We start from the raw sequence: 273,929 nt of genomic DNA, 5'->3' as shown, positions 1-273,929 counted from the left end.
ACGTGATAGAGAGGAAGACATGCCACTCTCACCTCTAACCTCCACATACTTGCACACACGTACACACACATACACACACACGCGTGGGGGCCAACAACAGGTATGGGTGTATGATTCAGCGAGCAAGAACAGCAAGCTTGGGATGCGGTGGTGGGTTTATGCCGTAGACAAAAGCTATGGTTTTGCTGAAAGCTCCTGTGGCAGCCTTCATATAAAGTCATTTCAGAGCAAAGGGGTCCCTTTTGCCGGGCTGCCTTTGCTCAGGGCTGGCGCGTGCATCTCCCCGTTGCACCCGGCTTTGACAGCCTTCCAGGGCAGACTGAAGACCAGCGGTCCTCCGGGAACCCCATCAGCCTTCGGCACCACACCGAGGCTGCTGAGCCATCAAGCCTGGGCGGGGTGGGGGGGGCAGCTGAGGAGGTCCAGCACCCAGGACTTCCAGCGAGCAGATGGCCCAGCCTTAACCGTGTAAGCCGATCTAATAAATCTCCTTCCTGGTGTGTTTTCATTTTATTGATTCTGTTCCTAAGACACTTTTGATAGGAGTTTTTTTTTTTTCTTTTCTCACCCTAACCACCACCACCACCCCTTGAAAGCACATATCCCCTCTTAAACCTTGCTTTCCAAGGCTCTTTCTGTGTAGACCTTGTTTCGGTCACTTGTTTTTTTCTTTTCAAATATTTTCTTTTTATTAACATTTCCATGATTATAAAAATATATCCCATGGTAATACCCTCCCTACCCCCACTTTCCCCTTTGAAACTCCATTCTCCATTATATCCCCTCCCTCTCTCAATCAGTCTCTCTTTTATTTTGATGTCATGATCTTTTCCTCCTCTTATGATGGTCTTGTGTAGGTGGTTTCAGGCACGATGAGGTCATGGTATCCAGATGGCTTCTATTTCTTTAAATATTTTATTTTTTTATTTATTCTAGAGAGGGAGAGAGAGAGATGGAGAAAGTGAGAATGAGAGAATGAGGTTGTCAGGGCCTCCAGCTGCTGCAAATGAACTCCAGATGCATGCACCACTTTGTGCATCTGGTTTACTTGGGTCCTGGGGAATCAAACTTGGGTCCTTTGGCTTTGTAGGCAAGCGCCTTAACCACTAAGCCATCTCTCCAGCCCTTCTATTTCTTTATTATTGTACTCATGTAAAGCCAGATGTTCAAGGTGGAGCATATGTCTGGAGTTCGTTTGCAGTGGCTAAAGGCCCTGGCACACTCATCCTCCCTGTCACTTTCTCTCTCAAATAAATAAAACATTAAAAATAACAATAAAATACAAAAAGCTGGGGTGTGGTGGCGCATGCCTTTAATCCCAGCACTCGGAAGGCAGAGATAGGAGGATCACCGTGAGCTCGAAGCCACCCTGAGACTCCATAGTGAATTCCAGGTCAGCCTGGCCTAGAGTGAGACCCTACCATGAAAAAAACCACAGTAAAATAAAATACTTATTTCTGAGGAAAAATGAAACAAAGAAAAGCAAATAGTAACAAAAGCCAGCATGGTAATCCTACTGCAGTCACGTTCTTCATAGAAACCACTTTCTCTCATTTTGGTACTTTTGCTTTTCCTGTTAGACTTTTAGAAGGTGTTTCACATCCCTCCGCTCCCAGGCTGACCTGCAATTCACTATGGAGTCTCAGGGTGGCCTTGAACTCATGGCGATCCTCCTACCTCTGCCTCCCGAGTGCTGGGATTAAAGACATGCGCCACCATGCCTGGCTTTAAATTTATTTTTATTTTATTTATGAGAGAGAGCGAGAGAAAGAGAGAGAATTGGTGTGCCGGGGCCTCCAGCCACTTCGGCCGAGCTCCAGACACGGGTGTCATCTTGTGTGCATGCGTGACTTTGTGCACGTGTCACCGTGTGTGTCTGGCTTACGTGGGTTCTGGACAGCTGAACCTGGATCCTGAGGCTTCGCAGGCAAGCACCTTGACCGCTAAGCCTTCTCTCCAGCCCTAATTTTTTTTTAATTTTTTATTTATTTATTTGAGAGCGACAGACACAGAGAGAAAGACAGGTAGAGGGAGAGAGAGGAGAATGGGCGCGCCAGGGCTTCCAGCCTCTGCAAACGAACTCCAGACGCGTGCGCCCCCTTGTGCATCTGGCTAACGTGGGACCTGGGGAACTGAGCCTCGAACCAGGGTCCTTAGGCTTCACAGGCAAGCGCTTAACCGCTAAGCCATCTCTCCAGCCCTAATTTTTTTTTTTTAACAGATATTCATTATGGGACCTATCACAAATTCCAAAATTCCCTACTGCGTATATAACTAACTCTTTTAATGTCATCAGTTTCACTTGAGAAGTCTGCCAACTTCAAGAGGTTTCAAGCCAGGTGTCATGGCATGTACCTGTATGTAGTTCTAAATACTCAAGAGACTCAGGAAAGGGGCCAGACAAAAGCAATAGAGAAAAATAATAGAAAAACAGAAGTCTCTCCTCGGACTCTGCTGGGGCAGTTTGAGCTGCTCTCTGGGCTGGCTGCACTTCTGCTGCAGAGATCCGATGTCTATATCCTGGGCATTGCGTGTCTCTCACCCTCTCTCAATTCTCCAGTCCCCTCGCGTGTTCGTTCTCCCATCCAGGCCTCTCACGACGTGGTACAGAAGGAGAGACTCGAGCCGTCGAGGAAAGGTCCACGGAGAGTGACAACCTCGAACAAAAGCCACTCGTCATTCACGCACTGCTTTCTCGAGCAGAGGGTTTCAGAATTTGAAATCTCCTACCATTTCCTGACTCTGTGCTATGTACTTCTATTACTGAAAATCTGGGATACTTAAGAAAATTATGAGGAGCATAATTTATTTACTTGTTTGTGTGAGAGACAAGATCTCAGGCTGGCCTTGAACTCTACGTAGCCAAGGATGACTTTGAACGTTTGAACCAGGGCTTTGAATACGCTTGCCAACCATCTGCCAACTGAACTACATCTCCAGCCCAAGAATCTCTCTTTCTCTCTTTTAATTATTTTATTTTTCATTTATTTGAGAGGAACAGACAGAGAGAGAACGGGAGAGAGAGACAGAGAGAGAATGGGTACCCGAGGGCCTCCTGCCACTGCAAATGAACTCCAGATGTGTGCGCCCCCTTGTGCATCTGGCTAACATGGGTCCCAGGGAATCCAGCTTCAAACAGGGCTCTTTAGGCTTCTCAGGCAAGCGCTTAACCGCTAAGCCATCTCTCAAGCCCTCTTTTTAAAAAATATATATTTTATTTATTTATTTGAGAGAAGGGGGGGAAGAATGGGCACACCAGGGCCTCCAGCCACTGAAAACGAACTCCAGATGCATGTGCCACCTTGTGCATCTGGCTTACATGGGTCCTAGAGAATCAAACCGGAATCCTTTGGCTTTGTAGGCAAACACCTTAACTGCTAGGCCATCCCTCCAGCCCAAGAATGTATCTCTTAATAGAGACTCACCTACTAACATTTTAATTTAATCCTCTTGTGCATATATGAAATACATTTTTAAAAAAATCTTTTTATTGGGCTGGAGAAATGGCTTAGCGGTTAAGGTGCATGCCTGTGAAGCCTGAGGACCCAGGTTTGATTCTCCAGGTCCCACATAAGCCAGATGCACATGGGGCACATGCAACTGGAGTTCGTTTTCAGTGGCTGGAGGCCCTGGCGTGCCCATTCTCACTATCTCTCTCCCTCTCTCCGTCTCTAATAAGTAAATAAAAATGAAAATAAAATCTTAAAAAAATATTTTTTATTTGAGAGAGAGAGAGAATGTATGTGCCAGGCCCTGTAGCCACTGCAAATAACTCCAGAGGCATGCACCACCATGTGCATCTGGCTTATGTGGGTCCTGGGGAATAGAAGAACCTTGGTCCTTAGTCTTCACAGGCAAGTGCCTTAACCACTAAGCCATCTCTACAGCCCAAGAATATGTTTTGTTTTTAAATTTTTATTTATTTGAGAACAACAGACACAGAGAGAAAGACAGATAGAGGGAGAGAGAGAGAATGGGCGCGCCAGGGCTTCCAGCCTCTGCAAACGAACTCCAGACGCGTGCACCCCTTTGTGCATCTGGCTAAGGTGGGACCTGGGGAACCGAGCCTCGAACCGGGGTCCTCAGGCTTCACAGGCAAGCGCTTAACCACTAAGCCATCTCTACAGCCCAAGAATATGTTTTTAATAAAAATTGGGATTGTGTGATAAATTCCAAGAAAGATAAAGAAGATCTTAAGGCAGAGGAAATAATTAGCTAACTGCATAATGCCTTGGGCATCATTCACCCTGTGACCCATAGAAAACCCAGTGAGCGTGGACAAAAGCCTTCAGGCACAGCTTGAGAAACTAATGTGATTTGTCCTATCATTTATCAATGTCACTCTCCATTAAGCTGTTCTGTGCTTCTATTTTAGTTTTTATGGGGGCTGGGGAGAATTGGTGTTCCAGGGACTCCGGCTACTGCGATCAAATGCCAGACCCTTGCGCCACCTAGTGGGAATGTACGACATTACACTTGCCTCACCTTTGTGCATCTGGCTAAGGTGGGATCTGGAGAATCAAACATGGGTCCTTAGGCTTCGTGGGCAAGCGCCTTAACCGCTAAGCCATCTCTCCAGCCCCTGCTTCCTTTTAAAGCCAACAAACTGGGGCTGGAGAGATGGCTTAGCGGTTAAGCACTCGCCTGTGAAGCCTAAGGACCCCGGTTCGAGGCTCGGTTCCCCAGGTCCCACGTTAGCCAGATGCACAAGGGGCGCACGCGTCTGGAGTTCGTTTGCAGAGGCTGGAAGCCCTGGCGCGCCCATTCTCTCTCTCTCTCCCTCTATCTAGCTTTCTCTCTGTCTCTGTCACTCTCAAATAAATAAATAAATAAATAAAGCCAACAAACTGGACTGCTATATAAAACTTGATTGAGGGCTGGGGAGGTGGCTTAGTGGTTAAGGCGCTTGCCTACACAGCCTAACATCCTGCTTGGATTCCCCAGTACCCACATAAAGTCAGATGCACAAAGTGATACATGCGTCTGGAGATCTTCTGCAGTGGAGTCCCAGGCACACCCATTCTCTCTCTCTCTTTCTCTGCTTGCAGATAAAATAAAATAAACTTGCTGGGCATGATGGAACACACACCTTTAATCCCAGCACTCTGGAGGCCGAGGTAGGAAGATTGCTGTGAGTTCAAGGGCACCCTGAGAATACTGAATGAATTTCAGGTCATCCCGGGCTGGAGTGAGACCCTACCTTGAAAAAACAAAAGAGGACAAAACAAAATAAAACAAAACAAATCTTGATTTAACTTGAAGACAGCAATACAATTGGTAGATGGTGGCTAGGAAAACCTGTGAAGGCTACACAGCAAGAAAGGATTGTTAGTACAGTGTAGAATGAGGAAGTCTCTTCTGTTCTCCACTGATAGCTATCCTATGACCTGCAGAAACTGTCAGAACTGACAAACTTTTTAACAACATGAGCTTTTATTATTATTTTTTTTTATTTTTTATTTTTCAAGGTAGGATTTTACTCTAGTCCAGGCTGACCTGGAATTCACTATGTAGTCTCAGAGTGGCCTTGAACTCACAAACCATCAATCCTCCTACCTCTGCCTCCTGAGTGTTGGGATTAAAGACGTGTGCCACCACGCCCAGTGAACATGAGTTGTTTTTTTTTTCCTTTTTAACATTCATTATTCATTATTCAAGTTTGTATGTAAAATCTCTCCTGCAGGCACATCTTTGGAGTGCTCAGCCTCCAGCTGGTGGCTCTATTTTAAATTTTGTTTGTTTTTATTTATTTATTTGCGAGCGACAGACAGATAGAGAAAGAAGCAGAGAGAGAGAGAGAGAGAGAGAGAGAGAGAGAATGGGCGCGCCAGGGCCTCCAGCCACTGCAAACGAACTCCAGACACGTGCGCCCCCTTGTGCATCTGGCTAACATGGGTCCTGGGGAATGGAGCCTCGAACCGGAGTCCTTAGGCTTCACAGGCAAGTGCTTAACCGCTAAGCCATCTTTCCTGGTAGAAGCAGGGCACTAGGGGCTGACCTTGAAGGCTATTCCCCAGCATGCTCGCTCTGTCTTTTGGTTTCCCAAGACTTGAACAGTCCTGCCACACCTTCCCCATCATGAGCACGCCTTAAATCTCTCCAAAATCATAAAAGTTTCTTTCCTTAAATTGCCAGGTATGTGGTCACAGCAACATGAAAGTAACCAGAACATACATTTAAAAAACAAACAAACAAAAAAACCCACAGCTGGGCATAGTGGCACATGCCTTCAATCCCAGTGTTTGGGAGGCAGGCAGAGGTAGGAGAACACAGAGTTCGAGGCCGCCCTGTGATTACAAATTCCAGGTCAGCCTGGGCCACAGTGAGACCCTGCCTTGAAAAACAAAAAAAAAAAAAAAAAAAAAGCAAACAAAGTCTCAACTGAAACATTTGTGAACAAAATTGCCTCCAAAATGGGAAGGGTTAGAGAGATGGCTGAGCAGAACCATGAGGGCCTGAAGGGCCCCGAGGCACCTACATAAACAGCATAAACAGCTGGGTGTGGCCTCGCACCTCTGTAACTAGTACTGTGGGGAGCCAAGACCAGATAATTGCTGGAGCTTATGGAAACAGCAAGTTCTAGAATCAACGAAACATGCAGGTAAGTAATGGAGTTCTCCTCTTGTCTCTGCACATGTTTGCAGGGGGTGCATGCGTCTGCACACACGTCTGCATGTGCCACACACACATACCACGCATGTAAAAAAAAGAAAAAGAAGAAGAAAAGAACCAATTATCTTAAGAAAGTCACCAAATGAAACCAAAGGTGCACTCAAACGACTGAAAGCCTTTATGGTAAAACTTCCCAGAACAATTCTGGGGAAATAGCTTTTTTTTTTTTTTTTTTTTTTTTGGTTTTTCGAGGTAGGGTCTCACTCTGGCTCAAGCTGACCTGGAATTCACTATGTAGTCTCAGGGTGGCCTCGAACTCACGGCGACCCTCCTACCTCTGCCTCCCGAGTGCTGGGATTAAAGGCGTGCGCCACCACGCCCGGCTTGGAAATAGCTTTTTTAAAAAAAATTTTTTTTGTTTAATTTTACTTATTTATTTGAGAGCGACAGACAGAAAGAGGCAGAGAAAGAGAGAGAGAGAAAGGAGAGTGGGCGCGCCAGGGCCTCCAGCCACTGCAAACAAACTCCAGACGCGTGCGCCCCCTTGTGCATCTGGCTAACGTGGGACCTGGGGAACCGAGCCTCGAACCGGGGTCCTTAGGCTTCACAGGCAAGCGCTTAACCGCTAAGCCATCTCTAGGGGAGATAGCTTTGATAGCTCGGGTTTGTTGTGCAAGCCAGAGTACCCGAGTTAGACACCCCTCCAGAACCCATGTAAAACGCGCCATGCCCCCTGTAATTGCAGTGCTGAGGGATTGCTGGTCAGCCAGTCTAGCCTACTTGGTGAGTTCTACACCAGTGTAAAACCGTCTCAAGACTGGTGGATGGTGGCTGGGGAGATGGCTCAGCGGTTAAGGTGCCTGTCTATAAAACCTAAGGACCTGAGTTCCATTCCCCATACCCATGTAAAGCCAGATGTGCAAAGTGACACGTGTATCTGGAGTTCCTTTGCAATGGCTAGAAGTCCTGGAGTGCCCATTCTTTCTCTCTCTCTCTCTCTCTCTCTCTCTCTCTCTGCTTGCAAATAAAAATATTTTTTAAACAATGGTGGTTGGTGTTGGTACCTGAGGCATGGCACTGAGAAGGTCTCTGGCTTCCACAAGTTCCACAAGTATACCTGTACACACACCCATATAAATCCTCAGACAAAATAAAGTGCAGTTTATAGTTATATTCAGAATTAACCTTGAGGCTGCTCCCAAGATCTTCAAAAGGTTCAAACTCCCCCCTAATTTTATTTATTTATTTTTGGAATTTTTGTTTTATTTATTTATTTATTTATTTATTTATTTTGAGGTAATGTCTCACTCTGGCCCCATACTGTCCTGGAATTCACTATGGAGTCTCAGGGTGGCCTCGAACTCACAGCGATCCTCCTAGCTCTGCCTCCCGAGTGCTGAGATTAAAGGCGTGCGCCACCATGCCCGGCTTTAAACTTCCCCCTGATTTTGACACATGAAGGCAGCAGTGTAGTTGGTGGATGGTAGTAAGGAAACAGCAGAGAGTCACTTTGCCAAAGGCTGGTTTGTTCTGTTTGAAGAGGAAGTTTCTGTTCTTGGCAAAGAGCCATGTCCTCAGATACCATGGTGACCAATGCGGAGTTGTCAGTAAGTGGATTCCTCTGCCTGAAATTTCTAAGCAGTTGAGTAATTGGCTCCAAATTAGGGAGCTGACTGGCACTCAAAACCTTGTGGCAGGAAAACCCATTGTGTTCCTCCAAATCTTTGAAAGAGAAGGCAAGGGGGCATTGAATAACTTCTCTAAGGAGAGTTAGAAGAACTGACTTGGGACTGCAAACGCGTGGTGGGGGTGTTGATTCGTTTGAGGTGTGGGGGCCTCAAAAGGCATCACCCCTGGTTAGAGCCCTGATGTTGGTTCTTCCAGGGCCTCCAATTATCCCTGAACTCAACTGTACCAGGGACTAGTGGAATGTCCCAGCAGCAACTTGTAGGGCCAAGAACAGGGCCAGCGCGGTTTCGTTAACCAAGAACCGTATGAACCACTTACATCCTGCCCACGCACTGCCCACTTCTCTCTTTGACTTCCCTCTCCCCCTTGCTATGTAGCCAAGGTTGGCTTTGAACTCGTGATCTTCCTGCCTCAGTCTCCCAAATGTGCCAGGCATGCACCACCACACCCAGACCTTCCCATGTTCCTTCAGGTGTGTTCAAATGAAATAGCACATCGTTATTTTATCTTTTGGTCATTTTTATTTATTTATTCAAGAGTGACAGACAGAGAGAAAGAGGCAGATGAGAGAGAGAGACAGACAGACAGACAGAGAGAATGGGTGCGCCAGGGCCTCCAGCCACTGCGAATGAACTCCAGACGCGTGCGCCCCCTTGGGCATCTGGCTAACGTGGGTCCTGGGGAACCGAGCCTCGAACCGGGGTCCTTAGGCTTCACAGGCAAGCGCTTAACCGCTAAGCTGTCTCTCCAGCCCCGCACATCGTTATTTTCATGTCACCTCACTCAACAGATGTGAGGTTGGAACTGTCCCTTGGACTGAGACTCTTGTTGCCTAGAAGAGCATCTGGAACATCGTGGTATTCAGTAAGTGCTATTTGAGGGCACCCTAGGGACTGGGCCCGTGGAGCCACCAATGTAGCTTAAGTTCATGCAGGATTTTGGAGTTCATGGTGGGTTTATGAATCTCAACTGTTGCGGTCGGTCTCCCATTGCTGGTAGAAATCACCCAACCAAGAGCAGCTTGTGTGTGTGTGGGGGGGGGAATAAAAGGGTTTTGTAAGGAGCCGTGCAGACGCCACTACAAGATGGCGCCGGTTTCTGGTCTCTTCTTGGTCACAGTTGAAGTAAATAAGCACAGTGCGCATGTTCACTTACGCAAGCGACCTGGTGTGGGCAGATGCTAATGAGGTATCCAGGGAGTAACCAATCACTGGCGGTCACATATCCTTTGGTAACCAATCATTAGTGGACATGCAGTCAAGAACCCTATATAACCCGTGGCCTTTCCTGGTTCGAGGTCTTCGCATCTAGCAGCTTGACAGTCCCCAATAAAGTGTGTACAGAAGAATCCTGATTGTGGCGTCTTCCTTGCTGGCGAGGTGGGCGCGACAGGGTTTATTTTGGCTGACAGGCTCGAGGGGGAAGCTCCATGATGGTAGGGAAAACGATGGCATGAGCAGAGGGTGGACATCACCCTCTGGCTAACATAAGGTGGACAACAGGAATAGGAGAGTGTGCCAAACACTGGCATGGGGGAAACTGGCTATCACACCCAAAAGCGCACCCCTAACAATACACTGCCTCCAGGAGGCGTTAATTCCCACATCTCCACCAGCTGGGAACCTAGCATTCAGAACACCTAAGTTTATGGGATCAAACCACCACACCAACTTTTGGGCTCTTGTCTATTTTAACAAAGAATCGGGGTGGAGGGGGACAAACTGAGAAGGATAAATCATGAATTATTGAATTTGTTTCGGGAGAAATCATGAATTCCGACGTTTAGTTAGGGAGAATTGGTAGCTAGAGAGAGGCTAGAACGGTTACACACATGCATATGTATAAAGACAGGAAACCCACGCCGCCAAAAGATTGAGAAGAAACTCAACGCATGTGGGAGCAAAACATCAAAGGGCCAGCCCCGTGTCTGCATAGAGCAGAGAGGCCAGAGATTAGTGAAAAAATGCAGGGTTTAAGGAGGTTTAACAGAGAGAAAACACACAAGCAAGGAATGCAGAGGTTCAAACAACTGGACAGTGAGTGGTAAAGAAAGTAAAGAGAGTTGGTACACACGTGGTAAACCCCGAGCTTAGAGGACAAGCATAAGAAAGTGAATCAGGTATCTGGAGGCGGAGCACCCTTGAGGAACAAAGGGGAAAGTTCCCGGACTGGTAAAAAGGGGAGCCCTCCCTTCCCCCAGGCAGGCTGGGAGAGGGGAGACACTTACTATTCAGAGAAAAGAACCACAAGTCAGGTCACTAAAAAAGAGAGAAAGAGGGCTGGAGAGATGGCTTAGCGGTTAAGCGCTTGCCTGTGAAGCCTAAGGACCCCGGTTCGAGGCTCGGTTCCCCAGGTCCCACGTTAGCCAGATGCACAAGGGGGTGCACACGTCTGGAGTTCGTTTGCAGAGGCTGGAAGCCCTGGCGCGCCCATTCTCTCTCTCTCTCCCTCTATCTGTCTTTCTCTCTGTGTCTGTTGCTCTCAAATAAATAAATAAATAAAATATATTAAAAAAAAAAAAGAGAGAGAGAAAGAGGGTGGGGGAACATTCAGCCTGCAACAAGCCCTTTACAGTTCATCAGAATGGATTTTGGGGTCAGATTCAGGTAGGTAAGGGGGAGACCTGATCGGTTCATGGACTCCGGGACCCACCCAGAGGCTAGCCCACCGCGGGAGTGTGCTGGACTGGGGAAGCCCTAGGGGACGCTGCAGCCATTGGGCTGCCAAGGCACACAGGGTGAAGCCTACTGGTTCCCTCTGTCTCATCTCCAGGAAAATGGATAGACAGTTGAACCATTTTGGCCTAATGTAAACATTCACACACACACACACACACTTTTGTTTTGTTTTGTTTTGGATTTTCCAGGTTCAGTCTCACTGTAGACCAGGCTGACCTGGAATTCACTATGTAGTCTCAGGGTGGCCTTGAACTCATGGCGATCCTCCTACCTTTGCCTCCTGAGCGCTGGGATTAAAGGTGTGCGCCACCACGCCCAGCATAAAATGTCTTATATTTATTTATTTGAGAGAGACAGAATGGGCATGCTGGGACCTATAGCCACTGCAAATGAACTACAGACACATGTGCCACTTTGGGCAGCTGGCTTGCTTGGATACTGGGGAATTGAACTTGGGTCCTTTGGTTTTGCAAGCAAGCACCTTAACCACTAAACCATCTCTCCATCTCAAACACTCTTTTAACTATGGTTGATTTCAACTAGCATTCTCAGTGAAGAGGTGGGCTTTTTTTTTTTTTTTTTTTTTACCTCAGGCAATTCCCACCCAAGGTATATCTGAATTTCCTCATAAAAAGCCAAATTATGGTAGCTTGTTCCTCAGGACCATCAGCTCAGAATGGATCATGCATTTCAAAGGTATATCCCTCCCTCCACCGGTTTTCATTTTAACTGTTAAACCCATCCACTGGGTCATTTCTTTTTGAATACAGTTTTCCATAAAGCCCTTACTATATCTTGAATAACTTGTAATATAGAGACTATGGTTGCAAAGTTTTAGAGAGGAATGCTGTCATCAGTTGTTTAGGACTAAGCCTGTCCCTTCTCTTGAAGTTATATTGATCCTGGCAGCTTTAACTGACTTGAATTTTGAGGAATGCCCGAGTAATTTACTAGGTCTTATGCACAGAACTTTAGGGAATTTTTTAAAAATAAATTTATTTTTATTAGTTATGGACAAACTTAGTATGGAAACAACACATGTTGGTACCATCCTTTCCCTCATCACTGCCCCTTTGCCGAATGCTTCCATGAAAAGGCTGTGTGGAAAGGAAACCTGTTAATAAACAGAATGGCGGGCTGTAGAGATGGCATAGTGGTTAAGCGCTTGCCTGTGAAGCCTAAGGACCCCGGTTCGAGGCTCGGTTCCCCAGGTCCCACGTTAGCCAGATGCACAAGGGGGCGCATGTGTCTGGAGTTCGTTTGCAGAGGCTGGAAGCCCTGGCGCGCCCATTCTCTCTCTCTCCCTCTATCTGTCTTTCTCTCTGTGTCTGTCGCTCTCAAATAAATAAATAAAAAATTAAAAAAAAAATAAACAGAATGGCATGTGGGTCTGCTTACTGTGGTGCAAAGAAGAAAAAAAAAAAGCAGCGGAGTAAAAATGGGGGTCACACCTGGTGATGAATGGCTGTGATGTGTTGGTTTAGCTACTAAGGCCAGGCTAAACTGTTTACTACCAGATTTTTAAAATTTCTTTTCCAGGTTTTGATATAAAGGGTCATTCCCAGAAAAAAAATCCTTTGGAATATGTGTGGAATTATAGGAAACCAACCTGCATTCATGAAAGTGGCAATGTTTGGGGCAATGCTGGGTCACAAAGAAGAGGAGGAAGACCACTCGTAGTCAAAAGATAAAACAAAGCCGGGCGTGGTGGCGCACGCCTTTAATCCCAGCACTCGGGAGGCAGAGGTAGGCGGATCGCCAAGAGTTCGAGGCCACCCTGAGACTCCATAGTGAATTCCAGGTCAGCCTGGGCTAGAGTGAAACCCTATGTGGAAAAACAAAAACAAACAAACAAAAAAAGATAAAACACTTTTCAATCAATTTCAGGAAGTCTTTGGGGGAAATTACAGGCTGTTTGCTTGGCAGAAGTGTCACAGTTTTCAAGTTATTTTTCCACCTGGTGGGCTACCCGCTAATCAGGGCCGTAATGCTTATTTCAAAGATGACAAAATTGCGGAGGTGCACTTAGAACACTACTTAGGTACAGTGATAATGACTATTTTTCAGATGTGCTGTTTTCTGTAGGAGTTAGCTCTAGCATTTCCCTTTATCTATATGCATATGTACTTGCTGAGAGAGAGAGAGACAAAGAGAGAGAAAGAGAGAGAGACAGAGACTTTGACTGAATATGAACGGTACACAATGGTTTCTGGCTGCTGCAAATGAACACCAGACGTATATGACTCTGTGTGTATCTGGCATTACAGTAAGTACTGGGCAGTTCAACCCTCCCCAGCAGTAGGCTCTGCAAGCAAGCCTCTTTAACTGCAGAGCCCCTTCCTCAGCCGGAGCTCAGAGCTGTGGCGTTTTTCTGAGATGGGCTGGCCTCCTTGGAAGGCCTAGCAATAAAATGGTGAAGGGTGGGTCCAGGCACTCTGACGGCATAGAGCAGCACCTGTCTTTGTTTGTTCTAACACTGTGCCCGGATCAAATTCAGGGCCTTGTGTGTATGCCAGACACACTCCACCACCGTACACCTCCAGTCCCGTGCCTTTCTTGTTCTTTCTTCCCCTCCTCCTCTCTCTTTGTTGTTTCACTCTAGCCCAGGCTGACATGGAATTCACTATGTCATCTCAGGGTGGCCTCGAACTCATGGCGATCCTCCTACCTCTGCCTCCTGAGTCCTGGGATTAAAGGCGTGCGTCACCATGCCCGGCTTTTTTTTTTTAATGTATGTATTTTTAATTTATTTTAAATATAATTTATTTATTTATTTGAGAGAAGGAAGCACACACACACACACACACACACAGAGAGAGAGAGAGAGAGAGAGAGGGAGAGGGAGGGAGGGAGGGAGAATGGGCATGCCAGGGCCTCTAGCCACTGCAAGTGAACTCCAGATGTATGTGCCCTCTCCTCTTGTATATCTGGCTTATGTGAGTCTCTCTAATTGCCTCTTTCTCTGTCACTCACAAATAAATAAATAATTAATTAATTAAAAAATATATTTTGTTTATTTATTTGACAGAGAGAGAGAGAGAGAGAATGGGCACGCCAGGGCCTCCAGCCACTGCAAACGAACTCCAGACACATGTGCCCCTTGTGCATCTAGCTAACGTGGGTCCTGGGGAATTGAACCTGGGTCCTTTGCCTTTGCAGGCAAACACCTTAACTGCTAAGCCATCCCTCTAGCCCTTGAACACCTAAGTTTATGGGGGGACACCTGAATCAAACCACCAATTCCCAGTTCCAGGGAGAGGGGCAGAGGACCTCCATCTTTTTTATTGTGACTGAGGAAGAAGAGACCAAGACCCACCCAGAGTCACTTGCCCACAGGCCATAGTGTAGGGACTAGAAAGAGACCACCCAGAAACTTCTCCTGGGAGGTTCCCCCCACCTTTTCCAGCTCTGTACAGGCTGCATGCTGGAACCGGGAACCCTGTAATATTTACCTCCTGTCCCTGATACACCATTCGGCTCCTCACTCAACTACCTCTGGCTGGGCATGCGTTTCACCCAGAAAGGGATTTTAGGTCTCTCTCTCTCTCTCTCTCTTTAATTTTGGGAGTTTTTGTTTGTTTGTTTGAGGTAGGATCATTCATTTTACTGTGAAAGAGGGTGCTCTCACCTGGAGGGGAAAAAGTTTTCATTCCCATCCTCCAACTTTTGAAATTCACTATGTAGTCTTAGGGTGGCCTCCAAGTGAGGGCGACCCTCCTTCCTCTGTCACCCCAGTGATGGGATTAAAGGCGTGAGCCACCACACGGGGCCTGGCCTCCTCCAACTTAAAAAAAAAAAAAGTTTTATTTATTTTTGATTTATTTGAGAGAGAGAGGGGCAGAGACAGACAGACAGACAGACAGACAGACAGACAGACAGACAGACAGAGAGAATGGCCTTGCCAGGGCCTCTAGTCACTGCAAACCAGCTCCAGACACATGCGCCACTGGGCATCTGGCTTGCATGGGTCCTGGGGACTCCAACCATGGTCCTTTGGTTTTGCAGGCAAACGCCTTAACTGCTAAGCCACCTCTTGATCTCTTAATTTTTTTTTTTGTTTTGTTGTTGTTTATTATTTTGAGAGTAACAGAGAGAGAAAGAGGCAGAGAGAGAGAGAGAGAGAATGGATGCACCAGGGCTCCCAGCCACTGCAAAGGAACTCCAGATGCATGCGCTCTCTTGTGCATCTGGCTAACGTGGGTCCTGGGGAATCGAGCCTCGAACCGGGGTCCTTAGGCTTCACAGGCAAGCGCTTAACCGCTAAGCCATCTCTCCAGCCCCTCTTTTTTTAAAAGAAAATTTTTTTTTTTTTTAAATTTTTCCTCTAACTTTTTTTGCAGGAGGCACACAGTCTCTCTTCTTTTTGAGGAAGCGAAGGAAGAAAGCTCCAACTTGGAGGCAGGGAGATGGGCGGGGAGGATCCAGCAGGACCCGAGGAGGCGGGGCGGGGCCGGGAGGACGGGGTGCGCGGTGGCCGGCCCTGCCCACCCCTCCGCGGGGCAGCGCTGGGCCTCCCCTCCCCCAGCCCTCCTCCCCCTCCTCCCCCTCCTCCTCCTCCTCTTCCTCCCGGAGCGGATGGCGGCGGCCAGGCTCGGAGCCCCAAGCGCGCTGCCCGTGAGTGACCAGCCCCGGGGCACGGGCACCGGGGAAGCTTGGGGGAGCCCCTCTCCAGGGTGGGTGGGGATACCCCCAAAGTGCGCTGGGCCGGTGGGCGGGGGGAGGGTTGGTGTTGCGGATGGTGGTTCTAGTGCGCGCCGCCGGGGAGGCCGGACTTGGGCATCCCTGGGTCTCCTTGTGCCAGGGGAAGAAGAAGAGGTCAGTGCTCTGCTCCTGTGGACGGGACGAGGGCCCCTAGGACCCCTGCATGCCCACTACCCCCCCAACCCCAAGCCCCCAAACCTGGGTGACCTGCAGCTCCCCTCACTTTGGTCCTGGTTCCCTGTTCTTTTCGCTGCTGCACCCCCTCTTTCTCCAGGGAGGGCGGCTTGTCCCAAAGGGTCTTCTCCATCCTTTTCTCCCCTCCTGGCTCTCAGGTGACAAGCCAGGCCAAGAGCACGGCCCGCGGGCAGGGCAGTTCTTCACACTGTGGCCAGTTTTTGGTGCAAGGACGTCCTGCACCCCAGTGTGGTATTGGAACTTTGTAGGTGCAGGGAGGGAAAAAGGAATATATATTCTTTCTTGGAGTTTTACCTTTTCTTTTCTCTTCTTTTCCTTTTTTCTTTTTCTTCGAGGTAGGGTCTCACTCTAGCTCTGGCTGACCTGGAATTCACTCTGTAGTCTCAGGGTGGCCTCGAACTCACGGCCATCCTCCTTCCTCAGCCTCCCAGGTGCTGGGACTAAAGGCGTGCGCTACCAAGCTCAGTTGCCCATTTCTTTTTGAGTTTGGCATCAGTTTTTTTTGTTTTTTTTAACCTCTCAAACTCTGATCTACATTCCTCCAATGCTGTGTGTAAATTAGCCTCTCTACTCCTGAAGGAAACCGGAAAAATAATTAAAAAAGAAAAGAAGGAGAAAAAAAAATGTGAGTGCTTGCTTCAAGTACTGTGCAGAAAACTGGTCTTTGGAAAGTAGACTTCAGGGCCCAGGCTACTGTGTGAGCGGCATAAAGAAGTTAGTGTAGGGCTGGAGAGATGGCTTAGCGGTTAGGCGCTTGCCTGTGGAGCCTAAGGACCCCGGTTCAAGGCTCGATTCCCCAGGTCCCATGTTAGCCAGATGCACAAGGGGATGCACGCGTCTGGAGTTTCTTTGCAGTGGCTGGAAGCCCTGGCGCGCCCATTCTCTCTCTCCTTCTCTCTGTTACTTTCAAAGAAATAAATAAAAATGAACAAAAAAAATAAAAATAAAAAAGAAGTTAGTGTAGCTTGCTTTGTTAGACTTCCCCAGGCAAGCTGTCACAGCGTCCCCCTGGGCCAGCCAGGAGTTTTAATTTGCCTGGCACACCTGGGTAGGGCGGCTGTTGGCACTGGCATCCTGAGCTGGGCATCTGCAGGTCTCCCCTTCCCTTCCTTTCCATCTCACACTTTCCCTCTCATAAGCTAGAGTTGTGTAAACAGGATGGCCATGGAAGGAGGCCGAAGTGAACTGAAACGCAGACACCAACTATTTTAATCCCGAGGCCGCGGCTTGAACTTCACTGTGATTGGGTGAAAGAGCTGTTTAGTTCACTTGTGTGGTTTTTCTGCAAGGGCTCATTATGGCTGAATCAGTGTTTCCATGACAGGCTTGATTCTCTGGGGGTTTCTAGGGAACCTGCACATTCTTGCATGGGACTGGATGGATGGAGTTTGGAATCTAGAGTTTTTTAAGGATTAATCTGGGTTGATGGTGCAAACCCGCCTCTCACTCAGGATCAGAGCTGCAGGTTTACTTACACATGACCAGGAGGAGAGTGACCACAGCTGGGCGGTGAGAGCTGGGTGGACTCCCTCCCATCAGGTTGTGAGCAAACATTAGAACCGGGCAGGGTGTAAATAAAGATGACCAGGGTGATGATGCATTTGCTGAAAATGAAACAAAAGCGTAACTTCACTAGGATGTGGCTCTCTGCTTTCATAGTAATAAGCAGGAAGCTAAAAAGCCCATATGATTTACCAGTGGTCTCAAAGCATCATTGATATAAGGTCGTGTCGAGACCTTCCTAAGTCCATGGAAGGTTGAACTAGATTGACCCCTTTCTTAGAAAAACAATGTACTCTGATTAGCATCTTTGGTCTCTTCCTTTTCCTGAGAATTTCCAGTCGGGTATCTAATGCTGTGGAAGTGAGCCTTATGCTCACTGTGTGTGTTCATCTTTGTAACCCCTGATGGAAGGAAACAGGGAGGTTTGACATGTCTCCAGCCACCAGAGGTTGCTCAGTAGCCTGTACTGGGTGCCGGGGACGGATGAAGGCCATAACGGGTCCCTGACCTAAGGGTCGAGGGGTGGTGGTAAGGTGAAAGTCACATTTCCGAACAGCCACGTGGGCATCATCTGTCTGAATCAAATGAACTGGAAATACATGAACTGTGGAACCTACAGAGAGGCAGGAAGACAGGAGTTGTTAAGTAAAAACCATTCAAAGGGACGCCGCGATGCCTTCTAAGCACCATGTTGTCCAAGAATACTGGAGGTGCTTCAGGAGAAGGGGGTGAATTTAAAAAGCAAACTGTATGAAAAGACATCATAAATATTGGAATTAAAAGCATTGAAATGAATGGTGGGATCATAACTGTTTTTTATTTTCTTTGTGGTAATCATGGTAATCCTCCTAACTCAGCCTCTTGAGTGCTGGGACTAAAGGCCTCAGATAGTTTAATTAATTAATTAATTAATTAACTATTTTTACCTTTTTATGAGAGAGAAGTAGGGGGAGAGGGAGAGAATTGGTGTGCCAGGGTCTGTAGCCATTGCAACTGAACTCCAGACGTGTGCGCCACATTGTGCAAACGTGAGACCTTGTGTGTCTAGCTTATATGGGTTCTGGGGAGTCAAACCTGGGACCTTAGGCTTTGTAGGCAAGCCCCTTAACTACTAAGCCATCTCTCCAGCCAATTTTTTTTTCTTTTGTTCATTTTTATTTATTTATTTGAGAGTAACACAGAGAGAAAGTGGGCGCGCCAGGGCTTCCAGCCGCTGCACACGAACTCCACGCGTGCGCCCCCTTGTGCATCTGGCTAACGTGGGTCCTGGGGAACCGAGCCTCGAACCGGGGTCCTTAAGCTTCACAGGCAAGCGCTTAACTCCTAAGCCATCTCTCCAGCTCTATTTTTTAATTAAAAAAAATTTTTGTTTTCGAGGTAGTGTCTCACTCTAGCCCAGGCTGACCTGGAACTGACTCAGTATTCTCAGGGTGGCCTTGAACTCTTGGTGATCCTCCTACCTCTGCCTCCCGAGTGCTGGGATTAAAGGCGTGCGCCACCACGCCCGGCATCTTCAGCCTGTCTGTATTAATTATGAAAGTGCCTCTTCCTCCTGTCTCTTTCATTTCTCACTGTCACTTTTCTTTGGAATTCTGAGAATTATTCCAGATCTAGTCAGAAAGGGCAGCTCACTTTTCCTGGGGAACAGTTCTACCACAGGAAGTGTCCAGGTTTCTGTGGATGCTTTCCAGCCAGACTGGCTGGAGGGCCCCATGGAATATTCTAGAGCAGTCTTAATAAAAAGACAAGAGTTTGAAAGTAGACCAGGCAAAGTATGTCTTAGGACTCTGTCTGGGCGGCCTTCATAGTAGAGGGAGTGTAATGGGTAGAAAAGCTCACTGTTTCTTGATGCTTATCACTATGAAAACACAATAGACTCTCTTTTGGAAGCCTGAGTGGGCGATCTTGTGCATTGTTGGTCAGGTTGGCTGGGTCAGTGGAGAGGAGGCATGCGACATCCCGTGGTGCCCTCAAAGGCAGCCAGCCCCTGGCTGCACCGTCTGGAAAGACGCCTCCTTAGTGGCGTTTACCTACATGTCCTTAGGAGGCTCAGTTTTCCTGAAACACGTGGCCGGTCAAATGCCTGGAGACTTGCCGAGTTTTGCTCTTCTGCTCCTCAGCGGGAAGCTTCTGGAAGGTTGATGGTTCTAAAATGGTAGTCACCTCCTTGATGAAAAAATAGATGTCCCCGGTCTTGTTTGCATTTAACAAATGAGATGACTGTTTTCAGGTCTCGGCGCCAGGACTCCTTGTGAGCATTTTTTCTGTTGTTTCTAATAAATGCTATGATTCCCATTTGATTCATTTTAACAAAAGGAAGCTCATGTGTAGGATTTTATAGTATTAATTTTCGTGTGTATGGATACACACACACACACAAATACATACATACACACACACACACATATATGTATATATGTAAATATATTGAGACATGGTCTCATGTAGCCCAGGCTGGCCTCAAGCTTGCTATGTAGCCAAAGCTGGCCTTAAACTCCTGATCCTCCACTGCTGGGATTGCAGCTGTATGCCACCATGTCCCTTTTATGCAGGGCTGGGGATTGAACCAAGTGCTTCATTCATTCTAGGCAAGCATCCCCAGACCTATGTCTTATAGTGCTGTTTTTGTTTTTTTTTTTTTACTAACTTTGATTTAATTTAATTAAAAATTTTATTTTTATTTCTTTGAGTAAGAGAGAGAGGGAAGGACAGAGAGAGAGACAGAGAGAGAGAGAATGGGCGTGCCAGGGCTTCCAGCCATTGCAAATGAATGCCAGATGCATGTGCCCCCTTGTGCATCTGGCTAACATGGGTCCTGGGGAATTGAACCTGGGTCCTTTGGCTTTGCAAGCAAGTGCCTTAACTGCTAAGCCATTCCTCCAGCACTCACTTATGTATTTATTTATTTATTTATTTTTGGCTTTCTGAAGCAGGGTCTCACTATAGCCCAGGCTGACTTGGAACTCACTCTGTAGTCCTAGGCTGGCCTTGAACTCAGCTTCCTGAATGTTGGGACATCTTAACTTCTGGGTGCTGGGATTAGAGGTGTAAGACACTAAGCCTGTTTTTTTTCTTTCCAAATAAAAATAAAATAAAATAATTTATTTGAGAGAAAAGAGAGAGAGAGAATGGGCGTGCTAGGATCTCCTGCTCCTGCAAACAATTCCAGATACATACGGCCCTTTGTGTATCTGGCTTTACGTGGGTGCTAGGGAATCAAACCTGAATGTCAGGCTTTGCATGCAAGTGCCTTTAAACATTGAGCAATCTCCCTAGCCCAAAATTTATTTTTATTTATTTGTTTCCTTTTTTAAAAAATGTTTATTTATTTGAGAGAGAGAAAGAGGAAGAGAGAGAGACAGACTCAGGGGAGAGAATGGGTATGCCAGGGTCTTCACCCACTACAAGCGAACTCCAGAAGCATGTGCCATCTTGTGTATCTGAGAATTGAACCTGGTCTTTTGGCTTTGCAGGCTAGTGCCTTAATAGCGCTCCAGCCCCCCAAATTTATTTTTATTTTATTTATATATTTTTGTTTTTTTGAGGCAGAGTCTCACGCTAGCCCAGGCTGACCTGGAATTCACTATGGAGTCTCAGGGTGGCCTCGAACTCACAGCGATCCTCCTACCTCTGCCTCCCTAGTGCTGGGATTAAAGGCATGCACCACCGTGCCCGGCTCCAAATTTATTTTTAACTAACAACATATACCTTATATTCCCTACATATCCTTTCTCATAGTCTCACTTTTTAGTTTTATTTATTTGTGTGTGTGAGAGAGAGAATATATGGGCCTGCCAGGGCCTCTGGTCACTGCAAATGAACTCCGGATGCATGCATCACCATATACCTGACTTACATGGGTTCTGGGGAATTGAACCTGAGTCCTTAGGTTTTGCAGGCAAGCACCTTAACTGCTAAGCTGTCTCTCCAGCCCTAGTTGCATTTTTGTTACCTATTTTACATTGTTTTGATTTTCAGTGTGTTTTGGTGGTGTTACTTTTGATAGCCCACATCTTTCTTCTGAGCTTGCTTTTCTTTTCTTTTTTTTTTTTGTTTATTTTTTATTTATTTGAGAGCGACAGACACAGAGAGAAAGACAGATAGAGGGGGAGAGAGAGAATGGGCGCGCCAAGGCCTCCAGCCTCTGCAAACGAACTCCAGACGCGTGCGCCCCCTTGTGCATCTGGCTAACGTGGGACCTGGGGAAGCGAGCCTCGAACAGGGGTCCTTAGGCTTCACAGGCAAGCGCTTAACTGCTAAGCCATCTCTCCAGCCCTGAGCTTGCTTTTCTTCTTGTCAGTGTAAATTTCAACTCTTTTTTTCCCTCCCCCTTTCTCCTCTACACCCCAACCCCAAGGTTGAACATAAACTTGTTTTGTGGTTTAGGATAGCCATAAACTCATGATCTTCATACCTCCACCTCCTGAGTACAGGCAATACTAGAAGTTCTCCCAAAAAGGCCTCTGTGAAGTTTTAAAGTATTTGTGTTCATGAAAATGTCTTGTTGGCTGTAACTTACAAATGAAAGATTAGCTTGGTATACAATTCCAAACAAAATTGTTTTCCGTCACGACTGAGAAGATACGATTCCATAGTATCTATTGATACTATTAAGAAGCCTGGGAGTTGGAGAGATGGCTTAGTGGTTAAGGTGCTTGCCTGTGAAGCCTAAGGACCCAGGTTCGATTCTTCAGGTCCCACGTAAGCCAGATGCACATGGTGGTGCATGCATCTGAAGTTTGTTTGCAGTGGCTGGAGGCCCTGGTGCGCCCATTCTCACTCTCTGTCTCTCTCCTGCTCTCTTGTCTCAAATAAACAAATAAAAATAAATTTAAAAAATTTAAAAAAAAAGTCTGAGCCGGGCGGGGTGGCACACGCCTTTAATCCCAGCACTCGGGAGGCAGAGGTAGGAGGATCGCTGTGAGTTCAAGGCCACCCTGAGACGACAGAGTTAATTCTAGGTCAGCCTGGACCAGAGTGAGACCCTACCTTGAAAAACCAAAAAAAAAAAAAAAAAAAAAAAAGTCTGATGACAAGTGATTGTCATTTCAGGCAATCTTTCTTCTCCTTAAAGTGTACTATAATTATTTCTAGGCATGAATTTAGTGAATTTTATTCTATTCACAAGTCAGTTAGCATTTGTGGTTTTTTAGCTGAGTGACCTTAGGCAAGTTACCTGATTTCTCTGACTCCTAATCTATAAAATGGAAATAGTAGGCTGCAGAGATAGCTTAAGGCACTTGCCAGCAAAGCCAAAAGGACCCAGGTTCAGTTTCCCAGTACCCACGCAAAGCTAGATGCACGAGGTGGTGCGTGTGTCTAGAGCTCGTTTGCAGTGACTGGGAGGCCCTGGTGTGCCCATTTTCTCCCTCCCTCCCTCTCTCCTACCCTCTCTCGCTCTCTATCTGCCTCCATCTCTCTTTCTCTCCCTTTTTCAAAAAGAATATTTAAAAAAATAAAAAATGGAAATAGTAATAGTATACACTTCAAGGGTGTTTGTGAGGAGATAATGTGTGAAAATCTGTTAGAATAGCCGCTGCCACAATAAGGAAGTTGTGGGGGATTGAATGTGACCCCCATAGACTCAGAGAGGTTTTTTTTTTTTTTGAGACCTTGTCTTTATTTATTTATTTGAGAGGGGGAGAAAGAGATAGGGGGGGCCAGAATGGGCATGCCAGGGCCTCCAGCCACTGCAAACGAACTCCAGATGCATGCGCCCCTTTGTGCAGCAGAGATTTTTTTTAAGAAGTTTTATTTTTTTTAAAATTTATTTCCAAGGAGAAGAGAGAGGGAAGGAGGGAAGAAAAGAGGGAGAGGGGGAGAGAGAGAGAGAGAATATCTGAGAATGGCACACCAGAGCTTCTAGCCACTGCGAATGAACTCCAGATACCTGTGCCGCTTTGTGAATCTGGCTTTATGTGGGCACTGGGGAATTGAACCCAGGTCATTGGGCTTTGTAGGCAAGTGCCTTACTCACTGAGCCATCTCTCCAGCCCTCAAGTGCTTTATTAAGCTTGGGACTTAGGTCTCCAGTGCCTGGCTGGAGGAGGTGTCACTGGGGGTGGATCCTGGGATCCAGCGCAGAGGTGTGTTTGGGGGTGGATCTGTTTCCAGCCCAAAGGGGTGGAAGGGGCAGGTTTTGTGCTCTGGTGGGTGTGTGTGTGTGTGTGTGTGTGCGTGCGCGCGCGCTGGTGATGGTGTCTTGCTTTGTCTTTCTTTGTTTGGATCTGTGAAAGGACATCAGCTTCTTCTGCCATTATGCAACTTTCCTTGCATTTGAAAGCTTGGAAAAACAAAACAAAACAAAACAAAACACTTTCCTGGGCTGGAGGGATGGCTTAGCGGTTAAGGCACTTGCCTGTGAAGCCTGAGGACCCAGGTTCAATTCCCCAGAATACACGTAAGCCAGATGCACATGGTGGTGCATGCATCTGGAGTTTGTTTGCGGTGGCTAGAGGCCCTGGCGTACCTATTCTCTCTCTCTTTCCCTCCCTCCCTCTGTCTGTCTCTAATAAATAAATAAATGAAAATAAAATCTCTTCCTCCCATAAATTGTGTCTGGCTTAGATGTTCATCCCATCAACATGGAGCTGACTACAACAGAAGCATAAAACCATCACAAGCTATTATCAATGCTTTTATATTTTTAAAGGATTTCTTAAGGTTTTTTTTTGTTTGTTTGTTTTTGTTTTGTTTTTTTGAGGTAGGGTCTTGCTCTAGCCCAGGCTGATTTGGAATTCACTATGTAATCTCACGGTGGTCTCAAACTCACAGTGATCCTCCTACCTTTGCCTCCCAAGTGCTGGGATTAAAGGCATGTGCCACCATGCCCGGCTTGATTTTTTAAGCTTAAAAAAAATTTCTTTTTTGGCATGTGTTTGATGTGTGTGTGTAGTGCATGCATGCATGTGTGCAGATGCACATACTCTGTGCACAAGCTTGTAGAGGCCAGAGGACAATATCAAGTCTTTCTTCTGCATTATTTTCTCGAGATGGAGTCTCTCACTAAACCTGTAGCTGCTGACCTTTTCGTCAGACCGACTGACCTGCAGTGCCCAGGGCTTTTCCTGCCTCTGGCCTGCATAGGACAGGGGTCACAAGCATATGTGGCCATGCCCAGCTTTAAAAAAAAAATTATTGACAACTTCCAGAATTGTAGACAATAACCCATGGTAATTCCCTCTCCCCCCATTTTCCCCTTCACAACTCCACTCTCCATCATATCCCCTCCCCATCTCAATCAGTCTCTCTTTTATTGTGATGTCATGATCTTTTCCTCTTATTATGACAGTCTTGTGTAGGTAGTGTCAGGCACTGTGAGGTCATGGATGTCCAGGCCATTTTGTGTCTGGAGGGAGCACGTTGCAAGGAGTCCTACCCTTCCTTTGGCTCTTACATTCTTTCTGCCACCTCTTCCGCATTAGACCCTGAGCCCTGGAAGGTGTGATCAAGATATTACTCAGTACTCCAGGCACTTCTTTCCAGCACCATGATACCTTCTGAGTTGTCCCAAGGTCACTGCCATCTAAAATGAGAAGATTCTTTACCAAAAGTGAGAGTAGCATTAATATAAGGGTATGAATATTAAGAGAAGTGCTTACTGTGTAGTTTGATGAGCATAGGATATACATTTTTCCAGACATCAGCAGATGTTACACCCCTAGGGCTCATGACTACCCCTGTTTTAAGTTTTTAATATCAGGGATGCATTCCCTTCCATGGAGCGGGCCTCCAGTTCAATTAGAGGGCAGTTGGTTTCCACCATGACAGACGTGCCACTATTGCACCCGTTGGCTCATTTGGCTTTACTTGAGTGGACTTTTTTTAAAAAAATATTTTTATTTATTTATTTATTTATTTATTTATTTATTTATTTGAGAGCAATAGATAGAGAGAGAAAGAGGGAGAGAGAGAGAGAATGGGTGCGTCAGGGCCTCCAGCCACTGCAAACAAACTCCAGGTGTGCGCGCCCCCTTGTGCATCTGTCTAACGTGGGTCCTGGGGAATCAAGCCTCAAACCAGGGTCCTTAGGCTTCACAGGCAAGCGCTTAACTGCTAAGCCATCTCTTCAGCCTGTTGAGTGGACTTTTTAAAAAAATATTGACTAAGATTTTTAATTACTAAAGTATTTATATAATTTATTTATGTATGTGTGAGAGAGATACACAGAGAGAGAGAGATTGGGCACGCCAGGGCCTGCAGCCACTGCAAACGAAGTCCAGACGCATGCGCCCCCTTGTGCATCTGGCTTACTTGGGGCCTGAGGAATTGAACTTAGGACTTTAAGCTTTGCAGGCACTTTAAGCTTTGCAGGCAAGCACCTTAACCATTAAGCCATCTCTCCAGCTCTAACTACATTATTTAAAATTTTTATATTGTCTTGTTATTTGTGAAGTGGAACCCCCCCCCCAAAGCAAATGCATGTACATTTACTTCTGGATGTGCAGCTCATGAGCCAGAGCCTCAGAGGAGACTCCTGAGCACTGCGTCGTGACAGGACCAGCCTCACAGGAGGCTGGCACCGTTCTCTATGTGAAATCTTCTCCTCGATGGCACCATGTTCTCAGCGCAGAAGAGATATGATTATCCCCAAACACTGATCCCCTACTGTTTACTTAGATTGTCCTTAGATTAAAAAGTTAATAAAAGATTACAAAGGTGAATGCTGCACCATTACCTCATGTGAGCGTGCCCACATGTATGGACAGTGGAACCTCATGTGAGCGTGCCCACATGTATGGAGAATTGAACCTCATGTGAGCATGCCCACATATAAGGACAGTAGAATCTCGTGTGAGCGTGCCTACATGTATGGACAGCGGAAACTTGTGTGAGCGTGCCCACATTTATGTACAGTAGAACCTGTGTGAGCGTCCCCACATGTATGGACAGTAGAATCTCGTGTGATCATGCCCACATGTATGGACAGTAGAATCTTGTGTGAGCGTGCCCACATGTATGGACAGTAGAATCTCGTGTGAGCATGCCCACGTGTATGGGCGAAAGAGGACGAGCGTCACGTGGAGACTGTGCTCCCTGCGTAGCGTGGTAAACCGATGTTGGCTCTCTCTTCTCGGCAGTCAGGTTTACCGCGTCTGTCACCGCTAAGAAATGTTCACACTGGACCATTGATGGTGCTGCAGCTCCAAACCAAAGCCTTTCCCGTCCTAGACAAGCGCCTGCCCCCGAGCAGGGCATCTCTCTTTGTAGCCAAGTTTGACCTTGAGCTTGCTATCCACTTGTGTCAGAATCTTAAGCGCTGGAAGGACAGGCATGTGCCTCCACACCTGGTCCAGTAATAATTCGTGTGGCTGACATCCTTTCTGGGACTGTTGATGGATCTCAGCAGAGCCTGTTTGTAGCCTTTAAAGCCATTCATAGGGGCTGGTAGGACGGCTTAGCGCTTAAGGCGTTTGCCTGCAAAGCCAAAGGACCCAGGTTTGATTTCCCAGGACCCACGTTAGCCAGATGCACAAGGAGATGCACACACCTGGAGTTTGTTTGCAGTGGCTGGAGGCCCTGGCGCGCCCATTCTCTCTCTGCCTCCCTTTTTCTCTGTCAAATAAATAAATAAAAATAAAATATTAAAGTAGTTCACAGAAAGCCAGCTGTTCTGAGCTTTCCCAACAAGACTTGTTCTTAATTTTTTTTAAATTTTTTCATTTGTTTATTTGAGAGCGACAGACACAGAGAGAAAGACAGATAGAGGGAGAGAGAGAGAATGGGCGCGCCAGGGCTTCCAGCCTCTGCAAACGAACTCCAGATGCGTGCGCCCCCTTGTGCATCTGGCTAACGTGGGACCTGGGGAACCGAGCCTCAAACCAGGGTCCTTAGGCTTCACAGGCAAGCGCTTAACCACTAAGCCATCTCTCCAGCCCAACTTGTTCTTAATTTTAAGGAAATCAAAGCAGCAATAGTTCCACGCAGCCTTTTCTCTGACCCTCCCATCTACTCGAAATCATAATGGAAAAGAAATAGACTTTGGAGTTAAGCAGACCTGCATTTTTATTTTTTAAAAATGTTTATTTATTTGAGGGAGATGCAGAGAGAGACAGACACAAACAGAGAGAGACAGGGTGCACTCGGTCCTTTTGCCACTGCAAACAAACCCTGATGCATGCATCACTTTAGCTACTTGACTTCACATGAGTGCTGAGTAATTGAACCAGGCCATGAAGCTCTGCAAGCAAATAGCTTTAACCAGTGAGCAACCTCGCCAATCCCAGACCTGTATTTCACTATTATTATTTTTTCTCAAGATAGGGTCTTGCTGTAGCTCAGGCTGACCTGGAATTAGTCCCAGGCTAACCTCAAACTCACAGTGATCCTACAATATCAGCTCCTGAGTGCTGGGATTAAAAGCATGCACCGCCATGCCTGGGAAAGAGAGAGAGAAAATGGTTATGCCAGGGCCTCCAGCCACTGCACACATGGTACTTTGTGAATCTGGCTTTACGTGGGTACTGGGGGATTGAGCCCCAGGTTGTTAGGCTTTGCAGGCAAGTGCCTTAACCACTTAGAAATCTCTCCAGCCCATTTTTTTTTTAAATTAACAACTTCCGCAATGATAAAGAATATCCCATGGTAATGCCCTCCCTCCCCCCACTTTCCCCTTTGAAACTCCCTTCTCCATCATATCCCCTCCCCCTCTCAATCAGTCTCTCTTTTATTTCGATTTCGTGATCTTATCCTCCTATTATGATGGTCTTGTGTAGGTAGTGCAAGACATATATATATATATATATATATATATATATATATATATATATACACACACACACACACATACATACATATATATATTATATGTATATATATTAATTTTTTGGTTTATTTATATTTATTTATTTGAGAGCGACAGACAGAGAGAGAAAGAGGCAGAGAGAGAATGGGAGTGTCAGGGCCTCCAGCCACTGCAAACGAACTCCAGATGCATGCACCCCCTTGTGCATCTGGCTTACATGAGTCCTGGGGAATCGAGCCTCAAACTGTGGTCCTTAGGCTTCACAGGCAAGCGCTTAACTGCTTAGCCATCTCTCCAGCCCCAATACATGTATTTTTAATGCAAGAGTTGCAACCAAGTCAATGTGTGGCCTTGGATAAGTTAACGTCTCTGAGGCTATTTCCTTCTTTATAAAGCAATGATAAACCTGGCGTGGTGGCGCACACCTTTAATCCCAGCACTCAAGAGGCAGAGGTAGGAGGATCGTCGTGAGTTCGAGGCCATCCTGAGACTACATAGTGAATTCCAGATCAGCCTGGGCTGGAGTGAGACCCTACCTCGAAAAACCAAAATAAATAAATAAATAAAGCAATGATAAGAAAGTACTGCCATAAGTTGGTCTGAAACTGAGTGAGATGACAGGAAATAATGGGAGCCAAGAGCTTGACACTGGCAAAGACACAGATGACGGTCTCTTCCCATTGTCCGCCCTTTCCTGCCCGGATTCCTTCAAGCCAGCATTGTGTTTCCTAAGGGCTAGTCAGGAAGTAGTCACAGAGAGGACACGACGGGCCTCTCCGTAGCTTTGATTTTCTGGGTAATCAATTAGGATTCTCTTGGATGAGTTTCCTTACAATTTGATTTTATTTATTTATTTTTTCGGGGGGGAGGGGGTTGAGGTAGGGTTTCGCTCCAGTCCAGGCTGACCTGCATGGAGTTCACTATGTAGTCTCGGGGTGGCCTCCAACTCATAGTGACCCTCCTACCTCTGCCTCCCGAGTGCTGGGATTAAAGGCGTGCGCCACCATGCCCGGCTAATGTTTTTTTTTTTTTTTTTTAATGCCTCATTACATGTCAGCTTAAAAAATTTTGGGGGGGCTGGAGAGATGGCTTAGTGGTTAAGCGCTTGCCTGTGAAGCCTAAGGACCCCGGTTCGAGGCTCGGTTCCCCAGGTCCCACGTTAGCCAGATGCACAAGGGGGCGCACGCGTCTGGAGTTCGTTTGCAGAGGCTGGAAGCCCTGGCGTGCCCATTCTCTCTCTCTCCCCCTATCTGTCTTTCTCTCTGTGTCTGTCGCTCTCAAATAAATAAATAAAAAATTAAATTTTTTTTTTAATTTTTAAAATTTATTAGAGAGAGAGAGAGAGAGTGCCAAGGCCTCTAGCCACTGCAAACAAATTCAAGATGCATGCACCACCTTGTGCACATGGCTTATGTGGGACCTGGAGAATCGAACCAGGGTCCTTAGGCTTCACAAGCATGCACCTTAACTGCTAAACCATCTCTCCAGCCCACATGTCAGCATTTCTGTGTGGGGTAATTTGTCTCCAGTTCATCCTTTGGCTAATTATTTTGGCTTTTACTTTTTTGTCATTTTACTTTTAGAGTAATTTTTAAATTTATTTGAGAGCAAGAGAAAGAAAGAGGTTGATATGAGAGAGAGAGAGAGAGAGAGAGAGAGAGAGAGAGAATGGCACGTCAGGGCAGCTGCTGTAAATGAACTCCAGGCACAAGCACCAGTTTGTGCATCTGGCTTAGGTGGGTCCTGGGGAATCCAACCTGGGTTCTTTGGCTTTGCAGGCAAGCGCCTTAACCGCTAAGCCATCTCACCAGCCCTCTTTACGACTTTTATTCTCCCAGTTAAATAGCCCTCACATGTTATTGCTGGACCTTTCTGCAGAAGAGCTAGGCTGCTTTGTAAGAGCCATGCCCTTTTCCACCAGAATGAACCCTTGGTTTTGCTTGTGCTTTTCTCTGATTTTCTCATTATTAAAGTTAACACTCTTAAGTTTCCCAACCTCAGAGGGAGGAGAGCTGGGGTGGGGATCCTGCCAAGGAGACATGGGCATGGGAGGAAGAACTGAGTTCCTTGGGAATGCCGCAAGCCTGACAGCGTGCCTGTTTCACTGAGGTCACTTTGTCTGCGGCATGCGGGTTTTACACTGGTCTTATCAGAGCTGATGCGCAGCATGATAGAGGCTGATCTTCGGCAGAGGAAAAGAGCATTATGAAAACAAAACGTAATTGGGATTGTGGGCATGCTGCCACCCAAATAGCTGTGGCTCGGAGACAAAAATAGCTTTTGCATTGCAGAGCTTAGCCGAGAGCTTCATGAAAACAGCATTGAAAATCTAATTTAAAACAGTCATGACCCAGAATTCAGAGACACCTTGGCCCGAGTTCATCCTTTGGAATTTTTTTTTTCCTTCCTCATTCCAACTCATATTCAGCCAATTTCAAAGGTTGGGAAGATGAAAATTGAAATGATGAACCCTGGGGTTTCTGTGTGTGTGTGCTATTGTTTTATTTTTATTTTTATTTCTTTATTTATTTGGGTTTTTGGAGGTAGGGTTTCACTCTAGCCCAGGCTGACCTGGAATTCACTCTGTAGTCTTAGGGTGGCCTCGAACTCACGGCGATCCTCCTACCTCTGCCTCTCCAGTGCTGGGATTAAAGGCATGCGCCACCACGCCCAACTTGGTGGTGGTTGTTTTTAAAAGACAGGGTCTTATTATGTGGTAAAGGCTGGCTTTGAACTCATGGTAATCCTCCCGCTTCTGCCTCACCATTGCGAGTATCACCGTGTCCAATGCAAACATTTGCTTCATTTGGCTTCAGTTTAGCATGAATTTCAAAAATAGAGAAATGCTTTCATCTCAGATCTTTACACCCAAGAACCAGCCACCCTCCGTGCGGCAGCTCCTGGCCTGTTGTTCATTTGCGGCTGATGGCATAGACTTATAAACCTGCAGAAAAAATCCCAGTGCCTCTGCTAGACAGGGCATTGGGGGAAGGTGCCCTTTAGAGGCCATCCTTAAGTAGTTGTCCTGTAGAAAAAGTGATCAGACTTTTCCTGGAACTTAGATGACTCCGACTTGACTGGATGAGCCTTTCCGTTCCATTAGAGAAGAAATTTTATGTTTATCTTTTTTTCCATCATCCAATCACGGGTTTCTGTAATCTCTGTACACATGTGTACATGGCCGGGCCAGCTTGTCCAGACCTGACTCCTTCGCTCCCACACACTCCCCTGTCCTGCCTGATGTCCCTACCTAACTGCTCACACACGCACATGCTAATGTACCAACTCCACCCATAGCTGACCGGAGGGGGGCACCCTTCCCAGACCCCCCCAGACCCCTGGGAAGGCTTGTGCCATGCGCTTGGCTTGTATTTGTTGCCCTGCCTGAGGCTTGGCTGGCTGGCTCATTTGTTGGGATTACTCATTCTCCACCTGGCTCCTTAACCCCTTCCTCTCTGGAGCGCTTCTGTTTGTCTTGTTTCTGATGATGGAACCTTCTGTGAACTTCTCTATCCTGACCTTACTTTGCTTAGGACTTCTCTTCCGCAGCTTTTTTTTCTTTCTTTTATTCTTTTTGGTGTTTTCGAGGTAGGGTCTCTCTCTAGCTCAGGCTGACCTGGAATTCACTATGTAATGTCAGGGTGGCCTTGAACTCACAGCGATCCTCCTACCTCTGTTCCCTGAGTGCTGGGATGAAAGGCGTGCACCACCACGTCCGGCTTCTGCTGCTTTTTTGGTTGTTGTTGTTATTTTTATTTATTTATTTGAAAGTGACACAGAGAGAAAGAGGCAGATAGAAAAAGAGAGAGAGAGAGAGAGAGAGAGAGAGAGAGAAAGAATGGGCCTCCAGCCACTGCAAACGAACTCCAGACGCGTGTGCCCCCTTGTGCATCTGGCTAATGTGGGTCCTGGGGAATCGAGCCTCGAACCGGGGCCCTTAGGCTTCACAGGCAAGCGCTTAACCGCTAAGCCATCTCTCCAGCCCTGTTTCCGACTTTGAAAATAAGTGGCTCGGGGGAGACGGCTCAGTGATTAGGAGTCAGGCAGGCGGCCGCTGAGTTTGACCTCCCGGAACCCATCTAGAAAGCTGGGTATGGCCAGTGTACTAGGGGCAGAGACTGGAGAATTGCTGGGGCTTGCAGACAGACAGAAGTGCTGGGTTGACAGACAGACTCATCTCAAGGAAAGACATGTGGATGAACGGTCAAAGGACACGGGGTATCCTCCGTTGGCTTTCATATCCATGTGCTTGAGGTGCATACACCACACACTACCACACACACACACGCACACACACACACACGGTGTTCTTCCTCATCAGCTCCTGTTAGCTCAGAGGACCACTGGGGAGCAGAGGAGTATGCCCCCCCCCACATTAATCATCACCATTCCTGCCGCCCCTGATTGTGCATCTGAGTTTGATTCCCCATAACGTACTGTTCTCACTTTTTTTTTTTTTTTTTTTTTTGGTTTTTCAAGGTAAGGTCTCAGTCTAGTCCAGGCTGACCTGGAATTCACTATGCAGTCTCAGGGTGGCCTCGAACTCACGGTGATCCTTCTACCTCTGCCTCCCGAGTGCTGGGATTAAAGGCGTGCGCCACCACGCCCGGCTTTGTTCTCACTTTTTTATTGTTGCTTATTTGTTTGGTTTTTCGAGGTAGGGTCTCATTCTAGCCCAGGCTAACCTGTAATGCACTATGTAGTCTCAGGCTGGCCTCGAACTCACAGCAATACTCCTACCTCTGCCTTCCAAATGCATGTGTGTGCCACCATGCCTGGCTCCTGTTCCTGCCTTTTTTTTTTTTTTTTTTTTTTCAAGGTAGGGTCTCACTCTAGCCTAGGCTGACCTGGAATTCACTATGTAGTCTCAGGTGGCCCTGAACTCATGGCGATCCTCCTACCCCTGCCTCCCATGTGCTGGGATTAAAGGTGTGCGCCACCACACCCGGCTGTTACTGCCTTTTTACATTAACACAGTATTTCAGGATTGTCCAGAGAATGCTCTGAGATAGTGGAATGTGACTGTGGTTTCTTTTTTCTTTTCTTTTCTTTTTTTTTTTTTTCGAGGTAGGGCTTCACTCTGGCCCATACTGACCTGGAATAATTCACTAGGCAGTCTCAGGGTGGCCTTGAACTCTTGGCAATCCTCCTGAGTGCTGGGATTGTAGGCATGCACCATCACGCCCAGCTGTGACTGTGGTTTCTTGAAGCATAGCTTAAAAAGTGCTCCGTTGTGTCTTTGTTGAGTGTGTGTGCATGAGAGAATTAGTCAACATACGCACATCGTGTGATCACACACACCAAGACATAGATTCCTAAGAGAAGCTTACCTCATACTTGAGAATATTTATAAGAGCCGGGCATGGTGGCACACGCAGAGGTAGGAGGCTCGCCGTGAGTTCGAGGCCACTCTGAGACGACCTAGTGAATTCCAGGTCATCTTGGGTTAGAATGAGACCCTACCTCAAAAAACAAACAAACGTCACATATCAGTTGCTTAGTGAGTTTCTTTTTGTACAAAGAATGAATGAATGCATACACACACATACTAGGGCAAATTTACCTCAAAACGTACTCTGAAGAGAGACACAATATAGCCTTGCTTCCTGTTAAGTGCAATAGAAAGAATATGGAAAACAATGCCAGGGTTTTTTTGTTTGTTTGTTTGTTTTGTTTTGTTTTCCTCTTCTTAGCTGTGTTGTCCTGAGATAATCATTTTATCTCTCTGGGCTTCCCTTACCCCATCTGTCAAATAAAATGCTAGAAAGCATAGTACCCAGTGCCTCTCGAACATTCTAGAATCATCGTTAGGCCTTACAACAGACAACTAATTGCCCTCTGTGAAGTGGAATGAATTGCAGACTTGAGACACGGTTATCATACCTTTCCTAGCTTTGACTTAGATTGAGGCAGGAAGCCAAGAGCTGATCATGAAGCACGGAGCAGGCTGGGCCGAGACTCTTGGGTAACTCAGCAGCCGTCACTGTCCCATGGCAAGCTGAGATCAGCGGTGGCCAAAGGCGCCAGGAGATGAGTATAAAGCGTGCTGAGCCATGAGCAATGTGCTCTCTGGGACACACTGAAGATCGTCCTCCCCTTGGGAAAGTGTGGAAGGTCCCATTGCAAGTTATCAGTGGTAGCAGCCTCGGGTGAGTGGAAGGATTGGTCAAAGCCCAGAGCATAGATGGGTCCTAGGGGAGATTAAGCTGGGAGTAATGGGAAAGAAAGGAGTTCAATCCTTCCAAATGAGCATGAGACAAACTCATTTTTTAAAAAAAAATTATTTATTTATTCCAGGTCAGCCTGGGGCTAGAGTGAGACCCTACCTCAAAACAAACAAACAAAAAAATTATTTATTTATTTGAGGGAGGGAGAGAGAGAGAATGGGCACACCAGGGCCTCTAGTCCATGCAAACCAACTCCAGACACATGTGCCACCTTGTGTACCTGGCTTATGTAGGTCCTGGGGAATCGAACCTGGGTCCTTTGGCTTTGCAGGCAAGTGCTTAAACCACTAAGCAGTCTCTCCAGCCCTGAATTCACTTTTGAAACAATGAGGTCCTTGTCACTGGAAGAGACTGTGCAGCCACTCATTCCTCAACAGGCCTCTTGTTGTAAAAATTCCTTTAAAACAAACGCACATGTGTGTGCGTGTGCATCTTTGTGTGTGTGCCGAGGCGCATGTGTAAGCTGATAGTTGCATCTTGTGTGAAGAGGCCAGAGGACAACCACGGGTGATGTTTTTGTTTTTTAATATCTTTGGATTTATTTTTATTTATTTATTAGAGACAGAGAGAAAGGGAGAGAGAGGGAGACAGAGAGAGAGTGAGAATGGGTGCCCCAGGGCCACTAGCCACTGCAAACGAACTCCAGACACATGCATTACCATATGCATCTGGCTTACATGGGACCTGGAGAATCAAACCTGGGTCCTTATGCTTTGCAGGCATGTGCCTTAAATACTAAGCCATCTCTCTATTCCATGCACCGTTTTTTTTTTTTTAAATATTTATTTAACTATTAGCGCCAGAGAGAGAAAGAGAGAGAGAGAGAGAGAATGGGCATGCCAGGGCCTCTATCCACTGCAAACGAACTCCAGACACATGCGCTACCATGTGGGACCTGAAGAATCGAACCTGGGTCCTTAGGCTTCTCAGACAAGCGCCTTAACTGCTTAACCATTTCTCCAGACTTTTTTTTTTTTTTAAATATGAAATTTCTCATTGTTCTGTAAATCACCAACTAGGCTAGACTGCATGGCCAGTAAGCCCCCAGGGTCCCTCTATGTCTGTTTCCCAGTGCGGGGGGGCGGGGGTTTACAAGAGAGCACCATTTCACCCAGCTTTCTTGCATGGATTCTGGGGCATCAAACTCAGGTCCGCATGTTTTCAAGGCAAGCATTTTACTGAATGAGCCATCTTCTCAAACCCTAAGATTTATTAGGTTATACAGTTGTACTAAATTGTTGCTTAAGGCTGTTTTTAAAAATATATATATTTTATTTATTTATTTATTTGAGATAGAGAAAGAGGGAGTGAGAGAGAGAGAGAGAGAGAGGGAGAGAGAGAATGGGTGTGCCAGGGCCTCCAGCCACTGCAAAAGGGCACCAGATGCATGCGCCCCTTGTGCCTCTGGCTTACGTGGGTTCCTGGAGAGTCGAACCGGGGATCCTTTGGCTTTGCAGGCAAACGCCTTAAGCACCCAGGCAACTCTCCAGCCCGCTTAAGGCTCCCCCCCCCACCCCGATTCTAGTAGACCCTTTGCTTCTCAGATCCTCACTCTGTTTTGTTTAGATAACTGCTGTCCAATTGTATGGCTCCTTGCTTTTGTGGCATTTGCCATCCCTTCCTCCTGGTAACTGGCCTTGGGGAACTCTAATCTTTGAATGTCCCCATGAATGGAGCTCCCTGAAATGAAATCAGGATATGGCCAGGCCAGGGTCTTCTCTAAGGGCATTGCACACTTTGAACGGCACTGTGCTCTTGGATCGGACTGAAGGTCGTCCTCATCTTTAGGGAAGTGTGGAAAGACCCAGTGCGGGCCATCAGCCCGAGCTCCCGCAGGTTAGCTGGAGGGTGGATAAGGGGAGGGTCGTGGACACGGCTCCCAGGAAGATGGATAGGTCGGGAGGAGGTGGGTAATCTTGCTCTTGTTGCCTCACTGTTTTCCTGCTCTAAACTGAGCTGTCAGAGGAGATGGCTGTGAACCCAGCTACACCTGTATCTGGGGTGTCTCCTTTCATTCCACTTTTCTCTACTAGACTAAGTCCCAGATGATCCGGGACGTATGGGGTGTCCCTGAGGGCCACGGAGCCTTACCTGGGCTCTTAGGTGGGCTGTGACTCAGCAGCTGAGGCGCCGGCACTCAGGGTCACTTGCACTGCCTGGGTTCTTGTCTTACGAATTCGAAGAGTGAGATTCACAGCCCCGCAGCAGGGTGGACTATTGATTTTTAACAGTTTATTAGAGCCGGGCATGGTGGTGCACGCCTTTAATCCCAGCACTCGGGAGGCAGAGGTAGGAGGATCGCAGTGAGTTCGAGGCCACCCTGAGACTCCATCGTGAATTCCAGGTCAGCCTGGGCTAGAGTGAACATCCTACCTCGAAAAGAACCAAAAAAAGAAGAAACAAAACAAACAACCCACCCACCAAAGAAACCCTTGAGATCCTACCTCGAAAAAAACCAAAACCCAAACAAAAACCAGTTTATTAGAGCTTGATAGAAGAAAGAGTCCCGTCTGTATGGACAGGAGGGCATCTTCAGGGAGGAGAAGAAATCACTGGGTGACTTTGGTTAGGGTTTTTATGAAACGTAGCATAGAATGCAGCAAGCCAAGGCCCATACTCACAGGTTACTATGTGACAAAGACTAGATTTCAGAGCTTCTAGAGAGAAAGACTTAAGTTTCTGTAACATGGGACAGAAGCCCTAGGTGAGGATCAGAGAGTTTCTGTCAGCTACGAAGGGGCAAGCTTAATCTAGAAGTCTTTCTTGGAGGGTGTAACTTTCCAGGGAAGAAAAGAGATAAGGGGGAAAAAAATCCAGATTTTGTTTGGAGGCTTAATGACATTTCGTGTCCCGCCCCCCGCAAAGGTAGGGTCTCACTCTAGCCCAGGCTAACCTGGAATTCACTGTGGAGTCTCAGGGTGGCCTCGAACTCACGGCGATCCTCCTACCTCTGCCTCCCGAGTGCTGGGATGAAAGGTGTGCGCCACCACGCCCGTCTATCATTAATTTTTTTTTTTAATAAGGCATTTCCTGTTTATAGTCAAGGAAAAAAAAACCATTTACTTTGGGTTTTTGTTACCCTGACTGCCTAGTCAGTTTTGGCCTCCTGTCATCATAGACACTGATGCTCAGGGTTGGGGGGCCCCTTCGATGCTTGGAACTTTCCCATCATCTCGTCCTCCTTGCTTTCTCAAGACCCTCACACTTCACCCTGGATGCTTGCTTTCCCTCTTCTATTTTTTTTTATTCCCTTTCTCCTTCATTTTTTTTTTTCCTGTCATCTCCTTTTTCTCAGCTCTCCATGCCCACAAAATACGACAACATTTCTACTTATGCAGTGTTTTTTCTTTTTTTTTCCCCCTCTCCCTCAAATTCTTTGCCCTCCTAGTATCCTGGTATCCTGGTGAATAGGAATGTGGGTGGCTTGTCAGCTCCATTGTTCACACGAAGAGAAATGCCAGCGTGGTTAAGTGACACGCTTAATTTACTGTCTGGCCAACTACAGCGGGTCATAGTTTCCTGACTTCCCCCCCAGCCTCTTGTCTGGACATCGCTGTGGATTTGTTCAACAGCACTGGAGTCCCACCGTGCATCAAAGCTTTGCTGTGTGTGTGGTCATCGTACCAGAAGAATTTGCCTGGGAAACAATCCCAGACCCCAAGAGACTTAAGAGTCTGAGTCCACACTGAGCTCCCCGAACAGAAGGAGCCGCAGAGGCAGTGGGGGCATCCCACGGACTTCAGAGTTTCTGAAGAAAATGCCCGGCCTGTCCCCTTCTCAAAGTCCCTGGAGGTGGGTCAACGTGGGACCTCATCCTCTTGCCTCAGCCTGTGCCCTCTGGGTCTCCCTACCCAGATCCCTGCCCTTCCAGCGGGCAGAGCCACCGGTTCTGAGCTGGTCCTTTGATGGAGACCCCAGGCTGCCTGGGGTGGGGGTTCCCCGGCTCTGTTCAGCTAGCTGGGTCTTTCCTTTTCTTTCCCATGCAGAAGCAGCTCCTTGCCTGCACAGTTCTCACTTGAGAAGGACCAGAGCTGGTGTCAGGAATCTTTGACCAAACATTCACTGGACTTAGGACCTTAGCCGCTAGTAGAACAAGTGTGGTGGTTTGATTCAGGTGTCCCCCCCATAAACTGAGGTGTTCTGAACGCTAGGTTCCCAGCTGATGGAGATTTGGGAATTAACACCTCCCGGAGGGAGTGTATTGTTGGGGGCGGGCTTATGGGTGTTATAGCCAGTGTCCCCTTGCCAGTGTTTGGCACACTCTCCTGTTGCTGTTGTCCACCTGATGTTGGCCAGGAGGCGATGTCCACCTTTTGCTCATGCCATCATTTTCCCTGCCATCGTGGAGATTCCCCTTGAGTTTGTAAGCCAAATAAATCCCTTCCCCCCCCCCCCAAAAAAGGTCGGATGATTTCTGCCAGCAATGCGAACCTCACTGCAACAAGAAGGGACCCAGGCTTGAGTAGGACCCCGTCAGTGCCTGTGCAGAGTGGAGACGTAAGGGAACAAAACCTCCACCCCGGCTGCCCAGCTTTCTGGGAGCTCTGGCCTGGGTTCTTGGCCATAACCCATTCTGCCCTTCACTGTGAGGGTTCTTCGTGTTTCTGGATGCTCACCACATCCTGACGTCTGCCTCGGACCCTGTCATTCCTTTCCATTACTGTATTTCCCACTGATCCAATCACCTTTTGTTTCGGTGACCTCTCCAAAGCAGAAACCTTTTCTTCAGTGGCCGGCTGGGTAAGAAGGATGTGGCATATCCCATATGACAGATGGCATTCAGCCTTAAAAGGGAGTGAGGTTCAGACACCTGCTTCAGCATGGGGAGTCTGGAAAACAGAACACGAAGCGAAGTAAATCAGGCGCAAACACTGTAGGATTCCACGTAGGATGGTGTTGAGGGGACTGGAAGGAAGTTAACTGTCGAACTTCAACAGTTGCAGTTTAGGAAGCTAACATTCTGGAAATGGATGGTGGTGGTAGTTGTATACAAGTGTGAATGTTCTTTTTTTAAAATTTTTATTTATTTGCCTGGTGTGGTGGCGTACGCCTTTAATCCCAGCACTCAGGAGGCAGAGGTAGGAGGATCGCTGAGAGTTCGAGGCCACTCTGAGACTCCATAAAATTCCAGGTCAGCCTGGGCTAGAGTGAGACCCTACCTCAAAAAACCAAAAAAATAAAATAAAATAAAATAAAATTATTTATTCAAAAGAGAAAAATTGAAAGAGAGAAAAAGAGAATGGGTAGACCAGGGCCTCTAGCCACCCTACAAATGAACTCCAGATACATGTGCCACCTTGTGCATCTGGCTTTATGTGGATCCTGGGGAACCAAACTTGAGTCCTTTGGCTTTGCCAGCAAGCACCTTAACTGCTAAGCCATCTCTCCAGCCCATGAATGTTTTTTTTTTTTTTTTTATTATTAAAACTTTTAAATTTATTTTTATTTAAGACAGAGAGGGAGAGAGAAAGAGAGAATGGGTGTTCCAGGGCCACTAGCCATTGCACACGAACTCCAGACATATGCGCCACCTTGTGCATCTGGCTTACGTGAGGCCTGGAGAATCAAACCTGGGTCTTTAGGCTTCGCAGGCAAGTGCCTTAACTGCTAAGCCATTTCTCCAGCTTGCTCTTTCTTTCTTTCTTTCTTTCTTTCTTTCTTTCTTTCTTTCTTTCTTTCTTTCTTTCTTTCTTTCTCTCTCTCTCTCTCTCTCTCTCTCTCTCTCTCTCTCTCTCTCTCTTTCTTTCTTTCTTTCTTTCTGTTTTTGGTTTTTTGAGGTAGGGTTTCACTCTAGCTCAGGCTGTCCTGGAATTCACTATGCAATCCAAGGGTGGCCTCGAACTCACGGTGATCCTCCCACCTCTGCCTCCCGAGTGCTGGGATTAAAGGCGTGCGCCACCCAGCCCGGCCAGCCTTTTCTTTTCTTAATTAAATTGTTTATTTATTTATTTTTCATGAATGTTCTTTTTTTTTTTTTTCCTAAAAGGTTGAAACAATTCAAAAATTTTTTTTTTAATTTATTTGAGAGCGACAGACACAGAGAGAAAGACAGATAGAGGGAGAGAGAGAGAATGGGCGCGCCAGGGCTTCCAGCCTCTGCTAACGAACTCCAGACGCGTGCGCCCCCTTGTGCATCTGGCTAACGTGGGACCTGGGGAACCAAGCCTCGAACCGGGGTCCTTAGGCTTCACAGGCAAGCGCTTAACCGCTAAGCCATTTCTCCAGCCCATGAATGTTCTTAATAGCATGGAAAAACACACTTAAAATGTGTTAATGTTGATATATATTTCAGCATAAAAATATGTGGAAGCTTAAAAGACCGCAATCTCTCTATTCTGTCCTGGGTTTGTGGACTCAAGCCACATGATCCTGCTCAGGCCCGTGGGTGTGTCAGATGGTGACAGGACCCGGAGTCACAGGAAGCACACTTGGCTGGACACCTGAGGTGCCGCCTTTCTGTCCTAGTCTCATGTGGCTTCTCTGTCCAGCAGAAGGGCCTGGACTTCTCCGTGGTGTCTGCGAGAGTACACCCCGGCAAATATTGTCACTCGTGTCCAGTCACCTGTTTCCAACCAGACTTTCTTCCGTATGCTGGGCAGCTCTTTTCTGTTCAGAGCTCTGAGGATGGGAAGCCCAAGGTCGAGCTGATGGTGGGTTTGATGCCAGGTGAGAGGGCATGCTGTGTCGTGACACCTCGTCCTTGGTCCTCACATGGTCAAGTTGAACAGGCTCTGGAGGGCTTCCTCATTTTTTTATTTTTGTTTTTAATATTTTATGTATTGATTTGAGAGAGAGTAAGAGAAAGAGGCAGAGAGAGAGAAAGTGGGTGTGCCAGGGCCTCTAGCCACTGCAAATGGACTCTAGACACATGTGCCACCTTGTGCATCTGGCTTGACGCGGGTACTTGGGACTCGAACTCGGGTCCTTAGGCTTTGCAGGCAAATGGCTTAACCACTAAACCATCTCTCTAGCCCCTGTTTTTGTTATTTATTTATTTATTTTTTTCCGAGGTGGAGTCTCACTCTAGCCCAGGCTGACTTGGAATTCACCATGTAGTCTCAGGGTAGCCTCCAACTCATGGTGATCCTCCTACCTCTGCCTCCCGAGTGCTGGGATTAAAGGCGTGCGCCACCACACCTGGCTCTGTTTTTTCTTTTTTTTCTTTTTTTCTTTTTTTTAATTTTGAGGCAGAGTCTCATTCTAGTCCAGACTGACTTCGAACTTAGGGTGATCTTCCTATCTCAGCCTCCTGAGTGCTAGCATTATAGGTGTGAGCCCCCATGCCTGGCTTTGTAAGGCTCCTTAGAAGCAAGGACCTTAACCACTCCCTAAGCCATCTCTCTCCAGCCCTTACGTAAGGATCCTTAGAGCAGTATCACTCGTAAGGAACACTCTTGATCTAACTGCTGCACACACATGTGTGTGTGTGTGTGTGTGAGTGCGTGTGTGTGGAGGATGAACCTTCAGATGATAATTAACAGTAAGTAACACAATCCCTCATTTCACATCTGAGGAACCCGAGGCTTGGCGGGTGATTATCTGTTGCGCAGCTAGGCCGTGGCCAGGCTGGGATTGAAACCCCAAACTCTTCCCCTCTGGTTTTTGCCACCACGCCGTCAGGCTTCATGTTTTCCTCTGGTCTCGAGAACCCGGCACTTAGCAGACGTACTGTCACCTCACTGAATGGTTCAGCAGGAGCTGCGGGGGTACAAGAATTTGCCCGAGAACATGCGACCAGTAACCAAGGGTTGCCATCCTAGGTGATTCCCTATAGATGGCGGGCCTGAACTCACGAAGGTTGCTGCTGTCTGAACATAGCTTGTTCTATGTGTGGGAAGGAATTGCATTTTATTTATTTAAAATTTATTTGTTTATTTATTTGAGAGTGACAGACAGAGAGAGTAAGAGGCAGGGGGAGAGAGAGAGAGAGAGAGAGAGAGAGAAAGAATGGGCGCGCCAGGGCATCCAGCCACTGCAGATGAACTCCAGACGCGTGCGTCCCCTTGTGCATCTGGCTAACGTGGGTCCTGGAGAATCGAGCCTCGAACTGAGGTCCTTAGGCTTCACAGGCCAGCGCCTAACTGCTAAGTCATCTCTCCAACCCTACTTTATTTATTTGTGTTTATTTTTATTTACTTATTTGAGAGTGACAGAGAGAGAAAGAGGCAGAGAGAGAGAGAGAGAGAGAGAGAGGGAGAATGGGCGCGCCAGGGCCTCCAGCCACTGCAAACGAATTCCAGATGCGTGCGCCCCTTTGTGCATCTGGCTAACGTGGGTCCTGGGGAATCGAGCCTCGAACCGAACCTGAGTCCTTAGGCTTCACAGGCAAGCGCTTAACCGCTAAGCCATCTCTCCAGCCCAGGAATTGCATTTTAGAGCATTGAATATCCTTCTTGGATCAGTTAGCTCCTTGCCTGTTCTCAGAACGCTAAAAGCTGGTAATTAACATAAATTGTTTGGCCCATTTTCGTAGCAAAGGCATTGATTTGGGTTTTCCCTCCACTAAATATTTAGGTTTGCAGACAGAGATCATCTTTATTATTTTTTTTTCAGACTTTTTGCTTATCTTCAGGAAGGCCAATGAGAGAGAAGACTTGTATATTTAAGATGTGTGACTGCCCCAGGCCACTTGGCAGCTAACGTTACTGTCTATTCTTTCCATGGCTTCTTTAAGAGAATCCAGAATCAAAATCCAGGAACCACTGGCTTGTAACCACAGAGTCCCACAGCAGCCCAGCCTTGCGGGGCGGGGGGGGGGGTGTCCCCGGAGAGGACATAATACTCTCTCTCAAGTACTTTGCCCTTTTTCACTGACGAGCCCACGGAACCCAGATGCCAGAAGGGCGACCCTGAAAGCAGACCTTGTTTACAGCCCTCATGCCAATGATGGCTGGCTTGTCTCTCTCCTTCTGCTGGCCAGGGGTGGGCAGAATTTTCCAGAGAGTGGGCAGCATGCTGTGGTCTTCTTCATGTTACTTCTGAGAGGAGAAGGTAGACCCTGAGGAGGCACGGGGTTCAGGGCTATTAGGGTGCAGCCCATACAGGAAGGATGCTGTAGGGCTCTGCACCCATGGCGTGAGCAAGCGACATACTCCCCTTTGGTTCTAGAAAGGCAGGGTGGCCTTGTTCTCTGTTGACCAAATCACAAAGCCCCATTCTACCTCTCTCTGTTGTCTTGGACCCTACACTGATTTGACCTTGTCCTTCCTCCCTTTTATGAGAGACAGAGAGAGAGAGAATTGGCACTCCAGGGCCTCCAGCCACTGCAATCGAACCCCAGACACGTGCGCCCCATTGTGCGCTTGCGTCACCTTGTGCGTCTGGCTTATGTGGGACCTGGAGAGTGTTGAGCATGGGTCCTGGGGCTTCGCAGGCAAGCGTCTAAACCACTAAACCCGAGTCTTCCTTGATTGCTGTACACTTTATTCACTTGAACCCGTTATGTTTTAGTCAGGGTTGCGTTGCTGGCAGAAAACACCTGACCAAGAGCAGCTTTGAGGGGGGTGGCGGAAGGGTTTATTTTGGCTCGAGGCTCAAGGGGGAAGCTCCATGATGGCAGGGAAAACGATGGCATGAGCAGAGGGTGGACATCACTCCATGGCCAACATCAGGTGGACAACAGGAAACGAGAGAGTGTGCCAAACACTGGCATGGGGCAACTGGCTATAACACCCATAAGCCCGCCCCCAACAACGCACCAAATCTCTATCAGTTGGGAACCTAACATTCAGAGCACCTAAGTTTATGGGGGGCACTTAAATCAAACTACCATACCATAGGTCACCAATTTGGTTAGTCTCTCTATCTAGCATGCCCCGGGGCTCCCCAGTCCTTACCTATCGAGTTCTGGGGTTACAGACGGTCACCACACCCTCTGGGCACTTATGTGGATACTGGGGATCCGAACTCTGGTTCTTGGCAAACACATTTTTCACTCAGCCATTTCCCTAGCCCTGTTTTGTTGTTTTCTTCTTGTTTTGTTTTTTCGAGGTAGGGTCTCACTCTAGCCCAGGCTGACCTGGACTTCACTATGTAGTCTCAGGGTGGCCTCGAACTCATGGTGGTCCTCCTTCCTCTACCGCCAGAGTGCTGGGATTAAAGGCGGGTGCTATCACACCCGGCTCCCTTTTATCTGCTCTTTATCCTGTTTTGACTTCTGGTAGACAGTATGATTTAGTTGGAAGAACAGGAGATTTGGGGCTCAGGAGAGATGGTCTAACTTTTCTTTTTAAAAATATTTTATTATTTATTTATTTATTTGAGAGAGGGAAAGAGGCAGAGAGAGAGAGAAAGAGAGACAGAGAAAATGGGCATGCCAGGGCTTTCAGCCACTGAAAATGAACTCCAGACTCATGTGCCTCCCTGTGCATCTGGCTTACATGGGTACTGGGGAATCGAACCAAAGTCCCTTGGCTTTGCAGGCAAGCGCCTTAACCGCTAAGCCATCTCTTCAGCCCTGTCTAACATTTCTTGCTTGGGGTTTCCAAGATCCCCATCTTGCTCCTTGTCCTTGGGATAGACAGAGCTGCAGGCCAAGCAGAAGGGAAGGTCTGTGGGGCCAAGAGTCCCAGCACTGGGTCCAACTTGGGGAAGGCGCCATGTAACATAACTTCCTCTTCACAACTTGGTTATGAATCACATTGTTTTTTTTTTTTTTTTTCTGGGAAAAAGAGATTTATTTTGGCTTACAGGCTCGAGGGGAAGCTCCACGATGGCAGGGAAAAACGATGGCATGAGCAGAGGGTGCACATTGTTTTTTTAAAAAAAAATTTTATTTATTTGGTCTGGAGAGATGGCTTAGCGGTTAAGCGCTTGCCTGTGAAGCCTAAGGACCCCAGTTCGAGGCTTGATTCCCCAGGACCCACGTTAGCCAGATGCACAAGGGGGCGCACGCGTCTGGAGTTCGTTTACAGTGGCTGGAGGCCCTGGTGCGCCCATTCTCTCTCTGTCTTTCTATCTGCCTCTCGCTCTTTCTCTCTGGCACTCTCAATTAAATAAATAAAAATGAACCAAAAAAACCCCCATATTTTTATTTATTTGAGAGAGAGAATGGGCAGTCCAGGGCCTTCAGCTGCTGTAAACAAACGCCAGATTCATGCACCACCTTGTGCATCTGGCTTACGTGGGTCCTGCGGAATCAAACCTGGCTCGTTTGGCTTTGTAGGCAAGGGCCTTAACTGTTAAGCCATCTCCCAGTCTGCACGTTGGGTCTTTTTTTTTTCCGGAAAGAACTTGATACTCCTCTGCCGTTCACTCAAATGTAGGCGGGAGACTCAGAGCCTGAGAGGAGCAGGTATGGGGAAATGATAGGTTTGGGAGGAGACAGGTTGTGATCTCACGGCTCCAGACAGAGAAGACACTGGACATTATGTCGCCCTCCAGGGCTCCACCCTTGTGTGAGGGCTTGAGACCACCCTTTAGGGGTTTCATTCTGTGGTGGTTTGATTCAGGTGTCCCCCCCATAAACTTACATGATCTGAATGCTAGGTTTCCAGCTGATGGAGATTTGGGAATTAACGCCTCCTGGAGGTGGTGTATTGCTGGGGGCGGGCTTATGGGTGTTATAGCCAGTGTCCCCTTGCCAGTGTTTGGCACACTCTCCTGTTGCTGTTGTCCACCTTATGTTGACCCTGGGGTGATGTCCACCCTCTGCTCATGCCATCCTTTTCCCCTGCCATCGTGGAGCTTGCCCTCGAGCCTGTCAGCCAAAATAAACCTATCTCCCACAAGCTGCTCTTGGTCGGGTGATTGCTGCCAGCAATGTGAACCTGACTGTAACACTTTCCTTGGCCAGGAAAGGCCAGAGCTTGCCCGCAGGAGGCCAGAGGGCAATTATGGGAGCTGATGTTGTCCACAATGGTCAGAGAATGCTCTGGAAAAGAAAGCCCTCTCATGCGTCCTCTGATCAAAGGCACGAGAGCTTTCCAGCCATGGTCCAAGTGAAGCTCTCTGGGCCCCCCTGCCCCGTCTGGGAAAGCAAAGGTGGGGATACCCTTCTCTGTAGACTGTCATCCTGTCAAGGAGGGAACCGGTGGCTGCTGATGGTCCTGGGTGCTGTTCTAAGAACGTGCTAATGTCAACTGGGCGTGGAGGCGCACGCCTTTAATCCCAGCACTCGGGAGGCAGAGGTGGGAGGATCGCCGTGAGTTCGAGGCCACCCTGAGACTCCATAGTGAATTCCAGATTAGCCTGGACCACAGTGAGACCCCGCCTCGAAAAACTAAAAAAAAAAGAATATGTTAGGGTCAAAGAAACCACTGTGGACCCAGAGCCAAACCACAGTGCTGTAACTAGGAGGCTGATGTGACAGGAGGGGAAGCTGGCCGTGTGTTCTCAAGTTGCATGTTCTACCGTGTTCTGAGGCACACCCACCCTGGCGGGGGCGGGGGTTAAGGAAAGCTACGTGTCTCTTCCTCTTCGTCCGTGCTCCTGGGGACGTGCCAGGGAGAGGTACGTTCCTGAGCTCATATAGAACGTCGGTGTTGGAAGTAGCTCCTTGAAGACTGTCTGGGGTTTCTTTTTTTTTTTTGTTACTGTTTTTTTCTGTTTACTTTTATTTATTTATTTGAGAGACACAGACAGAGAGAGAGGGAGAGGATGGGCGCACCAGGGCCTCCAGCTACTGCAAAGGAGCTCCAGATGCATGTGCCCCCTTGTGCATCTGGCATAAATGAGTCCTGGGGAATCCAGCCTCGAACTGAGCCATCTCTCCAGCCCTGTCTGGGGTTTCCCTTTTTTTTTTTTAAATTATTTTTTATTTATTTATTTGAGAGTGACAGAGAGAGAAAGAGGCAGATAGAGAGTGAGAGAGAGAATGGGCGTGCCAGGGCTTCCAGCCACTGCAAACGAACTCCAGACACGTGCACCCCCTTGTGCATCTGGCTAACATGGGTCCTGGGGAATCGAGTGTCAAACCAGGGTCCTTAGGCTTCACGGGCAAGTGCTTAACTGCTATGCCATCTCTCCAGCCCATGTCTGGGGTTTCTTAAGTGCATTGGACACTGGGTCTTTCCTCCCCACCTGACTTTTCTGTAGTTACTGTCTTCCAAATCTGGCTTAGCGGTTAAGGTGCTTGCCTGTAAAGCCCAAAGACCCAGGTTCGATCCCCCAGGTCCTACATAGAACAGATGCACAAGACACGTGCATCTGGAGTTTGTAGCCGCTGGGGGCCCTGGTACACCCTTTCCCCTCCCCCCGTATCTTTCTCTCCCTCTCATATAAACAAATAATAAAACATTTATAAAAGAAAAAAGTCTGAGTGAGTTGCCTCCCTCACCCAGTTCTAGAGGCTAGCCATCTGAGCTCAGGGTTCTGGCCGAATTAGGTCGTGTTGAGGGCTGTAGGCTGCTGCGTTCTCACTGCATCCTCACAGACAGCGTGTTGGTTACTTTTCTTTTCTTTTAAAATTTTATTTATTTATTTATTTGAGAGCGACAGACACAGAGAGAAAGACAGATAGGGGGAGATAGAGGGAATGGGCGCGCCAGGGCTTCCAGCCTCTGCAAACGAACTCCAGACGCGTGCGCCCCCTTGTGCATCTGGCTAACGTGGGACCTGGGGAACCGAGCCTCGAACCGGGGTCCTTAGGCTTCACAGGCAAGCGCTTAACCGCTAAGCCATCTCTCCAGCCCTGTTGGTTACTTTTCTTGACGCTGTCATGTCATCACTGACAGAGGAACTGAAGGAAGGAAGCCTTATTTTGACTCCGAGCTGAGGATACAGCTCACCCTGGCGGAGCAGGCACGGCACTTGTAGCCGGAGGCAGCTACTGACGTTGGCAGCATCTGCGGTCAAATACTGAGGACTCGGTCTGGGACCGTGGCCCACAGGTCTTCCCACATCAGCAAAGTCATTTTGGAAACAGCCTCACAGACACAGGTTTCCAGTCAAGCTGACAGTGAAGATGGACCATCGCAGACAATGAGCCTGTTCTGCTCTGCGTGTCTTTTTTTTTTTTGGTTTTCAAGGTAGGGTCTCACTCTGGCCCAGGCTGACCTGGAATTCACTATGTTTGTTTGTTTGTTTTTATTTATTTATTTGAGAGCAATAGAGAGGGAGAGAGAGAATGGGCACATCAGGGCCTCTGGCCACTGCAAATGAACTCCAGAGGCATGGGCCACCTTGTGCATCTGGCATACGTGGGTTCTGGGGAATCAAGCCTTGAACTGGGGTCCTTAGGCTTCACAGGCAAGTGCTTAACCACTAAGCCATCTCTCCAGCCCTCTGCCTGTCTTCTTACAAGGACACAAACTCCTTTCCATTCCATTATTTTTTAATTTTTTTGCTTATTTTTATTTGTTTATTTGGGAGTGACAGAGAGAGAGAGAGAGAGAGAGAGAGAGAGAGAGAGAGAGAGAGAGAGAGAGAGCGCGCTAGAGTGAATGGGTGTGCCAGTGTCTCCAGCCACTGCAAACAAACTCCAGACACATGGGCCACCTTGTGCATCTGGCATACGTGGGTTCTGGGGAATCAAGCCTTGAACTGGGATCCTTAGGCTTCACAGGCAAGCGCTTAACCACTAAGCCATCTCTCCAGGCCAGGTTTTTGTTTTTTTGAGGTAGGGTCTCACTCTGGCTCAGGCTGACCTGGAATTCACTCTGTAGTCTCAGGGTGGCCTTGAACTCACGGCCATCCTCCTACCTCTGCCTCCCGAGTGCTGGGATTGAAGGCGTGCGCCACCACGCCCGGCTTTTTATTTATCTTGAGAAAGGGCCTTACGCTGAAGCCCAGGTAGGTCTGGGGGTTCACTGTGAAGTCCAAGCTGACTTCGGATTCATTAATGGCTCCTCTCCCCCACCTCCCAAGCGCTGAGATGGCGAGTGTGGCTTAGGAAGTAAATATCTGAGTTACCCTTGAGCAGGTGAGGACGCTGGACTCAGCAGGATTCTACGGCATCTGCATGCTTGTCACGAGCACACGGGGCCACTTGCAGAAATGTCGCGATACTGAAAATAAAAGTTGAGAGCTGAGGGTATTAGTCAGATTTGCCTAATCTGTGCGTGGCCCCTGAGTTCTGTCCCCAGCCCTGCAACCAAACAGATGTAATGAAAATGCACCTAACAAACAACCCTGGCTCAAGCCATAACAGTGAGGGAGCTGAATATCTCCAAGGGCCTTCAGATAGGCATTTGAGGGCTCCTGAGTCACCCCTACAGTCTACACTCACATTTGCTCCGGCCTTGATAGGCTGCTGTTGACGGTGGGGAGTCTGAAGAAGCAGGCCTCCAGCCTGGCTAGAATTGGGCAGAGAGCAGACCTTTGTCACTGCTGTCAAACTTGAAGAAATGGACAGATGATAAAATCAGCTTCAGAAAAGCCGGGCGTGGTGGCGCACGCCTTTCATCCCAGCATTCTGGAGGCAGAGGTAGGAGGATCACGGTGAGTTCGAGGCCAGCCTGAGACTACATAGGGAATTCCAGGTCAGCCTGGGCTCCAGTGAGACCCTACTTCGAAAAACAAAAAAAAAAAAGCAAAACAACAGCAACAAAAAAGCCAGGACCCAAACTCAAACACGTGCAGGAAAAGTCAAGGTTAAATACCACAGGGCAGGGCAGGCCAGGGGAGTTGGAGCAGAAAGCAAGCTGTTCATATTTGAAGTTATTGACGGATTCTGCTGCGGTTTCATCTTTGACTAATGGCATTTCCTGTCACATAGCTGAGAGAAATGCCATGCGCATTTGCAATCAAATACTATGGGCTATAGAACACATGTGACAATATTTCTGCCTGCTAGCTGTTAAGTTGCCCTAACATCTGATATTTTTCTCTTTGAACTTTTAACTCCCCCCTCCCCTTTTAAAGGGAAAACTATAGGAATGATAACTTGAAACACTATTGTAGCCAACCTTTAAGGAACATTCTTCCCAGTGCCCTGAAGTTTAGCTCTGTGGCCCTGATGCCAATCTGGCAACAGTACCAAGGTCACAGAGTGGCAGAGCTGCCCCCCACCCCCACGAATCAGGAGGCTTTGTAGACATTCCTGGTCTGGTTACGAAGCTACTGTGGAGAAGTCTGGCGCGCAGGCCTCCGAGAATTCCTTATTTGGGGGACAGCCAATGAAACCACACCGATTCTGACAGCAAGACATTCTTTCTCTGGATTATGCACTATTGTCACCGAGCAAAAAGTCAGAGGCACAAAAAGATGACTTTAGCCTTCTGCAAAAGGCCAGGGTGTCCCTAAGGCTGGAGAGGTTTCTGGCCCGGGCACCCTCCCCCTCCCCACCCAGAGGAGTCAGGACTGTTATCAAAGGACCTCCCAGAGAAGTTGCTGATGAATTCCTGAGCTGCCTCTGGAAATGTCCCAGTTTTACTCTCCCCCACCCCCACCAGCTTCAGGCACTTACAGAAAAGCTAGATATTAGGGAGCACGTGGGAGAGTGGTTTTCACTCAAACATACAGCAATGTAGGGACAAAGTCTTTAAGCCTCGAGTGACTGGGAATGCTCTTGACCAGCTAAAGACATCAGTTGAATTTCAACAGCCTGCAGGACCTCTCCTGTGCACTTTATATGATGGTTTTTGAAGAAAAGCCAAAGAAAAGGAGGGGGCGGGGGGGACGGGAACCAGCAGAATAGAGGGGGCTAGGAATGGTGTAGGAGAGAGGGATTTGTAAGAAGTGATACAGAAGTTGGAGAATTAGCCAGTATGCCAAGGTGGTTCCAAAGGGTATGATGGTCAATGAAGAAAGAACAGGAGGGCTGGAGAGATGGCTTAGCTCTTAAGGCGCTTGCCTATGAAGCCTAAGGGCCCAGGTTTCATTCCCCAGGACCCACGTAAGCCTGATGCACAATTGTGCACAAGGTGGCTCACGTGCCTGTAGTTCGATTGCAGTGACTAGAGGCCCTGGCATGCCAGTTCTCCCTCTTGCTCTCTCCCTTTCCCATAAAAAGAAAAGACAGGGCTGGAGAGATGGCTTAGCGGTTAAGCGCTTGCCTGTGAAGCCTAAGGATCCCGGTTCGAGGCTCGGTTCCCCAGGTCCCACGTTAGCCAGATGCACAAGGGGGCGCACGCGTCTGGAGTTCGTTTGCAGAGGCTGGAAGCCCTGGCGCGCCCATTCTCTCTCTGTCCCTCTATCTGTCTTTCTCTCTGTGTCTGTTGCTCTCAAATAAATAAATAAATAATTTAAAAAAAAAAGAGTTCTGTAACTCTTTAAAAAAAAAAAAGAAAAGACAAAGATGGGACAGGAAATAAGGCTGGTTGAATTATGAAAGACGTTCTCAGAAATAATCCAGATTGTTGCTGGGCTGTTGTTCTTGTGCAGTCTTGGGGAACACTGTCCTCGAGTTTGCCTTTCCTATACCCTGACATCCAAGGCACCATACAGCAGGTGAGGACAGCATCCTTAGACTCTTGCTCTTCACTCCTGGAAATGGTGGCTCTACCCTGGTGATGTTTCCCAAGTGAAGGGGGGTGGTGTGTGACAGGCTGCCCCCACTTCAGTAAATCCTCAGATTGTCCTTGACCTGGAATTTAGATACCTGGTCACAGCTCTCACTTTTCCTCTGCTGGCTAGGTGACTTTAGGCAAGTACCTTAACCTCTCTGAACCTTGTTGCCTCAGGAGATTGGTTTTTGTTTATTTATTTTTATTTTTATTTTTTTGGTTTTCCAAGGTAGGGTCTCACTCTAGCCCAGGCTGACCTGGAATTCACTATGGAGTCTCAGGGTGGCCTCGAACTCATGGCAATCCTCCTACCACGCCCGGCTTTTTATTTTTATTTATTTATTTGAGAGTGACAGACAGAGAGAGAAAGAAGGAGAGAGAGAGAGAGAGAATGGGTGCGCCAGGGCCTCCAGCTGCTGTACATGAACTCCAGACGCGTGCGCCTTCTTGTGCATCTGGCTAACGTGGGTCCCAGGGAATAGAACCTGGGTCCTTTGGCATTGCAGACAAATGCCTTAACTGCTAAGCCACCCCTCCAGCCCCCCAATTTGGCTTTCTAAACCGCAGAGAGATGGAGGGTAGGACTGGTGTGCAAGTGGAGGCTTTTTACATGCTTGCTGTGGCCTACCTCCCTGCTATTCATCCATGGTGGGAGGCAAGATTGTTTTAAGCTTCTCTACCTCGTGTTGGGGGGGGGGGTTGGTCAACTCTTTACATATTCAAGAGAGTGTGCTAAGCTTCTACTGCCCCCGTCACACGTGTTGAAGTGCAGGTTGATGTCATGGTCTGTTTCCTGTATTACAGGGGTTATGCCTAGTGTAGGCAGGTCAATGAAGTTAATTTTTCCTTTTTGGGTTTTCAGGGTAGGGTCTTGCTCTAGCTCAGGCTGACCTGGAATTCACTACGTAGTCTCAGGGTGGCCTCGAACTCACGATGGTCCTCCTACCTCTGCCTCCTGAGTGCTGGGATTAAAGGCATGCGCCACCACGGCCGACTCAATGAAGCTACTTTTAACTTGTCCTCATGTTCAGTATATTCTGGAGACAGCTTTGAAGAATGTCTAACAGTTTTACAGGAAAACAAACACTTCCCATAGAAATCTTTAAACCTCAGAAGTGGATTTCTAGAAATTTCTACCATAATACACTAAAAAAAGTGTAGTATTTGAGGGAGAGAAAGAATCAGAGAGAGAGAGAATGGGTGCGCCAGGGCATCCAGCCGCTGCAAACAAGCTCCAGATGTGTGCGCCCTCTTGTGCATCTGGCTTACATAGATCCTAGGGAATTGAACTTGGATCCTTTGGCTTTTGCAAGCATGTGTTTTAATGGCTAAGTTATCTCTCCAGCCCCATTTTCTTATTTATTCAAGCTGGGCATGGTGGCGCACGCCTTTAATACTAGCACTTGGTTCTTTTTTTTTTTTTTTAAATTTATTTGAGAGCAACAGACAGAGAGAGAAGAGGGAGATAGAGAGAGAGAATGGGTGCGCCAGGGCCTCCAGCCACTGCAGACGAATTCCAGACGCATTGCGCGCCTCCTTGTGCATCTGGCTAACGTGGGTCCTGGGGAATCGAGCCTCGAACCGGGGTCCTTAGTCTTCACAGGCAAGTGCTTAACCGCTAAGCCATCTCTCCAGCCCAAGTCAGTCCAGTTTTATGTGGGTCGTGGCAAGGATCGAACCGTGGCCGGCAGGCTTTGAAAGCAAGCGTCTTTAACCACTGCACTGTCTACTCAGACCCCTGGAATACATTCTCTGTCTGTGCCTCCGTCAGTCTCGATGTCCTGCGCCATCTCTGAGCGTGTCTGCGGCTGTCTGCTAGGAGTTTGGGGGACGACACGGGTGGACTGCAGACAGACCCCTGGAAGAGTTGGGGCCCAGCGGAGGCAGGAGTCAGGCAGTGCCTCAGGAGCAATGTTTGCTTCTGAAGATGGCTGGAAGCAGCGTGGATGGTGGTGAACTTTCAGCGAGGTGTTGCGTGCGCACGGCCTGTCAATGGTGGGACCCGGGGCCCTTTGGTGAGGCTCAGGAACGCCTAGATCCATCGGTACTGGCAGTGCAGGGAAGACCTGAAACCAGACGGACTCTGCAACCTGAAGACTCCCCTGGAGGAGCTGGGCACAGGAGCGGACCGAAGGAAGGTGTGTCACGCTGTGCTGCGCCTGCTGTCTTCCCTAGAGGCACTCTGGGTCCAGAATAGAAAGATGAGGTCACCCATAGGGAGGGGTGACAGAGGTAAGAGATGGAGAAAGGCAGCTGCAGGCCGATGGAGGAGGGAAACAAGCTGTCCCCTCTGGGGACAAAGACTGATGTTCCTTCTACCCAAGAAAGCCAAGAGTCCCTCTCAGGGTCTTCTCTGTGCTATCTTTAAAAAAATATACATACATATGTGTGTGGGTATATATATATACATACATACATAAATACATATATATATGTATATATAAAAATGTATATATGATTATTTATTTATTGAGGGAAGTATGGAGCCAAGAAAAGGCACCCACGTGGCTAAAGAGATCCTACGTGGAGGGCCTGGAAAATCCATGGAAAGAAAGAGGAAAGAAAGTTCAAGGAGCTCCTGCCATGTGGGGAGCTGGAGGGGATAAAGGAGCCCACGTAGAGAGTAAGGGCTAGGGCATCCCACCCAGCTAGGCATGGGTGGAATCAACCTAGGCCCCCAGCTGAGGAAGAAAACACTCACCCACAGCTGCAAGTTCCCAAGTGGTCAGACAGCCTGCCCTCCCCTTGCAAAGGTATTTATATAACCTTATGGTGGTGGGCTGTCTTTTGGCTCAGGTGAACCAGAGGGCTGGTGGGTTAGGACTGGGGGCTGTCTCAGGAAGAGGCTAGCCCTGGCACCAAGTACTGGGGGCTAAATTTGACCAACCATAATGTTTTTTTTTGGAGGGGTGTGGTTTCGAGGTAGAGTCTCACTCCAGCTCAGGCTGACCTGGAACACACTATTGTAGTCTCTGGGTGGCCTCGAACTCACGGCGATCCTCCTACCTCTGCCTCCCGAGTGCTGGGATTAAAGGTGTGCGCCCCTGTCTTTTTTAATCGACTCATCTCCAGTCCGCATTTGTACAGTGCCTCACCCTAAGTCAGGGGTTGTTTGGGCTGGATTCCTTCGGAAGAGGGTGGGGGAGGATGGGTCTGGACAGCTGCTGCTGATTTCCCGGGCTGGTCCTTCCTCCTCCCTTCCCCTCCCTGGGGAACTTCAGCCCAAGAGCCACAGTGAGGTGCCCACATCCTGAGAGGGCCAGCGGGCCTTGGCTGCTGGCCACTGCGTGTTTTTTTTTTTTTTTTGTGCCCTCAGGAATGTGCAGACACAGCGAATGAAAACACCAGAGCCCATGTTCCTAGTGGGCCTCAGCTCTCTTTGCTTTGGTTCCCTTCCAGGCTTGAATAATTACTTTGGTCCAACCTTCATTATCCACTAGGAGGCGGCTGGAGAGTAGAAAAAAGAGTTGGTTTTTTTTCTCCCGGGACCGCCTGCCAACAGGTGCCAAGTCTTCACATCTGCGGAGCTCATGGAGTTTTCCACCTGACAGTTTGGAAGGAGGGTTAAAAACTTCAGGACTAGGGGACTGATGGGGTGGGGGGTGTTTCTCAGTGGTGGAGTTTTTGCCTGCTGTATGTGAGGCCCTGGGTTCGATCCCCAGTGAAGCCCATTAGTAATATAGTCCTCAGCTTATGAAAAATATTTCAGGGGCTGGAGGAGTGGCTTAGTGGTTAAGGTATTTGCTTGCAAAGCCTAAGGACACAGGCTCGATTCCCTGAGACCCATATAAGCCAGGCACACAAGGTGGCACATGTGTCTGGAGTTTGTTTGCAGTGGCTGGTGGCCCTGGCGCACCCATTCTATCTGTCACTTTTTTTTGTTTCCTCTCTCACATAATAAATAAATAAACACTGCAGGCTCACTTCAGAATGTCTAGAGAGGCTGTGTACACAGCTCGTAAGTAGCAGAGCTGTACCCAGGATTCAGATGTCCTTACCTCCATAATAGCTCATTGCTTCTGGTGTCAGCAGTAGAATATTACTAATTCATGCTATGTCAAATGAGACTGAAGTGACTTGTGTTCAAATCTGGATTCTTTCCATAGTCTAAGTATGCAGATGATCACAGAAAACTTACACACAAATGTCCATAGCATTGTAATAGCTAAAGAGTAAAATAGGGCTGGAGAGATGGCTTAGCGGTTAAGCGCTTGCCTGTGAAGCCTAAGGACCCCGGTTCGAGGCTCGATTCCCCAGGACCCACGTTAGCCAGATGCACAAGGGGGTGCATGCGTCTGAAGTTCGTTTGCAGAGGCTGGAAGCCCTGGGGTGCCCATTCTCTATCTGTCTCTTTCTCTCTCTCTGTCACTCTCAAATAAATAAATAAAAATGAACAAAAAATATTTTTTAAAAAGGGTAAAGTATGGGGCTGGAGAGATGGCTTAGCAGTTAAGTGCTTGCCTGTGAAGCCTAAGGATCCCGGTTCGAGGCTCGGCTCCCCAGGTCCCACGTTAGCCAGATGCACAAGGGGGCGCACGCGTCTGGAGTTCGTTTGCAGAGGCTGGAAGCCCTGGCACGCCCATTCTCTCTCTTCCTTTATCTGTCTTTCTCTCTGTATCTGTCGCTCTTAAATAAATAAATAAAGGGTAAAATAAACCAAACATCCTCCTGTTGTATAAACAGAAAGTGGGCCTGGCCCACACGATGGGATATTGCTCAGCCACACGAAGAAGTGAGGCACTAAGATGTGTGTGTTACAACGTGGATGGATGCTACAGATCCACGCAGGTGAAAGAACAAAGGTGTAAAAGGGCATAGAGCGTGCCATCCTGCTTTTCCACTTCTGTGAAATGCTTGGCAAGAACAAAGACATTGAGGCAGAAGTAGATTAGTGGGCTAGGGTGATGGCTCAGTGGTTAAAGGCATTTGCTTGCAAAATTCTGGCTGCCTGAGTTTGATTCCCAGCACCTATGTAAAGCCAGATATACGACGCCATCCACGTGTCTGGATGCTTTTGCAATACCAGGGGGTCCCTGGTGCCAAAACACTCACTCTCCCAAGTAAATAAATATTCAAAAAAAAGAATAATAATCAAGTGGGTTAGTGATTGTCAGGGCCTGGGGAAAGGGCAGAATGAACAGGAGGTGCAGGGTTTCGTTTGAGAGCAGGAAGAAAGTTCTGGTATTCATGGTGTTGGTTACTCGCCTCTATTAATGTACTAAAAACTGCTGCGTTTTACACTATTTGAAGAGTGAGGTCCTTATGGTATGTGAGTAATATTTCTTTAGTAAAGCTGTTATTTAAACACACATCCTGAGCTCTTATTGGCTGGGTGACTTCAGGCGATGAGGCAACCCCGTGGTCAGCACAGCTACGAAACAGCAATGACAGGACACACTTCACAGGCCATTTCCATGAGCAAGGTCAGGAATTTCAAAATGTAAAACTCTGTATGTTCTGAGCTCATTATTATTAAATCGTCAGCTTTCCCTCCTGTATTTTTTTTTTTAAGATACAGTATAGTAAATTCTTCTCCAACCTGAGTGGGATGGATCCCCCCCAACCCCCCGTAGGGTCTCAGTCTAGCTCAGGCTGACCTGGAATTCACTATGCAGTCTCAGGGTGGCCTCGAACTCACAGAGATCCTCCTACCTCTGCCTCCCGAGTGCTGGGATTAAAGGCGTGCTCCACCACGCCTGGCTCCTCTTGTATTTTTTTTTTTCGAGGTAGGGTCTCAATCTAGCTCAGGCTGACCTGGAGTTCACTTTGTAGTCTTAGGATGGCCTCGAACTCTCGGCGATCCTCCTACCTCTGCCTCCCGAGGGCTGGGATTAAAGGCGTGCACCGCCACGCCCGGCCACCTCTTGCGTTTTTTATATTAGCAAAGCCTGGCTCTATAGTAACCATTCAAGTAAGGACAGTCATTTGATTTAAAAGTGTTAGTTGCCCTCCCTCTCTCCTTCCTTTTCTTCCCTTTCCTCTCTATCCTCCCTCTCTCTTCTCTCCTTCTTTCCTCCCTCCCCTTCTTCCTTCCCTTTCCCTCCTCACCTTCCCTCTCCCTCCTTTTATCTCCCTTCCTTTAACCCTTCCCTCCCTTCCTTTTTCCTTCCCCTTTCCTCTCTCTCTCCCCCTCCTTCCCTCCCTTTATATATTTAAAATTTTTTTTGTTCATTTTTATTTATTTATTTGAGAGCAACAGAGAGAGAAAGAGGCAGTTAGAGAGAGAGAGAGAGAGAATGGGAGCGCCCGGGCCTCTACTGCAAAGGAACTCCAGACGTGTGCGCCCCCTTGTGCATCTGGCTAACGTGGGTCCTGGGGAATCGAGCCTCGAACCGGGGTCCTTAGGCTTCACAGGCAAGTGCTTAACCGCTAAGCCATCTCTCCAGCCCCCTTTCTCTCCCTTTATTTTTTCTAGGACAAAGTTTCAGGCTACATACTTGAACTTACTATGTATCTAAGCATGGCCTTGAACTTCTGATCCCCCTGCTTGTGCCATATATATATATATTCTTTTTTTTTTTTTTTTTTGAGGTGGGATCTCGCTCTAGCCCAGGCTGACTTGGAATTCAGTCTCAGGGTGGCCTTGAAATCTCAGTGATCCTCCTACCTCTGTCTCCCGAGTGCTGGGATTAAAGGCATGCACCACCACACCTGGCTACAATTTTTTTTTTTTTTTTGGTTTTTCGAGGTAGGGTCTCACTCTGGTCCAGGCTGAGCTGGAATTCACTATGTAGTCTCAGGGTGGCCTTGAACTCACGGCGATCCTCCTACCTCTGCCTCCCGAGTGCTGGGATTAAAGGCGTGCACCGCTACGCCCGGCTTCCTACAATATTTTTTTTTTAATGTGGAAAAAACTCCACAACGGTGCTACCCTTTATTGACAAAAATATAAGTGTGTGGTGCAATATTATTAACTGTATTCATTTGCTACACCTCAGATCTCTTGAACATTTTTTTTATTTATTTATTATTTATTTATTTATTTGAGAGCGACAGACACAGAGAGAAAGACAGATAGAGGAAGGGCTTCCAGCCTCTGCAAATGAACTCCAGACGCGTGCGCCCCCTTGTGCATCTGGCTAACGTGGGTCCTGGGGAACCGAGCCTCGAACCGGGGTCCTTAGGCTTCACAGGCAAGCGCTTAACCGCTAAGCCATCTCTCCAGCCCTCTTGAACATCTTTTTAATATTTTATTTTTACTTATTTATTTGAGAGAGATTGAGAGAGAGAGAGGGGGAGAAAGAGAGAGAGAGAGAGAATGAATATGGGTGTGCCAGGTCTCTAGCCTCTGAAAATGAACTCTAGAGGCATGCACCATCTTGTGACTCCTGTATGTGTGGGTCCTGGGGAATTGAACCTGGGTCCTTTGGCTTTGCAGGCAAGCTCCTTAACCATGAAACCATCTCTTCAACCCTTGAACATTTTTATTTTCCACATCTGAAACTTCTCTTTTTAAAAAATAGGCATTTATTTATTTGAAAGCAGAGAGAAATAGAAGAAGGAGGGAGGGAGGGAGGGAGGGGGAGAGAGAGAGGAGAATGGGCCAGGGCTTCCAGCCTCTGCCGATGAGAATGCCGTGAGCAGATCAGGGCAGACGTGTCTTCAGGCTTAGGTTTTCAGGCTGAGAATGTGGCTCCAGGGTACAACACCTGCCTAGCAAGTTCGATTTCCAGCGCTGTAGGAAAAAATTCCATTTCTAATTCTTTTGGATAAATACCCTGAAGTGGGGTTGCTGGATCTTATGTTAGCTCTATTTCATTTTTATTTTATTTTATTTTTGGAGGTTGGGTTTCACTCTGGCCCAGGTGGACCTGGAATTCACTCTGTAATCTTAGGGTGGCTTTGAACTCATAGCAATCCTCCTACCTCTGCATCCCAAATACTAGGATTAAATGTGTGTGCCATCATGCCCAGCATAATGTTTTTAAAATATTTTTTTTTAAATTTATTTGACAGAGAGAAAGGAGAAGGGAGGAAGGGAGAGAGAGAGAGAGAGAATAGGTGTCCCAGGGCCTCCAACCACTGCAAACAAACTCCAGATGCATGAGCCACCTTGTGCATCTCCTGGGAAATTGAACCTGGGTCTTCTATTGGACTATATGTCTGTCTTTTGGCCAAGAGCTCCAGCTTTGTAATGTGCTCTGAGGCCAGCAAGTGTGCTTGGGAGTTTTTGGTATGAATTATTATAGGTATTATGGTATATGTAGGTATTCTAGGTATATAGTGATTTTGGTATGAATTATTATAGGTATTAAACCTATAGGTCACTTTGAGTATGTATATTTAAATAATTTTTTTTTTGTTTGTTTTTCTGAGGTACGGTCTCACTCTGGTCCAGGCTGACCTGGAATTCACTATGGAGTCTCAGGGTGGCCTCGAACTCTTGGAGATCCTCCTACCTCTGCCTCCCAAGTGCTGGGATTAAAGGCGTGCGCCACCACGCCTGGCTATATTTGAGTAATTTTAAGTCTTCCACTATAAGAACAAGGCCTTTTTACTTGTTTGTGTTTTTAATTTCTTTTATATATTTTTATTTATATTTACTTATTTGACAGAGAGAAAGAGGAGAAAGAGGGGTCAGAGAGACAGAGAAAGAGAGAATGGGTGCACCAAGGCTCCAGCCACTGCAAATGAACTCCAGACGCATGCTCCCCCTTTGTGCATCTGACTTAAGTGGGTCCTGGGGAGCTGAACCTTCCTTTGGCTTTACAGACAAATGCCTTAACTGCTAAGCCATCCCTCCAGCCCATTTTTAAAAAAGTATTTTATATTTATTTATTTGAGACGGGGCGGGGGGGAAGAAAGAAAGAAAGAAAGAAAGAAAGAAAGAAAGAAAGAAAGAAAGAAAGAAAGAAAGAAAGAGGCAGATAGAGAATGGGTGCCCCAGGGTCTCCAGCCACTGCAAACGAACTCCAGATGTATGCGCCACCATGTACATTTGGCTTACATGGGTATTGGGGAACTGAACCTGAGTTCTTAGGCTTTGCAGGCAAGTGCCTTAACTGCTAAGCCATCTCTGTAGCTCAATGTTTTTATTTTTTTTTTAAGTGAGGTTTTGCCTCTTTAACATCTTTGGTTGTGTTTACTTTTAGGCATTTTCTTCTTTTTGATATTGTTGCACATAAGATTATTTTCTTAATTTACTTTTTGGATAATTTGCTCTTACTACATAGAAATGAATGCAACTGAGTTTTGCATGCTGATTCCATGTTCTACAACTTTGCTTATTACTTCTAAAGTTTTCTTTTGTGTGGAGTCTTGAAGGCTTTGCTACACAGAAGATCACGTCATTTGTGGGGTTGGGGAGATGGCTCAGTCGGTAAAGGCACTTGCTTGCACAGCCTGGTGGCCCAGGTTCGATTCCCCATTACCCATGTAAAATTAGATGCACAAAGGGGCACATGCATTTGGAATTTGTTGTGGGCAAGAGGCCCTGGTGCACCCATACACACTCTCTTTCAAAGAAATAAACGAATAAGTAAGTGAATAGAAATTTAGCGTTGGAGATGGCTCAGCAGTTAAAGACACTTGCTTGCAAAGCCTGTCTGCCCAGGTTTGATTTCTTAGTACCCATTCTGGTGCATGTGTTGGGTTCATTTGCTGGGGTAAGAGGCCCTGATTTGCCTACACACATACACACACTCTGTTTCTTTCTCTCTCTTGCATGTGCAAATGAATTTTGCAACTTTTTTTTGTTCATTTTTATTTATTTATTTATTTGAGAGTGACAGAGAGAGAGAGAAAGAGGCAGATAGACAGAAAGAGAATGGGCGCGCCAGGGCCTCTAGCCAATGCAAACGAATTCCAGACACGTGCGCCCCCTTGTGCATCTGGCTAACGTGGGTCCTGGGAAATCGAGCCTTGAACTGGGGTCCTTAGGCTTCACAGGCAAGTGCTGAACTGCTAAGCCATCTCTCCAGCCCCCTTCATTTCTTTTTCTTGAGGAATTGTCCTAGCTGTGAGCACTACACAATGTTGATTACCAGTGGTGAGGATGAGCATTTTTGTCTTATTCATGATCTTAGAGGAAGCCTTTAAGCCTTTACCATGGAAGGTAATGGTAGCCATGGGATTTTCACATAGGGAAATTACATGGATGTAATTTTATTCTATTCGTCATTTGTTAAATATTTTTGTCATGAAATGATACTGAATTTTTGCCAAATGCCTTTTTGTATGTGTGAGGATGATCATGGGAGTGGAAGGGGGAAGGAGAGATGGCTCAGCATTTCAGGCATTTTCCTGCAAAGCTAAAGAACACGTGTTGGATTCCCCAGGACCCATGAAAACCAGACACACAAGGTGGCGTGTGTGTCTGGAGTTTGCTTGCAGCGGCTAGAAGTGTGATGTACCCATTCTCTCTCTCTCTCCCTCCCCATGCCTGTCTTTCAAATAAATAAAATATTTTTTTATTTATAAAAAACATTTTATTATTTATTTATTTATTTGAGAGAGGGAAATGAGGAGAGAGAGAGAATGGGCGCGCCAGGGCATCCAGCCACTGCAAACGAACTCCAGACGCGTGCGCCCCCTTGTGCATCTGGCTAACGTGGGTCCTGCGGAATTGAGCCTCGAACCGGGGTCCTTAGGCTTCACAGGCAAGTGCTTAATGACTAGGCCATCTCTCCAGCCCATTGCTTTGTTTTAAAATGTACTTCTTTTTAAAAAAATATATTTTATTTATTTATTATTTATTTGAGAAAAAGGCAGAGAGAGAGCGAGAGAGAGAGAGAGAGAGAGAATGGGCACACCAGGGCCTCCAGCCACTGTAAACGAACCCCAGATGCATGTGCCCTCTTGTGCATCTGACTTACATGGATCCTGGAGAGTCGAACTGGGATCCTTTGGCTTTGCAGGCAAGTGCCTTAACCACTAAGCCATCTCTCCAGCCTCTAAATGTACTTCTTTAAGGTTTTTGGTTATGGTATCAGGATGAATCTGGCCTTATGTAACAAACTTGGAAGCATTCCCCTCCCTCCATTTTTTTTTTTTTTTTGGAAGAATTTGCAAGGAATTGGCATTCATTCTTTGAATGTTTTGTAGACTCAGCAGTGAGACCATCTGTTCCTGGGCTTTTCTTTATTGGGCGGGTTTCATTACTAATGCAGTCTTCTCCCTAGTTCCAGGTCTGCTCAGGTTTTAGAGTTCTTTTATGATTGAGCATTGGTACATTGTATGTTCCTAGGAATTTGCTCATTTTCCCCCACCTATACAACTTGTTGCTGTATTTATAGCACTCTCTTACAGTACTCTGAGTTTCTATGGCTTCTGTGGTAATGTCTTCTTCTTCTTCTTTTTTTTTTTTTAATTTCTGATTTTGAGTCTTCTAGTTCAGTTCTTCATTAGTTGAGCTAGAGGTTTGTGAGTTTTGTTGATCTTTTAAAATGTTGACTTTAGCTGAGCGTGGTGGTGCATGCCTTTAATCCCAGCACTGGGGAGGCAGAGGTAGGATCACCATGAGTTCGAGGCCACCCTGAGAATACATAGTGAATTCCAGGTCAGTCTGGGCTAGAGTGAGAGCCTACCTCGGAAATTAATGTTTCATTGATTTTCTTTTTCCTAATGTTTTTCTTTTCTGTATTTCACTTATTTCTGCTCTGATTGTAATGTCTTCTGCTAACTTTAGGGTTAGCCTGCTTTTTTCTAGGTTTTTATTTTTTTGTTGTTGTTCATTTTTACTTATTTATTTGAGAGTGACAGAGAGAGAAAGAGACAGACAGATAGAGAGAGAGAGAGAGAGAGAGAGAGAGAGAGAGAGAGAGAGAGAGAGAATGGGCATGCCAGGGCTTCCAGCCACTGCAAATGAACTCTAGACACGTGCGCCCCCTTGTGCATCTGGCTAACGTGGGTCCTGGAGAATTGAACCTTGAACCGGGGTCCTTAGGCTTCACAGGCAAGCGCTTAACCGCAAAGCCATCTCTCCAGCCCTTTTCCAGGTTTTTGAAATATGAAACTATGCTATTTCTTTGAGATCTCATTTATTTATTTATGGTTTTTCGAGGGAGGGTCTCACTCTAGTCCAGGCTGGCCTGGAATTCACTGTGTAGTCTCAGGGTGGCCTTGAACTCAAGATGATGCTCCTACCTCTGCCTCCCTGGTGCTGGCCTTAAAGGCGTGCGCCACCATACCTGCTTTAAGAGGTCTCACTTAGCTTTTTTTTTTTTTTTTTTTAATACTTCCATTTATTTGTAAGCAGAAAGGGAGAGAATGGGAGAGAGATGCACAGAGAGAAGAGAGGATGAATATGAGTGAGCACGGTTACACCAGGGCCTTTTGTCTCTGCAGCTGCACTCCAGATGCTTCATAATTGCTGCTTTTGCTGTGCATTTATCATTATAAATGCCCTTTTTGTTTCTTGTAACAGCTTTGATTTAATTTATTTTGTAACATTTTTATTGATAATTTTCTTACCTGCATGGAGTATATTTTGATCATAATCCCCTCTTGTAACCTTTCCTTGTTACCCTTTCCTCATCTCCCTCCACTGAACCCCTTATTCTCTTTTTTTTTTTCAAGGGAGGGTCTCACTCTGGTCCAGGCTGACCTGGAATTAACTCTGTCATCTCAGGGTGGCCTTGAACTCATGGCAGTCCTCCTACCTCTGCCTCCCGAGTGCTGGGATTAAAGGCGTGCGCCACCACGCCCGGCTGAACCCCTTATTTTCAACTAGTCCCATTCCACTTTGATGTTTTCCTTTTCTTTTTTAATTTTTTAAAAAGTGTTTTATTTTTATTTGTTTGCTAGAGAGAGAGGGAGGGAGAGAGAGAATGGACATGTTAGGGCTTCCAGCCACTGCCAACCAACTCCAGACGCGTGCGCCCCTTTGCAGCTGGCTTATGTGGGTCCTGGAGAATCAAACTGCGGTCCTTCGGCTTTGCAGGCGAACGCCTGACCCGCTAGGCCATCTCTCCAGCCCCTGACATTTTTCTTTTCTTCCTTTCTCTACTGTCGATGGACCCAATCATGTGTAGGTCACAGTAGTCATTGTGAATCACAGTCACGACTGCCCCAGCCGCCCCACATCAGGAAGGCAGCATTCCCGACCTCTCTTCCCTGCCCTTTGGCTTTTGTTCTCTTTCTGACCTCTCGTCTGCAATGCTTCCTGAGACTACATCAGATTAAATAAGACAACTATGTTGGAGGCAGTATAGATGCCTTGCTTGATGCTGAGCCGCTCAACAGTCATTTACTTTCAGTGCTTGGCCAAACAATAGTAGTAGCTTCTCTCTGAGGACCATATAGGCTTTTGACCAGTCATGGCTTTCCTGAAGCGGAGCAGGACTCAAATCCAATTAGAGGGCTGGAGAGATGGCTTAGCGGTTAAGCGCTTGCCTGTGACACCTAAGGACCCCGGTTCGAGGCTCGGTTCCCCAGGTCCCACGTTAGCCAGATGCACAAGGGGGCGCATGCTTCTGGAGTTCGTTTGCAGTGGCTGGAAGCCCTGGCGCGCCCATTCTCTCTCTCTCCCTCTATGTGTCTTTCTCTGTGTCTATAGCTTTCAAATAAATAAATAAATAAATGAACAAAAAATATTAAAAAAAATCCAATTAGAGAGCCGTAGGTTACCCCCATAAAGGTCATGTTACTGTTGCAGCACTGGGCACATCTTGCCTGCTTGGCTGGGTATGAGGCGGGTCCACTGCTTGTTAAGACTGTTGATGAGCTGGGCGTGGGGGCGCACGCCTTTAATCCCAGCACTCGGGAGGCAGAGGTAGGAGGATCGCCGTGAGTTCGAGGCCACCCTGAGACTCCATAGTGAATTCCAGGTCAGCCTGGGCTGGAGTGACACCCTGCCTAGCAAAAAAAAAAAAAAGATTGTTGATGACTTTTCTCCCCCAGTTGCATAGTCCGTCCGATCACTGTGACAACTAGCCTGCAGGGAAGAAGCTTCCAGCTCAATCCCTGATTGATTTCCCAGTGCCCTGCCGCCAAAATACGTACTGTCTTCAATAGTCTTGCTCTGGTGGGCAACCAAGTGCTTTGGCAACTGCGTGTATTGCTTTGGGAGCCTCAGGGCGCTTTGATCGACAGCTCACGGGGAGTCATCTCGTGTTTGGCATTAGTTGAAGTAAATATTTTGTCGGCGCTAAGTGTGGCTCCTTGTGTTTGTTACCTCTCTGCTGCTGTAACAGCATTCCTGAGATCATGAGCTTAAAGCATGAGGAAAGGTTTATTTTGTGTCACAGTTTTGGGGGTTGCCGTCTGTCTTGCTTTGGGGGCCTGTGGGGTGGCAGCATGGCATGGTGCAGGTGCAGGTGTGAAGAGGGGGGACCCCATTCTCCTCCTGGGTGCGTGTGAAAGAGTGGTGTGGGGGTGGGGTCCCACAATCTCTGGCAGGGCCCACACCTCAGAGATCTAGCATCCTCTTACTAGGCCTGACCTCAGCCTCAGCTCTTCCAGCAACGGAGGACAATGTGTTTTTGGAGGGGGGGGGTCCAGATCTAAACTATAGCACTGCCCTCCATTCCATTTCTAATCCTTGATTTTCCGCTAATGTATGTTCTTTTTTTTTTTAATTATTTGTTTATTTGCAAGCTGTGAGAGATGTAGAGAGAAGAGAGACAGAAAGAAGGAATGGGCACGCCAGGGCCTCCAGCCACTGTAAACGAACCCCAAATCCAGATGCACGCGCCACTTTGTGCATCTGGCTCTACGTGGCTACTGGGGAACCGAACCCGGGTTGTGAGGCTTCACAGGCAATTGCCTTAACTGCTGAGCTGTCTCTTGAGCCCCTTATGTGTGTTCTTTGTTTTTTTGTTGTTGTTGGTTTGTTTTGTTTTTCAAGGTAGGGTCTCACTGTAGCCTGGCTGACCTGGAATTCACTATGTAGTCTCAGGGTGGCCTTGAACTCATGGCGATCCTCCTATCTCTGCCTCACGAGTGCTGGGATTAAAGGTGTGCACCACCACCCGTGGCCTGTCTTAGGTGTATTCTTAAATGTAAATCAAGTCTCAGTAAGACAACATGGAGCCTTCATCCATCAACAGAGTTACGGCGTCTGGGCATTTCTTTGTACCTAATAAATATGTGTTTTCACACCCAAGTCTTTGTCAGAACTAAAGCCCTCTAGTATCTTGTTTTCTACCCTTACTGTGTATCCTGATTCTCTCTTTCTCCTTTAACAGAGGCAACGTGTCTGATTCCTTGCCGAGAGCACAAGCTGATCCTGAAGATGTGCTCCACCAACCCAGGCAACTGGGTCACCTTTGATGAAGACCCCACTTTTCAGTCTGCTCAGAAACCCAGGAATTTCCCTCCAGAGAATCAAGGGCTCTGCAGACCCAATGGGCTTAAGCTGAACCTTCCTGGCCTGAAGGATTTCCCCAGTGCCTCGTCCTCCGCCAACAGCACTCCCCTCTCCTCCCCTTGCGTCGATTTTTACTTCAGTCCAGGACCTCCGAGTAATTCTCCTCTTTCCACACCTACCAGAGACTTCCCAGGGTTTCCCGGCATTCCTAAAGCAGGGACTCATGTGCTTTATCCCATTCCAGAATGTTCTTCAAGCAGCCCCGTCTCAACCTCAGGAGGAGACTCCTCCCTGTTGCCCACTAAGCCAACCTGTTTACCCAGTGACCACTCCTGTATGCCTCCGAGTGTCCCAGTAGGCCTTCCCGATGACATCAGCAGCCCTCAGCAGGCTGGGAGCCCTTGGGTCCAGGGCGAGGCTCTGCAGTTTCAGGACTTCCAGGAGGACTGCGCCTTTTCAAATCCATTTTGGAGAGATGAAGCCAGAGGGTCCCGATTGCCCTCCGACCCTCCCCCAAGCAGAAAGGCCTCGTCATCAAGGGACAAGGAGGTGCCCGTTGACCAGAAAAGCCTGAATAAATGTTCTCTCAACTACATATGCGAGAGGCTTGAACATCTCCAGGCATCCGAGAACGGGGAGGACCCTCCTGGAAATGCGTCTGCCAAGGGCCTGGCCTCTGGCTTTGTCCCCCACACGCTGTTCAGGAGTCAGCCCAAAGCTGGATGGTTCTTCATGCTCAGGATCCCTGAGAGGAAGAGCGTGATGTCTTCCAGGCAGTGGGGACCGATCTTCCTGAAAGTCTTGCCCGGGGGGATCTTGCAGATGTACTACGAGAAGGGCTTGGAGAAACCATTCCGAGAGCTGCAGCTGGATCCCCAATGCCGCCTGTCTGAACCCAAAGTCGAGAACTTCGGCGTGGCGGGCAAAATCCACACGGTGAAGATTGAGCACGTGTCATACTCGGAGAGGAGGAGGTACCACGCCAAGACGGAGGCAGTCCATGAACCAGACGCCGAGCAGATGCTGAAGTTGGGGACCCCCGAGTACCCAGACTTCCTGGAGTTTCTGACGACTGTGGAGGAAGAGCTGACCAGGCTGCCGGCCGTGTCGAAGACCAAGAGGAGCTACGAGGAGCAGGAGATCCACCTGGAAATCGTGGACAACTTTTGGGGCAAAGTCACGAAGGAGGACGGGATGCTGGTGGACAGCGCTGTGATCACTCAGGTCTGCTGCCTCTGTTTTGTGAATGGGACCCCGGAATGCTTCTTGACCTTGAACGACCTTGAGCTGCAGAAACGAGATGCATGCCATGTCGAGAGAGAACCGGCAAAGAAAGGGATTGATATCCTTGACTATCATTTTCACAAGTGTGTGAGAGCAGACGAATTCGAACGATCGAGAATCATTAAATTTGCCCCTCTTGATGCCTGCCGGTTCGAGCTGATGCGTTTCAAGACTCCGTATAACGGGGATGACCTTCCCTTTTCTCTAAAGTCCCTGGTGGTTGTCCAGGGAGCACATGTGGACCTTCAGGCCTTTGTCAACATGACCCCGGTGACTCAGGGGCCATCCCATGCCAGTGCCTTGAGGAGCTGTGACAATATCCTGATTCACTTTCCGGTCCCTGCTCAGTGGATTAAGGCTCTCTGGACCATGAACCTCCAGAGGCAGAAATCTCTGAAAGCCAAAATGAATCGCCGGGCATGTCTGGGCAGTTTACATGAACCCGAAACCAATCCCGTCATTCAGGTCACGGTAGGGTCCGCAAAATACGACATCGCCTACCGGGCCGTGGTGTGGAAGATAGATCGACTACCTGATAAAAATTCAAGTAAATACTCAGGCTGCGTCGATTCTCGTAGCTTAACCATTTTCACCCTTCTCCTCGGGCTGAAAGCAGACCGGGGGTCGGGGGGGGGGGTGGCTTGTCAGCTGGGGCTCATGCCTAAATGGGTGGGCAGGTGGACGGGAGGTGGAACATTTAGAGAGCTGGTTTGTGTCTCGTGCCTCTTTCTACCAGATGAGTTTACTTACAAAAAAAAAAAATCATTTATTTGTGTGTGTGTGTGTGTGTGTGTGTGCGCGCGCATGCACATACCAAGGTTTCTTGGGCTTTATGTGGGTACTGGGGAACTGAACTTGGGCTGGCAGGCTTCGCAAGCAAGTGCCTTTAACCACTGAGTCATCTCCCCAACCGAGATAACTTGTTTTTTAATATGTTATTTTATTTGTATTTATTTATCTATTTGAGAGAGAGAGAGTCAGATAGAGAGAGAATGGGCACGTCGGGGCCTCCAGCCACTGCAAATGAACTCCAGACGCATGCATCATCTTGTGCATCTGGTTTAACGTGGGTCCTGGGGAATCGAACCTGGGTCTTTTGGCTTTGCAGACAAGTGCTTTAATGGCTAAGCCATCCCTCCAGACCCAAGATAAGTTTTTAATCCCATTTATTTTGACATCATAAGAAAGACCATTCTAGGCGAAGAGTTTGCTGTGGATGGTGTATAGAAAATCTACAGGGAGGGAGGGAGGAAGGAATAAGCAAATGAGGAAAGGAGGGAAGGAAGGAAAAGCCTTCCTCGGCACCCAGGTGGGCACAAACTCGCGGTCTCGAGGTCTCCCCTGATCAGTGTGCACGGGCTGCACAGAGCTCCTGCCGGGGTGCATCTAGGCAGCTCCTCCTGGGGTACTTTTCACCTGCTAGACTGTTGGGTTTCTGGGGAGCGCGAGGTCACGTTTGTGTCTGTATTTACAAGCATCCAGCACGGAATCAGACGGCATTTCCTGCAGGAAATAGCATTGAAGTTTGTGGGGTGAAGGAGTGAGTCTTCCCGCCAACAAATGCTTGCTGATGAAATCTGCGAATTCTGGCAAAAATCCGGCGCCGTACGTGGGGTTGTCTTCAGAGCAAATTTCCTGCCTGGAAAAAAAAAAAAAAGATGGTTTCCATGGGGTCTTGATTTGAAATGAGGATTGTTGCTGCAGCCAGGCCCCGCTGAGCGCCAAGCTCCTTCCTGGCCTCCTGGAGCGCCTGCTGCTGCTAAAGCAACAAAGTGGGCTCCCCTGCCAGTTAGCCAAGGCTCAGCCCTTCGCATTTCTCTCTCACTTCTAAGTTATGCAGACGCTCAGCACCTTTTTTTTTTGTTGTTGTTGTTGTTGTTGATGTTGTTTTAAGGTACCGTCTCGCTCTGGCCCAGGTTGACCTGGAATTCACTGTGTGGTCTCAGGGTGCCCTTGAACTCACGCTGATCCCCCTACCTCTGCCTCCTCCCTGATCCTTCTTTTTTTTTTTTTTAATATTTTTATTTATTGGAGAGAGAGAGAGACCATAAACGAGTGCACTGGTGCCTCCTGCCTCTGCAAACAAACTCCAGACACTTGCCCCACTTTGTGCATCTATCTGGCTTCACGTGGGTACCGAGAACTCGAACCTGGGCCATCAGGCTTTGCAAGCAAGTGTCTTTGACCATTGAGCCATCTCTCCAGCCTACTTTTATCCAGTTCTGGTGGCCATCTTGAGGAAAAATGGAAAGCCTCAGGAGTCAGGTTGTCACACAAGCCCCAGGGGAGATCCGTGGCTTCAGGAGGTTTCAAACTCCAGGCACACGCACCCCTTGTGCATCTGGTTTACGTGGGTCCTAGGGGATGGAACCTGGGTCCTTTGGCTTTGCAGACAAATGACTTAAACGCTAAGCCATCCCTCCAGTCCATTCATTTCCTTTTTATCAAAAGAAGCGCCAAATAATTTTCAAAATAGATCACTGAATGCCGGGCATGGTGGCATATCTTTAATCCCAGCACTCAGGAGGCAAAGGTAGGAGGATCACCATGAGTTCGAGGCCACCCTGAGACTATATAGTGGGTTCCAGGTCAGCCTGAGCTAGAGTGAAACCCTATCTCGAAAAACCAAACCAAAACAAAACAAAAAGATCATTGAGAACTTGGTACGCCTTTCCCTGAGATGAGAACAAAAAGAGAAGGGCTGGGCTGGAGAGATGGCTTAGCGGTTAAGCGCTTGCCTGTGAAGCCTAAGGACCCCGGTTCGAGGCTCGGTTCCCTAGGACCCACATTAGCCAGATGCACAAGGGGGGCGCATGCATCTGGAGTTTGTTTGCAGTGGCTGGAAGCCCTGGCGCGCCCATTCTCTCCCTCTCCCTCTGTCTGTCTTTCTCTCTGTGTCTATCGCTCTCAAGTAAATAAATAAAAAATGAACAAAAAAGTATTTAAAAAAAAAAAAAGAGAAGGGCTTAACATGTCTCAGGAGTTCAGTAACAAGAGAATGCAGGAGGCGTGGTCTGTGTGGATTATGCCATTGGAGGTCCTGGGCTTCCCACCACGCTGTAGCTGATCAGACCAGCAGGGTCTGTTAGAGGCCTTTTGTTGAACCCAGGCCCTACTAGAATCAATTTCCACATCACCACCCCCGCCACCCCCTCACTGCCCTGAGCTACCCTGGCTGTGTAATCGGGCAGTGTCTGATCCCAGTGACGTTGATAAGGTGGAGGGTGTCCAGGAGGGGACTTCCTTTGGCATGAGGGACTTGGGCTTCTCAGCCCACCAAGTCCGTGTCTCTTTACCCACCGGACCCTGTCTGTAGCTCAAGCTGCAGCTATTTGGCAGATACAGGACAAATCCAGGAAAGCAGTTCACTGCACTGGGGCCTGCCCTTCCTGCCCACATCGTTCAGAGCTGCAGGAAAGTGTTCCTGGCAGGAGGGTCACCTGGGGACACGGCCCCTCCCCCCAGGGAGTCGGCTGTAACTGGTATAGAGTGGAGCCTGAATGGAGAGATTACTTAAAAGCTCTGAGGAAATTCTGAAGGTGTGGCCAGGTTTGAGAAGGACTGGCTATAGAGCACCCCAAATAAAACTGCTTCCCTTAGCAGGGCCTGGTGGAGCACTCCTTTAGTCCCCAGCACTTGGGAGGCAGAAGTGGCGGGGGTGGGGTGGGGTGGGGTGGGGGTGTGGGGGATCGCCTTGAGTTCAAGGTCACCCTGAGACTACATAGTGAAGTCCAGGTCAGCCTGGGTTAGAGTGGAGACCCTATTTCGCAAAACCAAAACCAAAACCAAAAACCTGCTTCCTTTGAAGACCATAGCACTGAGAGGTCAAAGTTGGGCTGAAATGTCTCCCGAAGTAGAGCTGTTTGGAATTGGGGACCCATCAGTTTTCCTCATCTTTATCCCCCGCACTTGTTAGATAGGGTTCCCTAAAGTTTGGGCTAAACAAATAAGGAACTAGTGAGTGCACCCATCCATTTCCCCAAATCTGCCCCAAAGTTACCTCCATGCCTGGTGTCCTACAAAGGACTCAAGAAGGGAACAGTCAGTTGAACAAGAGGGAAAGAACGGGAGAGAAACTTCCACAGTAGGGATCCCGATTAGCCGTGGGAGACGCAGAGGGCGGCACAGTTGGAAAGAGGAATGGTCGTGGAGTGGTGGGGGGGGTCCGCCTGCAACTGATCCTCCTCTCCCTCCCCAAAGGGTCCTTCCACTTTGCTGTCCACTATCAGTATTTAAAAAAAAATTATTAATTTTTTTCTTTTGGTTTTTTAAGGTAGGGTCTCACTGTAGCCCAGGCTGACCTGGAATTCACTCTGTAGTCTCAGGCTGGCCTTGAACTCAGGCGATCCTCCTACCTCTGCCTCCCGCTAAAGGTGTGCGCCACCACGCCCGGCCATTCCTTTCATCCTCCTCCTTACAGTTCATTGCCTTCAACTCTCAACAGTTCAGGGTCAGTTGGGAAATCTTTTGGCTCACAAGGGATTACATATCATTCAGACCAAAAAGGATTTTTGTGGTTTGCATTAACAATTTAAAGTTACGGTGAGCCGGTGTGGTGGTGCACGCCTTTAATCCCAGCGCTCGGGAGGCAGAGGCAGGAGGATCACCATGAGTTCGAGGCCACGCTGAGATTAATTCCAGGTTAGCCTGGGCTACAGCAGAGAGATCCTACCTCGAAAAGACAAAAAAGTAAAGTTGGAGCTGGAGAGATTGGTTTAGCAGTTAAGGTGCTTGCCTGTGAAGCCTAAGGACCTAGGTTCGATTCCCCAGCCCCTATGCAAACCAGTTGCACAAGATAGTGCATCCATCTGGAATTCGTTTGCAGTTGCTGGAGCCCCTGGGGTGCCCATTCTCTCTTTCTCTCATAACAGTAAATAAATAAATTTCTAAAGGTTATGGTGAGATTAACAATTAAGAAAGCCCGACAGTGCCCCCTCGTGGTCAGCACTGAGATAACAGTATCTTCTACCTTTTAGTCCTTTGTTCTTTTTAAAATTGATTATGAATTTTATTGTCTGATCCTATTGGGAGCTGGTCATATTCCCATCAGGTTATAATCTTATATCCTCTGTCCCGGGCCACCAACAGACTGGCCTTTTTAAAGATATGTGTGTGTGTGTGTGTGTGTGTGTGCGTGTGTGTGAAAGAGAGAGACAGAATTGGTGCCCCAGGGTTTCCAAGCACTGCAATCGAACTCCAGATGCCTGTGCCCCCTTGTGCGCGTGTGTGACCTTGGGTGCTTGTGTCACGTTGTGCATCTGGCCTATGTGGGATCTGGAGAGTCCAACATGAGTCCTTAGGCTTTGCAGGCACGTGCCTTAACCACTAAGCCATCTTTCCAGCCCTTAGTATTTTATTTCTATTGAGAGAGAGAGAGAGGGAGAGAATGGGCACACCAGGGCCTCCAGCCACTGCAAACAAACTCCAGACACATGTACCACCATGTGCATCTGGCTTACATGGGTCCTAGGGAATTGAACCTGGGTACCTAGGCTTTGCAGGCAAGTGCCTCTACTGCTAAGCAATCTCTATAGCTCTAAATTTTTAAAAAATCCATTAACACACACACACCCTCTCTCTCTATGTGCTGCTCCCTAATCTTTGAGTATACCCAGGACGTCAAGTCTGCACAGAGCTAGCCTAGCCTAGCCTAGCACGGACAGTCAGTACGTGACAAGTTAAACCCCGTGAACACAAATGCTAGCTTGCAGTATTGCAGGCCAATATGCGGGTCTCCGTGCTGTGCATGGGCTCCACTCAAAGCATTTCAGAGCCATGAGTGGAAATTATGGTAGAGAAAAAAAAATTGTTGTGTAGTATTCACCTCTATAAAAAGAATTTTTTTTACTTATTTTTTTTATAGTTTTGGTTTTTAAAAAAATTTTTTATTAGCATTTTCCATGATTATAAAAAAAGTATCCCATGGTAATTCCCTTCCTCCCTAGTTTTGGTTTTTTGAGGTAGGGTCTTGCTCTAGCCCAGGATAACCTGGAATTCACTATGGAGCCTCAGGGTGGCCTCGAACTCATGGCGATTCTTCCACCTCTGCCTCCCTAGTGCGTGTGCCACCACATCCACCCTTAAAAAGGAATTATTGACTTAGCATGTTTTCTGAAAGAAAGTAAAACTTCAAGTTTAAAAAAGCAGATTTTTTTTTTTTTTTAATGAATAGGACCTCACTTGAAGTTTACCATTGCATTATCTACAAATAAATAGTGGCAAAGATGGTTGAAGAATTATTATGAAAATTTATTCAGTCTGTTAAGGAGAAAGTTTCTATGGGGCTGAAGCACATTGTAGCCAAGTAATTATGCTTGTTATCTTTTAATTAGAAAAAGCTTTACAATGTTTGTAATTGAAAGTAATTTTTATTTTTTTTAATTTTGTATTTATTTATTTATTTGAGAGCAACAGAGAGAGAAAGAGGAAGGGGGGGGGGAATGGGTGCGCCAGGGCCTCTAGCCACTGCAAACGAACTCCAGATGTGTGCACCCACTTGTGCATCTGGCTAACGTGGGTGCTGGGGAATCGAGCCTTGAACCAGGGTCCTTAGGCTTCACAGGCTAGCGCTTAACCGCTAAGCCATCTCTCCAGCCCATTGAAAGCAATTTTAGAAGTTGATCTGTGCAGGTATATAGTTACTAAAGTTACACTTCTGGAGCTAGGACTTCACTTAAAAGTGCATCTGGGCTGGAGAGATGGCTTAGCAGTTAAGGCACTTGTCTGTGAAGCCTAAGTTCCCAGGTTCAATTCCCCAGTACCCACATAAGCCAGATGCACAAGGTGACACATGCATCTGGAGTTTGTTTGCAGTTGCTAGAGGTCCTGGTAGTGCATCCATTCTCTCCCTCTTTCATTCTCTCTCTGCCTCTTTCTCTCTCAAATAAGTAAATAAATAAATAAATAAAATATTTAAAAAATTTCTTTACACAAAACAAGCACATCTGCATCCCTTCTTGGTGCACTTGTGGAACTGGCAAGCTGTCTGTCTGGGGTTTCTCTGCCGTGGTGCCAATGGAGTGGCTTATTCCAGTGAGAGGTATGTGCCTTCTCTGTTCTAGAGGAGAGTTCCCATCCCATTGAGATCATCTGACCATTTTGTTTGGTTTCCTCCAGGTTCTGATCATCCCCACTGCCTGTCTTACAAGCTGGAGCTTGGATCAGACCAAGAGATTCCCTCGGATTGGGATCCGTTTGCCACCGTGCAGTTCTCAGTCCCCGACTCCTGTGCCTCAGGGACAGAGGTCAGGTGTCTAGGGGTGGAGAGTGACGTCCAGCCACAGAAACACATCCTGCAGCGAGCGTGCTACAACATCCAGGTATCCCAAAGCCTGCGTTTCAGTTAAGCCCTCTGCAGCCAGGGCCCGTGTTGCCTTTGAATATTTGCTTTGTCATCATCATCTTTTTTTTTTAACACGTTTTTTTTCTTTTAATTTTTATTTAAATAACTGAAGGGACAGCCTTGGCACAGTTAAGAGAAGCTAGGTTGGGATGTGTGAGAGGTGGCCGCAGTGCAGCCTGATGGGGGAGAGAGCCAGCAATGACTGGGTCACAGGTGGCCTCCCCTATGTCTGAGCAGTCCTAGATGTCAAGTAATGGTATCTCCCCATGTCCCAGAGAGCTCAGGGATGGGGACTGTGCCACCTCCTTCATGTGGCAGTGCCGGGGCATCTGTGGCAGACAGCTTCAGGTTGCTGAGATGAACTTCTAGACCAGGCACAGTTATGGAGGAAGGGATATTTATTGAAGCTTACAGATCCAGGGGAAGTTCCATAATGGCAGAAGAACACCCCCCCACCGTCTTAAAAGACCAAGCACAGAGAGAGAGAGAGAGAGAGGGAGGGAGAGAGAGAGAGACAGGGAGAAAAGCCAAGAAACAAAACAAAACAAGACCAAAAAAGACACAGAGTCACACTTCAGGAACTCCAGGCACTTTGCATATCTTTAGGTTGGAATCTCAAAGCCACCACCGTACACCTTAGGGCTTGATCCTAAGATCCACCCCAGCGATCCTGCCTCCAGCCAGGTGGCTGCAGATGTAAACTACAAACTAATAAAACACTGAATATACTGGGGGCCATCTATTCAAACTACCACAGCATCCCAGTGGGGATTATCGGGCCCTAAAGGTATTCTCAGTGGCCTTAGCAGCTGTGTTGGCAGCAGCAGTTTGGACTGCAGGGTTGGAGAAGACCCCACCTCCCAACCCTTGGCAGAAAATTCTCACTGGACCTTCTGAAAGCTGGCACCTGTGCGATGGTACAAAGAGTGGAGCTGTTTCCTCATCACAGTGCCCAGCACGGCGATGCCAGGGAAGAGCAGAACAACCGGCAGTATGAGCACAGCCACAGCTGGTGTTGGTCCTCGTGGTGGTAGAGATCCAGCCACAGAACCGCCCAGCCTGGCATGACTACAGCCTGGAGGACAAAGAACGCATCCTGAACGAAGAGAATGGAGAAGAAGACGGAGACATTGAGTGAACTGTTGCGATGGGGTCCATTGTCACACAAGTAAGACCGTCGACTCATGGAATGTGAGGCGAAGTTTCACTGGGTGAAAAAGAAAGAAAAGAAAAGAGAAAAGCCAGGAAGAAAGCTGCAACACCAGGTCTGCACCCCAGAGGTCGGGATCTCAGAATGTGGCCCCTGAACGGCAGGGAGTGTCCGCTTTTATTGGACAGAACCACAAGATGTTCATTGTAAAAACAGGATGGAAGTTAAACCTCAAAGTTACATTAAGTCCTTGTTAAACAAGAGGGGTCATTACAAAAAAAAAAAAAAAAGCCACAAAGTATTCATTACATAGGTCACGATGCAATCATAAAGGTATTTGGAAACAGAGAGGTACAGGAAGGTACATTGCACAGAGGGGTCATCCCATTCCTTAGATAACAGAAAATGCATTTTATTTATTTATTTTTTTACAATGAGACCCGTGGTAACTATTCCTGGAACTTCCCCTTAATCTGTCAGGAAGATCAACTTGGGCTGTGATCTCCACTCTGTGTGCCTACAGGCAAGGGCTGCACAGGAGGATGTTTAACCAGGTCTATTGTGTCCCTTTAACATTCCATTTTCCACTGTCACTCCGGAAAGCCTTATGCATCATGCGACACCAGCAGACAAGAGGACTCAGCGCCGAGACAGCCCGAGCCACTGCTGGCCCCCACGCCGAAACTGCCCAGGAACAGAAGGACGTTCAGGAAAAGAGCCGGTGTGCTGCACGTCCAGAGCGCGTCCGTAGTGGATAACGTTTTCTGGAATTCCTAGGGTGTGCCCATGGAGATGTCCTGGAAAAGGCAGGGCTGAACAGGGCACAAAGAAGGCAAAAGGGACCCATTGTTCCACGGCAACTTTCTGCAGTGCTTGCTCCCGGCGATCCAAGTCCTCTGCCTTTCGGTTGAGCACCTCCTGTTTCTTCAGCAGCTCTGCTGACGGCTGCTGAGCATCGGCAGGGAGAGAGGGGTGTGATTTCCAGGCCCCCAGGCTGGCCCCTCTCCCCAAGCCCACCCTGTACACACCCACTTTACCCGAGTGTTGTAGGAGCCATAGTTCTTGGGTTCTGTTCTTGCAAGTTCTTGGGCTGAGCTTCCTTGAGGAATTCAAGGGAGGAGCTGGAGGCAGTTGTGCAGAGGCTGGAGCAGGAGGCTCATAGGCTTGCCAAGGCTCCCGGTTCTCAAAAGGGTTGTAGACGTCAAGAGTGGCCTACTGCTACCCAGGTCAGTGATGGCTCACAGCCGGATCCTGAGAGGGACTGTCAAGTTTGCCAGGCCTCTGTGAATGTGTTCTTGTCGCCTCTGCCCTGAGCCATTCTTGCAGCCAAGGCTCCGGCCGCCTGCGGCCCTCCTCACTGGGCCAGGCAGTGGCTTTTTTATAAGATTTATTTTATTTACTTTATTTATTTGAGAGCAACAGACAGAAAGAGTGAGAGAGAGAGAGAGAGAGAGAGAAAGAGAGAGAGAGAGAGAATGGGCACACCAGGGCCTCCAGCCACTGCAAACAAACTTGTACATCTGGCTACCGTGGGTCCTGGGGAATTGAGCCTTGAACCAGGGTCCTTAGGCTTCACAGCCAAGCGCTTAACTGCTAAGCCATCTCTCCAGCCCTGCTTTGTCTTCTTAAGTAACAGTTGTGTGTGAATGTGTGTGTGTGTAATATTTGTCAAGGGAAGAGCTTAGCCATGGAAACTTGATGGTCACCTGTGAGCTTGATTCTTCCCCTCTATTCTGGAGAGTGTGAGAGACACTTAATACAGTTTCCAATGAAAGACTGGATGTTAAGATGAGTTTATATGTTAGAAATGTATTTACAATACAAATTATGATGCTAGGGTCGGGTGTGTGGGCGCACGCCTTTAATCCCAGTGCTTGGGAGGCAGAGGTAGGAGGATCGCTGTGAGTTCAAGGCCACCCTGAGACGACATAGTGAATTCCAGGTCAGCCTGAGCTACAGTGAAATCCTGCCTCCAAAAACCAAACAACAACAACAACAACAAGAAAAAAAAAAAAGGGCTGGAGAGATGGCTTAGCGGTTAAGCGCTTGCCTGTGAAGCCTAAGGACCCCGGTTCGAGGCTCGGTTCCCCAGGTCCCACGTTAGCCAGATGCACAAGGGGGTGCACGTGTCTGGAGTTCGTTTGCAGTGGCTGGAAGCCCTGGCGCGCCCATTCTCTCTCTCTCCCTCTATCTGTCTTTCTCTCTGTGTCAGTTGAACACTTATATTTTCTAATAGAATTTACAAGCCTCCTGAGACTACATAGTGAATTCCAGGTCAGCCTGAGCTAGAGTGAGACCCTACTTCAAACAAACAAACAAACAAACAAACAAACAAACAAACAAACAAACAAAAAGCCAGGTATGGTGGCACATGTCTTTAGTCCCAGTATTTGGGAGGCAATGTTTGAGGCTACCTTGAGACTACATAATAAATTTCAGGTCAGCCTGGGCTAGAGGGAGACTTAGAAAAAATATGTTAAGAAAAATAGCATGATTATATGTTATTATTATTATTTTGTTTTTGTTTTTTTCTAGGCAGGGTCTCCCTCTAGCTCAGGCTGACCTGGAGTTCACTATGGAGTCTCAGGGTGACCTCGAATTCATAGCAATCCTCCTACCTCTGCCTCCCGAGTGCCGAGATTAAAGGCGTGCGCCACCATGCCTGGTTTATGTAAGTTCTTGTAACTGCAGCTGGTGGCTGTATGATACAGTGATGTAAGTCAGCATTGTTTTGTTTTGACTCCTGCTTAGGGGTCTGTGCATGGGAGCTCAGTGGTCTCTGCCCCTGTCGGGTAAGTTGGTGATGGGCAGCTACTGCTCTGTGCCGCCTAGGCCACCGTCATCAAGGGTGTGGAGTGCCAGTCTTCCCAGGAGATTTTCCACGCACCCATCTGCTCCTCACAGTCTGCTTCCCGGGCTGTGAACGTGACCTGACTCAAGTTTTAGTCAACTGCTCCAAATGACACGATGCAGCATTTTTTTTTTTCAGCCTCGTAATATTTCCTAGTTGGTTTGCACCCTAGTGACAGTTTCCAAATACTGTTTTCCATTTAATAAGGATCTACAGAATAGTGGGGTCACCAGGTATTTGCTGTAGTTGGGGATACAGCTGTGAGCAGGAGAGACAAGGTCCTTATCCTGTGGAAAAACACAAACCTTGCTAGACAGGCGAATAACGTAATTTCAACTGTGCCATATCTAAAAGAGAAAATAGAGTCGGGCAACGGGCTAGAGAATAAACAGGTGGCTTTTTATCTGCTGTGGTCCAGAAATGCGTCCATCAGGTGGCGTTTGAGCTGGGATGGAGGACAGATGGATGGTTCCGCTCAACTACATCACTGGTTTGTAAGCTTGTTGGTTTCAGTTAGATAACTTTGCGTGTTACAACGTCTCGGGTGGGCAGTGGCTGGACAGGCGAAGCTTGGGGGGGGTTAACTGGTCACTGTCTAGCCAGATCTGCCAATGTCTTGTTGGCATTCACGTTCTGCATGGGAGATAGGAAGTGAACTGATGTGTTAGAAGCCTATTTGTAACAAGCGTCGCAAAAGCTATGGGTTTAAAAAAGTTTCAGATTTGGGCTGGAGAGATGGCGTTGCAGTTAAGCGCTTGCCTGTGAAGCCTAAGGACCCCAGTTCAAGGCTCGGTTCCCCAGGTCCCACGTTAGCCAGATGCACAAGGGGGCGCACGCGTCTGGAGTTCGTTTGCAGAGGCTGGAAGCCCTGGCGCGCCCATTCTCTCTCTCTCCCTCTACCTGTCTTTCTCTCTGTGTCTGTCGCTCTCAAATAAATAAATAAAATTAAAAAAAAAAAGTTTCAGATTTGACCGTGGAGGGGGGGGCTTCTTGTATATGTGTGGATGGGCTAGGTGGGTGTGAGGGGTGCTCTGTTGTCCCAGGAGATGGTGTGGGAGGAGGGACAGGCTGTGTCTGAGTCCCCAGGGTGAGATGGCCACTGTTTTTGACTTGAAGAGGAATTGGTGTCGGATCGGATTGCATCTGCTAACAGCCGCTCCCCCTATGCTTTCTTTTTTGTTATAACAGGTTGAAATAGAAAAGAAATGGATTAAACTCGATGGAGAAGACCCAGACAGAGCTGGCGGCTGCATGACTCAGTAGAACAGCCCGAGGAAGTGACGCTGACTCACTTGTCAAATACGCGTGGCTCAGAGCCCACGGCGTCCAGTGGCTGGTTTGGGGGGGGGTACACCTCATAGCAAACCGGCCCTACTTGACGCTTCTCATGTTCTTTTTTTTTTTGCTCTAGGGTTGGCTCACATGTATCTCTCACTTGTTGAATTTGCTTCCTACTAAAACCCCAGAGGCACTGTTTTCCCAGGTGTGTGACCTGGTGGCCAGTTTGGCTGAAGAGGATTTTGGTTTTTGATTACTCAGTGGCTTCGTTTGTAATCTGAGCTACCCAGGGGTGCATTTTGTTGTTCCCAAGTCCTCCTCGCTGTGTTAGCGTCTGAGCCCCAAGAAAAGTGAAGGAGGCGCAAAGCCGATCACTTAGTTCCCCTCTTACCTGCCCCCCCCCCGCCCCCCCGCCGAAACCGTCCTTAGGTAAAGGATGACGTTGGCACAGCAAGCTGCGATGGAGATCTGGAAGTCCCCGTGGCCCTGGACTGTTTATATTCCGGTTCTCTGATGGCACGGGGAGGTCATCACTGAGGAAGACTGTCTTTCCCGTGCGGTGGCATCGTTTTCAGAACGTCCCTGTAGCTCGGCTTGTGTCGCAGAGCTATTTCTGTGGTGGTACATATACCGGAGTAAGTCACTGGGATGCAGCGCCCCATGGTTGGTGGTTCCTTTCAAAGTGAAATCAGTATTGGGCACGCGTTAAAATGTTTGTATACAGTAAAGGTGATTTCTTAAAGTTCATGAATATTGTTTCCAGAAACTGCAAACTCTAGGGGAGTGTCTTTGGGAAAAAAAAGTATTTGTAATTAAATCAAGCCTCTCTTCAGTGGAAGCCCGAGTCGTACCCTGATTATTGTACGCTAGCAGCATCGTCATGAAAGCGTATGCGAATTACAGTTAGAGTAGGTTCTTTCAAGGATGAGTAAAGTTAAAAAATAAAATCTAGGGCTGGAGAGATGGCTTAGCGGTTAAGCGCTTGCCTGTGAAGCCTAAGGACCCCAGTTCGAGGCTCGGTTCCCCAGGTCCCACGTTAGCCAGATGCACAAGGGGGCGCATGCGTCTGGAGTTCGTTTGTAGTGGCTGGAGGCCCTGGCACGCCCATTCTCTCTCTCTCTGCCTGTTTCCCTCTCTGTTTGTCTCTTTCCCTCTCTGTCTGTTGCTCTCAAATAAATAAATAAAAGTAAACAAAAAAAAATCTAGGCTATTTTTTCAAAAGTCCTAAAAGTAGACATCTCTAGTTGATTTTATCGATTTTCCTTAATATCATATTAAATTCATCGTCATCTCTTCGGCAGCAGATCAGCACGAGCTGAGTTCGTTTCCAGTGGATGGAGGCCCTGAGGTACCCATCCATTCTCTCTCTCTCTCTCTGCCTCTTTCTCTCTCCATGTGTCAGCCAGCAGGTTTCTTTTTCTTTTCTTCTTTTGCTTTGGAGGCAAAGAACACGCAAGTCAGTGGTGAGGGTGAATTGGTACTGCTCTTTTTACCTGCTGGATGCATGGCTCATGATCCAGGCTTGGGGCTCACTGTTGATGTATAGGAGGGTGTATGCGTGCATGTGTGGTGAAGATCCCTTATTGTATGGCACGGGCACACTCTAATTTGAATTCAGTGTGCTCAGAACAAATACGGAGATGGGTCTGCCTGGATGCTCTACCACGCGCCCAGGGAAGTTAGCTGGCTCAATTACTGCCATATTCCTGTCTGAGTTTCATAACAGCCTGCCCAGTAAAGAACTCACAGTCTGGAGGCTGGAGAGACGGCTCAGTGGGTAAAATTCTTGAACACCTGAGTTGGTATTCCCAGCCCCCAATGTAAAAGCCGGGTGCGGTGGTGTGTGCCCCTTGTGATCCCAGCCTTGGGGAGGCAGAGACGGACCGTCGGATCCCTGGGTTTAGTCTAGCTAAGTTGGTGGTCCCTAGGTTCAGTACTTGACCTTGTCTTAAATCAGGTAGACAGCTACTGAGAAAGACGCACACGCACGCACACTCGCGCACAGTCTGATTTAAACTTAATGAATATCCACATGTCCAAAGACATCGAGGAGAGGGCTCAGTGGCTCACCCCGCCTGCTTCCCAGGTGGCCTGGTGTCTGCGGAGCCCCCACTGCTAGGGTCTTTTCCTCCCAGCCTTCCCGAGCGAGGCGAGACTCGGTGTTGAGACCCCAGTAATAAGACTGACACAGGCCCAAATTGAGTTTCTGTTGCAACGCAGGAGTTGCCAGCATGCGCTGCGGGGTGCTGCCGGGTAATTGTTAATTTGCACATTTATTAGGACCTTAAATATTCATTACTCGGTGTTAAATTAACACTAGCGAAGAGAGGCTTTTCTAATACAATTCTTCTGACCTTAGAAATGGCAGGAGGTCGGATGTGACTACCGTGTGCTGTAAGTGAAAAGCCGACAGGTCCATTTAGACTTGACGAACAGGAAACGTCTGGCGGCCTTCGGGGAGGCAAAGAGGGAATTAAGGAAGAAATACTTCTTTTCTAATACCTGGAGTCAGTTGCTTGGGTGGCACAGGGCGACTTCAAGGACACAACGGGGTTGTTATGTTGCCATTGTGGTTCCAGTGCCCTGGGCTGGTCACCTGAGCAGTCACGGGGTCATATACTGTAAATGAGGTGGATCAGTGCATGATCAACTATGCTGGTCTGAGTTTAAGAACATTTCCTTTGCCTGTGGGAACTGTAACAGTTTAGCCTTTAAAAAAAAGGTAAGAAAGTGCTATTTTCCAACACATAAAGCCTAGAGTTTTTGATCTGATGTACCTATTGGAGAGCTCTAGGATTTCCGTTGTCTTTGTTATAGAGCTGTTTTTGATGTAGCCCTTCATTAATTCAATTAGAAGGTCTTCCTCAACAATGACTGTCATAATGTTTTACTCAGAATATGATTTTCTATCCTATCAATACAGACATAAAACAGACGAGCTTTACTAATCATGTAACAAAGTATTTTGTAGATTGTCTTATTGATTCTTGTAAAATTAAAGATGTATTTCAAGTAATTCTTTCTGTGCTGTGGACTTATATCTTTTCCTGCGAGGCCCAGGGCTGTTTTGCAAAGGTGTAGAATCAATTTCAATAAACTTAAAAACAACTGACTGTCAGATATATGTACATGACTTCAGTATTAAGCAGTCATTGAACATGGCCTCTTGACATATCCTGGAAAAAATAGCATTATCAAGTTCTAATTGACCATATTACAAAGGACAATGTTACAGTCATGATCCATATGAATGTTAATGGAGTTATGTGCACAAGGTTTGGTTTCATTCAACTCATTAATTAATGAGGGAACTGGCATGATATTCTAAATTTTTTTTGTTTGTTTATTTTTATTTATTTATTTGAGAGTGACAGAGAGAAAGAGGCAGATAGATAGAGAGAGAGAATGGGTGCGCCAGGGCCTCCAACCACTGCAGACGAACTCCAGATGCATGCACTACCTTGTGCATCTGGCTTATGTGGGTCCTGAGGGATTGAGCCTTGAACTGGGGTCCTTAGGCTTCACAAGCAAGTGCTTAACCACTTAGCCATCTCTCCAGCCCTGACCTTTAATCCCAGCACTTGGGAGGCAGAGGCAGAGGATCACTGTGAGTTCGAGTCCACCCTGAGACTAAATTCCAGGTCAGCCTGAGCTAGCATGAGACCCTACCTTGAAAAACCAAAAAAAAGATATATACATACATATATATATATATGGGGCTGGAGAGAGATGGCTTAATGGTTAAGGTGCTTGCCTGCAAAGCCAAAGGACCCAGGTTCAATTCCCCAGGACCCATGTAAACCAGATGCACAAGGTGGCACATGTGTCTGTAGTTCATTTGCAGTGGCTGGAGGCCCTGGTATGCCCATTCTCTTTCTCCTTGTCTCTCCCTCTCTATCTCTCACAAATTAAAAAAAAAAAAATTAGGGGCTGGAGAGATGGTTTAGCAGTTAAGCGCTTGCCTGTGAAGTATAAGGACCCTGGTTCGAGGCTTGATTCCCATGACCCAAGTAAGCCAGATGCACAACGTGAAACATGCATCTGGAGTTCGTTTCCAGTGGATGGAGGCCCTGAGGTACCCATCCATTCTCTCTCTCTCTCTCTCTCTCTGCCTCTTTCTCTCTCTGTCTGTCTGTTGCTCTCAAATAAGTAAATAAATAAAAAATAAACTTAAAAAATTTTAAAAAGAATATATTTTTAAGGTTTTAATAGTCATGTGGATGTTAGTATGGGAGTGGGCAACTGATGGCTTTCAAAGGGACTAAAAATAGCCCAATAAACTTAGCTCTAGTCTGCAATATTTTTTTAATTTTATTTTTTATTTATTTACTTATTTGAGAGAGAGAGAGTAAGAGGCAAAGAGAAAGAGAGAGAGAATGAGAGAGAGAGAGAGAGAGAGAGAGAGAGAGAGAGACAGAGAGAATGGGTGTGCCAGGGCCTCCAGCCACTGTAAATGAACTCCAGACGTGTGCGCCCCCTTTTGCATCTGGATTATGTGGGTCCTGGGAATTGAACCGAGGCCCTTTGGCTTTGCAGGCAAGCGCCTCAACCGCGAAGCCATCCCTCCAGCCCAAGTCTGTGATATTTTAACTCTTCATTATCATGAACTTCAGTCAGCCGACCTTGTAGAATCTTTAACACGGGTGTGGGTCTTTTTATTTATTTATTATTCATTCATTCACATCTTAGCAAAAGTAAAAAAAAATTCTGAAATGAGATCACAGGCAGACGCAGGATAGTTCTGAGTCATTCAGCGGGTCCTAATCAATAATTTACCCTAACCTAACACAGTTTGCATTTCCATGGGCAGGGATCGCATGTTACTATCCATCTTCTGTGGTGAACAGATTTGAAAAGGGACCCAAAGATAAAGAAAGGCATTGACAGCCTGAATCAATAAGCTGGACAGGACTTTAAAGCCTTGCATCGTGTTCCTTCATAAGCTGTCCACAGCAGAAGAGAATCGCACAATTCCGGCAACTTGTAGTACCGTATAAACTATGTGCATTTGCGTTTTATTTATATGCTTTTTTCATGTTGACGTTTTCAAACATATACATAATGTATTTTGATTTTATTTCCCTCAATTACCCTCTCTTATCCCCTCTTCATACACTGCCTCTCCCCCCCTCCGTCAATCCCCACCTTCCTTTCATGCCTTTTTAATTTTATATTTATTTATTTTGTTTGTTTTATTGAGGTAGGGGCTCGGTCTCTTTTATTTGTTATTTTTATTTATTTATTTATTTGACAGAGAAAGAGGGAGAGAGAGAGAGAGAGAGAGAATGGGTGCACCAGGACCTTCAGCCACTGCAAATGAACTCCAGACGCATGCGCCCCCTTGTGCTAATGTGGGTCCTGGGGAATCGAACTGGGGTCCTTTGGCTTTGCAGGCAAGCGCCTTGACCACTAAGCCATCCCTCCAGCCCCTTTCATGACTTAAAAAAAAGAAAAGAAAAAAATGTTGAGTTATTTTAGGGTTTCTTGCAAGACCATGGGTGGCACGTGACTCGCTGTGCAATGGGCAACTTGCCCGCGGCTTTTCCACTGGTGATTGTGACTCCCTTTTTCCCAGACACCAGTAGCTGCTCTTAGGAGGTGTGAGTGTCTCATTGACCCTAATCCCATTGATGATAAAGTATCGACAGGCTCAATATTAAATAATGAGCATTTAAAAGCAAAGTCTTTGAAGTTTAGGAAATGATTTATACACAATTGGCACCGGATACATTTCAGATCAGGTGTGCTACGTGAGGTGTGCGCACCTGGGCAAACCCTACTAGATATGAAGTGATTCAGGCTGATAGAAAACCACCCTGATTGAAAAAAAAAAAAAAAATCCGTAACCTGGGCATGGCAGCGCATGTCTTTGATCCCAGCACTCAGGAGGCAGAGGCAGGAGGGTCACCATGAGTGAATTCCAGGCCACCCTGAGACTCCACAGTGACTTCCAGGTCAGCCTGGGCTAGAACGAGACTCTACCTCTGCACTGGACATTTGTCTAATTAAAATCTTAGTTGGCTATTAAAGTGAGTACTTCAAAAGCTCACCAGCTCCTTGAAGTGGCCAGGTGGTAGCAAGCCTACGTTCTTGACGCCTCAGGATTAAGTGCTTTCAGTGAGAAGACTGAGTAATTTAAAATTTTTTTTGTTTATTTTTATTTATTTGAGAGCGACAGAGAGAGAGAGAGAAAGGGGCAGATCTAGATAGATAGATAGATAGATAGATAGATAGATAGATAGATAGATAGATAGAGAATGGCTGCACCAGGGCCTCCAGCTACTGCAAACGAACTCCAGATGTGTGCGCCCCCTTTTGCATCTGGCTAACGTGGGTCCTGGGGGACCGAGCCTCGAACCGGGAGGTCTGAGTGATTTAAATGGACCGTGTCTCGGGCTCCTCAATCAGCTCTTCAAATCCCCGTCCGTAGCTCTTTGCTGTCTCGCCTGAGCTCTGCAGAGTGCCCCGTTCCATTTGTGCAAACACATGGGGGTTTCTGGGTCACCTTTCCTAGATCTCCCTTTAGGGGGCGTACCCATTCCATTCCAAGTCTCTCTTGTGCTCACCTTAACCCAGGGTTCAATGGTGGTACAATGTTGGCAATCACCAGTGTGTGTCATTCTTGGTGGGAATTTCATGGGGAAACCCTAAGTACCTGCATATTTTCCTGGGTTATATGAAATAAGTTCTTTTCTTCTTATTATAAATGTATTGGTAAATTTCTTCTTAGAGCTGGTATTGAAATATGAATTTGACTATAATTGACTTTTTTTGGGTGGTGGGGATTCAATCTCAGGACTCTGTGCATACTAGGCAAGCACTCGACCACGAAGATACACACCATTGCAGTCAGGTTCGCATTGCTGGTAGAAATCACCCAGTCAAGAGCAGCTTGTGGGAAAAAGAGGTTTATTTTGGCTTACAGACTCGAGGGGAAGCTCCACCATGGCAGGGGAAAATGATGGCATGAGCAGAGGGTGGGCATCACCCCTTGGCCAACATAAGGTGGACAATAGCAACAGGAGAGTGTGCCAAACACTGGCAAGGGGACACTGGCTATAACACCCATAAGCCCGCCCCCAACAATACACTCCCTCCAGGAGGAGTTAATTCTCAAATCTCCATCAGCTAGGAACCTAGCATTCAGAACACCTAAGTTTGTGGGGGACATTTGAATCAAACCATATACCCACAGGCCATAATTGACTTTTTTCCCCCTGAGGTAGGGTCTCACTTTGTAATGGATAAATTTGGGGTTCTGGGGTGCTTTTTGGAACTCCAAGCCCTGAGTTCATATCTGCAAATTAACCAAAGAATTGACAAATCCAGGCTAAAGAAAATGATTTTTAAAACACCACATTTTATTCAAATATCACAGGGATGTGGGGATGGGAAAGGGAAGGTGGGGGAGGAAGAGCCCATATAAACGAACAGAGACCCTACATTAAAATACACACACACACACACACACACACATATAATATACACACACACACAGGCATATGTGTATACGGTTGGAGGGATAGTTTATCAGTTAAGGCACTTGCCTGGAAAGCCAAAGGACCCAAGTTCGAGTCCCCAGGACCCACCAGATGCACAAGGTGGTGCATGCGTCTGGAGTTCATCTGCAGTGGCTGGACGGCTCTGATGCACCCATTCTTTCTGTTTCTCTCTCTTTGTGTCTCTGTCTGCCTCTTTCAAATAAGTAAAAATAAAATAATTTTTAAAAAATATGAAAAGGGATTAAAAGACAATGTGTGCTACCAAAAACATTGAAAACAAAAACAATAATAAAGGGCTGGAGAGATGGCTTAGCGGTTAAGGTGCTAGCCTGCAAAGCCAAAAGACCCAGGTTTGATTCCCCAGATGTACAAAGTGGTGCATGCATCTGGAGTTCATCTGCAGTGCCCATTCTCTCTATCTGCCTTTATTTCTCTTTCTATCTCAACGAAATAAATAAAATATTAAAAAAAAACAGTAATAAAAAGTATCTCTTCCCTCACCTGGGCATGGCTGCCGGGATGGGAAAGATGTGTCAGCACACCTGTTCACACCTACCCCAGGTATCCCAGCTGATCATCCTGGGTTCCGAGTGCACCCACGCCTGGGCAGAGCGCATGCGCTAAGAGAGATCTGATCCAGAGAGATGGGCCGATGCTGGGTTCCACAGGGGAAGCAGGCAGGCTGAGCTGAGATAGGTGTGTGGTGTGAGGGGTGACTCAAGATCATCTGAAGATCCCTCCCTTAGGGCTGTCCCTTTCTGCCTAGTCCAAAAACTATCTGCCGATTCCGGAACCCCAACAATTCTAGCCTAGGCTGACCTGGAACTCACTCTGAAGTTCCAGGTTGGCCTCGAACTCACAGCCATCCTCCTACTTCTGTCTCTTGAGTGCTGGGATTAAAGAAGTACACCACCATGCCTGGCATAATTAATATTATTATTAATTAACTTATTTATTTATTTTGGTGTTTTAAGGTAGGTTCTCACTGTAGCCTAGGCTGACCTGGAATTTACGATGAGGTCTTAGGGTGGCCTCGAACTCACAGCGATCCTCCTACGTGCTGAGATGAATGGAATGCGCCACTAAGCCTGACATCATCATCATCATCATCATCATCATAATTTTGTTTTTGTTTTTACAAGGTAGGGTCTCACTGTAGGCTAACCTGGAATTCACTATGTCGTCTCAGGGTGGCCTCGAACTCACGGCGATCCTCCTACCTCTGCCTCCCGAGTGCTGGGATTAAAAGCATGCACCACCATGCCTGGCTACAATTAATTTTTTATTCTTATTTTTTTATAATTAATTTTTAAAAACAAGGCATTTTCTGGCTAGGAAGCTTAATAGCTGAATTACAAGAATTACTAAGTAAAAAAGCCTGTAAAATGATAACTGCTCCCATGTTTTGGAAGATTAGTTCCCCAGAGAATTCCCGAGGGAGGAATGACAACCGTCATTGCACGTTGGGATTTTCTGCTTAGGCTTTGGTTAAATCGTCACTAGCGTGGTCTTTCCGGAGTTGCTCAAGGAAAGTAAAATAACATGGCTGCGCCAAGTTCACCAAACCTCTATTCTACCCAGAATTGCCACGCAAGAAATGTGGCATGCAGTACACCCTTTGAAACAGAAGAGGGCGCTCCGAGACAAGCTGCGGCTGCTACTGCCTAGAGGCGGAAACAGTATTTGAATTAGGTAATGCTTGTATTATGATTCATAAAAGATCTCGAGGACATTTTTATTAAACATTTCAAAGCATTGTGAGTCCAGGGGAGTGTAATTAAAATTAATGCAGCAGACCATCCCTTAGTTTAAAGTATTCTTAATGCCTTGTCTAAAAAAATGCTGCTGAATGCAATTTTACGCAGCCCGAAGATTTAAATACCATGCTTAGCTCTAAACATCAAGAGGCAGAGAAACAGTGTCCTTGTCCTATTTCTTCATGTATTTCACAAAATGCTTTCTAATAAGTAAAAGTCTGAATGTTTTTGCTTCAAACGATTTATCAGATATTATAGCCAGTCCGTCTTTCTTTGGGACGTCTCATGGTCAATGTGGTCCAGCCTGTTCTTTCAGATTTATAGTAAGAAACGGTTATGTTGTTGTGGCAGAATATTCCTTGCCTCCTTGGCCCAGGGGCGAGGTTTGCTTTCGTAGTCCCTAGAGATCAGTGGATTCTGTCTTTCACTTACAATTTTTTTTTTTTTCCGGTGTGGATATTGTCATTATTTGATGAAGCCCATTAGAACATTCTATTCTTGGAGGCTGGGGAAATGGCTCAGCAGTTTACAGGTGAGTGCTTTGCAAAGCCTGACAGCCTGGGTTCAATTCCCCAGCCACCCACCAAAAAAATTGGACCTAAAAAGTGACCCAAGAGTCTGCCTTTCCCTTTGCAGTGGTAAGAGCTCTTGGAACATGTGCACACATGCATACAGGCAAATAAATAAAAGTGTAAACAACCTTAAAAGGAACATTCTATTTTTTTAAAATATATTTTATTTATTTATTTGAGAGAGAGAGAAAGGGGGGCGGAGAGAGAGAGAATGGGTGCTCTAGGGCATCCGGCCACTGCGAGCCAACTCCAGATGCATGCACTCCCTTGTGCATCTGGCTGACGTGGGTCCCTGGAGAATTGAACCAGGATCCTCTGGCTTTGCAGGCAAACACCTTAACCGCTAAGCCATCTCTCCAGCCCCGGAACGTTCTGTCTCTAAAGATCTTACATCATGAGCCAACCTCGTGACATCCCCAAAGGTGTCCTCCACGCTCTTAGGTAACATTGAGTAGCCTCAAAATGCCAGGTCATTGTCATTTTTCTTGTTAAGGTGTTTACGGTGTGCCTGCATTTTTCTAGGTACTGGGATTCAGCCATCATTAAAACAGTGACTTCCTGCTGGGAGAGAATATGCGATAGTGGATGTGAGACAATGAACAGGCAAGAACTCGAGATCATTGCTGTGGGAAAAGTAAAGCAGAATCAGGTGGCGGCAGTCAGGGACTGAGATGACATCTAAAAGGGTCCGTGGCATCAGGCAGTGCCGGAGGAGTCCAGCAGAGGGCACTGCTGTCACGCGGCCGCTGGGGCCCAGGAGCTGAGGCTGTTAGGAACAAGCGCTGATGCCTAAGCCTGGGGAGGATTGAGGAGATGAGAGGTGGGTGAATGGGTGGGCTGGGGGGTTACACGGGTCTTTGAAGGTGCTGCAAGAACTTCAGGTTTTGTTCTGAATGAGACAGGATGGTTCTGTGCAAGTGACATTTATTTGAGAGACAGACACAGAGAGAAAGACAGATAGAGGGAGAGAGAGAGAATGGGCGCTCCAGGGCTTCCAGCCTCTGCAAACGAACTCCAGACGCGTGCGCCCCCTTGTGCATCTGGCTAACGTGGGACCTGGGGAACCGAGCCTCGAACTGGGGTCCTTAGGCTTCCCAGGCAAGTGCTTAACCGCTAAGCCAGCTCTCCAGCCCAACTGACATGAACTTTACATTAAGAGGAGTCTGTCTGTCTCTCTCTCTCTCTCTGTGTAATGGCATCAGCAGGCACACCAGAGAGGAAGCTAGTGGGATAAGCCAGGGATCTTGGTTTGTTCCCCTCGCTGTAACAAAACTCTGGCTGTGTGATTGAGAAAGCACAGAAATTATGACACTGGAAATTGTTCTCTGGCCTGCGTTCACATACACATAGGTGCTTCCCCACATACAGGAGCACACACACACACACACACACACACACACACACACACACGAACACACACACACACAACAGAAATCATTTTGCACACCTCCAGCACATCCAGCTTGTAGGAAGGCCTGCTCTCCGCAGACAATGCCCTCTCGCTGTCTACTCGACAGCATTGAAGGGGCACAAGGGCTCCCCCAAGGGTCCTTGAGAGGACCCTGATCCCATTCCTAAAGATGAAGTCCTTTTAACCCAATCACTTTGCAAAGGCCTCGCCTTTTAATAACATCGACTTTAAAGTTAGATTCCAATATGGGAATTCTGGAGAAGTCACAGATGTCCAGGCCAGAGCACCAGGTGGGAGGTGACGGTGGTTTGGACGAGTGATGGGTCATGAGAAATGTCTGGATTCAGCACATACTCGAGTCACAGAGAGAACAGTGTGGGCTGAGGGATTTGGGTGAAGGAGAAGGAGCCAAGAGGATTCCCAGAGTTTTGGAACAAGTAACTGAAGAATGAAGTTGTCTCCATTCAAATGGGAGTTTTTTTTTTTTTTTTTAAAGATTTTAAATTTTTATTTATTTATTAGAAACAGAGATGGAGAGAAAAAAAGAGAGAATGGACATGCCAGGGACTCCAGCCACTGCAAACAAACTCCAGACACATGTGCCACCTTGTGCATCTGGCTTATGTGGGATCTGGAGAATCAAACCTGGGTCCTTAGGCTGCACAGGTAAGTGCCTTAACTGTTAAGCCATCTCTCCAGTCCGCAGAATGGGATTCTTGGAGAGAAAGGTTGTTAAGGGAAGGAGCGAGGCAGAGTTGAGGAAGCTGTCATGTGCCTCCATCCCTTGGCAGTTAGGTACACCTGGACCCAGTAGGCTGGGAGTTAGGGGTGGGGTTACCTAGGACACCACAGCTGTCTCTTGGTCTCTTGTATCTTTGGCAGTTAGGTACACCTGGACTCAGTAGGCAGGCAGCTAGGGGTGGGGGTACCTAGGAAACCATAGCTGTATCTTGGTAGCTATGTTTTCTGATTAAAAAAATGACATGGCATCTTACAAGGCTATGGTTTGGTTCTTACTATCTCCAATGTTGAGGTACCAGGGTACTTTCCCAGTGACCACATGGACCTATCAGGGAACACCTGGTCAGCACGTGTTGTAGTCCACCTCACGTCGCTGGGATGGGCACAGTTTAGGGAGGAAGATGTCGCATACAGGTCCGGAGAGGGGGTTCCATCAGTCAGGAAGTGGCTGTTTCCATATGTCCCAGGAGAGAGAAACCAGCAGCAGCCAGCAACACCCAAAACAACACACACAGAGAACACCTTAGGGCTGGAATTCAGATCCGCCCCCAAACACACCTTGTGGCTGGACCCCAGGATCCGCCCCCACCCCCCCCAGTGACACCTCCTCCAGCCGGGCAGCTGGAAATCCGTGTTACAAGCTTCAAGTAAAACGCCTCCTGAGTCTATGGGGGGCATACATTCAAACTACCACAGCACATGTGGAAGTAATATAGGGACATTTCGATCCCAGAGCATGCACAGTGCAGAGGCATGAGGGTTAAGATAGGACTCGAGGGCTGGAGAGATGGCTTAGCGGTTAAGCGCTTGCCTGTGAAGCCTAAGGACCCCGGTTCGAGGCTCGGTTCCCCAGGTCCCACGTTAGCCAGATGCACAAGGGGGCGCATGCGTCTGGAGTTCGTTTGCAGAGGCTGGAGGCCCTGGCGTGCCCATTCTCTCTCTCTCCCTCTATCTGTCTTTCTCTCTGTCTGTCGCTCTCAAATAAATAAAAAAATAAAATAAAAGAAGAAGATAGGACTCGAGTATAGGAACGCGACACCCCAAGACGGAGGGACCATAAGAAACATCTTGAAGGTCCATAATGCAGAACTCAATGGTGTTCGTTACCTTCGTTACTTGTTGTCTTATTAACATTGAGCTAAAATATTCTTTCTCTTCTTTATTGTCAGTGCTTAATCAAAAACGATTCCCTGACATCTTTCAGCCTATTACCGCCAGAACCACGGGCTGTTTCGAGCCCAGGTGACAACATGTGTCTCTTCAGAACTCTCACTGACACCGCACACAGTGTCACAGTCATTAACAGCTTCAAAATCAACCTAGCCATTGTCTAAATCACTTTCTACTTTGTCTTTAAGTCTTTTCCTCAATTGAGCTCTGCTAGACCAATGCCATGTCATAGTATACAGCAAACTTACTTCAGGTTTTATTGCTCAATTCAGAGCAGATGCACCGGGGAGATGGCTGAAGCCTGACTTAAGAGTTCAGATCTCCAGCACCTATGTAAAATACCAACCACGAACGTATGCACCTGCCATCCTGGCGCCACTTGGTGCATTTGGCATACGTAGGTTCGGGGGAACTAGCCACGGGTACTTAGGCTTTGCAAGCAAACACCTTAATCACTAAGCCGTCTCTCCAGCCTCAGTTTCAGGCTTTATACCCTGGAGAATGCCTATAAGTTTCTGAAGGATTAAAAAAAACCACTCAACATGTTAATTCAGATTTTCTGTTTACCTAACTGTTTGAACTTTGGTTCTTGATTACAGATTAATATCATAAAAATATATACATATATATGTATATACATATATATATAATTTGGCTTTTTGAGGTAGGGTCTTACTCTAGCTCAGGCTGACCTGGAATTCATTATGTAGTCTCAGGGTGGCCTTGAATTCACAGTGATCCTGGGATTATAAAGGTGTGTGCCACCACGCCTGGCACTATCAATAGTATTCGATGCTGTGGAGGTTTGAATAGAATAGATGGCCCCCAATATATTCAGTTCTTTATTGTTTGTAGTCTGCATCTGCTGGCTACCTGGCTGGAGGCATTGTCACTGGGTGATCTTAAGGTGTGGTGGTGGGTGTCCGATTTCAATCTAAAGATATGCAAAGTATGCCTAGCTGGAGTTCCTGAAGTGTGCTGTGGCTTTTGACCTTTGGGCTTGTGCTTCCCTCTCTCTGCTTGGTCCTGTGAAGGCAGGCCAGCTTCTTCTGCCATTATGGAACTTCCCCTGGTTCTGTAAGCTTCAATAAATATCCTTTCCTCCATAACTGTGCCTGGTCTGAAAGTTCATCTCAGTGAACCTGAAGCTGTCTGCTACAGATGCAAATAATAGTCCAATTACTACTGAGTGCATTTTAATATAATTGAAATATTTGCAAAAAGTATAATTTAAACAATTGGTAAATTATGCTACTAATGTAATATTCTTTGTTCTTGATTTATTGCAGAGTTATGAAACTATTTTAGTTTTCTTTTCTTTTATGTTTTTTTTCTTTTTTGAGGTAGGGTTTCACTGTAGCCCAGGCTGACCTGGAATTCACCATGGAGTCTAAGGGTGGCCTCGAACTCATGGCAATCCTCCTATCTCTGCCTCCCAGTGCTGGGATTAAAGGTGTGCGCCACCACGCCCGGCTTGCTGTTTTATTTTGAGACAGGTTTCAGTATGTGGTTTAGGCTATAAACAGACTTGCAAATTCTCCTGCCCCTGTCTCCTGAGTGCTGGGGCTACAGACATTTGTCACCAGCCTGACTGTTGCGGTCAGGTTCACACTGCTGGTAGAAATCACATGACCAAGAGCAGAGTGTGTGTAAAAAGGTTTATTTTGGCTTACACACTCGAGGGGAAGCTCCACGATGGCAGGGGAAAATGATGGCATGAGCAGAGGGTGGACATCAACCCCTGGCCAAAATCAGGTGGGCAACAGCAACAAGAGAGTGTGCCAAACACTGGCAAGGGGACACTGGCTATAACACCCATAAGCCCGCCCCCAACAATACACTGCCTCCAGGAGGTGTTAATTCCCAAATCTCCATCAAGTGGGAACCTAGCATTCAGAACACCTAAGTTTATGGGGGGACACCTGAATCAAACCACCACATGACAATACAACTTTTATTTATTGATTGATTTTATTTAGTTTGGAGGCAGGGTCCCACGCTAGCCTAGGCTGACCTCCAACTTGCTATGTAGCCCAGCTGGCCTAGAACTCATGGCGACCCTCCTACCTCAGCCCTCCTGAGTGCTGAGATTCAAGTGTGTGCCACCACGTCCTGCAAAACTGCTTTTCAACTTAAAACAAGGAGGTGCTCAAAGTGTGACATGAACCATAAAGTTTGTGACATACAATGGCGATTATTTTTTTCCTCTTCGAGTCAGGATGCTTAAAGAGAGGGAGTGTCTTGGGAGCAAATCTCAAAGGGAACATCCTGAGAAGGAAGGTACATCATCCATGTGGCCCCCCAGTTAGGCCTTGTGGAAGTCCAGCCAGTCAAAGTGCGAGGTGCTCCCCATGAGAGGCCAATGTGATGGACATAAGTGGGGGGCCCTCAGCTCCTTGCATCGCCACATTGGCCTCAGAGGCTGCTCAGATTAGAGCAGATGCTCACTAGCTCTGGCTGCACCCCACTTTGAGCTCTCCATCTTTCATTCTCAGATTAAGTGGCTGATGGTGCACTCTCAAAGTGTCTTTCCAACTCTTGGATGTCAACGTAATGTGCTGGTTGGGTTACATTCCACATTCTTTTTTTTTTTTTTTGAGGTAGGGTCTCTGGCTCAGGCTGACCTGGAATTCATTATGTAGTCTCAGGGTCGCCTCGAACTCGTGGCGATCCTCCTACCTCTACCTCCCACGTGCTGGGATTAAAGGTGTGAACCACCACACCCAGCTTTTTGTTTTGGTTTTTCGAGGTAGGGTCTCGCTCCAGCCCAGGCTGACCTGGAATTCTCTATGTAGTCTCAGGGTGGCCTCGAACTCACAGCGATCTTCCTACCTCTGCCTCCCGAGTGCTGGGACTAAAGGCGTGCACCACCACACCTGGTCGTACCACACCTGGCCAGAAGTGATATTCTCAGTATAGGAGCTCAAGATGCTTAGTGTGGCCTCTAAATTACTCTATATTACTCGCTGGAGGGATCAAAGCTGGTGGATGTGCCTGGTATGCAAATGTCATAGTAGCAAATTAACAAATGGTCCCTTTGACGTCCGTAATTGCAGGTGGATAAATGAGGGAGCCTGGAATGCTGCGGTCTGCTAGGGTTCTGATCGCACAGAAGTGAGAGAGGTGTGAGGTGAGGACCATTGTAAACTGGGAAAGAAGACAGAGGTAGCCGAACTACCTGGGAAAGTTGGGACGCTGCCGGTTCACAGATTGAAGATGTTGTTTAGGGGTTGCCTGTGGGAGGTTGTAGTTTTGGAGAATAAAGAAGAGGCTGGGCTGAGAGGGAAAGTGTGTCAGTTATACATGGAGTAATTGTACAGAGGATACAGTAAACCTACACCCCAACCGAGCAAGATACAAACACAACAAAACCATTGTGGAATACTCATGCAAAAATGAATTAAAAAGGGGGCTGGAGAGATGGCTTAGCGGTTAAGTGCTTGCCTGTGAAGCCTAAGGACCCCGGTTCGAGGCTCAGTTCTCCAGGACCCACATTAGCCAGATGCACAAGGGGGCGCACAAGTCTGGAGTTTGTTTGTAGTGGCTGGAGGCCCTGGCACACCCATTCTCTATCTCTCTCACTGCCTTTCTCTCTCTGTCACTCTCAAATAAATAAAAAATGAACAAAAAAAAAAATTAGGGAAGAGAAAGGGAGGAGGATACTTAATAGGTTGATATTGTATATATGTAATTACAATGATTGAGATGGGGAGGTAATATGATAGAGAATGGAATTTCAAATGGGAAAGTGTGGGGGTGGGGAGGGAGGGAATTGCCATGGATATATTTTATATAATCATGGAAAATGTTAATAAAAATTACAAAATAAAAATTTTTAATAAAAAATAATTTAAAAAAATGATTTAAAAAGAGGTAGGCGGATCACCGTGAGTTCGAGGTCATCCTGCGACTACATCGTGAATTCCTGGTCAGCGTGGGCTAGAGTGAGACCCTACCTCGAACAAAACAAAACAAACAAACAAAAAAAAAAAAAGAGAGAGTCACTACAAGATGAAAGGGTATTAAAAATGACCAAAAATTAGCCCTAACACACAAATAATGTATAAAGGCCAAGACATAGACATCAAATGTACAAAGGCAAGATTAGTTCCTTGGTGTGATGGGTGTTGGATCCTTTTCCTTCCTGTTACATTTCCTCCAGCCGAATGCCCTGATACGGGAGGTGCCATTGGCTGTTAAGAGGTCAAACCTGGGCTGGAGAGATGGCTTAGTGGTTAAGTGCTTGCCTGTTGAAGCCTAAGAACCCCGGTTCAAGGCTTGATTCCCCAGGACCCACATTAGCCAGATGCATAAGGGGGTGCACGCATCTGGAGTTTGTTTGCAGTAGCTGGAGGGCCCGGAGTGCCCATTCTCTCTCTCTCTCTGTCTCTTTCTCTCTGTCTGTTGCTCTCAAATAAATAAATAAAAATAAACAAAAAATTAAAAAAAAGAGGTCAAACCTATAGACCAGATTTGAGGTTTGTTTTTTCCCTAGCGCAGTCAACCCCATGACCTTTTGGAGTTTCTGTCTCACCTACCCTGAACTGCATTGATGGCTTTCTTCCTTCGCGCACTCTCCTCTTGACTTGTCTCGGAGCCAGGGCTTCCGGTCATCTGTGCTTGGTGCTCAGTCAGGGAGAGCTGAGTGGGAGCCTTTGGTTTCCTGTGACCTCTGGTGTTCCAGGTGTTGGACACCCGATTAGTAGCAGCTCCTTCCCCCAGCATCTCACCTGCCTTAATAGGTTTGATTACAGGGCTGGGGAGATGGCTCAGTGGTTAAAGGAGCTTGCTTGCAAAGCCTGATGGTGTGGGGGTTCAACTCCAAGCACTCCTATCAAGCCTGACAAAGAAAGCAGGACAAACATCTGGCATGCCGTTTTGCAGTGGCAAGAGATGGACCTAGCACAGCCGGATACACACATACAAACAAAACAAAACACAAGAAGGGGCTGGAGAGACGGCTTAGCAGTGAAGGCGCTTGCCTGTAAAGCCAAGGACCCCGGTGTGATTGCCCAGGACCCACATAAGCCATGTGCACATGGCGGAGCATCTCTCCCTCTCTTCTATTCCTCTATCTCAAATAAATAAATAAATAGAAATAAAAACATTAAAAAAACACAAGAAGGCTTTTACTCCACTATCTTTTAAAAAATTTTTTTTTCTTCATTTTTATTTATTTATTTGAGAGTGACAGAGAGAGAGAGGCAGCACATGGAGAGAGAGAGAGAGAGAGGGAGGGAGAATGGACACGCCAGGGCCTCCAGCCACTGCAAATGAACTCCAGACGTGTGCGCCCCCTTGTGCATCTGGCTAACGTGGGTCCTGGGGAAATCGAGCCTCGAACCGGGGTCCTTAGGCTTCACAGGCGAGTGCTTAACCACTAAGCCATCTCTCCAGCCCTTACTCCACTATCTTACTTAGAAGTCCGTGGGTGTCATTTCATCATGACTACCTGACATTATTTGTTTTTCTTTTCTTGGACAGTTTGATTCTTTCTTCCACTATGTCTTCTTTTGTGGTATTAATGCTTGAATATTGTTATGGTTTAAAGAGAAAGGGTCCCCCATAAGCTGACATGTTTGCTTGGTCCCCAGCTGGTGGAGCCCTTCTGTGAAACTGTGGAGTCGGCAGCTAGAGGTGGTTCCTAGCAGGAAGAGCTGGATCACAGCAGGGAAGGGGTTGAGGTTTACCATAGAGTCTAGCTTCGGGCTCTCTTGGCTTCCTGTTTCACTGGGATGTGAGCAAGCTGTCCCACACCCTGGTTCTCCTGACACCGTGAAGCCACACCTTCTCCCCATGATGGGCCTGGTAACTCAAAACTATAAACCAGAATCAATCCTTTCTCTCCTAAGATGTTTTCTGCCAGGTCTTCTGTCATAGCAGTGAGAAAACTAATAAAAATGTCAGGGGCAGTAGAGATGGCTTAGCAGTTAAGGCGTTTGCCTGCGAAGCTTAAGGACCCCGGTTCGAGGCTTGATTCCCCAGGACCCACGTAAGCCAGATGCACAAGGGGGCGCACGCATCTGGAGTTCGTTTGCAGTGGTTGGAGGCTCTGGTGCACCCATTCTCTCTCTCTTTCTCACTACCTTCACCTCTTTCTCTCTCCAATAAATAAATAAAATATATTAAAAAAAAAAGAAAATATCAACTATGCTGACCCAAGCAAGGGCATTCTTGTGACTTCACAACTGAGATTAAACACTCCCTCTGACAAGAGACGGATGGTTAAGTAGCTCTGTTCTTGTGAATAGTCTGGGCTAACAGTCTTTTTTTTTTTGCCCCCTCAACTTTCATCTTAGAGACAGATGCTGCCAACCCGAGACAGGCTGGCTGAGGCCGGGAGGCTGCCGCCGCTGCACTTGTCCTTTCCGGAAAAAAAATTTTATTTTGATATTTTCATGCTGTTCGCAGAGGAGTCCACCCCCAAAGGTCCTCGAGGGCCGTGGAAAAGGACAAGAAGAGAGCCTGTCTGTTCCAGGGGCAACCGTTAAATGCCAAGAGCCTGCCTCTCGGCTGGATAATTTCGAGATCTTCCGCGACACTTTCAAAGGCTTTGCTGAGCACTCAGCGTGGAAAAGGACACATGCTATATTAAACTTGCTCTGGGATCAGGGACGTCTTGGGTAAAAGTGTGAACTACAAGAGGCTTGTAGCTGCCTTTTTTTTTTAAAATTTTTTATTACCTTTCCCTCTTTTGGGAGCCCCAGCTCTTTGTCCTTCTATCTCCATGAAGCTCTTGAGGGGGGGTCCTCTCTTCTTCTTTTTTTTCTACTTCATTTGATTGGCAGAAGTCACTTAGATCTTGGCTGTATGGCAGACGTTGCCTCTGCTGTGGCTTTATGCAGTGGCATCCCCATTTCCGCACTCCATGGGCCCGAATGGGCTTTGGTGCCTCCACTCTTGCCAGCTGCCCATGCTGTGTTGTGCGTGTGCACAGGTGTGTGTGTGTGTGTGTGTGTGTGTGTGTGTGTGTGTGTGTGTGTTGGGGGGGGGAGTAGAGTAGCTGGTAGCTGCTTACCACCCAGCCTTAGTTTTTGTATCAGCTCAAAGTGAATGGCTCTCATCTGCCAACGCGCCATGGCCCAGGCTTTGGTTAATCTGGTCTCCTCTCCCTGGACCGCTCTTTCTTGATCTTTCCCTCAGCCCTTATATTCCACAGGGTTCAGTTTAGGGGTCCCGTTTCGGTTCTAGGACCCTGCCTGGGTCTCCCATTCAGGTAAGGCAACTCTCTCATCACGTATTTAATTTTAATTTTATTTTTTAATTTTGGTTTTTCAGGGTAGGGTCTTGCTCTGGCCCAGGCTGACCTGGAATTCACTATGGAGTCTCAGGGTGGCCTCGAACTCACAGCGATCCTCCTACCTCTGCCTCCCGAGTGCTGGGATTAAAGGCATGTGCCACCACGCCCAGCTCATCAGTTATTTTTATTTATTTTATTTTGTTTGAGGCAGGGCCTCACTCTAGCTCAGGCTGACCTGGAATTCACTCTGTAGTCCCAGGGTGGCCTCGAACTCACAGTGATCCTCCCACCTCTGCCTCCCAAGTGCTTGGATTAAAGGTGTGCGCCACCACGCCTGGTTTATAAGTTATTTTTAGTACTAATCACATTGTTATCAATGACTTGCCTATTTTTCTTTCACCTTCACTCTGTCTTGGATTTGGAGTGGGATGGTTCTGCCCATAGTGAGTTTCCTTTCCACTTTCTGGGAAGGTGTCTATATGAGTATACTAGTCAAGGCTCTCTATAGGAACAGACCCTATAGAACTCATTGTAAAAAAAAAAAAGGAATTTATTGTATTAGATTACAGCAGTCCAACAATGGTCTGCAGGCTTGAGAGTCAAGGAACCGGGGAGCTGCTCAGTCCACGGGGCTGGATGCCTCAGCAGGCCCAATCCGGCACTGAAGGCCTGGAGGCTTCCTGGAGAGCAGCTGCTCTTCAGTCCTCGCTGGAAGGCTGAAGAAAAGGCTCCCGTGTCAATGAAGGATGGATCCATGTGCAAATGAACCACTCATCAGCAGCAGAATTCGTCACCAGGTGGGAGGAAGGGGCTCTTTTGTCACCGAGCTTCCTGGAGGGCTGCCTACTCTGGGGGAAGGGCTTACCCTGGGGGAAGGATTTCCTCCTTCACTCATCCCTTTCTGGAAGCATCCTCGGAGACCTAGCCAAGAGGAATGCCAGTGGATTCCTACTCAGGTCGAGTTGACAGTAGAGCGTAACCTATCAAGTAAGACTTGCAGCTTCTCCTCTACCTACAAGCTCAGGACAGCGGAGGCCAAAAGAAAACTGGGGAAGCCCTCTCACCGTGCTCTTCTTGTGGTCGTCAGGTTCCTGAAAGCCAGTTTCCTCCACCCTTTGAGAGTCTTTCCGTGTGGACTGGGGAGATTGCTCGGTGAGTAAAGTGCTTGCCGACCTGAGTTCTGAGCTCATCCAACCTGTCACTATGGTGTCCTGTGGTGACGTGGCTGGTGGAGACAGGACAATCCCAGAAGCTCATGGGCCAGCTCACCTAGCGTTGGGAGTGCTGGCCAAGAGATCTTGCCTTAAAAAAAGACGAAAAGTCGGGCTCAAGAGATGGCTGAGCAGCGAAGGTGCTCGCCTTTGAAGCCTAAGGATCAAGTTCGATTCCCCGGGACCCACGTAAGCCAGATGTGCAACGTGGTGCATGTGTTTGGAGTTTGTTCGCAGCAGCTGGAAGCCCTGGCATGCCCATTCTCTCTCTTTCTCTCTCTCAAATAAATAAATGAAAATAATATATTAAAAAGAGATGAACGGTGAGGACTGAGACACTTGGGGTTGACTCTGATCTCTACATGCGTGTCGTGACATGTGTGCAGTCATAGTAACACACAAATACACACGTCACAGTCCACAAAGATAATAATTATAATGATGTGGTGGTTTGATCCAGGTGACCCTCATATATTTATGCACTCTGAATGCTTTATTCCCAGCTGGTGGTAAGTTTGGAGGTAGAGCCTTGCTGGAGGAGGAAGGTGTGTTGATGAGGGTGGGCTTAGGGGTGTTGGAGCCAGCTGCCCCTTAGTAGAGCTTGGCTCCTGCTCCTGCTGCTGTTGTCCACCCAATGCTGGCAAGGAGGTGATGTCCAGCCTGTGCTGTTCCATCTTTCCCCTGCCATTGTGGAGCTTCCCCTCAAGACTGTAAGCCAAAATAAACAACTTTCCTCCCATCAGCTGCTTATGGTCAGGTGCTTTGTGCCAGCAACAAGAAGGTAACTGCAATAAACAGTGAACACTGCAAGCCTCAAGCTGGGCCAGCCAGGCCAAATGGACCAACGGGTGCAACAGCAGCATGTCTGTTATGGGAGAAACCAACCCGCTCTCTAACTGGACTGGAGGCCCGCTCCACAGCAGGGAATACACGCCTGATACTGAAAACCTATGATGGGGGAAAGTCATGAGCCCTAGGGATGTAACGTTTGCTGCTGTCTGGCTAAATGTATATACTATGCTCACCAAACGGACCGATCAGCACGTCTCTTAATTTCATACCCATATATTAATGTTACTCTCACTTTTGGTTAGAGAAGCTTCTCTTTTCAGGTGGTGGGGTCTTTGGGATGACTCAGAAGGCATCATGGGCTGAGAAGAAGTGACAGAGGAGTGCTCAGCACTGAAATATCTCTACCACATCTTCCAAGTCTCAGGGTCCATTGTGGAAGAGGTGGTGGAAAGAATGTAAGAGGTAAAGGAAGGGTAGGACTCCTTACAATGTGCTCCTTCAGACACAAAATGGCCTGGATATCCATGACCTCACAGTGCCTGACACTACCTACACAAGACCATCATAAGAGGAGGAAAAGATCATGACATCAAAATAAAAGAGACTGACTTAGAGGGGGAGGGGATATGATGGAGAATGGAGTTGTGAAGGGGAAAGTAAGTGGGGGAGGGAATTATCATGGTTTATTGTCTATAATTAAGGAAGTTGTCAATAATAAAAAAATGAAATAAAAAATGTAAAAAGAAGTTAACTGCAACAAATAATAATCATAAAAGTCTCCATATGTTTATTTTACATACCATGTTCCAAATTTTCATCTGTTCTTAATGGAATGGGAAGAGGTCTGTTTATGTTTGAAGCACCTAAGATAAGGGTATAGAATATTGAGCTGGGCATGGTGGTGCATGCCTTTAATGCCAGCACTCAGGAGGCAGAGGCAGGAGGATCATCTGAGACTACAGGGTGAATTCCAGGTCAGCCTGGGCTAGAGCAAGACCCTACCTTGAAAAACCACATACAAAAAAAGAGTTTAGCATATTCAAGAGACAGCCCTCTTTCCCCAACCCTTACCTCTCATAAAATGAGCCAAATTAAGACAGAAAGAAAAAAGTACAGTTATTGTGAGAACAAAGCTGATTGGTTCTCTCTAGAACATAGCTTTCTCTTGGTAGAGATTTAGCTTGGGGAATTAACTAGAGACAATGAACATTATCCTTGCTAATATTTCATGTTCGTGTATAATTATACACATTATGACTAAAGAAATGAAAATGGAACATTTGTTAACTAGGAAATTACTAAATCCTTACAAAGACATTGATGAGAATGCTGGAAAGTTAGTGATGAGGAAAATTGTGTTTGAAGTCATCTTGCCTATTTTCTAGGAGTTAATTATCAGTACCTGGCATCTAGCTACAATCTATACATCTCTTGAATGTTCCAGCACTGCTTAGCAGTATTTCACTGTGTGGTAAGGTAGGTCATCAGCTGGCTGTGATATTGTGTCATGTGGTCACTTTGACTGAAATTCTATTGGGGTGTGGGGAGGGATTTATCATTGTGGGATAGTATCCGATGTTCAAAGGATGCGAGTTGACTCTGGAGTTGTATTAGAAAATAGAAAATGTTACGAAAGTGAAGAGTCTAAATAAATCAGAACTGCCAACATTTGCGACCATTTCAAAGCTACAGCACAGTTTATGCAGGTTTTCATTTCTTACAAAATAGAGGATGGAACATGGATTTAGTGCATCCATGGCACAATGCTCAGAAGCTAATTACGAATGTTTTAAGCCTTAAGCCAGAAGCCCCCAAGTTTATACTTTTCATTACAGATAAAAATATTATTTAGAGCCTCTATCGTTACCAAAAATCCTGTATTTGACAGTACAGGTTAATATGTAAAAGATAATGGACTGTCTCTAATAAATATAATAGGTCTTAAGTAGCCCAGGATGGCCTTGAACTGCTGATTCTTCTGTCTCTACCTCTTTCATTTCTTTGGGAGAGAGAGAGAGAGAATGGGCGCGCCACGACCTTTAGCCGCTGCCAACGAACTCCAGACGCGTGCGCCCCCTTGTGTGCATGTGCAACATTGCACGCTTGTGTCGCCGTATGTCTGGCTTACATGGGACCTGGAGATTCAAACATGATTTCTTAGGCTTTGCAGGCAAGTGCCTTAACTGCTAAGCCACCTCTCCCGCCCTGTCTCTACCTCTGGAATGCTAGGATTACAAGTGTGTGCGACTGGGCTTGGTTTTATGCTGGGGATGGAAACACAGGACTTTATGTATGCTAAACAAGCACTCAAGCCCCAGCCCCAGCCCCAGGATGGGCGTGTGTGTGTGTGTGTGTGTGTGTGTGTGTGTGTGTGTGTTAAACATTCTCACTCAGGAAAGGACCTCATAGATACAGTCTTTTCCCACAATAAGCAGAGTGAATTTCTTTTTTTTTTTTTTTGAACAGTATCATGGGAAAAGTAATCAGAACATATGGAATACAAAGAAACTAATCGGGGCTGGAGAGATGGCTTAGTGGTTAAGCGCTTGCCTGTGAAGCCTAAGGACCCTGGTTTGACACTCGATTCCCCAAGACTCACGTAAGGCAGATGCACAAGGGGGCGCACGCGTCTGGAGTTCATTTGCAGTGGCTGGAGGCCCTGGCACGGCCATTCTCTCTCTCTCCCTCTCTCTGCCTCTGTCTCTCTATCTGTTGCTCTCAAATAAATGAATGAACATAAAAACAAAAAAAAAAATTAAAAAAGGAGATTAATCTGATTATTAGGATTTGCTGAACTGTTGCAAATACTGGCATTGCCGACCTTGGTGGTAAGTTCAGTCTTATGGTGTCTAGACACAACAGGAGACGATGAGGATCTGATGCTCCAGTCTGGGATGGGCGGTCACGGGGGAGCTCCATCCTTGTGCGCAGGTTTACTTTCAAACAAATAAGAACTCGAAGAAGGACCAAAGCTCAGCCTTCCTTTCTGTTTCTCTACTTACTGACATGAAAAGCAGTCATGCCAAATTGCTTTACAGAGGCTCCCGGGCCCTTGAAATTTTTTAACTCTGCCTTCAAAAGCGATTCGTATATCCCCCCCCCACCCCAGGTTTGAAAAATTGACAAAAGAAATGTACATGATCATTTACATGATTGTAGCAGTTTGCTTGTTTCATGATAATCCGGGGTCAGAGCTCTTGAATATAAGTCTGTAGACATTCCCCTTCATACCCTTAAAATGCTCTTGCGGCTGATGAGAGAGGGCATTCGAAGAACTTTAAATGCCGGCCTTCCTACAAGGAAAGTCAGGCCTCCAGCTAGTCTCTCAGCGATCTGAGCAAGGCGCTGCCTTAGCTGTCTCTTGATCAAATATAACAAATCACTCCCACATGCACCTGCTTGACATGACAGACGTTATTTCCAACACTGAACATCCAGGAATCCAGGGGAAGCTGGGGGGTGGGTTATGTGTCAAAGCCTCTTACAAGGATGCTGTCCTTATACCGTCTCATTGTTGGGACAAAACACCCAACCAAAATCAGCTTATAGGAGAAAAGAGTTTATTTCAGGATTAGAGTTTCTAGGCAAACCTAGCTTCAGCATGAAACTGGCTCGCTTGCTGGTGATTGGCTGCAGCAGAAGCCGGCCCTCAATGCACCAGATCTGTTCCCATAGACCTTCACCTGCTGGGGGCCAAGCCAGAAGCTCAAACACCTGAGGCTATGGAGACATCGATACTCAAACTACTGTAGGGGACTTATTCTTGTGGTCATTAGGGCTTTAATCATGTGATAGCTCGGCTGGGGAAAGAGCCAGGTCCAAGGTCACTCATGTGACAGATTGCAGATCTATAACACAAGCTGGAGCCTCAGTTATCTCCATATGAGCCTCCTCCGTAGGCTACCTGGGTGTCCTCGGGTGGTGTAGAGGTATAGCTTGATCTGACTGTAGCCATCTTGGTTTGGGAGCTGCTGTTTTGCCTGCAAGGCGACCCTGGTGTGCATTCCAAGTTCTACAGGATAAACAGAGTAATTACGACAGTCAGCGGACACTGTCATGTGTCACGCTCAGACTGTTTAACTGACGGTTGACACATTGTTTTTGAGACAGCCTGGGGTGCTTTCCATCTGGTTGTGGCTCACCATTGTTTAGCTCAGCGTGTAAGTCCCTTAGGAAAGGTGAAAACATGTCTATTCACTCCAGATCGAGAAGGCGCTGACATACCCAAGATTAGCAATCCATTCAAGCCCAACAGCTTGGTGAACCAGTGGGTTTGCTGGGTTCTATACACGTGCCTGGGCAACTCAAAAGGCAGCCACTCCACAAGAAAGAGGTTCTAATCCAAGCATGGTCAGCTCTTTGAAGCCAGCAGTACAGGAGAGGTCCAATCCTCAATCAATCTTTCAGATTCCCTATGTCAGTCCACTTGACTGGATTTAGAGTCACCTTGGTAACACACACCCATAGGAGTGTCTGTGTGGGCATTTCCAGAGGGGATTAACTGAGTGTGTGTGTGTGTGTGCGGGGGTGGGAATCCCATCCTGAATGTGGATGGGACCATTCCGTGGGCTAGGAGTCCAGACAGAATAAACAATCGAAAGAGAGAGAGAGAGAGAGAGAGAGAGGGAGAGAGAGAGAGAGAGAATATCCCATCCTGAATGTGGATGGAACCATTTCATGGGTTAAGAGTCCAGATGGAATAAACAAATGGGAAAAAAAAAGAGAGAGAGAAAGAGAGAGAGAGAGAAAGCCAAAAAGGTGATGGCATCAGTATTTTCTCTGTTTTCTGGCAGACCAGAATATGAACTTGTAACCTTCCCAAAGGGAGCCGAGATATTCTGAAGAGTGACATTTGTGCCCCTTCCTTTGGCTACTATCGGGACAATGGATTCTAAGAACTAGACATTCCCCAAGGAGGCTCATGCTGGGGAGGGCAAAGGCAGGAGGCTGGTATCAGTCAGAGAGGGGAAGATCTTTCTCACATTTCTGACGACTTGTCAGATCACCTTGAGGGAGAGCTGAGACGGTGAGGTGAGGTCAGCAATGGGTGGGACCACACCTTAGCCAGGACACCGCTTGATTGTTAAACTTAAGCCTCGTGCCAGTAAGCTGAAGGAAATACTTGTGCATCATTGGAGTGTTCTGTTTTTCTTCCCAGGGTGGCCAAACTCAACCCATCTCTTTTCTCTGCTTTTCATTGGTACTTGTCTCTTTCCTTGGGTGTTGAGGATAGGAGGCAGAACCGAGCCTCTTGGTACAGCTGCCAGGGCACAGGCTTAGGGTAAAAGCTTTGGTGACAAATAAAGGGCCCTGGCATGCCCGTCCATTCCATGCCACGATGGACTGAGCCCTCTGAAGCCAGGAGTAAAATAAGTCATTCCTTCCCTTAACTTGTATCTGTCAAGTATTTTGGTCACTGTGATGATTAAAAATAAAAAAAATACACCTCATGAGCCAAAAACCTCCCAGAATATGCCTCCGAACACTGCTGTGTTGGCTAACTTGCCTTCAACACTTTCTTTCTTTCCTTCTTCCTTCCTTCCTTCCTTCCTTCCTTCCTTCCTTCCTTCCTTCCTTCCTTCCTTCCTTCTTTGTGTGTGGGGAGGCACATTTCATATCCAATCCACGAACAGACGTGTGCAGATGCCCCCTTGTGCATCTGGCTAACATGGGTCCTGGGGAATTGAACCTAGGTCCGTTGGCTTTGCAGGCAAATGCCTTAACCGCTAAGCCATCCCTCCAGCCCAAAGCATGATTACTTTAATGGTCATTGTGTACTACCAAGAAGAAACAATGGCACAGTCATCACTGACCATTCAGAAACACAAGGAGGGCAGATAGAGAGTTGCTGGCATTTCTCTAGCAAGGCTGCATAACTTTCCTACAACCAGAGTATGTGAAGTGTACTAAACAGTAACAATTCAATGGCCAGTGACACTTTTTATGGGCACCAAGGTTCAAATTTAATTTTGAAAATACTCACAGTCTGTAATGTAGTCTTGAAAGAGGCATAATGTATAACAAAATATGACAAAACTGTATGCTGTCACAAAGGTTAGGTGATTACCCATTCTATGCATTTAGGCATAAAAATTTAAAACCTTGCTATGAAAAAGATGGAAAACAAGAGACTTTTCAGCTTTCCTATTTCCCAGCTTGAATAATTTAATTGGATTTTATAATATCAGAAGGAATCGATGCCTGCTTTTAGCTTTTCTATTTTGGGTGAAAGATAAGTCACTTTGAATACTCTTGGTAGTAAATTGTCAGGTGGAGAGACAGGGCCATTAAAAATTACCATATAAGCTGGGCTTTGTGTAAAAGAAATTTTCAATAGTTTTCAATTTAGGGAAAGCATTCTAAAGGGCATCAAATGAATCAGCTGCTTGAAACTTACACCTGATCCAGGCAAGCGTCTAGAAAGAGGCAGAGAGACCCAGCTCTACTGCACTTAGCCGCACAGATCAATAAATAAACAGCCAATTTTAAAGCTAATAGGATTTTAAATCATCAAAGAGCCATCTGCTAGGTCAAAATCTATCTTCAGGTCAGAAAGGCTGTTTAGAAGGTGGGGTGTCGGTGGCAGATGATGTCTCTTTGCTGAAACCCTCCAGGTTTGTATCCTCCATCTCTCCAGGCCTTAGCTCTGTTCCTCAATGCCCTGTTCTTCACGAGAGGGAGTCAGTCACTGTGGGCTAAAAGCCTGTGACTTCTTCATGGGGAGGAACTGGAACCAGGATGGCGCTGAGGGGCTGACTTTGTCCCAGTGGTTCTTTGCTACTTTGCTGCATTCAAAAAACAAAACAAAAATTAAAAAAAAAAAACAAAAAAAACAACTTATTGGGCTGAAGAGATGGTTTCATGGCTAAGGCGCTTGCCTGCAAAGCGAAAGGACCCAGGTTCAGTTCCCCAGGACCCGTGGAAGCCAGATGCACAAGGTGGTGCATGCCTCTGGAGTTCATTTGCAGTGACTGGGGGCCCTGCTATGCCCATTTTCTGAATCTGCCACTTTCTCTCCCTCTCTGAAATAAATTGAAAAAAAAAAAAAAAAAACAACCCATTCATTATTTGATTTCTAGGCAAGGGCAATAAAAGGTAAGCCCAGGCTAGTTTTGGCCTTTGGGAACCTCCTGCCTCAGTCTATCACCTCCATGCCCAGCTCTAATTCTGTTCCCTTAGTATGAGCATTGATTCAAACTGTATTATTTAATGACCAGAAGTAATAGATTAATAGGACCTAGTTTATTTGTTTATTAAACTTTATTTATTAAAGAGAGAGAGAGTGAGAATTGGCATGCCAGAGCTTCTAGCCACTGCAAATGAACTTCAGATACATGTGCCCCCTTGTGCAGCTGGCTGATGTGGATACTGGGGAATTGAACCTGGGTCCTTTGGCTTTGCAGACAAGTGCTTTAACTGCTAAGCCAACTCCCTAGGCCTGTTGCATTTTTTTTTTTTTTTTTTTAATCAGAGTCTCTGGGGGTGGGATTGAAGGAGCAAGCTTTTTTCAAAGCCCTCCAGGTGATCTCAAATAGGAATCAACCAGTGTGGAGACTCTGAGGATAGAAGGTCTCAGGTCCAGCCATCAGAATCTCCTGGAAGCGTTGGGAAGCTACGCAAAGCCAGGCCTGTTCGGTAGGGGTGTGAGGGTGACGTCAATCGTTTGCATTTTGACGAGGTGCCCAGGTGAAACTGGTGATGTTGCTTCCTACACTTACAATCCGCCTTCGAAAAGAGTGGCTCTTGTTATAGACTTTATATAACAGGAGGTTCAGCTGGGAGTGAGGGTTCGGGGCAGGGATACCAAAAAAAAAAAAAAAAAAAATAAATAAATAAATAAAAATAAAAGAAAAGAAAAAGAAAACTGCTAAAAAACAGTCATTCACCTACTTTCTTTCCTTTCCTCACACCCTTCAAAGAGGAAAACGAACTGGGATCTACTGCTGCATTGCCCCTCCTTATTCTAGAGAAAGGAAAACGCTGACCCGACTTAAGGACCTAACCATTTTAGCTAGCTTCCTTCCTCAAGCAAGCCAACCACCTCTCCTCCTACCTGGCGCATCACTCCCACGGTTAATCCGGGCAAGTCATTAACCTGCCTGCCCCCGCTCCCAGCATCCTCCCTCCGCGGTTGCCAGGCAACCTGCGCCATCCTTCAAAAGCCACAGGGGAGCGGCTGGCCAGGTGCTGGAGCCCGGGTCATGGCCTTCGTCAACCTGGTGGTAAGGACCCCCACCCCCCGCAGGGTTTGTGCTGAGGCAGCGCACACCCCCTTGAGTCCTCCTGATGCACCCACAGACGTTCATAAACCCTGTTCTCACCCCTGTGTTGGGAGGAAGGGGTGAGGGCCGGTTTGGTCCTGGTCCCAAGGAAGAGCAGGTGTGCTCATCTACAGGGGCGCTAGCTAGTTTGGGGTGTTTAGAAGTTGCCTGGAAGTGGAAATCACCCTCCGTCTTGGTTGCCTCCACGCTGAGAAAAATTCTCCAAGTTTACCCGTTCTCTGATTTTATTTCATTATTTGATTTCTAGGCAAGGTCAATAAAAGGTAAGCCCAGGCTAGTTTTGGCCTTTGGGAACCTCCTGCCTCAGTCCGTCACCTCCATGCCCAGCTCTAATTCTGTTCCCTTAGTATGAGCATTGATTCAAACTGTATTATTTCATGACCAGAAGTAATAGATTAATAGGACCTAGTTTATTGCCCCACCATATATGTTTAATATCTTTCCCCCATCAAAAAATATTATTTATTTATTATTAGAGAGAGAAGGAGGCAGATGGAGAGAGAGAGAGAGAGAGAGAGAATGCCAGGGCCTCTAGCAACTGCAAACTCGAGACATATGCACCACCTTCTGAATCTGGCTTGTGTGGGTACTGGGGAATGGAACTTGGGTCCTTAGGCTTCATAGGCAAGGCCTTAACCGCTAAGCCATCTCTCCAGCCCCCTTCATTTTCCTTACGTTTTCAAATCTCAGTGCTTAAGTGCACAGTCCACAACTACTGCCCTAGTAATCCCCTGAAGGATTATTATTTTTATTTATATATAGTTTTTGGTTTTACAGGGTAGGGTCTCACTCTAGCCCAGGCTGACCTGGAATTCACTATGTGGTCCCAGGGTGGCCTCGAACTCATGGTGACCCTCTTACCTCTGCCTCCCAAGTGCTGGGATTAGAGGTGTGCACCACCACGCCCCTCACCCCCAGAAGCATATCTAAGCTTCTCACAAAATTTAAACCTAAGTGGCACCTATGAGACCTTCCCTCAAACTACAAGAACCTGAACTGGGGGCGGGGGGGGGGAGCGGGAAAGAGATGCACATTTTCAGAAAGACAATTGCTGTCAAGATAGATTCTTTTATATGTGGCATAAAAGGCTCCATTTTTAGAGTCATACGGTTTTAATGTATGCTCATTTTGTGGTGTTTTAAGAAATGTAAGACACTTATACCTGAATATAAGCTTAGCACTGTAACCATTTATCTGACTGTGAATTCCAAGGAGAGTGCATGTTTACTTTTAGAGATGGAGTTTAAGGGGAAGTTTGGAACTATATATAGTTTTAATAAAGAAAACAGAGAGAAAAGCAATATGAAGTCTAACTGTATAGTCCTACAAGTGAAACTGGGCTCACTGCCCATTTTGAAAAATTGTTTTCTAATGGATTTTCTTTGACTGTTGCTGTTATATGCTGAGGGCAGACCATAAAGATGTTTTTAGCCCTAGGAATTCTTTCCTCTAGCTCTCACTGTGATCACCCTGGCTGGGATTAACACCGAAGCATCCATTTAGAATGTCTTTATTGGGATAAACTGTTTTAGAAGAAGCAACTAATCCAGGGGCACTTAGTCTTAATGAATATACTTGTGAATAACGTATTATTTAAATGTTACTGATTGGCCTATTCATAGACTTACTCTGGATCTTTAGAAGGATTAGTTTAAAACTTAGCTGCTCTTGGAGTGAGAATATTTTATGGGTACTATGAAAAAGCGATCCACAAGTTTCACTGGGGCCCCGTTCAGCATTTTGCAATAAGATCAACCCGAATTCTTATCTTGCCATTTCTTATCTATGGAAATTCTACTAGGCGTGCATTGGATTTTGGACATGGGATTGGAGCAGAGCACATGTCACATCGACTGGGAAGACTGAGTTCGTGTCACATGCTCCTTGTTCTAATGGTTAAGATGGTGTTTAATCTTGGAAGGATTTGCTTATTGATATTTCATAGCATGCTTGTACCATTTGAGGGGTGTTTGTACGTTTCTTATTATTGGAAGAAATCCATTTTTATGAAGTTGTCTCTTTACTTGACGATGTTTAGAACACACAGACAATGCCTTGTCTATTTTTGGAAGTGGGCTTGGAGTTTATTTATATTCATAGTCATTTGCTAATGTTGATTAGTTTGAGGAAAAGGTGAATTGAAAGCAGGTTCATTTTCAGCTGCTTTAAATTTATTTCCCTATTAGAAAAGGAATGAGGAGGCTAGATATTAACGCAGAAGCCGAGAAGCATAGCTATGTCCATATCTGGGAGAGAGATTTCACACTTTCTCTTGTGGTGCTGTGACTCAGCCTTGCAGACAGGGTGCGATAAAGGGAAACGGCCAAGACCCGGGATCAGAAGCTAACACACAGTTCACCGAAAGCTGAGACTGTCCTGGAAGCAGGATTTTCTTCATGAAAATCTTATATTGTTTTTAATTGTTTTTGATTTTTTGAGGTAGGGTCTCACTTGAGCCCACGCTGACCTGCAATTCACTATGTGGTTTCAGGGTGGCCTCGAACTCACGATGATCCTCTTACCTTAGCCTCCCAAAGTGCTGGGATTAAAGGCATGCGCCACTACACCTGGCTGGTTTTAATTTTGGGATTAGAAAGCGTATTCTGCTTGTCTTGCAAGGCTAAATATATATTGTATCTTGAGAATTTAAAGGTCTAACCATTATTTTTTTCTGTAGCCTAAACTCTACAGTTCTATAATTGAAGATGTGATTGAAGGAGTGAAGGATCTATTTGCTGAAGAAGGTGTCGAGGAACAAGTTTTAAAAGACTTGAAGAAGGTTTGTTGACACGTTTCCTATTTTTCAGTGTAAAAACCTGATGTTACAGTTCTGATCCCCCCAATTATATATATTAGTACTTATTTGTTCACTGTGCTCTTAGCTGACAATTAAAATTTAAGAATAGGGCTGGAGAGATGGCTTAGCGGTTAAGTGCTTGCCTGTGAAGCCTAAGGACCCTGGTTCAAAGCTTGGTTCCCCAGGTCCCACATTAGCCAGATGCACAAGGGGGCGCACACGTCTGGAGTTCGTTTGCAGAGGCTGGAAGCCCTGGCGCGCCCATTCTCTCTCTCTCCCTCTATCTGTCTTTCTCTCTGTGTCTGTCGCTCTCAAATAAATAAAAAAATTAAAAAAAATTATAAAAAAATTTAAGAATAGGGGCTGGAGGATGGCTTAGTGGTTAAGGCACTTGCCTGCAAAGCCAAAGGACCCAGGTTTGACTCCCCAGGACCCACGTAAGCAAGATGCACAAGGGGGTGCACGCGTCTGGAGTTCATTTGCAGTGGCTGGAGGCCCTGGCATGCCCATTCTCTCTCTCTCTCTCTCTCTCTCCCTGCCTGCTTCTGTATGTCTCTCTCTCAAATAAGTAAATAAGTAAAAATAAAATATTTGAAAAAATAGGAAAGAAGTCAATATCAGAGCAACTTTAAAAAATATTTTATTTACTTAATTATTTTCCTTATTAACAACATACTTTGTATGGATACATCCTGTGCTGGTACCCCCTTTTTTCTCACATCCCTGCTCCCATTCTGCTGGGGAGCCCTCCTCAATTGGGTGGCAGGCATTCCCTATGGGGTTGGGGGTTATGCTCTGTGGCAGCAATAAGCAGCAAATGTTTTTTTTTTTTTTTAACTCTACAGCTCTGGGAAACCAAAGTGTCACAGTCGAAAGCAACAGAGGACTTTTCCAGAAGTAACGTCCCGGCACCTTTGTTCACAGTGAAGTCTCCTCACAGTTTGCCCCCTACGCTACCCTCAACAGGTCGGGCCAGAATGAGCAAATTTCTAGAAATCATAGCTTCAGTACCGATTCTTGTGTGGACAGGGTTCTTGATTTTCGTTAGGTTAACGTCCTTAAGGTAGAGATGGTTTAATCATAAGATCATTTCTTTAGCTGTGTCGTAATTGTGTTGTTACAATTGATTTAAAAACTCAGGTCACTTAAACCAGTTTTAAAAAGCAATTTCACAGAAGTGACAAAGCTTGATTTTAAGAGAAATAAGTTATATGTGGCTTATGAGCTTGGAGTACCCATTAGTCATTTCTGAGAATTTGGTTGGGACTCAGGACGGACTGCCCAGCCACCGTGGCAGAGGTGAAAGAGGGTTGGAGGAGAAGGTGCCCACTTGTGTATTGCCCTGTTGCCCCTTCTTCTTCTTTCCGGTTAAAACAGATTATAAATCTGTTCTTGTGGTGGAAGCCAAATGGAGTGTGAGCAGAAGCATGGAGATTATGCAAGCTATTTTATTGCTTTGGTTATAAACAGTAATGATAAGGTATTCACTATATGTGTTGTATTTTATTCTTGGACTTCGTTACATCTAGACCTTGGCTTTTTAAGGAAAAGTGTGCCCAGATTATATGTGCCAATTTGAGCTGTAGAAGACTAATGGGTGATCTGATATGATTATTCTTGTTTTATTTTAAAAATATTTTTAAAAATCTTTACTTGAAGCCAGGTGTGGTGGCGCACACCTTTAATCCCAGCACTCGGGAGGCAGAGGTAGGAGGATCACTGTGAGTTCGAGGCCACCCTGAGACTACATAGTGAATTCCAGGTCAGCCTGGGCTACAGGGAGTCCCTAAGTTGAAAAAAAGAAAACAACAACAAAAAAATGAGAGAGAGAGGCAGATAGAGAGGGAGAGAGAATGGGAGTGCCATGGCCTCCAGCCTCTGCAAACAAACTCCATACGCATGCACCACCTTGTGCATCTGGCTTACGTGGGTCCTGGGAATTGAACCTGGGTCCTTTGCCTTTGCAGGCAAGTGCCTTAACCATTAAGCCATCTCCCCAGCCCTATGTTTGCTTTTGCTTTTTTTGAGGTAGGGTTTTGCTCTATCCCAGACTGACCTGGAATTCACTATGTAGTCTCAGTGTGGCCTTGAATTCATGGCAATCCTCATGCCTCTACCCTCCAAGTGTTGGGATGAAAGACGTGCACCAGCAAACCCAGCTCTGATATTATTTTATCTAACCCTTTTCCCACTTTTCTCCTTATTCCTCTAACCCTTAATGCTACTATTGTGTATTGCATATGTATATAGATGCACACATCAATTTTATTGGGCTCAGCTGAAATCCAACAGTGTAGTGTTTCCAAGATGTGAGGGTAGACTTTGGATTAGATTGTAAGTAATAAGTAGATTGTTCTTTGCAAGTTTGGGAAAATCCATATCAAAATTATGTAGGCCAAAGGACTGGAGACATGACTTAGCAGTTGAGGTGCTTGCTTAAGAAGCTCAAGGATCCAGGTTCAATTCTCCAGGTCCCACATAAGCCAGATGCACATGGTGGCACATGCATCTGGAGTTCATTTGCAGTGGCTAGAGGCCTTGGTGCACCCATTCTGTCTCTCTCTCTCTCTCTCCATGTCATTCTCTCTGTCTCAAAAATAAATAATCAGAAAAAATTAAGAAAACTCATTTAGGCAAGGCGAAGAGAAAATAGGAAACTAGTACTTCAATTCCAAAAATAGCAGAATTTAAGTGGCAGCAATTATAATGTATCAAAATGAAATAACAATGAAAACAGAAGTACCAAGCACAAATTTTTATTTTATTTTTATTTATTTATTTGACAGAGAAAGAGGGAAGGAGGGAAGGGGAGAGGGGAAAGGGGAGAGAGAGAGAGAGGGAGAGGGAGAGGGAGAATGGGCTGCCGGGACCTCCAGCCACTGCAAACGAACTCCAGACACGTGCGCCCCCTTGTGCATCTGGCTAATGTGGATCCTGGGGAATCAAACCTGAGAGAGTTCTTTGGCTTTGCAGGCAAACACCTTAACTGCTAAGCCATTCCCCCAGCCCCCAAGCTCAAGTTTTATTTAATCTTATGCTTCTGAAATATGATTTTAAAGTTTTAGTTCACAGCTTTCTTAGTTGACATGCAGACGTATTTTTCATCAGTCATTGTTATTTCCTGTTTCCATTTTTTTTTGTCTGTGCGTATGTATGCATTGGAGGTCAACTTGCTGGCCAGTGAACCCCAGCATTCCGCTTCCCCAAGGCTGGGATTGTGGATGCACAGTGGCTTTCCCCAGACCTGTGCTTTCATTCAGAAACTGTGAGTGGTGGACTGGGGAGGTGGCTTAGTGGTTAAGGCACTTGCCCGCAAAGCCAAAGGACCCGGGTTCTGTTCCCCAGGACCCACATCAGCCAGATGCACAAGGGGGCGCACACATCTGGAGTTCATCTGCAGTGGCTGGAGGCCCTGGTACGCCCATTCTCTCTCTCCGCCCCACCCTCAAATAAATAAATTAAAGTTAAGATTGTGAGCGTGTGTGATGTGTATATGTGAACATGCTAGGGCACACACGTGGAGGTCACAAACAACTTTTGGATTGCTCCTTGTCATCCATCTTGTTTGAGGTCAGGGTCTCCGTCTTCTCTCTCTCTCTTCCCCTCTCCCTGTCTTCATCCTTGCAATAGTTGAGTGTCATGCTCAATGGAGTTTGCTTCCTAGTTTCGGGGTAATTCTCCTGTCTCCACCTTCCACCTGGCCGTCACTATACTGGGGGGGGGGGTTGCAGAAGCCCCTCACAGCTTCTGGATTTTTTTTTTTTTTTTGAGGTAGGGTCTCACTGTAGTCCAGGCTGACCTCAAATTCACTATGTAGTCTCAGGGTGGCCTCGAACTCACGGTGATCCACCCACCTCTGCCTCCCGAGTGCTGGGATTAAAGGCGTGTGCCACCACACCGGGCTCTAGCCTCTGGCTTTTTTTTTTTTTTTTAAATTTTTTATTTATTTATTTGAGAGCGACAGACAGAGAAAGACAGATAGAGGGAGAGAGAGAGAATGGGCGCGCCAGGGCTTCCAGCCTCTGCAAACGAACTCCAGACGCGTGCGCCCCCTTGTGCATCTGGCTAACGTGGGACCTGGGGAACCGAGCCTCGAACCGGGGTCCTTAGGCTTCACAGGCAAGCGCTTAACCGCTAAGCCATCTCTCCAGCCCTAGCCTCTGGCTTTTTATGTGGGGGTCTGGAGGTTGAACTTGGGTACCCAGGCTTCGGTGGCAATGCGCTTAATTCACTGAGCTGTTCCCTGACCTCTTCTGCTTTCGTTTTTTTTTTTTGTTGTTGTTGTTTTTGTCATTGCCATTTTAGGGGGTAATTTCCTTCACCATTACTCTGCTCAACATTCTTTTGGGCTTTCAAAGCGATATAAACATTTTTGCTTGTGCGTAAGTGTCTTGTGTTGTCTGTGATGTGGTGTGTGTGTACGTGTGTGTGTGTACGTGTGTGTGCGCACCCTTGCAGGGAGCACGTGCTTGCCAGCAGTGGGGGGGGGGGCTCTTCTCTACAATGACCAGGATCGAATGCCACGTGTTTCACTCATTCACTCTTTCTCTTGTTCTTTTTTTTTTTTTTTAAGTATTTTATTTATTTATTTGAGAGACAGAGAGAAAGTAAGAGGCAGATAAAGAGAGAGAATGGGTGTGCCAGGGCCGCCAGCCCAGGAACTGCCGATGCATGTGCCACCGTGTGCATCTGGCTTACGTGGGTCCTGAGGAATCCAACCTGGGTCCTTTGGCTTTGCGGGCAAGTGCCTTAACCACCAAGCTATCCCTCCAGCCCTCTTCCAGTTCTTATCCTGAGCTGGAGTTGCTTATTGATATCAGTTGTCTGAGCCCCACTGCCTCTGAGGGACTGACTTCCAGACACATGTGGCCATTCCCTGCTGCGCACATGGGCTCTGGAGATTTGAACCTGGGTGGCTCGGGGCCTCCTTCAGGCACTCATGCTTGCACGCTAAACTACCGGGCAATCTCTCCAACCTTACTTTTATTTTATGTATTTATTTTTTATGACAAGGGCTGACACTGTAGCCCAGACTGGCCGGGAACTCACTGGATAGCACAGGCTGGCCCTGGGCTGCGCCTCCTTGAGGCTCTCCAGTGCTGGCCACCCAGCTACGTAAGCCTTACTCTTTAAATTAAGTGATTTTTCTTAAGACTCTGTTTTCTTTTTTTCTCTTTTGGTTTTTCAAGGTAGGGTCTCACTCTAGCTCAGGCTGACCTGGAAGTCACCATGTAGTCTCAGGCTGGCCTCGAACTCACAGTGGTCCTCCTACTTCTGTCTCCAGAGGGCTGGGATTAAAAGGTGTGTGCCACCATGCCCAGCTTCAGATTCTTTTTATTTTTTAAAAGTATTTTATTATTTATTTATTTAACAGAGAAAGAGAGAGAGAAAGAGAGAATGGGCGTGCCAGGGCCTCCAGCCACAGCAAACAAACTCAAGATGCGTGTGTGTGCCCTCTTGTGCATCTGACTAATGTGGGTCCTGAGGAATCGAACCTGGGTCCTTTGGCTTTGCAGGCAAACATCTTAACCACTAAGCCATCCCTCCAGCCCTTCAGATTCTTTTCACTTGACCTTGATAAAAGGATGTGGTGGGGAGGGAGGAGAAAAATACTTTACTGAAAGCATACTTAAAACCTGTTTTTTTTTTCCCCAATTCAAAATTGCAGTACTTCATTTTGCCCGCAAGATGGTAATGTTACCAGCGACATAAATCACAAGGTAGTCTAGTAATGGAGTCTATCTAGCTGGTTTTTGCTCAATGTCTCCTTTTTTATTCTGTCTTAAAAGTTAGAATAATAGAAATAATTATATTTGAGGTAAGACAGTTTTTCTCCTTATTCTCTTCCTCAAGATTTATAATGAAGAGGTTTTAAGAATTACTGTCTCCTTTAAAAGTGCATTACAGATCATGTTCTTATCTGTCTTCGTTTCTGGATGCCCTTCAATAAGATTCTTGGAATAAATATCCTCATAAAATTGAAGTACATCTTAATTGTATTTTCTCCTGCTAGGCTTTCAGAAGCCTGATTAAAATAGCTTAAACCTAGTTCCACGATCTCTTTATTTCTTTTTTGAGAACGAGTTCAAACAAAATCTACAGTTGAATAGGTCGCTGCCATTACCTATTCCTGCTTTCTTTCTACATTTTTTGGCTTTATTATTCATTTGTTTAGTAATATCCTATGTCACCAGTTCTTAATAGTTTTTAGTTTTAAGATTACTTTATACTCTTAAAAACTGAGGACCCAAAAGAGCATTTTCAAATGTGGGTTTTATAAGCAGGGTGTGGTCACTCATACCTATAATCCCAATACTCAGAGGATGAATTTGAGGCCAGTCTGGCCTAGGTGAGATCCTGCCTCAAAATACAAACCAAGGGGCTGGAGAGATGGCTTGGTGGTTAAGGCACTTGCCTGTGAAACCTAAGGACCTAGGTTTGATTCCCCAGATTTGATTCCCTTAAGCCAGAAGCACATGGTGGTGCATGCCTCTGGAGTTCATTTGCAGTGGCTTGAGGCCCTGGAGCGCCCATTCTCTGTCCCCCTCCCTCCCTCCCTCCCTCCCTTCTTCCCTCCCTCCCTCCCTCCTTCCCTCTTTCTTTCTCTCAAATCAATTAATAAATATAAGACAATATATATATGCATATATATATAATATTTAATAGATAGAAATTAAAATCTAGAAATTAGAGTTTATTTATAAAATGAATTCTATATTAACATAGTAACAATTAGTGAAAAATAGATTTTTTCCCCCCAAAAAGGTAGTTAATGAAAAGACTGGTCCTGTTTAACTTTCTTACAGATGTTGCTAATGTCTGGATTAATATCAGACAGCTGAAGTTTCATACCTATTTCATTTTTTTAAATTAATTTTTTTTCTTGTTCCTCTTGTTCTTTTCTTTTTTTATTGAGAACTTGAATATATGAGCATACAGAAATTTGATCATATCTGCATCTATTTATCCCTTTCCATACCCATTTCCAATTCAAATCTTACAGTATGTACTTGAGGTGGACAGCCTGATATTGTGATATACATATGCATAGTTAAAAGGGTGCTGTGGTTAAGCAAAGGAACATAGCCATCATCTCACCGTTACCTGTTCTTTTAAAAAAAATACTGTTATTGAAGCCAAGCATGGTGGTGCATGCCTTTAATCCCAGCCCTCGGGAGGCAGAGGTAGGAGGATCGCCGTGAGTTCGAGGCCACCCTGAGACTCCATAGTGAATTCCAGGTCAGCCTGGGATAGAGTGAGACCCTACCTTGAAAAACCAAAGGGAAAAAAAAATACTGCAGAGAGAGGCAGGCTGAACGGGCATGCTAGGGCCTCTAGCTGCTGCACACAAACTCCAGATGCCTGTGCCGCTTCATGCATCTGGTTTATGTGGGTCCTGGGGAACTGAAGCCAGGTCTTTAGCCTTTGCAGGACACCTAAAATCGACACTTTCAGCAACATTCCCAAGCCCAGTACAGCGTTCAGAGCAGTGCTCAGCATGCACATGTGATCTGAGAACTAGCTACCCTGCCCGTCTGCTGTACTGTATCCTTGTTTTTTTTTTTTTTGGTTTTTCGAGGTAGGGTCTCACTCTGGCCCAGGCTGACCTGGAATTCACTATGGAGTCTCAGGTGGCCTCGAACTCTCAGCGATCCTCCTACCTCTGCCTCCCGGGTGCTGGGATTAAAGGCGTGCGCCACCACACCCGGCTTTTGTATCCTTTTTTTTTTTTAAAACTTAGATATGGTCATATTTAGTATGTAAACAACCCATGTTCGTACCATCATTTCTTTCTTCCTTGCCCCTTTTCTGAAGAGGCCTTTCTTGTTGGGGATGCAGGTCAACCCCATGGGGATTGTGGGTCATGCATGATGGAGTGGGGGAGAGAGGCAATGTCTCCGTGTAAAATGTCCCCACTTGTGGCTCTAACAATCTTTCTGACCCCTCTTCTGCAAAATTCCCTGAACCATGCTGGGAGCACGTTAAGTCCACTTCAGTGTTGGGCACTTAGGAGCCCCTGGATCTCTGATTTGGTAGGTGTTGAGTGTCCTCAGTATCTTGCTCCATTACCCTTTTGCTGACATCAGATTCACTCAGAAAGCAGCACTAGGAGCTGGAGAGATGGCTTAGCGGTTAAGCACTTGCCTGTGAAGCCTAAGGACCCCGGATCGAGACTCGGTTCCCCAGGTCCCACGTTAGCCAGATGCACAAGGGGGCGCACGCGTCTGGAGTTCGTTTGCAGTGGCTGGAAGCCCTGGCGCACTCATTCTCTCGCTGTCTGTCTCTGTCTCTCTCTTTCTGCCTCTTTCTCTGTCTGTCACTTTCAAATAAACAAATACAAATAGACAAAAAAAAATTTAAGAAAAGCAAGCGGCACTAGCCCTCATTTCCCCAGTTCCTCTGTGGGGAGTCGTTTATCTCCTCAGCTCCACCTCCCTTCTGAGAAAGAGAAGCAGATTCTCCAGTGGAGACTGAAGTCAGCACTGGTTCAATGGGATAACCATTATAAATTTAGAAACAATTTAAAGGGTGTAGACTCTCTTATAGCCCAGGGTTAGTGGGAGCCTGACAATGGAAAGCAGCTTTATCTGGATATGATTCTGACTTGTTTCCCAGTTCCAGATGTGGTTTCCTTTCCACTGAGCAGATCTGTCATCCACTCCAAGAGCAGCTGGTGACCCGCCGTGGTTGTGTGCCGCTATGGCACTGGTATGCGCATCACGCCAGGCTGCTGGCTTCTGAGCCGCTTAGGTCTTGAGTTGCTTGGACAGACGTTGGCCACTTTCCCCCAGTAGCTCATGTAACGCCTTCTAGCGCTAGCTGGGCTAATTATCTGGGGACTGGCTCTCTTCCAGATTCCAACCAGGTCTTTCCGTGGTCCGTGCCAACAGCGTTTGGTGCCTTCCGTGGCAGAGTCTTACCATTGACCTCTGGTGGGTCATCAAGTGCACTGACAGAAGTCTGTCGTGTTTGGTTTGGGAGGTCTAGCAGGTCTCTCTGATCAACAGCTCGTTAGAGCACATCCAGGTACAGGGAATGTGTTGTATCCTTTGACCCAGCCTCCTCCCTCCCTGCTCCCATGGATGTGGAAATCCTCAATTTTATTATCACTGTTGCTTTTTCTTTAGAATTTTAAGTATAAATGAGACCATATGGTATTTTTCCTTTTTTTTTTTTTGCTAACATTTTTGTTAATTTTTATTTATTTATTTGAGAGCGCAAGACAGACACACAGAGAAAGAGGCAGATAGAGAGAGGACGGGCATGCCAGGGTCTCCAGCCACTGCAAATGAACTCCAGTGCCCCCTTGTGCATCTGGCTTACATGGGTCCTGGGGAATCGAGCCTTGAACCGGGGTCCTTGGGCTTCACAGGCAAGCGCTTAACCGCTAAGCCATCTCTCCAGCCCAATAGGTAGTATTTTTTTCTTTGTATGCAGCATATTTCACTTACCATAAAGCCCTCCAGATTCATCCATGCTTGGCAAAGGGCAGAATCCCCTTTCTGGAAGCTAAATAGTGAGGTGTGTGTGTGTGTGTGTGTGTGTGTGTGTGTGTGTGTACCATATTTTTTTTTTAAATTTTTTATTTATTTATTTGAGAGCGACAGACACAGAGAGAAAGACAGATAGAGGAAGAGAAAGAGAATGGGCGCGCCAGGGCTTCCAGCCTCTGCAAACGAACTCCAGACGCATGCACCCCTTGTGCATCTGGCTAACGTGGGACCTGGGGAACTGAGCCTCGAACCGGGGTCCTTAGGCTTCACAGGCAAGCGCTTAACCGCTAAGCCATCTCTCCAGCCCTGTACCATATTTTTGTGTTTTTTTTTTCCATATTTTGATATTTGGTTTTGCTGTGTGGCCCAGATCTGGAATTCACTTAAGTAGCTTAGGTGGGCCTTAAAGTCATAATCTTCCTACATCAACTTCTCTGAATGCTGGGATTACAGACACACTACACTAGGCTTGGCCAAAATGTTGTCTTTGCCCATTCAATCATCACTGGGCATGTTGGTTGCTCTTTTATCTTGACTATGGTGAATAAGACTTCAGAGAGCCTGGCAGCACAGGAATCTTTTTTTAAAAAAATATATTTTATTTATTTACTTCAGAGAAAGAAAGAGAGAGAGAGAGAAATTTTGTGTACCAGGGCCTCCAGCCACTGCAAACGAACTCCAGATGCATGCGCCCCCTTATGCATCTGGCTTTTGTGGGTCCTAGAGAGTCAATCTGTGATCCTTTGGCTTTGCAGGCAAACACCTTAACTGCTGAGCCATCTCTCCAGCCCTCAAAGTAGTTTGAATTTGAATTTCCCTGATGGGTAAGGATATTAACCACTTTCTCATGTGTTTATTGGCCACTTGCAGTTTGTTCTTTGAGAATAGACCATTCAGTTCATTAGCTCATTTATGGAATGGATGATTTTTCTTTCAGTGTTTAATTTTTTGCAGTTCTTTATATATTATAGATATTGACCGCATGTTGGTGTACATTGGGGAAAAACATTTCCCATTCTGAAGGTTTTCTTCTCTGAGGTGATTGTTTCCTGCTCTGGGCGAATGCTTCTTAAATTCATGCCCATTTGCCAGTTGGGATTATTTCCTGTAGTATTGGAATCCTTTTTGGAAAGTCCTTGCCTGTGCCTATATCTTTTTCTTTGTTAAAATGATTTAATTGGCGGGGCGGGGGGGGGAGAGAACAAAAAGAGAGAGAGTATGGACATATTAGGGCCTCTTGCTGTTGCAATTTACTCCAGGACAGGTATCTTTGTGAGGCGGAGAATCTAATTTCTACTGGACATATGTGCAGAATGATTGCTGGCTGTGGAGGGAGGTTTGAATCAGATGATTGCACAGACTCATGTTCTGAATGTCTTGGTCCCCCACCTGATGGCAAGGCGGCAGGTGGAGATGCCCTAGAGGAGGTGTGTGGCGGGAAGCCTGGCTAGGGTGTTACAGCCAGCTTCCCTTTGCCAGGACTGGGCTCCCTTGCGAGCTGCTGTTTGCTTCCTGCCGCGGTGATGTCCACCCTCTGCCCGTGCCATGCCTTCCCCTGCCACCGCGACGTATCTCCTCTGCCTCCCCAGTGCTGGGATGAAAGATGTATACCACCGTGCCCAGCTTCCTTTTTTTTTTTTTTTTTTTTTTTGTTTTGGAAGAAGCTGTCCTTTTCTTTCTCATTTGTCTGTTTAGGGCTGTTGAAAATTACTTGACTGTATATGTTTATTTCTGGTACCCATAATTTGTTCCACTGTGTGTGTGTGTGTGTATGTGTGTGTGTGTGTGTGTGTGTGTGCATGTTTGGGTTTTCAAGGTAGAGTCTTGCTGTAGCCCAGGAGGACCTGGAATTCACTCTGTAGTCTCAGGGTGGCCTCAAAGTCAAGGCGATCCTTCTACCTCTGCCTCCCGAGTGCTGGGATTAAAGGCGGGTGCCACCATGCCTGGCTTCCACTGGTTTATGTGTTTTCATTGTCAGTATCATACTGCTTCATGATGGTATTGAATTCATTTATTATTTTTTAAAATATTTTTATTTATTTTCAAGCACAAGGAGAGAGAGGGAGGGAGAGAGAATGGGGTGCTCCAGGGCCTTCAGCCACTGCAAATGAACTCCAAATGCATGCGGCACTAAGCATCTGGCTTTATGGGGGTACTGGGAAATTGAACTTGGGCCATTAGGCCTTGCAGGCAAATGCCTTAACTGCTAAGTCATCTCCCCAGCCCCATGGTTTTTTTAATTTATTTTTAATTTTAATTTTTTTTTTTTTTGTTTTTTGAGGTAGGGTCTCACTCTGGTTCAGGCTGACCTGGAATTAACTCTGTAGTCTCAGGGTGGCCTTGAACTCACTGTGATTCTCCTACCTCTGCCTCCTGAGTGCTGGGATTAAAGGCGTACGCCACCACGCCCGGCTGGTTTTTTATTTTTAAAACAGGCTTAGGCTGGCCTTGGATTCCTGGGGCTTAAGTGACCTTCCCTGTCTCAATCTCCTGAGCACAAGGGGCTCTAGGAATGCACACACAGGTGCACACACACACACACACACACACACACACACACACCACAGCGCCTGGCTTTTCAGTATAATTTTAAATCAGGAAATATGCTGCCTCTTCTTAAAATATTTTTCTTTATCTGAATTGTCTTGACTATTTGAGGTTTACTTATGGTTTCATATGAATTTTGAAATTCGTTTCTATTTCTGTGAAGAGTATTATTGGGATTTTGGTAGAGATACCAATTGCATTGGTACATTGTTTTGAGTAACATGGACAACTTAATACTAATTACTTCAACTCATGAACAGGGAGTATCTTTTTATTTCTTTGTCTTTTAAAATTTCCTTTCTCTGTTTTCTTTTTTTCCCCCCCCAATATTTTATTTATTTATTGGAGAGAGAGAAAGAGGCAGATAGAGATAGATAGATAGATAGATAGATAGATAGATAGATAGAGAAAGAGAGAGAAAGAGAGGGAGAAAATGGGTGGTCCAGGGCCTCTAGCCACTGCAAATGAACTTCAGATGCATGTGCTCCTATGTGCATCTAGTTTATGTGGGTACTGTGGAATTGAACCTGGGTCCTTATGCTTTGCAGGCAAGTGCCTTAACCACTAAGTCATCTCTCCGGCCCCCTTTATTCTTTCTTTAACAGGGCCTCATTATTGTTCTACCTCAGCCTCTTGAATGTTGGCATTACAGACCTATCCTTTTGAAAAAATATTTTATTTATTTGCAAGCAGATAGAGTGTAAGAGAATGTGGAAGAGAGAATGGGCCCACTATGACCTCTTGCTATTACAAACAAACTGCAGATTCATGCGCGACTTTGTACATCTGGCTTTACGTGGGTACTGGGGTCACTTTGTACATCTGGCTTTATGTGGGTACTGGGGAATCGAACCCAGGCTATTATGCTAAGCAAGAAAGTGCCTTTACCCACTGAGCCATCTCTCCAGCCTCTATAGGCCTATCCTTGAAATGTCTTTGGCTTTGGTATCGAGGTGATGCTGGCCTTGTAAATGTGCTTAGAAGTAGTCTCTACTTTGGATGGCTTTAAGAAGGATTGGTGTTAATTCTTATTTGACTGTTTGGTAGAATTCACCTATGAAGCCAATTGGCCCTTGGCTTTTCTTTGTTGGGAGGTTTTAACCTTATAGTATTTTTGTTTATTTATTTATTTATTTGAGAGTGACAGACAGAGAAAGAAGGAGAGAAAGAGAGAGAAAGAGAGAGAAAATGGGTACACCAGGGCCTCCAGCCACTGCAAATGAACTCCAGACGCGTGCGCCCCCTTGTGCATCTGGCTAATGTGGGGAGCCTCGAACCAGGGTCCTTAGGCTTCACAGGCAACTGCTTAACCATGAAGCCATCTCTCCAGCCCTTGTAGTGTTTTTAATTGTTAAAACTTTCCTTTTAATATGCATTATTGTATTCATTCATGGGGCACAGCATGATATGTTAACACATGGGTACAATGCGTGCTGTTTGAATCAGAGTAATTTATTAGTAAGGCAACTCCTTGTTTATGCATTCCTCCTCTTGTTCTTCACAACGTATACAATATGTTGTTATAAACTGTAGTTAGGCCACTGTGTTGTAGAATACTAGAACTTCTTTTTGGCTGTGTTTGGTGCCAATTATTCCATCTCCCCTCACTACTCAATGAAACCTCTGGAAGTCACTATTTTCCATTCATATCAATGTTTTCATTTTTCATATGTGAGAAAGATCATGAAGCGTTTGTCTTTCTGTGTCTGGCTTATTTTACTCAACATAATGTCTTTTTTTAAAAATTTATTTATTTATTTATTTATTTATTTGAGAGCGACAGACACAGAGAGAAAGACAGATAGAGGGAGAGAGAGAGAATGGGCGCGCCAGGGCTTCCAGCCTCTGCAAACGAACTCCAGACGCGTGCGCCCCCTTGTGCATCTGGCTAATGTGGGACCTGGGGAACCAAGCCTCGAACCGGGGTCCTTAGGCTTCACAGGCAAGCGCTTAACCGCTAAGCCATCTCTCCAGCCCCATAATGTCTTTTTGGAAGGTTTTAATTACTAGTTCAGTGTCTTTATTTCTCATATAGTTCTACATTCAACCTATTATATGCTGTTAATGTTAAATCATATCAATAAAATAAAGCCTTTTACAAATATATAGTTGAAAAAGGGAGAAGTTTGTTAATAGAATTTTCAGAAAATTTGATATTACAGTAAAACTTTGCTGCAAGATAAAACTTTGTCAAGAACCTTTTCAGATGTTAAATTAGGGTTCATTGAGTATACATCTTATACTTTCACTGGTCATTGAACCATGTATAATTTTATAATATACATGGGTTATTTGGCAAATAATGGTTTACTGAGACATAAAGTTGAAAGTTGTCCATCATACAAGATAATCTCATCGAATGTGGTAGATGCATATTTTCTAAAGCAAAAATTTCATTTGAAAGCTTAATTTTTGGGACTCAGAAGATGGCTTAAATCTTTTAAAGGTGCTAGCTTGCAAAGTCTGTTAGCTCACGTTCAATTCCCAAACCACCCACATAAGCTAGACTTAAAGAAAACTTAAATTTTCATATTGGCCAACAGATACTATGGTTTCCTTAAAGTGATGGGCATGCTTAGTATGTTTTTCAGAAACCTGTGATGTGCTCAAGTCTGACAAACCACAGTTTCTGTAATTCTCTCAAATAAAAAGATTTTTTTTTTTTTTTTTGAGGGCCGGGCGTGGTAGTGCACGCCTTTAATCTCAGCACTTGGGAGGCAGAGGTAGGAGGATTGCCATGAGTTCAAGGCCACCCTGAGACTACATAGCGAATTTAACAAAAAGGCTAATTTCCAACTTAAATAAGAGCAGAAATGCTCTTTCTTGTAGTTCCTTGTGTGCTCAGACAGCTTCATGAATTATTCCTACTTCATCTCACGGAATATTAAAAGAGCACTTTTAACACTTGCTGGGTGAGAGTTAGTATAATCATTCTTAGACTGTCCCAAGGACCTGCTTCAGTGACATGGCGTTTCTTTCTGTTTCGCTGCTCTTCGTCTGAGTGATGGGTAGAGAGGATGCAGTGAGCAGATGCGAGGCTTGACTCGTGGTGGGTAGCCACACCTCCACTCACCATGACTGTTTTGTCATCACTGCAAATGCCAGCAAAACATTTCATGACAGGGCTGGAGAGATGGCTTAGCGGTTAAGCGCTTGCCTGTGAAGCCTAAGGACCCCGGTTCGAGGCTCGATTCCCCAGGACCCACGTTAGCCAGATGCACAAGGGGGCGCACGCGTCTGGAGTTCGCTTGCGGTGTCTGGAGGCCCTGGCGCGCCCATTCTCTCTCTTTATCTGCCTCTTTCTGTCTCTGTCACTCTCAAATAAGTAAATAAAAATGAACAACAACAAAGAAATTTAATGACAAACGGAAAAGGCATGCATTTTCTTATTATAAAGCCATTTTTGAACACTCCTAAAAAGCACTCCCCAGGACCTTGCGTATCATACTTTGAGAACTGTTGCTCTACGTTGGAGGGGTTTACACGTTGTTTATAATTTATTTTTTGAGAGAGAAATACCATCAATTCATCAGATTAACAGGTACAACCGTCCTTGGCAAACTGGAATGTGCAGCTATCCTATAATTGGCTTAGTCCGGGCAAATGTGCTACACCGAGTTACATCCCTAACACTCAGCAGGGTGTCTTAATGTTAGGGGATGTGAGATCTCATTCTTCTTCTCTTATGAGAGAGAGAGAGTGAGAGAGAGAGAGGGAATTGGTGTGCCAGGGCCTCCAGCCAGTGCAGTTGAACTCCAGAATAAGCGCCCCTGTGCACACATGCAACTTTATGTACTTGCGTCACCTTGTGTGTCTGGCTTACATGGGATCTGGAGACTCGAACATGGGTCTGTAGGCTCCTCAGGCAAGCACCTTAATCACTAAGCCACCTCTCCAGCCCCGTGTCAGTTTCCTCTACCTGGTCTCCATGCCACTTTAAAAAAAATGAAACTTTTGCCAGGCATAATGGTGCACATCTTTAATCCCAGTCCTCGGGAGGCAGAGGTAGGAGGATCGCCAAGAGTTCAAGGCCACCCTGAGACTACATAGTGAATTCCAGGTCAGCCTGAGCTAGAGTGAGACCCTACCTTGAAAAACAAAAACACACACGTGAAAAGAAACTTTTGTTCATTGTGTGGGAAAGGGAAGGAGAGGGGGGACACTGAGAAGCTTGTGAAATCTTTTTTTCTTTGAGCATTTCAATCCCTGGACTGTCTAGACAGTGTCTCCACTCAGCCTTGAACTTTGAGCTGGTGGGAACTTAGGCAGTTTGGTTGGTTGTCTTGGCTAAACATTTGGCTCAGCCATCAGGGATCGCTTTATAATTAGTCATAAAGGAGAAGCTGACCAGACTTTGAATTTGGTAAATTATGCCACTCACATATTAAGATTTGAATGAATTCAAAGCAAGACTGAGCAGTATAAAACAAGTGTTATAATAGATCAAAGTTTTTGCTAGTGTGCTGAAAATAAATGTGCTGATAACATTTTTTTTTTTTTTTTTGAGGTAGTATTTCACTCTAGCCCAGGCTGACCTGGAATTCACTACGGAGTCTCAGGGTGGCCTCGAACTCACGATGATCCTCCTACCTCTGCCTCCCAAGTGCTGGAATTAAAGGCATGCGTCACCACGCCCAGCATGCTGATAAATTTTAATAGTTATACTAAATTATTATGTTATAAAATATTTACATTAGGTTTTGGGGATTTATTCTTGATATTAGAATGTGCATTGCTTTTGAATTTACTGTTTCTAGACTTTATACACATGAAATTTGAAATTATAACACTTCATTTGAGTTATAAACACATATTTAGTCAAAACTTACTTTGTTATTAAGTGTCAAATATTTAAAAACGTGTTCCAGTCATGTCGAATGAAATATATAGCTTGTGAATTTTATATCAAGGCGAGGTAGGAGCTGCTTGAATTTTATAGCTGTGCTCAGCACTTTGTTTTGATGTCTGTGGAGGAATGGCACGGCTGTCTGACTGCTTTGTTTGATTACTTTAAATAAGGGGAATTAGGACTGGAGAGATGGCTTAGTGGTTAAGCGCTTGCCTGTGAAGCCTAAGGACCCCGGTTCGAGGCTCGGTTCCCCAGGACCCACGTTAGCCAGATGCACAGGGGGGCGCACGCGTCTGGAGTTCGTTTGCAGAGGCTGGAGGCCCTGGCGCACCCATTCTCTCTCTCTTTCTCTCTGGGCCTCTCTCTCTGTCTGTTGCTCTCAAATAAATAAATAAAAAATAAAAACAAAAAAAAATTAAAAAAAATGAATATGGGGAATCATGTTTTAGGATTTATTACAAGGTATTTACAAGAGAAGGACTGCTGCTCTTCCTCCTCAGGAAATCCATTTGATAGCTGTAGACGCTGCGTGCCACACTTCTGTTTTCCCCCAGGTCCTGGCCTGAGCGGCAGCAGCTAATTAAAAGTGACCCTGTCGCCTTCCTGCGGCCCTGCGCGTCCTCACTTGGCCTTTTTAAACGAGTTCCCGGGTGTCAGCAAAGGCCGCAGGTGCAGGGAGGGTGAAGAGAATTCCGTGCTTCAGTAAATACCAATGTGAAGCATCACTTCTATTCTCTGAGTGTGGGGAGAACGTTGGTTAAAAAGAAAACAAAATGTTGCTCCTCTGAGGTGTTTGTTGCATGTGATGGACATGGGGAACAGAGTTTTGGGGGTGAGTTTTCTTAACAGGGCACGTGAAAAGCAGAACGAAACAGACATTACGCTAAATACAATGTCACTGTATAAACGTGCTAATAAAAAGCTCAAGTTTTTGTTAAAAGTAAAAATGTTTTTATCTTCAAAAAAAATTTTATGTTAGTATACAATGTAATAGCACCCAGGCTGGAGGGATGGCTTAGTGGTTAAGGCATTTGCCTGCAAAGCCAAGGGACCAAGGTTTGATTCCCCAGGACCCATGTTAGCCAGATGTACAAGGGGGTGCACCCATCTGGAGTTCATTTGCAGTGGCTGGAGGCCCTGACACACCCATTTTCTCTCTCTCCCTCTCTATCTGTCAAATAAATAAAAAAAAAATATTTTTTAAAAGCCAGGCGTGGTGGCGCACGCCTTGAATCCCAGCATTCGGGAGGCAGGGGTAGGAGGATCACTGTGAGTTGAGGCCACCCTGAGACTCCATAGTGAATTCCAGGTCAGCCTGAGCTAAGTGAGACCCTACCTTGAAAAACCAAATAAATAAATAAATAAATAAAATATTTTAAAAAATATTTTTTTAAAAAGAAGAAAGAAACAAAGTAATAGCAGTCAGTCTGGCATTTTCATACATATATGTTGACATGCTTTTTAATTTAAATTTAAATTTATTTATTTGAGAGACAGAGAGAATGTGTGCATCAGGGCCTCCAGCCACTGCAAACGAATTCCAGATGCGTGCGCCCCCTTGTGCATCTGGCTAGTGTGGGTCCTGGGGAATTGAACCTGGGTCCTTTGGCTTTGCAGGCAAACGCCTTAACCGCTAAGCCATCTCTCCAGCCCAGCATGCTTTGTTTTAACTCACACTCTTGCCGATATGCCCTTCCCCATCTCTGGCTGGTTCCCTTCATTTCCCCAGATGGTCTTCCTTCTGCTCTATCACATGTACCCCATTACCCTCTTTTCCTTCCTTCCTCCCTCACTGTCTCCTCCTCCCTTCTCACGATCCCTCCCTCACAGTTTCACATCATGACAGAAAGCATGGGCTATTTGTCATTTTTTTCCCTATTCGAGTCTAGTGAGTTTATTTGGGTTTTTTACAGCCGGTTCACGAGTGCCTGGAAGGAAACTGTATCACCCCAGCGCCCACCCCAACGCCAAATCCACGGAGAGGCGGGAAGCTGGGCTCCTGGGGCCCGAGGAGGGTCCTTTTTATAGACTCTTGAGGATGAGCCTGTGAATCTCGTATGTTTCAGGAACTTCCCGAGACATGGAGATGCTGACTTCCGGGGCTTTAGAGAGCTTTTGACCTTCCTATTTATTACATATTTCATCCAGGATGAAATGTTTTTACATGGAGGAAATTACTACCCACATCAGGAAACCCTGCAGCTTCCCATGGAGCCTCACTCCGGGATGAGACATTTCAACCTGGAGGGAATTGATACACAAAAATCAACTTGGGGGCTGGAGAGATGGCTTAGTATGTAAGCCATTGCCTGTGAAAAGCCTAAGGACCCTAGTTCGAGGCTTGGTTCCCCAGGACCCACGTTAGCCAGATGCACAAGGGGGCGCACACGTCTGGAGTTCGTTTGCAGTGGCTGGAGGCCCTGGCGCACCCATTCTCTCTCCCTCTCCCTCTCTGCGTCTTTCTCTCTCTCTCTGTCACTTTCAAATAAATAAGATTGAACAAAAAAAAAAAAAAAAGAAAGAAAGAAAAAGAAAAACAACAACAATAACAAAAAAAAAAACCCTTAAAAATCAACTTGTGAGTCAATTGCTATATGAATCAGGAAATCCTGGCTGGAGGTAAAGAGGTGGCTCAGTGGTTTACTTGCAAGGCATTTACTTGCAAAGCCTGATGGCCTGGTTTCAATTCCCTGGTGCCCACATAAAGCTAGATGCACAACATGGCACATGGTCTGGAGTTTGTTTGCAGGGGCATGAGGCCCTGGCACACCCGTTTTATTTGCAAGTGTATGGGATATATAGTTTTGCTAGGTTCTTCTATTACACTACTTTTCTCTCTGGCTGTATATGGGTGCCGGGGAATTGAACCTGGGCTAGCAGGCTTTGCAAACAAAAGCCTTTAAACACTGAGCATCTCCCCAGACCATTTTATTTTTTATTTTTATTTTTTTATTTTGGTACTACTGTACCATAGGCTGGTCTAAAACTAACTCTAGGCCCTGACTAGCCTTGAAACTCATGGATCAATCTTACCTCTGTGCTGGGATAGAGAGAGAGAGAGAGAATGGGCGCACCAGGGCCTCCAGCTACTGCAAACGAACTCCAGCTGCGTGCGCCCCCTTGTGCATCTGGCTAACGTGGGTTCTGGGGAATCGAGCCTTGAACGGGGGGGTCCTTAGGTTTCACAGGCAAGCGCTTAACTGCTAAGCCATCTCTCCAGCCCAATTTTTGCAGTTCTTTATATATTATAGCTATTGACCGCATGTCTGGTGTATATTGGGGAAAAAATTCCCCATTTTGGAGATTCTTTTCTCTGAGGCGATTGTTTCCTGCTCTGGGCAAATGCTTCTTAAGTTCATGTCCACCTGCCAGTTGCTGGGATTATTTCCTCTGGCATTGGGATCCTTTTTGGAAAGTCCTTGCCTGTGCCTATATCTTTTTCTTTAAAAAAAAATTATTTATTTGAGAGGGGGGAGGAAAAGAGGGAGCATAGACATATTAGAGCCTCTTGCTTTTACAAATTTACTCCAGGACACATGCAACACTTTGTGTATCTGGCTTTACGTGGGTACTGGAGAATTGAACTGGGGTTGAAAGGTTTTGCAAGCAAGTGCCCTTAATCACTGAGCCCCCTCACAGCCTTCGTTTTTAACATTTCTATTTTATTTCTTTTAATTACTGACAGTTTCTATAATAATAGACAATAAACCATTCTCCATAATCTCCCATGCCCCTCTGAATCAGGCTCTCTTTTATTTTGATGTCATCATCTTTTCCTCCTTTTATGAGGGTCTTGTGTAGGTAGTGTCAGGCACTGTGAGGTCATGGGTATCCAGGCCATTTTGTGTCTGGGGGAGCACGTTGTAAAGAGTCCTACCCTTCCTTTGGCTCTTACATTCTTCCCGCCACCTCTCCAGCCCAGGTCTGAAGTTTTCATACAGCTTGACTTGGAATTCTGACAATTTGTTCTCTTATTTATTTACCTTTAGAAATCATACCTGTTTCATTACCAAGTGTTTTTGTTCATGCTTTTCCTTCAAGGTGTCTTCTATGCTTCCTTACTTGGCCAAAATACTGAAAAAAAAACTTTTTGTGAAATGAATGAATGAAATTTATTTCAAGTCTTTAAAATCTAGAATGGATTTGTCTTGGCTTATGTGTTTTTGATCAATAGTCTCATCTCTTAGAATTGTGCTACTTTAACAAATCCTACTTTTTCTTCCCAGTGAAAAGTTATCATAGAGAGTTATTGCTAATTGGTTTACTGAAGTCAAACTGCACATTGGGTCATGGATTGCTGAAGTACAGTGTGCCTGATTTTAATGATATATTTTGTTTGGATACTTAAATAAATTGTCAAGTCTTTATCTAAAGTTACTAGGAAAAAATTTTAATTCAATACTTAGTTAAGATTGACTGTATTCTAACATGTTAATGACTGAAAATATTTCAACAAGTATCTAGCAATTTTATTATTGAAGACATTCAGCCAATTATCTTGCAATTTTATTAAGTTGGTAAACTCTAATGCAGATATATAATAATTATTTTGTTTTCTGTGCAGCATCATTAGTTATTCCTGCTGGTAGAAGTCTTCCAGGTTTTACCTCAGAAGAACTGGTAGGTAGCTTATTTAAAATACACTTAAACAACATGCTCTTTTAGTGAATGCATGTAGAATGTTGTGTGTAGATGTAATTCATGATCCTTCACTGAATGGGAAGAGATACAGTAAGGAAGAGGAAGCAGGAATAGTTTCCATATGATGGCAAAACCTCAGGAGGTTCATGATTAGCAACTTAAACTATTTTTTTTTTTTAATCTTCCAGAGCAGTTATTAGCATCTGGGCACAGGAGGTTAGGATATTCCTGAAATTGTAGTGTGTGAGGTTTTTGTGAGCTGTGTAATTTTATACACTTGGTGACATTCACACAGAAAATTTTGATACATTTTTTTTTTCCTGGTATTCTTTTCCTCCAGAGTTAATTAAGCTTAGTGAAATGGGTCACTTTGAGAGTAACAGAGCCTTATCCCAGCTCTTAGGTGGCTCAGCTCAGGGACTTGAGTGCTGGACTCTCAATGGTCACCCAAACTCCACTGATTCAATGGCTCCAAGTTCTTTGTCTCGCAAACTCAGGAATGAATCTCACTGACAGGAAGGATGGGTTTAAAGGGAGTCACTTTACAAAGCTTATTGTATGGAGGAAGCAAACTTTATTATACAGAGAGGGGATATATATGGATATATATGAGAGGGGACTCAAAGACAGGCTGTCCATTGAAAAGCAAAAGAAACAAAAACAAAAAGCTCCCTATAACAGAGGAGTTTCCAGAAAGTGAGTCTAAACTTTGTCTAGAGGTTTGTAAGCCTTTCTGGCTAGAGAAATAAGATGATATTTAAAAATGACTGGACTGAGGGCTGGAGAGATAGCTTAGCAGTTAAGGCGCTTGCCTGCTAAGCCTAAGGACCCATGTTCCACTCTCCAGAGCCCACATTAGCCAGACACACAAAGGTGAGGCAAGCACCAGGTCGCCCATGCCCACTAGGTGGCGCAAGTGTCTGGGGTTCGATTGCAGTGGCTAAGGCCCTGGGGTGCCAATTCTCTCTCTCTCTTTCGCTCCCTTAAAAAAAAAAAAAAAAAAGAAAAAAGACTGGACTGAGATATAGAGAGAAGTAAAGTTCTTCTGGCTCAATCACCAGTCCCCACAAGGTGTCCATGTGTCTCCTTTCCATTTGGGGAACTGGTCACATCCCTCTTTGTCTCCGTGACCCGGCAAGGGAGAAACCAAATAGAATCAAGGACTAAAATCCAGGAGGGCTTCATGGTTCCAGCCAGAGGCCCCTGTGACTGGCTTTCTTGTTTTCTCCAGAGTCCTGCCCTTCCTCTTGTCTGGTCAGCCTAGTTGTCCCATTCCTACCTATAATTCTACATATAAGCCCCTTCTTTTCATCCCCCCCCCCCAGCCACCAGTATTAATCTGAGAGAGAGAAAGGAATGCCTGGGCTTCATAGGCCATGATATGAATCTGGTTTTACGTGGGTACTAGGGACTTGAACCTGGCTGGGCCTGAAGGCTTTGCAAGCAAAGTTCTTTTCCTGCTGAGCCATCTTCCCAGCCCAAGTAAGGTCCCTTTAAAATTTGCTAATATTTTTTTTCCTTCTATCTAGAGTACCTTCAACTCCAGCGCCAGCTTTGCCTTTCCTGGCTATCCAATTCATGTTCCAGCAGGCTTGACTGTACAGGCCCCATTTGGTGAGAACTTGTTTTTAACATTGGTACCAACTTCTGGCCATCATGTTTCATCATTTTACCAAACTACACAATAAACGCTAGAATGTATATGAACCTTTAATAAAATATATTTTAGTTTTTTTTTTTTTTTTTTTTTTTTTTTAGGTAGGGTTTCACTCTAGCTCAGGCTGACCTGGAATCCACTATGTAGTCTCAGGGAGGCCTTGAACTCATGGCAACCCTCCTACCTCTGCCTCCCCTAGTGCTGGGATTAAAGGTGTGTACCACCACACCTGGCTAAAAATATATCTTAAAATAAAAAAGCTGTTGTTATTATGGAAGTAATCTGCTACAAAAGACACTATATCGGGCCTGTTTTATAATTTATTTCTAGTTCTTTTTTTCCAGTGTTGTATGAGATGCTTAGTATATATTTTCTCTAATTCAAGGTACATAATTTATAACACTATGAAATGAAAGGGTATGTCTCTGCTTTTGGCTGTACTAATGAAGGAAAACAAAAGAGTGGATTGACCAGCCTGCCTTGCTTGCTTCTTTTTTTTTTTTTTTCTTTTTTGGTTTTTCAAGGTAGGGTCTCACTCTAGTCCAGCTGACCTGGAATTCACTATGTAGTCTCAGGGTGGCCTCGAACTCACAGCGATCCTCCTACTTCTGCCTCCCAAGTGCTGGGATTAGAGGTGTGCGCCACCATGCCTGGCTCGCTGCTTCTTTGTAAGCATGATCTTAAAGACCGCACACACAGGAGACAGCAAAGGAACCGACCACGTTCACTTCCTCTAGATTTGAACAACGATGTTCACACCTGCTCTTTGGGGCTGTTGCAAAGTTTTAGTAAAGCACCAAACTCAATGCTGAAAAAAATAATACTCCTTTAATAACTCTCTTAAAATATTACATTCAAGGAAAGAGGGATACAATTGAGATCAGTTACTCCTTCTTTTGGATAGCCTTGTGTTGTAAATCATATCCTAAATCTATTAGATACATTTTATAAGATTATTATATTGGTTAAGATTTCACAGTGGGTTGATAAAATTTTTCTTTTTTCAAATAATAGGACAGATAGATTCAACATTGGTGGCCTGTGTGCATTACAAAATATGTCAGTTAAACATAAAAGGGAGAAGGCTGGAGTTATAGTTAGAATTAAAAACATTTAAAAACTAAGAGTAATAAATATTTATTGCAGAAAATAGAAATAAGTCAAGAATAAAAGAAAAATTCCTAGAAATTACCACTATTAATAGTCTGTTGGGGATGTGAGTTTTTTAAAACTTTTTTATTCTTTGGTTTTTCGAGGTAGGGTCTCACTCTAGCCCAGGCTGACCTGAAATTCACCATAGAGTCTCAGGGTGGCCTCGAACTCACGGCGATCCTCTTACCTCTGCCTCCTGAGTACTGGGATTAAAGTTTGTTTTCTTCTTCTTCCTCCCTCTCCTCCTCTTGTTCTTGTTCTTGTTCTTGTTCTTGTTCTTGTTCTTGTTCTTGTTCTTGTTCTTGTTCTTGTTCTTCTCCTCCTCCTCTTTCTTCCTCTTCTCCTTCTTCTTCCTCTTCCTCCTCCTTCTTTTCTCTTAAGGTCACCTTTACAAGGTCAATGTGCCAGCGATGGTGACACAGGCCTCTGGAAGAGCAGGTGCCGTCCAGCATCCATTTCAGCAAGTCTTCGAGCAGCTTGGGCAGCCGTCCCTGATGGAGGCCAGCGTCCCACCAAAGCTACCCAGGACGGAAGCTGTGTTGCAGCAGCCCTCAGTTCTGCTCGGGGCTCCGGTGGACAGCAAACCCTTCGAGAACACCCTGAGCCACAGACACGTGCATCCTGGACACGAGCCTCCAATCATGTCCCGGGCAGTGCTGGGGCAGCCGGAGACCTCTGCCTACATCAGCATTCCGGCAGTGGGATTTCCTGCACAGGTCTCTCAAACAGATCCTAACCTGGAGACAGTGCTCGGTGGTGTCCCAGCTAGCCTGACTCCAAATCAGCTCGGAGGGCCTTTCTCCCACCAAGGGACTCTCTACCATCACTTGCCCGATCTGCAGGCTCAAGCCCTTAAGAGCATGATGCACGGATATGGTGGTGCCCAGCAACCAAGGGCAGCAGAGGAGCCCAACAGCCCGCCTGTGAGACTTTCTGAGTCCCCCCCCACTCAGGTATGAGATTAGTCAGAATCATATGTTTGTTTTCATTTAGAAGACTATTTCTTTTTAAAAATTGCTTTCTTCCCCTTTCCCCCCAAGGTAAGATCTTGCTCTAGGCTAGGCTGACCTGGAATTCACTCTGTAGTCTCAGGGTGGCCTTGAACTCACAGTGATCCTCCTACCTCTGCCTCCCGAGTGCTGGGATTAAAGGCGTGTGCCACCATGCTTGGCTTCTATTTCTTTTTTTTCTTTCAAATTTTTATTAACAACTTCCATGATTATAAAAAGTATCCCATGGTAATACCCTCCCTCCCCCCACTTTCCCCTTTGAAACTCCACTCTCCATCATATCCCCTCCCCCTCTCAATCAGTCTCTCTTTTATTTTGATGTCATGATCTTTTCCTCCTCTTATGATGGTCTTGTGTAGGTGGTTTCAGGCACGATGAGGTCATGGTATCCAGATGGCTTCTATTTCTTTAAATATTTTATTTTTTTATTTATTCTAGAGAGGGAGAGAGAGAGATGGAGAGAGTGAGAATGAGAGAATGAGGTTGTCAGGGCCTCCAGCTGCTGCAAATGAACTCCAGATGCATGCACCACTTTGTGCATCTGGTTTACTTGGGTCCTGGGGAATCAAACTTGGGTCCTTTGGCTTTGTAGGCAAGCGCCTTAACCACTAAGCCATCTCTCCAGCCCTTCTATTTCTTTATTATTGTTTTAGATAATTTTTCAGTTCTTAAGGTGTTTATACTGAACATTTCTAAGCTTTTTATTTCAAGTGATGAATACTTTGTTGAAAATGCATTTGTTTAAGGGAATATGTTTTGCTTCTTTACATTGTGAGAATTACTTTTGCTCCAAAGATAAAATTAAAAGACTCAGACAAGCATCCCAGTCATTTAATATCTAGTTTGAGATAATTTTCTGCAATATTAAAATACAAAGGATATTTTTTCAGCACCTTTACCTCCTGAGTTATCTTCCCAGCCAATCCTAATTTCATTTTTAAAAATTTATTTAGAAGAGAGAGAGAATGAATGAATGATTGAATATGAATGAATGAATGAGAATGGTCACGCCAGGGCCTCCTGCCACTGCAAATGAATTCCCAATGCATGCACCACATTATGCATCTGGCTTTATGTGGATACTGGGGAATTGAACCTGAGCCGTCAGACTTTGCAAGCAAATACCTTTAACCACTGAGCCATCTCTTCAATTCCCAATTTCTTTTATTTATTTATTTATTTATTTATTTATTTATTTATTTATTTATTTATTTATTTGAGGGCGACAGACACAGAGAGAAAGATAGATAGAGAGGAGAGAGAGAATGGGCGCGCCAGGGCTTCCAGCCTCTGCAAACAAACTCCAGAGGCGTGCGCCCCCTTGTGCATCTGGCTAACATGGGACCTGGGGAACCGAGCCTCGAACCGGGGTCCTTAGGCTTCACAGGCAAGCGCTTAACCGCTAAGCCATCTCTCCAGCCCCCCAATTTCTTAATATAGGTTCTTAGAGCTATAAACTTTCCTCTTAGGAATGACTTCCTTGTATCCCATAGGTTTTGGTATGCTGTATTATGATTATCACTCAATTTTTGAAACTCTTTGAATTTCTTATTGATATCTCGGTGACCCATTCATGATTCAATAATGTGCTGTTTAATTTCCATGGGGTTGTTTATGTTGTATAGTCTTTCTTGCTATTGACTCATAGTTTTACTCCATTGTGATCAGATAGAATGCAAGGAATTATTTCTTTTCTCCTACATTTGTTAAGATTTGCTTTGTTTCCTAATATATGATCTATTTTAGAGAAAGTACCATGTGCTCTTGAAATGCTCTTCTGCAGCATTTGGATTTTTTTTTTTCTATGTCTTAATTCAGATGTTTCTCTGTTTATTTTTTTGCCTGGATGATCTGTCAATTGGTGAGCATAGGGTATTGAAGTCACCCTCTACAATTGTGCAGGGATTAATCTATCACTTAATGTGTAATACTGTTTAATGAAATTTGGTGCATGTATGTTCAAAATTGTAATGTCCTCTTGTCAGATTGATCCCTTAATCAGTAAAAAGTGTCTTTTTATTTATTTATTATTATTTATTTATATTTTTGTTTTTTTTGAGGTAAGGTTTTACTCAAGCCCAGGCTGACCTGGAGTTCACTGTGTAGTCTCTGAGTGGTCTCAAACTCATGGTGATCCTTCTACCTCTGCCTCCCGAATTCTGGGATTAAAGGCATGGGTCACCACACCCAGCTTAAAAGTGTCATTTTCAAAAGATCTCTTTTTGCATAATGCTGGTTTGAAGTCCATCCTGTAAGAGATTAGAACAGCAATACCTTCTGCTTGCCAGGCCTGTTTGTTTGAATTTGGTAAATTGTCTCTTATTGGAGAGGTGAGTTTCAGGGAAGCACCAAACAGAAGGATCCTACCTTTTATTCCATTGTGCTAGCCTGTGAATTTTTTTTCGTTTCTTTTTAAAAATATCTTACTTTAATTTATTTATTTGAGAGCAGGAAAGAGGGAGGGAGGGAGGGAGGGAGAGAGAGAGGAAGAGAGAATGGGCATGCCAGGGCTTCCAGCTGCTGTAAACTCCAGATACATGCACCCCCTTGTGCATCTGGCTTATGTGGGTCCTGGGGAATTGAACCGAGGTCTTGGCTTTGCAGGCAAGTGCCTTAACTGTTAAGCCATCCCTCCAGCCCATAGCCTGTGAATTTTTGATTGTGGAATTAAAATCTTTTATATTCAGAGTTACTATTGAATGAGTGTGTTAATTTCTGTCATTCTTATTGATTTCATAGTGCTTATTTATTTTTTTCTAGTCTTCTTTTGCAACAGTTTGTTTTTGAATAGATTAGATGTTTCTTAAAACCTCCTCAAGGTCTTTTTTAGCAAGTATGTTTTCAATTTAGCAATAAAGTATTAAGATTAAAATGTGGGTTTGGGAGAGTATTTTCTCTTGAGATTTTCCACATAATAAATTAAATTTGGTGGCATATGCCTTTAATCCCAGCACTCAGGAGGCAGAGATAGGAGGATCACCATGAGTTTGAGACCACCCTGAGACTACACAGTGAATCCCAGGTCAGCCTGAGCTAGAGTGAAATTCTACCTTGAAAAACCAAAATAATAATAATAATAATAATAATAATAATAATAAAAATTTAGGAAATAAATGTAGGATAAACTAAAAATGGTAATATATTTTTTCTTTCTTATTTATTTATGAGAGAGAGAGAGAGAGAGAGAGAGAGAGAGGCAGGCAGGCAGACAGATAATGGGTGCACCAGGGCCTCTAGCCGCTGCAAATAAACTCCAGATGCGTGTACCACCTTGTGAAAGGTCCTTTGGCTTCACAGGCAAGCACCTTAACCGCCAAACCATCTCTCCAGCCTGAATATTTGGTTTTGAGGTAAAAATAACTAACTGAAAACTATTTTATCCTTTTAGTATGTTTAGAGGCATTTTCCTTCTACATTCTGTCTGCGTGGGATGAGTCAAGGGTTTATTCTACTCTTTCTCATTAGGTGTCCTTATGTTTTTTTGATATTTGAAAATAGGTAAGAGGAATTAATTAAGAATTGTTAAGCTTGGGCTGGAGAGATGGCTTAGCGGTTAAGCACTTGCCTGTGAAGCCTAAGGACCCCGGTTCGAGGCTGGATTCCCCAGGACCCACATTAGCCAGATTCACAAGGGGGCGCAAGCATCTGGAATTCATCTGCAGTGGCCCTGGTGTGCCCATTCTATTCTCTCTCTCTCTCTGCCTCTTTCTCTGTTGCTCTCAAATAAGTAAATAAAAATAAACCAAAAAATTAAAAAAAAATTGTTAAACTGGATTTAGTGGCGCCCACCTTTAATCCCAGCACTTGGGAGGCAGAGGTAGGAGGATTTCTGTGAGTTCGAGGTCATCCTGAGACTACATAGTGAATTCCAGGTCAGCCTGAGCTAGAGCAAGACCCTACCTTGAAAAACAAAACAAAACGAAACAAAAAATACCAAAAATAGGGCTGGAGAGATGGCTTAGCAGTTAAGCGCTTGCCTGTGAAGCCTAAGGACCCTGGTTCGAGGCTTGGTTCCCCAGGTCCCACGTTAGCCAGATGCACCAGGGGGCGCATGCATCTGGAGTTCGTTTGCAGAGGCTGGAAGCCCTGGCGCGCCCATTCTCTCTCTCTCCCTCTATCTGTCTTTCTCTCTGTGTCTGTTGCTCTCAAATAAATAAATAAAAAACTAAAAAAAAATACCAAAAATAAAATAAAATAAAATAAAATAAAACAATTTAGGGGATTACTTTAAAGCCACAATGGCTTCAATTTCCAGATTCATTCTTTTTTAAAAAATATTTTTACTTATTACTTGAGAGAGAAAAGAGGCAGATCAACAGAGAATGGGTGCACAAGGGCCTCCAGCCACTGCAAATGAACTGCAGACACACGTGCCACCTTATGCATCTGGCTTATATGGGTCCTGGAGAATCAAACCTGGGTCCTTAGACTTTGCAGGGAAGTGCCTTAACTGCTAAGCCATCTTCAGCCCCAGATTCACTCTTGATAAGCAAAGTATGGACTGTTATTCTGTGAGGGTCAGTTATAGTCTGTAACCTGGTGTAGCACCAACTACATAAACTTCTAGAATGAACAGAGATGACCTGTGTAGATCGTCAAGCTTTTGGAGCCACGGCTAGCTGTAGATTCGTTCTTTTCTTTTTAGTCAATATAAGATTTTCTCATTTGTCAGAATATCTTTAAGGTATATTTCTTGCCATGATGGTCACTCTTGGTTCTGAACTTAGTTGGGTTGAGAGACATCTAGAAGATTGGTAAAGTCTACCTTTGGACGTGTCTGTGAGGCTGTTTCAAGAGACAATGAACTAAGAGGCAAACCCGTGCCCTGAATGTGGGAAGTACTATCCAATGGGCTGGCAGCCCAGATGGAATAAAAGGTGCAGACGGGGAAGCCAGCGGTATAGGGTGCTTTCTGTGCTCTCTAGCTGCTCAGGTGAGCAGCCTCTGTCGCATGTGTTCCTGCTTCCCCTGAGCCGCACACCAGTGTATCTGGCTGTCCTCGCACTGAAACCTCTAAAACCATGAACCAAAAGAAATCTTTCAGGCTGGAGGAATGGCTTAGCACTTAAGGCATTTGCCTACAAAGCCAAAGGACCCAGGTTCGATTCCCCAGGACCCACATAAACCAGATGCACAAGGGAGCGCACATATCTGGAATTCATTTGCAGTGGCTGGAAGCCCTGGCATGCCCATTCTCCCTCTCTCTACCTGCCTATTTCTGTATCTCTCTCTCTCTCTCTCTCTCTCTCTCTCTCTCCCTCAAATAAATAAATAAAAATAAAAATATTTTCAAAAGAAATCTTTCAGGCTGGAGGGATGGCTTTGTGGTTAAGGCACTTGCCTACAAAGCCAAAGGACCCAGGTTTGATTTCCCCAGGACTCACATAGCCAGATGCACAAAGTGGCACATGTGTCTGGAGTTCATTTGCAATAGCGTACCCATTCTCTCTCTCTCTCTGTCAAATAAATAAATAAAAATAAAATATTGAAAAAAGAAATCTTTTTAATTTTTAAAAATATTTTTATTTATTTCACAGAGACAGATGGAAAAGGAGAGAGAGAGAGAGAGAGGGAGAGAGAGAGAGAGGTGGCATGTGCCATCTTGTGCATCTGGTTTATGTGAGTCCTGTTGAATCGAACCTGAATCCTTTGACTTTGCAGGCAAATGCGTTAACCGCTAGGCCGTCTCTCCAGCCCAAGAACTCTTTTTTTAGATTGTTTCTCTTAGGTATTTACTACAGAGACAGAAAGTCTAACTAACACACACGTTCAGATGACAGAGTGTTAGCTCACTTAGATAGTGTACTATGTGACAGATCTCTGGATTAAGTTCCTCAGAAGGATGGAAGACGTGGATTAGGGAGAAAGCTCAGTGGATAAAATTCTTGCTGTGCAAGCCTGACATCTTGAGTTTGGATCCCCCAGAACCCACAGGCAGCTGCATGTGCAGTGTGAGCATCTGTAAGCTCAGTCGGTCTGAAGGGAAGCTGGGCAGAAACATGACCATCCCGCAGCTCCCAGACCAGCACCCCCGGCCAATGCAGCCGTGAAGAAGAAGGACCCTGCCTCAGTACCCAGCGTGGAAGGCCATGACTGGCAAAAGGTTGTTCTTTATCTTCCACAGGTGTGCCGTGGCCTGCCTGGCACCCACACTCACTCATGTACCCACGTGCACAGAAATTGTACATTCACCCTCAAAAAAAAGGATACTCTGCCATTATAATTATGAGCAGCTGAATTCTGACATAATTTAGGATGAAAATATGCTAGAATGTCTTATATTTTATATACAGCATTCTACCTTAATTTATTTTTTATTTTTTTATTTTTTGAGGTAGGGTTTCACTTTAGCTCAGGCTGACCTGGAATTATACTATGTAATCTCAGGGTGGCCTTGAACTCATGGCGATCCTCCTACCTCTGCCTCCCAAGTGCTGGGATAAAAGGCGTGTGCCACCACGCCCAGCTTACCTTAAATTTTTGAGGTTGGGAAGCTGTATTTGGCAAATGCACTTCATCTGAAGGGTCCTATTTATTTGCTTATTGTGTGACTAGCCACAGATAATTAAAGGCATCTTGGCAAAGCAGAAGCTATTGGACATCATTCAGCTGGTTTATATTTGAGAAATAAGATTAGGGCTCTGCTTCTGTCACATTACATCATCACAACAGAACTGTGGACATTTTTATTTTCTTTACACATTCCGTCAGCATTCATACAAAGCAAACAGCATTTCCTTCAGCATTTGGCCGGATTCAAAAATACAATTGTTTCTTAGGCAGCCCACATCTGACTTTAGTTTCATTTGCACATTGTCATCATTAAAGAATTTCTATGCTGGGAGACCTCTTTGTTGAAAAGCTGTGAACTGACACCTTTGTAATAATGAGAGGTCTTTTGCTTAGTGAAATTTGGTATTCTGCCCTGATGGAGCCCTCGGGAAGGCTTGTCCACATTTGGCATCGCTGTTTGCTCCTACGTGGGCTGCCTTGCTGCTCACACAAAGCCAGTGATTCCCAAAGAAGGCTTTTCTGCAGTATTCTCAAATGCAGTTAGAGCCAACATTTTTTTTTTTTAATTTTTATTTATTTATTTGAGAGCAACAGACACAGAGAGAAAGACAGATAGAGGGAGAGAGAGAGAGAGAGAATGGGCGCGCCAGGGCCTCCAGCCTCTGCAAATGAACTCCAGACGCGTGCGCCCCCTTGTGCATCTGGCTAACGTGGGACCTGGGGAACCGAGCCTCGAACCAGGGTCCTTCGGCTTCACAGGCAAGCGCTTAACCGCTAAAGCCATCTCTCCAGCCCAGAGCCAACATTTTGAATTGCAGTTTTTTTTTTTTCCAATACAGTTGTTGCAGTCTGGTTTGCATTGCTGGTAGAAATCACCCAGCTAAGAGCAGCTTGTGGGAAAAAGAGGTTTATTTTGGCTTACAGGCTCAAAGGGAAGCTCCACAATGGCAGGGGAAAATGATGGCATGAGCAAAGGGTGGACATCACCCCCTGGCCCACATAAGGTGGACAAAAGGAACAGGAGAGTGTGCCAAAGACTTGCAAGGGGAAACTGGCTAGAATACCCATAAGCCCGCCCCCAACAATACACTCCCTCCAGGAGGCTTTAATCTCCATCAGCTGGAAACCTAGCATTCAGAACACCTAAGTTTATGGGGGACACCTGAATCAAACCACCAACTTTAAAAGTCTCATAGTTTTTATTAATCTCAATGATGTTCAAACATCTCCATAGTCCAAGATCTTGTTTTTTGTTTTTTTGTTTTTTTTTTCCTGAGGTAGGGTCTCACTCTGGCCCAAGCTGACCTGGAATTCACTATGTAGTCTCAGGGTGGCCTCAAACTCATGGTGATCCTCCTACCTCTGCCTCCCAAGTACTGGGATTAAAGGCATGTGCCATGCCCGGCTTCCAAGATCTTTTTACTGAGCCATGATAATAATAATAATAATAATAATAACCTCAAAAAACCCATAATGGCACAGAATACATACTCACATTGCAAAAGGTGACATTGGGCATAGCAAAGAATATTCAGCCAATACAAGATTTAAAACAATCAGAGAAAACACGAAACTCTGTAGCTTCAAGTCCAACTCTAGTCAGTGACAAATCTCCAAGTCCGATAATTCTAACCAGCAGCAAGTCTCTGGCATTCCAATTCCACCCCTCCAGCTAGGCTACTCACAGACCTGGAAAACTTCATCGGGGCCGGCAGCTCCTCGGCAGCCGTCTCGTGGTCCCAGCATCTCCACTGGGTCTCCACTGCAAGCCACAGTTCGTCCTCATGGCCCCACGGGGTCTCTATGCAGGCATCCAGCAAACCTGCTTCACACTGCCCATGGCTGTTTCCAAAACACAAGACCATCTTGCAAACTCAATGACCCTCTCTTTCCTGTATTTCTTATACTCCACAATACCAGGTAGGGTGCCAATTTGTTAATCTAGAGGGGAATAAAAGAGACTTTGAAGAACAAGACACTCCTTGAGCACTCAAGTCCCTTCAAAAGAGTCTACATTCTTCCTGTTGCCCCAGTGCAGGTCAGCTGGCCCAATCTCAAAGGTTGTAATTGCAGCTGAATGGTCAGCAGTTCACTCAGTGATTTTTCTTTCTGTGCCATATCCCTCTGCTCACACCAGTTCATTTCTACGCAAAGCAACCCTGCACAACTTCTCAGGACGTGGGCATAACAGCAAGCCTCACACAAACTGCTATCCCAGTCCAAGCAAAGCTCTTTCTCACCCTCATAAACCAAAGCTCACAGTCCATAGTTCTTACTGAATTCAGATCTTTTAACTCTGGCCAGAATAGTCCATCAAGCTGTCCTTACAGCATTGCAAGACATCTCTTAGGCCAAGGTTTCAAATCCTTCCACATTCCTCTTGAAAATCAGCTCCAAAAGGTCAAAGCCACGTGGTCAGGTGTCTAGCAGCAATTTCACTCCTCAGTACCACTTTACTGTTGTAGTCCAGTTCGCATTGCTGGTAGAAATCATCCAACCAAGAGCAGCTTGTGGAAAAAGAGGTTTATTTTGGCTTACAGGCTTGAGGGGAAGCTCCATGATTGCAGGGGAAAATGATGGCATGAGCAGAGAGTGGACATCACCCCACCTAAGGTGGACAACAGGAACAGGAGAGTGTGCCAAACACTGACATGGGGAAACTGGCTGTAACACCCACAAGCCCGCCCCCAACAATACACTCCCTCCAGGAGGCATTAATTCCCAAATCTCCATCAGCTGGGAACCTAGCCTCCAGAACACCTGAGTTTATGGGGGACACCTGAATCAAACCACCACAACGATTATCAAAATATGTGGACAAAAATTTAAATTCTTTTTTAATGATTTATTGGTATTTATTTATTAGAGATAGATAGAGAAAGAGAGAGAATGGGCATGCCAGGGCCTCTAGCCACTGCAATCGAACTCCAGATGCATGTGTCACCATGCACAGCTGGCTCATGTGGGATCTGGAGAATTGAACCTGGGTCCTTAGCAAGTACCTTAACTGCTAAGCTATCTCTCCAGCCCCAGGTTAAATTCTTTATGCAGAAATTTTCTGGCTTTCTAAAGGAGAGTGCTTGAGGTCCTTGTTTAATACTTTGGTGAGATGTTCATAATTCATGGGAGAGGAGAAAGCCCCTCCCTCACAGTTTGATCTGGAGGATTTGTTGATAACTCGTGCTGGGGGCTGCGTGTTAGGCTCTGTGAGAGACTTAAATCTTTCTATCCATGGTCCTTCAGTATCAAGTGTGATTGTTCTTGGAAACTGTTGGATCCTTTGATTGTGGAGGCAGGAGGGCCCTTGAGTCCATGATTATGTGAGCTTTCCAGCGTGTGTTACAAGTGCTCCTGAAGAAAGACGTTGCAAATGTAAGTTTGCATCTGTAATCTTCCTCATCCCCTAGAGTAAAGACAGCTTCACTAGTTTAAGGAAAATGAGATGATCTTATCTGAATTCCAGAATTTTTAATATTCCTCAACAGATTTATGCTCACTGGGCAAAATACCACTGAGTGCTGATTCTCTTTAAGAAAACCAAAACTGTGTACTTTACTGCATGAACATAATGCATACTGGTCATATTCACACGGAGTCATGTCCTCTCTCTCACTCCCTCGTTCTCCCAAAGGCCATTCTTAGTAAGGCTGTTGGTATTTATTGTGGGGTCATGAATGCACCACTAAGCCTGTCTCTCTCTCTCTCTCTCTCTCTCTCTCTCTCTCTGTGTGTGTATGTGTGTGTGTGTGTTTGTTGGAGGGTGGAGTGGAAGAACGCATCATGGTACTTCTTCCCAGCCTGTGGTCCTTACAATATTTCTGTCTTCCTTTTGCTATGTTCCCTGAGCCTTGGCAGGCTTGCTAAAAACCTACTTTAGTGTTAAGCTCTCTGTGCCTTTGAATTTTCACTTTGGTGAATTTTGGGTGTCCTTGGTATCTGCGGCCGGCTCCCTGGAGGAGGATGTCAGGCGAGCAGTGAGAACAGCACTCATGTTTTGATTACCACTTCCCCTAGAATGTCTCCTGGGCCCAGGCAGATATGAGAGAAATGACTCGTCTTGTGCCAGGCAGTCATACTTTACTTGCCATCCTGATGTCTCTCGGTTATTCCCAGTATTCACTGCCATCTGTAAAAAGCAGATTCTCTAATCAAGATGGAGAGCAGCAAAGATTGAAGGAGATAAACATAGTTGTTTTGATGGGAATACCCTCTCTTAGCATCCAAAGAACAGTGGACACTTCCCTTTGGAGTCTATGACTTTCCTATTCAGAGGGTTCTGACTTGGATCTCAATATCAAGTATGAATTCTCTCCTACTGCGTGGGCCTTATATCCAATCAGTTGCAGTTGAGTAGCAGCATAGTCTGTGTGCCACTGTGGCACAGGTGTGTATATCTGGTTAATTTTGTGGTTCTCAGGATCCCCTGCTTGTTATGCTATTGGTGACAACTGTGGTGGTTTGATTCAGGCATCCCCCATAAACTTGGGTGTTCTGAGCGCTAGGTCCACAGCTGATGGAAATTTGGGAATTAATACCTTTTAGAGGCAGTATATAGTTGGGGGTGGGCTTATGGGTATTATAGCCAATGTCCCCTTGCTGGTGTTTGGCACACTCTCCTGTTGGCCATGGGGTGATGTCCATGCCATCGTTTCCCCTGCTATCATGGAGTTTACCCCTCGAACCTGTAAACAAAATAAATCCCCTTTTCCCCCCTACAAGCTGCTGCTCTTGGTCGGCTGATTTCTGCCAGCGATGCGAACCTGACGGCAACAACCATTATGCCCCAGCAGTGTAGAACTTTCCAGTACTACGGAGACTACCCCTCAGCGCTGGCTTCCTTTTCAGTTCCAGCACGATCCCTTGATGTCCTGTGACTGTATCCTGTGGTCTCTTCAGCAATAGGGTCTTACCATTTAGATCCGGTGGGTAACCAAGTGCTTTGGTAATTGTTTTGGGGACCAACAGCTCACTGTGGGAGATCACCCAGTAATGGTACTGCAAGAGCCTTTGCTTTTAGAGTTCAGCTTTCTCCTCCCCCACCAGGGCACTTCTGCCCAGGTCCTTCCCCCTCCCTCTCTTGTTAAGGTTTTATCTTTTTTTTTAAAATATTTTTTTAAATTTTACTTATTTATTTATTTATTTGAGAGTGACAGACACAGCGAGAAAGACAGATAGAGGGAAAGAGAATGGGCGCGCCAGGGCTTCCAGCCTCTGCAAACGAACTCCAGATGCGTGCGCCCCCTTGTGCATCTGGCTAACGTGGGACCTGGGGAACCGAGCCTCGAACCGGGAGGCTTCACAGGCAAGCGCTTAACCGCTAAGCCATCCCTCCAGCCCAAGGTTTTATCTTTTAATAAGCTAACCAGGAGGAGGGTTTCTATGGTGTTGATCCGTGCAGTCATTAGTTTTGTGCAGTCCCTCCTTCCCTTCCTTACCCTGTCCCCCCTCAAGACTTCCATCCCCTGTATTCTGTCTCCCCACTTGCATATCAAGTGTCCACTCTCTCATGCCTCCCTGCTTCTGATCTCTCCTGGTCTCAGTCTGCTGTCTTACGAGCACTGGCGATGCTCCATACAGAGAAATCAACCTATTCCATCTCAGGAGCCACACGTGAGAGCATACGTGCTCTTTGTCTTTCTGAGCCCGTGTAACCTTGCTTAACATGATTTTTCTCCAAACCCATCCATTTTCCTGAGAAATTTCATCGTTCCATTTTTTGTTTTTCTTACTATGGAGTACAATTCCATTATGTCTGTGTATAACATCTTCACTGTCTGTTCATCAGTTGATGGGCACCTGGACTGATTCTAATTGCTAGCTGTTCTGAATGGTGTAGTAACAAACATGGCTGAGCATGGATCTCTGTAGTAAAGAGCAGAGTCTTCAGGCTTTGTGCCTAGGAGTGGAATAACTGGATCAAATGGTAGGTCTAATTCAGATTTTTGAGGAGCCACCACATTGATTTCCATAGTGGTTGTACAAGCTCCCAAAAGTGGGTGAGGGTTCCATACTCCATCAGCATTTGCTGTCATTTGATTTTTTTTATGAGAGAGAGAGAGAGGGAGAGAGAGAGAGGGAGGGAGAGAACTGGTGCACCAGGGCGCCTAGCCACTGCAATCTAACTCCAGATCTCAGCCACACTTTGTGCACAGGCATGAATTTGTGTGCATGCGTCACTTTTTGTGTCTGGCTTACATGGGTTCTGGGGAGTCAAACCCGAGTCCCTAGGCTTTACAAGCAAGCACCTTAACCGCTAAGCCATCTCTCTAGCCTTCATTTGAGTTTTTAAAATTTAAAATACTTTTTTTATTTGAGAGAGAAAGAGGGGAGAGACAGAGAAAGAGGCAGCAAGAGGAAGAGAGAGAGGGAGAAGCAGAGAGGGAGGGAGAGGACGCTGGGCATGCCAGTGTCTCTAGCCATTGCAGATGAACTCCAGATGCATGTGCCACCCTGTGCATCTGGCTTATGAGGGTCCTGGGGAATCAAGTCTGAATCCTTTTGCTTTACAGACCTTAACCACTAAGCCCCTAATTTTTTCAAAAATTTATTTATTTGAGAGTGACAGACAGAGAAAGAGGCAGAGAGAGAGACAATGGGCACACCAGGGTCTCCAGCCACTGCAAACAAACTCCAGCTGTATGCGCCACCTTGTGCATCTGGCTAACGTGGGTCCTGGGGAGTACATGCCTCAACTGGGGTCCTTAGGCTTCACAGGCAAGCGCTTAACCACTAAGCCGTCTCTGCAGTCCTTATTTGATTTTTTTTTCTTATTTGATTTTTTTTGATGGCTGTTCTGACTGGAGTGAGGTGGAATCTCAAAGTCATTTTAATTTGTATTTCCCTGATGTCTAAAGATATTGAACATCTTTTTAGATGTTTATTGGCTATTTATTTCTTCCTTTGAGAACTCTCTGTTCAGTATCCTGCCTATTTTTTTTTTTGAGTGGGTTGTTTGACTTATTTTTATTGCTTAGTTTTTTTGAGTTATATGTAATTTCTTTTTAAAAAAATTTATTTATTTGAGAGCGACCGACAGAGAGAGAAAGAGACAGATAGATAGATAGGGAATGTGCACACCAGGGCCTCTAGCCACTGCAAAGGAACTCCAGACGCGTGTGCCCCTTGTACATCTGGCTAACATGGGTCCTGAGGAATCGAGCCTCAAACCGGGGTCCTTAGGCCTGACAGGCAAGCGCTTAACTGCTAAGCCATCTTTCCAGCCCATGTAAATTCTTTCTTTCTTTCTTTTTTTTTTTTTTTTTTGGTTTTTCAAGGTAGGGTCTCACTCTGGTCCAGGCTGACTTGCAATTAACTCTGTCATCTCACGATGACCTTGAATTCATGGCAATCCTCCTACCTCTGCCTCCCGAGTGCTGGGATTAAAGGTGTGTGCCACCACGCCCGGCCCATGTAAATTCTTAATATTAAGCCTATGTTGAATGTGTAGCTGGTGATTTTCTCTCATTCTGTAGGTTGTTTACTGACTCTGTCGATGGTTTGCTTACCTGCACAATAGCTTTTTAGTTTCATGAGATTCTAATCGTTGAGTGTTTTTCTCATTCCCTGGACTGCTGGGGTCTTCTTCAGAAAGTCTTTCCTTATGCCTATATCTTAGAATGTTCTTCTTATCTTTTGTTTTCTTCCTAGTCCTTTTAGAGCTCCAGGTCTTATATGGGCCGATTTGGACTTGATTTTTGTGCAGGGTGAGAGAAGAAAGTCTAGAGTTGTTCTCCTTCACGTGGCCATCCGATTTCATTTGTGGAAGATGCTGTCTTTTCTCCAGTGTGAATTTTTGGACTCTGTCAAAGATCAGGTAGCTGTCGTTACTAGAACTTATATCTGGATCTTCTAGTCTATTCCCTTGACCTATGGGTCTGTTTTTCTGCCAGTACAATGCTATGTTTATTACTGTGGCTTTGTAGTATATCTTGAAATCAGGTATGGTGATACCTCCTCCAGTAGTATTAATTTTGCTAGGGATATATAAATATAAATATATATATATATATATATATATATATATATATATATATATATATTTTTTTTTTTTCCGAGGTAGGGTCTCACTCTAGCCCCAGCTAACCTGGAATTCACTATGGAGTCTCAGGGTGGCCTTGAACTCACAGTGATCCTCCTACCTCTGCCTCCCAAGTGCAGGGATTAAAGGTGTGAGTCACCACGCCCAGCTGCTAAGGATAGTTTTGACTATCTGAGGCTTTTGTGTTGCCACATGAGTTTTGAGATTTTTTTTTCCTACCTCTGTGAAGAATGTTGCTAGAATTTTAATTGGAATTGCATTGTCTGTGCACATTGCTTCTGATATTACTTCTGGCCCGTGGGCATGGGAGGTGTTTCCGTGTCTTCACGTTGTCCTTAATTTTTTTCTTCATTGTGTTAGTGCATTGTGTCAGTACAGCTCTTTCACTTCCTTACTTAGGGATATTCCAGGATATTTAATTTTTTTTTGTGTGTGGCTATTATAAACAGCATTACTCCCCTGATTTCTTTCTCCATATGTTTGCCATTGGTATGTATGAAAGTTACTGATTTCTGTGTGTTGATTGTATGTCTTGACACTTTGCTGAAGGAATTTTCCCCTTTAGTATTTTTTTTGTGTGGAGTCTTTTGGATCACTTAGGCAGAGAGAGAGAGAGAGAGAGAGAGAGAGAGAGAGAGAGAGAGAGAGAGGGAGAGAGAGATAGAGGGAGAGAAGGAATGGGCACACCAGGATGTCTAGCCACTGCACACAAACTCCAGATGTGTGTGCCACCATGTGCATCTGGCTTTACATGGGTACTGGGGAATCGAACCTGGGTCCTTTTGCCCAGGCCGATCTGGAATTCACTGTGGAGTCTCAGGGTGGCCTAGGATTCATGGCGATTCTCCTACCTCTGCCTTTCGAATGCTGGGATTACAGGCATGCGCCACCACACCAGCTTATTATTATTTTTTTAAAATTGTATTTATTTGCAAGGAGAGACTGGGGAATTGAGAATAGAACCTAGGTCGTCATGCTTTGTAAGTAAATGTCTCTAACCTCTCAGCCCTCTCTCTAGCCCTGGGTCATTTGTTTTGCATTGGGTTTTGCCCATCTCTAGATGGTCCTTTTGCTAAGAATGCAACAATAGCAGCTTTTGTGGAGCCTGTGTGGAGTGGCCTGATCAGCCTTGATCGAGGTGAGTGTGGGATGGCAGTCTGTCTGCAGGTTCAGGCTGTGTGTATTTGAATCTGAGCATTCTCCTCTTTGTGTGTAGTTTTCAGGCATGCCAGGGCTGGACTATGGGGATGTTCAGGATGTGGAGTGTGATCAGCTAGGATATCCCTACTCAGGGAGTTTCAGGCAGGCCAGAGAGTGAGGGGTTGTACATTTTTCTGGGGGGGGGGGTTGTCTCACCTGGGCAATGGTCATTCTACGCTCCTGAGTACCTGGGGCTTTGGAGGTCAGTGAACTCTCGAGTCCCTACTGAAGGCATTGGCACAGTGGAGGAGGAGAAGGGAGGTCCGTGCATAGTATGGCTGGTCCTGGATCCCAGCAAGTGGGCACCAGGTTGTACCCATGTGGGGGAAGGGAAGCTCACATGGGCCCTGGTTACCTTACCTTATTCCTCATTCCCTTTATTTATTTATTTGAGTGACAGAGAGGAGAAGGAGGAGGAGGAGAGAGAGAGAGAGAATGGGCATGCCAGGACTTCCAGCCACTGCAAATGAACTCCAGACATGTTCGCCCCCTTGTGCATCTGGCTAATGTGGGTCCTAGGGAATCTAGCCTTGAACCGGGGTCCTTAGGCTTCACAGGCAAGCGCTTAACCGCTAAGCCATCTCTCCAGCCCTCCTCATTCCCTTTTTATTTTTAAAGTTTTTAAATTTTTTGTTTATTTTTGTTTATTTATTTGAGAGCAACAGACCGAGGGAGAAAGAGGCAGAGAGAGAGAGAGAGAGAGAGAAAGAAAGAGAGAAAGGGAGAATGGGCAAACCAGGGCTTCCAGCCACTGCAAACTAACTCCAGATGCGTGCGCCCCCTTGTGCATCTGGCTAACGTGGGTCTTGGGGAATCAAGCCTTGAACCAGGGTCCTTAGGCTTCACAGGCAAGTGCTTAACTGCTAAGCCATCTCTCCTGCCCTCTCATTCCCATATATATATATATATTTGAGGTAGGGTCTCACTCTAGCCCAGGCTAACCTGGAGTTCACTGTGGAGACTCAGGGTGGCCTTGAACTCACAGCAATCCTCCTACCTCTGCCTCCCAAGTGCTGGGATTAAAGGTGTGCGACATCATGCCCGGCTTTGATATTTTGTTTTAGTGATTCAAGGTTTTCAGGTTTTTTTTTTTTTTGCTATTGAAATGAAAAGCCAATTTCAACATGTGATTTAGACCTAGGCCCAACTTTATAATTTGCCTACAAAAGTCATATTTATTCAAGTATAATTTATACATAATAGAATTCCCCTACTAAGTTATACAGTTTTTAGATATGCAGTATGAATTTGGGCAAACAGGCAGTTATACAACTGAGTTAGGGAACATTTACACCACCCCAAAGAGTTCCCTCTTGTGCCTTTGTAGTGAATAATTTCTTTTGGATCCCTGCTCCTAGATGCCACTCACTGATCCAGTTATTTTCAGCATAGATCTCCTTTTTCCAGAATGCCGAATAAATGCTGTTGTGTGTGATATGTCGATCTAGCGTAGCACACTTGAGATCAGTCCACGCTGCCACACGTGTCTGTGTGTTATATTAGATGAATGGATCAGTTTACCCCCCCTGGACATTTGGGTTGTTTTTCGATTTTGGATCTGTGAGGAAAGCCCCTGTATTAGTCAGCTTCAGTTGCTGGGATGAACTTCCAAACCAGGCACAGGTCATGGGAGGAACAGGATTTATTGAAGCTTACAAATCCAGGGGAAGTTCCATAATGGCAGAAGCTGGCCCTCTCCCCCAGGCCCACACAGAGATAAACACCAGCATCAGCACTGTAAGCCAGCACCCTCCAGTAACCCCAGGCAGAGCTCACACTGCGCTCCGCACACCTTAGGCTAGAATTCCAGAACTGTCCCCAAACACATCTTAGGGCTAGGCCCTAGGATGGGCCCACAGTGACACCTCCTTCAGCCACGTTACAAGATTGAATAAAACTTCTGAATCTACTAGGGGACATCCATTAAAACTGCCACAGACCCCGAAAACACTGATGTTCAGGGCATCTGTGCATATGTACGTGCAACATGTACACTTTGAAACTCCTAGGTCACACGGCACACATAACTGTAAGAAACTATAAAGATTATCTCCAAAGTATGGACTTGTGCATTTCTGCCAGCCACGCATGAGATTTGTAATTGGCTCCCCTTTCTTTTTATTTATTTATTTGAGAGCAACAGACACAGAGAGAAAGGCAGAGAGAGAGAGAGAGAGAGAGAGAGAGAGAGAGGGGGAGAGAATGGTGTGCCAGGGCCTCCAGCCACTGCAAACGCACTCCAGATGTGTACGCCCCCTTGTGCATCTGGCTAGCATGGGTCCTGGGGTATCGAGCCTTGAACCAGGGTCCTCAGGCTTCACAGGCAAGCACTTAACCGCTAAGCCATCTCTCCAGCCCTGCCTCCCTTTTTTATCAAGTAGCACTGTCTTTGGGAGAGCAGTTTGTGAGTTTCGGTGAAGTTCATTTCATGTCTCTTTCCTTTGACTTCTGCTTCATGACAAATCAAAACAAAACTATCCCGTATTGCTTTATGTGTATGCCTGTGATCCACTACTATGAACCATCTATTAGTTTTGGGGTTCTGGTGTGTGGTGCAAGGTTGAGTTTGAGAGTACCCTCGCCGCCCTTGTTTCCCTTGCACGTAAATATTCACTGGCTTCACATCACTTGTTGGAAACAGCAGTCTGCTTCCCCTGACTCGTCAAAGCCTAGTTTTGTGTGTATGTGTCTCTGTGTGATGTGCACACGTATGTGTGTGTATGTTGACATGTGTGCTGGTGTGTACATGTGTGTGTGTGTGTGTGTGTGTGTGTGTGTGTGAATTCCAGGCACCTGCCCTGTTTTAGCCTTCCCAGTTCTGGGATTACAAGCATGGTACACAGTCCGCTCTTGAGGCAAACATTTCATCGGTTGAGCTCCCTCCTAGCCTGCTAAAGCCCAGTATTTTAAACCGTGGTCACAAGCTGGTAACTGAACGTGGGAGTCATTAGTAAACCCCTCCCCGGTCCCTGGCTTATATTGCATCCTGCCTGCACGCCTTTGATGATAGTGGCTGCTCTCTATGAGTGTGATCAGGGACATTTCCCTTTTGTGTCCCCTTCCGTTTAGCACCATGCGGTCCGCGCGGTCCACATTGCAGCATTCATCAGGACTTCCATTATTTTCATGGTCCATTGTATGCATATACCACGTTTTGCTCATTTATTATTCCGCCTGTGGACACTTGAGCTGTTTCCTGCTTTGGGCTGTTGTGAATAATTCTGCTATAAACACGGCATACAAATATGTCTTTGAGTCCTTGCTTTGGAGTTCTCTTGGATATAAAATCTTGAGATGGAAGTGATGGATCACATCACAATTCTATTTTACATTTTTACTGGGAATTGCTGTACTGTCTCTGGTCGAGGCTGCACCATTTCATATCCCCACGAGCGGTGCACAGGGCTCCAAATTTCCACATCTTTAGCCCCATTTAGTCTCTTTCACTTACCCATTTCTGTTTTAAATAATTACCATCTTGATGGGTTTGAAGGAGTATGTTATGGTTTTGATTTGTATTTCTCTAGTGATGTTGAATGTATTATTATGTGTTTATTGGCTGTTTGTATATCTTCTTAGAGTCATGTCTATTTGACTTTGCCCATTTTAAATTTGGAATCTTTGCTTTTTGTTGCTGAATCTCCGTTGTTTAGCTGTTCTGGCTTCTAATCTTTTATCAGGTACATAGTTACAGGTATTTTCTTAGGTTCTATGAGTTGCCCTTTCAGTCTGTTGTTAGTGTCCTTTGATACACAAAAGTTTTTAATTTCATTGCCTATATCTTTAATATAATATAAGAAGTCATTGCTGAATTCAATGACATGTTTGTCCATATTTCTTTATTCTTCAAATTTTATAGTTCTGGTATTTGGATTTTGGTTTATTTTGAATGTGGTATAAGGCAAGGTTGCAGCTTCCTTCTCTCTCTCTCTCTTTTTTTTCGAGGTAGGGTCTCACTGTAGCCCAGGCTGGCCTGGAATTCACTATGTCTCAGGGTGACCTCAAACTCACAGAAATCCTCTTACCTCTGCTTCCCTAGTGCTGGGATTAAAGGTGTGCGCCACCACACCTGACTTACAGCTTTATTCTTTTGTACTTTCATATCCAGTTTTCCCAGCACCATTTGGTTGAACACTATGCATTGTCAAGTGAGTGGTCCTAGCACCTTTATGAAAAGTCATTTGGCCACATACTTGAGGCCTTGCTTCTGGGGGTTCTAATTCTTTGATCTACATAGTCCATCTTTTTTTCTTTTTCAAGGTAGGGTCTCACTCTAGTTCAGGCTGACCTGGAATTCACTATGTAGTCTCAGGGTGGCCTCAAACTCATGGTGATCCTCCTACCTCTGCCTCCCAAGTGCTGGGATTAAAGACGTGCACTACCACGCTGGGCTACATAGTCTATGTTTATGCCAATCCCTCACTGCTTTCAGTGTAGACTATAGACTTTTTTCTTTCTTCCTTTTTAAAAACTATTTTTCGGGCTGGAGAGATGGCTTAGCGGTTAAGCGCTTGCCTGTGAAGCCTAAGGACCCCGGTTCGAGGCTCAGTTCCCCAGGTCCCACGTTAGCCAGATGCACAAGGGGGCGCACGCGTCTGGAGTTCGTTTGCAGAGGCTGGAAGCCCTGGTGCGCCCATTCTCTCTCTCCCCCTCTATCTGTCTTTCTCTCCGTGTCTGTCGCTCTCAAATAAATAAATAAAAAAAAATTAAAAAAAAATTTTTCATGTATTTATTTGCAAGCAGAGAGAGACAGAAGAGAGACAGAGAGAACGAGCATGCCAGTGATTCCAGCCACTGCAAATGCTACTTTGTGCATCTGGCTATCGTGGGTCCTGGGGAACCGAGTCTCGAACCGGGGTCCTTAGGCTTCACAGGCAAGCGCTTAACCGCTAAGCCGTCTCTCCAGCCCCACCTTTCCTTTATTGAGACAGTGTCTCATGCAGCCCAGGCTGCTCTCACTGTGAAGTTGGAGATGACCTTGAACTTCTGATCCTCTTGTTTCCCTCTCACAAGTGTGAGATTACTGGCAATTATCATTATGCCTGGTTTTCTGTGGTGCTGGGGATTGAACCCAGGGCCTTGTGCATGTTTGGCAGGCACTCTGCTGACTGAGCTATATCCCCAACCCAACGACTAGAGTTCTGCAGTAAGTTTGATGCCAGGGTATGTGAGTTCTCTTACTTCTTCAACATTGTGGTTATTCAGAGTCTCTTAAGATTTATGTGAATTCTAGGATTAAGTTTCCTATTTCCTCAAATATTATTGGGATTCTCATAGGGATTGTACTGAATCTTTGGACAGCTTTGGATAGTATCTGCATCTTAAAAATATTAGGATTTACCTGTATAACCTGGATTTTAATTTTGAGTGGATAGCCACTCACTTTTTGCATAAGTGTGAGATTCCTTGTACTCCATCTATAAAGGAATACTTTTAATGTAGTAAAAATTAATTGCATGTGGACTAATTAATTTCACATTTGTTAATTTTCTTTTTCGAGATAGGGTCTCACTCTAGCCCAGGCTGACCTGGAATTCACTATGTAGTCTTAGGGTGGCCTCGAACTCATGGCAATCCTCCTACCTCTGCTTCCCGAGTGCTGGGATTAAAGGCGTGCACCACCACACCCAGCTGCATGTTTATTAATCTTAATTTTCCCATGTAATATTATTTTGCTTAGGGTATTTTGTGAGGATTTACCATAGAGAACATACATATGGGTCTGAATCCCAGAAGCTCGCCTGTTTACTCAAATAACGAGTTGGATATATTCATATATTAATGTAGTACCTTAAATTGATGCATTGAGATATTACAAACAAGAGTATAAAGAAAAGGTATGGGCTGGAGGGATGGCTTAGTGGGTAAAGCATTTGCCTGCAAAGCCAAAGGACCCAGGTTCGATTCCCCAGGACCCAAGTTAGCCACATTAGCACAAGGGGGTGCGTGTGTCTGGAGTTTGTTTGCAGTGGCTGGAGGTCCTGGCGTAGCCATTCTCTCCCTCTCTCTCTCTCTCTCTCTCTCTCTCTCTCTCTCTCTCTCTGCCTCTTTCTCTGTTAAATAAATAAATAAATAAATAAAATATTTTTAAATATTTTAAAGAATAGGTATGTGTTCAAACCACAATAAGGCTTCTTGGGTCCTGATAAAGATAATGGTCAAAGTAAGGCATCTATGTGACCAGTTGACTAAATCTCCTTTATGCCTTTTAGGTTTATCCTTTTGAGTAGAATACATGTAACATAGAGCTTACCATTCAAAATATTTCAAGTGTTTAATTTAAAAATTTTTTTTTGTTTATTTAGTTATTTGAGATCGACAGAGAGAAGGAGGCAGAGAGAGAGAGAATGGGCACACCATAGCTTCCAGCCTCTGCAAACGAACTCCAGAGGCGTGCGCCCACTTGTGCATCTGGCTAACATGGGTCCTGGGGAATCGAGCCTCGAACTGGGGTCCTTAGGCTTCACAGGCAAGCGCTTAACCGCTAAGCCGTCTCTCCAGCCCTCAAGTGCTTAATTTTTTTAAAAAATTTTTTATTTATTTATTTGAGAGTGACAGATACAGAGAGAAAGACAGATAGAGGGAGAGAGAGAGAACGGGCGCGCCAGGGCTTCCAGCCTCTGCAAACGAACTCCAGACGCGTGCGCCCCCTTGTGCATCTGGCTATCGTGGGTCCTGGGGAACCGAGCCTCGAACCGGGGTCCTTAGGCTTCACAGGCAAGCGCTTAACCGCTAAGCCGTCTCTCCAGCCCTCAAGTGTTTAACTTTGAGAGCATAGTGGCGGAAGCATGGGCGCTATTGACAATGCCGTGCACTCCCACCACTTCTAGAACTTTTTCATCATCTCAAACAGAAACTCACTAAATAATACTCTTCTTGTCTCCCCCCCACCCCCGTGCCTTGAAAGCCTGTATTACTTTTTGTCTCTCTGATTTTGCTAAATACTGATATTCAGTGAAATAATACATTTGTCCTAGTGTGCGTGGGTCATTTAACTTGGTATGATCCTTATACATTGTCGCTTTTCACTCATTCATATACTGTATTTGCAATCACATGCAATAATTAAAATTCAACAGGTGCTGTGGAATTGAAGGTGGCGCCTATAAAAGCTGCCAAATATTATGTTTAAACAAAGAGCTTATTTGGTGTCTACGAATGATTGTGTGTGTTTGTACCTTACAATTCAAAAATTATTCTCAGTTAGCAATGCTAGAGATATCCTAAAACTCACAATTTAGAGAGACTCATCTTGAGGCAGAAATACTTAAAAGAATAATTGCCAACGTCATTTAAAATTCAGGTACGATGTTCTGTTTAGGTCTTGTTTGATTTGAAGAACCTTATTGCATTGCTTTTTCTTATAGAATTCTAATTCCGAGATGGATTTGAACATTCAAGTAGTTGATGATGACATTAATGAGATAATTCAAGTCGACGGGCCCGGTGACACATCTTCCAGTGAGGAAGTAGGAAGCATAAGAGATGGGGATGAGAACGAATTCCCAGGGACGGTGGAGGAGGGGGACCTGAAAGTGCTCAAGGAGGACGCTGACAGTGTCTCAAATGGGAGTTCCACTGCCAACAACAGCGACGCTGAAGACCATCAAATCGACGTCGTGGAGGAGGTGAGGGTTATTCTCACTTTTTAATTTATTTTTTAAATACAAAAGATTATATTCTTAGACACCCTCCCCCTACCCAGTTCTGCTGAGGGTCTTCTTTGGTGAGGTTATTGGTATTCATTGTGGGGACCCCCGAGGCCTCAGTCAGTCTCAGCAAGGGCGTGGGGACACTGTATCTTGGGCTAATCCCAACCACTCTGTGGCTCTTACTGTTTTTCTGCCCTCCTCTTGCTCAGCGTTCCCTGAGCTTTAGTGGTGAAAAAAAGGATCTGATTTAGTTTTCAGTTCTCTTCAGCCTCCAGATGTGTGTGTGTGTGTGTGTGTGTGTGTGTGTGTGTGTGTGTGTTTAGGTAGGATCTCACTGTGGCTCAGGCTGACCTGGAATTCACTATGGAGTCTCAGGGTAGCCTCAAACTCACAGTGATCCTCCTACCTCTGCCTCCCGAGTGCTGGGCTTAAAGGCGTGCACCACCATGCCTGGCTCAGATCTCTGTTTTTATTTTATTTTATTCTTATTTATTTGAGAGTGACAGACACAAAGAGAAAGGCATAGAGAGAGAGAGAGAGGGAGAGAGAGAGAAAGAACGGGTGCACCACGGCCTCCAGCTGCTGAAAACACATGTGCCCCCTTGTATATCTGGCTAACATGGGTTCTGCGGAATTGAGCCTTGAACCGGGGTCCTTAGGCTTCACAGGCAAGTGCTTAACCACTGAGCCATCTCTCCAGCCCTCAGATCTCTGTTTTGATGCGGTTTGAGTGACCATCGCGTCTATCACTGTTTCCCTGAAACTAGTTCGCAGGCTAGCTGTTAGAGTGGTATTCATGTCACTGCCTCCTCTGCAGTGACCTCTGGGCCTGGCCAGATAAGGGGGAGGTGACCCATCTCCTGACAGGCAGTTGCCTCTCTCTTCTTCTTCTTTTTTTTTTGTTTTTTTTGAGGTAGGGTCTCACTCTGGCTCAGGCTGACCTGGAATTCACTATGTAGTCTCAGGGTGGCCTTGAACTCTTGGCGATCCTCCTACCTCTGCCTCCCGAGTGCTGGGATTAAAGGCGTGCACCACCATGCCCGGCTTCGGGCTCTCTCTTCTTGATGCATTGATATACCCTGGTTTCTCCCAGTATTCTCCTCCATCTGTAAGACAGAACAGAGCCTCCAACCAAAACTGAGAGCAGTTTGCATTAAAGGGGTTAGACCTAGTTGTTGGAGAAGTTCATTGATGTGCATGTCCACTCCTTTTAGTTAAAGATCGGTAGAGGTTCTCTCTGGAGCCCATTGGTTTCCTAACTTAGGGGATCTGGCTTGGTTCTCAGGGCCAGATATGAGTTCTTCCCCACTGAGTGAGCCTCAAGTCCAATCTGTGAGCAGTTGATTACCTGCATTGGCTATGTGTCACTATTGCACAAGTGTATATATTCTCTTAAAAAATATTTCAAATTTATTTTAGAGTGAGGGGGGCAGGCAGAGAGAGAATGGGTACACCAGGGTCTCTAGACACTGCAAATGAACTCCAGATGCATGTGCCACCTTTTGCATCACGCTTTACATGGGTACTGGAGAACTAAACCTGGCTCCTTTGGCTTTGCTGGAAAGTGCCTTAACGACTAAGCCATCTCTCCAGATCACGTGTACACTTCTTGCTGTGCTGGCTGATTTTGTAATGGACAGGATCTCCTGCCTATATTAAGTTGAGACATGGCTTATTCATTTATAATATTTGTTTATCAGTATACTTCAGAACCAAGGGCCGTTACAAGTAAAATGAGCCTTGCTGAGGAGACCCAAGTGTAAACATGACATTTATGTTAGGTATGTACGTCATACACACAGCCCGAAGTAACCTGATGTGAAACATCCATTTTGTTTGTGTTTGGACTACACTGTTTTGACTGCTGCATGAGATCAGGAATAGAATTTTCTACTTGTGGCACCAGCATTGAAAGCTTTGTGATTTTGGAGTGTTTTTGATTAAATATTCATATTAAGGATGATCAACTTGTACCTCATGTCCACTTGGGATTCATTTAAGATTGCAACACCAGCTTAACATTCAAAAATCAATCCATGTAATTTGCCATATTCAATAGGCTAAGTGAAAATAGTATCATCTCTCTCTCTATATATATAGAACTAGAGAACCATTACCACCAGCCAGTGTAAAAGAGTTAAACTCCCAGAGACTGCCCTGGTAGAAGCTGGCACCATGGAAGGGGAATATGGAGGGAGGTGGAGGTATATGTAATAACATTACCCAAAGTAGGAAGGACTACTCTGGCTCCCCAAGTTCTCTCTCCAGTCTCTTGCTGTTGCCTTCCACCAAATGAACCTAACAGAAACCAGTGAGCAAAGAGCCTCCGGAATGTCATCTGTAGAGCTCGACCACTTTTGGAGAAAGTGGTCTTAAACAACGGGCACGTCATCCTGCAGAGCCTTCTATGAGCTGGACTTGGCACAAATGCCACATGGTCCTCTCAGAAGCAACTCCTGTGGACGTTTGGGTTCCCTCATTTCTCTTTATTCAGGATATATTGTCCTTCGCTGCAGTGCTTTTGGAAATCCAGGGAAGTCGGTCACTGGTGCAATGGGAAAGTCACTGTCCCTGGCCAGCTGTCCACACACACTGTGTAGAGACCAGGGTAAAAGGCACTTTCTAGCGGATCGATTACAGATGCTAGTCTCCTTGAACAGACTTGATTTGATTTTAGTCAAGTAATAAAGTGAAAGTTGAGCAGCCGACTACCGATTTCATCTCCAAAGACTTACTAACAAGCACGGCTACGTCTGTATTCCTACACATGATCAGATATATGCTGGTAAAGGCCTAATGTTCAGATGCCCAAGGGCAAGATGTGTGTGTATGCCAGTCATCAGTGTAGAATATATTTCACTGCTGAGCTATATGTAATTCACCACGTTCCCTAGGGCAGATGAAAAAAATTGTTGTTGTAGATGCATATATATTATGTTATACATTATATAATAGGTAGGTTTGCTTCTTGTTGTGTATTCATTACCCCCAAATTGAAATGGTTCCTTCTGGAGGGATATCAGAGATTCACCTCAGCCTTTGAAGGCAAAAGGATTAGAAGTTCAAGGTCACTCTGTGAGTTTGAGATGAACTTGGGCTACACGAGACTCTGCCCCAAACAACAACAACAACAACAAAACCACAATGAGAAAATTGCCAAAGTTGTGCATTCATCTGTCACTGACGCTCAGCATCCCACAGACTCATTCATTGTGCTTAGAAATCATAGCTAGGGGCTGGAGAGATGGCTTAGTGGGTAAGCGCTTGCCTGTGAAGCCTAAGGACCCCGGTTCAAGGGTTAATTCCCCAGGACCCACGTTAGCCAGATGCACAAGGGGGCGCACGCATCTGGAGTTCTTTTGCAGTGGCTGGAGGCCCTGGTGTGCCCATTCTCTCTCTCTCTCTCTGCCTCTTTCTCTCTCTATCGGTCTGTCACTCCCAAATAAATAAAAATATAAAAAACAAAAAGTTAAAAAAATTATAGCTATAAAGCCACAAGCACAAAGTTCTCCCCTACCACAAAAAAAAAAAAAGGATAACGTCTTTCTTTTTTAAAAGTGAGAATTATTTGTACACAGTGACTTAAAGCTTTAACTTTAAACTGTAATACAGACCAGTATTTAGGAATTAGCTTCTCTATTTGTGGCTCTTGGCTATTGTTGATATGAGGTCGCAGGCAGCTCAGGTTGGCCTCAAGCATGCTATATAGCTGAGAATAACCTTGAACTTCTGATCTTCCAGCCTCTGCCTCCTGAATGCTGGGATTATAGGCATGTACCACTATGCAAAATTTACACAGTGTGCCGGGTGTGGTGGCACATGCCTTTAATCCCAGCACTCGGGAGGCAGAGGTAGGAGGATCACTGTGAGTTTGAGGCCACCCTGAGACTCCATAGTGAATTCCAGGTCAGCCTGGACTAGAGTGAGACCCTACCTTGATACCCCCCCCCCAAAAAAAAAATTTACACAGTGCTGGGCATTGAACCCAGGGCTTCATGCACCCCAGGCAGGCACTCTACCAAGTGAGATACATCCCCAGTCCCATTTGTTGTTGCCAAATAGACAAGTTTAGAATGTGGGGGCAATGGCTTAAGATTGCAGTCTATGCGGAAGTTTAAAATTTCTGTTCTAATTCTAATAACTGCAGCGAGCGGAACGTGGTAGTGACGGCATTGGGAAGGGGATGCCAGCCCTCACTTGTTACACATGTTCCTGTCATACTGTGTCGTATGTGAGTGATCTTACTTAATAGTCCCAGAATGCTGAGTCTTCCTGTAATTGTCACTCTACAGATGAGAAAAAAAAAAAAAAAAAAAAAGCAAGATAGGGAGAGTCGCAGTAACTTCCCCCAAGGTTAATCAGGTGATTATTAAGTGTAGATGTAGTCTATTTGACTTCAAAATACTACTTTATTAGTCTTCTCCAAGTTCCTTTTTTTTTAAAAAAAATTTTTTTTTGGTTTATTTTTATTTACTTATTTGAGAGCGACAGACAGAGAAAGAGGCAGAGAGAGAGAGAGAGAGAGAGAGAGAGAATGGGCACGCCAGGGCCTCCAGCCACTGCAGACGAATTCCAGATGTGTGCGCCCTCTTGTACACCTGGCTAACGTGGGACCTGGGGAACCGAGCCTCGAACTGGGGTCCTTAGGCTTCACAGGCAAGCGCTTAACCGCTAAGCCATCTCTCCAGCCCTCCAAGTTCCTTTATTTCTACATCTCTATCTCTAAAAAAAAATTTTTTTTGAATCATCATGGAATTCCTTAATGTGATCATGTTCCTTTTTTTTGTTTTGTTTTATTTTGTTTTTTAGGATCCTTTAAATTCAGAAGATGACGTCAGTGAGCAGGACGTACCAGACCTGTTTGACACAGAGAATGTCATTGTCTGCCAGTATGACAAGGTACTGAGCTCACCCTCTGCATTTCGGGAATATTCATTGCATTGATAGTGGGGAGGCATATAACATAGCAGGAAATATGATGGTGAGTTACAGTTCACAGTCCGGTGAATCACAAACAGCTGTTGAATTCTTTAAAGATTTAAAACAATATTTTATTGATAAATTAGAGGGGAGAGAGAGAGAGAGAGGAAGAGACAGATACACAGAGAGAGTATGAACCAGGAGCATCCCGCCACCACAAACAAACTCCAGATGCATGCGCCACTTTGTAACCATGGGTACTGGCGAGTGCAATCCAGGCCACCAGACTTTGCAAACAAGCACCTTGAACTGCTAAGCAATCCATCCAGCCCTAATTCCTTAAAGTTCTGAGTATATTTTGGGTGTAGCACTGTGCTGTGTGACTTAATGTCACCCAAAAGGGATAATCCTTAAGGGAGATCAAACAATAAGATGCCATTCAATTGCCAGCTAAAGTGACTGGCAATGAGAGTTCCTGAAAGCCAGTGTTGAGATACTCGGCGGACAGTGAGCGATCAAAGTAACAAGGGAATACAAGAAATCCTTCGTAGCACAAATCCCTTGTGGGTGATGCAGGCCTTTAAAATGGCTGAGTGACACCTAACTATGCCAGATAGGCATTCAGAGAATAATGTGATCAAGGGAGGGGATGGGAGCAGTGAGGGGGGTTTGGTGAAGGTATCTCTGGGTGTCAATCCTCACTATGGCTAGTAGCAATTAAAAATATCCCTCTTGGGGCTGGACGGATGGCTCAGCCGTTAAGGCGTTTGCCTGCAAAGCCAAAGGATCCAGGTTCGATTCCCCAGGACCCACGTTAGGCAGATGTACTTGGTGGCGCATGCGTCTGGAGTTTGTTTGCAGTGGCTGGAGGCCCTGGTGTGCCCATTCTCTCTCTCTCTTTCTGTCAAATAAATAAATAAATAATAAAATAGTAAAAAAATATACTGCTCTTAGTCTCGTTTAAACAATAGCATAGCCAGCACCATTATGATTACGTAGTAGATTGGTAAACTTTTGTCTTGCGTGCATGAATGTGTTAAACATGTTTTAAAGTCAGACTTGTAATGTCATGATCAACTACGCAGTCATCTGTTTAAAGTGCATGATCAGTTGGTTTTAGTATATGTTCATGGATATGCCAAAGCTTCATTAGAGTCAATTTTGCTAAATATTTTATTTATTTCAGGCGTTGGCAGATAGAGAGAAAGAGAGAATGGGTGCGCCGGGGCCTTTAGCCACTGCAAATGAACTCCAGACACATGTGCCAACTTGTGCATCTGGCTTACGTGGGTCCTGGGGAATTGAACCACGGTCCTTAGGCTTCACAGGCAAACGCCTTAACTGTTAAGCCATGTCACCAGACCTAGAGTCAATTTTAGAACCTTCTCATCACAGGAAGCCCCGCCCTTTTGCTCTCAGTCTCCATCTCTGTTTTCGGTTCCCTCACCACCGGTCTCCTTTCTGTCTGCATGACTTTACTTGTTCTAGAATCCCACGTGAAGGAATCATGTCACATGCGGTCTTTGGTGACTGACACACGTTTTTATTTCCTTATTTGTCTGTCAGTGGACCTTTGGGTTATCTCCCACTTGAGGGGAGAAAATGACACGTTTCCCTCACCCATCACTGGTTCGTTGCTGAGGCCCTGTAATAAGAGCTGAATTGACAAGAGACACATACAGATGTGTCTAAGATAAGGCTTGCACGATGCAGAGTGTTTAGGAATAAAGACATAGGGAATACTGAACCTCTCTCTTCTTTGTCATCCTGTGCTGTAGTACAATTGGAAAGAAAAGGTATGATTTAACCGCAATCAGCCGAGGGGAATTTGGTCAGGCCTGCTGTTTCTTCACAGTTTTCTGTTCCCCTTTCTCTGGGCAGAGGGTGGACGCCTCTGGATCCCAGTTTCTGTTCTTTAGAGGAAGGAAGGCCAGAGAATTCTTTTGTGGCTTGCTTCCAGGGAGAGGGCAATGGGAAGGTCAGAAGTTTCCCTGTGTCTACTCTGTTTTTTTCTCAGAGCCCAAGTGCCATATTTTGAGGTAATATGCCCTGAAACTCAGTGCCACCTTTTGGCTATTCTGTATAATGTTTCTGTCCACATGAAGACACATATTTTTCCTATGGACATGTTTCTACCTGTCTTGGTATCTACCCAGGAGTTGAATCCCTGGATCCCGCAGCAATAAGTTAAGGAACGGCTAGGCCCATCTTCCAAACCAGCTCTACTGTTTACATTTTCCCCAGCGCTGTTTGAGGGGTGCGTTTTGTCCACATCCTTGTCAATACTTGTTAACTGACTCTCTGCGCCTTGACATTCCCATGCATGGTTATGAAATGGTATCTCAAAATGTAGTATTGAGTTTTCTTTTAAGATTTTATATTTACTTATGACAGATAGAGGGAAGGAGCAAGAGAGAGAGAAGGAGGAGAGAGAATGGGCACACCAGGGCCTCTAGCCACTACAAACGAAATCCAGACGTGTGCGCCACCATGTGCATCTGGCTTATGTGGGGCCTGGAGAATCGAACCTGGGTCCTTAGGTTTCACAGGCATGTGCCTTCACCGCTAAGCCATCTCTCCAGCCCAGAGTTCTGTTTCTGGATAACAATTGCTGACTTAGGGATTGCTGGAACACAGGGCAAGCTCTGTGGAGAGCAACAAAGTGGGATACTTGGCTTTCTGCTCCAGCCACTGCATGTGTTTAAAACATTTGTTTCACTAGTACATACTGATGAAACTTTGTTATATTTCAGTCTTTCATTTCTTTTCTTTTTTTTGGTTTTTCGAGGTAGGGTCTCACTCTAGCTCAGGCTGACCTGCAAGTCACTCTGCCATCTCAGGGTGACCTCGAACTCACAGCGATCCTCCTACCTCTGCCTCCCGAGTGCTGGGATCAAAGGCGTGCGCCACCACGCCCGGCTTCAGTCTTTCCTTTCTAATGACTGAGTGTGCAAGACCTCTGGATGTGTGTAGACAGATCTCTTATGAAAGTCCCAGAGGTGAGCTAACGCCATGAATGGGTAGTCAGTGCCTTAGAGTTAAAAAGAGGCGTTCCAGCAAGTGTTTTCAGTCACTCTTTCCTACAGCATTGCTAGCCAAGCATGGTACAAACATCTGGAATTTGACCATGATGAAAAGTCAAAACTGATATTAAGCATTTAGAGGCCATTTGTATTTACTTCTGTGACCCACTTTTTTTTTTTCACAACCTTTGCCTTTAAAAAATAGGATTATTGGCTTCCTAGCCAGTGGTTTCTTAGTTCTTGCTTTTTTTAAAAAAAAATTATTTTTATTTATTTGACAGAGAAAGAGGGAGAGAGAGATAGAAATAAAGAGAGAATGGGCGCGCCAGGGTTTGCAATCACTGCAAACAAACTCCAGATGCTTGTGGCCCCTTGGGCATCTGGCTTATGTGGGTCCTAGGGAATTGAACCTGAGTCCTCCTTTGGCTTTGCAGACAAATGCTTTAACCACTAAACCATTACTCCAGCCCTGAGTCCTTGCTTTTTAAGACATTATTAGCTTTTTGTCATACACAGAAGCAGTTTTTCCTCAGATGTTTTCTCTCATTGCTTTTTCTTTCTTATGTACAGAAATTAAATTTGTCAATCTTTAATTTCATGGTTTCTAAATTTCAAGTCATGAGTAGAAAGTCTATTCTCTCTAGGTTTAAAATTTTTATTTTTGCTTTTTTTTTTTTTGTTTGTTTCGAGGTAGGGTCTCACTCTAGCTCAGGCTGACCTGAAATTCACTATGTAGTCTCAGGGTGGCCTTGAACTCACCATGATCCTCCTACCTCTGCCTTCCAAGTGCTGGGATTAAAGGTGTGTGCCACCACACCTGGCTTTTATTTTTATTTATTTATTTGATAGCGACTGACAGAGAGAGAGACAGGGAGAGAGAGAGAGAGAGAGAGAGAATGGGCATGTCAGGGCCTCCAGCCACTGCAAATGAACTCCAGATGCATGCACCATCTTGTGCATCTGGTTTATGTGGGTCCTGGGGAATCGAGCCTCCAACCAGGATTCTTAGGCTTCATAGGCAAGCACTTAACCGCTAAGCCATCTCTCCAGCCCCCCTCTCTAGGTTTTAAGGAGAGTCCCTCATGTTTTCCTTTAGTATTGCTTTGGATTCTTTTAAAACATTCAAGTCTTTAACTAGTCAGTGCTTTTATTGATATAGTGTCATGTATGATTTCACTATTTTTTCAGATGGCTACTCATTTTTCCTAACATTTATTTACTATTATTAAAAAAACATTTAATTTTTATTTATTTATTAGAGAGAAAGGGAGAGAGAAAGAATGGGCATGTCAGGGCCTTCTAGCCACTGCAAACAAACTCCAGATACATGTGGCATCCTATGCATCAGGCTTACATGGGATCTGGAGAATTGAACCTGGGTCCTTAGGCTTGGCTGGCAAGTACCTTTAACCGCTAAGTCAGCTCTCCAGCCCCTAACATTTCTTTTTGTTTATTTGTGTGTGTCTGTGTGTATAGGTGCAGGTTTGCCACAGCATGCACGTGGAGGTCAGAGGACAACCTCGAGAGATCTAGCTGGCCTGTGAACTTTGTATTCCTCTGCCTCTACATCATATCGTCAGAGGCCCTATGTGACATACGTGCCACTTTGCGTCTAGCTTCACATGGGTCCCAGAAAATTGAGCTTGGGGCTTCTAGAACACAGTAACATGGTGGCGGGGGGGGGGGGGGGAGTGAGAAATCGTGTTAGGGCTTTAGGACTTAGATGAGAAATCACTGGAGAACCTGAAGTAGAGAAATGACATCTGTAGCCAGCCTGGGCTACCTGACAGCTTGTTTTAAAAACAAACAAACAGGGCTGGATGGCTTAGCGGTTAAGGCATTTGCCTGCAAAGCCAAAGGACCCAGGTTCGAGTCCCCAGGACCCATGTAAGCCAGATGCACAAGGGGCACACTCATCTGGAGTTCGTTTGCAAGTGGCTACAGGCCCTGGCATGCCCATTCTTTCTCTATCTGTCTCTCTTCTCTGTCTCTGTCTCTCTCTCTCTCTGCTTGCAAATAAGTAAATAAAATTTAAAAACAAACAAACAAACAAACAACAACAAAACAAAAATAATTTGCTTCAGATGTCTAGAAGACCAAACTGGAGTCAAGGGAAGGAGTGGGAGCCGGGAGGTAAATTGTCTTCCACCAGTGCTGTTTAAAGCCATTAGTGGGCTGGAGAGATGGCTTAGCGGTTAAGCACTTGCCTGTGAAGCCTAAGGACCCCGGTTCGAGGCTCGATTCCCCAGGACCCATGTTAGCCAGATGCACAAGGGGGCGCACGTGTCTGCAGTTCATTTGCAGTGGCTGGAGGCCCTGGCGTGCCCATTCTCTCTCTCTCTGCCTCTCTATCTCTCTGTGTGTGTCTGTCTCTCTCAAATAAATAAATTAAAAAAAAAATAAAGCCATTAGTTTAGCAGCCCTGTGAGGGGACATAAGAAACAAGAGTTCTGGTGTAGTTGAAAACTGAGATGAGAGACAACAGGCATGCAGCCCTGAGTCTGGCCAGCAGGCCCAATGTAGTAATCTTGTTGCCTGGGTTTCTATGTTACATGGTGTCTTCCTCTGAAGCTCCCAATGATTGTTTATATTCACGAAGACTGTGATTTCTGTACATCAGTTTTGTATCAAACTGAATTAGTTGATATTTCCATGAGTTGTATTGAGTTTTTAAAAAAACTTTATTTTTATTTAGTTATTTGAGAGAGAGAGGGAGAGAATGGGCGCGCCAGGGCTTCCAGCCACTGCAAACGAACTCCAGACGCGTGCGCCCCCTTGTGCATCTGGCTTACGTGCATCCTGGGGAATTGAACCTGGGTCCTTTGGCTTTGCAGGCATTTGCCTTAACCGCTAAGCCATCCGTGCAGCCCAGCTATATTGATTTTTTAATATGCATCCATTACATCTGTGAACATATCTCAACTTCCCTGGTCTATCTCTGCCTGTTTTGCCTAATTTCGCTAGCTCACCCCAAGAATACTTTTGTCTTATTTGGACTGCTCAGGACCTCTAGAGCTGCCAAGTCTGTGTCCTGATTTTTGTAGGATTGCTTTTAGGATTTCCTCCACTAAACATGTCACAGATTTTTGAACTGAGGGGTGTGTGAACATGCATTTTTCTCTATTTCCTTACATCAAGGAATATGCTTTTGTAGTAGCAGATGCATGATACTGCACTAATTATTGTTGGATTCTGGAAGTGCAGTCACTTGATCACACTGAGTTCTTGACTTGCTAAACTCCTAGCTCTGTTCATATTTTATTGCCCATGCCGAGTTCAGGAATCAGCTTATGAGACATGTGTAAAAGAAAGCTCAGGATCCCAAATCAGAAAAATTTATACTATTAGAACATTTTGAAATGCACAAAAGGAAGTTTATCTTTTATGTTTCACAACATATGCCCAAATCTCAGTGACCTTGTCTCTTCCTGCGCGTGGCTGCCTTCTCACCCACAGCTACATGCCCTGACCACATGTTCTTAAGGTTTTAAACGATCACTTGCCCTTTGCTCAGAGGTAACAATCATCTTGCAGTTTCTTACCTCTTGAAGCAGTAGGATTTCTTCTTTTCTTTTTTTTTTTTCTTTTGTTTTGTTGGGATCTAGGGTGACTTATTGAATCCGAAGGACAGCCAGCAGGATCTAACAGATTATTAAGATGTATCTTCTGGCCTTACTCAGGGATTTATTGTAACTTTTTTCTTTGCTGTGGAACACACCCTTTTCATTTCTGATAACATTAGCTACATCTTCCTGCCTTGTTCTGTTATATATGTGGGTGCTCTTGAGCAATACAGTCTGCTGTCCCTTGGGTCCTTTTACTTCTGCTCCTGAACCAGCACCTGCCGCTATCAGCTCTTGTTATCAAGTCTTCCTAAAATATCACCATAAGAAACTTTAATCCTGCCTCTTATTAGTGATCTTCTATTTCTTGCTATATTTTTTCACAGTACCCATATATTACCTTTGAATATTTTACATAGTTTATTAGGCTTTGGTTTTCCTCTCTATTAAAATGTAAATTCTTTAAAGGCAAGATATATACATCTATCTATCTATCTGTCTATCTATCTATCTATCTATCTATCTATCTATCTATCTATCTATCTATCCATCCATACACACACACACACACACACGTGAAATGTGCCTTTTGCATATATATTACCTATAACCAGCCCTTCACACCTGCAATTACCTCTACAGATTCAACCAACTATGGATCGAAAATGTTCAAAAAGTTACCAGCATGTACATAGTTTTTTTCTTGTCATTATTCCCTAAACTATAAAGCATAACTACTACTTAAAAGCCTTTCTGTTGCATTAGAAATTATAAATAATGTAGAGATGCTTTAAGGTACATAGGAGTATAGATTATATGCAAATACATAAAGTCCTTTCATGTCACTGATTGAGCATCCACAGAATTTGGCATCTATATGGCTTACAGAATCAGCCCCTCACTAACACTCTGCCCTGAAGGATAGCTCTGTATATGTATAGATAACTAATATATTTCCCATGCCTACAACAGTATTTGGCTTGTAGGAACTCAAATATTTGCTGAAGAGTGAATAAACTATCTTGAGGAGGCATTCTTAAAGAACTTACTTCTTTGAATTTTTGAGTCAGGATCATCCCATTTAGTACTTTCAAGAATGCAAATAGTTACAAACACAATTAATGTAGATCGTCTTTCTCCCTTCAGATTCATCGAAGCAAGAGCAGATGGAAGTTCTACTTGAAAGATGGCATCATGTGTTTTGGAGGGAGAGACTATGTGTTTTCAAGAGCCATTGGTGATGCAGAGTGGTGAACTTTGGGAGCTTAATACATGGGTTCAGTGAGCTTCAGCGGGACTCGACTGTATATTGTGAAACAAAGTTTTGTCTGTCACAGAACTGCTCAACATTTATTTGCTATATGGAATTAAATAAAATTATAACTTAAGTGCAGATATGAACATACAATTTTTTTTAAATTAATTAATTAATTTATTTATTTGAGAGCGACAGACACAGAGAGAAAGACAGATAGAGGGAGAGAGAGAGAATGGGCACGCCAGGGCTTCCAGCCTCTGCAAACGAACTCCAGACGCGTGCGCCCCCTTGTGCATCTGGCTAACGTGGGACCTGGGGAACCGAGCCTTGAACCGTGGTCCTTAGGCTTCACAGGCAAGCGCTTAACCGCTAAGCCATCTCTCCAGCCCTGAACATACAATTTTATATTTATTCTGTATTCCTTTGTAAACTTTTGTATCGACAACTTCCATAACTTTAGACAATAAACCATGATAATTCTCTCCCCACCTCCACCTTTACCCTCACAAATCTACCCTCCATCATGTCCCTTTCCTCTCTCCATTAGCCTCTCTTTTTAAAATTTTTTTTGTTCATTTTTATTTATTTGAGAGTGACAGAGAGAGAAAGAGGCAGGTAGATAGATACAGAGAGAGAGAGAGAGAGAGAGAGAGAGAGAGAGAGAGAGAGAGAGAGAGGGAGAGGGAGAGGGAGAAGGAGAGAGAATGGGTGTGCCAGAGCCTCCAGCCTCTGCAAACGAACTCCAGATGTGTGCACCCCTTGCGCATCTGGCTAATGTGGGTCCTGGAGAATTGAGCTTCGAACCAGGTCCCTTAGGCTTCACAGGCAAGCACTTAACTGCTAAGCCAGCTCTCCAGCCCAGCCTCTCTTTTTATTTTGATGTCATTCTCTTTTTAAATATTTTATTTTTATTTATTTGACAGAGAAAGGAGGGGAGAGAGAGACCATGGGTGCATTAGGGCCTCCAGCCACTGAAAATGAACTCCAGACCACATGTGCCCCCTTGTGCATCTGGCTAATATGGATCCTGGGGAATCACACCAGGGTCCTTTGGCTTTTCAGGCAAACGCCTTAACCACCAAGCCATCCCTCCAGCCCTGATATCATCCTCTTTTCCTCTTGTTATGAAGCTCTTCTGAACCAGCTCCCCGTGTGTATGTACAATATGATAAGCATAGCCGCCTTGGGTGTGATGGCTACATGGCAAAGTGCTGCATCTCTTTATATCTGAAATAAAATTTACATCAGATTCTAATGTCTTTCCACATCCAGTCAGTGTTGGTCATTAGGCTGGCGCTGGGATGCCTCCCACTCTCCCCCGGCATATTATGGAAGATCCTGGGGAGTTTTCAGTAGTTCGGTATTCAGGAGGCTCCTTGGAGCCCAGTCTGCATTGCTGATGGGCAATATGCTGGCTGTGTAAACTCACCTTCACGTGGTCCCTTGGAAGCAGCCGGCTACATAATGATCTACGTGTGAGGATCTGTGCTCGGGTCATGCTCCCTAGAGCCAAGCTTTCACCTCTCTGGGTTTATGTGGCTGTCTATTTCTTGGGAATTGTGACTCTGTGGATTAGGCTTCCGTTCTACTTGAGACTTTTGACTTTTTCTGTACCATGGCACATTTCCCCACTCCCCTGTTTTTTTTTTTAATTTTTATTTATTTATTTGACAGAGAACGAGGGAGAGAGAGAGAATATGAGTTTTCCAGGGCCTCTAGCCACTGCAAACAAACTCCAAGACGCCTGCACTCCCCTGTACAGCTGGCTAATGTGGGTCCTGGGGAATTGAACCTGGGTCCTTTGGCTTTGCAGGCAAATGCCTTAACTGCTAAGCCATCCCTCCAGTCCTCCCACTGTTTTTGAGGTAGGGTCTCACTCTAGCCCAAGCCGACCTGGAATTCACTATGGAGTCTCAAGGTGGCCTCGAACTCACGGAGATCCTCCTACCTCTGCCTCCCGAGTGCTGGGACTAAAGGCGTGCGCCACCACGTCCTCCCCCTGCTTTTTGTGACAGTGAAAGATCTTCTTTGCAACCTCACTGTCAGAGCAGAATCTCTCTTCCTTTTCCTTAACAGAATATCCCTTTCTTGCATTTCTGCTTCCTAAAACAAAGAAGAGACAGGTTCTCTTCAGGAACCTTTTGGCTTTGGTTTGGCAGTCTCATTTAAGGTAAGGATGCCTGGATAACTGCCTTCAGTCAGGTAGAAGAAAATAAAACATAAAGCAGAAACAGCTCTCATTGTTCTGGACCAGTAAAAACAAAAGCAAGTTAATATCCCGACAAGCTGCTTCCCAATCCTCCCTCCCTCCCTCTCTCTCTCTCTCTCTCTCTCTCTCTCTCTCTCTCTCTCTCTCTCTCTCTCTCTCTCTTCTCTCTCTCTCTCTGCTTCTCCTAACAGGTGGAGACAATAGACTGTACGTACAGAAGCTTTCGTTTGCTCCCTGAATGGCCTTCTTCAGGATAGGAAAGTCCCTCAAAAGCAATCACGCATGAGTAGGTTGTGGTTAATGCAGGCTCCCTGGGAGCGAGGTGCCCAGATCTGCTGGGCATGGGGCAAATGTTCTGTTCCACTTGGGAAGACAGCCTAGCTTGGAGAGTCCATTTACTTGAACACTTGCCCTGTCTCACCCAAGGGGGACAGCTCAGCTATTGCATAACCACCGAAAGTCAGGGCGGGTCTGTCTGGGCCTTGGGCTGACGGGACGTGGTCTCTGGCATGGTTAGCAGCTGCAAGAGGATTTGGGCAGGATCGGTGGTCAGGCCAGCTACCCACTTGTGTCGTCAGCCATGTGTCCTCTTGGGCTCCAAACTGATGACCTGCTCCCCGCCACCGCTCCTCTCTGAGTTCTCTCTCCCACGATCCCTCTTCTCAGAAGCACGTTCTCTCTCAGAGGCTCTCTCTCTCTTTCTCTCTCAGAAGCATGTTCTCTCCCAAAAGCTCTCTCTCAAAAGCTCTCTCTCTCTCTCAGAAGTTCTCTCTCTCAGCTCTCTCTCTCTCTTTCTCTTAGAAGCTCTCTCTCTCAGAAGCTCTCTCGCTCTCTCTCTCTCAGAAGCATGTTCTCTTTTAGAAGCTCTCTCTCTCTTTTAGAAGCTCTCTCTCTCTCTTAGAAGCTCTCTCTCCCTCTCTCTCTCGCTCTTTCTCTTAGAAGCTCTCTCTCTCTCTCTCTCTCTCTCTCTCTCTCTCAGAAGCTCTCTCAGCAGTGCTCTCTCTCTCTCTCCCTCGCTCTCTCAGAAGCCCACCCCCTCTCAGGAGCTCTCTCTCTCCCAAGCTATCTCCCAGGATCTCTGGGTTCTTTGCAAGGGTGCCCTTAATGTGCGGCCAACTCTTCTCACAAGGACATTTACGTCTGGCTGACATTTTCATCACCAGGGTCCCAGTCTTGTTTCCTTCTTCCCAGCTCCACCTGGTCACTCTGCATGAAGCCCGTTATTGTAAATGAGAGGCCAGATTTGCTCACATGATGCTGCTTCACTGGAAACTGGGCTTGAATGGGCTGGTTCAAGTGCCTGTGGTAGGCTATGACATTGCAAAGTTTGTTCTGTTCACTGTGAGCTGTAAAATCTCACTTAGATTTATTGATTTTTTTATGGTATAATATAAATATTATTATACTCGTTCTCTTTAAATAGCACCATTTGTCACTGTGAAAAAAAAAAAAAGTCATTGCAAGCCGGGCATGGTGGCGCACACCTTTAATCCCAGCACTCGGGAGGCAGACGTAGGAGGATCGCTGTGAGTTCGAGACCACCCTGAGACTCCATAGTGAATTCCAGGTCACAGTAGGCCCATTTGTGTCTCTGAATGTTCTCCTACCTTTTATCAAAGTCCTGGGGTGAGGGGTGGGGGGGAGGGGAGGGGGCAGAGCAGAATGGAGGGGGTCAGAATTCACGTGGGGAGCGGGGCCAAGTGGGTTGGATCTGAAGAGGTGGGGTGGGGGGCTGGGGGGCCAAGCAGAGCGGGTCAGAGGAAGTCATGGGGGGGGGTTGGGGTTGGGGTGGAGAGGAACCAAATGGTGAGTGAGTGTTGGGGGTGGGTGAGTGGTGTCTGAAGGCCATGGCGGTTGGGAGGGGATCTGTGACCTCGCAGGGGGGCGTGGTGTGGATCCGGGCAATCGCCTGTGCCTGGGCAGGGTGGGGGGCGCAGGTGGGCCTCCTGGCCTGGGTCTCCCGCCTGCAGTTACTGCTAGAGTCACCTGAGGCTGGGACTCTGGTGAGGATGTCAGCTTGGGGTGACTGCGGGGGGGGGGGGGCGGACTGGTGGGCTACCCTCGAGCGTGGGAATCAGCCGATCCCCTTTCCTGCCCCTCCGCACGCTCCCCCTGGTGGTGATCTATTAGAGATGGCTCTCCCCTAAAAGTCCCAGTGACCCCCTTGATTCCTTGCCTCTCCTTCCCTGGAGTCGCGGCAAGGTTAGGGGGATGCCATCCTGACCAGAAGCTCAATATGGAGACTGCTAGGAACACTGGCTTACCAACAGACCCAGTTATCCCCTTGCTGGGCATCTACCCTAAGAGCTCCATGCCTCAGCTCAGCGAGATTTGCTTAACCATGTGCATAGCTGCTCAATTTGTAATAGCCAAGAGCTGGAATCAACCCAGATGTCCATCATTAGATGAATGGATAACTGAGATGTGGTATATCTACACGACAGAATTCTACACAGCACTAAGGAAAAAAAAACAAACAGTGAAATCTGAAGAAAAAGGGTTGAACCTGGAACAGCTTATTCTCAGTGAACTCATCCAGTCACAGAAAGATAATCGCCGTAAAATCTCACTCATCCACAGCTCCTAACCTGAATCTACCCAAGTTGCCGACATACCTACCAAGCATCTCGAGGTCTGGACGATAGGGAGGGTGAGGAGAGAGGGGAGGTTAAGGGAGGAGAGGGACACAAAACTGGACCCAAAAGGCAATGGTACCATAAAACTCTACATCCTAAAAGCAAACCAAATGGTTGAACCTCCACCAGGCCCTTAGAGGAAACACCAGATTCACAAGACCCTGGAGAGGGTATGATGAAAACTGCCCATTAACTCCTATTCCTGCTTTTCTGTCTCTCCCTCTTCTTTCTCATCTCTCTATCTCTTTTAAATCACTTATCCTGTCCTTCCTTCTCTTTTTGGGCACTGACCTGTAACTCTCAGTACCAGCAGGTGGTAATCATCCACAATGAGCTTTTTTTTTTTTAAATTTTTTATCTATTTATTTGAGAGCGACAGACACAGAGAGAAAGACAGATAGAGGGAGAGAGAGAGAATGGGCGCGCCAGGGCTTCCAGCCTCTGCAAACGAACTCCAGACGCGTGCGCCCCCTTGTGCATCTGGCTAACGTGGGACCTGGGGAACCGAGCCTCGAACCGGGGTCCTCAGGCTTCCCAGGCAAGTGCTTAACCGCTAAGCCATCTCTCCAGCCCCACAATGAGCTTTTGATCACAGAGACCTACAAGGTCTCCCAAAAGAAGACAGATTTATGTCAGAGTGTTTGAGGACCCACCACAGGTCAGTGGTAAGACCCTACAGCTGAAGACACCCTATCCGGTTGACATGTAAAATGGCATGGCATGGCTGGAAGCCGGAAGGGAGTCAGTCCCCAGACAGTGTGTCTAGTGTTGGAAGGTGCTACATGATCGACTGGGGGGATAATGATCAGTATCTGCCCAAGCAACAAATGGTCTAACCTACTTAGCAGCAAACAACCTGGTGTGATGCCCACACAAGTCCAATAGTGGTGCATAGCCATGGTGGGAAACCAACTGCTCTCGGTTTTGCTAACTGATCTGCTCAGTGAAATGGAACCCATAGCTGGTGCTGGGAAACAAGTCAGAACCAGATCCAACAATGAGCTCGCTCTCCATTAAATTCTCTCTAAAAACAGTGGTTATCACATTTACTTGATGCTAACTTTACTCTCCATTGGAGAATCTGCTTCTTTTTATGCAGGTAGACGCAGATCCTAAGGAACAGAACCACCCCATCATACCTCAAAAGGGCCCCAGCTGAGGGCTGGAGAGAGGGCTTAGTGGTTAAGTGCTTGCCTGTGAAGCATAAGGACCCTGGTTTGAGGCTTGATTCTCCAGGACCCACGTTAGCCAGATGCACAAGGGGGCGCACACATCTGGAGTTTGTTTTCAGTGGCTGGAGGCCCCAGCACACCCATTCTCCCTCTCTCTCTCTCTCTCTATCTGCCTCTTCCTCTCTCTGTTGCTCTCAAATAAATAAATGAAAATAAAAAACAAAAAAATTTTAAAAAGGGCTCTAGCTGAAACTAAGAATAATAATTGGGGAAACATGCAAGAATGCTGTATTTTTGGCGAACCAGGAACCAGCACAATGGTGAAGGAGATAGACACAGAGAACGCTCAACTCCTACCAAAACCGATATCCAGAGACGCAGAGGCTCCCAAGATCTCAACACTGAAGCAGACCTAAGACGAACCCAACATGGCTCAGGGAAATTTGCGTAAGAGGGGGAGGAAAGAATGTCAGAGCCACACGTTGGGTCATGACATACAGAGACATTTCCTCCTACCCAAAACTAAAGGCTAACCCCACAATGCCTGACCCATATACCCCAATGAGGAGGGTCCCTGTGGAGGGGGGGAGGACAGGGAGGAGGCTAACAATGGTATCAACTTGACTGTATTCACTGACTACAAAAATAAAAAAAAATTAAAAAAATCAAGTGAAAGGTAGGCCCATCACAAAACAAAGCCCAATATTAATTATCCCTGCGTGCTGTGTTCATTTTGCTGGTAATTACAGAGAGAATTGAGTGCACCAAAAGATTCTGGATCTAGTTCCCATTCATTTTCTAGGCAACTGTTGCATAAAAAAAAAAAAATCTTAGTTTTTGTTTAGTCGTTTAATTCAGTGATTTTTGATTCTTTTTTGGTGAGATTCCATACTCTGGAATATATTTTGATAACCTCGTTTGCATTTGAATACACACTGATACACATGACACCAGTTGAAGGAAAGATTCAGAGGACCATTCTTGCCTTGAACACAGTGGTCTTCTACTTTATCCGTTGACTGTGCATGGCTTCACTAAAAAATCAGAGGGTCTTGATTCACTAAGTTGATTTCACTATTCATAGATACCAGCTTTATTAATATGTTGACCTTCATGACTTCATTTTATTTCATTTACCATATTATTTAATATGTTTTGTGAGATCCAGTTCTCATCAAGTTCATTATTTTTCTTTTATTTTTTAAAAATTTATATTTTTTTATGTGAGAGAAACTGATACAGAGACAGAGTCAGAAGAGAGAGAGAGAATTGGCCTGCCAGGGCCTCAGCCACTGAAGTCAAACTCCAGATGCTTGCACCACCTAGTGGGCATGTGCGACCTTGTGCTTGCCTCACCTTTGTGTGTCTGGCTTAGGTGGAATCTGGAGAGTCGAACATGGGTCCTTAGGCTTCACAGGCAAGTGCCTTAACCACTAAGCCATCTCTCCAGCCCTTTTATTATTTATTTATTTTGGCTTTTCAAGGTAGTGACTCACTCTAGCCCAGGCTGACCTGGAATTCACTATGTTGTCTCAGGGTGGCCTTGAACTCACAGCAATCCTCCTACTTCTGCCTCCCGAGTGCTGGGACTGAAGGCATGTGCCACTCTGCCTGGCTCTCCTTTTATTTTATTTTATTTATTCATGAATTTTTTTCAAGATAGAGTCTTATTCTAGTCCAAGCTGACCTGGAATTCACTATGTAATCTCAGGGTGGCCTTGAACTCACAGTGATCGCCCTACCTCTGCCTCCTGAGTGCTGGGATCTAAGGCGTGTGCCACCACACCCGGCTACCTTTTATTTTATTTTTGTTTGCCATTAATTAATCACATGAATGGGGTTTAGTAAGAAATTTCAATACATGTATGCAGCATGTGGGGATAAAATCCAGGCAGAATGCTCTGCCCTTGCCTTTCCCAACCGCGAGCCATCAGTACTGCAGGTAAGTCAAGTTTAAATTTTTTTCCATATATGAGAGAGGCATGTTTAATCTGTATGATAAATGCTAATGCTTACATTGTAAAAGAGAGACGTCTTCACTAGTTCTGCAGTTGAAAGTGTTTGTTTGAGACTTGGCCTGGCTATCATACTGATTTTTATTTTTTCAGGCACTGTTCCAACATGTCCAAGGCAAATATTTCTTACTGTAATTTATTTTTAACTATTTTATTTATTTATTTATTTGAGAGAGAAAGAGAGAGAGAGAAAGAGAGAGAGAGAGAGAGAGAGAGAGAGAGAGAGGGAGAATATGGGTGTGTCAGGGCCTCCAGCCACTGCATATGAACTCCAGATTCAGGGTCCACCTTGTACATCTGGCTTATGTGGGCACTGGGTAATTGAACCTGGATTCTTTGGCTTTGCGGACAAAGGTCTTAACTGCTAAGCCATCTCTCCAGCCCCTTACTGTAATTTATAACCAAAAGCCGTGGTGTCAGGTTTGAAGTCCTCAGGCAATGCAGTGGTAACTGCTGTCACATGCCCTTTTATAGATGGAGGGAGGTGTCTCTTGTTATATATAGTTCCTGTGTTTGAGGAGACCCGTGGTTGTATCATGCGCCTTCATTTTATTGCCAGTGTTCGAGAATTTCTCTAGATTTTCTCATGTTCATATCCTGTAGTGCTTCCTTAATGTACTTTCTACCTCTCTGTTGGGCAAGCTCCTGCTGAGTTTGAAGAGAATTAGTCTCTTAGGGACTGACTGACTGACCTTACCGGGGACTCTTGCTTTGCCTATTTTATTCGACGTGTAGGACACCTCAGTGCTGAATGTAGAAAAACACAGACTTCACACAGCCCTGGGATTCTCATCCCAACGGACTTCTGGTTTGTTCATTTGAGCTGTTCAGTAAGAACAACTGCTAATTATTTATTTATTTGAGAGTGACAGACAGAGAGGAAGAGGCAGATAGAGAGAGAGAGAATGGGCGCGCCAGGGCCTCCAGCCTCTGCAAACGAACTCCAGACGCGTGCGCCCCCTTGTGCATCTGGCTAACGTGGGACCTGGGGAACCGAGCCTCGAACCGGGGTCCTTAGGCTTCACAGGCAAGCGCTTAACCGCTAAGCCATCTCTCCAGCCCGCAACTGCTACTTAGGTTAGTGAGAGGGGCATTTTATTTTGAGTCGTGTTCTAATAGTCTCATATTATGCTGATTTTCATGTCAGTATATTCTAGGAGTGTTGCGAACTATGCGATTTAGAAACAGAAATGTAAATTGTAAGCAGGATGCCTGTGGTATAACTTAGGGGGAAAAAAAAAGATAGTAACTGAAAATAGAGTCCTCCTTATGCACAAGGGGGTACATCTCATGGCCCCCGGTGCATGCTTGACACCTTAAATGTACGGTGCTTTTTCCTGTGTGTGCTTTAGTGTTCCGGCCTTTACCAGAGCTAGCCTGCTATCCAATGTGCGTGTTAGCGTCCCACACACCCCAGTTAGTCTGCTGTTGTTTGTTTTTGAGGTAGCGTCTTACTGTGGCCCAGGCTGACCTGGAATTCACTATGGAGTCTCAGGGTGGCCTCGAACTCACGGCGATCGTCCTACTTCTGCCTCCCGAGTGCCGGCATTAAAGGCGTGCGCCACCACCATGCCCGGCTAGTCTGCTGTTTTATATGCACTATATTCTTCACACATCCTCCAGAGTTAGGCTGCTGCTCTGTGTGCACTTAGTTTAGTGTTCCCATTGACACCGAGTTTGTCTGCTTTTCTACCCTTTATTTCCGGAGCCTCATTCGCAACACTACGGTTGTACTTTGGGTTCCTTAAACACATGCTCCCTGGTCTTGTGACAGGGATTCTGATAACCATGATGGCCGCTGAATGACTCACGGGCATGAACCATGTATTGTGTGTGACTGCTCAGGAAAGTGCTCAAAAACTCATGAACTGCACTAAAGAGATGGCTCAGCTGTTCAGTGTGTTTTCTGTGCATGCTTGAGAGCCCGGGACTACGCTATTTTGTATCTTCAGAACTCATACAAAACATCTAGGAGGACTGGGGAGATGGCTTAGTGGTTCGAGCATTTGCCTCTGAAGCCTAAGGACCTGGGTTTGATTCTCCAGGACACACGCAAGACAGATGCACAAGGTGGGGGGGGGCATATGTGTCTGCAGTTCCTATGCAGTGGCCAGAGGCCCTGGTGTGCCCATTCTCTCTCTCTCTCACACACACACAAATAACTAATTAAAATATTTGCTGGGCGTGGTGGCACACGCCTTTAATCCTGGCACTTGGGAGGCAGAGGTAGGAGGATCGTCATGAGTTCAAGGCTACCCTGAGACTACATAGTGAATTCCAGGTCAGCCTGGACCAGAATGAGACCCTACTTCGAGAAAAAAAAAAAAAAAAAAAAAGCTAGGCACGGAGCAACGCATGTCTAACCCTAGTCCTGTGAGAACTGGAGACTGGAGGATCACTGAGGCTCATGAATAACAAATTCTGGAATCAGTAAGAGACTCCATTGCAAGGGAAAACAGGTGGTTGAGTGATGAAGGGAGACGCCTGATGCTCTCCTCCAGCTGCATCACATTAGCCCAAATGGCACAACATTATATACACACACACGTGCATCCACCACACACCCCCCCCCCCACAACTACATGCCACAATGCTAGACACACACCAATAATGCCGAGTTACTCCTGGAGTTTTGTAGGTACTAGCTTCAGACTTGCTGACCGTGGGTAACTGGACCCTGGAAAGCAAAACTGTGTCACCCAGGCTGAGGAGCAGGGTCTGATGTGAACACATTCATTGGAACCTCTGCGAGAGAGACTTTTTCATTTGCGTGTACACTTGGTGTATTTCTGAGAAAAATGAAAATTAAGCCCTTTACAGCAAATTGCAGTAAACAGGGAGCCAAACACCAATCAATGTCTTTTGAAGTTATTTTGTGAGATTTTTATGATTCATTCCAGATTGGTTAATCCTTTTTAGCTATTCTGAAACCCTTCAGTCATAATATAGAAGAACATGGTCTACAAGCATAAAATAGAAACATAAGTCCCCTGAGTAAGTGGTTTCTTAATATTTGGGTCAGAGGGATTTTGAGGCCTAGAGATCTGTATGCTAGATATGGACTATGGGAAATATGTCTTAGCAAGGGCTGCTTTATATCTCAGTTAAAACATGGATCAATTTGAGGGCTGGAGAGATGGCTTAGCAGTGAAGGCACTTGCCTGCAAAGCCAAAGGACCCAGGTTTGATTCCCTAGGACCCACACAAGCCAGATGCACAAAGTGGTGCAGGCATCTGGAGTTTGTTGGCAGTGGCTGGAGGCCCTGAAACACCCTCATCCTTCCCTATACCTGCCTCTTTCTCTCTCTCAATAAAAAAAAAAAAAATTAAATAGATCAATTTGAAAAGTAGCTCAGAGGTAGAACATTTGCTTACCGTTCATGAGAGCCGGGGTTTGATTCCCATACCACCAGAACCAAACCAAACCAAAGAAAACCCAACTATGATGTTTAAGGTCATAGGACAGATGGGATGGACGACACAAAGAGGAAAATGCGAGTAGTTATCACCAAAATTCCTAATATAGGTAAACTAAGGGAGGACTTACAGAGATAATGACACTCATCTAGGCTAAAGGAAGCATGAGCGATCTGGATGAGTGTTCAGGAAGTCTGGAGAGCTAGGGAGACCATTAAGGATGATATATTTATTTTCACTCTGCTTTATTCCACATAAAGGAGGTATCTGGACTATAATGCATTAGGGACAGAGTAGATTAAGGAGGATTTGATAAAAATAGCTAAACCTGTAGTTGGACTTCAGAGGGGGTAGAAAAGAGGACAGGTAAGGAACAAGCTATTGCAATGGTCCGGATGGCCCAGGTGCTCATATGGAGCTGCGTGCAGTGTGACAAGGGAAAATAAAACTGGAACCATCTATTTCGTGCAGGACACAGCAGCAGAGGAAAGAAAAGCGGATCTAAGGACAGATTCGGTAGTGTTCTTTGAGAGTCAGGCTAGGAGCTCAAGCTTAAATGGATAGGTACTGACGAGTGGCTTAGTAATTCTGCCCAGGCATGTCACAAGATGAAATTGAGTTTTGGGAGGATGCGCCAGTGGTGGTACGTATAACAGTGAATGCGGAAAAAGCTTGGCTGTAAATACCAATTAAGGAGCTATTGCAGGATTCCAGGAGCAAGGGAGAATGCGCTGAATATATGCGTGGCAGTAAGAATAGAAAATAAGGAATTTGTTTGGCAATTCAAACATAGATCTTGTTGACTGAAGAGTATGGGAATGAGAATGAGGAAGACATTCAACCTTGATGCTATTAAAATTTAAATTGTAATGAAAAAAATAAAGATTATTATTTATGTAGAAGGTCATGAACTTTATTTTCAGATCATACTATAAGTGCTTTAGGCTTGAAAGATTTAAAAGCATATACATTAACTGTCTCTATAAGTATAGATTTAAATTTTTCCTTATTTTGCTTTCTGCTTTTTTATTAGTTTCTTTGTTGATCCTGGAATTTATGAGTCAAAAGGATATTAACTAGTTATACAACAATATGACAAGTTATTATGTCATATATCTGAGATACATTCCAGAACAATCCTTTGTGAGAGAGGACTGCATATGAATAAAGTAATTTTGTAAAGGAGCAGAAAAGTCATAATGTGAAAAGCACCTTAGAAGAGGTATTTTGTAAAGTTTATAATATTCTTTAAAAGATTTTTAAATTTAGCCAGGCTTGGTGGTGCACACCTTTAATCCCAGCACTCGGGAGGCAGAGATGAGGATCACCATGAGCTCAAGGCCACCCTGAAACTGCAGAGTAAATTCCAGGTCAGCCTGGACTAGAGTGAAACCTTATCTCGAAAAGCCAAAAAAATAAAAATAAAAATAAAAATAAAAAAGAATTTTTATTTTATTTATTTGAGAGAGACAGACAGAGAAAGAAGCAATGCAAATAGATAGAGAAAGAGAGAGAAGAATGGGTGTGTCAGGATCTCTAGCCATTGCAAATATGCAAATAAACTCCAGGCGAATGTGCCACCTTGTGCATCTGTCTTATGTGAGTACTGGGGAACTGAACCTGAATCCTTAGGTTTTGCAGGCAAGCACTTTAACCACTAAGCCATCTCTCTAGCCCAAGTTCATAATATTCACTTTGGTAACTTTACATAGTAATCCAAAATTGAAAGCATACTAGAAAAGGGGGTGGAAAGACTGTAAGAGCCACATGTTGAGACATCATGCCCCGAGGTATTCCCTTCTCCCCAAAATAACTGATTACTGTTCCCACAGTGCATAATCATAACCCCGTGGGGAATACCTGCAACCCCACTGAGGAGAGACCCCAACGGAATGGGGGCCAGGGTCGAGGGAAAAGGGGGTACCAACCCATCATGTATCCACAGAAACATCTTGTTAATAATAATAATAACAATAAACATTAAAAAAGATAAGCCAAACAAATAGGCTGATATGTGTCTTCAGGTTAAAATTTAAATAGATTGTGAGTAAAAGAAGTACCTAGAACAATGCTAGCCAATAAAACCTATTGCAATGATGAAATCCTTTGTGCTGCCCGATACGGTAATTGTATGTCACATGCACGAAGCACTTTAAACGAGGCTGAGAAACTCCTCTTTTCATCTTGTGTAACTTGGCCACGTGTGGCTAATACCTATGGGGTTGCATAATGCATTTCTGGAGTATATTTCCCAAGTGATCTGAGGGTAGAGACCACTGTAAATTTCTCATCTGTTATGAATATATATATGTGTGTTTTGTTTTTGTTGAGGTAGGGTCTCACTCTAGCTCAGGCTGGACTGGAATTTACTCTGTAGTTTCAGGGTGGCCTTGAACTCAGTGATCCTCCCACCTCTGCCTCCCAAGTGCTGGGATTAAAGGCGTGCGCCACCACGCCCGCCTTGCAGTCATATTTTTAAGGAATGCAGTGAAAATTACAAAATTGAAGTGAAAAAGATCATAGGCACACAAAACACCCCTTCAGTTTTTTTTCTTCATAGTAGATTCGACAAACATAAAACGTAAAAGTTTCTAAGCACTCAACTTGGCAATTTTATGTCATGTACTCGGGACGGTTCTCAGACTGGCAATGGTCACAGACCATGCTTCTTTGAACAAAGTACAACTTTCTTACTCAGTGTGGCTATGAATAATTACTTTCCTAAAACCTATGCTTGGTCTGGAAAGATGGCTTAGCAGTTAAGCGCTTGCCTGTGAAGCCTAAGGACCCCGGTTCGAGGCTCGATTCCCCAGGACCCATGTTAGCCAGATGCACAAGGGGGCGCACGCGTCTGGAGATCGTTTGCAGTGGCTGGAGGTCCTGGCGCGCCCATTCTGTCTCTCTCTCTCTCTCTCTCTGTCACTCTCAAATAAATAAATAAAAATATTTAAAAAAATTTTTAAAAAACCTACTCTTTATATTAGAGTTGCTGGTTGGGGAAGCTTTCTTTCGAACAGGTTTTAAGTCCAGTCCCACACTGTGATGAACTGATGTGAGAGCCGGCGCTCTGTCCTCAGCCTCGTTGAGAAAGGCCGGCTACAGACCGTGCAGCGAGGACAGCGTGGGGGCCGGCTGGGCGGGCACGTTCGATCGGGATCCTGGCAAGCCACGTTTGCAGCCGGAGGTGTGCGGCGAGAGCTCCTTCCTTCTGTAAAGTTCAGCCCGACGCCTGCAGCAGCCGAACTTGCTCAGCAGCAGGAAGAAATCTCTCCGGAATGCCTCCGTGAAGATCGCGTAGAGAAACGGGTTGGCGCAGGAGTTGACAGGATAGAAAAGCACCAGGAGCACTTTGGAGTTGGTGACCGTGATAAGGGGCACTTTGAAGGCGGCCGAGATGGCAAAAAAGGAGATAGGGGCCATGCAGGTGAAGTTGGTGAAGATGAGCACGGCCATCTTCTTGGCGATCTTGGTGTCTTTGTTGGTGGCCATGGGCCCCGGCTTTCGGACGGCGAGGTAGATTTTGACGTAGCAGGCGCAGACCACGACGAAGGCCACCACGTTGAGGGTGAGGATGGCTAAGATGTACACTTGCGAGAGGCTGGATTCCACGTCCATCGGGAGGCAGATGCTGACCTTCATGTAGTTGCTGACGCCCACGAGGGGCAGCAGGGCGATCAGAGTGGACAAGAGCCACCCTCCAAGCATGATGGGCACGGCGTGTCTCAGCCTCAGCTTCTGGTCCAGCTGCACGGCGTAGGTGATGGTGTGCCACCTCTCCACGGTGATGACCGTGAGCGTGTAGACCGAGAGCTCGCTGGCAAACACGGTGAAAAACCCGGCCGCGCTGCATCCGCTGCCGGTCTGCCAGTCTATGGCGTGGTTGTAGTACTGGCCTTGGGTCTGCGAATCAACCGAGGCAATGAGCAGCAGGTAGAGCCCCATGCAGAAGTCTGCAAAGGACAGGTGGCACATGAGGAAACGGGGCACCGTCAGCTTGTAGCGACTGCTCAGGAGGACAAAGAGGACCGTCAGGTTGCCCGTGATGGCCAGGATGTTGATCAGCCAAATGAGGACCCTCAGGAAGTCATAGCCCATGATGTCCTCGCACGGGTTGAAAGCGTCTGGCTCCGGAGCACAGCGGAGGGTCCTGGGCGAGCAGAAGCCGTAGTCATAGTCCCAACCGCTCAGTTCGCTCTCCGCGAAGATGGCAGAGTAGCTATAAAAAGAAGATTGGCTTGACGAGAACTCAAGGGGGTTTTTCGATGACTCTGGAGCATTAAAAGAATTACAGTGGAAACAGTGGACACTGCAAGCCTTATAATTGGGCAGCCAGGCCAAAAGAGCCAACGGGTGCAATAGTGGCAGGTCTGTAATGGTGGAAACCAACTGCCCTCCAGTTGGACTGGAGGCCCGCTCCATGGCAGGGGAACACATCCCTGATACTGAAAACTTAAAACAGGGGTAGCCATGAGCCCTAGGGGTGTCACATCTGCTGATGTCTGGAAACATGTGTATACTATGCTTATCAAACTGCCCAGTAAGCACTTCTCTTAATGTTCATACCCTTATATTAACGCTACTCTCACTTTGGGTAGAGAATCTTCTCTTTTCAGATGGCAGTGACCCTGGGATGACTCAGAAGGTATCATAGTGCTGGAAAGAAGTGACTGGAGTACCGAGTAACATCTCGATCACACCTTCCAAGGCTCAGGGTCCATTGCAGAAGTGGTGGCAGAAAGAATGTAAGAGCCAAAGGAAAGGAAGGACTCCTTACAACGTGCTCCCTGCAGACATAAAATGGCCTGGATATCCATGACCTCACAGTGCCTGACACTACCTACACAAGACCATCATAAGAGGAGGAAAAGATCATGCCATCAAAATAAAAGAGAGACTGATTGAGAGGGGGAGGGGATATGATGGAGAGTGGAGTTTCAAAGGGGAAAGTGGGGGGTGGGGAGGGAGAGTATGACCATGGGATTTTTTTCTAATCATAGATAATGTTAATAAAAATTGAGAAAAACAAACAAACAACAACAACAAAAAGAATTACAGTGGGTTTTTAGAGCGTAAGAAACAACAGAAAACAAAGCCATGACAGCCTGGGCCTCACATGTATTTCTTTGATTTGCTAGAGTTGCCTCAGCAGGAAACGAGAGGCCATCTGGACTCTATGTTATATTATATATGTTGAATCCAGTGATGCAAAAACTGAAGGAAGTTGTTCACGGAGGAGACAATGCTTTTTCGTTAGAAAACAAATGTAGAGGCATAATGTTTATGTGCTAAAACCTAAAAAGAATCCTTTCTTGGCATTTCCTAAGCTATTTATCTCATCTTGTTGCCAACCGAATTGCTATGAAGCTGTTTGTGGCAGCGTCCCGTGGGATTAGAAGGCTGGCCGCATAAGACTCACCAGCTCTTGGGGCCCTGTTTGCATGGAAATCCCTGGCTAATCCAATAGCTCAAATGGGACATAGGAACCCACAGCAGACATCTAGAAACCTAGGAATAGGGGACTGGGGAGATGGCTCTGCAGTTAAAGGCACTTGCTTGCAAAGCCTGATGGCCAAGGTTCTATTTCCTAGCACGCACCAAAGGTCAGACACAAAAGTGTTATATACATCAGGCAATCTCTGTGTATGTTTGCAGTGGCAAGAGCCCCTGGTGTGCATGCATGCACACATACACATACATACACACACTAAATAGGTCAAAGGTATTTATTATTAAAAAAATTTTGTTTATTTTTATTTATTTGAAAGTGACAGAGAAAGAGGCAGACAGAGAGAGAGAGAGAGAGAGAGAGAGAGAGAGAGAGAGAGAATGGGCATGCCAGGGCCTCCAGCCACTGCAAATGAACTCCAGATGCGTGCGCCCCCTTGTGCATCTGGCTAACGTGGGTCCTGGGGAATCAAGCCTAGAACCGGGGTCCTTAGGCTTCATAGGCAAGCGCTTAACCACTAAGCCATCTCTCCAGGCTGAGATATTTATTATTTTTAAAGAGTTTTTAAAAGTTTTTATTTATTTATTTGGGGGAGAGAGAGAGAGAGAGAGAGAGAGAAAGAGAGAGGCAGACAGAGGAGGGGCATGCCAAGGCCTCCAGCCACTGCAAACTAACTCCAGATCCATGCGCTACCTTGTGCATCTGGCTTATGTGGGTCCTGGGGAATCGAACCTAGGTCCTCTGGCTTTGTGGCAGAGTGCCTCAACCACTAAGCCATCTCTCTATCCCTAAAATATATTTTTTAAAGAAATAGAAGTAGAGGAAGAATAGTTATGGACAATTGGAAGGAATGATGGATAAAAACAGACCCCTGAAGGAAAGTCAGAAGGAAGTGTCCCTCCTGCCACACCCAGCCCCACTGCTACCTCCTGGATTCATGGTTGCGTTTTCTCCTATGAAGCAAATATATTAGTTTCTTCCTGACATTTAAAATCCAGCTCTACCCCTCTCGCCATTTCAGCCTGTGCATCCCTCCTGCAATGGCTTTTCCTGAACAAAAAAATCCATTAACTCCGTAACTCAACTGTTCCCCATGTCTCCACTGACTATAGGATAAAATCCATATTCCTTCTGATGAGCTCCACGGATTTCCTTGGTCTGGATTCTGCCTACTTCTAGCAATTTCTTTCTCCCCTCACCGCTCGGGTGCATTCTCCCACACCCTGAAAGACAAATTCCTCTAAGGAAAACCTGTCTTGCGTCTTTCTTTTTCCACTACAGTTGCACTGAGTTTCCGAAACATTCAGTGCTGTGGTTTTGAGCTTAGTGGAGTAATGCTTGCCTAACAAGTGGGAAGGCTCTAACATCAGTCCTGAGCACCGACCCCAGAGGAAAAAAAATAAAGATGATGCATGTCTGGTTCTCTTCTTCTCTTCCTTCCTCTTCCTCTTCTTTTCCTCCTCCACCTTCTTCTTGTTTTTTTTTTTTAATTTTTTGTTTTTTATTTATTTATTGATTGATTTATTTATTTAAGAGTGACAGACAGAGAAAGAGGCAGAGAGAGAGAGAGAGAGAAAAGAGAGAGAGAGAGGAGAGAGAGAGAGAAGAGGGAGAACGGGTGCACCAGGGCCTCCAGCCACTGCAAACGAACCCCAGACGCGTGCGCCCCCTTGTGCATCTGGCTAACGTGGGACCTGGGGAACCGAGCCTCGAACCGGGGTCCTTAGGCTTCACGGGCAAGCGCTTAACCGCTAAGCCATCTCTCCAGCCTTTTGTTTTTTTTTGGTTTTTCAAAGTAGGGTCTCACTCTAGCCCAGGCTGACCTGGAACTCACTCTGTAGTTACAGCATGGCCTTGAACTCACAACGATTCTCCTACCTCTGCCTCCCAAGTGCGGGGATCAAAGGCGTGCGCCATCATACCTCGTGGCCTCTTGGTTTTCCGAAGATGGAGAAATGCATCTTAGTTATTTCTGGAGTCACAGTGCCTAGCACAGTGTGGCTCAGTGTCCACTTAGGAAATCTTTGTGCAGTGAAGAAATCTAAAGTAGGGCAGCCCTGGCTTTGGGAGGACAGTGACATGGACACCTGGTGACAACAGGGGCCGAGGCACCTTGCTTAGCTCACACTCTGCTAATCTTGGGAGATGGAGCAATGGGTGTAATTTTCTGTGAAGGCCATTGCTCATATAGTTTTTTTCACCTCAGGGCTGCTCCCATGAAAATCTCTCTCTGCTCTCAAAATATTTCATGTTGTACATCAGAAATTATGTACCTAATTCGCTGAGTGGATGAGGAAATATGTTTGAGGTACACAATATTGCAGGGGAACGCAGATATATTTTTTTTTGAAAGGAGAGGAAATTGTGCTCACATCTGAAAGGATATTAAAATGTTCACAATGGCCAATTTGGGTTTGGAAGAGGGTTGTCGCTACCTGCAGAGGACCGCCAAGAAACCTCATATATTTCATTATTAGACACTTTCAGTGGCGACGCGGTTATTCGTCTTATCACGGACCAATATAATTACGTATTTTAATCTCCAAGTAGGAAATTGTTAAAAAGAAGTATTAAAGATTACACGATTCTTCTCACTGATGCTTACAAATCATTGCGACTGAACTCTTCATTTTGTTAATAAGGAAACTGAAATTAAAGAAGGAAAGCGTGACAAGCCCAAAGTTTCTTGGGGAAAGGCTGGGGACAATGGCAACATGAAGTTTCCACATTTGCTTTCCAGAGACCTCTATTGTACTTTATCTTCTAGTTAATAGTTTACACAGTGTTGCCCTGGAACCATTTCTATCAACATCACCTGTGTGTGTGTGTGTGTGTGTGTGTGTCTGTTGAAATGCAGATTCCTGGTTCCTCCCCAAGCTCTGAATTAAGTCTCTAGGCACATAGCTCAGGAATCTGCAAATTCTACGGATGCTTCATACAAAATCGTCAAAAAAGAAATCTTGACTATCTTAATTTATCTGTCTTTTTTTTTTTCCCCTTCTGAAATCACCTCAAGCTTCAGAAACGTCTTCCATGACTTCGGAATGCAATTAAGATGTCAAGCATGTGCCCTCGACTTCCCTCCTTGGTTCGCCTCCCTGTCCAGCTTCTGTCTGGAGTGTTTCTCCTTGGCTGTTTGTTCTTAGGCCAAACGTCCACCTGCTCTGCTTGCCCACATCCTGGCCCGGCTTCTGAGGGCAGCACAGTGACAGCCTGGCATGGAGCCACCTTCCGTGCCAGAGGCTCTGGGTGGGGGGAAGCGTGAGTGGGCTTGAGGGGTTTCGTAACATTGGGTGGGAGGAAGCGGAAGTCGGGGTACCTCTGCTGTGTTGGAAATTAAGGAAGAAAGAGGGATTAAGGAGAGAAGAGGTCGCTGTTAGGAGGGTAATGGGACAGTCACAGGGTGAGATCGCCATGTTCTCTTGGGGATCACAGGTTAAGACTCGGTGGCTTTCGGAGGTCTAATATCTAGGGACTCACGACGGCTACCTGATGGGAAAGAGAGGGTCAGGATTTTATAAAAACGGATGTGGACTGTGTATTTGTTTCAGGTCGTTTTGAAGGATGCTGGCTTAGAAAGCTTGTCTTCCAGCAGCGTTAAATAGCAAACTCAAAGCTGCTGCTGGTCTGGGAAGGCTGGGGTGGGGGACTGATTGATGGAGACTGCACAGGGTTGCTTAGACTGACTCCTCCCACAGGCACCCCTAGTCACCCCAGCTGATCAAATCTAGCACTGCTCGCCCCACTGAGGAGCACCGTCGTGTGATTGCAAAGGAGTCTTGCGGAAGGCAGCTGGGATGTTGGATGTTTTAGTTTCATCGCCCACTTGACGAGGCCTAGAATCACCCGTGAGGAATTCACGTTAGCCTCTGTGCATCTCAGTGGAGGATTACGTAGCTCAAGTTAGCCTCCGTGCAAGCCCGCGAGGGACTCTTTTCATGTAGTAATTTGGGTGGGCAGCTCCATCCCGTGGGCTGGAGGATCGAGGATTGGATAAAACGTTGCAGGCGAGCTCAGTGCCAGCCCTCAGCCCTCTCCGCTCTCTCACCGTGTGCTGAATGTGCCCAGATGCCCCAAACTCCTGTGGTTATACCTTCCCATCACGATAGACTTCCAGAAGCAGCAAAAAAAGGAAACCTTTCCTTTTTTAAGCTGCTCTGGTTAGGTATGTTGTCTCAGTGACAAGAAAGTAACGGCTACAGTGGCTGGTGGATGCCAACACAGAAGGGGGACGAAAGGGGGGGACATTGGTGGTGGTGGCAGGAAGAGGGGTGCGTGTCAGATGTGGCAAACTCAAAGAGAAGCAGAAGGAAACACAATACTACTTATTCTTGCTGCCGCCACACCCTTAGGCTCCTTCTAGAGGAGAAAAGAAATGGCTGTCCTCAAAAAAGCATCAGTGTCGCCCCGTGCCGAAGGGTTCTGCCAAGGGTTCATGCTGTGCCCAGAGGTGCCACTTGCCCGCTGTCTCTGCATCCCTCTGAAACCGATAGCAGAGACAAAGGGAAAATGGAAGAGACCTACCACGGGTCTCCGAGGGGGCACCTCTTTTTGTAGCCTTAAGGGCAACATAGGAGGAATAATAAGATTCTAGCCTCAGTGAATGTGGCTTAGGGGCACAGAGATTATCTTTTGTGTCGTGCCCTTTTATAACTGAAGGTGAGTGAAATGCCAGGGCAGTCAGCACTTCAAGCAGGAAAAAAAAAAATGTTTAAAAGTTAGTCAGGAAAACAGAAGCAGATGGAGCTCATGTCTGGTGTATATTAGTGGTAGTATTAAGATTAATATGAGGGGCTGGAGAGATGGCTTAGTGGTTAAGCGCTTGCCTATGAAGCCTAAGGACCCCAGTTCGAGGCTTGGTTCTCCAGGTCCCACGTTAGCTAGATGTACAAGGGGGTGCACGCGTCTGGAGCTCGTTTGCAGAGGCTGGAAGCCCTGGCGCGCCCATTCTCTCTCTCTCCCTCTATCTGTCTTTCTCTCTGTCTGTCGCTCTCAAATAAATAAATAAATAAATAAATAAAAATTAAAAAAAAAAAGATTAATATGAGAAGAAGTGACATTGGGGTGCTCAGCACTGAAACATCTCGATCACACCTTCCAAGGCTCAGGGTCTAATGTGGAAGAGGTGGAGGAAAGAATGTAAGAGCCAAAGGAAGGGTAGGACTCCTTACAAGGTGCTCCCCCCAGACACAAAATGGCCTGGATATCCATGACCTCACAGTGCCTGACACTACCTACACAAGACCGTCATCATAGGAGGAAAAGATCATGACATCCAAATAAAAGAGAGCCTGATTGAGAGGGGGAGGGGATATGATGGAGAGTGGAATTGTGAAGCGGAATGTGTGGGGGGATTACAATGGTTTATTGTCTATAATTATGGAAGTTGTCCATAAAAAAAGACGAGCACTGGAGAAAACAGAGTCATACAAATCTCAGCTACACAGTGGTCAGTTGGCCTACATTTCACTGAAGGGCGGTGGTTACTTCTAGAAGCTACCTCTGTAATCAGTGAATCTCGTTAATCAGTTAATCTTGTACAATGCGAACCATGCGTCTGGCATCCAAATGTCTTCCTATAATAAAACTGATATTCTAGACATTAATATACAGCATAACAATTCAGATCTATTCTTACAAGTGAATTTCCTGATTCATTTATTTATTTATTTTTATTTCTTGGCACCTGTACACCTTGCCGCCACTTGCAAAGAATAAATTTCCTCTTTTAAGTTATTGAAAAAAAAAAAAAACACCTTGCAAACATCCCGTAACCAAGAATTTGATCAAAAGGAAATTATTGGCACCAGTAATAATGAGGTCTACGCAGAACGGAATATGGCTTCCCGTGTTTCTTTGCACGCAAATACTTACAGTGTGTCATTATTTGGCTTTCTTACTGTGCTTTCACATTGTTTGGAAAAGTTTTCAAAAATGGAAAATGAAAAATTCTGTCTGAAAGAGAAAAGATGGGGTGGGTGAGGAAAGCCATTGAGCTTTGGTCTTTCAACCTGATCATGTCTATTTATACCTCATTCATCTAAATTCTTTACCTATCACACTGGTGGTGCGTTCTGTGCCATTGTCCTCACTAAAGTGCCTCCCGAGGAGAGAGTAAAGCCTTCTGAATTGTCATTAGTGAGCCGCGAGCTTAAACAAAATGCTTCTGAATGCTAAGTGTTTTGTGTGGGCTCTAGAGATTGGAAAAAAGAAACAACAACCCAACAACGTAAATCTGTTGTATTGAATCATGGAATTTTCAATGTTGATTAAAAGCTGCCCTTGTGTATTCATGATAGCTCCTTACTCACTCTCCTCCTCTTTATAGGCCTTGATTGAACTATTTGGATTTCATGCCTTTGAATTGCAAACTGGAAATCTCTCTGTAAGGGCTCTGAGGCGCTGAGCATGACATTATGGTGCAAAAACAGGAAGGACTGCTCTCCGTTCCTCCATCTGTCTCTTCCTCTGAGAAGTCTGGCTTGTGGAAGAGCACATGACAAAATCAATAAGGCTGCAATGGGGCTGGAAGCTTGAGGACCCCGGTTCGAGGCTCGGTTCCCCAGGACCCACGTTAGCCAGATGCACAAGCGGGCGCATGCATCTGGAGTTCGTTTTCAGAGGCTGCAGGCTCTGATGCGCCCATCTTCACTCTATCTATCTGCCTCTTTCTCTCTGTCTGTGTCAAATAAATAAATTAAAAAAAATTTTTTTTTAAAGGCCAATCTGTTGAGCTTGCCTTAAAAAAAAGAGAAATATTTACATAGGGATGAAACTCAAGGCAAGTACAAAAAAATGAGTAAAGGATGAGGAGAGGGGCTGAGTGGGTAGGGACGGCAAGAGTTCCAGCATGAGAGCCTGCAGCAACCTGTGTTCGAGCCTCAGCATCCACATAAGAAACAGCTAGGCGTGGCCATGCATGCCCATACACTCTTGTCCTGTGGGGAGCAGAAACCAGAGAATTGCTGGGCCTCGCTGGGCTGCAAACCCAGTCCTGTGGGGAGCAGTGACTTAGGAATCTCTGGGGCTCACTAGTCCATCAGTCTGACTGAAAAAAACAAAACAAAACAACAACAATAAAAAAAAAAAAAAAACTGACAGTTCCAGGTTCAGCTCAGACTCCATCACAAGCAAAATCAAAGTGAAGGCATGGCAGAGGAACACGTGCCACCTTTTCATCTGGCCTATGCATGTGTACACGTGGCATGCATGCATTTGTACAGACGTGTGCATGTATCACACACACACACACACACCCACACACACCTACAAGATTAAAAAAAAGAATGATGGGAGTGACTGGTGAGATGGTTCAATGGGTAAGAACGCTTCCTGTGCAAACAGGAACACCACGAGTTTGAATCCCCAGGCCCTATGTAAAAAACTGGATGTAGGGACTAGGGAAATAGCATAGCGGTTACAGTATTTGCCTGCGAAGCCTAAGGACCGGGTTCGATTCCCTAGGACCCACGTAAGGCAGATGCATAAGGGGACACATGTGTCTGGAGTTCTTACGCAGTGGCCGGAGGCCCTGGCGTGCACATTCTCTCTGTCTCTTTCTCTCTCATAAATAAATACATAAAATATTTTGAAAAGCTGGGTGTGGCCATGCATGTCTGTAACCACTGATGGAGAAGAGACAAGAGGATTTCTGGAACTCACAGTAAGTCTAGTTAAAAAACCATGAGCTCGGGTTCACAGAGACATGGTCTGAAGGAAAACAACGCAGAGAAGCCACAGAGGAGGAAGGCTGATAGCATCCTTTGACCTCTGCATGCATGTATGAACGCAGGCATATACATATACATGCTTATCATCCATACACACACACACACACACACACACACACACACACACACACACACACACAGGAGTGATGAGGCAGTTCAAACTGGACATTCATCTTTAGCATCAATGAGACAATGCCTTGGAGGAGTGACTTGGTACAACAGTAGAAAAGGTGGACTGTATGTCAGAATTACTTGATCTAAGAGAATTCCTAAAATTAATCAGCTTGTTATTCTAGGTTAGTATGACACATCTTCAAGCTTGAATCAAATAGTGTGTGTGTGTTGGGGGGGGGGAGGGCGGGATAGGGAGGGAGGGGAGCCAGGTCTGGCTCTGCATCTGACAGAGATATCCTGTGTAGACAAACCCACAGTTAACAATAGCTTGGCCTTCAAATGTTAATACTGGGTGATGGCCATTCTATTTTTGTTTGTTTGTTTATTTTTATTTATTTGCGAGCGACAGAGAGAGAGCGAGAGAGAGAGAGAGAGAGAGAGAGAGAGAGAGAGAGAGACGCACCAGGGCCTCCAGCCACTGCAAATGAACTCCAGATGCATGCATCCCCTTGTGCATCTGGCTAATGTGGGTCCTGGGGAATCGAGCCTCGAACCGGGGTCCTTAGGCTTCACAGGCAAGCGCTTAACCACTAAGCCATCTCTCCAGCCACCCCCCTTTTTTATGAAAAATGGAAAATAATTTTTACCTCTCTCTCTTTTTCTCCCCCCCCCCCACCGTGTGTGTGTGTGTGTGTGTGTGTGTGTGTGTGTGTGTGTGTGTGTGTGTGTACCTGTGTGGCGGCATGCAGGGGGAGGACAGAGGACCACTTGGAAGTGTCTTTGCTCCACGGTCTTTGGAAAAAGGTCTTTTGCATCTGCAAACAAACTACCTGTGAGCTTCGGATTCTCCTGGCTCCCCCTCCCATTGCTGAAGGCACATTGGGATCACAGATGCATCTGGCTCCCTGTGAGTGCTGGGGAATTGAACCCAGGCTCTCAGGCTTTGAATGCAAACTCCCTTAGGCTCTGAGCCATTTCCCCCAGCCCTCTTTTTGAAAGTTTAGTCACAGATTCCAAGAGCATCTTGGAGGCCATCTGCCTAGGCAGCCAAGTTCCTTATCCATAGCTTGTTCCTCAGTTTACACAGACATCTCCCAGACCTGGCTTTGACTTTCTATCCTCACTGGTCACTAGAGCTTGGGTCACACAAGACCCATGAGTCAGCTAAATGTCCCAGTTCTATTGCAGACAGCCTCCATGTAGCCTCATTCTCTTCCAGTCCCGATACTTGACTCTGATTGCATAATTCACATTTTTCCCCTACTCAGAGGTAGTTTCTTTCAAAAATTTATATTTTGTTTATTTTTATTTATTTATTTGAGAGTGACAGACAAAGAAGGAAAGAGGCAGAGAGAGAGAGGGAGAAAATGGGCACACCAGGGCCTGCAGCCACTGCAAACAAACACCAGGTACATGCACCACCTTAAACTGGGGTCTTTAGGCTTCATAGGCAAACGCTTATCTGCTAATCCATTTCTCTAGCCCTCAAAAAAATTAAAAAAATAAGAGCCCTTCCAGGTGTGATGGCGCACACCTTTAATCCCCGTACTCGGGAGGCAGAGGTAGGAGGATCGCCATGAGTTCGAGGCCACCCTGGGACTACATAGTGAGTTCCAGGTCAGCCTGGACTAGAATGAGACCCTACCTTGAAAAACAAACAAACAACAACAACAAAAATAAGAGCCTTTAAGCATTTACATGGCAGTAATTTAGTAGGGATAGGAGCTTTTGGCCCCAAAGTGTGTGTTCAGAATCAGCTTTCTCTTAAAGCAGCATCTTTGGTCTTCTCATTGACCTCACCGCCTTTGCTATCTTGAGCCCATCTTCCCTTGTGTCAGCCCAGTGAGGGTTAGCAAAGCAAATTCGCATGGCCTCGCTTGAAGCTAGTCATTGCTCCTCATGCTTTAAACACCTTACGCTGGGACTCGGACCACCACAGTCTGGCTTCCCCTCCTGACCCAGCTCCCTCCGTGAGCCCACAAGTGTTCTCAGGTGATGTTCATAGAGTGTTTCTTGCCTCTGTACTTCCCCATGAGCCATTTCATCTTTTTGTAAAAATTATTTTATTACTTATTTATTTATGTGACAGAGAAAGAGGGAGACAGAGTGAGAGAATGGGCACCCCAGGGCCTCCAGCCGCTGCAAATGAACTCCAGACGCGTGCGCCCCCTTGTGCATCTGGCTAACGTGCGTCCCAGGGAATGCAACCTGAGTCCTTTGGCTTTGCAAGCAAACACCTTAACCACTAAGCCATCCTTCCAGCCCCATTCCATCTTCTTGGCATGCTTTCCCTCAAGCCTCTTCAACTAGGTTCAGCAGAGGTCACCTCCCTTTGGAATCACCTTTTAGAGGACTGGAGACATGGGTCATGGGTCACACAACTGACAGAACTGGGGTTCAGATCCCAAGTGCCCTGCCCTAGTAAACAAAAGATCTGGAAAGGGCCAGGGAGATGGATGAAGGTGAAGACATGTGCCTGCAAAGCCTAATGAACCTGGTTCAGTTCCCCAGGACCCACGTAAGGCCATATGCACCAAGTCGTGCATGCATCTGGAGATCCTTTGCAGTGGCTAGAAGCCCTGGCACGCCCATATTCTCTCTCTCTCTTTCTCTCTCTGCTTGCAAATAAATAAGTAAAAATATTTTTTTAAAAAAAGATCCAGGAAGATACCTGACATTAACCTCTGGCTTCCACACACATATGCACAGAACACACATCTGAATAGATACATACCAATGCAAATTAAAAAAAAAAAAAAAGAGGGCTGGAGAGGTGACTTAGCAGTTAAGACATTTGCCTGCAAAGCCAAAGGATCCTGGTTCAACTCTCCAGGACCCATGTAAGCCAGATGCACAAGGTGGTGCATGCGTCTGGAGTTTGTTTGCAGTGGCTGGAGGACCTGGCATACCCATTCTCTCTTTCTCTCTCTCTCTCTCTCTCTCTCTCTCTCTCTCTCAATTTCTCTCTCTGCCTCTTTCTCTCTCTGTCTGCTTGTCATTTTCAAATAAATAAATAAAAATAAACAACAACAACAGAAAAAAGAGGTCTGGAGAGATGGCTTAGCAGTTAAGACATTTACCTGCAAAGCCAAAGGATCTGGGTTTGACTCTCCAGGACCCACATACACAAGGGGGGCACATGCATCTGGAGTTCATTTGCAGCGGCTGGGGGCCCTGGCGTGCTCATTCTCTCTCTTAAATAAATAAATAAAATATATTTTTTAAAAAAGTCGAAAGTGGGCTGGAGAGATAGCTTAGCGGTTAAGATGCTTGCCTGTGAAGCCTAAGGACCCAAGTTAGATTCTCCAGGTCCCATGTAAGCCAGATGCACAAGGTGGGGCGGGAGGCGCATGCATCTGGAGTTCGTTCGCAGTGGCTAAAGGCCCTGGTGTGCCCATTCTTTCTCTGTCCCTCTCTCTCTCCATCCCTCTGTCTCCAATAAATAAATAAAAACGATTAAAAATAAATTTTAAAGAAAGTAGAAAGAAAAAGAAAATAAAAAAAAGTTCCTTATAAATCTTTGCTGCCATGTAGTCACTCTGGCTCCAGTGCCCGCTCCTTCATTCTCCATGAAGTCACGACATCTGCCCATGGCGCTCGGGGTGCCCGCCACACTCTGGGGGGCTGCGCTGAGTCCCACTTATCTTTTTTCATCTCCAGACCTGACACACTGTTTGCAACACCGCTGTCCGCTTAAAGTTCTTTGAAGCTCTGTCAATGCTGCATCCTTTCAAACACAGCCAGTGTTTTCAGAGGCCCCCAAATCTTTAGGCAGAACCAAAGCTCCCCACACAAGGCAGAAATCACACAGGCTGCTTGATTAGTTATAAATAGGTTGATGCCAAACAAAGACGGGCAGCCCGGTGTCGTTCTCTCAGCGCATGATCTAATTAATTGATGGAGCTTATGTTTGCAGATTATAAGAATCGCTCTTCAGGGCGCTCTTTTCTCCCCTTGTGCATTGTGACCCTCCAGTGGGGTATGAAAACAATAGACTACATCTAGGCTGGCAGGGAAGACAAACAGGAAACAGTGCAGAGGGCATACGGACAGGACAGATATGGAGAGTTAACCATTGCTTTGTTTTCTTTCATTACATATGTTACATGTATTGGGTCACGATGCAAAAAAAAAAAAAAAAAAAAAAAAAAATAAAAGAAAAAAAAAGTTTTTCTTTCTGTGCATCTCAGTTAGAAAAACCTGGCAGGGCTGGAGAGACGGCTTAGCGGTTAAGCGCTTGCCTGTGAAGCCTAAGGACCCCGGTTCGAGGCTCGGTTCCCCAGGACCCACGTTAGCCAGATGCACAAGGGGGCGCACGCGTCTGGAGTTCGTTTGCAGTGGCTGGAGGCCCTGGTGCATCCATTCTCTCTCTCTCTCTCTGCCTCTTTCTCTCTATCTGTCACTCTCAAATAAATAAATAAAAATGAAAACAAAAAAGCAATTAAAAAAAGAAAAGCCTGGCAAATAATGCTTTAAGAAAATAATGAAATTCTGAACCTCATCCCTCACCCCCCACACACACACACACAGAGTCTGACTTGCAGTGAATCAATCAGTTGCCCTTCACTGGACACACACCAGCCAGGACCTCCTGCCCTTTCTCCTCACACACTTGGCTAATCCTTAGGGAGATAGGATTCTGTTCTGAAATGAAAGATGCTTTCTGCCTGGAGAAAAAAATAGCTTTTTAAACAAACAAACAAACAAACAAACAAACAAACAAACAAACACTTTCTTTAGTATTTTGTGTCCATCTAACTGTCCTGAGCCCACTTCTTAGAAAATTATGCTTTCTGGAAAGTGGTGGGTCTTTCCAGAAGCCAGCTTCGCCATTGCTGAAATAGTTTATAATAATTCAGTTAGCCCAGGATCGGCTGCAAAAGTCTTCTGGCTGCAGGGTGTGTCAATTCTCCTGCTGCAGTTTTCGTGAGACTAAGGGACAGCTCACTGAGTCTTCTTATCCATCTCGAGGTGATTGTGGAGCTGCCCATGAAGGCAGGGCCCCGTGGGGCCACATGTTGTTCCCAAGTCCAAGTTTCTGCCAGGGTGGAGCTGGTCTTACTTTTATTTATTTATTGTTCATTTTTATTTATTTATTTATTTATTTGAGAGTGACAGACAGAGAGAGAAAGAGGCAGAGAGAGAAAGAGAGAGAGAGAGAGAGAGAGAATGGGCGCGCCAGGGCTTCCAGCCTCTGCAAACGAACTCCAGACGCGTGCGCCCCCTTGTGCATCTGGCTAACATGGGACCTGGGGAACCGAGCCTCGAACCAGGGTCCTTAGGCTTCACAGGCAAGCGCTTAACCGCTAAGCCATCTTATTTATTTATTTATTTATTTTAACGCATGCATTTATTTATTTATTTATTACTTACTCTTTCGTTGGCAAGTTTCGGAAGGCACAGCAGTGGCTCGGGTAAGTGAACGTGGCATCCAGGAGACTGGTAAATTTTTCCCTCGATGGCAGTTTTTTCAGAGAGTAGGAGGAGGTGGCGATAAGCGTCTGAATGGACTCCAGCCCGTAGCTTGGCAGGGCCTGTAATTTGGTGGAAGAAATGTCCCTGAACCAGAAGGAGAGAAAGATTTTTTTTTTGTTTTTTATTGACTTATTTTCTTCAGAGATGGAGACTTGCCCTCAATGGTCCTCTCCTAGGTGCCGAGAAATCTTTTCTCTGCTTACCCTTTTCTCTCATCCTCCATTTCAGTTACTCTCATTGAGAGCTGAGTTCCAAAGAAAAAGAGTTTTTTTTTTTTTCTCATCGGCACCCCATTATTCTTTCCAAGGGCACCTGCCATCCCTTCATTAGACTTTCTGCTTCTTCGACTCAGTTCTCCCCCACATTCTCCCTCTTTGCACTTAGCAGAAGTCAAATAACTGCTTGCTTGCTGAGACAGGCCACACATGATGTTGCCAATGGCTTTTGCGCTCTGCCCCAGGGGAGGGAAAATATATCGGGGCTTCAGACTGCCTGGGTCTTTGATTGATCAAGCTCGGTAGGGGAGGTTTGCTTGAAGTGAGGGCTGGTCGCTGTTAAGAGCCACGGGGCAGCATTTTCCCCCCTCTACCTGGGAAGCAGAAAGTGTGTTCTCTAGAAGCCAGCTGGATGATTCTGTCCAAGGCAAGCAAACATCCTTGGGTCCTGGGCACAACTGTGGAAAGCTCTGGCCTTTTTGAAACAAGGCTCTGTTTTTACCAGACTTCAGGCATAAGTGCAAGAAAAGCCCCCGAATCTCAGGAGGATCAAGAGCGGGTGAGACTTTTAAATTCGGCTCATCTTCTAAGGTGGTTCTGCCTCCCCAAGACTTCCCAAGCAGTGCAGGCTCCTTTGGGAGTCTGCCTGCATACAATGATACTCAGGACATAGCACGTGTGATGGATGGAGGGAAGGAGATATGAACGAAATAGGTAAGGCTCCTGGAGAGGCAGTGAAGGATAATTCACCCCAGGACCTCCAGGCTTCCTCTGCCCCGGTGTGCTTGTGGATTTGGAGAATTCATGTTCCCATCTTGATTTAGAAGTCCTGTATCTCACTGGCTCGAGGTTGAACACAGGACTCTTCGCAGATATAGTTTATTTTTATTGTTGCTGTTGTTGTTGTTGTGTGTGTGGGGGTGTCATTCCTTCTTTTTTAAAAAAATATTTTATTTACTTATTTATTTGAGAGAGAGGGAGGAAGAGGGAGAGAGAGAGCGAGTGAGCGAGAGAGAATGGTTGTGTCAGGGCCTCCAGCTACTGCAAATGAACTCCAGATGCATGCACTTCCTTGTGCATCTGGCTTATGAGGGTCCTGGGGAGTCGAACCAGGGTCCTTAGGTTTCGCAGGCAAACGCCTTAACTGCTAAGCCATTTCCCCAGCCCTGTCATTCCTTCTTTTGATACAGGGTCTTTCAATGGCCTGCAGCTAGCTTGCTTGCCTGCTTCCTTCCTTCTTTCCTTCCTTCCTTCCTTCCTTCCTTCCTTCCTTCCTTCCTTCCTTCCTTCCTTCCTTTCTTCCTTTCTTTCTTTCTTTCTTTTGCATGAGTACATTTGAAATTAGGACCTTAGAAACAGCGAGGCTTCAATACAGAGGGATGAGCCTCTGGGAGTGGATTTGTTCTGGGGCTAGAATGGATGCTTCTGGATGCTTCCACTAGACACCATCCCAATCCTGAGGGAGGAACGAGTTTACTTCTTAGGAAGGAAGAGGGCTAGGGTGAGGCTCTTGCTCCAAACATGACAGCTAGGCACTCTTAGTGATTTCTGGGCCAAGCCAGTGGCTCTTCAAGACTGCCACGCAAGGCTTTTTATTGTTGGAGGATTTTAGGGTTCAGTAGGGGGTCCCCCAAGTTTAGGAACCCTAATTTTGGGTCCTGTCCTATTTTTTTAACAAAGAATTGATAAATATAGACTCAAGAAGGATACATGATTAGTTATTGAGTTTATTTAGGGAAACATCACACATTGTGGGCTTTATTTAAGGGACACTGGGATGTAGGTAGAAGACTATTGCAGAGTCCGAGACACATGGAAAGCAGGAAACATGCACTTATGTGGAGAAAGGCACAGCATAGTTCATAAGAGAAATGGAGGCCTTTAGGCAGAGAGGCTGGAGCAGAGCCGTAAGCCCGTGGGAGACCGAACCGAGGGGCTTATAGGGAGATTGAGAAGAAACATATACGGCATGGGTCCTGAGCATCCCCGTGGAGGAAAATTAAGAGAGCAAAGGGTGGTGGCTCAAGGAAGAATAGCAGGCAGAAAATGTCAAATCAAAGTAGACACCAGGAAATTCAGGTGAGAAACAAGTCTTACCCATGGTTTCCACGAGTCTGGAGAAAAACCACACAGGTAGCAGACCCGGAGTTTAGAGGAAACACCCACATGGTAGATCTGGCGTGCAAGGGACAAACCGCACGGGGTGGATTCAGAGACCAGAGGAAAGTCATCCATGCCATTAAAGCGACAAGTTACCCCCACCCCCCACAAACTATGAAACAGAGGCAAGCAGGAAAGTAACCCAGGCCAAGAAGCAGTGCTCAGCTTGGCTGGGTGTGTGTGTGTGTGGGGGGGGACCAGACTCCCATGTATTCAGGCACAGATCACAGGGCAGAGCGAGGAGATAAGGAGGACAAAGGGGAGCTAGAAATAGCACTGACAAGCTTTGGACAGTGGATTGAAAATAGATTCTTACATCAGGTTCAGCTATGATGTAAGGGGAAGACCCGATTGCTTTGTAAATTTAAAAGGGTAGACCCCAGAGGCCGGCCCGCATAGGTATTATGCTAGACTGTGGGCAGGAGTGTGTGTGTGTGTGTGTGTGTGTGTGTGTGTGTGTGTGTGTGTGTGTTTGGGGGGCAGGTGGACTGTAGCTGTGTGGCTGAATCTCAGTCAGACGAAAGTTCTATTCCTGAGTTCCGTTCCTGCCAAGGTGGGCTGGCGTCTTCTGGTTCCCTCTTCGGGTTTCTGTCCCTGACTGAGACTGCCTAAGAGAAACTAGCTTTCTTCTGAGTCTCCTACGTTATGATCATGCTGAATAAAGGCAGTTCTGTCCACAGGTCTGTAGGGCATGCTAGTTTGGAGAGGAGTCTGGACTTTGTGAGACATCTGGAAAGGCATGCCTATGGGGTGGCCTGATGCTGGCAGAGGAAGTAGTGGCAGGAGGCAGGAGATAGGGGAACTGCGGGAAGCAGAAGTCATGAGGTAGAGAGTTAGGATTGGTGGAAGTGAAAGTCAGCAAGAAGATGGGACCAGAAGTTTACTTGTAGGTACTAGAAGTAGAGAAGCAGAGGTGAAGTGTGGTGAGAATTATGAAGCAGAGGGGCAGGAAAAATGGCTGAGCAGTTAAGGTGCTCGCCTGCGAAGCCTAAGGACCCATGTTCAATTCTCCAGGCACACAAAGGTGAGGCAAGTGCAAGGTCGCACATGCCCACTGGGTGGCGCAAGTGTCTGGAGCTCGATTTCAGTGGCTGAGGCCCTCACACACCAATTCTCTCTCTCTCCCTCTGTCTTTCTCTCTCTCTCCTTCTGTCTCTCTCTTTTTATGATTAAAAAAAAAAAAAGAAAAGAGGGCTGGAGGGATGGCTTAGTGGTTAAGGCATTTGCCTGCAAAGCCAAAGGACCCAGGTTTGATTCTCCAGGACCCACGTAAGCCAGATGCACAAGGGGGGCACATGTGTCTGGAGTTCCTTTGCAGTGGCTGGAGGTCCTGGCATGCCCTCTCTCTCTCTCTCTGTCAAATAAATAAATAAACATTAAAAAAAAAAGAAAGAAAAGAATTATAGCCGGACATGGTGGCGCACGCCTTTAATCCCAGCACTCGGGAGGCAGAGGTAGGAGGACTGCCGTGAGTTCGAGGCCACCCTGAGACTCCATAGTGAATTCAAGGTCAGCCTGGGCCAGAGTGAGACCCTACCTCCAAAAAAACAACAAACAAGCAAGCAAACAGAAGTATGAAGTGGACGGGCAGAGTGGGTAGTGGCCGGAAGTGGGAAGTGTAGGTGGGAACTAAAATGCAGTCAGAGCGATGATGGGAAGGCAGGGGCCAGGCAGGAGCTGAGAGCAAGCGGGAGGCAAGAGGGAGCCAGCTGGGCATTGAGTGTGGCAGGAGCAGAGGAGTGGGTGAGTTTGAGTTATCCAGGAGCAGGTACAAACGGCAGACAGAGTCATGAGTTGAGATGGGCAGGATAAGGACCAAAAGGGCATCAGGGACAATGCATGTCCTTGCCTTGTGCAAAACCCTGTCATACTCAGAGAAAAGGCAAGGTACTTCCTGTGATCAAAGTCTCTCCGAAGCTGTCTGTCTGTCTGTCTGTCTGTCCTTAGGCTTGTGAGACCAAATATAACCATTTTTTTTTTTTAAAGTCCCAGGCCTGACTTAGATAAGAGAACTAGCTGGCCAATGTGCTGACCTTTTGCTTCTGTAAACTTTGCTTGCTTCATTGCTGCCTTTCCCCCTAACGTTTCTGAGGAATCTCCACTTCAAGACATTGCAGAAACGCTCCACTGTGGGGAGAGGGGCCTCCGACCACCTGCTTAGATAAGAAACTGAGGAATCTGCACTTCAAGGACAATGCAGATGACTTCATCGGCCTGGAGTGCCCCCAGCTCCTGCCCCCAGCTTCGCCCGCTGAAACCCCAAGCCAATCAGAACTGTTTAAATCAACCAGTCATGTATCTATCCCCTACTTCTTTGTTCAAATTCCTATATGAACCCCTTCCCCCAAAAGAAAGGGGCTCTCTCCCTCACTGCCGCTGTGCCGGACTGGGGGGGATGGAGCCCAGGCCTAGGCTTGCGATAAAGAAACATGTTGCTTTTGCATTCGAGAGTCTCGGCTTCTGTGGCGGTTCTCTGGGTGACTCCTGGGTGAGAGCGGGACTTGGCTCCTGGTCAGGGGTCTTGGCTCTTCTTTACAGGCACAAACTCCTGACCCAGGGCCCTTAATGTCTCCTCCCCCAGAATGTTTTCTCTGGAGATCCCCACATAGCTTGACCCTTCCCCCCACCTTGCTTTTTTTTTTTTTTTTTTTTTTTTTGCTTTTCGAGGTAGGGTCTTCCTCTAGCTCAGGCTGACCTGGAATTCACTATGTAGCCTCAGGGTGGCCTCGAACTCATGATGATCCTCCTACCTCTGCCTGCCTCTCCTGTTCTGGGATTAAAGGCGTATGCCACCACGCCCGGCTGACCCCTCCTTTTTTTTTTTTTTTCATAGGTCAAGTGGCATCCCTGGTCATCCTCTGAAAGGCAGTAACGCTCCTCTCTAGAATGCCTTTCTCCCCAATTTCCCAATTTTTTTTTTTTTCTCCACCACAATCACCAACTTTTATTTTCTTATGTGACTCTGTCTATTTGCTTCTATTCCACATTTGCCTTGTTCTCTGTTGGGTCCTAGATGCCCAGTACATGATGAGGATTCATGGAAGAGTGACCGAACAAACTCATGAATCAACCAGAAGACAAAGTTACCTGGCTTCCTGGAACTTTCTGCATTTTAATAATAACAGGGAGTGGGGCTGTTTTAGTTTTAGTCCACTGATTCTTTTTTTTTTTTTTTTCGAGGTAAGGTCTCACTCTAGCCCAGGCTGACCCAGGATTCACTATGGAGTCTCAGGGTGGCCTTGAACTCACGGTGATCCTCCTACCTCTGCCTCCCGAGTGCTGGCATTAAAGGCGTGCACCACCACACCCTGGCTTAGTCCACTGATCCTTGCATAGATCCCACAGAATGTTAGAGTGTAAAAGAATGACCAGCCCATGGGTGGGGTCACGTGGTCTGTGTGTGGGAGCTGCGGGGAGCGGGGAGGGGGGGGGTTCGGGAACCCTGCTGTTACATCCATCCCCTGTTGCGCATCTCAGGCCCTCAGCAGGAGAGTTCTCATCCACTTTCCCCTTTCTCCTAACCTTCCCCCCAAGTTCTTTTTCTGAATCCCCATTAGCTGAAGGTGCCTATGACTCACTCCGCAAGCAGTTCAGCGGGGGCCAGCCAAGTACCAGGGGCCAGCGAGATCTCTGGTGAGCGGCTCCGGGTGGGGCGCCACCCCCTCCACTTGTATATGAGGCTGCCCTCTGTGTTTGGCGTTAGCCATTTCAGATGCATATGTTGAAGTCTAACGCACCCAGGAGCTCAGAATACTGTCTCATTTGGGCACAGACTCTTACTAAACTCAAGCTCGGGAGATGGTTTAGCTGGTAAGGTGCTTGCCTGCTAAGCCTAAGGACCCTGGTTCTATTCCCCGGGACCCATGTAAGCCAGATGCATAAGGGGGCACATGCATCTGGAGTTTGTTTGCAGTGGCTGGAGGCCCTGGTGTGCCCATCCTCTCTCTCTCTTCCTCTCTTTTTCGCACAAATAAATAAGATATTTAAAAAATGAAGTCATCAGTCATACATAAACTTTTATCCATGATGCCTGTTATCATTATAGGAAGGTGAAAACTGGGTGGAGTCACACACACACACACACACACACACACGGTGCTCACACTGGAGTTGAGCTGTACAGTCGGATGGAACCCTCAGCACCAAAGGAAAGGAGGCTGGCAGATTTCTCCCTCCCAGCCAGCAGCCAGTAGGCACTAAACCCGCGGGCGCCTCGGCTTTGGGCTTGCCGCCCACAGAAGCGGGTGCATGATTACATGTGGTGGGCACCGGGCAGCTTTGGCCTTTCCCTTTTAGCTGCAGGGACGAGTACCCCACAAACCAGGCTGGCAAGAATGTGGCTGGGACTGTTGGGGAGCCTGGGGGTGGGCGTGGGGAGAGGAGGCAAACAGCCTGGTACTCACAAGATGCTGGGCCCCGTGGCTCCCCAGAAGGCTCCGTGGTGTATCTTCTCCAGGTGTACATTTCCTTTCAGTTCCCTGTGGGGAAGGACAGTTTCCTTCAGTGGCGTTTTCACCTAATGTGCGTCAACACCCAACATCTGTAGGGTGAACATGTTCGGACCAGGCTATGAGCATATAGCGTGCTTCGGACAGAAGGGAAAAGGTTGGGAAGGGACATATGCGATGTGGAAGAAAGATGTGGAAAGAAAAAAAGTCCTTGGTGACATTGTGACATTGCCAGTGTGTGTGTGTGTGTGTGTGTGTGTGTGTGTGTATGTGTCTGGCTCTGCCTGTTTTTTCTCCTCTCCCTCACTTGGAAGAATCTTTTGTCCCAGAATTTGAAAGGCTCACCCCTCCTACTGGAACAATGAGAGCTTGCTAAGAGGCAGCTGGGGGACATTGGCACGCTGCTCTGGACCATCCCAGTACTCTCTGCTGGAGGATGAGAGAAAGGACGGATCCTCTGGGCATGTTCAAGCCCAGCAGAGCCACAGGGTGCATGTGTAGAAGGCGCTTCAGAATCTATAAATCAATTAAAGCGTTTCTATCCCGAACAAAAGAGAAGATACCGTTTGGCATGTCCAAGGCTTTGGGGGCTAAAGTTCAGCCTCCTCCCTATTATAGTCTCAGAGTCTCAGCAGCCACGACCTTGGTGGTCTCAGAGTTTGTCAACATGAAGCTTGCCAATGCTTAAAGAGCAGGGCCCTTCCAGAAAGTTCTCCCTTTCACAGTGTAACTTACACTCTCTTTCCCACCTGCAGTCTCAGCGGGCTTGCAAGGGGAGAAATCACAGCCTATTAAACTCTAGTGGGGGCCTGGGGAGATGGCTTAGCGGTTAAGGCGCATGCTTGTAGAGCCTAAGGACCCAAGTTCAATTCTCCAGGTCCCACATAAGCCCTGCCCGGCCTGAGCAGCCTGTAGCTCATGTCATTTCTCTGCATAGCCAAGGGACCCAGATAGAGGGGTCCTTGGGCTCAGGCCTGCCAGGCTTCTTTTGAGCATTTAAAAACATGTTTATTTAATTAATTTATTTGAGAGTGACAGGCAGACAGAGAGAGAAAGAGGCAAATAGAGAATGGGCACACCAGGGCCTCCAGCTGCTGAAAATGAACTCCAGACGCGTGCATCCCCTTGTGCATCTGGCTAACGTGGGTCCTGGGGAACTGAGCCTCGAACCGGGGTCCTTAAGGCTTCACAGGCAAGCGCTTAACTTCTAAGCCACCTCTCCAGCCCAGGTTTTTTTTTTTTTTAATGCTCAAAAGAGGGGCTGGAGAGTTGCCTGTGAAGCCTAAGGACTCTGGTTCGAGGCTCAGTTCCACAGGACCCACGTTAGCCAGATGCACAAGGGGGCGCACGTGTCTGGAGTTCGTTTGCAGTGGCTGGAGGCCCTGGCGCGCCCATTCTCTCTCACTCTTTCTGCCTCTTTCTCTCTCTATCTGTGACTCTCCAATAAATAAATAAACAATTTAAAAAATTCCTATAATCTCCGAAGAGCATTCTGGAAAACCCTGGACAACGGGCTCGGTGTTTGTGCTTCTGTGACTCCTGACGACTTGCATCATGGGCACAGGAGTTTTCTGCATCACCATGTTACAGTGTCACATGGCAATACCCCTCCAGCCCCTCCAGCCTGGCTAGATAAACCGGGCTGCGCTCCTGGCTGCATCTACTCCATCTTTCTGTACGTCTCCAAAGCACACTTGCATTGAAACACTGCAGAAGCCCCCCACCTCTCTCTGGATGGATGTTTTCTACCTGCTGCTACTGAGTGCTTTCGTCCAAATGCACGGAGGCCCCTGCCAGCCCTATTTAAGCTGTAAGGCCAAAGGAATTTTCTTCCTTAAGCCTCCATGGCTCTCCTTCCTGATTCGATTTAGCTGTGCTCCAGTCCTAACTTTAAATGATTGAAACTGGCTTCTGGGAGCCAATAATCTCATGCCAGCCAGGTCAAATGAATTGGTCATTTCTTGATGGCATTTCATATCATTTGTTAAAACTCCCCTTTCTGTGTACTGTGACTCTGTGTTATATTACTCTGTCAGGAAAAAAAAAAATCAAATTCATTTTGCACATTTTAAGAAGTGGTGTGACGCCAGGCATGACAAGCAGAGGTAGACGGAATTTTGGGGATAAACGCCAGCAAAGCCTCCTAATGGCAGTGTTCTGGGGACGGGCATGCCAAGGCAAACTCCTGTGGCTGTTCCTCTCCTTGCTGGCCAGCCTTGGCAGGGAGGGTATTTGAGAATTTTGCAACCCTTTCTCTGTCATTTGGGACTGAAGGCATAGTATGAAAATTCTGCTTAGCAGTTGGAAAACTATTCTTTCCTCTTGTTTGAAATTCTTCAGAGGGTGTCTCTGTTCTTAGAAAGGAATTCTGATGCCTTCGTTGGCCCCTCAGGCCTACAGGACTTGCTTCTGTTACATCCCCAGTCTTAACGTGTGCCAGTCTTGCCCTGCTAAAGACCTTCTAGCCACAGGGGCCTCATCGCAAGTTCTGGAACTTTACCAATTTTTTTTTCCCCTTGCCCATTCTGGCCCTTTGCTCTACTACTTTTATATTTGGTGGTGTGCTTCTCTCAACTGGTATCACAGTGGACCTGTCACCCTTAGGCTCAGCCTGAAGATTGTATCCTTGATGAACCCACCCCTGAGCACCTTGTCTAAACTGGTCACCCCCAGCCCTGGGCTCTGAGATCTCATAAAAGGCCTGTTTTATTCATAGTGTACATGACTATTTCACAATTTCATTTTTACTTAATTGATTTTTGTTTTGAGGTAGGGTCTCGCTGTAGCCCAGGCTGACCTGGAATTCACTATGGAGTCTCAGGGTGGCCTTGAATTCGTGGCGATCCTCCTTCCTCTGCCACCCGAGTGCTGGGATTAAAGGCGTGCTCCACCATATCCTGCTGAATTTTTTTTTTTCTTTTTGTTGAATTTAATTGATTTTTTTTGTTGTCTCTTCTTATATTAGTAAAAACTCCATGAGGACAAGGGCTGAGTTATGATGGCTAAGCCAGTACCTATACACAGTGCCCAACATATTGGTGCTTGTGGCATGAACACTGAGTAACACTGATTTGTGTTCACAGCAAACACCTGTGTTGCTCATTTCTTCTTTTTTTGCTACCATGAGCTACAAGGGAATTTTTGACTAATTGAACTGCCTGTCTTCACACCTCTGGAGTAGCTGAGAGCCTGCAGACTAACCACGGAAGTCCTCGCTACTGCTCTGCCTTTCCACACCTCCAAAGATACACTCTGGCTTTCCTCCCACCTGTTTGATTGTGCTGATTTATCCTCATCTCTTGTCCTCCCCTGATATTTTTTTGGGAGAGGGAGACAGAGAAAGAGAGAGAGAGAGAGAGAGAGAGACAGAGAGAGAGAGAGAAAGAGAGAGAGGGAGAGAGGGGGGGAGGGAGGGAGGGAGGGAGAAAGGGTGGGCGGGCATGCCAGGGCCTTCAGCTGCTGCAAATGACCTCCAGATGCATGCGCCTCCTGGTGGCGAGCATGTGACACTGCATGCTTGCGTCTCTGTGCGTCTGGCTATGTGGGAACTGGAGATTTGAACATGAGTTCTTAGGCTTCGCACGTAAGCGTCTCAGCCGCTAAGTCATCTCTCCAGCCCCTCCCCTAATTTTATACTGGTTCTCTCTTTCCCCTGTGTTGAGGTGGGCCAAGTCACAAAAGGCTTTAAGTCCCCCTCTCTGTCCAGGAGAGGCTAGCTTTATATTTCTAGTCTGGCCTTCAGCTTCTGACCTCTGTCCTTCCTGTCATCCATGCGTCTGCCACATGCTTCCCATCCCCAAACAGCTGCTCATTTCCCCCAGAACAGTCCAAAATTTCTTCCTGCGGCTGCTAAGGCCCTTTCCATCTAGGCTCCAACTCGTATCCAGAACCTTCCGAAAAGCACTATTGGCTGGTCTCTGAGCACTTCCTATGTCCTCTCCGTGGGCCATTCTTGTTGGCTCCCACCTAGAATGCATTTTCCTTCTTTCTTTGCCTATCCACATTAAGCTACCTCAAAGCTCATCTCTGTCCCAAGCCTTCTGTAAGAGCCCCCTTCCTCCTGACTCTGAAATCCTGGGGGACTTTATCTGGCTCTGGGCAGGCGTCGTCACACTTCGCCCTCTGAGTTACTCCTTAGTGAATGGTCCATGTACCGTTTGGAGCTGCCTCTTTTTTTTTTTTTTTCTCTCTCTCTAGGCTACAAATTCCTACAGGCAAACCCCTCTGCTCATCTATCTTCATTTCCCCTGGAAATGTAGCATGCCCCTTCCAACACAGCTGTGGTGTGATAAATACTTGCTGGGTGAATAATGGAACAAGGCGTCCGTAGCGGGCCGGGGAGGCTATAACTGCTTCTGACTTGAGCTTGGCAGAAACTGATTCATTTGGCCAGAGCAAATCCTTCGTTAAGTCAAGGGCTCTTGTTAATGAACTCTTCCCCAGACTGTCAAGACAACAAGGCAGTAAGTACAGAATCTCTCGTGGTAGGGACAGCAACTTTTATAAAACTATCATTTCTTGAGTAATTGGCACGGGCCAGGCCATTTTCTAGCCACATAAAAACACAATCTTATTAACTCTTATTCACTCCCAGTGAATCACAATCTAATAATCAGCGGGCACCCACCAATGTGCCAGGTCGTGAGGAAGGGCAACGGCCCCTCTTGTTTTTGCGTGAATCTTCAGAATAGATTATGACATGGCTTTACCAATGAGGACACTGGCTTAGACAGGTCAACTTGCTCAAGGTCATACTAGCCTATGCATACACAGTGGGACCGGCATGTCAGTTCCAGCAAGGGTCTTTGCTGCTTAACTGTAAGTGAGGTATCAATCAGTGTAGTAAGGTCCTTGCTGTAAGATCGGATTTAAAGGACTTGGTTTAAATCATTAGTTTAGGGTATGGAGCAGCATTGGTGTAGAAGATCACGCTTCATACAACTTACTTATTGTAAAGGCCTTTAGGTTTCTTTTCCTGGGCTTTTAAAAAGAATATTTTATTTATTTATTTATTAGAGACAGAGAGAGAGAGAGAGAGAAAGAGGCAGATAGAGAGAATGGGCCTGCCAGAGCCTCCAGCCACTGCAAACGAACTTCAGATGCATGGACCACCTTGTGCATCTGGCTTATGTGGGTCCTGAGGAGTCGAACCTGGGTCCTTAGGCTTTGCAGGCAAGCACCTTAACCGCTAAGCCATCTCTCCAGCCCTTAACTTTGTTTTTAATTGAGCCGCTCATGTGCTCTTAAGTTTTGTTATTAATAACTGCGGAGGGATCTGCATTTTGCCCTATACTATGATGGCCCACGTGTCCCCCTGTAAGTGTGTGAATGTCACACTCCTCTGGAAGAGGGACCTTGGGAGGAGAGGTTGAGAACCTTGAAGGGAATAATGCTTGCGGGGGGGGGGGGGCTCCTTTTAAGTTAAGGAGTGTGGGGACACTCAGAGCTCCCTCGCCCTGTGGGAAGGCACTTCCTCTCCACTGCTGTGGCTGGTTATAGTAAATGGTGTCACCTCTGCAGCGGGGTCTGGGGAAGAATTTCTTTTTTGATATATGCTGCCTCCAACATACTGTCAACCTGAGTGAGGGCCCGGGGGGGGGGGGGCTGGTGGCTGTGAGATGGAGGAAGCATAAAGCAGGGTGTTGAATATTTCAGCAAACTGTCAACTTCAATGTATTGAGGCTGCATCTATCTTTGCAATCAGGGTGCTCTGGGCTTTCCAGAAGGCTGGTTGCCTAGTAACATGTGTGCAACACTCAGGACTAGCCACTTGAAAGTTTATTTTTTGCCCTCCGTTAGTTGCTGACGATTGAATGTGAGCTGGTAGCTAGAGCGATATTTCATTTTTATCTGCGAGCTAGGGAAATAGGCCCATACTTACAGGGAAATTAGCGTTGTCCCATTGAACGCATGACTCTGTACTTCTTCCAATCCATTTCCGTACAGTTTGCTGGAGGAGGAGGAGAGAGGGGTTAGGGAGAGGAAGGGAGTCAGAGGGATACAGTTTGGAAGTGCACATGTTTTTTCTTCCTGTGACATTTACTACCAAGATAATCACTGGCATTTACAATGTCGAGCTGTTTTGCCAACATCTTAGACTCTAAGGGTGGAAGGGGTGCAGCTGGCCTTTTGGTCCCAGCTTTCTTTCTTCAACCTCCGCCACCATCACCACCACCACCATATTAAGTGTTTGTCAGGTGCTAGACCATTCGTTGGGAGCCCATTTCATGATGCAGTTCTCTTCATCTGTTTTCATTATTCCCACAAGATTGCTAAGCCTTGGTATCATCAGGAAGCTTGTTTTTTTTTTTTAATATTTGTTTTGTTTTTTTGAAAATTTATTTGAGAGCAACAGACAGAGAGAGAAAGAGGCAGAGAATGGGCGCGCCAGGGCTTCCAGCCACTGCAAACAAACTCCAGATGTGTGCACCCCCTTATGCATCTGGCTAGCGTGGGCCCTGGGAATCAAGCCTCGAACCGGGGTCCTTAGGTTTCCCAGGCAAGTGCTTAACCACTAAGCCGTCTCTCCAGCCCAGGAAGCTTGTTTATTGATGGACAGTGAAATTAAGTTAGTTGAGCACAATCTGCATTGTAAAAAGAGGAGAGCAAGTGGGAAGCATGAGAGCATGTTGCAAGCTGTTAGGGCATTTAAGAAATTTAAGAAATTTTGTTCCACCAATTATATAATATATATAATGCATATATTATATAGTATGTAATATAATAATAATATATCACACACACACACACACACACACACACACACACACATATATATTCCCCCCCACACACAATTCCCACCTTCCATACATACAACACACACACACACACTCTCTCTCTCTCTCTCTCTCTCTCTCTCTCTCTCTCTCTCTCTCTCAGTCTCTCTCTCTCTCTCTCTCCCTCTTTCTCTCTATCTACTCAGGCTGAGATTAGACACTTCTTAGACCACACAGATGTTGGGAATTTTCAGATCCACCAAGGAGTCTGAAGGGACTCAAGCGCCGGCCTTACATTTTACAAAGAAGGCAATGGGCTCAGAGAGGACAAAGGACTTGCTGGCTTAACGTCACATGGGACAAGAGCATTCCAGAACACGTTCTGTCTATGGCCATTTCCAGCACAGCGGTGTTGGATGGCTTTGTACCCCTCCCCCACCCTCAGGGTGCGCTCGCCCTCTTTCTACAGGTCTGGGTTCAATGTTAGGCTCTCAAAGCGCTCTGACACCCCTAAAGTCCCTATCTACCTCCTGTGATTGTCTTTTTTTTAAAAACTATTTATTTATTTATTCACATGCAGGGGGAGACAGAGAAAAGAGAGACAGGGATGGGGGTGGGGAATGGGTATGCCAGGACCTCTAGCCTCTGCAGACAAATTCCAGATACACCTGCCACTTTGTGCATCTGGCTTTACATGGGTACTGGGGAATTGAACCTGAGTCCTTAGGGTTTGCAGTCAAGCGCCTTCATCGCGGAGCCATCTTTCCAGCCCCTGATTTGTTTTTCTTCAGTGGCTTTATCACTACTTGACACGTGATGATGTTTTTACTTATTTACCTCCCCCAGCAGAGCACGGATGCTCTAAGAACAAGGTTTTCAAGCCACTCCATTCATCACAGAACCTCTCACAGTACGGCGGGGGCTTGGCTCTGGGAGTGATATAATGAATAGGTGTTGAATGAATTGGATAAACAAATGGGTGTGTGGCGGTTTGAGTAGATGGCCCCCAATATATTCAGCGTTTTATTCGTTTGTAGTTTGCATCTGCAGCCACCTGGCTGGAGGCGGTGTCACTGAGCGGATCTTAAGGTGTGGTGGTGGGTTTCAGATTTCAATCTAAAGATATGCAAAGTGTGCCTAGCTGGAGTTCCTGAAGTGTGCTGTGCTGTGTGGCTTTTAGGTTGTGCTTCTCTCTCTCTCTCTCCTTGGACCTGTGAAGGCAGGCCAACTCCATCTGCCATTATGGAACTTCCCCTGGATTTGTAAGCCTCAATAAATATCCCTTCCCCTGTAACTGTGTCTGGTCTGGAAGTTCATCTCAGCGACCCAAAGCTGTCTGCTACAGGGCGTATGTAAGAAGATGTCTAATTCTAACTAATAGACAAATTTGGGAGGCCCTGCCCTACATGCACCTTTCTGTGAGGTTCATTGTGACTGATGTAAGAGGCCAAGAGAGAAGGAGTTGTGATGGTTATGATTGGGCTCCCTGTCCATAAGACTCTAACTTCCTTTCCAGTGTTGGCAGATATATGTCTGTGTTAGGGACAGGTTTGGGAGTATGATTGGAAAGATGGTTCAGAAACTTGTCCTGATCTACCTGCTTCACCCGCCCCCCCCACCCAGTATGGGACAGCTAATGTCCATGAGGTTTCTCCAGCCTTCTTTAAAAAACCCTTCATGGAAATACTTAGTAGCAGAGGCCAGTAAGTTGAAAAGGAGACATAAAGGGTGGAGAAAGGAAGGGAGGAGGATACTTAATAGGTTGATATTGTATATATGTAATTACAATGATTGTAATGGGGAGGTAATATGATGGAGAATGGGATTTCAAACGGGAAAGTGTGGGGGTGGGGAGGGAGGGAATTACCATGGGATATATTTTATAATCATGAAAAATGTTAATAAAAATTAAAAAAAAAAATCCTAGTACATACATCATCTAAAGGGTTGTTCTTCACCAAAAAAAAAAAAAAACAAAAAAACCCTTCATGGATTTTGTAATGTGTATGCAGCATGCATATGTGCATGTGGTGTGTGTGCGTGTGTGTATGTGTGTGTGTGTGTAGTGTCTTTCCATCAACTCTGTACATCTGGGACAAATCAGCAAATTAATAAAGGTGTCACTCAGGTTGAAGTCTGCTATGATCAACTGTGAAATTTAAAAAAAAAAACAACCACCTCAAATTAGAGATTACAAGATAATTCCCAAAGCCTCTTCTTTGAATGCATTCAAAGAGAGCAGAAATATATATTCATTGCCTAAAAATCTCTATTACATCTATTTTTTGTGATGAACTAGAGAAAGTACAATGAACACTGCAAACAGAGAAATGATACAGAGATGGAAATGCAAATTGTCCTGGTTTGACCAGTGTACAGCATACACACTATTGAGGTATCACACCATACCCCATAAATATGTGAATGAATGCTTGTTAGTTAAGCCTTCCTCCACAAACTGGGGCAGGGGGGGGGTCTGAATAATGCCCTGGTACCTTTCAGGAACCATCAGCCTCAGCCTTCATGGTAGGGAGAATTTTCTTTGGCTTTTGTTCCCATGTCCTCTTCTTTCTTAAAAATTTATTTTATTTTTATTTGAGAGAGAGAAAGAGACAGAGACAGAGAGAGAGAGGGGGGGGGGGAGAGAGAGAGAGAGAGAGAGAGAGAGAGAGAGAGAGAGAGAGAGAGAGAGAGGAAATTGATTCACCTGGGCCTCAGCCACTGCAATTGAACTCCAGACACTTGCGCCACCTAGTGGGCATGTGCGACCTTGCACTTGCCTCACCTCACGTCTGGCTAACATGGGATCTGGAGAGTCGTACATGGGTCCTTAGGCTAAGATGCTAAGCCATCTCTCCAGCCTTCATGTCTTCTTTTTGAATTCCCCTCTGTCTACCATTACACAGAGTAGCTCTTAACTGTGTGGCCCCCTACTGGCTTATTGGAAGGCAATTGCCAGTAGGTTTCCTCACCCATTTCTAGTGTAGAATATGAGAGGACAGGCACCTGTTGTTTGGGGTAATTATACACAGCCTCTTGGCTTTGTTTGCAGCTCAATCCCATAGGACCTTTAGAACATGCTATACTTAGAACATTAGTCTTTGTCAATCTTCTGTCATTTAGGTGGTTGGAGCCTTTTATAGAAATTTCTTTTCAATGAAAGAATCATACCTCTATTTTCTAAGAGCTTCTTTGAAATTTGAGATTTTTAGAGACCAGGCCAGTATTTGTGAAAGAAGCTCCATTCACTTGGACTTGTTTGTCAGAAAGACACATTCAGCTCAGCAGCGGTGGGCTCAGCAACAGCATTTGGGTACGCTGCTTGTGTAAAAAGCTCTGTCTGGGACACCAGGCAGGCCAGTTTGGGAACCCTTACCCTAGGATATATCATAGTGTGATGAGTCTTGTCTTTCCCATGGTTCCAGTCACCTGGTGAGTCCAATCCCAGTCCCTTTGTTGCTTCCCCTACCTTCAAAGGGATGGAGGCACACAACTATAGTGGGCCATGAAGAAGTGCCCCTTTCTGAATTCATCAAAACAAATCTGCATGGAGGCTCTTCCCTCTTTGCTGCAAGGTGCTGCCCTGAACCTGAACCTAGTTTTTATTTTTAAATTTAATTTATTTATTTGCAAGGAGAGAGAGGAGGAGGAAGAGGAGGAACAGGAGGAGGAGGAGAGAGAGAGAGAGAGAGGAAGAAAGAGAATGGGCATGTCAGGGCCTCTTGCTACTGAACACAAACACCAGACACATGTGCCACCTTGTGCATCTGGCTTTATGTAGGCACTAAGGAATCGAACTCAGGACCCTAGGCTTTGCAAGCAAGAGCCTTTAACCACTGAGTCACCTCTCCAGCCCTGAACCTAGTTTGGATATGTATGAGGCCTTTGTTAGTTGTTGTTGGATCCACAATGCCATTGCTCTAAGTGTGCCTTGTGGTTTAAGTCTAGAGGCATTGAACTGACCTGCCTGGACTTGAATCCTACCTTGATACTTTACATTTTGGGCAATTTACTTAACTTATCTGTGCCTCAATTTCTTGATCTGAATATGGGAGAAAATATTATCAACCTCATAAAGTTGTGAGCAAACATCTGTGAAGCACTTACAAGTAGGTTCTAGGACATAGTAAATGCTTCATGTGTTGATGCTGTTATAATTGTGTATTTTATATATGCGTGTGTGTATAATTGTAGCCCTTCGACTAAAACAAGAGGAAAAGCTCTCTCCAGACTCTAGAGAGGATTCCAGGAACTGCGAGTCCCCGTTTGAGTGAATGGTTATTCCTCTCCACTGGGGTGGGCACAGAAGGCCAGGTTGGCAGCCCGGGATACCTCCACAGTGAACTCACCCACTGGATCTCAGTCCCCTTTGGCCTGGGCTACTTGGCTGCATGTTTTATGTCTTCTTAAACCTGTGAATAGCCTGGGTCTCTCTGAAGACTCTGGCCCATGGCTTCCCTTTCAGAGGCGTCTCCTTTTGTGCCTCACCAGTCACGGAACATGGAAGATACTGCCATATTTTGATCAGAAGAGTGGCCTCCTTGGTTTGGAGAAACCAGAAATGTGAGGCTTACATGACACGATGTCTTTAACGCCTTTGAAAATATCCGGAAAGCCACTTCGGGGAATGTTCTCCTCAAACCTCTTGGTGTCGGGGTGCAAGGAGGAGGACTCCGTCTGCACAAAGATGATGGGAAGGTTGTCCCCACCCCCTTGCCCTTCTGTCCCAACAGTGACCCCTCAAGTGCAAGCATTGTCTAGGTTCTCTATTCAAATGTCAGTAATCACGAGTCAAACAGAGAGAGCCTCATCTTTTTATTCCAAATGACATGTGCACTTTAGAAATCACAGCTGATATACTCTGTTCTGAATGCCTGCTTTATGATGAACTTGAAATATTCCTGGGGGCTCCCTGAGCACCTCTGGGGCTAGGTTAAACTTCTCTTGGATCATGTAGCCACCTAGGTCTTGAATGATTTCAAAGAAGAAAGCTCAATTGCCTTCCTTTCTCTCCTCCTTTTCTGTCCTCCCTTCCCTCCCTTCTCTCCCTCTCTCCTTGCTTTCTTTCCTTCCCTTTTCCTCCTGTCCATCCTCTCTCTCCAAATGACAGGAAGGACATCCTAAACTCAAAGGGCATTCTTGGCAGGAGCATTGGCAGTGGTGGGTTAGCATGTGTTTCTAGGGCCATTGTTTCTGGGGATCACACAGTCCAGTCCGGGAGCTGGCTGCACCTCCTGTCTCTGAGAAGCACCGAGCTGGTTCCATACCCCTCTCCCCTTCAGCCAAGAGGACATCAACTCATGTGACTCCACATACGCCGTAATAAAAAGGATGACAGGCAGCAAAAAGAGAGATGGCAGTAATGGATTCTAATATGTTGAATACAGTTTTTTTTTTTTTGAGAAATTCACAACACATAGAGATGAGAGAGAGAGAGAGAGGGAGAGAGAGAGAAGAAAAGGGCAAAGGGAGTTCCTTTTAAACATCAGATGTGCTGTCATTAGAACTCTAGAAGAACGAGAGAATGTACAAATGACCATTTTGTAACCCTCTTTGTTAAAAACAAAGCAAAACAACAACAACAAGAAAAGAACAACTGTTGCTGAAAGGTTGTTGGCCGGCTGAATATTATATCAACCAAAGTATCCTATCATAGTTTCCCAAGAGGAGGAACCTGTGTCCAGAGAGAGAGAGAGAGAGAGAGAGAGAGAGAGAAAGAAAATGGGCTCACCAGGGCCTCCAGCCACTGCAAATGAACTCCAGACGCTTGCATCCCCTTGTGCATCTGGCTTACGTGGGTCCTGGGGAATCAAGCCTCGAACCGGGGTCCTTAGGCTTCACAGGCAAGCGCTTAACCTCTAAAGCATCTCTCCAGCCCCTCCTTTTGTCAGTGCTTGTGTAGAAATGCTTGACCTGAATCTAGCCACAGCAATACAGTCAGATGAACGCAGACAAGAGGGCCTGAGATCCTGCCAGGATGCAGTCCCTTGACTGCACAGGAGGAGGCTGGGGAAGGGGTCAGAGACCTGGGAAGGGGAGGCTGCTAGGAGCAAGTAATGTGGTAGCAAAGGTTTCCATTTAAGCATCAACCACGGGCTGGATGTCGCCACTGTATTCCTGTTGATTTCCTTAGCTCTAACAGCACTAGGATTCCCGAGCGCGTCCCTGTCGGGGGAGACACACGTTGAAGCACTCAGAGGCACCCGTAGACTTGCATGGTTTGGTGATGAGACATTGTATTTGGGAGCTGGTCTTTAAGCACCGACTCGCTCTGGTGGCTGAATATTAGCTTCTAGTTGTGCTGAGTGTGTAGTGCATTTGACACAGCCTGGGATTGCTCTGCGCAAGGAGACATCAAGGATCCCACTGAATAGAGACAGGCCTGGGGTTTAGTCTTGGAGCCGGGACTGAAACCTAGGCTCCCAGTTCAACCCCCTGCGTGGCTCTGTACTGGGGCTTGTCACGGGAGCAGCCCGGATTCTTGTCATACTTTGCCAACATACTCCTTCTCGGAAGGGTCTGAGCAAAGGAATTGTCATGCCTTTCCCCTGTCTTTGTACAGTTCAGGTGTGAATCAAGGTTGTTCACGGAATGTATTATAGGTGGCAAAGCGAAGTGCCGTTCTGTTAGGGGGTATAGGGCAAGGGGGTGGCCTCTCGAGGAGACTTAATAAAAAGCCACCGTGGCTATAAAGGGGCGTAAGAGCATAATGTATAGTTTTAGCCTTCGTCTCACTGAGCTGGTCAGGCATGTAGCAAAGTGTTTTGTTTTCATTAAATGAGCTCACAGTTGGTAAAGATTTAGGTGGGGGGGAAGGCAGACAGGTTCCAGTAACAGAAAAAAAAAAAAAAAAAAAAGAAAGAAAGAAAAGAAAAAAAATCTCAAATACTGCTGATAATGAAAAGAGAGGGTTTGCGTTCATTATTTTCTAATTAAGGAGTTGAACTTTACAGCTGGGAAACTAAGGCTTTCCTGGGCATGTGTAATACCTTTTATCTGGCAGGGCACTCCACAGGACCCTTTGCTTACAGAAGGGCCCATTCAGTGGAGAACAAGTGCCCGGCAAAGGGCTAATTCACTCGCCTCCCCCAGCTGCAGGGCCAAGAGTGAAGGAGGTTCTGGGGGGAGGGCACAATGCCCCAGGACTCTCTGGCAGAGATGGATCAGCAGTCCTCGGTGATTTCAGACGTGGGACAATTATACCCACCTGGCCTGCACTGTTCCTATTACAATTAGAACCACCATAAGCTAATGGCCCCCTGTAAGAAAAGAAGGCCACACGGCTCCGGTGCCTGCGTGCTGAAGTGTGACACGCGTACAAAGGGCTTTTTAAAATTTTTCCTTGAAGTGTGATGGGGTGGGGCCCTGTGTTGTGACCACCTAGGTCCCCACAGGTTGTCACGTCACATCCCACGGGTCTCTGCCCTTTAGCCGCGCTTCACTCTGCTCTCACATGTGCACCTCCCTATGAGGAACAACCACTGGTTCTTGGTTGTCTTAAGTTTAGGTCAAAATTGCTGGGAGTTGGACATTTTGATTTTTTTTTTTTTTGATGCAAGCCCAACAGACTGGACTTTTATTTTATTTTATTTATTTATTTGACAGCAACAGACAGAGAAACAGAGAGAGAGAGAGAGAGAGAATGGGCACACCAGGGCCTCTAGCCATTGCAAACGAACTCCGGATGTGTGCGCCCTCCTGTGCAACTGGCTAACGTGGGTCCTGGGGAATCGAGCCTTGAACCGGGGTACTTAGGCTTCACAGGCAAGCGCTTAACCACTAAGCCATCTCTCCAGCCCCTAAATGAGTTTGTAAAAGCACTCAGGCAGTGCAAGGATTTAGCAAGTGCTATATATAAATCCTTGCTGCTCTTACCATATTTATTGGGGCTAATGTTACTTATTTTATAAGGTCCAACTCAAGTCTTAGCTCCACCATGCAGCCTCCACTGGCTTTCCCAGCCCGGAAGTACATCTCTGAGCCCTTCTCCCCCGTGTAGACATACGTCTGCATTATTATTTCATGGTCTCTCCCCTCATTGGAATTGTGATCTTCTTGAGGACATGAATATTATCATACATCTTGTGCTCTCCACAAAGACAGGGCAAATCCGAGGCCTTAAGGCATATATACAGGTCCCCTCACTCAGATTCTGTCCTGTGAACAGACCTTACAGAAACAGAGGACCTGGGCACGGAATGTACCAGGAGGCCCAGATCTCTGATGCGCTGTTGACGTGGCAACACTTTAGCTGGTAGAACTGTGGTGGGTGAGGAAAGTGGCAGGGGAAGAGAAATATTTCTAGGACTTAGGCTCGTGTTTCCTCCCCAGGGCTCAAGGGTTATAAACAAAGAATATGAGTTATTGTGACTGGAAAGGCGGGGGAGGGGCAGTTCTTTGACTTCAACACCCTGAGCTGGGATTTCAGTGGTCCCAGCTTTGCAACCTGATAATTAAGCATGTTAAATTGCACCTGCATCGAGTAAAATAGTACCATCAAAAGACAGTGTGCTGTGGACACCAGTTGTTAGGATCCATTGATATAAAGGAGGGGCCTCTAAGAAATTCTCCCACGTCATCTCTATATCTTAAATGGCCTCTTCCGTGGCATTTTGCTTTCCCATCACAATGTGCCATAGGCTGTCATCCAAGCAGAAGGAATTACAGTACTGTAGATATGGGCAGTGGAGTTGAACACGGGTCACTAGGCTTTAGATGCAAATAAGTGAGATGAAGCACTGAGGACACAGCCGGCCGAAGGAGGGTGACTTCTCTGACGATAGCCTAGAGGGTTGTGGAGGGCAGGCAGGCAGGCAGGTGAGCTATGAGGGGAATGGATTGAGCTGTGTTAGTACAGGGCCTCTCTTATGGCTCACTGGGGCACTGTGAAGAGGCAGTTTTGGCGTCAGTGATCTGGGATGGGCCTGCATTTCTCACCAGCTCTCAGAAGAAGGCAAAGTTGCTGTCTCTCTGACTACCCTTGAAGTACCAAGGACTTACAAAATGCCATGGAAGGGTTGAGGAAACTGGCAACCTGGCCGGTGACTGTCAGATAAAATGACATCATTTTTAAGCAGCAAGGAAGTAGGGAGCTTTAAGCAGAGATGATATTGATTTAGAAACAAGGGAGATGAACCCACGGGGAATGTGACAAATCTGGAGAGACCAAGGTCTATGGGTGAACGACTCTTATTTGCTTGGTGAGTATGTTTTCAGATTCTTCTCAGCCAAACTCTTGAGGCTTGTCTTTTTTTTTTTCCAATTTGTTTTGGTTTATTTTTTATTTATTTGAGAGTGACAGAGAGAGAGAGAGAGGGAGGAGAGTGGGAGAGAATGGGCACATCAGGGCCTCGAGCCATTGCAAACGAACTCCATATGCATATGCCACCTTGTGCATCTGGTTTACATGGGTATTGGGGAAATCAAACCTTGAACTGGGGTCCTTAGGCTTCACAGGCGAGCCCTTAACCGCTAAGCCACATTTCCAACGCGAGGCTTGTTCTTTTTTTTTGGTTGTTGTTGTTTGACTTTTTGATTTAGGGTCTCATTCTGGCCCATGTTGACCTGGAATTAACTTTGTAGTCTCAGGCTGGCCTTGAACTCATGGTGATCCTCCTACCTCTGCCTCCAGAGTGCTGGGATCAAAGACGTGTGCCACCACGCCCAGCTTCCAACCGAGGCTTGTCTTTTACCCAGGGCTCCCTTCCAGACCATGTTTTTCTAGCCTCAGAGAACTGCTCTGGTGCTGGGATAAATTTTCCCAGTTGGACACTCCATACTGAGAATCCTTAACCCATTTTGCTGAACTAAACTGGGTGGTTAGTTGTCATGTGGACATATGACCAACAGTGACCGTACTCCTACAATTCCTGACAGTTTAAATCAAGATGAGCATCACCAGAGAGTAAGGAACATGGGAGAGAGAGAGAGAGAGAAAGAGAAGAGAGAGAAAGAGACAATGAGCTCAAAAAAATCCAGGAGGGTCTACTCACAGTGTGATGGATTCATTATTCATCCCTTGAAAAGCATTTCTTGGTATGGTGGTGATGTACAAGTTATCGCAAATTTCCCTTGGGGGGAAGAAAAGAGGAATATTTACTTCCCATACTTTAGCTACAAATAGGAAACTCTTATGTAAAGCAATCAGGCCGATACTCACAGAAGGAAATTAAACTCGGAGGAGGAGATCTTCGTGACATCTGGAAGTGTTCGGATACCCGTGTTACAGATGCTTCTAGGGAGTCAGGGAAGGGTGGTGATATGAGTGGACAGTGAATAAAGTCCAGGAAGTCAGGCAGGGTGGTGGTATGATCAGAGAGTGAGTAAAGTCTAGGGATTCAGGGCAGGTGGTGGTGTGAGCGGAGAGTGAGTAAAGTCTAGGGATTCAGGGCAGGTGGTGGTGTGAGCAGACAGTGAGTAAACTCTAGGGATCAGGGCAGGTGGTGGTGTGAGTGGAGAGTGAGTAAACTCTAGGGATCCAGGGCAGGTGGTGGTGTGAGCGGAGAGTGAGTAAACTCTAGGGATTCAGGGCAGGTGGTGGTGTGAGCGGAGAGTGAGTAAACTCTAGGGATTCAGGGCAGGTGGTGGTGTGAGCAGACAGTGAGTAAACTCTAGGGATCAGGGCAGGTGGTGGTGTGAGCGGAGAGTGAGTAAACTCTAGGGAGTCAGGGCAGGTGGTGGTGTGAGCGGAGAGTGAGTAAACTCTAGGAATCAGGGCAGGTGGTGGTGTGAAGAGAGTGTGAGTAATGTCTAGGCATCAGGACAGGTGGTGGTGTGAAGAGAGTGTGAGTAAAGTCTAGGGATTCAGGGCAGGTGGTGGTGTGAGCAGACAGTGAGTAAACTCTAGGGATTCAGGGCAGGTGGTGGTGTGAGCGGAGAGTGAGTAAACTCTAGGGATTCAGGGCAGGTGGTGGTGTGAGCGGAGAGTGAGTAAACTCTAGGATTCAGGGCAGGTGGTGGTGTGAGCGGAGAGTCAGTAAACTCTAAGGATCAGGGCAGGTGGTGGTGTGAACAGAGTGTGAGTAAACTCTAGGGATTCAGGGCAGGTGGTGGTGTGAGCGGAGAGTGAGTAAAGTTGATTGTAATCAAGCCATTAAGATAAAACAGAGCAGAGTATTGTTTTCACAATAAACTGAAAAGTTTATTTGGCTTTATCAATTCCCCATTTTGCCCGTGCACACTGCAGGACTGTAAAGCTCCCAGTGCCGAGGATAATTTGTTCTCATGGCTCCTGTTTAGAGATCTAGGCACTGGGAGCAAGCTTTTGAGTCTTTTCCATTTGGATTTCCAGCCTAAATTCATTGGATTTCTTACTAAATCCACTGCATTACCCTATTGTCTTGTACTGCATTTCTTCCTGACAATTAGTTTAATCCATTCGCATCATAGTTCTAGGTAGCATCTTTTGTCCTTTACAGCAGGCTTTAACTTGAATATTTTGGGAAGATTAATCTTACTGAGCAATCCACACCCTTATTTATTTAAAAAAAAATTCCTTTATTAGTACCTTGCCATTCAAGGGAAGTCTTTCCTTGTATTTCTATTTTTGTTGCTGTGTTTTTGAGGTAGGGTCTCACCCTAGCGAAGGCTGACCTGAAATTCACTGTGTAGTCTCAGGGTGGCCTCGAACTCACGGCGATCCTCCTACCTCTGCCTCCCGGACTGCTGAGATTAAAAAGGCGTGCGCCACCACGCCCGGCCTTCCTTCTTTTGCATCGAGACCATTGAGAACTCTTTCTGTGTTTATAGTCACTCAGTACTCTTGTCATTTACTTAGTCTCCAAAGAAGAGAGAGGTTTGAGTGACAGATGAAGCTGAAGACCGTTGCACCATAAGAACAGAGTCCTGCAGAGGTGCCCAGGCATCTAGAGCCCCCCAGATGGGCTCTGGCCTGCGGCTTGGCACTCTAGTGACAATGAGACAGAACCAGGTCCCTGTTGAAGCTCTGTTATCTTGTCTTTTGAGCGGCTGTGCAAATGGGATAAAGATTGAATCCATGGATCACATGGAATTCATGCCTTGCCTGGGACTGGGGTGGAGTGTGTGTGTGGGGGGGTTAGTCTGCTGTGTAGACTTGGATCAGAGGAATATCATGTTTTGGGGTGAAAATGACTGAGGTGAAATGGGCTGAAGCAGTCAGTTTTGCTTCTGGGTTATTCTTATACCTTTTCAGAGAAGTTGAGGCTGCAGGATGCTTCCGTGTTCCCAGGACCCCCGTGGAGGTTGGGAGATGCAAAATACCTGCATTTGGAGCTGTCCAGCAGGGACAAGGAGGGATGCCAGGGCTAGCTGCAGCTCCGGTACCAGGGAGGGATTGGACTGGTGGCATGGGTCAGCGTAGCAAAGATCCTTCTCGTGGTAGTTGGACCGGAGGTCCCCCAATGCATTCAGGAGTCGATTAGAGCTTGTAACTTAGATCTCCAGCCTCCTGGCCGGAGGAGGTGTCACTGTGGGCAGATGCCAGGGTGCAGCCCTCAGGTGTGCTTGGGGGATTCCCGTCTAAAGATACGCAGAATGCTTGGGCAGTGTCTGGAGTGCCTGACGTGTGCTGGTCTGTGGCCCTGTGGTGGCTTTTCTGTCTCTTGGACCTGTGAAAGGGGGCCAGCTTCTACTGCCATTATGGAACTTCCCCCTTCACTCTGTAAGCTTCCATAAATATCCCTTCCTCTCATAACTGTGCCTGGTTTGGAAGTTCATCCCAGCAGTGCGAGGCTGTCTGCTACCCATCCTTACTGTTTTCTTTTTCCTCGGAGTTGGGGGAGGGCAGACTTTACATTCCCTGGTGGGGGGGGGGGGTGCCTGAAATTTAGTTTATCAAGAGGAGAGAGAGGGTATTTCTATTTGCAGGATGTTATTTATTTATTTATTTATTTATTTATTTATTTATTTATTTATTTCCCATGTGGGCAGTGATGACTCGAGATGTGGGAAGATCCACAGGGATAAATCTACAGATGCTGTCAAAGCCTAGGAAGTTTGGCATCGCTGGCAAGGACAATTGCTTGGTAACTGGCAAGAATTGCTCATTGAATTTGAATTTAAGAAGGCTGGGTTGGGCTAGTTTTCATGGTCCAGTATCTCTTTTTTAAAAATTTCTTTTATTTATTTAGTTGAGAGTGACATACAGAGAGAGAGAGAGAGAGAGAGAGAGAGAGAAAGAGAGAGACAGGAAGGGAGGGAGGGAGAGAGGGAGAGAGAGAGAGGGAGAGAATGGGCACACCAGGGCCTCCAACCACTGCAAATGAACTCCAGACGCGTGCGCCCCCTTGTGCATCGGGCTAACGTGGGTCCTGGGGAACTGAGTTTTGAACCAGAGTCCTTAGGCTTCACAGGCAAGCGCTTAACCGCTAAGCCATCTCTCCAGTGTCTCTCTTAAGGCCGGGCTTAGCAAGTACTCACTTGGTGAATGAATGCGCAAACAGCTTAAAGGAGACCTGGAAATCGCAATCAGTGATGGTTCAAATTGGAACTCCTTGTCAGCTTCATTTCACCTCCTCCCCCCGTCAGCTTCGAACATCACCGTGTAGCAGTCAGCTTCAGGTCCCTGGGATAAAGCTCCGAACCAGGCACAGTTACCAAAGAAGGGAATTTATTTGAAGCTTACAGTTCCGGAGGAAGTTCCATAATGGCAGAAGAAGTTGGCCCCACTTCCACAGGTCCAAGCAGAGAGAAACCTCCACTCACCACAAGCAAGCTCACTTCAGGAACCGCAGGCAGAGCTGAGGCACTTTGCATATATTTAGAGGGAAATTCCAAATCCACCCCAGACCCTAGGCTCCACCCAGTGACACCTCTTCCAGCCAGGTAGCTGGAAATCCAAGAAGCTTGAGTAAACCCCTAAATTTATTGGGGGTTTCCATTCAAACTACCACATACTGCAAGGGGCATTCTTCTCGGGTATTTGGGGCAGAGAAAATGGGACCCACTTCTACTTATATGAAGACACTCAGCATGGTAACTGGCAAGAATTGCTCATTGAATTTAAGAAGGCTGGGTTGGAGAGATGGCTTAATGGCTAAGGTGTTTTCCTGTGAAGCCTAATGACCCAGGTTCAATTCCCCAGCACCCAAGTAAGCCAGATGCACAAGGGGGTGCATGTGTCTGGAGTTCATTTGCAGTGTCTGGAGGTCTGGTGTGCCCATTCTCTCCCTCTCTATCAGCTTCTTTCAAATAGATAAAGGAAATTATTATTTTTTAAATTAAGAAGGCTAACAAATAAGGTAGATACAAGCATAATACTGAGTATCAGTTAAAAGGTTTTTCAACCTTGATGGTTTGGGGTTTTGTCAGCTACCCATTTTCCCCATCACAAACACTTAGAAAGGAAAATGCCTCACAGGTATTTTAACCGAGGGAGATTTGTAAATGCACCAGGCTCAATGGCTACCAGGTTTTTGGTGTTCTGGATCAGTCTGCAAAAAAAGAAAGGGGAGACAGGCAGTGGTTCAATAGGTGCGTATTGTTGGGATGCACAAGACTCTGGTCTCCAGGCATGGCTGGTTGAAAGGGACATTGACAAAACTTAGCAAATGTCACGTGCTTGGGAAGAAGTCCTGACATAAGGGATGGAAATTGGCTGAAGTCCCAGGAGCTCTTCCTGGGAAGTTATGCCCAACCCATCTGAAGAAGCAGAAATAGGCCCCCTTAGCTGGGAGCCTGTCTCTGCACATGACTATTTACCCTTTCCAGCCAGACAGCCCTAACACCCAGGGTACCTGTGCCCTGTGGAGCATTCACACGGTGGGTGCGGGACGCGCTGTTCTTGGGAGAATGAGTGAATGCGCCCCTTTCTCTTGGGCAAGCTAGTTCTCTTCATATTGAGTTGACAACCGCACTGAGTCATTTCTCCAGATGGGCACTCATCCATATTTGTACAAGGCAGAGGCTGGGGAATCTAGATTTTTGGAGTTGTTTTTTAAATGCTCATTCAATTTGCTGTGTGGAGATTTCCAGACACCTATCTTCCCTGAGCTAATGCGTCCTTCTGTAAAATCGAAATAATATTACTACCAACTCTTTCTGCCACACCAGTTGGTAGGTTTTGAGAATAGCTTGGTCAAGCTAAGCTGAGGTAGGGCTCTGAAAAGTGTCGAGGCATGGCCATAACACATGCATGCCAGAATTGCCCTCTGCCATTCCATCCACGACTGTGGCTCTTGTAAGAAGTCGCCACATGGGCTGAGTCCTGTCTAATCTGGATTCAGGGAACAGACTGTAAGTACCAGTGATGGTCTTGGCACAGGCAGAAACCACCTGAGCGCATGATGATTTCCCTGCTCTATATAGAAAATAGACTGGAGATCAGGTAGGAATCTGTATTCCAGGGCCAGCCTGAGCTTCCACCCTGGCTTTACTAATTTTTCTGACCTTGAATAAATTGCTTCAAGCTCTTTGTATCTTGGCTTTCTCTTAGGGCAGCATCTGAGGAATGAGTGGGGGTGTCTAGTTTATACTAAAGCCTCTACCGGTGTTAATGGCGATTGTAGGTAAAGCCAGGAAGCAGAATGGTTTGGAACTAACACAGTAATCTCCCAGTGATGCCAATTGCTGCTTAAATGGGAACCGTCTCTCAATTCTCTAGATGTGAGTGCTATTTTGTGGTAGTTAAATTTTCAATAATTGAGTCCGGTAATCATGGGTCAGACAGAGCGTGATGGGGGTAAGATGGAAGGAATGCTTACCCCCATAAATATCTTTTGGGAAACATTTATTGAGAGTCTACATGTGCCAAGCACTATCCGAGATGCAAGTGTGGACAGAGCACAGTCTATGTGGAGCTAGCGTGCAAGGCGCAGGGCCTTTGGGAAAACAATCTTTTCCCCCCAAGGGCGCTGTAGTTTTCTTTCTGTTGATAAGCATTGCTTTGCATCATGGGAAACTTCATTTATCGTCGGCTGTCCTGGGGAATGCTTCAGCATTATCTGGGAAAGCTGCTAAAACTGCAGATTTTACAAGTCTGGGATTGTACCATTGTCTGCAACTGTAATAAACCCTATGAGGCGTTCATAGCTAAGTCCAGACTGCATGTTTGGAACTTAAATAAATACTTAAATAACCGATGGTTTGGGGGTTTCCCTGTAATTTTTGGCGACTCAGTCTCACCTCCCTGCCTGTACCACCATATCCTGTTTTTAGTTCCTCTTAATTTCCAGCAACACTTGGCCCAGGATGGGCACATGGCAGGTATTTACATCTTTACCAAGTAATTAGTCCCTCTAATTACTCATTGGACCATTCATAGGGAGGCCTGTGGTACAATGGAAAATGCATGAGCTTTGAAGAGAGATGGGCTCAGCCCTGCCATTGTTTACAACGCCACAGTGGTCAAGTTACACACCAATTCCAGACTCCATTCCTTTCCCAATACAAACTAGGCGACTGCTCCACTATGCAGAGGAAGATCAGTGACGCAAGAGCTAACTCAAAACTGCCTGGTGGGCTGGAGAGATGGCTTAGCGGTTAAGCGCTTGCCTGTGAAGCCTAAAGACCCCGGTTCGAGGCTTGGTTCCCCAGGTCCCACATTAGCCAGATGCACAAGGGGGCGCACGTGTCTGGAGTTCGTTTGCAGTGGCTGGAGGCCCTGGCGCGCCCATTCTGTCTCTCTCTCTCTATCTGCCTCTCTCTCTCTCTGCCTGTTGCTCTCAAATAAATAAATAAATAAGTAAATAAACCTGCCTGGTGCCAATCGCTTTCCTTCCTTCCTTTTGCCTCTGGTATAGAGGAGTTCACAGGAGCTGCTGGGTCTCAGGTGGGGGCCCCATGTGCAGCATCAAGAGCCTGGTGTCTAGTCCAGTCTGGCACTAACTTGACGTGTGGCATCAGACAAGTCAGCTAGCCTTTTTGAGCCACAGGTTCACCACTTGAGAACTAAATCAAGCCATTCTTCTCTGACGCCTCGATCAGTTGGGTGGGGTGGGGGGTGGTCATTTGGAAAGGGTCACCTTTTTTAAAAAATATTTTTATTCTTATTTATTTGACAGAGAAAGAGGGAGAGGGAGAGAATGGGCGTGCCAGGGCCTCCAGCCACTGAAAACAAACTCCAGAAGCGCGCATCCCCTTGTACATCTGGCTAACGTGGGTCCTGGGGAATTGAACCTGGGTCCTTTGGCTTTGCAGGCAGATGCCTTAACTGCTAAGCCAGCCCGGAAAGGGTCACTTTTAAAAGCTGATTCTGAAACATAACAAACTCAAAGTATAATCAGCCCAAATTAACACATAGCTTTTCTTTTCTTGTTGAAATATTTGGGCCAGAGAGATAGCTTCATGGTCAAGGCACTTGCCTGCAAAGTCCAAGACCCAGGTGTGATTCCTCAGGACCCATGTAAGCCACATGCATCTGGAGTTCATTTTCAGTGGCTGGGGGCCTTGGTGCCCCCATTCTTTCTTTTGCCCATCTCTCCCTATGATAAAGAACTTAAAAAATGAAATTAAATATTTAAATACTTATTTATTTATTTGCAAATGAGAGAGAGACAGGGAGAGAATGGGCTTGTCAGGACCTCTTGCCACTGTAAGTGAACTCCAGCTGCATGAACCACTTTGTGCATCTAGCTTTACGTGGGTACTGGGGAATTGAACCCAGGCTGTCGGGCTTTGCAAGCAATCAGCTTTAACCGCTGGGCCATCTCTCCAACCCAGCACATAGCTTTTCATGGTAGATGTTCAAAAAAAGCATTTACTTGAAAGAATGAATATGTCCCAGCAGACCCCCACCCCCCATGCCAAGGACTCAAGCACGATCTTGATGCTCTTCTCCTAATTTTCTACCTCTGCCGAGTACCCTGCACGCTCCCTTCCATAAGGCAGGGCTACTTGACAGGACCCTCATGATGTCAATTTTAATTTCTAGCATTGTATTGTGATGTTTCGGAGTTTATATAGCTCCCAGGGAGAAGCAGTAGTCGCCATGGAAACCTCCAGGCCACTGCAGTGACAGAAATTAGAGCCCTGCCTAGACCTAGTAATTTCGGTACTTTTCCTCTTGGATTCCTAACAGTGGAGGCTTGAATACAAATACCGAGTGAGCTCCGGCCAACGAGGGTAATAGCATAGAGCGATAAACTGTTAGCTGATGCTTACATTTCAGACAAATTGAGGAGGCTGTCAAAGGCATTCGCTTCTATCCTTTCCAGGGAATCACTCTGAGAGATTTCACTAGGGGAGAGGAAAAAAAAAAAAAAAGAAAAAAGTGAAAGAAATGATTGTGCACACAAGACAGTGATCTGTACGCGTGACCCAACAACTAGGTGCTCCACTGCGCCGTCCTGCAAAAGAACAGGGACGTATCAGCTGTCCTTAGGTCACAGAGTATTACCACGTCCTTTAGAAGCGCAGCTGACTGCCTATAGCCCAGATGATTGGCAAGTTTCAGCCCCCCCTCCTGAGGCTGCCAGTCTTTTTCCCTCCGGTCACTTTGTCACTTTGTAACTCTAGGCCATGCCTCATTGCAAGTGCTTAGGCGCTGAGCACATCTGGACAGATCAAAGCCCTAAGAGCAATGGCATGGAGGTTCAAGGCTAGGATTGGGAAGTCTGGGGTGCCGGTTTCATCCCTCTAGTGAGGCTTTCATTTAGACGGAGTTTGATGTCTCAAAACTCTTAACCCTTTAGTTTCTCCAACCCCAGGGTCATCCCAAAGGCGGTCATCTTCTTAACACGGCACCCGTCTTGGATTCCAATTAACCTTCCCTGGGACTGTATTTCCCTGCGAGTGAGTTGAGGACAAGGAATGCGTCTGCTCCCTCCTGATGCGCTGGTAGCCGCGTCACGCCTGGAGCGCGGGTAGGGAGCGCTTTCGTCATTTAGGCCCTTCCCAAGCGTTGTCGTTGGGTCAGCATTTCCCTAAAATGCCAGGAGAAGCTACCATTCGCTGCCAGCTGAGAAAACAACCTCTCAGATTCACAAGTATAGGTTTGTGTATCTCTTTCTTTCTTTCTTTCTTTCTTTCTTTCTTTCTTTCTTTCTTTCTTTCTTTCTTTCTTTCTTTTTTATTTTGCTTTTTCGAGGTAGGATCTAGCTCTAGCCCAGGCTGACCTGGAATTCACTATGTAGTCTCAGAGTGGCCTCGAACTCATGGCCGATCCTCCTACCTCTGCCTCCCAAGTGCTGGGATTAAAGGTGTGCACCACCACATCCAGCTTGAGGAATTGTTTTTTAATATTGTCCTTGTTTTGCTAATACCAGAAAGAGCAGCAGAGGTTTCCTAGAGGAGCTAAGATCAGCAGTGTGGCGTCTCCTTTGGGGATGCAAATGCACTCTGACAGCCCTATGGCTTGTTAAGATTAGGGGTGACCCATGTAAAGGAAATGGCCACCAAAATAATTTTTATGTAAAGAGGATGCTGGGAAGTTATCTGTCCGAGAACATTTCTATCCATGTGTGAATCTTGGGATCTCGAGACTGAAGCCCAGGGTTGAATGACTGAAGTTACATCTGATAAACATGAGATCATGCTGCATTATCAGGCTGCTTTTTCACTTTAAAAAAATTATTATTTATTTATTTATTTATTAGAGACAGACAGAGGGAGAAAGAGAGTGAGAATGGGCATGCCAGGGCCTCAAGCCACTGCAAATGAATTCCAGATGCATGCACCACCATGTACATCTGGCTTACATGGGACCTGGAGAATTGAACCTGGGTCCTTAGGCTTCACAGGCAAACATCTTAACCACTAAGCCATCTCTCCAGCCCTGCTTTTCACTTTTGATAAATGCCTTCATCAATATTAGCTAAAAATAATGTGGTTTTTGTCATACACTTATTATATTTTAGATACAAAGCTCATCTTCTGACACTTAATAAACTCCCAACATATTTTCATCAGTGTGGAAGTCATCAAAAAAAAAAGACACAGGGGAATCGCTGCTGTGGCAGAAGGGGAATTTTTATGATTGGAATCTATCTCTTTTCTACTTAAAAAGAATATCATCACTTTTCAAAATGAATTCAATTCTTTGAAGCAAGGTTAATTATCTGGACTTTAATGACTCTTGAAAAATCATACCATTTCTTCTTCAAAGGCTGATTTGTATTACAGAGATAAAAATGGTTGGATTTCCTAAACACGGTTTCTCTCGTAGAAAAATCATCCCCTTTCAACTGTATTTTTCTCTTAGAAAAACTTCATTATTTCAATTATAAATGTCTTTGATATGCAGTATCTACTTACATTTTCACAACCTCATTAAGGCCTCTGAAAGCTTGACATGGAATTACTTTGACAGGGAGATAGGTGAGTGATCTAGAAAAGAAAAAAAAAAAGAGAAAGGCAGAAATTTAAGGTCTAAGTTGAATACCTTTGAAGTTCTTGAATAATGTACATGTGTGTGACTGTAACCTTAACAACCACTGGGTTCAAGTTTAGAAATGTAACACGTGACTAAGTTCTTCATCTTTATTGAAAGGTCTAATTTGGTGCTCAAGATCATAAATGTTGGGATCAAATCCCAACTGTCTTTCTACCTGGCCATTTGGCCACAGACATGTTATTTAAGCCATGTGTTCCAATTTCTTCATTGACAAAATTGGAATAACAGTTCCTATCTCATAGGATTGTTGTGGGGATTGACGAAGACAGCCGTGTTAAGGGCGGGCCTTAGGGTCAAGAACATCATTACAAAATACTTCCAGACTGGTCCTCTACATTTGTTGGGAGAATGTACAAGAACTTATTTATAGGGATGGAGAGATGGCTTAGCGGTTAAGGCATTTGCCTGCAAAGCCCAAGGACCCAGGTTTGATTCCCCAGGACCCACGTAAAGCCAGATGTGCACAAGGTGGTGCATGTATCTGGAGTTTGTTTGCAGTGGCTAGAAGCCCTGGTTGCACCCATTCTCTTTCTCTCTGTCCCTGCCTCTCAAAAATAAATAAATAAATAAATAAATAGTAAAATAGAAAAAAAAAAAAAAAGACCTATCTGGAGTAAAGAAATAAGCGGTGGACAATTGGGAACCAGGCAGGCAGGAGAAGGGAATTTCACCAAGAGCATATTTGAACCAATTCACTTTGCTTCTGTGGTAAACGTCACGGGTATCCGTGCTCTCCGGGAAATGATCTGAGTTTTTCCTCTAGACACTTGCAGTCATGGGAACTACGCGAGTATTCCGAAAACTGATGGAAAGCTATCTAGGATGCAAGCATTGAGAAAGGATCGAGGACTGGTCATAGAAAAGCCAGTGTAGAGTCAGGTGTGAATGTTCAAGCAAGGTGACATGGATGAGATTACAACATAAGAAAACTTGCGTACTGAACCGGGGGGGGGGTAAAGTGAGCGTTTCCTTTTGGCTGCAGAAGAGATTGGATCCTGAAGAGATCCCAGAAACTGCACAGGGTGTCAACAGAGCAGACTGACTCCAGATATCTTTCCCAGTGTGCCGTGTCGGGCTGGGGGAAGCCTGGGATTCCTGGCAGGTTAACTCTTGGTGAGCGAGGCGCGGGGGCGGGCGCTGCCACCTTGTTTCTTTGGAAACGAAGCATGCCCCACTGGGCTCCCCTTGCAAAGTTGTTTACCGGCAGTTAGTTCCTTTCTCAGAGCGAATGCAGAGGAGTTTTTTTTTTTTTTAGAAAAATTTCAGTTCAGAAGAATGCCTTCACTCAACAGTCAGGCAGACATGATACAAAGCAGAAGAAGTTTAAGTGCGGCAAAGTTCTTTCTCTGATTCTGCAATGAGGACCATTCTAGCAAATGCATTCCTCTCACATTCTATGAGAGGAGCACTAAGAAGAGCCAGGGACGGTAGTGGGGGAGAAGTCTCCCTGTGATGGTATGTTTGCTTCCTATATTTCTCCTGGATTCATGTCTGCTTGGCTTATGGATTAAAAACACAGTTTTTTTTTTTTTTTCTAAATTGCTCTCAGCACTGCCAGTCCAATAAATTCCCAGGAGAGCAAGCTGCTTCTAACTGTACCCCATGCAACATCAGTAAAACTGACGGCAAACTCTGACTCTGGGATCTTTATTGCTGGGGATAATGCCGTGCAGCACATATTTTGGAGAGTGTTTACATAAAAGCTTCAACGGGTACCCTTCGAAGCTGTTTATTCATTCAAAGGGAGCCCTGAATTTGAAGCCTTGGGGCAGGCAGTGTCCTCTTCCAAATGGCAGCCACAGCAGGAGCAACTGGTTTAGATTTGCCCAGGGAGATTGCCTGAGCTCTTTTTTTAAAAAAATTACTTATTTATTTATTTGAGAGAGAGAGAGAGAGAGAGAGAGAGAGAGGGGTTAGGGGGAGGCAGGGAGGGAGAGGGAGGGAGGGAGAGAGAGACAATGGGTGCACCAGGGCCTCCAGCCACTGTAAATGAACTCCGGACGTGTGCGCCCCTCTTGTGCATCTGGCTAACGTGGGTCCTGGGGGAATCGAGCCTCGAACCGGGGTCCTCAGGCTTCACAGGCAAGCGCTTAGCCGCTAAGCCATCTCTCCAGCCCCTGCCTGAGCTCTTGAGTGATGTCTGGCTGAGGGATGGGGAGCAGAGGCTGGACAGAGTGAGACGAGCTGGAGCTCATGCGCCCTGGCCCTTCCCAATGCAGGGTGAGATTTTTGCTGAGCTGATGTCTGTTACTGGAGAGCAGAAGCGGCAGTGTCTGCCATCAAAAAGATGCCAAGCGAACAGCAGGTGACTTTGTGGATGTGCCTGTGTCAAGGGAGGGGGCCCGGAGCCAGAGGGCGAGGACGGAACTGGCATAGAAGCAGGAGTGTGTGTGTGCTTTTCATAACAGATGTGTTCCTGAGAAGCAGCATGGTCCGTCATGTGAACACAGAACCGATCCAACGCAGCTTTCCCTCTGGCTTGTCACGTTTTCATCTCTGATCTGTCTTCGCTTGGCAGAGGTTCCTGAGTGTCCAGCTGGCAGTCCCCCATATCTTACCTTGGCAGTTCACGGTGTGACCCTGGATTTGTTTTTTCTTAATATATTTTTATTTAACATCCACACATGGTTAGGGAGCGCAGCATGACCTTTTCAACACACGAAGTTGACGCTTCACACTCAGGTCCGTCACCTCAGACACGGGCCCCTGCTTGTGTTGGGAATGTTCAAAATCCCCTCGGCTTATTTTTCTGAAAAGTTTTTCAATTGATTCTTGTCGCCCGTAGTTGGCCTACTGTTCTGAAGGACTGTGGGAGTTGTTCCTTCTGTCCAACTGTGATTTGGCATTTGAATGTATTCCCTTTGAAGGCGTTCCTGCCACCTCTGTTATTTTTTCCACGGAGTCACAAACTTTTAGCAATGGGAGCAATTATTCAAATAACCCTGCAATCCCATTTCTTTTCTTTTCTTTTTTTTGAAGCAAGTCCAACTGACTGGCCTTTATTTAAAAATATTTTTGTTTATTTTTATTTACTTGAGAGTCACAGAGAAAGAGGCAGAGAAAGAGAGAGAGCGAGCGAGAGAGAGAGAGAGAGAGCGAGAGAGAGAAACATGTCAGGCCCTCCAGCCACTGCAAACAAACTCCAGACGCGTGCGCCCCCTTGTGCATCTGGCTAACGTGGGTCCTGGGGAATCGAGCCTCGAACTGGGGTCCTTAGGCTTCACAGGCAAGCGCTTAACCGCTAAGCCATCTCTCCAGCCCTCCCACCTTTTTCTTTTTAATGAGAGAGAAAGAGAGACAAAGAGAGACTCGACATGCCAGGGCCTCTAGCCACTTCCATCAAACTCTAGATATTTGCTCCACCTAGTGGGCATGCGCCACCTTGCATGCTTGCATCACCTTGTGTGGGACCTGGAGAGTCGAACATGAGTCCTTTGGCTTTGCAGGCAAGCACCTTAATGGCTCCAGCGCCCATCCCCCCACGCAACCCTCCACACACATCCAAGAAAAATTCTTACGTTACAAAAATTACAAAAAATTCACAACATTGTAGAGGCCTTTGGGGAGGTGGGTGTCTACTGGGTGAGGGACTCGGTGAGGCAGTAGTAACTGGGTAGATGAGCACTTGGAACGATGGGCTTAAAGGTACAGAGAGCAGCATGGGTAAGTGTTATAATCATGGCACTGAGAAGAATATATATATGTATGTATGTGTATAGCATATGTATGCATATGATATATATACATATATATATGTATGTGTATAGCATATGTATGCATATGATATATATACATATATATATGTGTGTGTATATATATATACATATATATATATATATATGTAGAATTAAAGCACACACATATCAAACACTAGACATTCTAATATAAAACACATGACTTTGCATTAGGGTTTCTATCTATGGTAAGCAAAGAGGGGCAGACACAGGAGAAGGTGGCTAAATTCACATATCATGCCCACCAAACATATAATGGCCTTAATATCCATGACCCCATAGTGAGAGAAGCTAAGTACCCTCACAGTAAGAAGAAAAGATGATGGCATTAAAGCAAAAGAGAGACTGATTGGAAGGGTGAGGGATTTGAGGGAGAGGGGATTTGAGAGGGGCAAATGAGAGTCGAGGGTGGGAGTTATCATGGTTTATTGTGTACACTTATGGAAGAGTCCATGAAAAGTTTTTAAAAATAACTTTGGAATTTTGGCAAATACAGTTCTGTCAACAACAAAAATATATAACCTTGGTTTCTTAAAAAAAAAAAATGAAGCTCATAAAAACTATAGCCGGCTGTTGAGGTACACTCAGGAGGCTGAGGCAGAAAACTCACCATGAGTTTGAGGCCAGCCTGGGCTACAGAGTGAGTTTTAGGTCAGCCGGGGCTGCAGTGAGACCCTGCTTCAAAATCCCAAAGTAAAAAAAAAAAAAAAAAAAAAAAAAAAAAAAAAAAAAAAAAAATTGAACAAATAACCTTAACCACAGAATGGAGTGGGCAACTGATCATATGTTACTTGGTTGAGACAACAGCTCAACACAAGCCTTACGAATTTAATAAACTAAAGAAAATGAAGAAGCATTATTTTGATGTGCTGATTAACTGACTGCTTCTCTCGTACTTTCTTTGACTTATTTACTTTTGGAAGTTAGGCAGGCATGTATCCCAAGAATTTTGCAACCCTCAGGAACCCTTGTGGAGATGTCTGGACAATAGTGTTTAATGAAATGCAGAAGCTGAGGAGAAAAAAACCCACAGAAAACAAAAGTGAGGGGCGTATAGCAGCTCTGGTGCCCCGGGCTCCCAAAAGGGAATGAAAGTTATGCACAAGGCAGGAGAGTTAAGGGAAGGGCTCTTTTCTTGCTGTCTCCAGCAAGCTGCGAACATTCCCAACTCTCCACTTGCTCCTAAGGGGCAGAGATCAGATGATGGAGAAAAAGGGGAAACAGGAAGAGCAGGGCTCTTATTTTTTGCTGGCCTAAGAAACTACTGATAGGAGACAGAAATTGACTGGGCAGTTTAGGGGTGATGGACCCAGTGGTGGTTTGATTCAGGTGTCCCCCATAAACTGAGGTGTTCTGAATACTAGGTTCCCAACTGATGGAGATTTGGGATTTAATGCCTGCTGGAGGCAGTGTATTGTTGGGGGCCGGTTTATGGGTGTTATAGCCAGTGTCCCCTTGCCAGTGTTTGGCACACTCTCCTGTTCCTGTTGTCCACCTTATTGGGCCAGGGGTGATGTTCACCCTCTGCTCATACCATCGTTTTCCCTTGCCATTGTGGAGGTTCCCCTCGAGCCCATTGGCTAAAATAAACCTTTTTATCCCACAAGCTGCTCTTGGTTGGGTGATTTCTACCAGCAATGTGAACCTGACTGCAACAGACCCCAAAGTGAGTAGCCTTCTGGCCAAGTGCGGGAATTACATTCACTACAGGTCAGCAATGTCTGAAGGATCTGACTTTTCTCTTATCTTTGCCCGCTTAGAGAATCCTTCCACTCTCTTCCTAGAGAATCCCCAAATTCCTGACCCCAGACTCCCGGAATCAGGAGTAAACTGGATAAACCCACCACCCATCCGTGGCGCTCATAAAACACATGCAAACATGGTCTTCCTGGTATAGTCACTCCCCATAAAAACCCAGAGCTGAGTCTCGAGGTGGGCTTCTCAGGCCCCTCTTGCTTCCTCTTCCTATGTTCTAGACTTAAGGCCCCTTCTCCTCTTCCTCCTAAAGCTTTGATCTTGCTGAACCTAATCCTTTCTTTGTGGATTTCATTCTTTGAATTCATAGCACAAGGACTTTGGAACACCCCAAATTATTGGTGCATGGGTGTACAAGGAACCCTAAATCTATGCGTCGTTGCCAAACAGGCATTTAGGATGAATAAAACAAAACAAAACAAAACAACAAAAAAAGATTCTCTTCCCACAACAGAAAGGTGGCTGAGAAAGAATGTGGCTGAGGCACCTGGCAGCCGATAGTCTCATTTCTCTTTCACAGTCCGTTTACAGCTTAAAACTTGGGTTCTTAATTGAATCAGTGCTACAGCACTATTGATCCCTGGATTCTGGCCAAGCCAAGGCAAGCTTGCCTGCTCCACAGCGGTTAAACAAATGCATTCAGCGGGGGATGATGAAGGCACCTTCGCTTCACAGCTCTGGAACCTTCTCTCTGCAGTGATCTGGTCTTGCAGGTCCCCAGGCCTTCCACAGGGGGCTTAACGCTGAGCAAGCAGTCTCTGCTACCCTAGGGCTGGAATGAAGTCCGGCGAGCTTGGGATTGGTCCTGAGTCTGGTGAAGCCCTGAGTTCTCTCCCTGATGTAACGGTTGTTGGAGAGCAAGAGCATCTCTGTATTCTGTGTTGCCCACTCCCGAGCCATTTTGGCGCTTGTCCTGATTTATTATCTGGTGGTCTCCTTTGCAGCCACGGAGAGTGGACCTTTACTTCCTGTCTTTTATTTGTTGTTGTCTTTTTGAGGTAGGGTCTCGCTCTAGCCCAGGCTGACCTGGAATTCACTATGGAGTCTCAGGGTGGCCTCGAACTCACGGCGATCCTCCTACCTCTGCCTCCCGAGTACTGGGATTAAAGGCGTGTGCCACCACGCCTGGCTGTACTTCCTGTCTTCTTGTCCTAAGTGCCAGATCTCCATCTTGTGTGATCCTTAGGAAGACCTATTGCCCAGACCAGTTTCTAGCTGCCATCTGCTTAGGATCGGCCTGTATCGTTCTCAGCTGAACTCTATCAAAGTAAACATCCCGGTATAGGTGGGGCTCCTGTGCTGGGCTACGGTCTACACTGGATTAGTTCTTTCAGAAGGTGCTCTGGTGGGCTGCAAACATTATCCCTTACACAGAGACAGCGGCGGGGTGGTGCCCCTGGGAAAGGGCTTTCACCATAAGATTGCTACCTCACCGAGGATCATGTTTTCTCCTTTGGGCTGCCTTCATCCAAAGGCTAGACAATGAGCAGAAGGAGTTTCAGAAGGTCCATCCTGTGTGCAGATAGCCCGCCCCATATTCCTTCATCTGGACTGCTCACTCCACCCTCTTTTCTAGCCGGCCCCCATTGCTGAGCTCCCAGTGGCCCCTTGTCTCACGGTCCTGCGCCTGAAAAATTTACGGCATCCAGATAAACTCAATTACTTTGAAGAAAATAAGGTCAGCTTATCACGCCCTCCCTAGTCATTTCTGATGTCCTGTGGGTCCTCAGAGGCGGGTCTTAGGCTCCTCCTTTTCTCCTCTTTTTCTTTTGAGTTTCATAGCAGCGGACAACCTTAGAAGGAAGCCAGTTTGTCCAGTTCACTGGCCTGTTAACCAGCTCTCAAAGCAACATTAACTGGAGCACATCAGTAGTCTCCGAGGGGCTGTAGTGTCCCACCTTCAAGGAAATGGATAGAGTCGGAAGTCCTTGCTTACAAAAACCCATCAATTGAGTTACATTTGAATTATCAAAAGCATCTTTGTTCCACCGGCTGATTTGCTGCAGGATTCCTTTAAATAGCAAACTGTCTAGGTGAATGGAAAATAGGCTTCAATTGACATGATTTTTAAAAAGACAGGTACTGCATAAAGCAAATGATGACTGTAGGGTTTTCACCTTGCCTAGGTTTCTCAGAGTACAAGCTGGTTTCCAGTACAGAGCCACCTGAGAGAGACAGAGAGAAAAAAAGCGACAGAGAGAGAAGGGAGAAATCCAACATTCATCTGGAGTCCTGGGTAAGGTCTTTGGTCGCCCATGGGAGAGCTTTTATCTTTCTTGCTGCCCAACACATGGCAGAAATAAAATATTTTTATGCTGCGCCTTCTAATTGTTTAAGAAAGCCATCCATGTTACTGATTTAAGAAAGCTATAAGCATCTATCAATTTCCTACAGATGATTAGTTTATCATACAAAAGACACCGTGAATCTTACCATGGTATGAAATCAGATGGAGAGAAAGAGAGAACTCACAGGACAGGTTAAAGTCCATATATCTATATCTACCTATATCTATTTATATCTCTATATGCATATATATATATATATATATATATATATATATCAACTTGTTGAAATGTGAGGGAGTTTATTTAAATTCACAAAACTGTTAATGTTGTTTTTGTGTTTATTACATAAAAACTTCATTCTACATTTAACAGATGACATATTCTGCATTTTTTTCAAACCTGTTCAGTAGTTATAATAAGGTTGCTTTCATCTTGAACGAAATGCAAATGGCGTTCCTCTTTTTAAATGATGTGCATGCCAAGCTTCCCAAGGGAAGATTTCCGCTTTGGTCTCTTGTCTTTGGAATTTACCTACAGGTAGCTGAGGCTTCATTCCTAACTGACATATGAAGTCAGTGTAGGTGGACATCAACATGTTGTTTTATATCGGAAGACTATGCAATGCTCCTTGAAAAAGATAGCTGGGGCCGGATGTGGTGGCGCATGCCTTTAACCTCAGTGCTTGGGAGGCAGAGGTAGGAGGATCACCATGAGTTTGAGGCCATTCTGAGGCTACACAATGAATCCCAGGTTAGCCTGGGCTAGAGTGAGACCCTACCTTGAAAAACAAAACAAAACAAAGATAGCTGGTGGTTATAACTCTCTCTCTCTCTCTCTCTCTCTCTCTGTGTGTGTGTCCAGAAGACAATGTTGAGTGTCCTTCCTTAGATACCATCCACCTTTTCTGAAACAGGGTCATTCACTGGCCTGAAGCTCACCAAGTAGGCTAGACTGGCTGACTCGTGAGCTCTGTGCCATCTCCATCTCAATCGTGACTGTTACTGAAACAAGTGTCTGAAACACTTACTGCATATGAGCCAGAGCAAAGGCGATCCTTGCAAGTCATTTAGATTAACCTCTCACGATACAGAGGATGCTTAAGTGAGGAAAAGTGGAGTGACTTCCCTAAAATATGGTAATTCAAAGGTAGATCTAGACCAGAACAAAGGTTATTTCATTCCTGGTCTTGTGTAGCATCATGCATGAGTCAAGTCACATCAGTTCATTTATCCCCTCCTGCATAATCTGTTGCTCTTCTTGTGAAAAATTTATCCTTCTGAATGGAGCCATTGACATTTTGGGGGACTTATGGCCAAGGTTCGACTTAAAGATATAGCTCAACTTTGTATCCATCCTTCACGAGGCTTTAGACCCTCCCAGATTGGAGTGGCTCTCTTTCCTCTGCCTTCTTTTGTGTCAAGTGATTACCCTATTTTTTAAATATATTTATTTATTTGAAAAAGAAAGAGGGAAGGAGAGAGAGAGAGAGAGAGAGAGAGAGAGAGAGAGAGAGAGAGAGAGAGAGAGAGAACAGGCACACCAGGACCTCCAGCTACTGCAAACGAACACCAGACTTGTATGCTCCCTTGTGCAGCTGGCTAACTTGGGTTCTGGGGTATCGAACCTGCATCCCTTGGCTTTGCAGGCAAACACCTTAACCACTAAGCCATCCCTCCAGCCCAATTACCCTATCTTTCTATCTATTTTTTTTCTTTTTGTGTTTTTGAGGTAGGGTTTCAGTCTAGCCCAGGCTGACCTGGAATTCACTCTGTAGTCTCAGGGTGGCCTTGAACTCACGGCTATTCTCCTACCTCTGCCTCCAGAGTGCTGGGATTAAAGGCGTGCACCACCACATCTGGCTATCTTTTTCTTTTTCATTTATTTATTTATTTATTTTGAGGTAGAGTCTCACTCTAGCTCAGGCTGACCTGGAATTCACTATGTAGTCTTAGAGGTGGTCTCGAACTCATGGCAATCCTCCTACCTCTGCCTCCCGAGTGCTGGGATTCAAGGCGTGCCCCATCATGCCTGCAACCCCCCCCCCCCATTACCCTATTTTTAACCCTGCATTGTTACTTGAGAACTTACTGGATGCTTGTGTGCACACATTCTCTGTTCTACCAGTGAACACCCAGCCTCCGATGGATTCTGTGTTCATGCAATGTCTTGTTTCAAGCTCCCTTCTTCCTCACTCAGTGCCATTTTTGGCCATTCTTTCCTCATTTTGACTACCCTGGGATCTCCTAACTGGTGTCTCTGTCTCATTGGACTTCTTCCTGCCCAATCTAGGTTACTCTTCCTGATAACTCTTACTATGCCATCTAGTGCCCAAGTGCCCTCTGTGATTTCCCTTGACGTATTTAACCACCAGCAAATGTCTCAGACTTGCAGCCACGCCTTAATACTAATCTGCCTGTAGACGTCCTGCTGTCTCCTCAAACATTAGACTTGGGCTGTCCAATATGGCAGCCACTAAGCCACGTGGGGTGGCGCCCAGGCAGCTGAAATCTTGAAAGTCTGGATTGATAGGACTTCTATGTTTAAAATTCATGCTAACATTTGAAGATTTAATGAGAAGAATGTAAACACCTCAATAATTTTCATGTTGAGATGATAATTTGAACATACCAGGTTAAGTGAAATAATTGATTAAAATTCACTTTGGGCTGGAGAGATGGGTCAGTGGTTAAAAGCGCATGCTGGAAAGTTTGATGACATGCATTCAATTCCCCAGTACCCATGTAAAGCCAGATGCACTCTGGAGTTCATTTGCAGGGGCAAGAGACCCTGGTGCACCCATTCTTTCTCTCTCTCTTTGTTTGAAAATTAATAAATTAAATTTTGGTTTTTTTTTTTTTCGAGGTCAGGTTTTGCTCTAGCCCAGGCTGACCTACAATTCACTATGTAGTCTCAGGTTGACCTTGAACTCATGGTGATCCTCCTACCTCTGCCTCCCGAGTGCTGGGATTAAAGGCGTGTGCCACCACACCCAGCTTAAATAAAATATTAAAAATAATCATCTCAAATTTAAATTATCTTAAATATAGCTACCAAAAAAAATTTAAAATTATGCTGTGACTCAGAGCTCATTGGCTAGAGCCTTCCTAGGCAAGTCAGGTGGTCTGTGCTTCCTCCACCTGCATCCCATGGCCCTGTCTTCACTCAGTGTTCCCGCTACCTGGCACATCTCCACCTCTCCCTGCTGGCCAAATTCTACTTGAGGGGACGTGTCTTCCGTATGTGACTACATGCACGGCCCCTTCCGACCTCCATACTGTGGTGTTGTATCATGGCTTCATTCCAAATGCAGAGGATGTATGTGGGATCTGTAAAGCAATACTTTTGAGACTGAGATTTAAAATGTATACATGATACTATTATAAACTCCAGTAGGGATGGAGAGATGGCTTGGTGGTTAAGCGCTTGCCTGTGAAGCCTAAGGACCCCAGTTCGAGGCTCGATTCCTCAGAACCCACGTTGGCCAGATGCACAAGAGAGCGCACATGCCTGGAGTTTGTTTGCAGTGGCTGGAGGCCCTGGTGCGCCCATTCTCTCTCTCTCTCTCTATCTGCCTCTTTCTCTCTCTGTCTATGTCTCTCCAATAATTAAATAAAAATAAACAAAAAGAATTAAAAAAAATACCCAAAAAACTCCAGTAAAAGACAGAAGCTTAGTTAATGTTTTTTTAATTAAAAAAAATTTGTTTTTGGTTTTTCGAGGTAAGATCTCACTCTAGCTGTTGCAGTCCAGTTTGCATTGCTGGTAGAAATCACTCAACCAAGAGCAGCTTGTGGGAAAAAGAGATTTATTTTGGCTTACAGGCTCAAGGGGAAGCTCCACGATGGCCCGGGAAAACGATGGCATGAGCAGAGGGTGGACATCACCCACTGGCCAACAGAAGGTGGACCACAGCAACAGGAGGGTGTGCCAAACACTGGCATGGGGAAACTGGCTATAAAGCCCATAAGCCCGCCCCCAACAATACACTCCATCCAGGAGGCATGAATTCCCAAATATCCATCAGCTGGGAACCTAGTATTCAGAACACCTAAATTTATGGGGGACACCTGAATCAAACCACCACACTAGCCCAGGCTGACCTGGAATCCACTATGTAGTCTCAGGGTGGCCTCGAACTCACAGTGACCCTCCTACCTCTGCCTCCTTAGTTTACAGCTGCTTATGATGGAAGACTGAAGCTACCTGGGCCATATACCCTCTATGACAACTCTACTGTCTTGGCAGAGGGTGGCATGTATGTGCTCAGTAATCTCGAGTTGAGTTTTCTACTTATCATGGGTCACCTTTAAGTTTATAAAGTACTTGCAACTTGTCCCTGATCCTTGGCTGTTCACTGGTTACCCACAGGATGGCGGAGAGAAAGGGTAGACTTTCCCCACTTTGTATTTCTTTTGGATACAGGTCTATTTTATGTGCCTCAGCTTTAGCCCTTTAGAGAGATGGTAAAGGACCACATTCCACTGACTGCTTCAACGACGGAACCATTCTGTGGAGTTTGCATCTGCTCATTGATGTTAAAAAGTTCAGCCAGTCGGAACTCTCCCACCGGAAAGTGAAGTTTGAGTGACTCTTCTCCAAGACAGCTATTCCAGAACACCCAAGAAGCTGCTGTGAGGCATTTATGAATTATCATGTGAACCAAGATGCCAGAAGATTCTGTGGATAATGGCTTTTCCAAGTCATTTGTGCAACAACTAAATTAAAAATATAAAGCCTCAGAGGAAAATGGTAAACACATCTAAACTCTTCCTCAAAAATCCATTTAAAGTTTTCTAAAGACGTTCAGCGAAATAACCTAATCTACCCCCTAAACTAGAATTCTAGCAGTAATATAACATGACAAGAAGAACTCTGGTAAATAAAAGTATGTGTTGAATTCTCCCCAGGGAAGGTCTGTGTCATCTGTAATGATTTCTCAAAAATATTTTTCAGAAGCAATATTACATTGTCAGGGCAGTGACATTACGGATCCGCTTCAGGAAGCTCTTTCATTACAAGCATCTCTCCCATTCCCTAAACCCTTTTTCTTTTTCCTTTGAACTGCGTATGTAGATGCTGGTTGCCTGCTTTAATCTGAGGATGGATTTGAAGTCCTTGAACTTGTAGGTGTGTGTGCTTTCTCCTTTCACTCATTCCTCTGCTCTGGCAGATACCTGTTTGTGCAGTCGCTTGGCTCAAAAATGTCCCTGTGGACACATCTCATTGCTGGTAACATCACGGTACAAAAATCTCATTGACTGAGCAGGTTGAGGCCATGCTCCTGGCTGGGGAGTGTGGCAGTGGGCATGTATGTACCTGAGCCAATCAGATTCTCTTTGTTTAGAACTGACAATTTATAACAGATGGGCAGGGGAAGATCTTTGGAACTGGCTCTGAAGGAGAATCTGTAGAAAAGATTCTTGATCTCCTATGGCTAACACGCCCGCATCTCTTTGGCTCTTGCCAGAGTACCTTTCTACCTCCTTATCCTTCCATAAGTTTTTTTAAAATTTTAATTTTAATTAGTTAACTTATTTGAGAGCAACAGACAGAGAGAGAAAGAGGCACAGAGAGAGAGAGGGAGAGAGGGAGAAGGAAGAGAGAGAGAGAATGGGCGCGCCAGGTCTTCCAGCCACTGCAAACGAACTCCAGACGCGTGCGCTCCCTTGTGCATCTGGTTAACATGGGTCCTGGGGAATCGAGCCTTGAACTGGGATCCTTAGGCTTCACAGACAAGCACTTAACCGCTAAGCCATCTCTCCAGCCCCATAAGTTTTTTTAAACTTTTAATTTTAATTAATTAATTTATTTGAGAGAAACAGACAGAGAGAGAAAGAGGGAGAGAGAGAGAGAGAGGAAGAGGGAGAGAGAGAAAACGGGCGTGCCAGGGCTTCCAGCCACTACAAATGAACTCCAGACGAGTGCACCCCTTGTGCATCTGGCTAATGTGGGTCCTGGGGAATCCAGCCTCGAACTGGGATCCTTAGGCTTCACAGGCAAGCGCTTAACCACTAAGCCATCTCTCCAGCCCCTTCCATAAGTTTCATTTCTCTCTCTATTTTTAAAAAATGTGTGTATGCATGTGCATATATCTTTGTGTGTGTGTGTGTGTGTGTGTGAGTGTGGGTATATGAATATGTGTGTGTGAGAGTGTGTGGTAGTGTGATTGTGTGTGTGTGTGTGTGAATGTGTGAGTTGTGTGTGGGGGAGGGGGAGTGTAGAAGCCAGAGGACAACCTCAGGGAATACTGTCTTCCTTTGCTTCTTTTCTTTTTCCTTCTCTCTTTCTCTCACTCCCTCCTTCCTTCCCTCCCTCTTTCCCTTCCTTCCTCCCTTCTTCCTTTCCTTTCTCCTTTCTGACAGGGTGCCTTATTAGCTTGGAGCTCACCAATTAGGTTAGACCGGCTGGCCGGTGATCCCCAGAGACCCTACCGTCTCTGATCTAACCCTAAGCCTGGGATTAAAGGTTCACGTACTGCCACACCCAACACTTGCTTAGGGGCTGGGGGTCAAGTTCAACTCCTCATGCTTGTGAGGCCAGCCCATGACTGACTAAGCTCTCTTCCTAGCCTCCATTAAGTTCATCTCTTACGAGACTGATCAGAGTGGATTTCTGGTTTGCAAATGGGTAAAAGCTCAATTATGTTTGATCCAAGAATACATGGTGAGACAATCAGTGTTCTATTGAGCATGTGCCTGTGATGCAAACAGGGCATGCATTAGAGGAGAGCGAGCGAGCGAGCAAGAGAGAGAGAGAGAGAGAGAGAGGGAGAGAGAGAGGGAGAGAGAGAGAATTGGTGCGCCAGGGCCTCAGCCACTGCAATCAAACTCCAGATGCTTGCGCCACCTAGTGGGCATGTGTGACCTTGTGCTTGCCTCACTTTTGTGCATCTGGCTTATGTGGGATCTGGAGAGTTGAACATGGGTCCTTAGGCTTCGCAGGCAAGGGTCTTAAGTGCTAAGCCATCTGTCCACCGCTCCCCAGCCCCAAAGGTCTTTCTAACCTGATGTCAAAGGCCAGGTCTGAATTCCCAGGATAGCCATGTGTGCTAAGCTGACCCCACAGTGTGATCCTTTAAGAACTGACCATGTGCTAAGGCTTCTTTGCTACTTAGGCCAGAAGGGATGGCTCCCTGCTCCAAACTTGACTGTGTTTACCACCTGCTTCCTGTAGTCAGCTGAGCCTTGGGCTTCCTCTCCTGGGGCCCTTTGAAGGGGAGGGCCCACCCGGGTCTTTGGATCCCGCACGTGGTGGGCATTTCGGTGCACGGCTCCTGCGTGGTCAGCACGACTGCTCTGAACTTGCTCCGTGCGCCCAAGCAGAAGCTCAAAGATGGGAAGTACATGAAGGAAACGTCTCAGAAAGGACTGGCTGCCTCTGTGGGCCGATGAGACTGAAAACACACTATGCCCAAGGAAGGGCGCTTTGTCTGCAGCTCAGCTTGGCTGAAGGGGGGGAAATGTGAGACTCCAGGCAACTTCAGGCTCTGCTATTTGGAGATTCTAACTTTTTTTTTTGTGTGTGTGTGCAAGTTATTTCTGTTTTAATGATATTTTCCTAGTAGATTTTCTTTTCTTTTTCTTCTTTTGTTTTTGTAGTCAGTGAATACAGTCAAGTTGGTACCATTGTCAGCCTCCTGCCTGTCTTACCCCCCCCCCCCAACTTATTCTCATCCCAGGCTGAGAAGAGCTGGGGGTCATTTTCTCTCCTAGGCTGTTCTCTTAAGCTTGCCATTGGATGATAGGTACGTACCGGGAAATCTAGTATCCTTGGGGATTTTTGTTCTTTGTTGTTGTGTGAAACTTTGATTTTTCTTGTGCTTTTTGCTCTGTTGTATCTATTGTCATCACTGCAGTGAGCCCTGTTCAGAGGCGAGAGTCATCACACCCCTCAGAGGTGAGAGTCATCACACCCCTCAGAGGTGATTCATCACACCACACAAAGGTGAGTCATCACACCTCTAGAGGTGAGAGTCATCACACCATACAAAGGGGAGTCATCACACCTCCTTTACAAACAGCACAGAGAGTTTAGCACTGGACCAAACCAGTGCAAATGAGGGGAGAGGCCTGTGCTAGAATCTGGTCCGCCCAGTATTTGTTCTACTAGTCACTTTGGACAAGTTGGGGGCTCTGTCAGACCCTGCCTTGTCATACCTTGTGGGTTCGGAGGTACTGTCTGCTAATGGTCAGGAGTGGTTTGGAACCCAGGAGTAACCCTCACTACATCAGAGTTAAGGATAAGTGTAACAGTGGCAAGGGGCAAAACCTTCATTCTGCAAGTTGGATTTTATTTATGTATTTATTTGAAAGAGAGAGAGAGAGAGAGAGAGAGAGAGAGAGAGAGAGAGAGAGAGGGAGAGAGACACTGGGTGTGCCAGGGAGGGCCTCTAGCCACTGCAAATGGACTCCAGATGCATGCACTGCTTTGTGCATCTGGCTTACATTGGTACTGGGGAATCAAACCCCGGGGAATGATGGGTCTTTAGGTGTTGTAGGCAAGCATCTTAACCTCTGAGCCATCTCTCCAGTCTGGATTTTACATGTTAATTGGGCTTTTCTGAATTTGGTTGGAGTGGCACTAAAGAGCTGCAGTTGGCTCAAGGCCACGCGCAGAGCAGCTATGAGCGGATGGGTGGTTTGCTGCTTGGAGGGGTGGCATTTCCCAGTCGGGTGAGAGCTGGAATAAAATGAAGACCCTATGGAGAAGGTGCTGGAATCGGTCCACAAGTCTGAGAACCTACCTGTCTGGTGTGTGGAATTCTTTTATGGCTCTTCTTAAAACAAAACAAAACAAAACACAACAAAACCAAAGAGCTAGTGGGAAGTTTGCTAAAATCTTCATTGAAATCTGCGTTCTTCTCAAACCAAGGGCCACTTCAAGCACAGAGAATCTCTGCACTCGGGCCTGCAATGAACAGCTCTCCATCAGCACAACATGACAATCTTTCAGGCCCCGCAATGTAATCATAGGGATGCACAGCCTACTGACTGGTCCTCCACTCTGGGAGGTCACATTTTTGGACAGAGGCCTTTGGTCCTTGTGATTTAAGAAATGAGGACAAACTGAGGAATCTGGGAAGCACTGGCTGAAGAGCTGAGTCCTGAATTTAACTCATTTACTGCTTTTGAAATTAAACAAAGCCCCCAAAGCTGGGTCCAGTGTCAAAGGGATCCTTGTGTGATTCCTGTGAATGCCACCCTCCCATTGGGATTTTGGCTCTCAAGAGAGCTATCGCCAGCCCCACCTCCCTTGCCAGGTCACTGTCCTGCTACTGGTTCCCATCTGCTCGGGCAGAGGTCGTGGCCAGCCTCAATTCATGCCACACTGTCTCCTGTTGTCATGGAGCTTCTCCTCCGGACTGTAAGTCAAAATAAAAAAAACGTTCCTCCTGAGCCGGCCATGGTGGTGCACGCCTTTAATCCCAGCTCTCAGGAGGCAGATGTCGGAGGATCATCATGAGTTCGAGGCCACCCTGAGACTACATAGTGAATTCCAGGTCAGCCTGGGCCAGAGACACCCTACTGTAAGGTTCAGGAGTGACCAAGACCACACAAACCGCTCTGAGGCAAAGATGAAAACTTTCATTTGGGGGCGGGAAACACGAGCTGTCAGTACTGACTCTCAAGAGCGGAGCACAGCCAACCAGAGATTCCAGATATTTATAGGTGTATAGAGCTTTTCAGTTGGGGGAAGGTGAGGAAGGGGAAAGAACTCCTTTGTCCTTTACATTAGCTATTTCAAATACTGACCAGGTGACCTGGGAAATAAGGAGGCAGGAAACCTAGACCTGGGGCATTGTTAGGCAAGGAAGGGATAATGGCTGGGTGGTTCCTTGAGGAATGTGGATGACCCACTTCCTGATGTCTCTGTCGCCCTCCTGCTGTCGTTGGTCACTCCATTTTGGGAGCCTGTCCGGATCTAACACCTACCTCAAAAAAACACCACCCCCAAACAGAACAACAACAACCAAAACTTTCCTCCCGTCAGCTGCTTTCTGGTTGGGTTTTTGGTCACGTGCTTGGTCCCAGCAGCACGAAGGTAATTACAATGCTTGGCCTTTTTAATCCTGCTTTATTTCTTGTGTCTTTGTCATTAATGGGTCAGTTCTTCTCTAACAAGAACAGTGAAAATCAAAACAATCTAGAGGGCTCGAGAGATGGCTTAGTGATTAAGGCACTTGCCTGCAAACCCAAAGGACCCAGGTTCGATTCCCTAGGGCCCATGCGAGCCAGATGCAGAAGATGGTGAATGCATCTGGAGTTTGTTTGCAGTGGTGGCCAGGAGGCCCTGTGTGCCTATTCTCTCTCTCTCTTCCTCTCTCTGTCATAAATAAGTAAATAAAATATTTAAAAAAAAATCTAGACCAGTTTTACTCATATGAGTAAGCTCTAAGTTCTCTGTCTTCTTTATGTCTTATTGGCTGGTTGGTTAATGGCTGTACTGAGGATGGAGCCTATGTTAAGTAAGTGCTATATCCCTGACCTGCATCCCCAGTCAGAGGGAGGTTTCTCTGCTTCTCCAGCTGCTGCAAAAAAATGTTATTTCATATCCATATTCTGCTATTGCATATTCAAAGGATAGACTGGGAGCCTGCAGACTCTAAACCCGGACGCTAACAACACAAAGATATGAAGAACTCTCTCTGTTAGCCACAGTGCCTTCTCAGTTCACTCTCCCGTAGAATTGAGATTTAGCTAGCAGATATGCTTCCTTTAATTTTCTTTTTCATTTATGAGAGAAAGAGAGAGAGAGAGAAAGAAGGAGCGTGCCAGGACCTCCAGCCACTCCAAACATATGTGCCACCATGTGCTACCTGGCTTACCTAGGTTCTGGGGAATTGAACCTGGATCCTTAGGCTTCATAAGAAAGCGTCTTAACCACTAAGCCATTTCTACAACCCCAAATATGCTTCCTTTTTGCATTGGTTTACTGTGCCTACTTAGTTATCTATGCAGGGTTTTTTTTCTCTTTTCTTTCTTTCTTTCTTTTTTTTTTTTTTTTCCTGATACGGGGTTTTTGCTATGCATCCCAGACTGGCCTTGAACTCAGCATGTAGCCAACGCTGGCCTTCAGCTCTTGGCTCTCCTCCTGCCTTTCCTTCCTTAGTGCTGAGATTACAGGTACGCACCACAACCTGCCCATTGACTCAATTTGATACCATGTAGCCCAATAACCTCAACTTTATTTATTTATTTATTTATTTTTAATTAACTAATTTATTTATTTGAGAGCAACAGACAGAGAGAGAAAGAGGCAGAGAGAGAGAGAGAGAGAGAGGACAGAGAAAGAAAGAGAGAAGGAATGGGCGCACCAGGGCCTCCAGCCACTGCAAACGAACTCCAGACACGTGCGCCCCCTTGTGCATCTAGCTAACGTGGGTCCTGGGGAACCAAGCCTCGAGCTGAGGTCCTTAGGCTTCACAGGCAAGCGCTTAACCACTAAGCCACTTCTCTAGCCCAGCCTCACACTTTAATCATCATAACACATGTGAAATTCTGGGAATCATAAATTAGATTTCCTTTAAGTGGCCCTCAGGCTCAGAACAAGGAGTCCAACGCAATAGTCAGGGGAGGATTTTTGCCTCCCAGAAGGCATCTGGCAAGCGTCAAGAGGTATTTTTGCTCCACACAATTTGGGAGAGCCATGTTTCTGGCATCTAGTGGTTAGAGGGCAGGGATGTGGGTAAACAATCTACAGGGTACACAACTGTCTGCCACCACAGGTCATTATCTGGCCCCAAATGTAAGGTGCTGAGGTTTGAATGGCTTGCCTGGCAGAAAAGGCACGCTTGAAAAAGTAGTTCAACTGTGGGAGGAAACGTGTCTGCAGGTACAGGTAACCGAAACCAGCACGCGGAGGGGAGAAGCTGGGCCCAGGGAGAGGTGGGAAAGCTTCATAGGGAAGGGCTCCTAATCGTGATTTTTATTTAATGCCATTTATTTGCCAGCACAGAGGTAGAGGGAGAGAGAGAGAGAGAGAGAGAGGGAGAGGGAGAGGGAGAGGGAATGAGTATGGGCACACCAGTGTCTCTAGTCACTGCAAATGAACTCCAGATGTATGTGTCATTTCATGCATCTGGCGTACATGGGTACCAGAGAATCAAACCCAGGTTGTACGTCTTTGCAGGTAAGTGCCTTAACTGCTGAGCCATCTCTCCAGTCCGTATTTAATGTCTTTTTAACCAACCAACCAGCCAAGAATGCCTTTTGTTAGTCCTATTGGAAGAGTTGTTACCAAAACGACGATTTCTAAACGAGGATTGTGCAATCCTCTGGGTAATCAATCAAAGATTTCTAACGATTTTACGTCTCCCTTAAAAAAGAAAAATTGTATTCTTCAAAGAGAGACTCAGAGCCCTCACAGTGCTGACAGTGAAGTGACCGTAGAATGTTCAGTGCTAAATGGACCATCTATGTCACTCCCTTGGGGGTTCAGGGACCATTGTGGAAGAGGAAGTGGGGGAGGAATGCCCTGGAATGCTGTCTTGTGGAGATGAAGTGGTGGTTCATCTATGTGTGACTTCACAGTGATACCTGTACAATATTGGGCCTACCAACATTCTGTCATTGATGGTGGAGGAGAGAAAAAAAATAGCCAACAAAGTAGGACAGGGAGTACTTGAAAAAGAAAAGGGGTTCAGTGGAAAGAGATGGGAGACATAAGAAGGTAACGGGAGAGGACTGTGATCAACATACATCATATACAAGTATAAAAACAGCCAGTGAAAACATCTGAGGGGCTGGAGAGACGGCTCAGCAGTTAAGGCGCTTGCCTGCCAAGCCTAAGGACCCATGTTCAACTCTCCAGATCCCACGTGAGCCAGATGCACAAAGGTGAGGCAGGTGCCAGGCTGCACATGCCCACTAGGTGGCACAAGCCTCTGGAGTTGGATTGCAGTGGCCGAGGCCCTGGTGAGCCAATTCTCTCTCTCTAAAATAAAAGTCAAAAGCAAACATTTGGAAAATATTTTCCCCCTGAGAGTCTGGGAGAAGAAAGGAGAGGGAAGAATTCACTCAGCCTTGTTCTTGGCTGTTCAGAGAGGACTCTCTGGTGGAACTAACTGTGACTCCCCCCTTTCTCTGTTTCAAGGTGCAATGTCCCAATGTCCTCACCCTTGGCCCATGAAGACCTCCGTCCCCAGTGACTTCACCCACTCACTCTCTGAATTCCTCAGTACCTGCGTCCTCTCTCTGGTGTGTTTCCACTCAGATCCTGGGCTCCTCAAGGACCAGAGCCTCATCTTTCCATACCTGCCCCTTACCAGAGCACTGAGCAGTGGTCCCCACTGATGTTGGGGGGGGGAGAGGAGACACTGGAGAAAAATGTCAGGCCACTAACACTTTCATGGTACACTGGACTGGTGCATTCTCACATTTTTCCCCTTCCAGAGTCTCTGGATTGTGTCATATAAGAGCATGTAAAAAGTTTAATCTCTGTTTAGTAAGGCACAACATGCAAAAAATAAATTGCCACAATTATTATTAGCATTTACTTACTAACACGGTTTTTTAAGAAGCTGTTTCCATATCAGGCAGATTAACCTTTCTGTTGTCATAGAGACAAAGATCTTTATATAACTATATGCAAGGGGGAGATATTTTCTCTCTCTCTCCCTCCTTCCAGTTGTCTGGTACTAATGAAAAAAGAAAGGGAATTTTTAAAAAATCAATTATTTTCTTTTACTTTTTTCTCCCTCCAATTAAAACAGATGAAAATGCGGGCGGCTACTTCTTGTATATTTTAGGGTTTAAATACTTGCATCTTTAATGTCAAAATGGAAGGGAAGGAGATAGGAATCATTTTTTAAAAAATTTTTATTTATTTATTTGAGAGTGACAGAGACAGAGAGAAAGACAGATAGAGGGAAAGAGAGAGAGAGAATGGGCGCGCCAGGGCTTCCAGCCTCTACAAACGAACTCCAGACGCGTGCGCCCCCTTATGCATCTGGCTTACGTGGGTCCTGGGGAACTGAGCCTCGAACCGGGTCCTTAGGCTTCACAGGCAAGTGCTTAACCGCTAAGCCATCTCTCCAGCCCAATAGGAATCATTTTAACAATGCCACTTTGAAAATTTGCAGGCGGTGGGCTTGCGGGTGAAGGCAATTATCATTCATGTGCCTCTTTATTCTTCTTTTTAAACCAAACAGTGAACTTTAGACAAAGGCCAGAGAAGGCAGAGCTATTAGTGCCTGAAATGACTAACCTATAAGCATCTGGTGAGGGACACTGGTGAATTTTAAGGCACTGTGGGGTATTTGCTTCCTCTGGCCTCCAGAGACTGGACTGCTTCCCTTCTCGGTGCAGAGCCAAATCCTACAGACGCACAGGTTTAAGACCACATCTTCCTCCTTACTTCAAAAACTTGGCTCCTCCCTCCCTTCCTTTCTTTCTTTTTGTTTTGTTTTTCAAGGTAGGGTTTCACTTTAGCTCAGGCAGACTTGGAATTCACTAGGTAGTCTCAGGGTGGCCTCGAACTCACGGTGATCCTCCTACCTCTGCCTCCTGAGTGCTGGGATTAAAGGTGTGCGCCACCACGCCTGGTGTCGGTTCCTTTCCTTTTAGGAACTGATAACTTGCTATTCATAGCATTTTACCATTGAGTGATGATTTTTTTCCTGCGCCATCCCTTTATCCCTTAAAGAACAGGGCATGACAACCCAAAGTTACTTTTCCTGTCTTTAACCTCGATGCTGCCTCATACCTTCTCCGTCCCAGCTTCTTTCCTTAGCACCCTGGCCCACCCGTGCTCTGAGGCTCACCCTCCCCTTAAGTTCTCCAATGGCTACTTTCCTCCTGCCTCAGCTGAGAGCCCCTCCTAGCAAAGGGGCTCCTTCTCTCATCCCGCATATCCTCAGCTGCTCTCTGTGGCTCCTTTCCTCTACCGCTCTTTGAAGAAAAGCTACGCCAAGAAAAACCCTTCTCCATCCTGCTTGTCATGTGTCTCTGAATCTGGGTTTTAAAAGAATATTTTTATTTATTTATTTGAGAGAGAGAGAAGAGAGAGAAGGGCCTCCTGACACTGCAAACAAACTCCAAATGCCTGAGTTATTTTGTGCATCTGGTCTTATATAGGCACACAGGGGAATCAAATCCAGGCTGTCAGGCTTTGCAAACGAGCGCTTTAACCACTGAAGCACCCCTCCAGCCCCTATGGGGTTTTAAATTTTATGCTTTTCCCACCAATAAATAGGTGTGCATATGGAGGGGAGTGATGGAGAAGGGACGTATGAGGCGGGAGGAAATTTATATGACCATGGAGAGCAATGACTTGGTCCTCAAACTTCAGCATGCATCAAAATTGCCTCAGAGGGCTGGGGAAATGGCTAAGCGCTTAAAGTGTTTGCCTGTGACACTCAAGGACTCCGGTTTGATTCCCCGGGACCCACGTAAGCCAGATGCACAAGGGGATGCCTGCGTCTAGTGTTCGTTTGCAGTGGCTGGAGGCCCTGGAGTGCCCTTCTCTTTCTCTATGTCTGCCTCTTTCTCTCTCTCAAATAAATAAATAAATAAAATATTTTTTAAGAAAGGCTAGGCGTGGTGGCACATACCTTTTAATATTAAAAAAACCACCTGAGAGTTGTGAAAATACAGATGCTGAGCATTATCCCCAAGAGGTTTCTTTTAAAAAATAGTTTTAGGTTTTTTTTTTTTTTTTTTTTTTTTGAGAGAGAGAGAGAGAGAGAGAGAATTGACACACCAGGGCCTCAGCCACTGCAATCAAACACCAGATGCTTGCACCACCTAGTGGGCACGTGAAACCTTGCTCTTATCTCACCTTTTGTGTGACTGGCTTATGTGGGATCTGGAGAGTTGAACATGGGTCCTAAGGCTTCTCAGGCAAGTGCCTTAACTGTTAGCCATCTCTCCAGCCCCCTGAGTTTTTGATTCAGCGTACTGGGCAAGGTCTGAGAGCACATGTCTAACTTGGGGATGCTTCCCTGTTGCTGGTCCAGAATTACACTTGGAGCAACCACTTCCTTGAAGAAACAAGCCTCCTATTACTTCACACACATCTCTCTTTGTTTCATGGATTTTAGATTCTCAATGTTGTTCCAAAAAACTATCCTATTTTGGACTACATGGACTCTGCCTCTATAAAGTGATCACCTGAAAGCCAACGTCATTTCTCAATCACCTGGTCCTCAGGTAGCATGATATTTATTTATGTGTTTATTATATTTATTTACTTATTTGAGGGGGGGGGAGAGGGAGGGGGAGGGAGAAAATGGGTGTGCCAGGGCTTCCAGCCACTACAAATGAACTCCAGATGCATGAGCCATCTTGTGCATCTGACTTACATGGGTCCTTGGGAATTTAACCTTTGGCTTTCAGGCAATCACTTAACCACTAAGTCATCCCTCCAGCACAGCATGACTTTTAAAAAGCTATTTTTATTTATTTGAGAGAGAAAGAGGGGGAGAGAGTGGGCATGCCAGGTCCTCCAACCACTGCAAACAAACACCAGATGTATGCCCCACCCTGTGCATCTGGCTTACATGGGTCCTGGGGAATTGAGCCAAGGTCCTTTGGCTTTGCAGGCAAGCACCTTAACTGCTAAGCCATCTCTCCAGCCTCCCAGCATGACTTAACTTTGTTTTCTTTTAAGATTATTTATGAGTGAGAGGGAGAAATAAAGGGAAAGGATGGGTGTACCAGGGCCTCCTGCCATTGCAAACAAACTCCAGACACATGCACCACTTCATGCATTTGGCTTTGTGTGGCCACTGTGGAATTGAATCCAGGCCATCAGATTTTGCAAGAAAGCATCTTTAAACCACTGAGCCCTCTCCCCAGACTTTTGAGGGTTACCATGATTGGCTCCAGGCTCTAACTGTCCAGGAGAGGGTGCTTTCAGTGGAGGGAGGACACTGAGCCGTCTCTAGGGTCTGTCAGGGACAGCAAATGGCTTTCAAGCCTGGAGAAGCAGCTCCACGCTGATCACCAGGTTTGCCAGTTATATTTGTACTGCTCCTGCCTCGTACCTCCACCCCAGCCCTAGCCAGCAAGTAACAATCTACTGAGGGCGTCTTTAAACTATGCTGTGTGGCAATGAGATAAAGTCTTGTGTTTTCACATCAGTTTTCTTCAGGGAGGGGTGGGTCCCCTTGAGGAGCCAGTGGGGGAATCTCAGTGAGAAGCTGGACCTCAAAGGACCATTTAGTTCTCTTCTCTTGATAAAGGCAAGTTCCCCCATTCTGTACTATAGTTGAAATTCAGAGTATTTTTTTTTAAATTAAGGGAAGGGTAATTTTCTTAGAGAGACAAGTGAACATAAAAAGATAATTAATAAAGACCTCTCTTTGCAACATAATAGCTGAGGGACCTTGAGCAAGTCATTCCATCTCTTTGGATCTCAGTTTTTCTTTCAATCTGCGTAAGTTCTGGGCAAGCGTGAAAGGCTCTTCGTGACACAATGATTCACAAGAAAAACATGGGCGGCTTGTCACGGGAGGACAGGACAGAAACATAGAAGGCAAGGTCCATGGATTTGTGGATTGATTGAAACAAATTCTATCAGCATGGCTGTTACCTCCAGGGAATGGGGCTGACATGATAATTAATGGAAGCTAATTAATAGAAACCCCTCAACCCTTATACTGTTCCTCTCAATCACTGGGATTCCCACAGGCCATTAACCTGTCTATAGGGAGCATCCCCACTTCTCCTTGAAGCCAGCCCTGACAGCTTGCTGGCCAGCCCAAGGGATGCAGCATGATGAAACAGAACTCCATCCAGTCGGGGGCCTTCAGCATGCTTCTGTTTTACTCCTCTTCTAAGAGTCGTAAAGTGGTTTAGTGGTTAAGTGCTTGTCTGTGAAGCCTAAGGACCCCGGTTGGAGGCTCGATTCCCCAGGACCCACGTTAGCCAGATGCACAAGGGGGCGCACGTGTCTGGAGTTCATTTGCAGAGGCTGGAGGCCCTGGTGCGCCCATTCTCTCTCTCTCTCTCTCTCTCTCTCTCCCCTCTTTCTCTGTCTGTCGCTGTCAAATAAATAGTAAAAAGTAAAACAAAAACAAAAGAGTCGTACTGAGACGTAAGTCACCCATTTCAAGTGCTCAGTGTCACGGTTTCTGGATGTCTCTGCGCCACCACTGAATGGAGAATTTGTTCATCATCCCCAAGCCCATTAGCGGACGCACTCGCTGCTCTTCAGCCCGTGGGATCCATGACTCTACCGATGGGCAGTCCATCTGGACCACGCCATATGTGGAACCCTTTTGTAAATGGAAGGCAATTTGGTCCCACTGGGACAGCGTCATGCAAAGTCCCCAAGGCTTCAGCCAAGTGTCCCCAGCCTGCCTGCCAATGCTCTCACGGAGGCCATTCACTGATTGGCTGACCAGCGCAAGTACACCTGAGGGAGGGGCGACCCACGCACCTGAGGCCACACCTGCTAGCCCCTCTGCTGACAAATGGGGTCACTCCCTGGCCCTAAGGCCTGAGCACTTCCTTCCCAAAGGAACACAAGAGCTCACAGCAGCCCACGCAGAACCTGGCTAGCCAAGGCTCCAAACCTCGCAGACTGCTGGGGTGTGGGGTGTGGGGGGTGTGTGTGTGGGGGGGGGGGGTAGAGACCACTGCTGACCTGGAGCACAGATCCACTGACCCTTCTAGAAGGGTCAACAGAGCGAGGCCCTTCTCCCGGGGGCCGTCGATGCAACGTCCATGTCTCCTGCGTCTGCCAGATTCCAAGGGAGGAGGGAGGGAGAAAGCGCGGGTCTGGGATGCCAGGGGCTTGGGATGGCAAAGACACCCTCCATTCAGTTCCAAGTGAGGAGGAGTGTGTGGGGGGGCTGCCAGGGCGAGGTGTCTGCTTTCTCTCTCTCTAGATATCCAGCAGAAGGGACAAAAGCTGAGCTCGGAGGGCAGGTGAGCAAGGCCGCCAGGGCGTACTCACAGTCTGGCAAGGCCGGCGCGCGGGCCGGGGCAGCGCAGGGCACCTTGGGGCGCGCAGTCGCAGGGCTCCGGGCAGCGCGGCCCGCGCAGCGCTCGGGACAGCAACGGCGGCGGCGTCGGGGGCGACAGCAGCAGAGTCAGCGCCAGAAGGGGGGGACACCGCCACCCCATGGCCCGCCAGTCCCCCCCACCTCCTCCAAACCCACGAATGCAGCGCGGGGCTCTTGCAGCCCAGCTGGGTCCTGGATGCCCCGGGGGGCCCGCCCCTCGGCCTGAACCTCCCACCCACATTCCCCTCCCTCTTGACCGTGCGCCCCCCCCCCCCACCCCGACAGCGCATCCTTGACCTGGGCCAGGCAGCCTTTCGATGGGCCGGGTTCTGAGTCTGCAAGTGCACCCCGGTTCAGGGTGTGGGTGTGGGGGTCCCCGAGGAGGGGTCTGCAGCAACTGCTGTGTGCGCGCGCGCGCGCGGGCCGGTGAGTTCTGTACTGCTCCTCAGAGTGTGGAAATGCGGTGGCCACTTTGGGAGACCTGTCTTAAGTTCCTCTAAGAAGAGAGAGTTAAGATTTGTCTACTGGTCACACCCACATCAGAAGGGGCGCTCCCCATTTATCCCAATCCCCTCTGCGTTTTCACAGCACGCTGTCTGCTTCTGCCCAGTTATCTCACCTCCACTAGAGACTGCGATGTCCCTGGGTGGCAAAACCCAATTCAGATTCATTTGGTATGCCTTGGCAGGTACTCAGCAAAGAATGAAATTGCTGTATTCATCCACGACATCGCAGCCCGGCATATAGGAGGGGGTAGTATATAAGTCCAGACCCCGTGGCAGGCGCCCTGCCTCACATCATGTCAAAACTCCGTGTTATCCTAGCAGGGCATTTACAAGCAACAGCAAAGATGCTCGGGACGACGTTATGCGGTGGCATCCTTGCAATCGCCCAGCTTGTAAATAGAGGGACCCTGTCTGGGCCCTGCTATCGCCTCGCCCAGCCCATCCGTCTGTCACCAGTGTGAACGTGTTGTTGCATGATTTTCCATAGGGACTTGGAAAGGAGGTCAGCTTTTCACGGCAGCCACGCAGCGTGTGTTGCTTCTCTGATCTGATCACTGGAAGGTTCCTTGCTGAAAGGGGGGCAGGGTTCTGAACAGCAGATGCCTCAGGCCCTCTGCAGGCTCAGGAAGCCCAGGAACGGATTTCTTTCAAGAATATTTTTATTTATTTATTTATTTGTAAGGAGAGAGAGAGATAGAAGGGAGAGAAGGAGAGTGTGTGAGAGAATGGGTGTGTCAGGGCCTCTAGCTGCCGCCAACAAACGCCAGGATCGTGTGCCCCTGTGGAACTGGCTTTTACACAGAGACTGAAGAATCATACCTCGGACCTTAGGCTTTGCAGGCAGAGCCATTTCTTCAGCCCCCAGGCTTCTTTCTTTCTGAAGTCAGCTCTCAAGGGCAGCCTCCTTCACTCACCAGCCCAAGGAGGGTAGATTATTATTGTTTTTTTTTTTTTTTTAAATCACTTGAAGTCGGGCATGGTGGTGCACACCTTTAATCCCAGCACTCGGGAGGCAGAGGTAGAAGGATTGCCATGAGTTTGAGGCCACCCTGAGACTCCATAGTGAATTCCAGGTCAGCCTGGGCTGGAGTAAGACCCTACCTTGAAAAACAAAACCAAAAAAAAAAAAATCACTTGAACTTGGCTCAATTGTGTTAGGTGACACAGAATCAAAGTTTCTGTTTACAATATTGTCTACTCCAGAGCCCTCTCTTACATATCTACACTTAGGTAACTTTGCATATGCTGTTCCTGATATTTGGAATGACTTTTCTCTTTCTTTTTTTATTATTTCATTAGGTCAATTCCTGGCTGTATTTCAAGACAGCCTGATGGCATTTCCACTGTGAGTCTTCTCTGACTCAATACAGCACCTGATTCGCCTGTAACATAACACACTGTAATTACAAAGTATGATTTGGCTGTCCCCTGCCAATTGACCTTTATTTATTTATTTTCATTTTTTATTTATTTATTTGAGAGTGACAGACACAGAGAGAAAGACAGATAGAGGGAGAGAGAGAGAATGGGCGCGCCAGGGCTTCCAGCCTCTGCAAACAAACTCCAGACGCGTGCGCCCCCTTGTGCATCTGGCTAACGTGGGACCTGGGGAACCGCGCCTCGAACCGGGGTTCTTAGGCTTCACAGGCAAGCGCTTAACCGCTAAGCCATCTCTCCAGCCCTATTTATTTTTTAAATTTCTATTTATTTATTTGAAAGAGAGAGAATGTGTGTGTGTGTGTGTGTGTGTGTGTGTGTGTGTGTACACCAGGGCCTCCTGCCCCTTGCAACAAACATCCGGCACACACATCACTTTGTACATCTGGCTTTAGGTGGGTCGTGGGGAACTGAACCCAAGCCAGCAGGCTTTGAAAGTAAGAGCCTTTGTAACTGCTGAACCATCTCCCCAGTCTTCACTTGATCTTAGCATTGTGAGAGTATGCTTTTGCTTCCAGTTCCTGGCTGGTTCTCTATAAATGCCCATTGAACAGTAGAATATTTAGGAAATGAAACCAGGGCTCAAGTCTGTAGCAGACGCTCAATAAATTGGGTGAGAGGAGCTTGCTAGGATAATCTGTTTTATTCTCAGCCACAATGGATCTATCCGTGGTAATTATACATATCTGTTTTGGCGTCAGCTGTCTCCTCTTTTAACTTTGCTAGATTTTGACAGGCCAGCTGAGGGTAGTTCTGGCTTTTCAAATAATTCTATCGTGTAGTCCAAATGGCAGGAAAGAAGGAACGAATAACTCAAATTGGCTGGATGACATTTTTTTTCTTTTAGGGCTCATGATTTAGGGGTAGCCCTTTTGTTTTTATTCCATAGTTCATCTGATATATATTGCTCTTAAGTGCGTATCCCGGGAAGACCTCTCTAATTGAGTACTCCACCCGGAGGACTTGGAAACTGAGACACTGGGAATTTCCTTTGGGTTCGGTACCAGCCCTGTCACGTGGTCTTTGTGACTCATCTGTGGGACGAAGGACCTGCGTTCTGGACCCGACCTTCCTAAGTGTCTCTGAAATGCATGGCCTGTGTGAGCAGACCCTGTAGCATTGCTGGGGGTGGGGAGAGAAATAGGGTGTCTATACTAATATATCTTGCCTTGGAAATAAAATCCTGTTTATGGAGAGTTGAGTTATTCATGTAGAAGGTGGTTTGCTACTAAGATGACTGTTTTTTTTTTTTTTTAATTTTAAAGAAAATGAGATAGAGATAGATATATTTAGAGAGAATGGGCTCGCCAGGACCTCAGCCACTGCAATTGAACTCCAGATGCCTGTGCCACCTTGTGGGCATGTGCGACCTTGTGCTTGCCTCACCTTTGTGCGTCTGGCTTATGTGGGATTGGAGAGTTGAACTTGCATCCTCCGGCTTCACAGGCAAGCGCCTTAACCACTAAGCCATCTCTCCAGCCCTACGATTACTCTTTATACGTCTTTTGTGGGGTTAAGTGCTTGCCTATGAAGCCTAAGGACCCCGGTTCGAGGCTCGGTTCCCCAGATCCCACGTTAGCCAGATGCACAAGGGGGCACACATGTCTGGAGATCGTTTTCAGTGGCTGGAGGTCCTGGCGTGCCCATTCTCTCTCTCCCCCTCTATCTGTCTTTCTCTCTATGTCTGTTGCTCTCAAATAAATAAATAAAAAATGAACAAAAAATATTTAAAAAAATAAAATCTTTGGTGGGGGCTGGAGAGATGGCTTAGCAGTTAAGGAGCTTGCCTACAAAGCCAAAGGACCCAGGTTCAATTCCCCAGGACCCATGTAAGTTACAAATGCATCTGGAGTTCATTTGCAGCAACTGAAGAGCATGGCACACTGATTTCTCTATGTCTGCCTCTTTCTCCCTCCCTCAAATAAATAAAAATAAAAAGAATTAAAAATAAACTTTTGTGTATGATTGACTTTAGTTGGATCTTATCACTTAGTTAATCCTTGCAATATACTCATGATCATAAAATCATACTGAATTGTTTGTTACAATCACAAAGCTTGTTACATGCCATTTACCTTTCCTATTCATTAATATATGACCTACTTAGTGTGGTATTTTTGAGTTGGAAGGAGTTCTATCTTATATAAATATGCATATAGACATCTTGTCATAAAACTTCAAAACATCACGAACCACAGGGCTGATAATTACATTTCACTGAAAAGAAATGGTTCATAGAATTCACAAGAAATTTATTTTACATTAAATATATAAAAACATCTGACGCTACAACCAAAAATACCAATAAACTCCCCAAAGTTTTAAAATAGAGCTTTTCACATTTTGGGTTGGAGAAGTATCTCTTACAGAGCTTAAAAAACAAATTCCTCAGAATTCCTTCCAGAGATTCTGCTTAGTAGTATGAAACAGGGCCCAGATATATGCATTCTTATAAGCCCCCAATCATGTAATTTTGATGCATAGGGTTCCCAGCGCACAACTGGAGAAACACTAAAAGAGAAATCCTAGAATTGAATTTGCCTTAGGGAGCTCAAGAGTCCTTGTTAACAACTGGATGTAGTGACATACACCTGAAATCTAGCGGTCTGGAGGCTGAAGCAGGAGGGTCACTTAGAGAGTTCGAGACCAGCCTAAGCTACACAGTGAATTCCAATTCAGCCTGGGATTTGGTATAAGGCTCAAAACAATACAAAACAAGGAGAACAAGACAGACAAAAATAAATAAAATTTTCATAAGAACTTTGAATGGAGCCTAAGAATTTTGACACATACCAGATTGTTAAAGAAATGTGGGGGCTGGAGAGATGGCTTTGCGGTTAAGATGCTTGCCTGCAAAGCCTAAGCACCTAGGTTTGATTGTCCAGTACCTACACAAGCCAGATGCACAAGGTGGCACATGCGTCTGGAGCTCATTTGTGGTGGCTAGAGGCTCTGGTGCACCTATTCTCTCTCTCTCTCTCTGCCTCTTTCTCCCTCACAAATAAATAAATAAATAAAATTCCATTAAAAAAATGAAACATGGGCTGGAGAGATGGCTTAGCGGTTAAGCGCTTGCCTGTGAAGCCTAAGGACCCCGGTTCGAGGATCGGTTCCCCAGGTCCCACGTTAGCCAGATGCACAAGGGGGCGCACGCGTCTGGAGTTCGTTTGCAGAGGCTGGAAGCCCTGGCGCGCCCATTCTCTCTCTCTTCCTCTATCTGTCTTTCTCTCTGTGTCTGTCACTCTCAAATAAATAAATAAAAATAGTTAAAAAAAATGAAACATTTCATGCTCAAGCACATGCATATAGATAATAGTATGTGTGTTTGAATGTCAAAAACTGTTCAATTGATCACATTATTGAAGATTTTTTTCTTCATTTACTTGTCTGTTGCAATGTCCCAAGATCATAGAATCCACTTTTCTCATGCCTTCCCAGGTCAAACTGCATAGTTTTAGAGGAAGTTAGTAAAGGAATAATTTTTGAAAACCCTTCATTAGAACAGGTGATTGAATATATACTCTGCTATCTAGTAGTATATCTGATATGTCTTCTTTTTTATTTTATTTTATTTTTTTAAATATTTTTTGTTCATTTATTTATTTATTTATATATCAGAGAGAAAGACAGATAGAGGGAGAGGGAGAGAATGGGTGCGCCAGGGCCTCCAGCCACTGAAAACGAACTCCAGACACATGCGCCCCTTTGTGCATCTGGCTAACATGGGTCCTGGGGAACCGAGCCTTGAACCGGGGTCCTTAGGCTTCACAGGCAAGCGCTTAACCGCTAAGCCATCTCTCCAGCCCTTCTTTTTTATTTTAGAGAGAGAGAGAGAGAATTGGTATACCAGGGCCTCAGACACTGAAATCAAACTTCATGCTTGCGACACCTAGTGGCCATGTGTGGCCTCGCCTTTGTGCATCTGACTTACAAGGGGTCTGGAGAGTTGAACATCGTTCCTTCGGTTTCGCAGGCAAGCACCTTAACCGCTAGACCATCTCTCAGCTCCATGTGTAGTTGTCTCCTCCTCCTCCTTCTTTTTTTAAATAAGCAGTGGCTTTGCTTTTCCCCAGAAGAGTGAGATGTGTATCAGAGGGAGGAAAATTAGTGATCAGGAGAAGAAAGACACAGTTCTGCCTCTGAACTGTTCCTTTTGCTACTTGGAACAAAACACAACTGGAGTAGAGAGGCCAAAATGTGATCCTTGGAGCTTCCAGCAACCTTTCTGTGACTTGCTTGGAAATTTCATCTCTATGTCACCATACATAAATATATATATAAAATACATATATATATAATGTGAAATCAGAGATGGGACCCCTTGTACCAGCTGCAAAGCTACCCAGGGGTTCTGTGAGCCAGAGAGGAATCAGAAATCGCAGGCCATAGGTGCCCAGGTCCTGTTGCTGAAATGAGTTGGGAGTTGGGATACAGTGGCTGGTCTGGGATGTGAGGCTGTCACTGAGACTGAAGCAGAGACGGCTGGAGGTGGATCCTTGCTTTCCATGTGAGGATTCCAGAGGACTGGGCTGCTGCCCCCCTGGCCTCATGGGAAAAGCTTATTTGGACCGGAAATGAGTAAAACTCCGGAGAGGGCTGCAGGCAAAAAAAAAAGCAGATGGGGTCAAGCAGACTCTATGAAGCTGGTCATACCACAGGCCGGTGTCACCTGTGGACTTCGCAATAAGACAATAATCCTCTCTTTTGCTTAAGCTAGTTGGGGTTGTATCATTGTCACCTGCAAACAAAAATCTTCTCCTCCTCTGTCAGCCTTGCTGTGACCTTCGTTCGATCCGTCTGCTTTCTCTACATCTTAGCAGGTAGAAGGACACTGGGGCTTTTCTGTTCCGTTCTTTTCTCTGTCACTGGACTCATGTCACCCTCAGTAAGTTGCCTCCATAAAGCATAAAGCAGCAGTTTTCACTGTGCTCCTGGGAAGAAGCGGGTTGAGCAGATGTGAAGGAATGAGTGGATAAATGAGTAAGTGCAAAATATGGTAGTGTCTATAATTATGTCATCATAATTAAAAAATTTATTTTTATTTATTTATTTATTTGAGAGAGACACAGGGAGATAGAAGGAGAGAGAAAGAGAGAGAGAGAGAGAGAGAGAGAGGATGGGCATGCCAGGGCATCCAGGCACTGCAAACGAATTCTAGACGCATGTGCCATCTTGCGCATCTGGCTCACGTGGGTCCTGGGGAACTGAACCTGGGTCCTTTGGCCTTGCAGGCAAGTGCCTTAACCGCTAAGCCATGTCTCCAGCCTCATCACCACAATTTTTATGGAAGCCATATTTTGCTAGATGATTCACCAAATTTTT

General features: G+C 46.0%; 3 protein-coding genes across 4 annotated transcripts; 2 read left to right on the top strand and 1 right to left on the bottom strand.

Annotated features, from left to right (window-relative positions):
• Positions 1-15,542: 15,542 nt before the first annotated feature.
• Positions 15,543-81,290, top strand: Ston1 (stonin 1). Of its 2 annotated transcripts, none has more exons than XM_004660151.2 (4): positions 15,543-15,593; positions 66,859-68,811; positions 75,381-75,583; positions 80,796-81,290. In XM_004660151.2, exons 2-4 carry the CDS (start codon positions 66,906-66,908, stop codon positions 80,868-80,870), a joined length of 2,184 nt encoding a protein of 727 aa, XP_004660208.2. In that variant the 5' UTR covers positions 15,543-15,593; positions 66,859-66,905; the 3' UTR covers positions 80,871-81,290. The 2 variants fall into 2 exon arrangements, with proteins under 2 accessions (XP_004660208.2, XP_044993326.1); XM_045137391.1 differs by lacking the exon at positions 15,543-15,593 and adding an exon at positions 15,634-15,652.
• Positions 81,291-111,482: 30,192 nt separating this feature from the next.
• Gtf2a1l (general transcription factor IIA subunit 1 like) lies at positions 111,483-175,879 on the top strand. Its single transcript, XM_004660150.2, has 9 exons — positions 111,483-111,503; positions 114,241-114,342; positions 115,206-115,326; positions 135,815-135,870; positions 137,421-137,505; positions 139,082-139,653; positions 162,829-163,089; positions 167,923-168,012; positions 175,766-175,879. Exons 1-9 carry the CDS (start codon positions 111,483-111,485, stop codon positions 175,871-175,873), a joined length of 1,416 nt encoding a protein of 471 aa, XP_004660207.2. The 3' UTR covers positions 175,874-175,879.
• A 14,543-nt stretch (positions 175,880-190,422) lies between these two features.
• Lhcgr (luteinizing hormone/choriogonadotropin receptor) lies at positions 190,423-266,785 on the bottom strand. The gene is made up of 11 exons (XM_045137281.1): positions 266,616-266,785; positions 239,800-239,871; positions 237,709-237,783; positions 233,967-234,041; positions 229,790-229,864; positions 229,623-229,700; positions 218,796-218,864; positions 212,870-212,944; positions 205,990-206,175; positions 198,647-198,727; positions 190,423-191,542 (listed from the first exon to the last, which is right to left on the bottom strand). Exons 1-11 carry the CDS (start codon positions 266,783-266,785, stop codon positions 190,423-190,425), a joined length of 2,076 nt encoding a protein of 691 aa, XP_044993216.1.
• Positions 266,786-273,929: the final 7,144 nt, after the last annotated feature.

The sequence above is a fragment of the Jaculus jaculus genome, chromosome 18 (assembly GCF_020740685.1).
Source record: "Jaculus jaculus isolate mJacJac1 chromosome 18, mJacJac1.mat.Y.cur, whole genome shotgun sequence".
In the NCBI taxonomy this organism is placed as follows: domain Eukaryota; kingdom Metazoa; phylum Chordata; class Mammalia; order Rodentia; family Dipodidae; genus Jaculus; species Jaculus jaculus.
Note: the sequence above shows the minus strand (reverse complement) of the source record. Positions and strands in the feature narration are given on the sequence as shown.

Bases quoted from the DNA above. Each gene is read 5' to 3' on its own strand.
- Ston1 (XM_004660151.2), top strand. From the start codon at position 66,906: ATGTGCTCCACCAACCCAGGCAACTGGGTCACCTTTGATGAAGACCCC. The intron at 68,812-75,380 runs GTAAATACTCAG...GGTTTCCTCCAG, and splicing joins ACTACCTGATAAAAATTCAA to GTTCTGATCATCCCCACTGC. The intron at 75,584-80,795 runs GTATCCCAAAGC...TTGTTATAACAG, and splicing joins GAGCGTGCTACAACATCCAG to GTTGAAATAGAAAAGAAATG.
- Gtf2a1l (XM_004660150.2), top strand. From the start codon at position 111,483: ATGGCCTTCGTCAACCTGGTG. The intron at 115,327-135,814 runs GTCGGGCCAGAA...TTTTCTGTGCAG, and splicing joins CCCTACGCTACCCTCAACAG to CATCATTAGTTATTCCTGCT. The intron at 135,871-137,420 runs GTAGGTAGCTTA...CCTTCTATCTAG, and splicing joins GTTTTACCTCAGAAGAACTG to AGTACCTTCAACTCCAGCGC.
- Lhcgr (XM_045137281.1), bottom strand. From the start codon at position 266,785: ATGGGGTGGCGGTGTCCCCCCCTTCTGGCGCTGACTCTGCTGCTGTCG. The intron at 218,865-229,622 runs GTGAGTAGACCC...CTCCTCCTCCAG, and splicing joins AATAATGAATCCATCACACT to CAAACTGTACGGAAATGGAT. The intron at 212,945-218,795 runs GTAAGTATGGGC...CCTTCCCCACAG, and splicing joins GGGACAACGCTAATTTCCCT to GGAACTGAAAGGAAATGTAC.